Source organism: Perca flavescens, chromosome 9, assembly GCF_004354835.1.
Source record: "Perca flavescens isolate YP-PL-M2 chromosome 9, PFLA_1.0, whole genome shotgun sequence".
Lineage (NCBI taxonomy): Eukaryota > Metazoa > Chordata > Actinopteri > Perciformes > Percidae > Perca > Perca flavescens.
In genome coordinates, this window is record NC_041339.1 from 32732008 (window position 1) to 33020365 (window position 288358).

The 288358-nt window shown below is 41.3% G+C and overlaps 4 protein-coding genes and 1 long non-coding RNA gene across 5 annotated transcripts; 2 read left to right on the forward strand and 3 right to left on the reverse strand.

Annotated features, from left to right (window-relative positions):
• Positions 1–7450: 7450 nt before the first annotated feature.
• On the forward strand, positions 7451–191121 carry gmds (GDP-mannose 4,6-dehydratase). Its single transcript, XM_028587738.1, has 11 exons — positions 7451–7770; positions 19264–19308; positions 28118–28205; positions 28528–28637; positions 73495–73687; positions 75111–75215; positions 85139–85266; positions 147149–147267; positions 150920–151016; positions 189009–189077; positions 190571–191121. Exons 1-11 carry the CDS (start codon positions 7672–7674, stop codon positions 190631–190633), a joined length of 1116 nt encoding a protein of 371 aa, XP_028443539.1. The 5' UTR covers positions 7451–7671; the 3' UTR covers positions 190634–191121.
• Positions 191122–199441: 8320 nt separating this feature from the next.
• On the reverse strand, positions 199442–201496 carry foxc1b (forkhead box C1b). The gene has a single exon (XM_028588040.1). The coding sequence runs from the start codon at positions 201229–201231 to the stop codon at positions 199810–199812; it is 1422 nt and encodes a 473-aa protein (XP_028443841.1). The 5' UTR covers positions 201232–201496; the 3' UTR covers positions 199442–199809.
• A 2954-nt stretch (positions 201497–204450) lies between these two features.
• Positions 204451–262811, forward strand: LOC114562181 (uncharacterized). The gene is made up of 6 exons (XR_003693448.1): positions 204451–204533; positions 205770–205827; positions 206501–206607; positions 219400–219614; positions 261859–261952; positions 262262–262811. It is a non-coding gene; the product is annotated as an uncharacterized LOC114562181 (long non-coding RNA).
• Positions 218919–222678, reverse strand: foxf2b (forkhead box F2b). Its single transcript, XM_028588488.1, has 2 exons — positions 221422–222678; positions 218919–219600 (listed from the first exon to the last, which is right to left on the reverse strand). Exons 1-2 carry the CDS (start codon positions 222395–222397, stop codon positions 219428–219430), a joined length of 1149 nt encoding a protein of 382 aa, XP_028444289.1. The 5' UTR covers positions 222398–222678; the 3' UTR covers positions 218919–219427.
• Positions 227650–228925, reverse strand: foxq1b (forkhead box Q1b). The gene has a single exon (XM_028588489.1). It carries the CDS (start codon positions 228766–228768, stop codon positions 227872–227874), a length of 897 nt encoding a protein of 298 aa, XP_028444290.1. The 5' UTR covers positions 228769–228925; the 3' UTR covers positions 227650–227871.
• Positions 262812–288358: the final 25547 nt, after the last annotated feature.

Genomic DNA, 288358 nt, shown 5'->3' on the forward strand with positions numbered 1-288358 from the left:
ATACGATCATGTTTACTTTAGACTGTAATGAAATCACACCTCCCATCGTGCTGTGCACTCTGGGAGATCGAGCAGTGGGAGAGTGCTTTCACAGCGCTACTGATGTGCTCAGCTGGAGCAGATGTAGTCATACATGCTCAAATGTACAAAGATAATAAGAGAGCTGCTTTGAGCGTTAAGCTCCTGTTAAGATATTATCTCAAGTGATGTGAAATGAATTCCTCTATCAGGATCCATGTATCAGGTTCTGCTCCTGTTTATTTTGGCATACTGACGGTTCAATTCTATAACCTGTAACAACTCAAACCCAGACTTTTCCTCTTAAATCTTTTCCTTCTTAAATTTCATATTTCATTTTCATATGCCATATATCATTTCTTTTTTGTTACCACAGTTAGTTGAAGCTATGATAGTTGCAGTTTGCTTGATTGCAGCAAGTGAAAAAAAAGTTATTCATTATAACACGTTTTCTCATGTTTGAAGCTGACATATTTGTGGTATCTTTTATTTATTTATTTATTTTAATTTAACTTTTTTTGAACATGAACAGTCAGAACATGAACAACAGTCAGAAAATGAGTGTTAATAGTGACATCCTTGTTTGTTTTTTAAACCCCTTAACCCAGCTTAATGCCCCCCATACAAAACAAAAAAATAAAATAAAATAAAATAAATAAAAAAAAATAAAAAAGGAATACAGGTCTCAAAGAAGAAGATACATAATGTTTAGACTTTACAGTACTAGTAGGTTATGACACAGAGGCAAGATATATATTTGGAAGACTTTTTTTTTCCTTTTATACCGGTGATACAATCTCAGTTAATGAGAGAAAAGGACCCCACATTTTCATAAACACATCAAAGCATCCTGAGGTTCTAAATATCACACGTTCATAGCTGGCAATGCTTGACATAAGGTCCAACCATTCATCATATATTTGTGGTATCTTAACTAAAATTAGAAATAAAGTTCTGTGGGTTTGAACAACGCATGCCCACCAACAAGCATTTGTAGGAGAGGAGGAAATGTTTTCTTGAGTGTGTAATGAGCAATAGTTCGTGTTACAGTGATGCTAACTAAACACAAATAATGTTTACTGACACTTCCTCCTCTGTGGTGTTTGACCAGGATGTTTACTGAACATTTACTCTAAAAGGTTGGCAGGAAAATTATGTTATATAATTTAAAGTGCATTATTTTGTTTGGAAATTGAGAATGCTGCTGTACAAACAGAACCGTAACTTTGTCCCAGATTATTTTTCCGAGGCGAATAGAACGGGCGGCTACCCTGGAAATCCAGAGTTCTCATGAGAGCGCAATTTAAATTTTAACATATAATAATTCTTTATTCATTCATTCATTCACAACATGCATGAATGGAAAAAAAGGAACAGAAAGAAGAAAGTCTTGTAGTACCTGTCACTTACTTGTGCACATCAAAAAATAAAATAAAAAACAAAAAACAGCTGCTTCATGAGTGGATCAACCCCAATCCTCACCCCAAACACCAAAAATGATCAGTACTACCTATCTTTACCTTTAATTATCATCATTCTAAGCGTGTTAGTCATCATTTTTCTTGTAACATTGCTGTATTTTTTTCTTATACACATTCTTAAATTTACAAACACTTTTGCAGCACTTCAGTTCATAGTCCAAGGTGTTCCACAGTTTAATTCCGTAAATGGACAGACACATCTGTTTTTGTTTAGTACGTGCGAAAAGAGTTTTAAAATGATATTGCCTTCTATGGCCATCGTCCTCTGATACAGGAGTAAATACATTTTGTAAAACCATGGGCAAAACTCTCTGCTTAGCTTTCCACATAAAAATCAAAATCTTTAAATCAACCAAATCTTTGAATTTTAGAAGTCCAGATTTTATTAATAAACTATTAGTGTGTTCTTTAATTTGCTCAGCGAGTCACTCTGGCATTGAGTAATGATGCTCATTAACTATGCCCTTTGAGCCGAGCTGCACCAATCACATCGGTGTATCTGATATAGGCGGGCCAGAGGCGAGCTAAACAGATGACGACAGCGCTGCGACGTCGAAGTCATTAGTAAACGTGGCATGCAAGATGGCTACGGATGAACCCCAGTGGTTTGAAACGGCTTTGGCCGCTACAGTCAACGAGTTAGACTTGGCTTTTTATCTAAAAGAGGAACAGAAGACGGCGCTCAAATCGTTCCTTTGCAAGAAGGAGGTTTTTGCTGTTTTGCCGACCGGATATGGCAAGAGTTTAATCTACCAGTTAGCTCCTCTGGTAGCTAAGAGTTTAATCTACCAGTTAGCTCCGCTGGTAGCTAAGAGTTTAATCTACCAGGTAGCTCCGCTGGTAGCTAAGAGTTTAATCTACCAGTTAGCTCCGCTGGTAGCTAAGAGTTTAATCTACCAGGTAGCTCTGCTGGTAGCTAAGAGTTTAATCTACCAGGTAGCTCTGCTGGTAGCTAAGAGTTTAATTTATCAGTTAGGCTAAGAGTTTAATCTATCAGTTACTGTAGCTCCGCTGGTAGCTAAGAGTTTAATCTACCAGGTAGCTCCGCTGGTAGCTAAGAGTTTAATTTACCAGTTAGGCTAAGAGTTTAATCTACCAGGTAGCTCCGCTGGTAGCTAAGAGTTTAATTTACCAGTTAGGCTAAGAGTTAAATCTACCAGTTAACTCTGCTGGTAGCTAAGAGTTTAATTTACCAGTTAGGCTAAGAGTTAAATCTACCAGTTAACTCTGCTGTTAGCTAAGAGTTTAATCAACCAGTTAGCTCCGCTGGTAGCTAAGAGTTTAATCTACCAGGTAGCTCCGCTGGTAGCTAAGAGTTTAATCTACCAGTTAGCTCCGCTGGTAGCTAAGAGTTTAATCTACCAAGTAGCTCCGCTGGTAGCTAAGAGTTTAATCTACCAGGTAGCTCCGCTGGTAGCTAAGAGTTTAATCTACCAGTTAGCTCCGCTGGTAGCTAAGAGTTTAATCTACCAGGTAGCTCCGCTTGTAGCTAAGAGTTTAATCTACCAGTTAGCTCCGCTGGTAGCTAAGAGTTTAATCTACCAGGTAGCTCTGCTGGTAGCTAAGAGTTTAATCTACCAGGTAGCTCCGCTGGTAGCTAAGAGTTTAATTTACCAGTTAGGCTAAGAGTTTAATCTATCAGTTAGCTCCGCTGGTAGCTAAGAGTTTAATCAACCAGGTAGCTCCGCTGGTAGCTAAGAGTTTAATTTACCAGTTAGGCTAAGAGTTTAATCTACCAGGTAGCTCCGCTGGTAGCTAAGAGTTTAATTTACCAGTTAGGCTAAGAGTTAAATCTACCAGTTAACTCTGCTGGTAGCTAAGAGTTTAATTTACCAGTTAGGCTAAGAGTTAAATCTACCAGTTAACTCTGCTGGTAGCTAAGAGTTTAATCTACCAGTTAGCTCCGCTGGTAGCTAAGAGTTTAATCTACCAGGTAGCTCCGCTGGTAGCTAAGAGTTTAATCTACCAATTAGCTCCGCTGGTAGCTAAGAGTTTAATCTACCAGGTAGCTCCGCTGGTAGCTAAGAGTTTAATCTACCAGTTAGCTCCGCTGGTAGCTAAGAGTTTAATCTACCAGGTAGCTCTGCTGGTAGCTAAGAGTTTAATCTACCAGGTAGCTCCGCTGGTAGCTAAGAGTTTAATTTACCAGTTAGGCTAAGAGTTTAATCTATCAGTTAGCTCCGCTGGTAGCTAAGAGTTTAATCTACCAGGTAGCTCCGCTGGTAGCTAAGAGTTTAATTTACCAGTTAGGCTAAGAGTTTAATCTACCAGGTAGCTCCGCTGGTAGCTAAGAGTTTAATTTACCAGTTAGGCTAAGAGTTAAATCTACCAGTTAACTCTGCTGGTAGCTAAGAGTTTAATTTACCAGGTAGCTCCGCTGGTAGCTAAGAGTTTAATTTACCAGTTAGGCTAAGAGTTAAATCTACCAGTTAACTCTGCTGGTAGCTAAGAGTTTAATCAACCAGTTAGCTCCGCTGGTAGCTAAGAATATGAGTATGCTCTGGATACGTCACCCCGTGTATTGTTGTGATTGGTCGTAGTGTTATCCAATTGTGCGCAGTGAGATTTTCAAATGAATGCTTGGTGCCGCCCTCTCGAGTTTGGCCATTTTCATTACTCATTGGATTTCCAGGCCAACTGGGCAGCTACGTGTGGGGTCTGAGCATGCTGCATTTGTTGCTTTCACCTAACAACTGTCTCTATGTGAGGAAAGCTGTGAAAGTTGTAGTTTTCGGAGGAATCATAGCCAAATCAGTCTAATACATTGCTGCCGTTAACACAAAGTTTAGGAGCACAATACTAATCTAGTTCTGATGTAGTTAGAAGTTCCTATGACCAGAGGTGTAGTGGTAAAAAAAGAGGTGGGTAAACTATAACTTCTGTGATCAGGTGGACCACGACATGGTCACCCGGTAAGGTGGGCCACTGCCTACCGGTGTATGTGTATCCTGATGACATCGCTAGAGGCTAACATTTGACGGTACTACCAAGGGTATCACTGGTTGTTCTCTCATAGGTCACACAATCACTATTCAATTCATACATTAATCTAGGTTCTTGTTAAAGAGACTCAAGAAGGAATAATATGGTTGAAATCTATAAAGTTTACTAAATGACAAAACAGAGAGAACAAAAATATTTGAGAGCGATATAGAGGGAGGCTCATACAGTATCCAGGGCTTCCAATGCATAATACGTAATGATTATGGGTTTAGGGATTTGGGATTATTTTCATAGTTGATAAATCTGTTATTTTCTCAATTAATCGATTAGTTGTTTGGTCTATATGTCAGAAAAATGTGGAAAATATGGATCAGTGTTTCCCAAAAGTCCAGGATGACGTCCCTAAAATGTCTCGTTTTGTCTACAACTCAAAGATATTCAGTCACAGAGAGAAGACACTAGAACATATTCACATTTAACAAGCTGACATCAGGGAATTTTTTAACTTTTGTCTAAAAAATGACTCAAACAGACTAATTGATTATCAAAATAGTTGTTGATTACAGTTTTTAACAATTGCTAATGTAGCAGGTGCAGATTGACGACAGAAGGATGAATCTGGTGCCACAAATTTTAATTTAAATATAACTCAGTTTCTGTAATTAACAGAAGAAAGACAATTTAAGTTGCACTTTACTTTCCACAAGCGTAATGGCTGCCGACATTAACAGACGCTTTTGCAAAACCTGTTACTTGTAACATGGGCTAATGGGAAAAGGTAGAGGTGACTTGTTGAGTCAGTGGCATGAATCTACGTGAACCAAATGTACCTCAAAAACATGAAGTTTAGTACTGTTTTCCGAGCTCACCCACTTTGGGCTTGTAGCCGAGGCCGTTTGCTGGCATCAGGAGGAGGGCTGCTGTCTTGACGGTGCTTAAACCATTGCCGGATATCCATATTTACAATTCATTCATCATTACATGAGACATGTAGGCTAGTTTGGGCTAGTGACCATAGACTTAGCTAGTGACTGACGAATCTGGATGCAGTCTGCTGCTTCCTGCTGGATACGCTGGAGATGCTCGATGGTGGTATAAGCCCCCAACGTTGACCTGAAGGCAGTGCTGCGACCATTGACTTCATGACTTCAAGGCACCTAACATTGCCTAATCCTAGTGTCTTCCAGGCAGCCGACGTTGGGGGCTTAAATCACCAAACACCGCAAGAGATTTGTCAACAGACAGTAATGCAGCGCAATATGAAAGACTTCGTCTTAGGTTTAACAACCTATGAAACTAATAATGAACAATATGAAACTAAAACGACATAATAATAATATTTAAGCTTAATTTAAAATGGCTTAGGAACTATAGGCAATTTAGAGGTGGATAAACTCAATTTAGAGGTGGATAATCGCTATTTAGAGGTGGATAAACGCTATTTCCGAATTTTGGGAGGTGCGTAAACGGCGTTTACGTGCGTTTAGCCTCCACTACATCCCTGCCTATGACATGATGTTTCTATGTCTATGTTTCAGACTCAAACAGATGAAGCTCTGAAGCAGACCTGTGTGTCGCTTTGTGTCCACTCTCGCTGTGAAAAGCTGTGCAGCTTCAGGTTTATGGATGCGCTCTGCTGTCAACATGCTGCGGCAGATGTGTCGCATTTGAGCTCGGTGTATTTCTGCCGTACTTTGTCTCATTCAGAGACCAGAGACCCAAACGGGGCTCTGTCTGTCAGAAGGTCTGAGATCTACCGTATCAGCAGAGCAATCACGTATTGCACAGCAGACTATGGTGCAGGTAGATTATTTTCTGAAATATTGTGACTTTATTCTTGTAATAGCCTATTATAACTATATTTTTCTAAAAATATCACGACTCCTCCAAACCTCAGAGAAAACAGATGGGATGAGATATATTTTGAATGTGCACAAAGTGTTGGGGGGTGTGGACCCCGAGACTCCCCCCCGCATCATAAGTCACCAAACAAATCTGGAAACAAAACCTTGGCCTTTGGGTTGCCAGGCCAGTTAGGCGAAATGTTGGTGCCATCTAACATACATCCACAAACTGGAAGCTAAAATGAACATACACTGGCTATTAACAAGCTGGGCAAGCCAATTGCCCTTTTGCATTGCATTCAGTTTAAATGGGTCCGGGCTAAGCCTGCACAACGAAAACAAAGAGAGAAGTTCTCTCAGCACACGTCAGCTTTGTAGCTTCGGGAGATTTGAGCTTAAATAAAACTGATTGACGCGTCTTTGCAGACGCCTTACTGTACAAAGCTATTTGTTTGTGTAGTTGTATCAATTTTCACATATGGTTTTTTACTCTGGGTTTACAGTGACTGATGATAGAGGATACTTATTTTGGAAAGGAACTTTACAGTTGTTATTGAGACATTTGGGATCTCTGAGTACAGCCTTGGTTCACACACTATTAGATGTGCAGAATGTCAACTATGAATGTTTTTGCTTCATCCAGGGCCAGAATAGACTCATGTTTCATCGCTGCTATGATTTGGGGGTTTTCGAAATTGGATTCATTTCTTTCAAAATACCCCATTTAGCTTCTACATCCTCTGACTTGCATGCAGACTCACAGACGAAGAAGAAGACATAGGCCTACTTTATTAATCCTGCAAGGGGAAATTAGATATTTACTTTTTACATAAATTTGTATTGTTTTACGTTACAAAGCTAAGGCACATATGCCAAAGAACACACAAACACATGTTCAAATGCATGTTCACTGAATCACTGCCAACTCACTGCGACCCTCGAGTCAGAGCAGGATAGACACTGTGATACCCAGCAACACTAATATTCCAAGATTTGAGCAACTGAGTGCAGTGCTTTTTAGTTAGTTAGTACTTACAGTCCACTACTGCTACTAACAATTAGCCATGATATAACAGGAAGCTGCCATCCTCCCTCCAATGGCGCTGTGTTTAAGGTCACGCAGCTCTCGCAGACACTCTCTGCCTTCTTTAGTGAGGCCTCTGCTGCTGCTCCCACTTGCTCTCTTCCCATTGGCTGATCTCACGGCCGCTTCCTGCTACGTACTGCACTTTGTAGTGGCGTGTAGTTTGGTTTGCGGATGCTGAGCTGCAGAGGAGGCTCGTCGGTACTCTCACTGTAAACACACAGCACAGGCAGTTTATCTTCTTTTAGGTTCTTTCGCTCGCTGTGTCAGCAGACTGTATCAAACATCTAGCCGAGAAGAGATGGCCTTGTGCACCGAGCCTGCTAATGTTAGCTCCACGGACAACGGGGAGCTGAAGAAGGAGAGGAAAGTGGCCGTTATCACCGGCATAACCGGACAGGTAACATTCATTACCCTAACGCAGTATTATCTAGCCTTGCCCAGTAGTGTCTAGCTACACGCTGTTGCTCAAAAACATCATTACACCTTCTTTGTCCTCATTTCTTTTAATGGGAGATGGTTGTTGTATGATTTAAGTGCCGGTGGCGTTCATACACCTGCTCCAGGTGCTTTAAAACCCAGTGCGTCAAGACCTTTTTCACGGTTGACTTGTCACGCACAGGTGTATTCAAAACCATTACTGATGGCTACATTCCACTTAGGAGAGGCCCTGGTATTGTGCATGCTGACTCTGAAATAGCTTACTGGGACACTTGATGGAATTGAGCCGTCATTAAGGTTATCTATTTCAGCTGTGCTTTTCCTACTATGACAAGTCAGAATATCTTCTGTGAACAAGCTCCATTAAATTTGCCCATAAACTTAATCTTTCCTGTTTTTTTACCTCTGGCGTTTGAAGTGTGCCAATCCCTTATATTGACTTAAATTCACTAAATTACAGAGAAAATATATACAATACCAAACTCAGGTTAACTATTGATCATAAAATATAAACAGGTTAACGGTAGGGGATAGGGATCAGTCTAGGTGGGGTAGCACATACGTATGTATGTTTAGTTTAGTTTATTTGCACAATAATGAAGATACAAAATGCATACAAAAGAAGAGACTGAATAACAGTACATGAGAGTAAGGCCTGAAGGCTTATTCAGAGTCCTCACCTATTTAAACAAATTCAAAGATGAGATTAATACTCATCAAAAGTGAAACAAAACAAGCAGACAACAAACAAACAAAACCCATAGAACCGGCTATATCTATACAAACAAAACACACAAGCAAGCATAATAAAGAAAACCGGAAAATAACACTTAGAAAGTACATCCAACAGAAGCTGTTTTCCTAAGGTTCAAGATGAAATATATTTCTTTAACTGTGTTTTATAAAAGCTGGCAAGGAGGATTACGATTTCAGTGTCATATGTTAATATGCTAACTGCATGTCTCTCACTACGGTTGCAACATGTGGATTTAAAAACCAGTTTTATAATAGGTCACATACGCCTACTTTAGATTCAGTGTTTCAAGTCAGGATCACAGTCTCTGCTCCACCCCACCTACTTCCTCCTTGTCCTAAACAGTTTCTGTCTAATCTGGCATTGTGTGAACCAGCCTGGGTACTTTTTTTTTTTTTTTTTTTTTTTTTTTTTTTTAAAAGGCTAAACCGGTTCAATTGTGTGCAAACCAAAGACTGCATTTGTCCCCTGGGCAAATTCAAAAAGTAGCCTACATCAGCAACCTGTGCCAACGGCCTCACGGCACTAAATCCAACTATTACAAGCAGGGTTGGTAGTAGCAATACTAGTTATTATTTTTTTTTTAAGATAATGTTTTGGGCATTTGCACCTTTTTTAATCACCAGCTCAGACATGATAGGGGGAGTACATGCAGGAAACCGCCACAGGTCGAATTCAAACCCTGGGCCTCTGTGTCGAGGAATAAACCTCTTCATATGGGCGCTCTACCATCTGAGCTACCCGGGCGCCCTGTAGCATTATTAATATTACTACTTCTCAATAGCGTTGCTGTTTTCTGAATCAAATAGCTTTTCTGTAGTTTAGGAGGAGTCCTTGACAGTTTGCTCATGACCTGACCCAGAAAGACTGGATGTGTGGGCCAACATGAATGGAGCTAATCATGTGTTTGCCAGTGTGTAACAGTGAATGTATCTGTGGGTGTCACAGTAAACCATTTGATGTAATTTTTAAGTGGTGATGTTTGGTATCTGTCAATCGTGGACTGTATTTGAGTTTGGTGATGTCTTGTCTGGGGAAATGTTATATTTTTTTGTGCTACGGATACAATTCTGTAGCTGTTAAAAAAAACATTGAGGAAGCATCTAATTCCGTGTAGGATCTATAGGAAGGCAGGTAGCAGGTTGACGTCACTGTGATTCACTGTTTGACTATGTTCTGCTACTGTATTGTGAAACCTTTGTTATGTTTAAGATGCTTAGATGTGCCTTTCACCTATATCCCCATACAAAACATCTAGACAATGGGCAGAGAGGAGTGGTGACTTGGCAGAACTGGCCTCACAGGTATATATGTAAAGAGTGAATGACATCAGTATGGATCAGTGGTTAAATGACTGCGATGGTGTTGTCCTCTTACGGCTTGCATTGGTTAGTTTCTTTGCCTGAAAGTTGGGAAGTTGTTTCATGGTTACAGTAAAAAAGGACCCATAACTCATTTAAAAACTCACCCTGCAAGTCAAACATGCCTAAGTCCATTCAGTCAGTGTTATGTTGGGTTGGGTACCGAAACCCGGTTTCACTATGGAACCGGTTCCTACGCAACTGGTAGGAATGGGACCGGATTAGAGTGCAAATTTTGGTTCCTCATTTCGATTCCACTTAATGTGTTGACTGAAATATTTTCCTTCTGTCGCTCCTAAACGGACGTAAAAATATCACACTTTCTCTGTAGTCTACCGTTAGCTAGCTACCGTAAATGTAGGCTATATTTTCCATCTGGGCTCACCAAAACGGACGTAAAATCATATTGACCATTCACAGCACGTGATCGCAAGTAAACCTATTACATCTTTGATGTCATTTTTCAGTTTTTCAAGAATCTGTTTAGGAATCGTTTTAAAAGTACCGGTTCGGAATCGTTAAAAATCCAAACGATACCCAACCCTAGTGTTATGTTTGGACTGAGTACGAAGCGTTTGTTGTAAGGAGGGTTAAGACGCAATAGCCACTGCTAATGGTTGCTCTTGAGGGAATTACTGTAATTGCTGGGGCTTTGTAAATTAAAGAGTGTGGTCTAGACCTACTCTATCTGTAAAGTGTCTCGAGATAACTCTGTTATGATTTGATACTATAAATAAAATTTAATTGAATTGAAATTTTAAAAGAAGTTAATTTCAGTTTTAAGCCCAGCTTTTTAACTGTAAAGCAATTTAGACTTTTAAACCTGTAGAGATTTTGTTGCAATATGGGATTTACAAGATTCTTATCTTGGTATTTGTCCGACATGATTCAATCTGAAATTTTACCAATAAATGCAATTTAATTTACGTGAAAAGACTGGTATATTAGTATATATTGTAACATTTATATTTATTTATTTATTTGGAATATAATCTGATTAGGCATGATGGAAGATTTAATCTATTTTGCCTGTCTGCCTTGAATCCACACTTATGTATTTGCATCACTAGAAATTCAGTATCCCTATCCCTGTTGTTTTTAGGTCCAACCCTAACACTTGGCCACAGTAGTGAGGGGACTATGCTCTTCAGGAAGCTTAATGTTTTCAAAAAGTAGATTACACAGTATTTAAATTTTATAGCATGGCTGTTTCTCAAACAAGTGGCAGCACCATGTGCTGGGTACTGAATTTAATACTTTTTAGGCACCGACCAGATTGCCTCTAAGGTATTGAGTATCGAAAAATGCCTCGTCATTCAATACCCAATTCCAATCCTACTGTAAGGAGTAAATCCTATCAGAGACAGTGAGCCAATAAGCATACATGTAGCATGCTTCTACCACCATCTATTAATGCTGCTGATTGGCTGTCTAACGTTACACGTTGCAGGGGAAGGCAAAAAAACTCTACGTTACACACAGACGGGGCTCACGTAGTAGGAGCTAAAAAATAAATACAGATATCTGTGCCATAATGTTATAATTTCTTTCTGTTCTGTAAAATTGGTATCGCAAAAATATAGTTTAGGAATCGCTGTCACGTTATCAGTACCGGTATCGAAATTGTTGAACAATACGTACCCAGCACTACCTGTCAGGTGTGTGTGTGTGTGTGTGTGTGTGTGTGTGTGTGTGTGTGTGTGTGTGTGTGTGTGTGTGTGTGTGTGTGTGTGTGTGTGTGTGTGTGTGTGTGTGTGTGTGTGTGTGTGTGTGTGTGTGTGTGTGTGTGTGTGTGTGTGTGTGTGTGTGTGTGTGTGTGTGTGTGCTTTTGTAGTAATGTGCGCAAAGAAGTGCCTATGTCAATTTCTGGGAGTTAATTTCCAAATGAAGCAAATAAGCAGCAGGGAAGAGTCTTATGGGAATATTTCATGGTTTGAGGTGAAAGTTTTCAGAATGCAGCCCTATCTCCCCCCCCCCCAACTATCAGAGGTCTTGGAAAGTCATTTTCAACATTGCACATTCCTTTTGTCAAGCAGCACTTTCCAAAGCCCCTACTCCCCTCACCGTCTTTAGCAGAAAACAAAGAATAACAGTGTTAATTCATTTTTATACCGCCAGTTTTGGCGATACTGTAGAATACCGAGAGCTCATGCAGGAGGCAAGCAGGCAGGCATCTGGATAGACCATCTCAGAAGTCACTAGCCGCCGGGCTCTCAGGGTCACAGCGATGCCATAAATCGGCTGGCTAACTACTGTTCATAAATTTCAGGGCAGCATGTTGCTCAGTCTGAATATTTTTGACTGCTGTCTCAGTGTGAAGTATTGAGGCGAGAGGGTGTGAGTTATGGGAGACCACCTGAGTGCCAAGGCAGAGCTGGACAGGGGCTTTGGCTGATAGTACCGTTTTACGGTCCGGGGTCATGAAGAGGACAGGTCCAGCCTCTCTGTTCGACAGAAACTTTATTTTGGCTTTGAGGTTCACACGTCTCTCTTCGGCTTCTCTGGTTGGGAAAACAAGGCTGCACTGCGATACGACCCTTTGAGCAGTTTGATGCTCATCCTACAATCCTCTTTTCTTCACCCTTTTGTTGGCGCTCCCTAGCTTCCTTCCACTGACTCCTTTTGTTAGCAGCACAGGCTAGAATCTGAGCGAGTGCCAGCAACAATAATCATAAAGCTCAGAATCCACGCAGACATCTCCTCTGTCGCTCATAACGGCTGCTGATGGCTCCTCCAAGGCTGTTCCTCGTCTTGCAGTTCCACAGGAAGAGTCGCAAGTTAGGACTAAACATGGATATGGATTTGAAATCCAGTTTTATAATGCATACTGTACATTCAGTGAGTCAAGGTAACAGGAAGTCCTATTGATATCTCAAAGCTCTCTTTATTTATTCCGGCGACGCGCCTGAGTCGGTCCTGAAGTTGAGGCTGCACACCAAGTGTTCCTACTTACTTCAGCGTGTGTATGTGTGTGTGTGTGCACGTGCTTGTGCGTGTTGTGATTGCAGCATCATGGAACCATATCGGGCCTAATTGCAGACCAGTGGCGTGCTTGGCAGCTTCTCTTTGCGGTCTAATGAAAGCACATTAAAGTGATTCATTTGTAGTTTACACACAATGAGAAACGCATGTACAATGAACTCTGTGTTTGCATAAATACATGCATAATGCCTCCAGGCACACAAACTACACTCTTTAATTTTTGCTTTAATGTTGGGCAGGTGATCTAACCCTAATTAGGTTTTAAAGATCACAGAGCGGTCCTAGTGATATTATTGGTAAAGGCCCCCATTAATTCACTGTTCCACCAGCAGGGGGTACTAAACTCATAGTGCTGGGGTTTGTGCAAAGACATCACATGCTCCCTTCTTCTCCTCTTTGTCTGAATGAAGGTATGCCAGTAGCTAGAGCTGGGCAATATATCTATTATCGATCTCGTGATATGAGACTAGATATCATCTTAGATTTTGGATATCATAATATCATGATATGGCATAAATGTTGTCTTTTCCTGGTTTTAAAGGCTGCATTACAGTAAAGTGATGTCATTTTCTGAACTTACCAGACTTTTGTAACTGTTCTATTATTTGCCTTTACCCACTTAGTCATTATATTCACATTACTGATGATTATTTATCAAACATTTCATTGTGTAAATATTTTGTGAAAGCACCAATAGTCAACACTACAATATCATTGCGGTATCGATATCGAGGTATTTGGTCAAAAATTATCGTGATATTTAATAGGGGTGGGGGAAAAAATCGATACAGCATAGTATCGCGATATTTTTCGTGGCAATACTGTATCGAAACACAGACGCCAAGTATCGATCTTTTATGATATATGTGTTGGTCAGTTTGTCTGCTTGACAATCACATTTTGCACCAATAAAACTGAAGTGTGATGAACAAACAGAGAAATGTATATTTACAACAGATGTCGACAAAATTGTCCTTTCGGGACATCATTTGAAATTGGGAAAAATCTGAAGTTGGAAAAAAGGTAATATATTGCAATATATCGCAGAATATTGCAATATCTTTAAAATCGCAATAATATCGTATCGTGACACAAGTATTGGGATGATATCGTATCGTGAGGCCTCTGGTGATTCCCACCCCTAATATTTAATTTTGTCCATATCGCCCAGCCCTACCAGTAGCTGTGTTCATAGTCTTAATGGTTGACTAGGTTAAGACTGTTAAGACTACATTGCATTTCAAATGCCAAAAATTCAAATGCTTACATCTTTTTCTCTCCTATGATAGTAAACTGAATATCTTGGTTGGACAGTTAAAGACATTTCAATCAATCAACTTGGGCTCTGGGAAAATTATGATGGGCACGTAATTTTATATATATATATATATATATATATATATATATATATATATATATATATATATATATATATATATATACATACACACACACACACTATAATTTGACATTTTGTAGACCAAATGCTTAATTAAGAAATGATTGGCAGATTAAGGGATACTATTAAAGTCTGTCCATCCTCATGACTCCAAAGGAGGAACTTTGTCTCAAAAAAGGTTGCAGTACTTTTAAAAACAATTCAATTCATTAACATCTGAATTCGGTGTCAGCGGTTGCTGCTCCGTCTTTGATGTCTGTTATATTATTAAGGGCTTTTCCCCATGACAGATTGTTTTTAATGGTATGGTCAGCTATTTATTTTCCATTTCTTGTCATTCCTCTCATTCCTTTTATGTCTGCACATCTTAAAATTGTTTAAGCTTCAACAATTCATTGTTTAGTTTTGTTGCTAAAAATGTCCATCCTGTTAAATGTTTTGGGCACCGCTAGGGCTGGGTATAAAATCTCAACATTTTGGGTACTTTTGATATTAACCGCAATGTGTTTGCTGCATGTAATATCAAAAACTATATATCAAGTGACAAAACTTGGAATTAACTCATTTCTAATCTTGTTTATTTTGATCAGATAGTTACCGATTTAAATCATAACTTTGTCATTTTTTGTATTTTATCTTGACAATGTTCTTGTACGGCTTTTCTTGGGTAGAAAATGAAATGGGGGGAGAAAGGGTTTTGTGGAAAATCATGTTTATATTTCTTGAAGAAAGGTGTTAAGAGTACTGTTTGCGTGCGTACGCACACAGCAGTACCACCTTCTGATATTGATGTGTATCCATCCTGTTAATGAAACCACACGATGATGATGTGATAATGATGATGGGATTGTTGATTGGAGCTAATGGTAGCCCTCACAGGGGCAGTTTTTGATGAGCGAACATTGTTAACATTTTTCAGACACATGGACTGATTTAGTCCAACATCAACATTACCCTTTGTTCCCCCCTTGTCCTTTCACCCTCTCCTGAGCTTTTTCTCTGTTTACCTAATGTCTTTTATTCTATTTGAGTTACCCCTCTCTTACCCTTTTTTGTTTTCTCTAGTTTTATCTTATGTTGTTCATAGAGATTGTATTTAAAATTGGGATTTTAAAGGCCTAAATTTTTTCAGTACTGGAAAATACAGAAAATTAGGACACAAACTTGAAAAGCCTTTAAAATACAGTACAGGCCAAAAGTTTGGACACACCTTCTCATTCAATGTGTTTCTTTATTTTCATGACTATTTACATTGTAGATTCTCACTGAAGGCATCAAAACTATGAATGAACACATATGGAATTATGTACTTAACAAAAAAGTGTGAAATAACTGAAAACATGTTTTATATTTTAGATTCTTCAAAGTAGCCACCCTTTGCTTTTTTTGATAACTCTGCAAACCCTTGGTGTTCTCTCAATGAGCTTCATGAGGTAGTCACCTGAAATGGTTTTACCTTCACAGGTGGGCTTTGTCAGGGTTAATTAGTGGAATTTTGTCCCTTATTAATTATAATATAATACTTGGCTACTTTAAAGAATCTAAAATATAAGACATGTTTTCAGTTATTTCACACTTTTTTGTTAAGTACATAATTCCATATGTGTTCATTCATAGTTTTGATGCCTTCAGTGAGAATCTACAATGTAAATATTCATGAAAATAAAAAGGAAACTCATTGAATGAGAAAGTGTGTCCAAACTTTTGGCCTGTACTGTATATTAAAACACACAAACCTTTGCCTATGCCTTTAATTACTGGCAGGAATTGCTTGTATCTTTTTGAATTTGTATTGTGTTGTCTTTGTGTTCCCCAAAAACATGCACTCACAAAGCCAATTTTTGCGACAAAATTTAATAGAATTATGACTTTAAAGAAGTTACTTGTTTGTTAGTATATTTAATTCCTTAAACATGAAAATCAAAGTCTCTTTAGCATTACATTTAAGAAATACTCCGTTCACCCCAATCTGCTCAGTAGTAGTACAAGGTTTCACACTTGGTACCTGTATTAGTTGTTTACCCTCTTGCCCCCCCTGCAGACAATCTTTACTACTGCAGACAATCCTCAACATTCAGAGGAGGGATCCAGTTAACACTTTCATAATGCCAGTATTCAAATATGAGACAATCATTGTTTTGTACTTCAATTGACTTTCACCCTCCTGTTGCTGAACCAGCCGTTTGGCCTATATTCAGTGTAGCGGAGAGATCATACTGTGTCAAAGGCCAAAATGAGTCTTTGTGGTGTGACATTGACCTGGCAGGTGAGCATGTAGTGTGTGTGTGTGTGTTCACCCCCCCTCTCCCACCAAGCGCCCAGCTCCCCAAAACAGGAAACAGCGAGGTGAGGCCAGGGTTTATGGGCTAATATGGCCTCAAAGGAGCCTCTTGTTTTGAAACAGAGCTGCAGCTCTTCAGGCTTGTTTTCCATATTGGTCTGGCGTGGAACGCTTTGACCCTGGCACAGGGGCAGGAAAACATGACACCGGCCGGAGCTTTGAACGTCGTGGGGACGGGTGAGGGGCTGCCAACTCCTGCCCCCCACCTCAACCCCACCACCACCACCAACTCTGGGTTAGGCAGAAACAGGTTGAGCATCAATGCCAACTGCTGCACAACCTGAGTGCTCAACCTGCAGAACTGAAAATTGAAATGAAAAAACATTTTGAGTAGTGCTAAGGCATACATCCATTTCTATAAAGCAAGTAAAGCATTTGCTATTATAGAGTCTTTAGAGGATTGTACTAGCAGTTAAACAATTTTAAGCCCATTTATTTCTGTTTCAGGGCTAAAACAATGACTGAGGTGAGAAGTGTATAAATCAAAATTTTAGAAGCCTTTATTCAGGAGGGTAAAAAGAAGCTAGAAAAACAGCAACATGTTTTGGCTTACACCTTCTTCAGGGTAGCAGCCATGAGGTATATACAGTGGCTTGCATAAGTTTACACACCCATGCTGAAGTTGACTAAAAAGGAATAAAAAAACATCTTTTGGAAATTGATCTTAATGTCTTAATTAAAAGAAATGAGGAAAAATCCAACCTTTTTAAGGACACTAATTTTCTTTGTGAATGAATAATGTATCGTAAATAAATAAAAGTTCTTCCTTAAAATCCAGGGAGAATAAGTATACACACCCCTGTTAAATTCCCATAGAGGCAGGCAGATGTTTATTTTTAAAGGCCAGTTATTTCATGGATCCAGGATACTATGCATCCTGATAAAGTTCCCTTGGCCTTTGGAATTAAAATAGCCCCACATCATCACATAGCCTTCACCATACCTAGAGATTGGCATGGTTTTATTTCAGTTAGCCTAATAGCTGGTTTGATTTGCACTGAGAGACGATCTTATGGAAAGTAGCCCATGCCAATCTCTAGGATGGTGAGTGAACTTATACAAGCCACTGTAGAGCAATGTAATCAAGAAAACACCTGTTTAGATTTAATTTAAAGATGCTGTATATTTTCAACCTTTCAAAATGTATAGGTTGTCATGAAGATTGACTGTCTGACTTTTTTTTCATTGTGATGTGTCACAATATGAGAAGCACAGGTGTAAAGAATTAAATAAATGATGGCTGAATTCCATTTAGCTACTTTAGTTTCAGTGTCACTTTCATGGCTTACTGAGACCCTTTATTAATGTTATGTGCGCATCTTACTATAACGGTCAAATTGTTTGGTTTGAAAGAGGCCTTTTCAACAAATAAGTTACAACATTACACCTGGTCATGGTCTGCAATAAAATTTAGCAAACTCCATCTGCTGATGACTGCTGAGAGATGAGGCTGAAAACTCTGGAAAATGCTAATGACATTTTGATTTAAGATTAATTGGTCACATCACCATAAATGATACATGCCAAGTTTCAGATTTTTTTTTTTGTTAAAGGGCCACAAATTGCAAGGCTACAAATAGATTGGTTTTGAACAATTTAACCAAGCTAACTAGCTACTGGTAGCGTTAGCTGGTAACTCAAGGGAAAGTTTGCCGATTTTCTCTCCTGCCGTACATGCAGATGAATGGCGGCAGTACCCGGAGGTCTGCGTTTAACCGCTGGTAAAACTCCTGTTGGAGGAGGATTGACCAATTGCTCCATGTCAGACTTGGTCCACCTGTACAGGCTCTCCAGAAACACTGCTGGCCAAAACATGACAATCCCGCCCGGTGCGGAGTGCGGGTTGGGTGTTTCCTCCACTGCTCCCTGCCATCCACCTTGATGGTAACCCCACACACCCGGAGAGGACGCGTGGGGCTAGCAGTACGAGAGTGTGTGTAAATGTGTGTGCACATATGTGAGAGGGATTGAGGGATGAATGCCATGACTAGTTCGGAATGTTCCAGAGTGTTGCAGAATGTGTGGTCGGAAAGTCTGAGCCGGGAAAAAGACGAGGAGTAACATGGGTGAGGGGAACAAGACCTTGTTGACGGGACACATACACATAATGTATTAACTCAGTTTGACTCAATGACATAATATTAACAGACTAAAAAAGTAATCATTTTGGTTATTACACCATAATCCATGCTACATCATCTATGAATTACATACCTACATTATCAGTTATTTGCATGTCAATATTTTAAATTTCTATCTATTTAGTGTTCTCCCACGGTTACATAGTTATTACATCCCCATTAGATCCACACTCCGGCCTGCTGTGTGTATCTGTACATCTGTGACACTATACAATGAGTATGACTTTTGTTTTCCCCCTGGTCTGTAGAAAAGACTACAACAAAGTCTCTGCCCTTAGAGTTTGTGAATCATCTACACGTTGTGATTTGTTGAATTCAGTTTTCCCAAATATCTCCCGGTGAATGTTTTATCATATTTTGGTTGAGTGGCTGTGAGTCAGTTGGTACAAGTAACTCTGATCAATATGTCTGAACACACGTGTGCAAGTGTGCCATTTGACTGGTTTTAAGCGGTGTTGTCTTCTGTCTTTTCAGGATGGTTCCTACCTGGCTGAGTTCCTGCTTGCTAAAGGCTATGAGGTGAGCGAGAAATCCGGACTGCGGGCTTCACAGTACCAAGAATTTGTCCTGTGAAAGCTCAGACACACACACACACACACACACACACACACACACACACACACACACACACACACACACACACACAAATGAATGCAGACACTCGTGAATGCCAACGAACACAGACCCACAACAGAGCGACATTCCCTCGATAAGCTTTATCCAGCCACTGCAGTGTGTGGGAGCTCCTGAGGGATTGTGACGTAATTTGACTTTGTACATAGACTGACTCACACCTCACCCTAATTAGACCCTTTGTGCTGCTTCAAGCCTTTTAACCCCTCACCTTTTACTCCTGGGTCAGACCGTTAACCGGGAAATAGTTGCTATTATACGGTGATACAAGTGAGGTCACTAACTTTCACCTGCCGCACAATGTGTTTTTAGGGGCACAAAAAGTCAACAGCCTGTCGATGGATGCAGGGGTTAACAAGCTGTTTCTGCTACATAAATGCTTCACCACTGGTTTCACACCCATGTAAAGTGACTATCCATACAGTACACTGTGCTTGCATAAACATACGTGTGGCACCAGTGCACGTTGTGTTTTCCTGACAGTAGCTGCATGACTTCATTTCCCTGCACATGTGTAGCAGCGCACGCACGCACGCACGCACGCACGCACGCACGCACGCACGCACGCACGCACGCACGCACGCACGCACGCACGCACGCACGCACGCACGCACGCACGCACGCACACCTTCATTCTCGCCGGCCTGGTCTGCTTCGCCATCTGCTGCCTGCCTCAGAGACAGCAGAGAGGAAGTGGACCTGGTCCAGGTTGGGGGTGCTGCATGTAGAGGGGGTGGGCTGGGGTGGGCTAGGGGGTAGCCATTACAGAGGAGCCCACAGGCAGGCAGGAAGTCCACAGTGAATAAAGGAAGTGAGGTCAGGACACAACGTCCTCCCACTAATGGACTCCCCTTGCATCAGGTTCTGTTATCTTTCCTGAGCAGAGCTTCCTCGCACGTCCCCCTCAGAACATGGAGTACAGATCACAGATCACAGGCAGCATAAAAACACCATGAGCTGGAGCCACGAGACACAATACTGTTAATATCAACTGTTGCAATACAAAATAATCTGACATAATAAATCAAGGTAGGCCACTATATCACATTGAACATCTGGTCAAACTTAAAGCAAAATACCGTCGTGAAAATCAATAAACTGTGTAAAAATAAAATAAAAAATACATATACATAGAATACAGTAAACATGACAAACTATAGATAAATAGTACATCTACATTCAGAGACAGACAAAGAGTGTTCATGACATGACAGTTATAACAAACCCCAAAATGTAAGATGAGCCCCAAAAAAACACCTATTTATATTAAGGCCAGTTGAAATATGCCTGTTGTATATATTCTATACCAAATTGATTCAGTTTAGTCGTAGCCTGCATCTCATTAAATTACTCACACTGACAGTAATGTGATTTAAAAAAAGGTATACAATCATCTGCACCAGTGGTCTTCACTATTTTTTTCATGAGAGCCACACTGAGGACAAAGTCAATAGGAGAGACACTTTTACCGCAGAGTATCAAAAGTTACATCCAGTCATAAATAGCATGTCTGCTTGTCAATCTGTCATCCCTGAACATACAATATGCAATTTGTTCTACATTGGCCCATCAAGAGCACTTTCAGCATTAAAGGAACACGCCGACTTATTGGGAATTTAGCTTATTCACCGTAACCCCCAGAGTAAGACAAGTCGATACATACCCTTCTCATCTCCGTGCGTGCTGTAACGCTGTCTGACGGCTCCAGCATTAGCTTAGCCCAGCACAGATCCTGCAGGTAACTGGTTCCAACTAGCCTACTGCTCCCAATTGTGACAAAAGTGACAAAATAACGCCAACATGTTCCTATTTACATGTTGTGATTTGTATAGTCTGGCGTGTACAAAAAACAACGTAACATGAGACACAGCCATCTTCTAACAGTAAACAAACCGGGAACTATATTCTCAGACAGGCTTGCTGCGAGCATATCACTCCGCCCAAGTACTATATTCTTCCGCCTGAGAATATGGTTCCGGTTTGTTTACAGTTGAAAAACGGCTGTGTCTCATGTTACGTTGTTTTTTCTACACGCTGTGACTCTATAAATCACAACATGTAAATAGGAACATGTTTGCGTTATTTTGTCACTTATTCGGAGCAGTAGGATTACTGGAACCATTCACCTGCATGTTCTGTGCTGGCCTGATGCTGCTGGAGCCGTCAGACAGCATTACAGCACGCACGGAGATGAGAAGGGTATGTATCAACTTGTCTAACTCTGGGGGTTACGGTGAATAAGCTAAATTCCCAATAAGTCGGCGTGTTCCTTTAAGAGCTGGAAAGACCGCCCAAACTACCAACTCCGCAGTGAGTCAATGTCATGGACGGAAGGGCAGAGCTTTTTTAGTTTAAATATCTTTTCTAGTCTGTAATGCCACCGTTTTGGGTATTTTCTTTTTTTAAATATAAATTATTTGTAATAGAGCAGACTTAGGGTTATGTTATAGCCCTACTTGTTTTTATGAAATATCTGTATTGACTGCATGATCATATCACCATATTATTTACGGCCATGCAAGCCACAAATTAAAGCTTGGCGAGCTGCAGTTTTAACCAGTTTAAACCCTGGTTAAAACTGAACACATCTGATCTAAACTGGATCTCCACCAGTTACTATAATGTGTTATTCACACACGCAAGCTGCGTTGTGAGTCTGTAGCTGTCAGGTTTGTTTCGCATAAAAGTTCATTTCCCACTGATTATACATGTAGAATATGTTCTAGATTTGTATTATATTTACAGGGTTCTCAAGTTTTATCAAAAGTTTGGAGGGGGATTACTTGCATTAGGGGAGGAGCCATCCCAATATTTGACAGTGCAACATTACCACCAGTCTTTTGGTTTTCATATGTACCTTGGTCTCTTGTTCTGTCAGAAGTTGAAGCATAAAACTTTGCAATCCCACTTGCTGATTTAAGTACCTGTTTTTTGGCCTGATGCCCTTTGCTTTTAACATGCCCGTTGACATCAGTCACACCTTGATGGGCACATGAATTCTCGTGTCTACAAACCGAGCACCAGTATTTACCTCACACGCCCCCACTTCCCCGCAGTCTTCTTCTTCTCCACCCACAATAGCAGCTTCCAGATCGATCACCCTCACCACCCCACCTTTCTCTCAGATTTTTTGCAATTTCTGACCCAACTCTCTGCTATATCACCCTCTGTCCTCCATGCTTGGAGATTTTAACTTCCACATCGACAACATCAACTGCAAATCTGCCACTGAAGTTTTGGAACTGTTAAAGTGCTTCAACTTCTCACAACATATTAACTTCCCCACCCACATTCATGGTCATATCCTCAACCTGGTCTGTTCCACTGGTCTCACAGTAAATCATCTCTCCAGCGTCAACCTCCATATCTCAGACCATCTTGCAATCATCACGGACATCAACCTCCCCATTCCTCTCCCAAAAGACAAGCGTAAAATCTCATTCAGGAACCTCAATCCATAAATTCATCTGCTCTCTCAGCTTCTCTCTCCAATTCAATATCATCCTCGCCCCCTCCCACCCCCTCCCTTAGTGTCTGATGATCCAATCCACCTTGTGGACTACTACAACACTCTGTCCTCCTGTCTCGACCTACTGGCTCCCATCATTACTAAAACTGTCTCCTTCACACACCCAGCCCCCTGGTACTCTCCTGAACGTCACCAAATTAAGTCCTGCAAACGTCAGCTGGAAAGACTCAACAATTAAACCGGTTTAACAGTTCACCTCCATACATATACAGACCTTCACCACAAAACGCCCTAAACACTGCCCGGTCCTACTACCACTCACAGCTCATACACTCCTGCTCCAACAACCCCAAGTCTCTCTTCTCTACAATAGACAAACTTCTTAACCCACCTGACAACATTTCTACAACCTTCACAGTGGACAAATGCAACTCTTTTCTCTAATTTTTTTTCAAACTAAAATCAACACCATTTACAACAACTTGACCACCTCCCCTGCTCCTACAACCTCCACATCTGCCCCCCCCCTTCCACCTTCTCAGTCACTCTCTCATTTCTCTCTGTAGTCCCATGTGTAGCTTTCACATTTAACCACAGGTGGCACCTGCATCCTTGATCCCATCCCATCAGCTTTCATTAAGACCTGTCTACCATCCATTGCCCCGCTCATCACTACAATCATAAATTCCTCTCTCAGTTCCGGATCAGTCCCCACAACACTCAAGCTTGCATCAGTCACCCCCATCCTCAAGAAACCTGGTCTAAACCCAGACACCATGTCCAACTTCCGACCCATATCCAACCTCCCCTCCCTATCAAAAATCCTCTAACGTGTTGCCGCTGCCCAAATTAAAACCCACCTCTCCTCCAATAACCTGTTTGAACCTTTTCAGTCTGGATTCTGCTCCCAACACAGCACTGAAACAGCCCTCCTCAAAGTCACCAATAACCTCCTCCTCTCCTCTGACTCTGGCCACCTCACCATTCTTATCATGCTTGACCTCGCTGCATCCTTCGACACCATCGACCACTCCATCCTCCTGTCGCGACTGGAAACCTACTGCAACAGCAGTGGCACCGCACTCTCCTGGCTCCGTTCCTATCTCACCAACAGACAACAGTTTATACACATCAACAACGGCACCTCCTCGATTGCTCCTCTGTCACAAGGTGTCCCCTAAGGTTCGGTGCTTGGGCCTCTCCTTTTCATCCTTTACATCCTGCCACTCGGAAATATCATACGCAAACATGGTCTTCACTTCCACGGCTACGCCAATGATGTCCAGATCTACATCTCTACCAAATGCATGCTCCACCCTGACCAACTGCCTCACCGATATTCAAACCTGGATGCAAACCAACTTCTCCAACTCAACTACGATAAATCCGACTTGATGCTCATCGGCCCGAAATCCCTCACAAAGAACACCCATAATTTCGGTCTCACTATCAACAACTCCACGTGTCCCTATCCCCACACATACGTAACCTGGGAGTCCTCTTCGACAGCAACCTCACTTTTGAAAACCACATCAACCAAATAACCAGAACTGCCTTCTTTCACCTTTTTAAAAACATTTCTCTGCTGTAGAAACTTTGATTCACGCCTCCATCACTTCCAGAATTTACTACTGCAACAGCATCCTCTATGGTTCACCGGCAAACGCCTTAAATAAACTCCAATACATCCAAAACTCTGCTGCCCGTCTCCTCACCCACACCCGTTCCTGTGATCACCCCCGTCCTTCAGAACCTCCACTGGCTCTCTGTTTCCCAACACATCCAGTTTAAAGTCCTCCTCCTCACCCACAAAACCCTCCATAACCAGGCTCCTTCCTGCCTCACAGACCTGCTTCACCGGCACAACCCCACTCAGGACCAACCACCGTACCTGGGGTGACAGAGCTTTCACCATTCCAGCCCCCCTCCCTCTGGAACTCCCTACCCATACACATCCGGAACTGTACTGACCTGGACCCGTTCAAAACACTAATCAAAACACCCCTCTTCAGATTAACTTTCTACGTACAATAGTCTTATATTTCTCAACTGATAGTTACAGGTGTTTTAATTGCTTCTATTATGCTTGTTTTATGTGTCGGTTTTATTGCATATCTGTTTTTAATGTGATGTATGTGCTGGTTTTACTGTAAAGTGTCTGAGTACCATGAAACGCGTTATATATATATATATATATATATATATATATAAAATGTAATAATAATAGGAGCTGGCAGTGCCTTTGGTGATAAATGGCCATTTGGTTGACGACTCATTTTTGAAAGTACACCTATAAGTGGCTGCTCCACTTAAAGCTTTCCTCTTCCCTGTCCTGTCCACTGACTCTTCCACTGTCTCCTGTGTGCTGTGTTCCACTGTCACACTCCTACTGTCTCCCTTGGTGTCTTCTCCACTGTCTCTGCCACCACCTCTTCTACGGTCTCCTCCTCTGATCTGGCAACCTTTTTTAGGGGGCTTACCCTTTGGTGCCCAGAACGAAAGAATATTCTTTTGCTTCTTCCCTGACATCATTAAAACCGACAAATGCAATGATTAATGTAGGCCTATGTTTTGACAGGATATTATTTATTTATATATATATATATATATATATATATATATATATATATATATATATTAAATTGTTTTCACATTTTTCTTCTTACCATTAAAAAAAAAAAAGCAAATAATAACATAAGTAGTTCTTACAGGTCTACTATGCGTTCATTTAGTTAGCAGTGTACATTTTGTACTTCATGTATACACAGACATCGCATATATATATACATACATTCTCTACACAGGTTTTATACAGACCGTAGACCATATTTAAATACATTATTTGGGGGGGTAATATTAAATATTATTGAAATATCCAGGGCACTCTGCTTTAATAAATGCAGTCTTAATGTAACTAGAAAGACTATTAATACAGTATAAAATGGAGAAATGCATCTTCAGTCCTTACCATACCCTCTAACATTTCCCTAAATTTCAGATAACGTTAGCCAGCCAAACTGAGCCAAAGCTTGTGGTTGCAAAGCAGATAATAATGAAACCACAAATTGGCTATATTACCAAATGTTTGGGCCTCTCTGGAGAAAATATAAAAATAAGTAGACAAGCTTTCTTCCAACTCACCTTCTCCGTGTCTTCGCACGTCTATGTTGCGTACTTAGTAACGAACGTACGGTTCTCAGCGTGAGAAATACAAGGTGTGGCGTGTGAGCCTGTGAACTGCTTGAATTGCGTGTGTCTCACGGTCAATGCGTGAGGCTTGAGAACCCTGATGTACCTTGCACTGCCTGGAACAAGTTTGTGTTATTGAAACTGTATGATAAAATTATAGCGCACACCGGCAAAATGTATCTGCATTCGGCCCTACATGTGCGTTCAAACTTATTATTATTAGGGCCCGAGCACGAAAGTGCAAGGCCCCAACGGTGCCTTGCACTGAAAGTGCATTGTTTTTCATCAGATTATTATTTTTTCGAGTCCTTTGTCACGTTTTTGAGGGCGTTGCACGAAAACTCACAAAAATTTGCACACCTGTCACAACTGTTGAAAATTGCAAAGTTCTGTAGTGCTTGGCCTCAGGTGTTGCCAGGGGGCTCCATAGCGCCCCCTAACGTGCGCCTTCATTCCGAAAAAAGTAAGAAGTTAATATACCAACTTTTGAGGGAACATAGGTCTCATCTTGAACTCCATGGAGCTATTTTTAGAAAAAATTACAAAATTCAAAAATTTCCAAAATCTTGGTTTTCGTGCAAAAATCTTCATTATACGAACACTTGTTTGAGGACTTTAGGATGCACGGAAACTCTCAAAATTTTGCAGCCATGTGCAGAATATTAAACTCTTTCATCTGAATACACCTTTAGGCCTGGGAGTGATATGGTTGCTCTATAGCCCCCCCTAATTGGTTTTAGCACTTGGACACATTTTTGACGGCCTCACACATATAAACACCTGGGAGCTTTGTGAGACTGTACAGCGATTTGGGCCATACCTCTAAGCGGGCTCCATAGCGCCCCCTAATGCGTGGAAGGCCTTAACTTGGACAAAGTTGCTCCGATCATTTCATACATATTTACCTTCATTAGCTCCGCCCAACTGGAAGGCGGGAAACGTACTCTAACTACTCCTGGGGCGTGAGTCCGATGGGCTTGAAAACTTGCAGATAGACTTGGTGGGACCCTCGTGACAAAAACGTATCAAAAGAATATTGATGGCTAACACAATGCGCAAGTTACAGAGGACCAACTTCCTGTAGGTGGGTGTCGAAACAGGAACGGTTGTATCTTGCACACAGCTATTCCGATGGACACAAAACTTAAGACAGTTGTTCCTCATATGCTAATGAGGCTGTTTGCCAAATATGGTGTCAATCGGCCTTTAGCTGGCGCTGTTTTCATTTTTTTTAATTAGCAAATTCGCTTTATGCGAAACCTACTTTTTTAACCTCCCGTAGAGCGTGAATTCCATCTGCACAAAAATTTACACATAGACTCTGTGGATCCTCCTGACAAAACTTTATCAAAAGAATTTTGATAGCTAACACAATGCGCAAGTTACAGAGGACCAACTTCCTGAAGGGGGCTGTCGAAACAGGAAGTTGCGTATATTACCAAGATTTATTCCGATTGCCACCCAACATGACACAGTTGTTCCGCATAGGGGCTTGAGCATCCATGCCAAATTTGGAGTAAATCGGCCATTAGATGGCGCTGTTAGAATTTCTTTAATTAATTATACACATTGCGATATATGGGAAACATACTTTAACTCCTCCTGGGCCGTGAGTCCAATCTGCACGAAAACTTGGATATAGACACGGTGGACCCTCGTGACAAAAATTTATCAAATGAATTTTGATAGCTAACGCAATGCGCAAGTTATTGAGGAACAACTTCCTGTAGGTAGGTGTCGAAACATAAATGGTTCTATCTTGGCAAAAGTTATTCCGATTTACATGAAACTTAGAATGTGTGGTCTACATGTGATGTTGCATTTGCCAGTACCCCCCTGGGGCAAGAAGCGAGGGCCCGTCATCGCTGCTTGCAGCTATAATAATAATAATAATTATTATTATTATTATTATTATTATTATTATTATTATCTACAAAGGTAACAACATGATAATGATTGTAGTAATGTTAAAACTGAAGTGGTCTAAACGGTTATTGTAAAATAAATGTTATAAAAGCCTGTCTCCTCCTATCACAGGTTCATGGTATTTTGCGTCGCTCCAGTTCCTTCAACACGGGTCGCATTGAGCATCTTTACAAGAACCCACAGACGCACACTGAAGGCAGTAAGTATCCAGTCTACACCACCAGTGTTGCAGTTCATCCTCCAAATTCTATATAAATACTATACAAGTATAAACACAGGCAGTTTATATTTCTATTAAAGTTGTAGGTAGTATGTATGAATTAGAGATTGGTACTTTTTAATCTCATTAAAGAACACTCCCCCCCCCCCCCCCAGACCGTAGTAAAGCCCCACGTCATACACAGACTAGAAATCACAAGATAACCGATTTAACATATCTGGCTGATGATTGAATATGTCAATCACCAATGAGATTGAATTATTGTGAGAGTATCATTCTGTGCTTTCCCCCTCTTTGCCAGAAATGAAGCTTCATTATGGCGATCTGACCGACAGCACGTGCCTGGTGAAGATCATTAACCAGGTGAAGCCGACGGAGATCTACAACCTGGGTGCTCAGAGTCATGTCAAGGTAGCGTGATCCCACAAACGCATCACACTCTCATGGATCTTTACTCAATGTGTTGCTGACCTTTTCAGATAAACATTGTAAACTTACTTCCCATTCCCTGGAATCACTGCACATGGGTTTGTTTTAAAGAGCCTCACAATGGGAAAGAGCTGATAACAGTCTTGATAACAGTGAACCGGAGTTATGAATAAGGTTGTGTGGCGTCCAAGTAAAATTTGTTTCGGTTACCTGTCGCATTAAACAGATTTCCAGTAAAATAATAAAAGTAGATTTTTGGGCAGGGACTGCTTGAATATTTTCCTTAAATTCCTCAGTCTTTCCCCTTTTGATTATACAATGGGAACCCGTGTCAGGCCATAACATTTTTTATTTATTGGCAAAAATAACGGCAAATATCATTCCAGTGTTTCCCCTATATTTAATCTGCAGAAGCGCACCGCAGTGAGTCCGTGGATGCTAACCACAGGCAAATGCCTGTGGTTAGTTTACGTCTGTTACAGCAGCAGGACAGTTGAGTGTCCCTTATCAACTTCCAAAGTCAGTTGAACAGGTGAACATTGTTGGTAGCCTACTTGTTACAAATGGTCTCGGTAGTGAACGACACGCTATCATGCTGACGGATTCTATGTTTTTGTGCTCTTAGCTGGATCAGAGAATATTCGGTTAAAGCAGATCGGTGATGATTTTTTGTCCCTCTTGTTCTCTGTGAAGTTCACTGGAAATGATGTAATAGAGCGTTTTTATGTGAAGTGAGTACATTGCTTGTAAGGAAGTAGCAGGCGAACCAGCTTTGAAAGTGATGTATTTTCTTTCTAAATAAGTGCTGTGCGGTGGATCTAATTGATGCTGAAGTGAAGAGTGGTTCATGTGGATTTGGGAAAAAAAAACTGAAAATATTTAAAGAAACTTTTAAAGTGTTTACTTAGTTTGGTCGGAGATTCAGGTGTGTTGTGTGGCTATCCTTCAACAGGGATGAAAAGCTGACTACAGAGGTCTTCTGAGCTCACTTCTTTTCAACTCCACACCTCCAATTTCTTTTCATTTTTCAAGTTCCCTTTTATTAAACTTTAAGGCTGATTAGCTAGTATGTTGAGTTGTAGCCAGCGGCTGTAAAGAAAGCAAACTGTTCCAAAAACCGTTATGCTTTGGCTGCAGTATTGCAAGACTGTAATTAATGGGCTTAAACATGCATGTATTGCCTTAAACACGCTACTTAAAGTCTCTAACACCTTTTTCTTTTTTTTCTTTTGCTGTACTTGAGTTTTCACTATTGCATCTAGAAAATGTAATGACCTTCTTGTCTATTAAACTTGTTATTTGTCAAGTCAATTTGAAACCCACAGTAGTGGATGCCAGTTCCTCCACAAATATAGCTCACTGTGTTTAAGTGCCAGTGTGTGCATATGGTAACTACTGACTGACTGCTGCTGTGATTGGTTAACAGCAGATGATGTTTAAAAAAGGGACTCAGTTCTGGGAAGTGAGCAGCTCATGTGCTGACGCTGGAGCTGATGGGACAGGAAGTTATGTTTTCTTGGATGGGTCAGTTTGTGCCACAATGTTCCTTTTGTCTCGGAGCTCCGCGGTGATCCCAGGAGATCCCTCGGCGCCGACCAACCGCCTCCTCCTGCTCCTCCGCACCGGGATCTGACACAGTCTCCAGGCAGCACTGATCCGCCTGGTTTGGGTGGGATTCAGAGCCAAAGGCTTACTCAGATCACATAAAATAAGGCCATTTGTAATGTGAACATGACACTGCTTTTCCATAGGAAATTGGTACCATTTCATCGTTTTAGTTCAGTTTAGTTTGACGCTAGTCTTTGAATCCCTGAGTAAAACCGGAAGAGCCGGGTCAGCCCTTACATCTTTGGGGTGTAGTATACACTTTGCTAAATTGACAAATTTAACTAATTAATTTGTAAATCAACAGAAAATGTATTGTATGTATTATAGATTCTATAATCTATTAATCCCTTTTCTCAATAATAATGGACAAACGCAAAACATATCCTGATTTCAGTTGGTTGGTTCAGGAATCCCTTCACATGGGTAGGCACTTGTAATGACATCTCGAACATGTTAAGAGGCTAAAAGCACGTTTAAAACTTGCCCTGTTTCAGCCTCCTGGGTGCAAACTGTAGCAGGAGGTTTTTCTCGCTACTGACAGCACTCCAAATTTACAAACTGAGCTACGTGTTGAAATCGACGGGAATTCTCCTGTAATAACTTTGGGTTTTGGACTTTTGGTTGGACAGAAGAAGACAGTTGATGACGTCCCTGAGGCGTTTACTATGTTCTGATATTGTTTTAGACCAAATTATTGATCGAAAAAGTAATCTGCATATCTGTCGATAATAAAAATAGTTCCTAGTTGCAGCACAAGAGAGCTCTGTGACTTAATCATAAAGTATAATAACGATGAGCTAAAAAGGCTAAAAATGAATTAGATACAGTGTTAGTATAAACAATTTTAAATACTATTTGAGTCCTTTATTGTCATTAGTCATTTATTGGGGGAAAATAAATTGATTATTCACTGATAAAGATAACTGTTTGCTGATGCTCTAATAGCATGAAAGTGGGCCCAAGATTGAAGAAAGAGGAAAGACGGAAGGAAGACAGACAGAAAGTGAAAAGGAAGAGAGTGGGAGAATTAATGCGAAGGGCAAGCGATGACTCCTCTCCCTACATCCTTGACTCTGCTCCCACCTCCCACATGGAAGATCCTCCTGAGTCAGGCCACACACACACACACACACACACACACACACACACACACACACACACACACACACACACACACACACACACACACACACACACACACTCACTCACTCACTCACTCTCACTCACACTCTCTCTCTCTCTCTCTCTCACACTCTGAGTGACAGATAAATCCCTGTACGAGGTTCTCCTCTGTTTATTTGTTTCCACACCAATAAACCCGTCTCTGATAGCTCCTCACCTCATGCTGCCCACTCTGAACAGCTGAGCCGGCTGGATATCTGGCGGCAGTGGTGTGGAGCAATTTCCAGTCCGTCTCACCACAGAGGAAAAGATCACTCACACCGGCTACTCAGCATCTCTCCCTTCCTTCCCATCAGCCCTTTCCCTGCTGCTGCCGTCTTACAGGGAATCCCTTCTGAATTATTTGAGTTGTAGTTTTGGTTTAAAATGAGCTGTCTGTGTGGGTGCTGGTTTCCGCTGTAGAGTCATCACTGAGAACAGAGTGAAGGTTATTTTCTAATGCTGCTGGGGCGGAGGTGGACAGGGAATAGTGGACGGACACTGGAGGGCCAGAAAGGCAGCCATCTGCAGTATCAAAAGACCAGCACACGGACAAAACAGAAGGGATATTATGTCTGTTTTTTGTGACTGTAATAGCAGAAGAGTTGATCAGTTTTTTTTTTTTTTTTTTTTCTTTGTGCTCAGGCGGCTTTCCCTAAAGGGATATTCCAGATATGTTATGATAAGCCACAGGAAAGAGGGCCAAAAGAAAACTTAAAACAGTATTTCAGTTACAAGTTATTGGTGGATTGTTTATTATATAGTGCTCAGCACTAACTCAACTAGTATAAGCTGTGGGGATGGACTGTAACCAATTAGCATCATCCCAAAAGTGACTGACTGTGCACTTAAAAGCCCTCAAGATTAATTGTACAAACGGTGAACTTCTTCACTGTTTGCAAAGGAAGAGAGGAACAGTCTACAGCCACGCCATCGGCTGTACTGGTGGTGTGTTGTGGTGTACAGTGGTGTTTTCAGCGAAATGTTAATGTCCGCATTTTAACTTAGTTACATGTTGAGCAGATAATGTTCACCATTTTACTTTAGCATGCCAAGATTTACTTAACAAAATGAAGCTGAGGATGAAGAGACTGTCATAAGTTGGGTTAATATTTGGTCATTAACCAAAGTATTGGACAAAGTAAGGTTCTGATCTGCTGTTATCAGACAGAGGATCACCAAAGTCACTTGGCTTCATCCTCTGGGCACAACGGATATCTGTACCAATCCATCTGAATGTTGTTGAAACATTTAATTAAAAAAACCCAAAACTTTCGACCTTAAGGTGGCGCTACAGAGAAAGTCAGGCAATCCATCCAATCCTTCTGAATCAAAGTTGTGTTTTGGCCGATGAACCAACTGACATTGTCATCCCTAGAGCTAAGCCCTGCATCCACATCCACATCCATAAGCTAACCTTTATCTACAGCAGGGAGAACTTTGTCCTCCTAGAACCTCTCCTCTCAGGCAGCGCTTGTCCCCAGGCTATTCCACTTCAACTAAGATTCTGATAACCATTTTATAAAGCTGAGCCATTTCTTATCGAATACCTAAAAATAACCATTATGTTTAGCAGTGCTAAATGGAATGTAGGAATCAGCAAGGTTACCTTTATAGAAAAGTTTGTGGGTCCCAGTTTGCTCTGCAATGTGTACAAACCAACCACAGCCATGGCTTCATCCAGAACTTGTTGTGTCTTGTTGCTTTGGTCAGAAATGTTCAGGAGTGACCGTTTATGAGGGTTAGTTGGGACTCGTGGCAGTGCATGTTATGTGTGTAGTTTGTGGGCTTCAAAGACCAAAAGAGACTAGACTGGTCAAACTCATTTTGTGTCAGGGTCTCCAAATTGGAGAATTGAATGTGCTTTGCTTTATATAGTTTATTCTTAGATGGTAATAAGTGCTCAAATATAAGAAACGCCACAAACCTATGAACGAATTTAAAGTTTTTGTTTTGACTATTTAATAGGTCAAACCAAATAGGCCGTCCTTCCAGAAAAATGTGGAGTTTTTTTTGTGATTGTGAAATCCTAATGACAATTGAATATTTGGGAAACTGGACTTGTGAAATATGCATGAACAACAAACCTGAAATGGGGAAGTGCTTACATGCTGCTCACAGTAATCTGTTCTGCATCTGAGGGTTCAACACAACCCCGTTGTGTTCTCCCGCTGAAGCGCTTCACAGGAAAGCCGTGAACAAAAGCCCCTCCCCCCCCCCCCTCTCCGTGAGAGAACTCCCACCTGCAGCTGTCACAGCAGACACACAGGGAGACGGGCTAAATTATTAACACACCTCGCTCATGACCGGGAGGAGAGGGGGCAGCGGGATGAGTTTTGGGAGGTGAGCATGCATACACACACACACACACACACACACACACACACACACACACACACACACACACACACACACACACACACACATATATATATATATATATATATATATATATATATATATATATATATATATATATATATATATATATATATATTACAGTGGGGAAATAAGTATTTGACCCCTTGCTGATTTTGCAGGTTTGCCCACTTACAAAGAATGCAAAAATCTACAATTTTAATCATATATACATTCTAACAGTGAAAGACTGAATCCCAAAGAAAATTCCAGAAAATCACATCATATGAATTTATTAAAATTGATAACCATCTGATGAGGAAAAACAAGTATTTGACCCCCTGGACAAACAGCATGTTAATATTTTGTAGAAAAGCCATTATTGGCCAGCACAGATGGCAAACGGTTTTTATAGTTGGTGACAAGGTTTGTGCACATTTCGGCAGGGATGTTGGCCCACTCCTCCCTGCAGACAGCCTCCAAATCATTCAGGTTCCGAGGTTGTCGCCTGGCAACTCGAATTTTAAGCTCCCTCCAAAGATTTTCAATCAGATTCAGGTCTGGAGACTGGCTAGGCCACTCCAGAACCTTGATGTGCTTCTTCTTCAGCCACTCTTTTGTTGCTTTGGCGGTGTGCTTAGGGTCGTTGTCGTGCTGAAACACCCATCCTCGACCCATCTTCAGCTCTCTCACTGAGGGAAGGAGATGTCGGTCCAGAATTCCACGATACATGGCCCCGTCCATCCTCCCCTCAATACGATGGAGTTGTCCCGTCCCCTTGGCTGAAAAGCACCCCCAAAGCATGATGTTGCCACCACCATGCTTGACGGTGGGGATGGTGTTCTTTGGGTTGTACCCGGTGTTCTTTGCCCTCCAAACACGACGAGTTGAGTTGAGGCCAAAAAGTTCTATTTTGGTCTCATATGACCACATCACCTTCTTCCAGGCCTCTTCTGAGTTGTCCAGGTGGTGAATGGCGAACTTCATGCGGGCCTGTACATGTTTCTTCTTGAGCAGGGGGACCTTGCGTGCGCTGCAGGATTTCAATCCATGACTGCGTAGTGTGTTACCAACCGTTTCTTTTGTAACTGTGGTCCCAGCTGCCTTCAGTTGATTCATCAGTTCCCCCCTTGTGGTTTTGGGATGATTCCTCACCGTTCGCATGATCAGGGACACCCCACGAGGCAAGATCTTGTGTGGAGGCCCAGACCGAGGGAGGTTGGCGGTGGTGTGGTGCTTCTTCCATTTCCTGATAACTGCACCGACAGTTGATCTTTTCTCTCCAAGTTGCTTTCCGATTCTCTTGTAGCCCATCCCAGCCTTGTGCAGATCAACAATCTTGTCCCTGATGTCCGTAGAAAGCTCTTTGGTCTTGCCCATGGTGGTGATGTTGGATGCTGGTTGTTTGGGTGTTGACAGGTGTCTTTTATACAGGTAACGAGGTGAGGCAGGTGTATTTGATGTAGATAATTGGTTCGGATTGGGGCTGTGTCTTAAAGAAAGACTAACTGGCTTGTAGGAGCCAGAATACTTGCTGTTCGTCCAGGGGGTCAAATACTTGTTTTTCCTCATCAGATGGTTATCAATTTTAATAAATTCATATGATGTGATTTTCTGGAATTTTCTTTGGGATTCAGTCTTTCACTGTTAGAATGTACATATGATTAAAATTGTAGATTTTTGCATTCTTTGTAAGTGGGCAAACCTGCAAAATCAGCAAGGGGTCACAAATATATATATATATATATATATATATATATATATATATATATATATATATATATATATATATATATATATATATAATGAAGCGGCACTAATTTCCACTGCATTGTGTTTGATGGCTTCTGAAGACAAAAGTGCAGATTGCATCCAGGAGACAGACTTCCTTGATCTATATCCTTCGTTATCCATATCCGAATTCCTCCTCCAAAGGACTTATCATCATCCTATTATCTTCTTACAGCTCTTTCTCTCTCTACTACCCTTTGGTCTCTCCCCCATCCGGGTTTGCAGAAGCTCCCACGCCAGAGACACACACAGGATTTAACACGCCTGTTTCCCCACAAAGCACTGTTTGCTCCGTGTGTTGATGGGTTTATAGGCCTGAAATGGCTATTGTGCAGTCTGCCAGCAGGTTACTCTCATACAATACCACTACTTACTACAGTTTGTGGGCATGTTATGCAATTCTTGTAACTTGTTAGTGATTGTTTTGCCTGTGTGTGTGATGCGTGGGTTGGGGATGTTGTAGTGTGTTTAGACGCACAATTTCAATATATATTTGGATTATGTAAGAAAAGCATTGTCCGAAAGACTCTTCTTCTTAGGTCATGAAAAGTTAACATTGTTAGGTTTATAAAATCTTTTTAAAGACCCCTTGGATTATCTCAAGGACTGCATTGTCACGAAGCCAAGTTGTTAGTCGTTGAAAAATTGACATTTTTGGGAAACATGGATTTCACAGGACGGGGAGGATAGTTCTGCAAATGCCAATTCTCCTATTTGTTACGCTAATAAAACCATTTAAAACCCCTCAGATTACCTCAAAACTGCGTTGTCCCAAAGCTAGAGTAAACTTTTTATCGTGCACAGTGCTACAGTCCTGTGCTTCAAAAAATATATCCTCACAAAAACATTATGAAAACATAAGACATTAGGAATTTACAACACGGCAGCTGAAAGTGCCTGTGTATTTAATGCACAATGCTCTTCTTTTGCACTAAGATTTATCTCTAGAGTTCAGCAGCTTGATGGAGGCTAGAATAAACGATGGCTTCAAGCGGTTCGATTTGCACTTTTGCACTTGTCTTTTTCCTGATGGCAGAGGTTCGTATTCAGACAAGTCTGCAATGATTTGTGTTGCTTGTACAGGCTCTGTATGTCTCATATTCTTTCTTCTTAAAACAAGATGTCTGTAGTTTATCATCAAATCACACACATTTTCAGAAATGTTAAGAACATATCCCCTGCTGCTCAGGCTAAACAACCTTTAAGGACCCTTACCCTTATTATCTCAAGAACGTATTGTCGCAAAGCTGAAAACAACATGGTTTTTGTTAGTCCATGAAAAGCAGACAATTGGCAGGAATTAGTTTACATCAGAATATTCCCCCAAAATTGATGAAGGCCATGAGATGCAGAATAAGCTAGCACTCCTTAATAAGCCTGTTAGACTATTTAAAAAATCTATCTCTAGACTATCTCCAACATGGTTTGTTTTTTGACAGATGTGTGAAAGTGATTATCATTTTGTAAATACCAATTCTCCAGCTTTGTCCTAACAAAGACGTTTTAGTAGTAGTGAAACAAAAACATTGTTACAAAACTCAAAATAACACTGCTTGTCCTAACTCTGAAATATTTGAGAGGAATTGTTTTCATAGGCGACAATGGTAATTTAAAAAAAATATATACAAATTCTTCATTCTCCTGCTGCTTTGGGCTATAATCCTTTCAGATTATCTCAAAAAAGTTCATTGATACAAACAAGAGTTTTCCTTAGTTCATAAAAAGTTTCGGAGAAACCTGGTTTTCACAGGACAGCGTCGAACTCCTCAGTGAATGATGAGCGGTTTCGTCTCTGTAACAGCCCATTGGCCGGGTTTACTCACTCTCTGATTGGTGTTTATATTATTCCCGTCCAATCAGCCCTCAACGGCACGCTTGCTGCGGTTGTGTGTATCTCATAAAGACTCGCCTGGAACGAAATTAGCGCATTCCCCACTGAAGTATGTGATTTCTGTCTCTTAGGACTCATTAGCTGCGTGTGTGAGGTTTGTGTGTATTTAAGGTGCCATGTTTTCCATTGTTTTAAAATTGCCATTCAGGATCAGAATCCTGGTAGTTTTGGCCAAAATGGAGATGCAGTATAATCTCTGAGCCCACATTTTCTCATGCGTCCCGCCTATTGAATGAGCACAAACGGAACCGTGTTGTGTTGGTGGCCTGGTTGTCGGCGGTCTAGAATAGCTCCCTGAGCAGGCCAGTCCCTGTTTTGAAAGGTTAGGCCTTCACACGAGGCAGCCTGCCTGCCCTGGATCCAAAGTGAACTTAAGCTTAAGAATAGCCTATTTTGAGCCAAGAGAAACAAGTCTAAACTTTCCCCGTTCAGAGTCAGGGAATGTTTTGTGGTTGATCTTTGTGGGTCAGATTCGTTGCTCCACTCATGAGTCAGTTCTTTTTCTGTTTTCCAGTGAAGTTGTAACACATGGAAACATGCAGTTTGGGAAAGGAGGAGAGGTGGGAGTATGTGTGTGGGGGGCTTTTTGAGGTTTAAGTAAATACACGGAGTCAATAAATAGTATCACAAAGCTAAATATGATTGCATCTAAGTCTGTATCTTAAATCAAACCCCAAATATTCCAGATTGTCTTGTCCGTGTGACATACAGAAGCAAAGATAAACAGTGCAGATGCAGTTTCACCTGTGATTCATAGATGGCAGCAGTGAGCCACTGTGAAGAACTCCCCTAGGTATTAAACAGCAGCAGTCCCAGTCAGGTCTGGGGACTTTTTATATAGGATTTACCTTCATTACAAGTTATCCATTTTCAAAGATTTTATCTTTACAAAACCAAAATAGGCTGCATATATTATTATTAATAATATAGTTACTAGAAAAATGAACTCAAGTAATCCAGGCATTTGAATTTAAGTGCTTTAAAGATGAATGCATTAGTCAATCACAGCAACAGTGTCGATAATATATTAAGTCATTGATCAAGCAAAAATGCTAAATATTCAGTGGTTCCAGCTTCTCACATCTCCAGATTTGCTGCTTTTCTTTAATATCATTGTAAGATTAAATCTAAAGGATGTATCTTTATCAAAAGTAATTTGGTTTGAAAAACGACTATACAAATTAGAACTGCTTTACAAGTTTAAAAGAATAATTAATAGTGATAATCAATAAATTCAACTTTTGTGTTTTATTTGCTGGTTTCAGATCCTCAGTGCTAGGTTTGGCTGTTTTATGTGACAGTAAACTGGATAGTTTAGCATTTGGACTGTTGTCAGACAGAACAATATTTTAAAAACATCACCTTGGGCTCCAGGAACTTGCAATGAACATTTAAAAAAATATTTTTTCCATTTATTAATTTTATACACATGTTATAATAGTTGATCATTTTAAAAGTAACTGACAGATTCATTGCTAAGAAAAACTATCCTTACTCTACTCAATATAAAAACATCTTTAGAGTTTAAATGATTAGCTGATTAATTAAACAGTCGATTGACAGAAAATCAATCTGCGGCAATTTGAATAATTGATTATTTTTCATTATTTATTTTTCACACAAAAAATGCCAAACATCTTTGCTTCCAGCTTCTGAAATGACAACATTTTTCTTTCTTATTGTTTCTTTTTCAAAAAAGGTTTTCAGCAGATGAATTGATAGTGAAAACAATAGTTTCAGCTCTACGATGGTTTTATCTTTGTTTGAATTAATGATAGAAGCCGGGTCTGGATGAGACCCTCTGCAGGCCAGTCTGTCACATTACAACTCTTCTTTAAGTAGCTGGTTCAGGGTTCCAGCTCTTAAGTTGGTGCCTACTTTTCAACTTTTTCAGTCAAATGCGTAAAAAGTAGAGTGAATTCAAGAAAACGAGGGAGAAAAAGATTGGAAAGTTAGACTGGGAAGAGATCAAAACTGGTCAAACGGTGCCGCTGACAAAACTATTGTTGTATTTTATTTTCCTTATCCGGTTCTCAATGGTTTTTCAGCTGAGGGCCCTTGACGAGATAAAGAATATACCGGGGACCCCCTCATGTGTGTCCCTTGGACCAATTTGATGTAGTTTTTTTTTTTTTTTTTTTTTTCACTTCTATAGTTTTAGTCACGTGAAAGAACAACACGAGAAATGTATTAGGCCGGTAACACACTGAACGCGTCACGCGAGCATGTCAGCCGCGTGGCATGTCGGTTTATATTTGGGCTCCCATGTTAACAGGTCAGAGCTTACACGCTGCCGGCGGGACATGCGCGGCTCGAGACGCGCCTGAGACGCGTGCCTGCTAGAAATAGAACCGACGCCTATTTTTTACGCGAGCGTGTTGGAAGCGTTTCCAGGCAAAATAGAATAGGAAAAGATGTTTATATGTAATTTAGACACAAATACATTTTAACAAATGACATGTTGATGTTTGAAAGCCTCTAGGTTTTGATATAAATGCAGATAGGCCTATATGAATGTAATTTTTTTTTGTATCGATTTTCTAATATTGCACCTGTCAATACAAAACGAAATATTCTGTAGCCTATTTTGCCGTCAATACTGCCGACGTTGTCTTCGCTGTAATCAAATCAGTATATATTTATGTTTAACATGGTATTTCATTTTATCAATGGGAAACATCCATGTGTCCAGACAAGGCTAGCAGCAGCAGCAGCAGCGCCGCGTCAGACACGTTTCTGGTGTGTAAAGACCGACAAAATCCACGCAGCTGACACGCCACGCTCATGCCACGCCTGCAGTGTGTAACCGGCCTTAGAAATATATTAGATATGTTTAAAAAATACTTGCACAATCGCAACACAGAATACCCATAAACCAATGCAACTGACATCAATTCAATGCAAGTTACACTGTACCTAAACAAAAGTAACAAAGGCAAATCAAGGGGAAAGGGCTAATTTGAAGTGCATTTCAATGTAAATATTATTTGTTAAACTATGAAGCCTTTTGTAAAGAAATAAAAAGATTAGCTCAGTGATTCTCCCCCGTCTCTCCCCTTCTAACTTTCTTCCTCCTCCTTACTGCATGTCCTTCATTCCATTTTTACCTCTGTGGTGAGTGAGTGACTGACAGTAGCCTGTAGCGTATTTGTCGGTACCACAACTTGCCACAATAAACACACAAAGCTGGGATTGGGTGCTTAATTAGTTTGGTGTAGTTGGTAAGATGGGAGAGCCAAGGTGAGAAGACGGTAACCAGGGATTACACTAAATATTTATCAAACTCATCAATCTTCCTGTTGCTATGGCCTCCAGGGAGACAGTTGCAATTATAATCAGCTTCGTAGCGTCGTACTGGATGTTCTGTAATGATTTATCTGGAGATCTGCTGGTTGTGTGATCAGTGAACATGGCATGTCACGTCTTAAGGGATTCTTCATCAACTACTTCCAAGTTATCTGACTTTGAGGTGCATGAAAAAGACTTTCTTGGTAATTAGACCTAACCTGTAATTAGAGTCTTACTTTGTTTGTGGTATTTAGCTTATTATTACATTATATCTATAAATATCTCAATCTATATTTCAAAACAATCCTTATGGAGAAAATTGACAAAAGTGAAGTTAGAACCACTGCAATTAGCAACACCATGTCCTGAACTGGAAACTTTTAGACTCAGAGAACCAGACGTTTTGTTGAAAAGATGTAACCGACCGACAGCCAATGGTAGACAAATTATTCAGATGCTTTACTTAAGTAAAAGTACTAATACCGCACTGTAAAAATACTCTTTTACAAGTAAAAGTCCTGCATTCAAATTTTCCTTAGTGAAAGTATGTGAGAGTAATCAGGAAAATGTTCTTAAAGTATTAAAAGTAAAAGTACTCATTGCAGAAAAAAACCCCTCACATTTTAGAAACAGGAAACGATCCAAACAGTTCTGTCAGTCAACTAAGTGTTAATGGTCTAATCATTTCAGCTGGACCTATGTAGGCTGTTGTATTGTTGAGTAGTTTCATTTATAATAAAACATCATATTTTATAAACTACATGTGTTTTGTGTGCAAAAATCTTAATTTGTAAAGTTACTAGTAACTGAAACTGTCAGATGAATGTAGTGGAGTAAAAAGTCCAGTATTTCTCTCTGAAATGTGGCAGAGTAGAAAGTGACATGAAAAGACTCAAGTACAGTACAAGTACCTCAGGTTTGTACTTAAGTACAGTACTTGAATAAATGTACTTAGTTACATTTCACCACTGCCGACAACTAAATATGTAATGACCGCACTTAACACTGTACAATTCATTTAATTAAGTTACCTTTTCTTTCATCGTTGAGTTAATGCCCAGTTAAATTAGAACTTGTGATTTCAAGTTAATGTTAAACTAATTGTTCACTTACAGTAACTTACAAAATTAAGTTCTTCACAAACATTGTTATCTTATTATGATGCTTCACAACACGCATTGCAGTTTAGTTTTCCTGCTTTTTTTTTTTTTTTTATTAAAGTGCTCATATTATGCTCATTTTCAGGTTCATAATTGTATTTAGAGGTTATATCAGAATAGGTTTACATGGTTTAATTTTCAAAAAATACCATATTTTTGTTGTACTGCACATTGCTGCAGCTGCTCTTTTCATCCTGTGTGTTGAGCTCTCTGTTTTAGCTACAGAGTGAGGCATCTCACTTCTGTTCCATCTTTGTTGGGAGTCGCAGATGCGCAGAAGCTAGGTAAGGACTACTAGCCAGTCAGGAGCAGGGTATGAGGGCGTGCCACGCTAGCAGCTAGGCGAGCATTAAACGTGTGTTACAAAGTGACGCACGTTTGTCTCTAAAGTAAAGGCTGGACTACAGTAGAGCTGTTTGGAGCAGTTTGTGAACAGTGTTTTCTGTTTCCCTTTGGGGTGGACTTTGGGCTTTTTCACTTTGTAAACCTATAACATGCACAAAAAAGATATATAACCCAATAAAGGGAAGGGAAAACGCCAAAAAGCATAATATGAGCACTTTAAATTTGAAGTTCAAAAGTAGCTGTACACTTGCCTATAAGGAAGGATTGTTATATGTATGCTAGTAATAATCATTTATTTTTTAAATTCATATAGCACTTGTGTCTTAAAAGAGTTGTAGGGTCTTTGCTCTCATTCGGCGAAAGATAGTGACTTAGCAAGACATTTATTTAAATGAAAATCTTTGAGATTATTACTTTAACTGAATAGCCATCACAGATATGTCCGCTCCTTCAGTTTGTTGCCTTTTGATATTAAAATGAGCACATCTGTCATCGTTTCAAAAATGTTTCCATGATATTTTAGTTTATTTCTGTCGTTTTGGATGATTTAGACATTCTCTACAGTACTTAATATAGCCAGTCACTGTAGGGTTTGGTTTTGTTATTGACGTTGTGGCTTCACCGATGGCCTCTTATGCTTCAGCTGCAGCAGTAGTGTTGAGGCAACTGCACCCAAAGGTAACCGATCTACAGTTTGTGTTGCGTATAAGCTTCATGCGTGTGGTATTTATTTTAGTTTAGCATCAGTTAGCGTCGCTCCTTGTTCTTCCAGAAAAGGGAGGGTAAATCACACCTGGGACAGAAATACCTGTGTGAACATAAGGTTCAAATGAGTTTACACAATGAACCTAGAGACAGCTTAGTTGACACACAGCTTTGGCAGTATTGGTATTTTTCTCTAGTGTGCATACATAGTGCTGTTTACATAGACATTATAGCATGTGTACAAAGGGATTTTTGTGAGCAGACTCACTGACTGTATACATACACACAAGCAGAAAGGCTTAGTGTTGATGTGTGAAGAGATCTGGGCATCTTTTTTAAAATCTGTTTTCACTTGTTCGTATCAAGAGGCGGCTGCCAAACTGCACCTAGACTTTATTGTTATCTTATGAAGAAAATCAGTCATAATATATCCTTCCTCAGTCATCAGTGCAGCCTCTTAATTACACTGTATCCCCTGTAACACCCACACTTCCATAAGTGACATAAGGTCATTACTCACAGTAAACACGGTTGCTAATCCGTGAACACAAGTCCTGACTGCTGCTGCCCACTCTCTGCTGTGTGCTCACACCCTCGTAGACACACACACACACACACACACACACACACACACACACACACACACACACACACACACACACACCAATACTTCCCCTGCTAATGGCATGTTTGTGTAATTCAGCCGTTTGTTTGGAGTTTTTCTTCACAGCGTGGCCCGCAGTCGGATCCCGGTCTAGCTATTGTTTGTAACAATACAATTTCGAAAGGAAAACAATGGTGTTAATCTCCAATTAGGGATGAAAGTCAGGGCCCCCGAAAAAGGGTGGCATAATTGTTATTTCACAACCTGTAAATTCCCTTTTAAGAGTGTCATAATCTGTAATTGTCCAAAAGGCACTGGCCCCTATATTGTTTTGGTTAAGAGTGCGCGTGGGTGCGTTCCATGTTCTCCGCATTCAAACGTGTTTCTGTTGGGTAATATGAGGACTGCAATCCATTTACAAAAGCCTGCTGTAATGAGCTATGATCTCACTTGTTTGGATCACATCATGAGATGATGATCAGGGGAACAAAAGCAAGAAGAGGAGAGGTAGAGTTTGAATCGAGGGCAAAGAGGAGTTACGACATCAGATGCTAATCTACACGAGTGTAATTGTTTTAGTCTTTCGTTAACTTAATGGAGGTGTTATTGTACATTGTGGAATTTATTTTTTATGTCTAGCTTCTTTGTGTGCGTGTGCGCAGGCTGTTGCCTTTGCCTGTGTACTATATTTTTTAATTGAAGCTTTAAATCAGGCTGTCATACCTTTTTTATGAAGGGTTGGGCCACTCGCTCTTACCTTGTCTGCTGTCAGCCAGACAAACGGGCCTTTATTCTCTGAAATAGAGCGGGATGGTCAGGTACAAAAAACAGCGATCACAGCTGCTTAGTGGACTATTCATAGACAGTGAGCGGTGTAGGAGATTCAAGTACTCTTGTTTTGACTCCAAGACCTGAAATGACCTTTGGGGACATGTGACCGCTTTTTAGATAGTTGATAAAATTTCAATTTTACTTTTTAAATGATAAAAACAACTATACTTTCAAACCAACGTGGGTAAACCATTTCTTTATAGAGCTTGCTTTGTGCACGGCGATATTGTCATTGTCAAGTTAAAAAAAAGTGTTTACAAGAGTATCACTTCTCGCCCTCAGGCTGCTGTAGGATTGCAGTTAAAATCATGATTACGCCTCCTTATTATTATCATTAGAGCAGGTATCCGATATTGTCATGTTTATATATATATATATATATATTTCTTTTTACGTGGAACTAAAACAGACCAAATGAACACAAAAGTACTGTAAATAGCCAGTGATGTCTAAATACTTTTGGCCATATAGTTCTTATAGGTACTAAAGTAAGATTTACATAACTGTTTTTAAAAAGTAAATTAAAGTATCAAAATGAGACATCATGCCTTTCTTTAAGGCAACGTTGTTGATCGATGTCTTTGAGTGTGTGCATGTATGAATCAGGAGGGGAGTGTGTGGTCACACACATGGCCTGTATACCAGCACCTTTTGTCCAGCGGTTTCCTGCCGTGTGCGTGTGTCAAATAGAAAAAGTGATCATTAATCAAACTATCAGCACTTGTTTCTTTCTGCCGTCCTGCCTCGGCTGTTTTGCCTCTTAATTTTTCCATCTTAGGGACGGAGGGAAATTTTAAATTTTCTTTGTTTAAATGGAAGTATATCAGGATCTTTCGAAGTTGTAAAAAAGTGTCTACAAGAGTATCCCTTCTCGCCCTCAGGCTGCTGTAGGATTGCAGTTAAAATCATGATTACGCCTCCTTATTATTATCATTAGAGCAGGTATCCGCAGCAGTGATGAGAAACGTCTTTGGCAGTGTGAGAAGTTGCAAAGTGTGATAAATGGCTCCTGCTCTTGTCACTGGGAAGAATGGTTTTCAGTTTTCCACAGTACCATCAATCATCAGCGCTGGCGTCTGGCAGGGCAGGTTAGGTGGACGGACAGACAGGGCGAGGCTGACGGACATGTGAGGCAGACGAGCACTGAACTGTCAAGAGGCCGCCAACCTCCAACTGTTGACTTAAAAGCTTGTAACCTCTCGGCCTCCCTGAGCTCATCCTGCAGACAGATTCCCCTATTTGTTTTTGTTTGAATCCAACCTGGTTTCATCATCATTATCACATAAATCAGCCAATGATGGCGTAATCATTTAACATAGAGAAACTGAACAAGTCATCTCTTGATTATTTTTTCAAATAATTAAAGTAATAGTAAACGTGCCCAACCGATACTAGATTTTTGAGACAGATACCATATTTATATTTGAGTTCTGTGGATTTAATTTTTTATATAAATATATATATTTTACACAGGCCAAAAGTTTGGACACACCTTCTCATTCAATGTGTTTCTGTATTTTCATGACTATTTACATTGTAGATTCCCACTGAAGGCATCAAAACTATGAATGATCACATATGGAATTATGTACTTAACAAAAAAGTGTGAAATAACTGAAAACTTTGCTTTTTTTGATAGCGCTGCAAACCCTTGGTGTTCTCTCAATGAGCTTCATGAGGTAGTCACCTGAAATGGTTTTCACTTCACAGGTGTGCTTTGTCAGGGTTAATTAGTGGAATTTGTTACCTTATTAATAAAAAAATCAGTCATCATGGTTTAGCAGAAAGAGCAGAAAAAACATTTCGAAGTCCAAAACATCTCGCAGCTGTTTTCTTTGGATGAAACTGTGGCGGGCGCCCCTCTCAGGCATGTAAATCACTTCTGAAAGTGCCCTCTTAGCGGATGGCGCATCGCAGACATGCTTAAGCTGCAGTAAGTGACCCTGAGATATGAGTGATATTTGTGCGCGTGTGCAGTCGTTTGAGCATATGTTTGCATCCCTACGTATGTGGATGTGTGATTTGACATCCATGTAGGCTGGTGGTAGAGCTGGGCCATTTGTTTCCCTAAAAACATCTGCGATTTTTTTTTTTTTATAATAAACTCTATTTTCGATTTGATTTCCCCCCCCCCTCCATTTAAAACAAAAATAACTGCGAACTGTATATATATTTAAAAAATATATATTTATTGTATTTAATTAAAGTGCATCAACATAAACAAAATTGCAAAGGCAAACCCTTTCTCTAAGTGAAAAGTCACTGTGCAGTGTGCAACAAAGATTGTTAAACATCCAAATTATTTATACTGTATTTGGATTAAAAAAAAATCAAAAAAATCATCTGAAAAAAAATATGCATCGATTTGACCTACCAACTCGATTTTTAAATCAAATCGATTTTTTTCCCAGCCCTAGCTGGTGGTAATGAAGATGATGACGACGAGGGAAGGGGGTGGGTGAGTGGGTGAGTGGGGGGGGGATTGATGATAAGTGCCATCTCACAGAGAACAGAACACGATTAGTCAGGAGATAATCTCTGCTCTCCTCCGTCTGTGTATGCAATGTAGGCAAAGTCCAAAGAAAACACTCTATTGTTTTCTTTACTTTTCTCTGCTTTACACACACACACACACACACACACACACTCTAAACGATTACAGAGTTTAGCAAGAGATGACACACGGAAGAGTGGGTGTTTTTTTTGTTTTTTTGTGAATGTCATTTGTGTCTGCGTACAAATTTGCCTCTCCACCGTGTTTGGATTTCTCTCTCTCTCTCTCTCTCTCTCTCTCTCTCTCTCTCTCTCTCTCTCTCGTGTTTGGATTTCTCTCTCTCTCTCTCTCTCTCTCTCTCTCTCTCTCTCTCTCTCTCTCTCTCTCTCTCTCTGCTGTAGGTGGCCTTGTCATATTCGGGGTGTCAGGGTGTAGCCGGAGCTTAGCGGCAAAGCTTGAGGGTCCCCTGACATTCCTAACTGTTCCCTCAAGCATTCCTTCCCCAAATTATGCATATAATGACGGCGGGGGAAAAACCATAGATACACAAACACTGGCCAGGGCAGTATTCACACTTTCCCTTGACCGGCCAGTCATTTTGACAGGAACGACGATTATAGACACACACACACACACACACACACACACACACACACACATACACCTGGGATTTTGATCTTCCCATGCTAAATCTTTCCTACATCTCTGTGCCACTGGTATAGTAATATCTGCTCTGGCTCAGTAATCTAAGCTGGGAGTTTATATACATGTGTGGCCAGCGCAGGCCACCACCACAGCTAAACGTTTACAATATTAGTCTCCAAGTGATGCCTGTTGTAATAAAAGTCAAGCGTCTCGCCCAATGCAGTGAAACCAATCTGTCGTGCTGATCTTATTATAGTCAAATTAAACTGTCGTGCCTCGGGCAGCGAGGCTGTAAACTGTGGAACTCGAATAAAAACACACTTCGTATTCGCCAAGACCTCCGCCGTCATCATCCACAGGTGTGACACTGTCTGTGTGTCTGTGTGCTCGATGCACGGCCAGCTCAGCGTGTGGAGACACTGTGGTGGGAATATGTTGAAGTAGTTTTCAAGCATGTAACTCTTCTTTTATGTGCAAACCAAATGTGTGTGCTAGGAATGTTTGGTGGTGTTTTGGTTTGTTTGAAATTCTTCTACACGGGTGCTAATACAATACACAATACTTTGATAAATGTTGGAAACCAAGCAGCTGTACAAGAACTGTGCCTATATAGAATACTGTCTGAAAGTTTTGTAGAATTTTAATAAAAGTCAGCAACTATCTTATTAAAAATAAGTAACCAAGGTTAATAAGTAGATCAGATACTTGTTTCTGTGTGTTAATACCCAGCCCAGCACTTTAATGTGTGATATAATATGTGTGAATGTCTTGGCCAAAATTATCTCACAATACTTTGTTACAATTATAAATACTGATAAATGAATACAAGTATGAGAATGTGTGGTAAAAACATAAAACACTTACTTTAAAAAAAAAAAAAACTCCAGTCATAACATTATTTTTAGTTTCATTTGTTTATTTGACAAGGACCGTGCTCATTAATCAAAAGCAACGTTTTAAAATGGCAACTTAAAAAAAAAATACTTTAATATTTTATTATATATTTACATTATATTATATACTATATTATAATGTTCAACAGTTTCTAGAGCGGTCACTTTTTTTCCGTTACTGCTTAAGAAAAATATGGTTTTCATTCATTTCATTGGAAATGTGTAATAACCATATTATCATCACCTCTATAAATATTTTCATTCTCAATTGATCTATTGTTTAATAATTTAGTCCAAAAAAGTCTATAAAAACATATGCTCTAATCAATTGAAATGTTAATACTACTAAGTTTCTTATCTCTTTAGTGGACTGTTGCATTAAATACTTCTGAAACTGAACTACTAATATGACTTCAGCTTTAGCTAACTTTACAGGGGTGGTCAGAATGAAAGGAACACTTTGTAATATAAAATACCATGTACTTGAGTCAATACCTCTCTGATTAAACATTAAGAGATTCACAAAGTAATCACGTATTTCAGGGCGCTTGCATTAAATGATACAGATGTTCCTGTTGTGTTTTCTGCCCTTGTATGCTGCAAAAAAGCAGAACAAAATGAATATTGCATTTTGAGCATCAGCTCTTTTTTGTTTTTGAAAACCGACAAAAAACTAAGCTATCAATATCTAATTTCTTTCTTTCTTTCCAACTAAAATAATAATGGAGTACAACTATCAAGTAACTACAATTCAACAATAATAATAATAAAAAAAGTAACCTTAAGGCCTACTGAACATACAAATATTTGTAAAGTACAGTGTGAGCCTCCACAGCTGGTGATGCTTGCTGTTGCAGAAAAGTCGTGCAGCGTATTTTGCTGGATTGTGTCTTAACTTGCATCGTTTTGGCAGCCGGGGCCTCAGAGAGCGAGCGAGAGAACATCTCAGAGCCAGACATTTTTCTCTCTCCACTCTCAGATGTTGTGTGTGTGTGTGTGTGTGTGTGTGTGTGTGTGTGTGTGTGTGTGTGTGTGTGTGTGTGTGTGTGTGTGTGTGTGTGTGTGTGTGTGTGTGTGTGTGTGTGTGTGTGTGTGTGTGTGTGTGTGTGTGTGTGTGTGTGTGTGTGTGTGTGTGTGTGTGTGTGTGGACCCTGCTCAGGTTTAAGAGACAGGACGGTATTACCACAGTGTCAGTCAGCAGCTCACTGCCCCGGGGGAGGGACGCAGGCACAGACACACACTTTATGTATTGTTGCAGGCCGCTTTTCTGGTTGGGGTTGGTTCTTTTCTCATTTATTGACTTTGACTTGTGGGTTAAGTAAGACAATATGGCCCATCATAACCGCATGTGAAGTCTCAATGCTACTGTTCCTTATTTCTGCAGATTTATGGATCAAGCTCTGGATGTTACTGTAGCTGTTATAATTTAAAGAGTGCTCTGTGTTTAAACCTTTTTATTCTCAACTAAATCGGCGTGACACTGATTCCATCATTATGCTTTGCTTAGACACGTTAAGAAATTGCTTTGATGAAGAGGATTTTATGATTTTTAAAGAGATCCTGGTGAGTTTTTTTAACTGCCGGCAAAATGCAGAGACATCAGCTTAGTGACACACAGTTCTAAAAAACCGAACAATGGGTCTGGAAGGAAGTTGTGGGATTTTTGTTCTTTAGAAAGTTGTTAATGGAGGCCGGGGTTTCTGGGAAGGATTTTACTTTATATGCAGTCTCACAAAGAAAGTGTATATAATAATAATATGAGAAGGAATTTAAGTTAGAATACTTAGATTTGTCTGAATTTAAACAAAATCAAAGGATTATGAGAAGGAATTTAAGTTATAATACTTAGATCTGTGCAATTTAAACAAAATCAAAGGATAAATCGACAAACTCCGTGATAGTCTCTAAACCTTGCAAATTGATAATGTTGTAAATATGTTGTAAATATAATGTAAATATTGGGAGCTCTCGGTTTATCAAATAGTAGATTTATTGTTATCGATGCAGCTAAAGTATTTCTAAATCCATGTAAATTGAAGTTGGAAACATTTTGCATATCTGCATTTTATTTTTTTTTATGTACATTAAATTAATCAATACAAAAATCTAAACTTTGAATTGCTAAGCAGGGTCTAGCTGTTGCTAGATTCACCCTAGCGGCAGCAAATGTAATTTGCAGCCAGGGGGGGGGTCTAGCAACTCCGTTGGCTTGCGAGCTGGAAAAACCAAACTCTCGTCAGGCCAATCACATCGTGTATAGACTTGGTGGGTGGTGGGCGGGCTTAACATAATGACGGCAGAGTTGCCACGGTTCCGCGTAAATTTCCTGCTACTTGAAAACAAAGATGGCTGCTGCTGCTGGCGAACAGGGGTTGAATCGGCTTTGGCCGCGACACTGGAAGACTTGGAGTTCAGCTTTTCTTTGAGAAAAGAACAAAGAACAGCACTGAAGTCATTCTTAAAAAAGAAAAATGTGTTCGGAGTTTTGCCGACCGGATATGGCAAAAGTTTAATCTAGCAACTAGCGTTGCTCTGCCTGGTTGTAGCGCTATCCTATTGCGTGCAGAGAGAATTTGAAAGACAACCGTTTATCCCACCCCTCGGATTGAGCCCTGCCAATGGTGAGTTCCCAGACCCAACATCTTGATGTGGGTCTGGCTTGTCAGGCTACCTGAACACACCTCCCTGTAAGACCAGCACGCCCATGGGCGCACAAATGGGCGCAGGTGCATTTGCTATTTAAACGACGCGGGCGCTGGACGGGTAATTGACAACTGCGTCGGTCTTAAACTAGCAAAGACAATTGCGTCGGGCTTTGCGCTGTCCCAGGTGCAAAATAGGGCCCTAGGTCTTTATTTAGTCCTGGAGTAAATCATTTTTTTTTTTTTTTTTTTTTTTTTTTTTTTTTCTTTCAAGATAATGTTTTGGGCTTTTCTGCCTTTATTTGACAGGACAGGTAGGTGAGAAAGGGGAGAGAAAGGGGGAAGACATGCAGGAAACTGTCACAGGTCGGATTTGAACCCTGGACCTCTGCGTCGAGGCATCAACCTCTCAGTATATGTGCGCCTGCTCTACCCACTGACCCAACCTGGCCGCGCCCTGGAGTAAATCTGGTCTTTCTTCAGGAAGTCAGATCAGTTTGTTCAAGACCAGGCTTAGCCAGGACTATTTCAAACCACGTTGGACTAAGACCGTGTGGGTTAATTTGGTTTGTAGACTTAATATCGGTCTAGCAAACCAGTCCTTTATCTCAGTATTTCTCATTAGACCCACTGTTCTATATATGTTCTACATGTAATGCATCATGCAACACACAAGCAACCTTGTACATTTCAAGTCACCTGTGTGGAGCCTCTCTCATGAAGTGTAATTGTTTTATGGGCCAAGACATTTTAAGAATCCAGAGCGTTGTCATACCTCAGACGGTGACCCCCTGGGAAAGAACATGAGTGAAATAGCCAATGGCATCAGCAACGGTACGTGTTGACTGTTCCTACACGACCGGAATGCTGCATCGATCTGTATTCCAACTGTTGCAGACGCTTTCCACACACAACTCTATAAAAACCATCAACTTCAATGAGCCAGTAATAAGCCGAGCGGCGCAGCTGCCAGGGCGGACTTGGCAGAGCACCAGGAGTGTCAGTGTGGTATGCTGTTGTTTGCTTACAAGTCTAACCGCACTAGGAGATTGTCACACAATAGCAACTCTCATTTGTCCATGTTTGCGTGTGTTGACACTTGCTGGTGGATTGAGAGATGATACTTGACAGCTACGTGATGGGCAGGTCTCAGCAGAATTCCTCGAATGGCAGTAACTGTTGCAATGGATTTCTTATTCTTATTGCTTTCCAGAAACAAATCTGTAATAGGAATAGACGTGACGTATTTGGCGTTGAAATAGCCATCTCCCTGCATGTCCTCTTGATTCCTACTAAAATATTTAAGTCTCATTACGTCTCTCTCTGTGCGAGACAATCTGCTGCCACTTGGTTGGTTTCCAAGATGCAGTAACAAAAACCCTTTTGAAAACTAATAAAAACACACCAACTCTGTCTGTGCCCAGTTTTTCCTCTATCTCGCACAGACAGGAAGCGAACACCGGGTTCTGAATATGTGAATATGCAGATGAAGTGTAAGGTATCACTGCAGAGGAAGAGATTTCATATGCAAGGCTTTGAATGGGTCTCTGTGAGCCCCTGTCGGCATCCGCTCCCACGCGGTAAATGGGTAAGGCGACCCTGGGCTGGACGGGTTGTGGTCAGCCTCGCCGGGAAGGCGGAGGTCTGAGAGGAGAGAGGGCTCTGTTGCTCCGGCTGCTGTTGCCGATGTGTACCAAATCAGGTTGGTTGACTATAGCAGTTAGATGCATCCAAGGTGCATCCAAAGAGAAAAGGAACTCCTTTTTAAGTGTTCATTGTTCTTGAATAATTTGGACCAGCCATTTTAGGACAAATTGTGAGGAGACATTAATTGACATTATTGTGATTTATATGTTTTAGCCAGATTAAACCAAATGTCTGGTTAATATAATGGATAAAAGCTAAAACTTGTGTGACAGACCAACATCTAGGATGCATGTTAGCCCTATTTTTGTAACTGAAAGTAAGCAGAGCTTCAAGTGCGGTCCAAAATATGTTTTTTCAACAATCTTTATATTTCAGTTTATGCCACTGTCATAAAGACATAAATTTAAAAGGAACTATTTTATTTCCCGTAACCCTCTGTCTATTATATCAACACATTCGACTTTACAAATCCCAAGGATAGCTGCTCTGTGTATGTTCAGTTTTGACATGGTGAACGAGGCATCGTCAGACGTTTACTGAGAGAGCACATTTCAACCTTATCTGTAACTTGAGAGTAAGTTTCAAACTACTCCCTGCTGGTGTGTGTGAGTGTGTCTCTGTAAGTGTGTGTGTGTGAGTATAGTGAAATTTTCTGGAGCAAACAGCTGGATAGCCAGAGGTTGTGCTTGTGGTTAAGCCAGGTTGCTGGAGGATCGTGGGATAGTTTGGGTCAGCGGACTTTCTTCCTACACGTTCTCCTGTGAGCTAAACCTCATCTGTCTATCAACCACTGACTGCATTTATGCATGTACTCTACTTAAACACTGTCAGATTTTAGTCACACGTATAACTTTTTTTTTTTTTTAACTGCAGTTTTAACTTTCAAACAAGCATCCTCTTCTTCAGGGATTGGATTGCAGTTGTTTAGGCTGTCCCTTCCTGGAAATATTGTTGTTACATGTTTCCTTGACATTGTCTTTCCGTTGCGGTGGGATAAGTAGTGGAAGATAAAGGAAAGTCGCTCTGCTGCCCTGCATGGCAGAGAGAAAGCCTTTCCATTGATATACAAAACTTCCAGCAGAGCACTTCCCGTTCCCGAAAACTCTTCCCCGCCACAGGCCTCCTTCAAAGACCTGCAGCGGTCCGACCCGGCATGCCGACCCTTGCTCCGAAGTTCCCGCCCTGTTGAGAGAGGCGGGTGGAGGCAGGCTGGACTTGAACCTAAGTGATTGTCTTCTGCTATCCTTTTTGTGTGTGTGTCCACGTGGGTCTGTGAAAGTGTGAATCATAGTTTCTGCAGATGACATGTTGCTGATATTCAAGGTCATAGACCGTAATGGCGGTATAGTGATGATCTGATTACTCGCAGAAGGACACTGTTAAAGTGATGAGAGATGAGTCATAGTTAGGGCAGTGGCTTTGGAAAAGATTATGTTCAGCCCAGATGAGTGTTGGCAAAAAAGACAAAATGCAGTGTGGTAACACTTTGGTTAATATTGTTGTAATAATAATGTATTATTTTTGACTTTTTTTTATATTTTTTCTAACATGTAATGATAAACATGCAAACATACATTTAGCTGCAGTGCATAAAGTAGTGAAAGAAAAAGCAAAAACAGAAAACCATCATATTCTAAATAAAAATAATACATGATTGATGATGAAAAGAGATCTCCTAAATCAAACTTTCCGTTTGCCTTGCAGTAAGCACCCCTGAGGATATAATCACAATGAAAGAAATAATATAAAAAAGAAAAAAATTAGGAATTGGAATATATTAGAAAATATATATCGCCAGCTTCATCAAGGCCTGTATGTATCTAACAAGCTATATGTTAATAATAAAAAACAAAAAACTGGCTTACACCGGTTATTAGCCATGTGCAAAGTTTCCCTTCATAACATCTTGGCACTATATTTAAACCTGCACTCATTGATTTTGGCCACTAGGAGGCAGACTAACTTTTAAACAAGTTGATGGAGACCAAGGGGGTAAGCCTCGCTTCAGAACTCAAACCTCCTATGGCGCCATTTTGATGCTACCAAACGATCACCCGACGTTTGCATTCTATTGACTGCCAGTCATTTTGACGTCACTTTGACTGCGAATAACTTTACATCTGAAGCGTTTAAAGACTTTTTTTTTTGTCCATTGTTTATTTCTAAAGAAACACAACAATGTATAAAAGGCTCCGTTACCTTGTACCTCACGTTATGGCTCCATAGCAGACGTTTTTGTAAAAATAGGCTAACGATTGCGTCATAACCAAGTGACTTTCTGTCGCATAGTAGAGGAATTACCGTATAGTACAGGAGAAGCTCGCAGGTAGTTTCAACTCACATTAGCTGTTTAAGTTTAATTACTAATGTTAACTAGCATTTTAGTTAGCAATAATTAGCCTGTGTCCATGTTATCTCCTTTACATATACCTACGCTTTCTGTCTCTGCAAGACTGGGAATGATTGAGATTTCTCTTGGCACAGCTACCAGAAGACTTCCAACTTTCAGACACGTTGCTCACGTCACATTCACATCTTCAAGCTCCGTTGGAGGCTGCACTGTAACGCTCAGCCGTCACCAGAAAAGTGCTTCTAATATCCTTCACTGGTCTCCGTCCAGAGACACGGGGTCTGTTGGTCTACTTTTTATACTGTCTATGATAGAGACACAGCGACATTATGAAGTGGATATGGCTTAGCTGTTAGCAAGCAGATAGCTATTTACACATTTAGCAGACATAAGGGCAACATTAGCATCCATTTGAAGTATTTTCTTTGTCCATCTACTGAATCAAAGCCCATTATTCTCATTATTTTTGTCTCCACAAAATCCTGAGAAAAATGTCCACCTCTTTAGAAGTTAGATGTTGGTTCTTGTTGGCTCAAAACAGGTTTATTAGACATGGGAGTGCTGAGACTGAACCATACAGCAAATGTACTGTAAAACGGAAAAATTAGCTATTTTCTTTGTCCATCTAATGATTGTTTTGTTTTTGTTTTTTTAGAAGAATGACATGTCCTTTTGTTCCCTTTGTCACTTGTCACTTATTAACCCAAGGAGGGAACTAAAAAAACACAACATAATAGTTCCTGATTGGACCAGAAGAATTCCGTGTTTTCTCTTGGCTTATAATTGGCAAATATTCAGCAGGACAGAGCCGTCATCAAGCAGGGTGGTTATGGTGTTACGTGCAGTTTGTCTGCTCAGTTGACAGGCGTTGCTCATACTCATTGTCCATGTATTGTGATGTTCGGAATCAGCCACAGCGTAGCCTTGTCAGACCAGTGTCAACCCATCGGCTATCTGGAGCCATTTTAATAGAGATAGATGGCAGGTATTAAATTCCCATCACGGCCCAGGCTCTGCAACACGTTCTCCCACTAAGCACACCGTCATATCTTCTCCCAATAAGGACAGCCTAACGTGCCATCATCTCAAGATTGATGACTGGTATTAATGTGGATTACCGTCTGTGTGTATGTGTGTTTGTTTATAAGTGCCAAGTTAATTTTAGCCTCTGTGCAAGCTCTCCTGTAATATCCGTAAGCCTCTTGCACATTCCATCGACAACACCAACCCACACGCACACATACTACTTGGTTTAACTGTTGTAGCAGGGTCACTAGTGATTAGAATGCCCATTATCTACGTATCTGTGTATGTGCAGACCCTGTGTCAGGGTTGTGATTGATCAACTTCTTTTCCCTTAACTAAGCTGCATACTTTGTGTGTTCGAACAGAGCAGAGTGGACTTGGCGGGGGCTCATATGAAAATATGAGCCTGTGCGCTGATTTATGTACTTGAATGATAGCCAGAACTTTTCTCAATACAAATATAATAGTTTAACAACAGACCCTAATAACAGTCTAGTTTGTTGTCTACTCCTTGTTGGGCCACCCCTTCATTTAGCAAAGCTTAATTTCTTTCTTTTCCTTAGCACCTTTTAGAGTATTTTAAGAATAAGAATGCACTGGTACAGAGATGGAGAAATAAAGGGGGTGGGTGTTTTGTGGGAAGCCAGAGACAGGAAAAGGGGGAGGGGGGGGGGGACATGGTGAAAGATGCGGAGGAAGGCGTAGAGATAAGAAAGTGCTAATGTCTCTAATCCGCTCCAGATGAAAGCTGTTGGTGTGATGGGGTTGGAAAAGGATGGGAAAGGTTGGCCTCTCCTACATCACACCATATTTTATAGCTCGGCCTCATCATGCTGTCAGACAAGCCATCACCATATTAATGAGAGAGAGCAACACACACGTCACAAATACGCACCCATCTGACAACAACGAGGGTGGTTTGTCAGTTTCGTTTGCCCAGCCCTCGTCTTTCTTTGCTTGTCTTTGTTTTAGCAGTGTGCCAGCGCAGGGTGACTCTGCAGGTTTCTCACTGTATCTTCATCACTTACTACGTTTACATATGAAAACAATGCTGCTGGAATAAAATGTTAATCTAATGGTGTTTTTCCATTGGCACTTTTGGCCTCACCGTGTCAAACCGTGCTGCGCTCATTTATGTTTCCATTACCAGTTTAAACGCACCAAGTTGCACATGAGATGGACAATCTCTGGAGTCGGGCCAAGGTGCGGCTAACCCGCCTCGAAGTATGTTGCGGTGACGTCTCGCTTCTCCCGGTCAAACGTGTGTTGCGAGATTCAATTTTTGGGGCATTTTTAGGCCTTTATTTTCACAGGACAGATGAAGACATGAAAAGGGAGAGAGAGGGGGAATGACATGCAGCAAAGGGCCGCGGGTCGAAGTCGAAACCACGGCCGCTGCGACGAGAAACCTTTACATATGTGCGCCTGCTCTACCGACTGAGCTAACCCGGCCACCTTTTGAAACTTTTAGCTGAATCTCTGTGGTTTGGGGTCATGTTGGCTTTCAGCTGTATAGGAGTCGTGTTAAGTTACTGCTGATGAAAACCCAACATTTCCTCATTTGGCTGCTTCATAATAAAAGCTCTTAAATAAAATAATTGGGGACTTGGAAGAATTTATAGGAAATGAATAAGGAATTAATTAGGAAATATGTTTATTCACCGTTTTTTGACCACTAGTCACAGCCATGGTTCAGTCAGCTACTTTTGAACATAGACTCTAGTCAAGCACATTACAGGTAAACGCACACCTTCAAGTGGGCAGCCCTGTTGTAATGGAGATGCAAACCCCTGCCGTGCTTGGCTGACGCACCGAATCAAACCAAGCCACCACATGTGTATGGAAAAGGGGCTTAATGGTTTACATCCATTGCAGTTGTTGGTTACTTTATCCAGGATTTGCTTGCATCTTGTCAGAAATGTAATGTCTCCCAATGACCATAGTTTTGAATCTAGGTTGGCTCATGTAAAAAATATTAGACACTACGTTGTAGTGAAGGCCAAAGTTTTTCCTTGTAGTTCAAATTGAATGGAGACCTGCTTATTTAGACTTCAAGAATCTCTCTTCATTTTAGTGTCCGTTTTAGTTGGACTTTGGATTTAGTTGTTTGGATACAAGAACACTGCACAACACATTGCTGCAGGTCAGAGTGAGATTTCTTCCCAACCACTGAACTTATTTTGAAGCCATGGCTTACTTATTTTAAAGGATAGAGCAGACACTGTTGTGTATATTTTTTTCTCATTATCCGCAAATTAACAGACCAAAACCGTTAACGTGTTTAGGAAAACAGAGAATATCATTAGACTTATCTTTTAATTGTACAGGAGGCTAAGTGTTTTTTCTAACAGCACGAATGTGTCACTGGTCAACTGTTCAGCTGTGGAGAACAACTTTTTTAGACTTACAGAGACGACTTGGCATTAGTTTCACTTTTACCTAAACTATTGTTTAAAGTACATATAAAAAAAACAGGATGCAATGATGTGTAATGATCATTCCTTTCGTTGGGTTGTTCTGGTGTCACAGCAATACTTTCACTGTCTTTGTCAGTCAAATCTGCATGTATAAAAAGCTGTGTGGAAGATGTAATAAAATCACTATGGAAGACTGTTTGATGTGGTTTAAAGTTTCAGAAAAAGGTAGTAAGTTGACGGTGAGTTAAGATTTTAGTTTGTCAAAATAAAATAAAAAATTAGTAGAGGCCTGGTATACGTGGCAAGAAATCGCCTTTCTCCAGGAGAAATGGATTTGGTGATCTTTAATCCCCTAACCTGATTATAGAAATCGGGTGTCTTGTCTACTGGGGCGCCTGTAAACCCACTAATTGTTTCCAACCTTCCTCTGGGCAGTATCCTGCTCTGCCACGCCATGGTGCTCTTTTTCAGATCACTCCTGTTTTTTTAGTTTTTTTTTTAATAACCTTAGAGGCTTGCAATCAGGACAGCACACGCCTCGTAAACCTCTCTGAAGAGACACTTTCAGTGACTGCAAGACAGACGACAAGGTATTTATAACGGGACAGGCACCATGTAACTTCCCTGGCCATAACCTGGATCCTGCTCGTTCCCTTTTCTCTACAACTCACACACACACACACACACACACACACATGCAGCTGTTGAGCTGCTCCTGTCCAGGGGGTCCTGGGTGGGCCGGGATAGCCTGACTGGGGTTTGAGGTTGGGCAGCAGTGCAGAGAGAGAGAAGGGAGGCTGTGTAAATCAGGCATAATGTTGGATCAGAATCTGGGCTCCGTTTTGGTAACATGGCTCTGTGACATCTACCAGGGCAGCCAGAGTGTGTGTTGGTATGCGTTATTGTGGCTGACTGTGGTCTGTGTGTGTATTTATGGGAGTGTGTTCTTGTAGTGGTATATGCATGTGAGTCCATGTGTGTGTTTGTGTGTGTGTGTGTGTGTAACCAGAGAGAGGTAGCACCTGCAGGGGCGGTGGTCCCCAAACTTCACTTCTATTTAAAGATTGTGTGTGTGTGTGTGTGTGTGTGTGTGTGTGTGTGTGTGTGTGTGTGTGTGTGTGTGTGTGTGTGTGTGTGTGTGTGTGTGTGTGTGTGTGTGTGTGTGTGTGTGTGTGTGTGTGTGTGTGTGTGTGTGTGTGTGTGTGTGTGTGTGTGTGTGTGTGTGTGTGTGTGTGTGTGTCTAATTCTGCTCACAAGGACAGCATTCATCTAATGATTGGTGCAGGGTAGGTTTGGGGGGGTGCTGCCATATTTAAGTGGGGTCTGTGGGTGTGTGTGTTAGAGGGAAAGCGAGGATTAAGAGAGATGGGGAAGAAGGGGAATGGGGTGGAGAAGAATGTGCCAATTTGTCAAGTTTTACCTCCCACCACCCCCACCTTGTCTAATCAGAGGCGATGCTGGGTGCTGATTACAGCCAAATGGAGCAGGGGCAGCAGCTGGAATTGGGGCGGGTAAGGTGAGTGAGGAAAGGGGGGGGAGGGCGGAGGCGTAAAGGGGATCAGTTTGGTCCTGGCAGGGGGTCTCAGATGTGGGAGGTCCTTCCTCACCTTTCCTCTGAGCGCTTCCTTTGAAGACATCTGGTCCTGGTCAGCTGATAAAGAGTGTGAGGGGAAATGCCCAGAGAGGGAGAGAGAGTTGTTATCTCCTATTTAGGATGCTGTTGTGTTTTGTTGTAGGGCTGGGCAATATATCGATATTATATCGATATCGTGATATGAGACTAGATATCGTCTTAGATTTTGGATATCGTGATAAGACATAAGTGATGTCTTTTCCTGGTTTTAAAGGCTGCATTACAGTGAAGTGATGTACTTTTCTGAACTTACCAGACTGTTCTAGCTGTTCTATTATTTGCCTTTTCCCCACTTAGACATTATGTCCACATTACTGATGATTATTTATCTAAAATCTAAGTGTGAAGATATTTTGTTAAAGCACCAATTGTCAACCCTAGAATATCGCCGCAATATCAATATCGAGGTATTTGGTCAAGAATTTCGTGATATCTGATTTTCTCCATATCGCCCAGCCCTATTTTGTTGTCTTCCGGTGTGTTGTGAAGAAAGTTGCAGTGTGACAAAATTTTAAGTTGTAGTTTTCAAGTTTTTAGGGGATCATCCGGTCTCTCTCCTGTTATGAAATATGTTAGAGCTTGGTCACAAGTGAAAGCCAGAAAAGACCTGTCTTTAACCATATGAGGGGAAAAAAACCTCAAAAATAAAGCAATGACGCACTGCTTAGATTATAAGAGCCTTTGTATTGAGATAATAGAGTCACGGCAAATGGTTATGTGTTTATCAGTGTAAATGTGCAGCATTCTTCTAATTAATTCCTTAAACTACAAACTAATAAAAACTTAAAAATCACAAACTCTGTTCTATAATTTTATTTTGTTATTCAGCGGCATTGATACTTGAACTTGGTCCTGTACACACAACTCTTAAAAAAAAAAAAAAAAAATACAAAAAAAAAAATTCTAGTTTTGACCACAATTACAAAGCTTTACTTAAACAATTATGATTGCTCACAGAATACTAGTTAGTGTGTTTTTGTTCATGCTGGAAGATAAGGTGAGTTTCTTTCAAATACTGATTTAGGTAGTGTAGGGTCTCAGTGCAGTGGCCCAGGGATTACTCTTCACCTTGCTTAACAGGTAGCACTAATGACCCATGATCACATTATCACTATCACCATTTTATACTTGTGTCGTCAACTGGCAACAGATGTGGTTGTTTTTCTATTTTACTTTAGCCTTTATTTAACCAGGTTAGCTGTAGCTGGTTGTAGTGTGACATGGCCTTACACCCCCGAAAACCACTGTTGAAATTCCTGAAGAGTGTCACTGATGACAAAGCTGTTCCTACCTGTGTATTCATGTGTGTTAACGTGCGCACGTGTGAATGCTCCAAACAGCCCCCGGGGCATGACAGCAGCCCGCTGCAGTAAGACCTGTTGCCGTGTTTACACGCGTGTTTATATTTGCGAGGTCGGAGTGATTGATTGGTGGTAAATGTCTGAAGGGTGGATCACGCGATCACGGGAAGGGGGGAATGAAGGGGTTCTTCTCTCCTTGATTGACTTTTCCAGGGAGTTCCCATTCCAGGTGCTCTTATCCAACGCTTATGGCATTCAGCACTTCTCATCTTAATGAAGACCTTTCTGCCACCAGCAATTAATTTCCATTTAAATATTCTATTGCTACCGCCAACCACTTTTTTCACCATTCTGTAGCAGTTTACCTGACATTGCTACCTCCCGCCTTTCATCAGATCTGTGTCCAAGCAAATATTGACGGGCATTTTATGTCTACTTTCCAAATGTCCCTTTTGTAGCATTATCTGTAGGTAGTCTTTGTTGTTGTGTTATACTGGGGACATAGTTTCTTCCTGGCATTAGGGACACTAGCTAGTTGCTAACTTTGTTTGCCTGCAGTTTGGTGCTGTGAGTTTTTAGAGCTTTTACATGTGCCTGCTATGGACATTTTATATTTTTCTGTATTACTTTAATAAAGTTGAAGCTCGTTGTAACATAATTTATTTGTAAGGATGTGTGTCTGGCAGTGGTACTGGAAAAACTATCAAAATGAAATGATGGAGTTTTGGACTAAAATGCATTGGCTCAGTCACCCCTCAAATTTCCTTCATTTTGGTGCCCTGAGAGACTGGCCACCACCTGTTCACATTAATGCCATCAAGAGAAAACGATGCAGAGAAAAAGAAGGAGTAAAAGAGGTAGAGCGGAGCAGACAGGGACTTTCCAGACTCGACTGCATAAATCCCGAGTTTGACAGCCAATCTCCAGCTCTGTTTACCTGCCCTGACATACGCTGCCGCAGCACGTATTTCTCCACACGTGCACTACTCCCACGTCTCCCATATGTCTGTCGGATCTACCTGATCTGTTTGACTTGTATTTGTTCATTGCCATAGCTGCAGCAGCCTCCACACTAACCTTCCAGAAGACGCCTGTAATTAGACACAAAAACGCAGAGATCCAGATATGATCGCAATGATGAGTGAACATCAGTGGGGGAGGGATTAGTGGGTGGGTGGATGCATGTCATGCCATCTGCAAATCCCTGATTTGAAAAATAAATGTTGACCTTAATTTTGCCTTCAAGTTTATTTCTATAATCCTATTTCTTTAAGCTCTCTTCAAGTAGATCAACATTTCAGTGTTCAGCCTCACATTCTGTCACTTTCTCTGCACTTCAGCTCTGCATACGGTGAATAGACACAATAAAAGAAACACCTGAGTAAATGAGGGAGAAAATCTGTTTTCAAAGCATGCTGGAGCATTTCATTCTCTGTATGAAAGGCGGCTGCCAAGAAACACATCCGTGATAATTTGCATCCCATAGTGAAGTTAAGCTTAAATGGGACTAAACCTGTCATCTCACAAGATGAAGATGAAAACACTCTTGTCACTTTCAACAAGTCTTTCAGGCCTTTGTATTCAAAGACGTGCATCTTTGTTTTTTTGTTATCCCAGCTTCCTAAGCTAACTTCCAACTAATGTCCTTCATTAAACCCAAACTATAAAACTGCTCATGTAGACCATGAGAACCTGTTGTGCTATTCTGGGAGCTCATGTTAAAGAGACGCTCCATCAATAAACTCAACTGTTCGGATTTCCTTCAGGTGCACTCTGTAATTAAATCTCTTTAGAGGCTTGCATTGTTTCCGCTTGTCTATATTTAACCGTCAGTCTTCAAATGTCACCTGTTGAACACAAAGGATGTTACTGACGAGGGAACTCTTGGAAAGATGCGGTTATGTGTGTGTTGGTATGTTGGGGGGGCGATACTGTTATTGAAATCCATTTTAAGAACACCTTATTCCCAGCGTGAAAACACTCAAAGAGCCATTAGACGTTCCAGGTGGATGATGCAATGTCATACATCCACGCCTCTGTCTCGCTCTCCCTGTCACTCACTGTGTCTCTGGTATTCTCCTTTTTAAATTGTATTGTGTCTGCGTAAGGCAAATTGGCACACTGCAAGGAAAAATTAGCGCATTGTTTTTCTAACAGGTGTGTGTGTGTGTGTTTATGCACAGACGAGCTTGAGTGACACAATTACAACAAGACAGAACTGGAGGTGGATTGATTCCCCCTCAAGTTTCATCACAACACATGATGATGGAGATACAGCTCTGTTTGAAGAGTGGGCTGTTAGCGTGGGCATGCATACAGCAACAGTAGCTTAGGCTACAGCAGGTAGCTGGGGAAAACATGGAATAATTGTGGAGTAATTCCATATCATGTTGCACTACACCCATACAGTCACTGACCTGAATTAGAAATCACACGTCCCATATTGTAAAAAGTGAGACTCTGTGTAATTTCTTATTATAAAGAAGGTTGAGGCGATATATAAATACTCCTGAAAGTATCAAAACACTCAAACCACAGAGAAATGCACACAGCCCGTATTTAGAAACTGTGCCTTTAACCCTTGTGTTGTCTTCTCGTCAACCTTGAAAAAAACACTTTTTTTCCCGACGTTTTTGACGCCTTTTTTTCAGTTTGTTTTTGCTTTTTCCAATGTTTTAAATTGTAAAATTTTTCTTCTACACATTTTCAGCACTTATTTCTACATCCCATATTTTCTGATATAAAACAAAAATTGAAAATGCGTCAATGTGACCCGAAGTCAACACAAACAAGCTGTCAGGACTTCTGTACAGATTTGATGTCACAACTATACTATATATCGATAGGAAGTCCCACTACAGTGCCGTTACGTCATTCCCCGGCTGCAATGATGGTGCAGACAGACGCTATGAGAACATTTCTTGTTATTTTTTAACATTAAAACCTGTAAACACATTCTAGTAGAAACACAAAATGCAAGTATGAACCTCAAAGTAAGCATATGTTCCTTTTTAATGATTAACACTGACTTTTTACCATCATGTGGTTGTCATAATAATCCATTTTATTTGTAGATATTTGCCTTAATCTATTTTTGTAACCTACAATAGTGATAATTTAAATAAATTAGATTTTCTTGGGTTGTACACTGTGAAAGCATCTTACACTTTCAGCAACACTAACGGAGTTATTTTGTCTTATTAGAGCTGCAAAAATTAATTGATTAATCAAGTAGTTGATCAGCTAAAAAGAAAAGGTATAAACAACTATTTTGGTATTTGATTAATCTGTGAGAGGATTAACTGCTTCTGTCTTTGTGTTTGTCTTATCTCATTGTCAGCTGAATATCTCTTGGGTTTTCACTGTTGGTTGGACAAAACGAGACATTTTAGGATGCTAACTTGGGCTCAGGGAAAACCTCTCCGATAAAGGTTTTGAAAATGACACCAGGATTTCCTTAAATTATTGGACACCATGTGTCTGATCTGATTGGCCAACCCAAAATTACAATGTTGTCAGACATTGAATGTGTTTTAATTGGCATAATAGAGCAAACCGAACCAGTGTAGTTCCTGGTGCAGAGTGGTGCATGTGTTGCAGGTGATGCATGACAAAGACAAGATTTTTAGTTCATAGATCATATGGCTCTTTTCCATTACATGGTACCTACTCGCCTCGCCTCGACTCTACTCGCCTTTTTTGGTTTTCCATTACGAAAAAAAGTACCTGGTACCTGCCAACAGGTACTTTTTTTACTACCTGCTCAGTCGAGGTTCCAAGCGAGCTGAGGCGAGCCGAGAAGGTGACGTGAAACCCTGCAGGCTGCTGATTGGTCGGAAAGAAGCGTCACTGATCACTGCATTGCTAGCGAGAGACGGCATTTTTAAATAGTTTAGCCAGCAGAGCTTTCTCCGTAGCATACAAGTGGCCTGATGGTTATACTGGTGCGCTTGTGTGTGTGTGTGTGTGTGTGTGTGTCAAGTCGCCGTGTGTGTGTGTGTGTGGGAAGCTAGTGAGCGAGGGAGAAGTGAGAGAGTGACGGCAATTAGAGTCATATATATGTGAGAGAAACAAAGCGAGTAGCGACTCTAGAGTCATATATATGTGACCACGGTGGGAAATCTGGAGCAGTAAACGTTACTTATCTCTTTGATATCATGTTGTTTACGGAGACGGAGAACCAGGAAATGCGTCGGGGATATGTCAATGGGAAAAGCAAGCTACTAAGCCACGCCCACGGCAGTCGCTATGACAACCAGCCACGCTGAGGCGATACTAAAATCTGCAATGGAAAACGAACGCACAGCGAGTCGAGGTGAGTAGAGTCGAGGCAAGTCGAGCAGGTACCATGTAATGGAAAAACGCCAATAGTTTGCATTCTGTCTCCCACCAGCAGTCAATGTTGGTTTCTTTCAACCATGAAGATTATCTTATCTTATGACTCTCCTCACCCATTGCGTGTCTTGTGTGCCCTTGTATTGGTTATGTGCTTATGTTGCTGAGGTGTTTTTTTCCTGTTCACACACTGTGCTCCTAGTGGGGGCATAGTCTGGGAGTTGCCTTTTTCTCCTCGTCTCTCCTCATGTCATGCTGTATTTTCTTTACCCAATGTATGTTTGTATGTACCTTGTAAAGCGCTTTGTTGGTTTCTTATCTGTGAAATGCGCTCTATAAATAAAATTGGATTGGATCTTTCCTGAATCTTAACTAAGTAGTCTTGGAAACTAAACAGAAAAGAAAAATCTGATCACCAACATCAATCTAAACTCCGTTTTATATATAGCCTGACTGATCCAACAGATACATCTATAAACACTGCATACCCCAGTAAATCAATAAATATGAGTTAATTGTTAAATAATAATCATACAGACTTAAATGGGCTGTCAAAGAATTAATTCTCCAGGCTTCTACTTTGTGTTACATCTTTAGCGCAGCTGCAGCTGTAGGCTATCATTTCTTATGGCTGTTAATTAGAACTAAAGGGTTTATTATTACACAAATTACTATCTTAAAACTGCTTCGCCCAAGCATTATTCACACCTTCTGATTACTGATGCGAAGAAAAGACTCCAAATTCTCCAAAAACGGAGAGGAGCAGCGCTGTACTGAGGCTTCATGTTTGCGAGGGAAAGTGGGGTCTATATCTTGGCTTCATGGTGCAGATGAGTGACACTGTAGTGGAGCTGATGAAAGTGGAGTAATTGATCTGTCTGGCGGTGCGTGGGTTGCCAGGTCGGGTCTAAACCTCTCTCCTGGAGGGAATTCAGCCTGTTTGTCTTTTCCCTGTTAACACACGACTGCTCTAATTTGAGTTGGCCTGTAATGTGATGAGTAAAGGTGTAATTGACTGTGGTTTTCCCCCAACAAACCCCCACCCATGCTCATGCACACACACTCGCTCTCTATTTTTCTCACGAGAAAGTGACGCTCACAGAGGGGTAGTCTTTCTCCTGTAATATCTCTGTAATCTGAGCTGTGATTAAAGCTTTAGTGTGTAACTTTTTGATATTAATGAACGTCCGTTATGTTCAAGCCATTGCCAAATGAGTTGCTACAAAACTAATTAAGACTATCAGCTCCACACAACTCTCTCTGGATTTATCATGTTTTTTTAATCCTCTGTGTCCTGCTTGGCTACTAGCACCTGCGTGGAGGAGGGGGTGGGGGGGGAATATGGGTTAAATTAATTAATAATAATTAATAATTTGCAGTAGAGTAAATCCGTTTACATATATTTACCTAGATTTTATGATCCCATGCACCACAATCATCACAATTTACCTTGTAATCAGACCTCTATTTTCCTTAGAGCAGTGGAAAGAAATGAAATAATAAACATTGTAAAAAATTGTAAAAGCAAATGTTCCACGGATTGGAATAATATTGATATGATTATAATAAAACAAGTTGTTGAAGAAATTGCTGAACCACTAACTAAATATTTGTAACTTGTCTTTTCAATCTGGTAAATTTCCAAACAACATGAAAATAGCAAAAGTAATACCAGTATATAAAGCTGGGGATAGACACCTGTTCACAAATTACAGGCCTGTTTCTATACTCCCCCAGTTCTCCAAAATCCTTGAAAAACTTTATACAGAAAGATTTGATAATTTTATCGAAACACATATGTATGTATGTATGTATATATGTATGTATATGTGTGTGTATATATATATGTGTGTGTGTGTATATATGTATATATATATATATATATATATATATATATATATATATATATATATATATATATATATATATATATATATATATATATATATATATATATATATATATATACACACACACACACACACACACACACACACATATATATGTGTATATATACATAGAGAGAGAGAGCTTCATATTATCCTGTGTGGAAGGCCATGCAGGTATGCAGAGGGAGGCCACGGCTGAATACACGTAGCTTATATTTATACATCTGTCAAGACACACACACCAACACTCTACTGTATGTGACTTGCACACATTCACACACGCACAGAGGCACATTCCCCAGTTTTAAGCATGCATTTCAACAGGCCCTGTGTGAGCAGGAAAGAAATGAAACCACTAAATGCAGCACCTATATCCTGTACATTTAGAACCTTTTAAACAGATCGCTTTTTTTCTCCGCGTCGGCGGCAGACCCCCAATGCTGACAGAGCCTGGCTGACTTCCCAGAACAGAACAATATCTGCTAGGTCGACCGAGGGGCCCAGCAGTCGAGAGACACACACACACACACAGCGTTGTACACAAACGTCTGGCCTTTAAACCGTCAACGCTCAGGCCCTGCCTTACATAATGACAGAGAATGGAGGCATTAAGGCAATTTGTTTGATTTAAGTTGTCAAGGCGTCCTGGACCCTGCCCCTCTCAGCTGGTTTTGATACCCGGAGTCTGTGTGTGTGGAGGGACTCCCACACAGACAGCAGGACAGAGAGGGGGTGTCGGTGAAGAAGGGACTGTAGTAGCATAAAATAAGGTTTATGAGGTCCAGGGAGAGTGAGCAGTGACACAAAAAGGAGGAGAAATGTGTAAGGATGGAAGAGGTGGAGGAGAGGAGGAGGAAGAGCTGAAGGTGGACCTGAGAGAGCTGGAATTACATGTCTATTGTTGGAAAGGGAATCTGTGTGTGTGTGTGTGTGTGTGTGTGATAAAATAAAAATTAATTTCAACATTCATGTACTCACATTGAAGTGAAGCTAGAGTACCCGAGTTGGTTACTCGCAAAAACAGTTGAGACACAGCCAGTAAAGTGATCCCGACTGGTCCTGGCTAACGCCGCCTTGCTGACCCTGCTAACTGCTAACGTTAATGGAGGACCAGGCAAGCAGCCCATGGCTGTTTACAATGTGTAGCCTGTTCAGCGGCCGTAGCTAGCCGACAACGGTTAATTACGTATTTTAAGCCAAGAGAGGGAGGGTGTAAAAACCTAAAAAGAGATGACTGTGAGTTTGCAGTGTAGCGATTGTTGCCGTAATTCTAAGCCAATAAAGTGTGTTCAGTCGATTGGAGAGGATGGCAAGGTAGTGTTATTTTTAGCGGTTCCTACTGTAATTCTAAGCCGAAAAATTGTGTCTGTCAGTTGGTTACAGAGCTCCGCATGAGCGCGGGCATTTCTGACTGTCAATATAGCCAGCATCTAACGTTAGCTACTTGGCTGTGCTGTAATGTCTGGCTATGTGAGACAAGCATCTAGCAACATTGTTGTGGATGCTGCAGTCTCAACCTGGCAACCTTTGTGAACTTGGACGACTCTCTCCAGTATTTTGAATGTGTACTGCAGTAACTATTTTAAACACTAGCTGTCAGTATTACATATTGCACTTTTAAAGGTCCCATGGCATGAAAATGTCACTTTGAGTTTTTTTTTTTAACATTAATATGCGTTCCCCCAGCCTGCCTATGGTCCCCCAGTGGCTAGAAATGGTGATAGGTGTAAACCGAGCCCTGGGTATCGTGCTCTGCATTTGAGAAAATGAAAGCTCAGATGGGCCGATCTGGAATCTTCTCCTTATGAGGTCATAAGGAGCAAGGTTACCTCCCCTTTCTCTGCTTTGCCCGCCCAGAGAATTTGGCTCACCCATGAGAGAGAGACATCATGGCTTTCAAACGAGCAAAGTGGCAGTTGGTCAAGGCCACACCCTCACCCTCCACCTTGCCCCCCCTCTCTCCTCCTCAATAGCTACAGATACAGAAATGGCACATACTAAGGAAAGCTCATTGTGGGACTGGTACCACTGGGACCACTAAGGTCTATATAAAAGAGACTTCAGATACAGTATTAAGGGACCACTAAGGTCTATATAAAAGAGACTTCAGATTCAGTATTAAGGGACCACTAAGGTCTATATAAAAGAGACTTCAGATACAGTATTAGGGGACCACTAAGGTCTATATAAAAGAGACTTCAGATACAGTATTAGGGGACCACTAAGGTCTATATAAAAAAGACTTCAGATACAGTATTAGGGGACCACTAAGGTCTATATAAAAGAGACTTCAGATACAGTATTAGCGGACCACTAAGGTCTATATAAAAGAGACTTCAGATACAGTATTAGGGGACCACTAAGGTCTATATAAAAGAGACTTCAGATACAGTATTAGCGGACCACTAAGGTCTATATAAAAGCATCCAAAGAGCACCATGTCATGGGACCTTGAAATAAAATTGTCTAAATTGGACAACGTGTTGATTTAAATCAGGAACTATCTGATCAAAGAATAAGTTAAGCAAGATTACAAATATGAACTGGCATTCGATTCTAACTCACTGGTGCAACTATAGTGTAGTAGCCATCGTTGTTACACGTTGAGTGGGTACTGAGTGGAAACGGTATCAGCAAATAAATCATGACCTATATGAAGCATGTCACTCAAACGTCCACTGAAGTAGTAAAAGCAGAAGTAAAGCAGTAATATAATGTCAGACAAAAACATCACATCTATGTGGAGTGATGAGGAGACATTAATATTAAACAAATAGTTCTGGAAGTACAAAACAGTGCTAGAACAAATATTCAGTGAATCAACAGATTGACTGGAAGTTTTAGTTTTTATTATCCTGGGTACCGTTCTAAAAATGCAAAGAGTTCCTTGTTTTTTAATTCCAAATCATTACAAATGAAATAATTTTGGCTGTTGGTCAGACTATAAAGAATTTCTGAATGGATTTATACCTTACACCTTACTTTTTTTATTCTATAAACTAAAAGATAACTTGATAAATTGAATGTTGGCTAGATAAATTGAAGACCTAAACATTTTTGTACCTGTGTGTTTGTGTTAGTGTATTCAGATTGTCCGATGTATTTCGTTTAATATTATGATCACTTGAATTCTCATGGATGAATATCATGTTAAAAAAAAAAAAAGTCTAACTCAAAATGGAAGTAGCTGACATTCTGAGGCTGTGTGGTCAACAGTTAGTCCCTCGGACATCTTTACGTGCATCAAACAACATCTCCTCAGTAAATAATAGTATACCTTTTGTGCATTCATTCACCTGGTCAACTTTAAGTACACTATTCAGTTTGTTGGGATTTCGGAGTGGACTTTATTGCACAGGTATTGCCATTACTGTGTGCACCTCTCGTGTCATGTAGAAAACGTCATGTAAACGTACAGTATATGTTGGTATATAAAGTGTCCCCTCACTTTCTCTTGTAAATGAAGTAAATGAAAATGTCAGAATGCAAAGTAAACGCGTGAGTGGAACGTCACAGGTAATTACACCGAGCTGTGGAGTGTAATTGAACCTGATCAAACCTGCTCACTGTGTGTGTGTGTTTGTGTGTCAGTGCATGTGTGTGTATGGACTTTGAGTGGAATAGAGGCCCAGTGTTCTTGGGTCCCAGCTTTAAATAAGGGGTCTTTATCTGGCTGTGTGTACAGCGCCGGTGTGGAAGCACTAAAGGGCCAAAGGGTTTCCTCCATACAGACGGGGCTCATGCCATTCGCTCCAGGTGTGATGACCACTAACCAGCACGGCTTTTAACCGTCACGCCTGATTTGGAGCCTGAGGCCAACCTGGCACTCAAACAAGCACACACAGTCCAAGTGCACAGTCGTGCACGGCACATCCATTTCTAATTTAAACTTAATTTCCCCCCAAGTGTTCGTTAAGTTTCCTCCCATCTTAGTCCTCAGCAGTGGAAACAGGCATTCTGGGAGTTGGAGTATTTAGTTTGAGGTATGAGCCTTCTGATCGGCTCTGATGGACTCCAGAAACAACACATTCTCCAATTACGTTCGGCATCATTGTCGCCCCCCTCTTCTTTTATGGCAGAATTTGTGTGTAATGTGCAGTGACCTTGTGACATCTGTCAAGTTACTCACTTTGCATCATTTTGTTTTTAGGCATACTTTGGCAATAGCCTTCATTATTTACATGTTGGTGATTTAAAAGAGTAACTCTTAAATGAATTTCAAAACTTGAGACCTCACAGGCAAAACAGTCACAATACTGCACCCTGATTGTCTGACATGACAGTACCAGCTCCTCTTAATTGAGATATGGTTGACCTGATAATTGACAGCGGTCAAGTGCAAATGCAGCAAGCCTGATTTTAAAGGTTCCATGACATGGTGCTCTTTGGATGCTTTTATATAGACCTCAGTGGTCACCGAATACCTCAGTGGTCCCCAAATACTGAATCTGAAGTCTCTTTTATATAGGCCTTAGTGGTCCCCTAATACTGTATCTGAAGTCTTTTATATAGACCTTAGTGGTCCCCTAATACTGTATCTGAAGTCTCTTTTATATAGACCTTAGTGGTCCCCTAATACTGTATCTGAAGTCTCTTTTATATAGATCTTAGTGGTCCCCTAATACTGTATCTGAAGTCTCTTTTATATAGGCCTTAGTGGTCTCCTAATACTGTATCTGAAGTCTCTTTTATATAGGCCTTAGTTGTCCCCTAATACTGTATCTGAAGTCTCTTTTATATAGACCATAGTGGTCCCCTAATACTGTATCTGAAGTCTCTTTTATATAGACCTTAGTGGTCCCCTAATACTGTATCTGAAGTCTCTTTCCCGAAATTCAGCCTTGGTGCAGAATTACAGCCACTAGAGCCAGTACCACAATGAGCTTTCTTTAGTATGTGCCATTTCTGTGTCTGTAGCTATTGAGGAGGAGAGAGTGTGGGGGGGCAAGGTGGAGGGTGGGGGTGTGGCCTTGACCAACTGCCACTTTGCTTGTTTGAAAGCCATGATGTCTCTCTCTCATGGGTGAGCCAAATTCTCTGGGCGGGCAAAGCAGAGAAAGGGGAGGTAACCTTGCTCCTTATGACCTCATAAGGAGAAGATTCCAGATCGGCCCATCCGAGCTTTCATTTTCTCAAATGCAGAGCAGGATACCCAGGGCTCGGTTTACACCTATCACTATTTCTAGCTACTGGGGGACCATAGGCAGGCTGGGGGAACGCATATTAATGTTAAAAAACCTCATAAAGTGACATTTTCATGCCATGGGACCTTTAAAGGATTTTACTAAACTTTTAGTGAATGGAAGCACAATTGTGATGTGTTGGATATGATTTCTGTGGAACTAGGCATAGTGGGTTTGAAAATTTGATACATGTTGCCATTAAAATCAAAACAAATTGTAACAGTCTCAAAGCAGAGCTGTTTCTAAAGGTTTTGGAGCAAGTCAGTGAATTGAAATCACATCTTCAAAAGCAATATTCTCTATCTATGTATGCTGATCAATAAAATAACACCGCATTTGACTAGACCAGGTACGTCCTGTGTATAGGCCTAATCTGTAGCTATGCAAACTGTGTGGCAGTGCAAGGCCTGCCTGTCACAGTATTATTTATTATTTCTTGTTCCGTGATTTCACCAGGTCAAAACTTGAATGTTTTTGCTTAAGTTGAGTCAAAGTCGAGCCTTAAGTCCTTATTTTTAAGACAAATCGATGTCTCCAGTTTACACTTCTTTTCTATAATCTACATTAAATAGTATGAATCCTTTTACAGAATGTTTAAGTAATGTTATTAAGATCACTCAGTCATCTCTTTTTCTTTCTCAGATCTCCTTCGATTTGGCCGAGTACACCGCTAACGTGGACGGTGTAGGTACGCTTCGTCTCTTGGATGCCATAAAGACGTGCGGTCTGACCAACAGCGTCAAATTCTACCAGGCCTCCACCAGTGAGCTGTACGGCAAAGTTCAGGAGATCCCTCAGAAGGAAACCACGCCCTTCTACCCTCGCTCACCTTACGGTAATACTCGCTCACCCATACATAATGCACTGTAGATCCATGTGGAAACACATACACTGATTAACATTTTCTACCTTGCACTATTCGTCAAACTATTGCGTATGGCCATATAAGGGCATCCAAACACAGTTTGCATACAAACACAGTTTGCTTGATACCTCTGCAGGTGTGTGTGTGTGTCTGTGTGTGTGTGTGTGTGAGTCTGTGTCTGTGTCTGTCTGTCTGTGTCTGTCTGTGTCTGTCTGTGTCTGTGTGTGTCTGTGTGTGTGTGTGTGTGTGTGTGTGGTATACTTGTGGGGTCTGCACAGCCTTGTGGGGACCAAAATGCTGGTCCCCACAAGTTTAAAGGGCTGTTTGAGGGTTAAGACTTGGTTTTAGGATTAGGGTTCGAATTAGGTTATGGTTAGGGTGAGGGTAAGGGTTAAGGTTAGGCATTCAGTTGTGATGGTTAAGGTTAGGATAAGGGGCTAGGGAATGCATTATGTCAATGATATGTCCCCACAAAGATAGTAATACAGACTTGTGTGTGTGTAGAGGGGGGCTTCAGTGCTCAGGCAGCGTTTTGAGCTCTCCACACACCCCGAGGCCAAAACGTCTGACTGAAGACTAGAGTGGCTCTCACTTTAACAAAGACACCTTTATATCCACAGCACTCACTTTCAACACACTTCCACACACACAGGCAGGCTGTACACGTGTGTGAGCGATCAGGTTTCATGTTCTCTGTTGTCTAAATGCTCTCCTCACTGACACTTTCCCCATCTGTCAGCACTCAATCTGAGGCTGCATGGGAGGCGCATACCATCACAAGGAGGGCTGCTCCTCTATTAATTAGACTTTGGAAAGGGGAGGCAAGGGTTCCCATGGCGACCTCCAGTGTACATCCTGACCTACGGCTTAATCAACGGGCGCCTCCCTTTGCTTGCTCTGGTATTCCCCTCGTCGCAGGAGAAGGGAGGAGGAAGCTGGTGAGAGGTAAAGAGGGAGAACTTTTTGTACGAGCCTGCTTTTGGTCAATCGGCAGGAGTCCGTGGTTCACGTTCCGGACGGTGAAATGTGATCTGCGGTACCGCTGTGTTCAACCATGACATGTAGTGCAGTTACAACACAGAATCCTTTTCTCTTTTAGGGTCCTTCTGCTGCTTCGGGAAGAGAGGATCCGTGTTTCTCTTTCTGCTTACATGGTCACTCGGTCAGATTAAACTGTGCTAATGGCTACATGAAAGTTTAATTTGTTGATTGAGTGAATAAAAGCGTCATGCGAGTGTGAACAGTCTGCTTGTGCACTGTTGTAGTCCATAGAGGAACGATTGAAGAGACGGTTGGGTTTTGTGTGAAGTGATACCTCTTCACTTTTCTGGTACTAATATGCTTCTGTCACCCTGTTCCCTCTGTTTCTGTCTTTCTCCACCTCTCTCCTCAGGTGCCGCGAAGCTCTATGCCTACTGGATCGTGGTGAACTTTCGAGAGGCCTACAACATGTTCGCTGTCAACGGGATCCTCTTTAACCACGAGAGCCCGAGGAGAGGTGAGCTCGCAGCACGACACGCATCCTGCTGTCCTATAACACAAACTTTTCTTTTTTTTTTGTCCTGACGTAAAAAAGAAATTGAGGTTGTTGTAGCACCTGGTAGTAATAGAGTAGAAGAGGAGAAGACAAGAATGATTATGTCACATCATAGAGGACAGTTTTTTGCAAAGTTGAAATTAGATTGTGAAAAAATGGCATTTACTTAGCAACAGGCAGAACCCACAATAAAGCAGTAAAACAGAAGGTAAACCATTGTTGGATTGTGTAAAAGTATTCAATTACATGCTCTATATAAAGTCATATTCATTCACTGGTGGAGCCAGGTTTCTCATAAACACATGACACATTCTTACACACATTCTGACACATAGTGAGTGGGTTGTGGTCACATTTTTAATATGTGCTCTGAGCCCAGAGGGTCACAGGCGCTGGTTTAACCCGATTTACACGCCACCGCGACCCAAAATGAATACCACATGACTGCAGCCCCAGTGCTGCGCCCAGGTCAGCCGCTCAGGTGTTTATGATTTATCCCCTAATGAAGGCCCTGGCTACGACCCCAGCAGAGGTCAGGGGTCAGCCAATAAACCCTAATGGGTTACCACAGATAGATAGGTGTGGGAACCGGTGCAGTTTACAGCCAGCTCAGCAAAGATGGGGCAGTCGCCACTGAGGTCATGCAATGCAGAATTGGTTGACGGAGTCGACCTAGGAATGATGCGTAACGCGTACAAGCCAGAAGAAAGAAAGTGTTGGATGATAGGAGGAGTGCTGGAGATGACCAAGTAGTGCTTAAACCGAAAATGAATCTTAGACAGTTATAATAATTGGTTGATTGGTCGGGTCATTTATCAAAAACCTTCGGACATTCTCTGGTTCCAGCCGCTTGCATTTGAAGATTTGCTGCCTTTGTGCCTTTGGGGATCTTGACAGTTGTTCAGACAAAAACTGTTCACTGTTTTCTGATGTTGTGGGGTGGTGATGGCGCAGTGGATATGACATGTGCCTTTGGTGTGGGAGATCCGGGTTTGATTCCCACTGCGATACATCAACCAATGTGTCCCTGAGCAAGACACTTAACCCCTAGTTGCTCCAGAGGCTTGCGACCTCTGAAATATAGAGCAATTGTAAGTCGCTTTGGATAAAAGCGTCAGCTAAATGAGATGTAATGTAATGTGTAGACTTTACGATAAAGTAGGATCAAAATACTATAAATCGGCTAGTTAGTGATCATGAAAATAATCATTAGTTGCAGCTCTAGTGATAAACAAACATGCTGATTGAGTGGCCTTGTGAAACTGAAATCAGAGATGCTTGTGTCCTTTTCATAACACACACAATGAGCTTATAAGGGCAAAGCTCTCTGCTCGCTAGATAACACGTCCTTAGCCTTTTGATCCCTGGTCGGCTCTTTCTCAACTTCTTCTCTGACTTCGCTTCAATCTTTCCATTTTTTTCTACACACACTCCTTTTCTCTTTCTTCCTCTCTCTTGCCTCATTCCATGTCTTCATCCTCCTTTTTCCACAGTCAGCATTTCTGCAGCAGGCCATTGGGTTTGCTCCTGCCACTTCTATTCTCAGAGTTACGGCTGTTGTTGCTCATAAAGCAGGAAGGCTGTGCTGTGATGTGGCCAGATGTCCCACTGCTGTATTGCACAACCCAGTGTGGCGCTTGTGTTGGCTGGATTGGCCAGTGTTTACCCAGGCCCCCGGGGCCCGTCGTGACCCTGCCGCTGCCGCACTGAAGGGGCGTTTGTCCGTGCACTCGGCACCCACAGGAGGGCTTTAGAGGGGAGGAGTTGATGCTTTGAGCTGCAAAACACCCCCGTGGCACAGTTTGAGTTGGAATTATGTTTTAAAGTTATATGCTGCATTGGGGGATTGAACAGGAAACTGAAATGGTGACTCCAGTGACTCCTCAAAAAATGAATACATTTAACGTTGCTGATAGTGTTCAGTCATAAACTGAAAGTGTGTTAATGACAATTTTAGCTTGCATCGTTTTTTGGTAGTACAAAATATTACTTCTCTGTATTGTAGTAAAGAGACGTAAATGGATTAACATCAATTTACTTTATATAGACCTAAATATTACATCATTGCATACAACATCATTGTATAGATTATATACTTTATAATGTGAGGGTACAGTGTGGTATTGGGACACAATATAGATCTTTCTAGTGAAATCAAAGTTAATGAATAAATAAACTCAGCAGTTATGATGATTGTTAACTAGTTAACAGTTAACAGAAACTAAAATTGTCTTTAACGCTAAAAATTGTCTAAACTACACCAATAACACTAAATATATATAACATTAAAATCAATACATTCATACTACTGGTTGTTCTCTTTGATTACCAAGTGACTTCACTGAAATTGCTTAACAAAACACCAAAATAATGACATCCGTTAAGAAGCTAGTGGTACATAATGCAGATCACTGGAACCAGAGACCTTTACATTTCTCCTCCGCCACACCCTGAACATCTCCGTTCAGTAGTTTTTGTGCCTACGTGTTAACGCACTTGTGGTACAGAGAGATAAAGCGTTGCTTATTATTACCTGCCCCTACTGTGCTTTTATGCACCACTTGCACTCCTGGATAATTAGTCACTAATGCGGCAGGAAATCCATGATGTCAGTGTCAGTGGCGCTGACATCACCACTCTCCCGCGCCCCCGTCCCACACAGGAAAAGCTGTGACGTCATTGCCCCAGAGTGCCAGTGGCCACGTGTGCCTCTGTTTGAGAAACAAATCGATGTTTGCCTTTTATGAGGGAGTTTTTTCTATTCAACAACAAACTCACCGAGTCTTGCTCTAAAGGCGACTGCCAAAGTGACCAGTACCAGGGACCAATCGTGTCCGTGGCGCAGTGTGGCGTGGCGTGGTGTGATGGGTCATATAGCACGGTCTGGTGGCTGCTGGGAATGGCTGGGGAGGGGAAAGCGAAGCTTAACACCAGTTTCCCCTCAGACTCACTGTCCCTCTGTAGGATTCAACAAGGAGCTCTGTCTCGTACAGAGCCCAGGATGACTTAATCCCAGCAGGAATGCACTTCTGGTTTCTCTTATAGTTCTCATAAACACCTGACCGTTCAACCAATAAACAGCCAATCGCCATCGCTCTGCAGCGAAAGGTCCGAATCGGACAGTCGGGGAGAAAAATATCCCGGTGGAAATCCAGCGTGAAGCAAAGCAAACAGAAGCCTGCATCTGTCGGCCGGTTCACACCGCGGCTAGCTCCTGTCTGGTTAGCTTAGTTGTTAGCCATAACAAATAGCCCTCTCCCTGACTCTGGAGAGGGGGATTAACGTTAGCAGGGGTGCTAAATAGACTCCATATTGCTTTGACATATGAGACACAGTGCAGTACTCCACACACGAATGATCAGCACTGAAACCTGTGCAAATAACCGGTTCATATATTTATTTGGTCGTCATGTTGAACAAACATACAGCACCTCATAGTCCCCAAAAATCTCATTTTCACAGTAAAAGACAAAACCCAAGCTTAATTTATAGTTATCAGCAGTGTGTTGATCTAAGTCTGTGTCGTAAATCAGCACAGTAATATGTTTTTGTGTGTGTGTGTGTGTGTGTGTGTGTGTGTGTGTGTGTGTGTGTGTGTGTGTGTGTGTGTGTGTGTGTGTGTGTGTGTGTGTGTGTGTGTGTGTGTGTGTGTGTGTGTGTGTGTGTGTGTGTGTGTGTGTGTGTGTGTGTGTCCACTGTTGCTGCTACTGACCAGCTCCAGTTGTAGGCTAATCCCCTGGTTTATTTGGGGAAGTCCCATCCATCTCTCCACCCTGAGAGCTCTGTGGTTCACGCTTGGCAGTATAGAATAATATACGGTTATGTTAGGAGAGAAGACCAGTTAGCATTGGGGAAGTTAGAATAGCATTGCCAAATTCAATGCTGCCCCTCAAATACTCACACATACAGCCGCTGAGCCGCTACATGCCTCGGATTCATCTTTCTGCTTTCGTTGAGGTTGAGCCCAAAAGGTCAGATCGCATGATAGATTTGTAAGAGGATATGTTTTCCATTTATTGGAGAGGTTATTTTCTAAGGAAATCTTCAAATAGGAATGACTCGGTCAGGGGGGCGTCGAGGGGATTTGAAATGATCTCGTAAGAAGGAACTCTGCACTTTTAGTTTTTTGGTCTTTCGTTTCGTCGGGAATGAGAAAAGGCTGAGTGAGAGCAGTCCAAACATTAGCTGAACTGTGGCCAGGTGAAGAGCGGCATCTGACGCCCCAAAGCAGAGCTGACGACGGAGTTCTCTACTTCCCTCCACGCCTTCCACCACCTTGTGGCACGTGGCCCAAAAAATGTGCTTCCCTGCGCCTCAGCCTACCTTGGTTTTAGACCTGTCACGTGGTCGTTTAGGTATCAACCTTCACTCATCCCCATTGCCGCCCTCAAATCTGTGTTTGTTGTCTCAGATCACCATGGTATCCAAGAATCTTGTTGACTGAGTGCGCACTTTGAGCAGCGCTAATTGTACCGCGAGTCGAGGGCTCCCCGTCGCCTCTCTCAACCTTTGCCAGTTGCTCTCAGAGGACAGTCGAACCCCAAAACGTTTCGCTATACGCTTATTTGGTTGAGTCAAACTGGGATGCTGCCAGACACAATTACATCTTTGTTTTCGATACTAGGGTGAAACACTTTGTCTCGAGCGCTCTCGGTTCTGCAATGTGGAGGTGGTGCTGTCAGCGTTGGAGCTCAAGAAAAACATGTATGATCTACTCCCCTCTCTTTCACCACACCCTCCCTTTCTTTCCCCACACCTTTGCACACCCTGTGCCGTCCATCCATTTTCTTGCATCACACCCAGTGGAAAAAAGAAGTGACTTACTTTTGTCTTCGCAACCCTCCCCCCCACCCCATTCCAACCCTCCTCACATCACATTTCTTTCTCTCTGTAACTTCCCTGTCATTTGAGTCAGCTTGGAGCGAGGGCAGCAGTCTTGTCAGGTGTGAATAGATGCTGTGTTGGCGGAGCTGAGCGCATGACTTCTTTTTGGATGTAGCGCAAATAGTATGCCTTCGTCAAGGCTCCGGAGATCAGTCAGAACGTGAATTGTGCAATAACGGTGATGGCAGACACTGACAAGTCTTTGGCCGGGGTGGAATTTAGCCAATCCCCGAGCAGGGGAAGATTCCTCCTGCAGAATCACTCAGTGCTCCTGCAAGTCAGGTATTTTGCTCATAACTCAGACTGCAGATAAACAAGATGGGTATGAAATGAGTACACATTGATTTGAATGTAAACAGGGCTACAGGGTCGACCGAAATCCTGAAACGTGGGGGTGGAGATGCGAAGTAAGGGTTGCATTTTCCACTTCAAATCTACCACAAAGCCTTTCACTCCCCTAGGCCATTGGTAAAAGACAGAGTTGGATGATGAGATTTTAAGTTCTGGTTGAATTCCAATACAGGTGTGTAAACCCTGTGTCGAGGTAACCCAAGGGTTTCTATTGGCAATCAAAATTACGTCTTGGCTATTTTTTTTTCTTTAGCAGCTTCAGAACGTAGCAAGTTCAGACAAGCTCACGGCAGAAATGACTCAACTGTCAAAATATCTGGAAAATACTTGGAATGAGTCTTTGTGTTCAACTTTTTTTTTTTTAAACAAAAGTAAGCGGCCCACTGTCCTATTTTTAGAATGTGGCTCATTAAAGCAGTCTGGGTTACCAAATCATTCCACATTTTTATTAAGAAAAGGGAGAACTAAGTTACATCCTGCAAATCACCTTAGAGCAGATTTACGTGGTGATGAAAAACATATGCCAGGTCTAAAGTTGGAACAGGAGACTTGGCTTAGGAAGGAAGTAGATGTTGTACCTGTGCAGATGTAACATTAAAGATCAACTTGATAAATCTTTGACATGATTCAAACCTTGAATTTACTCCATTTTTCCAGCTGGTGTGCCATTCGGCTGCGCCACGACCACATATTAAGTCTTCAAAATAAATGTTACAGACGAGTGATTTGAATAAATTACACTGCGGTTGAATCTCAATTAGTAACTGCACATAAATACACCCTCAGACCGTAATATGGATGAGTGTGAGTCAGACATCTTGAGGTCTGAGTGCGTACAGTAAGGGCTGGGCCGTCACACAGTTTGGATACAGACTTCATAAGTCACCTTTCTTTAGCAGCATGGTTCTAACAACAGAATCTGTTGAGTAACTAAGGCCAGTTGAGCCAAAATCCCCTCAAACCCACAGTCCCCTCCCTGACTCGCCCACACCAGAGCCCCCAGCTGACAGCTCCCGTCCCCATCCTGTCTGGGCCCACATGGCCTGGCTCTGGATGGGAGACATCTCCGCACATTTCTCCTCACCCTCCTCCTCCTCCTTTTTTCTCCCCATGCTTCAGCACAGCTGTGCCAACGAAGCCTGTGTCTTACGTTTTTCCTGTTGCTTCGCTTGCCAAAAAATAAAAAGAAATGATGGAAAAAAAGAGAAAAGAAACGGTTAGGTGAGAATGAAAGAGAGAGAAAGAGATTGAGTGTCCATTTCTGGCATGGGTTTTGCTGTCTGCTCAGTTTTCACGGCCCATGGTTTTATTAGACTTTCCGCCGGGCCGCGGGCAAGGTTAAACGGCCAACGCTGCCCCGTTTTGGGCTTGAAACCTCATGTTGGCCCCCTCTGGCTCCCCTCCACCCCCTCCTCCTGGCTGTCCTGCGGTGCCGCTGCCAGTAAAGGAAACACATTAACACCCGGGCCAGTAACAGAGCAGGCTTTGTCCGCAGCCAGGCATGCCGGTCCATTAGGCCCACGCTCTGGTCAACACCGCACCAATTAGAGCAGGCAGGGAGCAGAGCCATTCCAAACAGAGGTGTGAGCTTTACAAGGGGACTACAGGTGTGCTTGGGGGGAAATAATGGACTTTATTACTGATTGGGTGTACTGTGCTACACTGTATCCCTCTGCCACCTTTTTAGGAGGCTTTTTTTTATGCGGCTCTGCAGAGTTTTGACAACCTGTGTTTAACCTGCAAACCCGAGTTTCCCTTGGATGTTGGATCAAGTCAAACATCTGCCTTCCAATTTACTGTAGTTACCAGTCTGGGCTCTTGTTACATTGCCTCACCTCACTGGGTCCTAATATGCAATATATTCTATAGAGCTACAACTAATGAAAAATGAATTATTGTGTAACCTATTGATTCATCTTTTGATCCAGAAATGTACATTTTTGCAACGGTCCATCACAAGTTTCCTGAACCCAGGGTGACATTATAAAATTGCATGCTTGTATTATTAGTTTTTAATTTACTACCTAAAATAGAGAAACAAATGGAAAAATAAAAGAGAGCAAAAATTGTTCATAGCAAAAAATGAACTGTGTGCTGAAGTTATGGACACAATGCAAGTGCAAAGACATAGTACAAAAAAAGAAGGCTTTAAATAGAAGTTACTCATGTTGCAATGTTTAAAGCACCAAATTTAAGAGGGAAACCAGACTCAAACAGTGAAAATCAAAGCTGCAAAAATATCTTCTTGTCCCTAACATGGGCAAATATCACAAAACACTGTATTCTTCACCTCCTAAAATGCAACTACAAAGCATCTTTTCATAAAACCTCCTTGCATGGTTTAAAAACCCCATGTCTATAAAAGTGGCTCTCCGTTACAAAGCCCGAGCTAAGATAATGTAACCCTGGTGACATCACAAGGGGTGGCTTTCTCAGTTCCTCCTGAGCCACAGAAAACATTATACAGCTGTTTCTGGCTGAGCAGTATTAATTCCCCATGACTATTTAATTGATGTAAAATCTGTGGAGTTCCCCTTTTTAAATAGTTGTCGATTAAGTTTCTGTCCATTGATTAATTGCTTAATCGCTTGAGCACCAGATAGATGACGTGTTGTGTGTGTGTGTGTGTGTGTGTGTGTGTGTGTGTGTGTGTGTGTGTGTGTGTGTGTGTGTGTGTGTGTGTGTGTGTGTGTGTGTGTGTGATGTGTGTGTGTGTGTGTGTGTGTGTGTGTGTGTGTGTGTGTGTGTGTGTGTGTGTGTGTGTGTGTGTGTGTGTGTGTGTGTGTGTGTGTGTGTGTGTGTGTGTGTAGCTGCATGGTAACTATCCCTGACCCTGTGATGTGCCTGCTGATATGGATGAGAGCAAAGCTGACAATCATGCATGTGTCAGATGAATAATTGTTGCTTAACATTTGACTGTAGTTAGGGGGAGCAGTGGTACCTGCCAGAACAGATGACGTGCCAATTTGGAGAACGTCCCTGGGGCCAGATGAGGCTATCATGCAAAGACAGGACAGGACTGACATTGGAGGGGGTTTCCATCCATCCACAGTGTATCCACACTCTGTAGGCACATGCTATTTCCTGAGAAACTTGTCAATAATATTGATTCACAGAATTCTGAATAATAGATGGGTTCGGAGTTCAGACTTCATAGATTTATGTTTGCATTTTGAATCCAGAGAAAGTCCAAAGACTGCCTCGAGCCTCATTTCAACCTTATTAAACTCCAGCATGGCGACAGAGCAGCGTGGACTCAGGGGGGCCATGCTGCTACCAACACACAACATGCTGTATTTTCTCAAATAAGCGTGTCTAACCTTCTCTGGTCTGTTTTTGCTCAGCCTGCCCAGGGCTGTCGCTTTCCTATGAAATAATTACTACAAATTTGGTGCATTCGCATGGTTGGGTTCATGGGATTTTCCTGTGTCTAAATGGAGGCTCTGCTCCATGTCAGGGCAACCGTGATACAGTGTCGAGACAGAGCCGCGGTATTCTGGACTGGATGGGCGCAGCGCTAAAAGGCAACGTTCAGCTCAGACGGGATGAGTTTAAAAAACAGCATTGAGTCACGCTTAAGAGGTCTCGAAAAGGTTCACGCAAGGTTGTGGGAGATTTATGTACAGCGGAGATGTTGTGTGGGCTAAAAATAGCCAACTCTTTGATGCAAGCTTCAAGCTTTCCTTTGAAATTAGACTTTCACATATTCCCACATATCTGCCATTTTAGCTTTTGAAAACGAGACCGAAGAGCCGAGCCAGAGTTAAAACTCTAATAAGCTGTTTCCACTAAGATGGTGGCAATATTAGACACCAATATTTAGTGTTGATTTCCATCGGTATAATGCTGTGTTTGGGTTGGAGGACTGGTGCATTTATTCGCAGGCTCTCTGCGGCATCTTTCCCCCCGCGGCAGGAACAGAGAACACGACACCGGCCATCAGTGTCCCGCCAAAAGCACCCTAAAAACTTCTCTAACCCTTTTAGTGGCACAGAAATAGTCATTAGGAGCTCATTTCCTGCAGATAATATCGCCACGTGTGTCTGCTCGGAATGAGGAGCACCGCTGTGTGATCTGGCAGATGAATCGGCTGACGATGCGGTGATGCTGGACTGGATGCTGCGCCGGCAGAGCTAGGGTGGTCCTGTTTGGTTGTCATTTCTTTTCTTTTTTTTGTGGCACTTCCCTGTACCTTTTTTTGGTGTAGACAGACTGATGCTCTGAGATTTGTCTTGGGATCCAGCCCAGATTTGACACTGAAACAGGGAATTAGAGAGGAAAATGAGAGAGAAGGAATCTAAAATGATCTAGTGGCTGTAATGTGAGGTGGTAACGAATTGATTTGACTCGGGGTGGATTTTTGCTTTGGCTATAGAGGAGTTGGAGCAGTAGTGGAGGTTTGGAAGGCTGTCTCTCTCTCTCTCTCTCTGTGTGTGTGTGTGTGTGTGATGTAGAAGCTTGGTAAAGCTCTCTAAATTCTTCCATGAGGAGGCCTGGATCTCACTTATCTACTCTTTGTGTCTCGGTTTCTGACTATCTGTGTTTGTGTGTGTTGGACCGAGCTAAACCTGTAATATTTATATCTAATGTAAACTGTGATTTGAATTCAGAAGATGCCAACAACGCATTTTTAATGTATGTGTTTTTAGGTTCAAACTTTGTGACGCGTAAGATCAGCCGTTCTGTGGCAAAGATTCACCTCGGTCAACTGGAGAGCTTCAGCCTGGGCAACCTGGACTCCAAGAGGGACTGGGGCCACGCCAAAGACTATGTGGAGGTAAAACACACACACAACCATAACTACACACAAGCCCAGAGAAATGGACACAAACTGTGCGTGCACCGCCTCAGAGTTGAACAGGGTTCAGATGTGCACATAGCATTAACAGGGCATGTTTTCCCAGATCATTTGAGGCCGCAATATGCGATCTGCATGAAGCCTCCTATGATTCTCTGCCAAAAGAGAAACGGAGATAGAGAAAGAGAGGGGGGAGCAGGAGGAGTGAGAGAGGGCTTCATGCTGTGAGGCCACAGACTGCACTCTGGTTTCCCACAACTCACCCATGTCCCAGATCCCTTCAGGCCCCCATTGCCATTCCCCGAGCGCCCGCAGAAGAAAGAGAGATATTAAGGGAACGCTGTGTCCTGGGGACGATGACAGAAATATGGTGTTTGTGTTAACGTAATGGTGCCAGCAGCAAGCAGAGAAAGGAGTGGGGAGATGAAACGAACAGTGGGATCGCCACGTCCAGGAGCATACGGACCTCAGTGTGTCTGAATTTGTGTGTTTTTCTCCCCCCGTGTGTGTGTGTGTGTGTGTGTGTGTGTGTGTGTGTGTGTGTGTGTGTGTGTGTGTGTGTGTGTGTGTGTGTGTGTGTGTGTGTGTGTGTGTGTGTGTGTGTGTGTGTGTGTGTGTGTGTGTGTGTGTGTGTGTGTGTGTGCACATTCCTATGTGTGTGTGATAGGTTAAGGTTGGAACACGTGTGTGTGTGTGTGGCTGTTGAGATGAAAGACTCGACGGGTTGCCATGTCTGACAGCAGACCCCCTCACTGCGGACAGTGTTATTATTAGGAGGTGATGGTGGCGGAGGTGGCGGGGGGCGCTCTTTGAGATGGGAGTGGGGGTGAGGAGGTTACGGTGGGGGACCTCGCTTTAACTGCAGATCGCAGTGTGGGGTCACTGCGTCAGAGCCGGATGGTAGTGAAGCGGTGGCTCACGCTGTTAAGGCCGGTCACGGAGGCGTACGTGGCGTCACTAAAGCGGTCACCGCCTGATACGGGAAGACTTCAGATCAGTCATGTCCGATTGTAACCACACTGAATAATATTCGCCTCCTGTGGTAGGCTGATGGACTTGAATCGGGTTTGGTAAAATGGAATCACCAAAGGTTTGTTGTTTTTGAATAAGAAACTGTTTGTGGGGTGGTATTTCGCTGTCGCACGAATGGATTCACATCTGACAAAATAATGGATGGTATTTATAATAATGTATTGTTAATATCTTGATGATCTTGGAAGTAAAAGCCCATTTCATTTTTCTCAGACACAGCACCACCTCTATAAAAGAAAGAAGGAAAAAAAAAAAAGTTAATTTTATAGGCAGCACAATTGCATACAAAGTTGATGGAAAAACCCAAGCGGGCATGACTAGACTCTGATTCCCAGCGAAGACATGCCCTTGTGTGAGTTGATAATGTTCCTGCATGACTCTGCTTCAGAGAAATGAGTTTTAGGTTGTGAGATCAGTCTGAGCTTTCACACAGAGACTCTCTCTACGCATGGACAGCGTGTTGCTAGTTGGCTACAGCCAACGTCCGTACAGTCACTGTTTGGCTGTTTGTGGTTGATAAACTTGGACTGCTCAAACAGTCCAGCAGTTACTTTGGCGGGAATAAAGTGAGGCAAAGTTCTGCCTCAGGCTCTGATGTGAGCACATCTTTTGTTTGATTGCCATTAAACTCTCCTTGATGAATTATGAGTGCAAATAATTGTAAACCGTGGACAACAAAAACTACGTACAAATCACTAGACTGAGCTTCCTGATCACCGCGCAAGTGCCCAAAATTGCGTAAACTGTAGCGCTGACCTGTACCTCTGGCTGCTGTCTTCTTCATCCCAACTGTAGTATAGTAAACTAGTTTGAGAAATATTGATGTTGTCATCAAAAACTAAGTTTTAAATCTAATTTGAAGTTGAGGCAAAACAACATCCAGAACCTCTGCCCACTTAGCTACCATGTTAAACAACATGACTGGGTTTTTGTTCTTGTACAAGCATAATTCTTGTTGGGTCACATTCAGAATCTTGTTATGTTAGTCTAACTGACCAGTAAGTGTACTTACGTGTTGTACGTTCAACCCTGTGCTTCTGGATTTATGTGTGTGTGTGCACTCGCCTGTCCAGGGCACCCTGGCTTGAGACGCCCCAGGTTTCCTGTGGGGACGGCCGACATTCCAGTTCTGGTGAATCAGGCACCTCCTCATTGTGTGTCTCCAGTTTCGGTAAGGCGGATCTCGGGAAGCCAAACAGAAGCCCAAGGTGCTTCAGGGGAACTGATGTGGAGGAGGAGGGGGTGGGGGGAAGAGATGAAGGCATGAGGGAAACAGATGCCTGTTTGTGGGACGTTTGTACATTATGCATAAATGAACCATCTCTCCAGCTGAAAGTTCACCCCGCCCTGCAGACCATCAAAGGCCGCGACTGTCCCCACGGCCCCCTCTCTCAGTCTCACTTTGAAATATCTGTCCAGCCAGCATTAGCACTGTATTACCATGGCAAAGCCAAACAACTGGCAATTTGTAAACAGAACCATGTGTGTCTGCTTTAGGCTGACAACTGCTTTTCCTCCCTCGCTCTCTCTCTCTCTCCCTCTCCTCACCCCACCCAGGACAGGGAAATTGCTTGTAATTGGCTGTGGATGGATTGCGGGTGGCAGGAGGGGCGTGCTGTGTGTCTGTTCTAACGACGTCTGAAGGCGTGCGGCTGGCTGGGCATCGTCTCAGCCAGGTATCGGGTGTCTGTCCCAGGCAGGCAGACAGACCTGGAGCTGCCCAGCTACTCTCAATGGAGTCCTTTTATTATTATTATTATGGTATTATGGAATAGATGCCGGGAGCTGAACGCTTTAGTTTAAAATCGGCAGATGAAATAATTTAAAACCTCCTGATCTCATTTTCCTCAAAGGGGTTAAGCTTTGGACCTTTACAGATCGGTGATGCCGTTTGAAACATTTGGCTGAGTCTATTTTGTTTGAGTGCGGTTAGCTGGGATTTGGCGATACAGAACACATTTTTGAGAAAAGGAAACCTGCACCAATCCCTCACTAAAGACTCTATCAGAGTAGATAAAGAGTCGTCCATCTTTACCAAGGACTGGCCTCCTCCCTACTCCTTCCTCTCCTCTCAGCCTGTGCCCCCACTCTGAGTTGGCCCGTGGTGGGTACAGCTGTTTGGAGCCCCTTGCCTACCTCCTCCCCTTCTGGCTGCAGAGAGCCATTTCCTGTGCAGAGAAGAGGGCTGGCTGAGAGGGAGCAGAAGTCGGCCTGGTGGTTTTGGCCCTCTCTCTCCCCTCGGGCTCCATCCTGCCTCACTTTCTCTCTGTCTTTTTGTCTGTTTCCTCCCCGGCCTTGTGTTTTTTATTCTTCATGTTCCTCCCGCCTCTTAACCTTTTTACTTTTTGGTCTTTTGTACTTCTGAAAAGCTGCGTCACTAGACCATTGCTCCACCAAGGCAAGCTGTCGCTCCCTCTAGTCTGGCGAGCAGTTACCACCCAGTTACAAGATATTTCCCGCTGACATCTAATAACCAGCTCTTATATTTCCCTTGACTGGAGCTGGCGTTGCTGTTCTCGCTGCTGTAGCGGACCATAAACTGTTGCCAGATGAGATGTGGCTGACCTGCTGACACACAGTCTTGACAACCCCTCCTCCCTGCTCTTGTCTTGTTCGCATATTTATTTTCAAAATATAATTACCTGTGAAATTCTGGGCTTTGAAAGGTGTTTCCTTGCAGTCTTAAGGTGCGTGTGTGTGGTGTGTGTGTGGTTGCCCCTGTGTGGCGTTAGCTGTCTGATTCCTGGCATTGTGGGGAGGCAGCGAGGTGACAGGACAGCCCTGATGGTGTAATTTTTCACCTCCTTTTTATTTTTCTTATCCTTTTTTTTTTCTGCCGCAGCTGCCTCTCTGTGCAGTAATGGTTACAGATGAGGCTAATTAGCCAATCGCAGCGCAGATCAGGGCCAATCACAGATGATTGATGAGAGTTCTGGGCCATTCATCACATGTTTTTGGCCTGGGAGGTGACAGCGGGGGCAGGCTCCGGGACTTGGTACAGTAAACTAGACATGTACGTCTACATTTTGAATTTTCTGCTGAGGCGCTTATCCAGTGCGACTTAGCATGCGAAAGAGCCTCATTATCTTTCTAAAAGACATTTTGACAGGGCGTTAAACTAGATGGACACTGGATATTTTGCTGTGAAGATCAGACATACTGTAAGACGTGCTAGTTTTTGGGGGATGTTTGAGCCTGACAGCCTCCATGTTTTGTACATTGTTCTTTGCTAGTTAAAACAGAAAAGGACATAATATATCGGAGGTTCATCGTGGTATTCTACCAATTTATCCAAGTTATATTCAACTCAGTCCATTTTACTTACTAGTAGCTACACAGCCAAGGCGATAGAATACCGCCCAGTTCCAACCAGGGCTCCATCTAACGGTTATTTTCATTATCGATTTAGCTGTTGATTATCTTGCGGATTTATGGACTAATCACTAAAGCCCTGTGCTGCGTATTTGCATTGAAACTTATAAAGGCTCACTAGTGCACTGTGCTGTGTTGTAGAGGGCGCTGTCCCCTTGCTGTGTTTGGAGAGAGAGAGAGAGAGAGAGAGAGAGAGAGAGAGAGAGAGACACACACACACACACACACACACACACACACATGCAACACAGCGTGTGTTGCATGCCTGGATCTTTACAGCAGGGATCTTTACAGCAGTGATTCAGGGAGCTGATAAATACCATAGCCTGCTCTGTAAGGTTTTAATAAACACAGCTGGAGTGGTAAATAGCTAAAATGGGAGCTAATTGGGCAGAGGAGAGGGCGCATTGGGTTTCATCACCAAAACCTCCTGACTCGCACTACATCTCCCCCACCCCCTTAACCACTGCTGCCTCAACACGCCCACCCTGGCATAATCATAATGCAATCTCTTGAGGTGTGTGTGTGTGTGTGTGTGTGTGTGTGTGTGTGTGTGTGTGTGTGTGTGTGTGTGTGTGTGTGTGTGTGTGTGTGTGTGTGTGTGTGTGTGTGTGTGTGTGTGTGTGTGTGTGTGTGTGTGTGTGTGTGTGTGTGTGTGTGTGTGTGTGTGTGTGTGTGTGTGTGTGTGTGTGTGTGTGTGTGGTGTGTGTGTGTGTGTGTGTGTGTGTGTGTGTGTAGGTGTGTGTGTGTGTGTGTGTGTGTGTGTGTGTGTGTGTAGGTGTGTGTGTGAGCTCTGCAGGGGGGCTCGAACGAGTGTAGATCATTTAGTGAGAGAGAGGCTGTGACAGAAGCTACTGTCATGTTGACTTGGCATCCCACACAAGCAGGATGAGTAAACGTCAGCAGCTGTGTGTGTTTTTGTGTGTGCAGGTTTTGTGACGTTAATTGCAGGTGAAATTCGACCCATGGCCCTAACAGCAGCTTAATAAACTGGGGTCCCCCGACCCCCTTCCCTCCCCTGTGGCTCACAGCAATAAAACGTCACTGAACCTCACACACACACACACACACACACACACACACACACACACACACACACACACACACACACACACAGACACACACACACACACGCACACTGCTTATTTCACCAACTAGTACATTTACAGAGCATGATGGCTGAACATTACAAAAACATAACGGACTGATAAAGGATATGTGATCCCAGATCAGACTAGAACTGGTTCATGAAGCCTCTGTGTGTCCTTTTTGAATATGACCTCAACCACAGCCATAACAACTGGATAGACTAATTTTAAATGTTGTGCTTTTTTAGTTTTTCCGTTAAGTGGGTGATTATGTAAATCACTTGTTGATTTTAGCATGACGTACTTATTGTGCATATTTGAATATGAGACACACACACACACACACACACACACACACACACACACACACACACACAGGTAGACAGAGAGTTGCACTTGGATAAACACACAGGAAAGAGGCGTAGGAGGTGATGAGATATGACGATAAGAATAAAGAATTGGGTGAGAGACTTAAAAATAGGTCTCCAGGGAGACACTCTTGCCCCATCTAAGTCCAAATCCTAAATCATCAGACACGGGGTGAGTATTTACTGTGGCATCGTACCAGAGGCACAGGGCTGGAGGTTCAGCGGGAGTCATAGAGCAGCTATACTGAGGGTTTTCACTGTCCAGATAATTTAGAGCTGCAGAAAGATTAATGGAGGAAGGTTGTGTAAAAGTGACTCCCTCTTGCTGCTCTAACAATAGAGGACCAGATAACAGACAGATCCATGGCAGCAGAGATTCTAGGGTTACTGCTTTTGTGAGGAGGCCACGGTAGGGTTTGCAGCTTTACAGACTGAAACCTGACCCAGGAGGTGTCCTCATTTTTGGCTGAGATTCAGGGGTTTTCAGGGAACGTCTTTTATTTTCTTTCTTACCCCTCTGTTTCTTCCCAGTCAGTGTTTGGCCGTACAGCTCGCGGTGATTGGCTGTAATAGTTGGATCGAAGCTGATATTGGCTGGAACACAGTTTGTAAAGGGAACAACAGAAGGTCGGAAGGATGCTGGAAGTCCTTCGGTGTTAAACAGGGAGTTCATTTTTTAAGTAAAATCAATATTGCAGTGTTCCTAATGGACATATGGCAGATTTGCAACCCTAAAACTTGACCATCCATATTTGCAACCCTAAAACTTGACCGTCCATATTTGTACCTTGATGGTTATAAAGTTTATGAGCACAGCATCTTTTAATTCATGTTTGAGCCTTAATGATGCCTTCACCTGAAAATGGTTACCAAAATAAAAACTGCAGTTTTACTTAAAGAGAACAAATAGACACAGAACACCAAAAAGCAGAGTTTGAGATTCATTTCAAATGTACCGTTGTCATGAATGACACTGTTTTGTGATTGCATTTCTTTTTTTAATATAATATCCTGACAACTGGGCAGGGTGAGGGAGATTGCGATACGTTTGAAAGCTCCAGAACAGCTACTAGATGGATTTCTTTTGTCAGATCTCTTTCTTTAGATATTTTTCTTGTCATCCAGTCGCTGCTCTGTGCTTTGGTTCTCATTCTTAAATGCTGCGGAAAACTTCTTGAATCAAGTCTCTAACTTAATTAGCCTTGTTTTACTTGCTTCATCTGCCCATAATAATTTCTTATTGTAGAATAGATCTTTATTATTTTTTTGAACAGCGAAACTTTTAGCTGCTCTCAATTTGACCATTAAAGAAACACCAAAACACTTCGCCTCTTCGGTCCCCCTACAGGTTGGAAGCGGAATTGTCCATTACCGCTGTCTCATTCAAAGTTTGTGATCCTTTTGGCTTACCATACATCAAAAATGAAGCAACTAGCACTCATTATCCCTCTTTGCAGGAGTCGGCAGTGAAGATGATTACATTTGACACAAGTAATGACTATATTTTCCTGTTTCAAGGCTGTTTCACTCCATAAAACATTGGAAGTTAAAAACCTACAAAAATACTTTACCAAAATAGTCTTCCCCTTCCAGTTTAAGAACAACTTTTAGAAGTTGTAATAGAAATTTATGTCAGATTTAATAAGGTTTTATTGCAGAATTGATAGCGAGTGCAAATCATTTTTAAGTGATTGGAACCAGAGATTCATAAAAAAATGTATAGTAGACATGCCAGTGCCTTTTTCTGTCTGATGGTTCTTGTCTTTGTCTTTTAGTGCGAACTAGAGCTGGTTGGTCCAGCTGGACAGCTGGGACGGCTCTGGTATGAGGGTTGTCTTTCTGTAGGAGAGAAGAAAAGCTGAAAGTCCTTTAAAGTTGGAAATAACTTGTTGGACACATTAGAACCTTTACTTTGCAGTATGAGCTTTTTCCTCAATGTTTAAATTCCCTAAATAGGAATATATCTTTATAATAGTGAAAACAAGAGACACGTCCATGCCTATGAGCTGTAATGGGACTGCAGAAAATAAGTGTGGGTGTGTGTGTTTATTTTTCGGTCTATGAAAAGGTCTATGAGCCTTACGTATTTAATTACCTTGATGATGAGCATGAACTGTAATCTATTTTAATTGGGAAAAACCCGTAAAATACAAGCAATTACCTTTTGAGAACCAGTGGAAGAAATGGCTATGGTTGAGGCAATATTCGGAAAGGACACACCTTAGAGGCTTCACCAACCAGTTGTAGTCTGATCTGGGATCACATATCCTTTATCAGTCCGTTATGTTTTTGTAATGTTAAGCCATCATGCTCTGTAAATGTACTAGTTGAAATAAGCTGTGTGTGTGTGTGTGTGTGTGTGTGTGTGTGTGTGTGTGTGTGTGTGTGTGTGTGTGTGTGTGTGTGTGTGTGTGTGTGTGTGTGTGTGTGTGTGTGTGTGTATTTATTTTTGAGGAATGAGTGTGCAGATGTGTGTGTTCGTCTATTTGTGGTTCACTGTGTGTCCGAGAGAGAGTGTGTGTGTGTGTGCGTGCAGCTGGCTGTCTCTCTCAGAGTGACAGGCCTAAGCTCTCCCCTGCTGGGTTGAGGATGAAAGCAGATGCTCTCCTCCTTCTTCTCCCGATCTGTTTTTCTCTCTCTTTTCTCCTCGCCGCCTTGTGTAACCAGAGTCCTCAGCTTTCATATGAAGCCTGCAGGGTAGTGTGCACCCCAGTGTCCTGCAAAAAGCAAAGAAACACTTATGAACATTGACAGACTGACGGTCAGCTCGACAAACGGACGTACAGAAAGACAATGCAGACGCTCAGATATATGGAGCTCATTATTCAAAAAAGGAAGGCAACCCCAAAGTCAAATGCAATTCAGCACTCTGTGGCGAACTCTTATAACGTTATTGCATTTTCCAAGTCAGGAACAAATGGATCCAAACTAAAAAAAAAAAAATGCAACCTCTTCCTCCCTAACAGGCTACAACACTACAAAGACAACATCATAAAGTGACATAAGAATAGGAGAAGGAAATAGAAATTACTAAAATCTATTCACATTGCAGCACAACTGTTGTAAAAAATTGACACCATCTTTCCCATAAACTCTGTTGCTTCCTGTGATAAATATTTTGTAATACTTGCCCTGCCTCAACTTTTCCGTTGAGAGTATTTGTTTTGAAAACTGAGAAAAGGAAGATGAGCCAATCAAATTGAAACCGTTGTATGTTTCTGCTCATGGAAATTGATCCCTGCTCTGAGCTGTGAAGCAGTCGGTCTTCTTTTTAGTTGATTTCTCACAAAATCCGAGCCAGTGTTCAGTCTTCCCTTACCTTTGCCAATAAAACAGTTTAAGTTCTGACACCAAAACCAATTAATCCCCAGATACCTCACTTGGAAGCATATGAGGATGTTTTTATATAATGTTTCTTCATTTAACAAAATAAGCCAAACGTTTCCCCTATATCCACAGAGCTGCTGAATGAGAACTCAAACTATATAAATACCTAGTTTTTTCTTTAACAAAAAAAAAAAAAGAATGAGTTTACAAAGGTCACAGACTAGCCAAACATTCAACGACCGCTTGGTGTTTGAGATTTCTATAGTATAGAATATTCAAACGTATTCATACCCCGTCCTAACAGTCTACAATGCAATTTTCGCAAAATAAAGGCTGAGGCTGCCAGTGATTGTGCAATATTTTTCTCAACATGAATGATTTATTGTTATAAACATGCTGCACCGTCTTAACAGCACGTTATTTATGTGGCTTATTTCAGTTGTCTTGATATAAAACAGGAAACAAAGACCACAGAGTTTATTTTCCAGTGCAGCCTCTGTGTTGTCCTGCGGTTTAGTGCTGTGTTTGACAGGTTTGTGTGTGTGTGTGTGTGTGTGTGTGTGTGTGTGTGTGTGTGTGTGTGTGGACACGCACAGCAGAGAGTCATACCTCCCACCTGGACAGAGGGAGCACAGCAGGAGGAGAAGAGGGCAGGAGAGGGTGAAGGAGCAGGGGAAATGGATGGGCTGATGGCTCCAGAGGGGGTAGATAGTGGGAGGGCTCAGTACCCTGGTGGGGGTTTAACAGGTCGGGGCAGGAGGGAGGATGAGTAGGGGTGTAAAAGAGGAGGATTCGAGGCAGAAGGGAGTCCATGGTCTTCCCAAAATATTTGTAAAGTAATAACTTAATGTTTCAAGACTGCTTCTCCTCTCTGTGCTGCTTGCATGCAGGTGAAGTTATGTCACAACCCGTACTTCATAAATACTCAAACACATGACATCCCCCCCTCCCAAATTCAACCCTTATGTTTCCTTTGAGAGAAGAATTGATTCAAACTCTCCCTGGTGAAAATGTTAGCTGTAATTGCTTGTCAAAAAGCAAGGCATATTTCAAGACAACTGGAACCTTCTTTATTTATTTTACATCACAATATTACGTGTATGCTAAATGTTCCTTTTGTTTCTTGAATCAACAGTTAGTTTTCAGTTGGATGTTTGTTGCCAGTAATAACTATAATCATCAATCACAATATATCATTAATTTTTGATTGTTTTTATACACACACACACACACACACACACACACACACACACACACACACACACACACACCTCTATCTATATATTTGGCTTTTTGTCGACACCTTACTTTGAATAATATAAGCATGCTTTTTCTACAAAAAAACTTTTCTTTTAAGAAAAGAAGCCAAAAGTTCTTAAATGTTAAATGTTTTTTAAACGCGAGAAAATGTGTCTAAAGTGATGTCATATATAAAGCACTTTAAATGACCTTGTTGCTAAAAGCTGCTATACTGATAAACCTGCCAAAACAAATAGTCTAAAAATGGTAAGATTATGATGCAAATTAGGAACTCACGGATCAAAGAAGAAACTAAACGCGATTACTGACTTGCTCAGTGCTACAGACACATTTTAGTGCGTACCTTAGCGATGCCAAAAAAAGCTTTATTCAGTGGAATTGAATTGAGCTGAACAGAGAGCAGCAGCAGTAGGTAGAGAGTCCACAGCTGGTCTGTGAAGCCTAGACACTCCCTGATTGGGAAGCACAAGTGTGAGAGGCACCCTAATGCAATAATCCCTCCCAGGCCTTTTTTGTGTGTGTGTGTGTGTGTGTGTGTGGTGTGTGTATGTGTCTGTACTTGTGTTTGTCATACAGAAAAGGCTGAGTCTCATGTAGTGACATTCTAGGGAGTATGAGGGAGTGAAGTGAATCTTTCAGTGGTCTAGCAGACAGGACTGATGGAGTAGAGGGATGTTTAGAGGGGTTGGGGTGGGGGGTCATCTTATTTTAATTGTGTGAGGAGTCTGGTCGACTCTTTGGGACTGGAATGTGTGTGACCTTCTCTCTCGCTCCTTCACACTCCCCTCACTCGCTCTCTGTGTGTCTCTCGCTCGGTCGAGCCGCTCGTGGGAAGATTCTCCGTCCAGAGTGTCGAAATTGAGCCAAATATTACAAGAGCTCAGTCACAGTCTCAGCTCTTCTTACTCTCTCACAGCTCTCTCTCTCGATTACATTTTTGTCTGACTGACTGGCCGACCCCTTTGATACTTAGCTCTCTGTGGACACACTTTGTGCGGCTGTGTTTGTGTGCGTGTGCGCATGTATTCACACTGCATGCATGCGTGCTTATGTGGGAGCTTCAATATTACTTGGTCTATAAGGATCTATAGCTCCCATTGTGCACATCTGAAAAGTATTTGTTTGCTTGTGTTTGTGTGATATATTGTTTTCAATTTATGTTTAATATATACAGTTGTACTACTGCTTATTTCATTCTTGATAGTTTTTTTTGTGCGTTTCCCCTACAAAAGGTCATCTGTGGTGTCAGGTTTACCACAGAAACATAAATAATACAAATTCTATTGTGCAAAGTGATATTGATTCAAAAAAGTGCCCTACGAGTGGACCAAAAAAGGTTTTATAAGATTTATTTGATTAAATTATTTTACAGATAAACAGACAGCACTCCCTTCACCATCAAAACAGTCAGAAGAAGGCAGTCTTTTCTGTAGGTCCCATTACAGCGGTCTGTGTAGCTTGTGGGGTCTGGCTCTCCAAAACTTATTTCAGTAAAAAGCATTGTGTAAAAACTCAGAAATCCACCTTCAAATTTAACATGTCTGTTTGTAATGGATCTGATGTATTGGCAGACCAACAAAAGCAGTATTTTGGGCTGTACATGTGCTCCGTCTGGAATTTAAATCACCCTAGCTTTTGTAGAGAATGAATTCTGTTCACTATAAACTTTTTTAGTATATTCTAATTTGTACACTTTTTATTTTAAAGTAACCCACACCTGTATTATTGTTTATTTGCTGTATTTGATTTCAAATACTCATACTAACTTATTATCATCCATAAACTTCTACAAGGATTTGTCCTGACATCTGCAAGCAACCTGTGCAAGAAATCTTTTCCTTTGTGTGTGAGTAAATAAACTCTTCATAAAATAATGCATTTGCAGCAACGTCACAGGCTAAAAAAAAAATCCATCATTAAGTTAATTTTGTTCCACAGCCAAGTCAAGGACATTGCCTTTGTTTTTGTTGCTCTCCACTGAGAGTTTTCTACTTATGCAGAACTGCCTCATTTAGCAACCTGATTGTGTTTTTATTTTTTTTATTTTTATGAGCCGAACACAGCTCCAGGTACATAGATGGAGTGATTCAGATCCAGGCAGCATTTTCCCGCCAGGCCCACTGAGAGCTGCCTCTAGTCTATTGACCGTGGCAGAGACAGCATCCCCACCAGTCCACTTCAAACAGGCCTGATGGCTTTAATGGAATGGAAACATTTGTTGGGTCGGTGCACTGAAAGCCTGTCTTCCCTCATCGCGCAGCGCCAAATGGCTTCCTCATGTTGTCTGTTCTTTATTAAACTCATAGTAGATCCACGTTCGCACAGGCTTATGATATTAAACCGGGCGTACATCCCTGTATGGCACACAAGCTCACACACAAACACACATGCAGATATTTTACACCGGGAAAGCACACTGGCATGCACAAACACACGTGTTTGCAATATAATGTGGAGGCAATTTGAGGAAAAAGGTCAGGGTAATAAACGATACATTGTTCTGTTAATATTGTTACACACATTTTCAGACACACAAGCGTGCTGCATACAAAACAGGCTTGTGTGCACTTGGGCACATGTATAGCAATGTTGGAGACCTGTTTATAATTGGTGAGGAAATGCTGTGCCGAGGTGTTGGTCTGATGGATGAGGAGAGAACTGACATGGCGTTCAGAGCCTCTCTCTCCACCACAATGAGGCTTTCACTCACCGCTGCTCGTACTGAACTCTATCCTCGTTAAAACAGCCGCGATGGAGAGCCGTGTATTTGCTTTTAGAAGGTGGGACTTTCTAAGGGAGTGCCAGGGAGCCTGTGTGTGTGTGTGTGTGTGTGTGTGTGTGTGTGTGTGTGTGTGTGTGTGTGTGTGTGTGTGTGTGTGTGTGTGTGTGTGTGTGTGTGTGTGTGTGTGTGTGTGTGTGTGTGTGTGTGTGTGTGTGTGTGTGTGTGTGTGTGTGTGTGTGTGTGTGTGTGTGTGTGTGTGTGTGTGTGTGTGTGTGTGTGTGTGTGTGTGTGGAGGCCCTGTCTGTGACCTGCAGTGATAGCGGCAGTTTGTTTTCATTCTAAACTTGCCCCAGAGTTACTGGTTTTGCACCTTATGTGACCTCAGGTTGACCCGGCCGTCACCTCTCGCTGACCCTCCGCTCAATGCCAGGCTTTTTTTTTTTTTTTTTTTTTTTCCCTTCTCTTTTCTATGACCATGACACCTCTCTGTTTGCTTTTTCTTTTTCCTCCGGTCACGTCCCTTCCTTCCATTTTCACTCCCTCTCTCTTGGCTTTCCCTCACTCTCAGCCTCTCTCTCTCTTTCTCTTTTGCCCTACCTCACAGTCCCCCTAGTCACCTTCTCGTCACACATGTGCACTGAGCTGTCGCGCGCATGTACATGCATGCATGCTCACGAGCGAGCGCACACACTCACTCAATCAAAGCGAATGATTGCACATTTGTCTCGACAGTTGCTATAAAAAAGAGCCGCCCACTAAACACGGCAGTCCTCTCATTATATCATTACCGACCCACAGCAGGCAGGCAGGCAGGCAGGCAGCCCTCTGACTTCTGTCTCCCTCTTTCTTTCTTTCTCTGTTTTCAACTCTTTCTCCCACTTTTGTCTTCATCTGTTTGCATCGGTCCTGTTTAGAGAACAGGAACGAGCAGAAGAAAAGCATGAGATGAAAAGAAAAAGATGTGGGTGGCGCTGTGGAGGGGAGAGGTGGGGACATGCGCCGTGGCGAAGGGGAATCCCTAGCTCTCCATTCGGGGGCGGAGGCTGCATGGCTCCAGGGCGCAGGCCAGCTGAAGTGTTTGTTTATGCCTGTGGGCCAGAGGGGAGATACGGTGGCCATGTTCAGCAGCTACATGAAAGGCTCGGAGTGCTCTAATGAGACATAATTACCGTGCGCATGTGTTTACGAGATGGCGAGGGAGCGAGGAGGAAAGAGCATGAATAAGCACGTTTCACCCTCCCAGTGTTTACTCCCCGTCTTCACAATTCGTTCGTTTTTCACAGCGCAATAGCTTGCCTCGTTGCGCTCCAAACCAGCGCAACCTCAAAGTATAGAACTCACAGATTGGTGACTGTCACGGCCTGTCATGCTTGTTTTAATTCCTTGAGATGTTGAGCTGCAGACTGGTGACATGCCGCGAGGTGGGTAATGTAGTCTTTCATGTGCTGGCCACGTACAGCTTTCAAAACCACACCAGATACAAATTTAGATTCCAGATCAGAATAGAAGTTACTGTAAGAGAGGTGTGGAATTATCTGATGAAGAGGCTGACAAAGCTTTTCCCAACATTTGACCTGTGACCAGTGCTCATTTACCCCAAGGCAAAAAGATAAAACATCAGCTTCATCAATTATTTAACACAGTATAATATCAGGTAAAAAAAATACACAACTCAAATAAGAGTTGTTTTTTTACCTGATATTATACTGTGTTAAATAATTTATGAAGCTTGTGTTTTATATTTTTAATAGTATAAATTAATCCCATTAAAAGACAAAAACCACAGGCCGATATAGTGTATGACTCAGTTCTAAATAATGACAACATTTCAATTACATCTGTGTGACATGGAATATTCTCCAGAGATCAAAACGCAATCGCAGAGTTGCTTCAAAATAAAGTGCACATTGGAAATATGTCACCCAATACAAATATATTGTTCCTCTGTGTTTTTAAAGCTTTGTTAATGTTTTTTTGGCCACTAGGGTGCGGACAATTGCCTGTTTATACATAATACATATCTTTACGAGCTAGTCACGAACTTTTCCTGTGCCTTTTGATGCTAAGCTGATTAGAGGCTTAGCATCAATCAAGGCTGAAGTGATAATTAACCAAAGAGTTAATGTGCTTTAAAACCAAAACAATGAGCTAAAATAGGCTATTTTAGGCTACAGTTAGAGATAAGAAAGATAGAGAGATGGATGGATACTTTATATTTTCTGGAAGGAAATTTACATCACAACAGCACTACACTTGCAAAAACACACTGAACAAAGAGGGTGGGAGGAATTATCCTCTGTCACTTTGTCACCAATCCTTTTAAAATAAATGCCATTATTTGATATCAAAACTATCAGTTAATGGGGCTTAAAGTGTTTTTGGACCATATGGAGTTCTATACGTATAAGCTACATCAGGTTGTTGCTACACAGACAAACTCAGCTAGATCAATTGATAGTTTTGGTCTCCTCGTATTTTTGATAACAATAATGAACAGGTAGTGCCCTTAATAATCGTTAAGATGTAAGACGTGTGTGGATGATTTTATTCAGCATCGTAGCTGAGCTCATATCCTCGAGGTTTCTGTCTTGTCATGTCCTAAAGGCCTGCGTGGGCAGACCATGATGAGCTCTTAAATGGAAATATGACTGTTTGTGTGTACAGGCCATTTAGAGCTTTCCACTGGCATTCACACTCTCCAACCACAGAAAACGCAAGCCGCTGCACAGCAAACACCAGCCTACGTGTACTGTACGCCTCAGTCACTGAGAGCGCTCTCTGTGTGCTTCAGAGTGTGTGTGAGCGCACGGCCGCTCGCCGCCCCCCAAAATAGCATGCAGCCTTAATTACTGCTGCAAACACAGGTGTGGAAAGCCAGGACTCCCTCCACCCAAACCCCAGACCCACCGTCCAGCACACAGCACCCTGTGTGTTCCTGTTTGGGAGCACAGGAAGTTGTGTGTGTGTGTGTGTGTGTGTGTGTGTGTCTGTGTCTTCATCTATTTAGTGTATGTCGGAGAGTGAGTTTGTGCGTGTAAAAGAGAGAGTTTGTGTTTGTATATGAGTGAGTCCAGACCACACCCTTTGAAGTCAGCAGTGCAGTGTTTTGGGGTTTGGGCACAGACACACAGCTCCTCCACTGGCTGGCTGGAAACCCTATACCCCACATCAATCAGATCTGCTACTCATACATTATTCATATCCCAGACACACACTTAAACACACACTTTCTCATCATTTGACTTTGTCGGATTTTTTTGCTCTTTCTATCTCCCAGTTGGCAACAGAAGTAAACTAGGGTGGGTGGTGTCACTGATGGGGGTCTGCCTCCATTCAGCTTCAGTAGGTTAGAAACAAAGGTGGGGTTGTGGAGCCGTGGCGGGTTTTCTGTGTATACATTGCAGGCCCAGATTTGTTGAGTCTTGGAAGATTGAAATTGTTGAAAAGAAACAAAATATTCCACACTTTTTAAAAGGATATTTCTGTCCTAGGATGGTGAAATAAAAATCTTAAATTTGAGGTTAAATTTCTATACAGTCCGTTACGGTAATGATCACGCATGTCTAAAAGACTTTCAAAAGTGCCACAGATTGGTAGTAGACAAAGAAATGAACACAACACTTACTTCAGTAGCTTATCCAGAGGTCCCAGCTGTGTCACATGGCTCATCAGCGGATGAAGTTTGCTCGGTTGTCATGGAGATAACTTGGTTGTCATCACATGACCTAAGCATGGAACTTCATCCATGTGATAACAGGTAGTTGTATGTGGGGGTTGGAGTCATAACAACATTGATTTGAATGGGAAAATGTCATCCACGTGAATCGTGTAGATCTGAATAGTTTTTATTTGGGGGTCCGAGACCCGGTGCTAATACGGCACCGGTACCTTAACGACCGTTATCTACCGGACCGAATTGCAACGTGGATTTCGGTGCCACTGAAATGCCTGCGCTTCTCTCTGATGGACGTTAGAGGCAACTTAAACATCGCCGCATGTTACGCTAGTTAACACTACACTTTGCAGCAGCTAACGTTAGCCTACTGTTAGCTAGCAGCTGGAGTAAACACAGTTAAAATGCTGACAGCTAAACGGTGTAAAAGTGTGTCTGTATTTCACTGGAGATGAACGTACAACAGTGTGTAGCTGCTGCTGTCGGAAAAACAACACAGATTGTTCGCCATCCTCGTGCTGCGTTCAAAGTTATTGTAAAATACCCTTTTCCCATCCAGTGGCTTTTTGTTGTTTAACATGAACTTACTGGTGCAATAAGTGATTGTTATAATTTATTGTTATTACATTTATTACAAATCATTTAATTTTGCCTTAGCAATAAACATGCTGTTCCATAATGTCGCTGAATGTCGTTTTGTGCTCCTTTTTTTTAATTTAAGAAAAAAAAAAAGATTATATATATTTTAAAAGTATAATTTTAGCACCGGGAAAATGTTGTGTTTTCCCTTTATTTTCTTCTCCGGGGGAGGGGGGATGTCACCTTTAAAATGTGTCAGCTTTTTCAGCCCTTCTGAGTTTGCAGATATGTGATTGACACATGTACTACTTAAGTACATGATGACAAAATCTAACGTCTGATGAAGGCTGTGATATGCAGTTGAAAGCTCCAGAAAGCTCCCATTGTTAAGTGGACACTTAAGATTTTCAGTTGTTTCCAGAATGAACTGTTTCCCTAATTGACCTACTATACTTACCACAGTTGTGCACGCAAACCATTTTTTTGTGCAGTGAGGGATTATAGTCTTCATTTTGGGTGTGATCACATTCAGTTTATGAATGCTTTAGATAATCTGGTTAACTGTTGCTTGTTTACAACCTGCCTTACTGCTCGTATTTCTTGCCCCGTTGGATTTTGTAAGGATGGTGATATGTTTACAAATCTCAGCATTCACTGTGGTGAGTCTATTGTTGCCATAACCAAAATTGGAAAAAAAAAACATGAAATAAGATCTAACATGTAATACGACAGAATTATCCTTTTATGCTGTGTTCAGATTTAGGGCTTAACTAAAGCAGATTGCATATAAAGAGATTTGAAAACAAGCCTGATTCAGTTGCCATGCCTGTTTTTAGCCTCTGGAAAATGGATGGGCCCTATATGAAAAGCTATCAATCATCCTCAACCTCTTGTCAACCTCAGACCACAGACCAGATTCTTCCTCTTCCCCAAATGTTGTTCTCAGTCCACCGTTTTCTTCTGACATCCCCAATATATGTTGAAATCAGACCTCAGACCAGGAACGAGTTGTTATTGACCTCCTGCTGTGCTCCAAACAGCTATCGCTGCCAGTCGAAGACAGATGTAGACTGAGACGGAAAGCGACAAAGAAGCATTTGCTCTTCCAGAGAAGCAGACAGGAGCTGTGAGAAAGAGCTCAGTTTGACATGAGAATTAGCTTTTGTAAACACACAGACCAGTCAGTGTCCGGCTACTGACACCCCAGGGTGTTACGTTCCCACATCTTCAGAGACACCGAGTTTGAATCAACAGCGCAAGGTTTATAATAGGATTTGAATATTTTGAGTGCAAACTGTAGACACATGCCATCTGTTTGGCTGCCCTGGACAAAGCTGTGCTTATTAAATTTTCAGAGCGTGTTCCTATTCATATGAGGTCACCGATGAATTATTGATTAGGGGAAAAGTGTGATGTGGGCTTGTTCATCTATTTGTCACCGAGGAAGGGTGTTTCCTGCTTAAACAGCAGCAGATGCCTGGTCGGCTGCTCCGTCTGTCTGCGTCTTCTCTCTCTCACTCTCTCCACGTCTTTCTCGGTTTGTGTCTCAGTCAAATGGAAAGTGACCCTTGGCAGGCAATGCCATATTAAGCACAGTGGGTCACTGTCAGAGAAACATGCTGGTAGCTTTTGCCAAAACGCAGTTTGTGAGTTATTCAGACTGCATTTGCACTATTTTACCAAGCAGTTGTACAAGCTTTGGCAAAGTCGCTCTGAGGTACGCCCAGAGTCTGAGAGAGCAGGGAAAAGCTTGGGAGTTTTAGAGTGACAAAAATACCAATTTTGACAAACAAGCCCAGGCGCCATTTTTAAAAATACATCCTGGACACAGAAACAAAGAGCATTGTTGAGGGAGGGATTTGACTTGCTCTCACGTATGCTAAAGGAATGGTTTAACACTGTTACAGTAGTTATGGGGCCCCATTTTTCGGGTGGAGAATATTGTGTGTGTGTGTGGGCTAGGGCAGGATATGAGGAAACCTCTGAGCAGCTCACTGGATATTTGTTCGCATTAACTTGGATCGTTTAGTTTAGACAGACACTGAGCCGGGTTCAGGTCCAGTTCGCGCTGTGCATGCACCTTGTTTACGGACTTATTTTGACATTTTTATCTTGCATCTCACCAAAATTGATAAAAGGAAAATGATTAATATGCAGTATGTGTATGTAATCTTATATAATGAGCTTGTTGTGGAGACCACCAGTGGTTTCAGGCAGAACCAGAGCCTCTTAAATCCCCAACCCGCCCACTCCCCTCTTTCCTCTGGGCAGGGCATGGCTGAGGCTTACTGTAGCTAACACAAACTCACTCACAAGAAGCCAATAAGGCATCAATGTCCTTCCAAAGGTCCACAGATGGTCCTGTGTTAGACTGTTAGTGTGTTCAGATGGGTCAGATATGAGAACCGCGGCTCCCAGGTCGTTGTATATTTACTCACGGGAGGAGAGACTCCAAGACTCGTCCCTTGTTCATATTACTAGGCATTACTCGGAGTTATGAAGAGATTATGGCCGATTGAGCACACATTATGGACAAAAACCTGACCTATTGTGTTTCATACAGCTCGCTGTGAACAGACTAGAACTTATTAACAAGTTATCCGTGTCTCGTTCTTGTCTATTTTCACAACCACTGCTTACGATATCCTTTTTCCCAGCATGAGGGGGATTTTGGTGCTGTTTTTGTAGCTTAGACTGTAGTTTGCCAAAAGCGTTGGTGGCAGTTTTTAGATAAGCACAATGCCCTCACCACCAGCGAGTGGCTAAACAAACCCACTATGGCTGTTATTGGTTGGAAGATCTGGGCAGTCCGTGGTCTGTAATCTTGATGTCAGCAACTGCACAAATCCAGATTTGGTTGTAGAGGAAAGTATACAACTATTAACCACTACTATTGTAATGACATGTCACTTATAAACCTGCACAATAATTCTTTACTCTGCTCTACAACATGCTTCTGTACGTGTTGATTATAGTCACTGAAATGAGATTGAAACAACACAGTTTCAACAAGATTTGGCCCAGTTTTAATCAACAGCTTTATGTGTTTTTACTTGTAAATAACCCAAACTAGTTCACTCGGCTGTGTTGCTATCATTTGCTCCAAAATTTCAACTTGGGAACCAAGTTGAAATCAAAAGGAACCAAAATCTTAAAGCCTCTTCTCTATAAATCCATCTCCATTAAATCTTTGTGCTTTGTCTAAAACAATGCTAATCTATGGTATCGTTATTTTTCCTGTCTGTAATTACATTACTTGGATTTGGCTTTTGTAGATTACTTTACTGTATATGCACCTTGAGGCCGCAGAAGTACTCTTAAAAGTTTAGGGGCAATCAAGTGGGACTGAAAAAAAGATCTAAGCTATGATTTTTGCCTGAAAATGTAATAAACCTGACAAAAAAATATGATAACTACATTTCCAGAATTCAGCACAAGGATTCTAATTTGCTTTTCTTCTCCTTCCGTCAGTCTGTTAAAAATGTCTAAATCTGACACAAGTGACTGACAGTCACCTGTCAGTCAGATTTTTTTCCACTTGTGAATGCTGATTGTTTGCATGTTCCCCCCCTCTGGGTGGAGGGATGGGCGTCCTCTGTTTAGCCCTGTTCACCTGTTGTATCCCAGCAATTAGCTCGCTGTGCTCTGAAATAAATGTTGTGAATTAGCCCGTGATGCGACCTCAGCGCATTCGCTGCTGACCCCATCCATCTTCATTATGCTTCCAATTATTGGCTGAAATTGTAATTGCCATGGCTCTCAGTCCTGCATGGGAAATCCTGGCATGTCGACCATGTCCTGGCTCGGGTTAGAATTCACCAGCACACCCTCCTCACCCGACCGCTGCCCGTCCATCCTGAGTCCACCGAGGGTAGAGTGGAGAGGTTAAAGGGGGACGGGCGGTGAAGGGGGGGGGGGGGGGAGAAGAGGTCATAGCTCCGGTGAGAAGCGCTGCCAGAGTCCACTCCCAGAATGCTAAGCTGGAGTCAATCTGCCGGCCACGCTGAGAATCATGGGAAAACATGATAGACAATTAATCACGGCCAATGAGGTGGAACCAAACTGAACTGACAGCAGTTATTGATGTGTTGTGTGGGCAGGAGAGTGGACATTTGTGTTGAAACTGTGTGCGATTCTCTCTGCAAGCTGGTCGACCACTGACATCACGTTGACCACTGACGTGACAAAATATCTAATAGAGTTAGAACTGATTATTTTTGTCTGACATCGAACATCTCGTCTTACTGTGTAACCTACAGTTACATCATCCTGATCCCGCTGTCTGTTATCATTCCTCTGCTCAGCTCCTTTTACAGTAGAGCGAGCAAAAGCAAAGCAACAATCTTGTATCATTCAAGGGTCATGGAAGGGTTTTAAATAAAGTAGTGAACTGGGAGCGATTTTTATACAAAATTCTGCAAGTAACAAATAACATTTTTAAATGTAATGATATAATGCAGTAAAGGAAGGGGGCTTTGTCATCTGACAACAAAGTCCAGCTCATTTGATTAGTATGAACAGGGCACAACTGTATCTTTTTACCAAGGGGCATGTTTTGCTCCTCGGTTGAAAAATGTAGGAGTGACTTACATAAGGTAACTGTTATTACTGTTGTAACTAATTTGTACAATAATACACTAGTGTTATGAATACAAAACATTATGAAGTGTAATGGTTTGTATTTTGAAATATTGATGAATAAATTGTCCGTGACGTAGAGTAACGGACTGCCCCTACAGTTCGGCATGCATGTGAACCGCAGATTGTTGCAAATGGAACCATCATAGTGTGAAATACAGTTTAACTGGTGCTGTTACGTGAACGGGCCTCAGCAGAGAGGCGGAGCGAGACGACTTCTCTGCATATTCATGGAGTCGGGTCAGTGCCGCTAAAGCACTCACAACTTTGACTTTCATGCGTAGGCTACTCCCAAATGGCTCGCATCAGGTGTTAAAATGAACTGTACCAAAACACGGGGGAAAGTATTTAACGCGTTTTTATTTTTTACAAGTTATGAAATTGTCTCAATTTAATAATGACAGCAGTCGGAGCTCTCCGTCTGCCGGTCCCCAGGGCAGCATGGTCACCTGGAGAGTCCGGTACAGTCTGACTCTGCAAACGCTGGCATCTGAAAATCAGACGTTTTGGCGCCCGTGATATTCCTCTGGCGCTGGCTAAAACCTCTTTAAGGGGCGCCAAAACTTTCTCTATGCAGTATAAACCCAGAACGAATAGCGGTAATAACTTCATAATACTAACCATTAAACTCCGGATCGACTCTAGCCGCCTTCTCTGCGGGGAAAAAAGATTGATGTCGGAAAAAGCAACTTCTTCTTCTTCTGTGTGTTAATTAGTTTAAGGCTCACCACCTACATTACTGTTTTGGAATGTTTAGAATAATCGGTGGCATTAATTAATCTGCATGAAGGAGTAGGGTCTGGTATGTTTTTGAAAGAGCTAGCGAGAGAGAGAATACGGCAGTATGTGGCAGTCAGCATTGATTGTGTGGCGGGCTGCCACAAATCTATCAATGTATTGGAAACACTGAGTATACTGAACTTCATGTGTAGAATTATGTTGAGTGCTTCTTTAGGGGAGATCTACCTCACAAATTGGCAAGTGAATGTAGTTTATGGAAAGAGACGCTACTTTTAAATGCAAAGATGCAAATTAAATTCCATTCAAATCCACTGTATTGGAGTTGTGTTTCTCCCTGAAGTTCTCAGTGAAGTTCTTAAAACTTTGAAAAAAAAAAAAAAGATCTGCATGGCTTGATGGCACTTGTGGGAAAATATCCATTTCCCCTTGATTGGGTGAACTGACCCTTTTTAACCTACAGAGCATTTCTACTCAAACAATGGAAATGTTTTTTAGAACTTTAGAAATTTGAGTTTTATAAAATATCTCTGTCTGCTGTCATCCCCGGTACAATAGTCTTTTATCGATAAGCATGCTGGCTGTGTGTGTGTGTGTGTGTGTGTGTGTGTGTGTGTGTGTGTGTGTGTGTGTGTGTGTGTGTGTGTGTGTGTGTGTGTGTGTGTGTGTGTGTGTGTGTGTGATGTTGTAGTGCAGTGTTGAGTGGCACGTCGAGGCCTCCAGCAGAATCCAGAGTGCTGAAAGGAGACCAGTGAATTGTGACGGGTTTGCAGCTCATCTCTAACTGAGAGTCTTGTGTCTGTCTGAGTATTAGCACCTCTCGGTCTATTCTGCTGCACTCCACTTTGCCACAGACAGAACCGATGACAAGTCGCCTGCAGCAAAGCATGTCGACACACATTCAAAAATTACCTGAGAGCGCACAACGCTCTGGCTGTCTTTGTTTCACCGCAAATACTGGACACTGTTTCATTCTCTATTGTTTATTGTCTGTTTATGGTATTTTTGTGCAGCTTTTTGCAGTTGTGTCGGGCCTTATGAAAGCGAAAAACCAGATATGAACAACAACCTATACATTTGTATGCTCCACCACACTTTGGGGCTGCAGTATTACACACAACCTGATTCTTCAATTTTTGACTGAGTGTTGTTCAAGCATGACACATCGCATCACTATGACAGGCAGTACAACGGCACGTCTGTTCCCCTACAGTAAGTCGGGTCTGTCAAATGCTTCAGGCTGATTCTTGACTGTCAGGTGTCGATGTACACGTCTGTCCTTTCTTTGGAAAAGTCCAACTGGATACCTCTAAAGTTATCTTCAGAAAAGAGTACATGAACATACAGTACGAAGTAGGGCTGGGCAATATATTGATATTATATCGATATATGAGGCTAGATATCCTCTCAGATTTTGGCTATCGTAATATCCTGATGTGACACAAGTCATGTCATTTTCTGAACACACCAGACTGTTCTAGCTGTTCTATTACTTGACTTTACCCACATAGTTATTATATCAACATAAGTGATGATTATTTATAAAAAATCTCATTGTGTGCATGTTTTGTGAAAGCACAAATTGTCAACCCTACAATATTGACTCAATATCGAGGTATTTGGTCAAACATATTGGGATATTGGATTTTTCTCCATATCGCCCAGCTCTAGTACGAAGGCTTATCAGGTAGAGAAACGTCCCACCTTTCCGGTAATGTTTTAAAGAAAATGTTTCTCTTGTTGGGGTCCCAACCCGTAGGTTGCACTGTCCCACATGTCTGACCTTCTCTAAACTATTTAACTACTTTTTAGTAACGTTGGTTTTGATATTCTGCCTTGATGACAGATTATATTTGTATGTTATGAGTAGCTTGATGCTACTGTATGTATATGACGGATAAAGTAATATCTCATCTGTTTATCACTCAGTATCTAATTCTTATCTACTAGGGTGATTGTGATACATTTTTGTCTACATATTAGGGAGCCGTGGAGACAGTAACACCTCTGAGCAGATCCAGTATTTGTTGTGCCAACTTACAGTATTCTAGAATAAAAACGTAGACGTACAGGCCTTCTTTCTTTATTGCCTATGAAGTAGTATAAGGACTGACTGTATGTAAGATAACATTCATACCAGAATATCTGTGGTTACCAGCCTCACGCATGACACACGTAAGAAGTGTGTCCGGTGTGTTTGTTGCTCCCCTGTGACTCCAGAGATCATAAATCATCCTTGTTTGATGGATTTTTGGAGGTTGAGTGCCTGAGAATGTGTGTTAGCAACCACCATCTGTCGTCTCTCTGTGAAAGGGTTTAAGGTTATTGTGCATATGGACCCCCCCCTTTCCAGACCATCCTCTCTCGGTCTCTTGACTTCTCCGGAGTCTTCTGTCTGCCCTCTGGTCTGAGGTGAAGACGTGCGCGTTGGTATCAGAGACCTACATGGCTGACGTCTGCCATTTGTCGCTGCATGTGCTGGCTTTGTCCTCACCGTGAAATTCCGGCTCCCGATGGAGCGTTAGGGTTATTGTGACACCACACCCCGATCCGACTTCGAGGTCAGAGGTCCCACTCACATTTCTAAAGGTACAGTAGTTTGTTTGGTCTCTCCTTCCTTTATCAGAGTGAAGGGGGGTTGAGTTCAAGTCTTCAATATCTTGAATGGGTGTTTGACTGATAGATAGCTAAACTATTAGTACTGTCAAAAAGGATACACCTTAGTTCAGTCTAATAATATTGCTGGGATATGCAGGAACAAGTACAACATTTGCTATGCGTGACATGCATTTATACTAGCGTTAGTTGGCACACAATTCAGTATGATACAAGATATAGGGATTACTGTTCAATTTGCTTACAATATTTTGAAAAAACAAAAGTTGTAATGAAAACGAACTAAATCAATAAACAATTTTTTTTCTTGTAGGATTTAGTGCATATTGCAAGAAGATTAAGAATAAAAATGTCGAGATAAGAACAGCCTCTTAAAGATGAAGAGCAAATGTCTAAACTTGGTTGGAGTAACATTCTCCAAACATCAGTTGGCCACAAAATCTTAAAGCGGGAACACCGATAACTTGCATTGTTAATGGATAACATTTATTTTCCCCTCTGGCATTTAAAGTATGTAGAAGAAAAATGAGTGCGGGGCGTTCCAATCCGTTAATAATACAGTTAATCTTGAAGTCCATTTTTGTATCATATAGACTTGGCATGCAAAGAGAATGTCATGTTCTTTTTTTTTTAGTCTCTTTATCCATGTGGCTTCTTTCCTTTTAAATAAATTTTTGGCTTTTTGCAAGAAATATAACGACTTTAAGACTAGCTTAATTCTAATTAAGTAACATCTGACACACACAATATATTTTATTTCTAATTTGTGGCATTTATAGTGACTGCATTGCAAAAACACTACAATTTAGGGTGTTGCCGTTCAAAACGTATAGACTGGCAGCCCTGGCCACTGGTATCCACAACAATGTGCAAGAACTCTGGTCCGAATGAACAAGTCATTCATCCTCCAGCTATCAAACATTATCCTCCCTCTAGCAGAAATCAACTGCCAGCACAAATTCCCATGGTCAGTCTCCCATATCAAATGGTTTGGCTGGTTGCATTAACTTTGCAGATGTAATACTGCTTGGCAACTCCTTGTAACAGGGCAAAGCCGAAAGAAGAGTTGGGCAAAGCTGCTGCACAACCTGGCCAAACACATCCAAGAAGACCAGAGAGAGACAACACCGTTTGTAAAGTGATTTTTCACAGCTGGTCAGAGACAGGTGTGTGTGTTTGTCGGTGTGTGTGTGTGTGTGTGTGTGTGTGTGTGAGTGAGTGATGTCACCAGCGGGATCTCTGGCCAGGGGTCGAGGTCATAAATCAGAGTATGTAATCTCCATAGCGATGAAGTTGGCTCCAGGGTCGCAAGGCTGGTATCAAACTCTAAGAGTAATGTTTCTCCACTGGCCACTGACTAACCTGCCTACATTCTCTCTCTCTCTCTCTCTCTCTCTCTCTCTCTCTCTCTCTCTCTCTCTCTCTCTCTCTCTCTCTCTCTCTCTCTCACGCACAGCAGGCCATGCAGGAACATGGAAACTAATGTGACATGTTATATGAGATGGGGGCAGAGAGAGTGGGAATTCCTGGCACAGGTGGGAGAGAAAAGAGATAGCGGTCTTATTGAATTCACTCCTTTTTAACAAGTTTGAGGATTAATAGGTGGGAAGGTCCAGCAGAGATGAGGCATAGTGTCTGATTTGGTAATATGTAATGTAACGACTCTTTTGAAGTATCCTCCTCGGCACATGCCACGGGTCTAAAATAGGAGGGTTAGTTCATGGCGGTGATAGCAGCCGTCCACCGAGCAGTGATTTGTGCTTGCGTCTGGTCAGATCGTGTTTGGAGGGATTCTCACAGCTCTTGTAAATCATCTGCAGCCCTCCTCCTTAAAATGGAACAACATACCATTCTCTCTTTTGTCAATCTGTCTCCCTGACCTCCCTCTTTTTCTCTCCCCTGCTCGTCTGCTCATTGTCTCGCCATTCTCTCAGTCTTACTCTATTTGGGCTGCTGTTGTTGTTTTCCCGTCTCGTCTGTCAGCGTGCCCTCCTCGCCGAGCCTTCCGTCGATGGCGAGGAGCCCCACACTCACTGACAGACAGAGAGAGCGTGACGGCATCTCTGTCACAGAGTCCAGTGGCACACAGTGGCCCCAGCTCCCTCACCGATGAGGTGATAATTGACTTAATGAGCCTCCTTACACCCTTTTCCACTTTCTTCTCGCGTCTTCTTCGTGGTGCTCCAGTGGTCCTGCCGTAGAAGCCTTTGGCGCAGGAGCTAACCGCTTGATTTTAATGGCACCACTATTACACTACATAGATGTGATTCTCAGTGTACTGAAGACCATAAACTACCTTGAATTCACTTTCAAAAATAAAGTGACAACAAGGATTGTACTTGAAAGGGTTTTGCTAGCCAAATCCCAACATATAGGTTATTTACCTACAATATTCTTGTTTACATTTGTTGTGTTTTTTCAAACAATGTGATGATCGCCATTAAGGATATGTGCAAGGGGCTGTGTTTGCAAAGTAACCAGAAATACACTTCAAAAGCCCAGTTTGACTAGCATTTCCATTATTTTTAGACATCTGACAACAAAACCCACATTTAGAGGTTTATAACACTATGAGGCAGGATTTTAAAATAATGGACAGCAGTTATTTTATCCTCATGAGGCATATGTGCACATTGTGCTGCAGTGGAAGTGAAGCCAGCTTTAACGCTTTTGCCTGACAATCCCGCTGGAAAATAAATGATAGGGCTGCATTTTTTCATGCAGTGCCAATGCTGGTCTGAACTCAAGCCTCCAGCGTCACCGAAAAGGAGACAATCACGGTTCCATTTGCTCCATGTTGTCTCCCCTGTCAGTTCAGTTCAGGCAGCACAAGTAGCACAAGCTGCCACAGTTCTTGTGGTCTCTGTATCTCTGTAGCCACGATGTGTAGTTGCAAGATTTTTGGAATTGCACAAAAAGTCTGGCGCCTACGCAAAAACGCTGACAGAAACATATGAGGTTTTTGTTGTTCTAGCCAGTGTGAAGTCCTACGCTCAGTCTTCCTCCTCCTTTTTTTTCTCTGTCCATTGTGTTTCGCCACCACCCTTATTTTTTTTGCTTCTTTCCACCCTCTCCCTGTCTTCTTTAGACTATATTTATGTGCATCCCCCTTCCCCACTCTGATGGATTTAGTGTCGCCATGCTCAGTTTCACTGACCGGTCCATCCCCACAGCTCACAGCCCTTCTTTATGGCCCTGCATCATTGGTGTGGTGCACTGGCTCCTCCTGAAACACGGGCCTGAGAGAAGAAAGGGCCTGCTGTGTGGGCAGGAAGTTCGGAGGAGGTGGAGCAGAGGCAATGGGCGGGGAGAAGAGCGCGACCTGGGTGTTCCATGAGAGTGAACCTCTCGGCTGTTATGCTTTCTAATTCCCCTCAATACAGAACTGCAGGGGGGAATAGAGAAGAGAAGGAGCATGAAGGGGGGCGGAGGATGATGAGGGTGAAGGAATCATGTTTTCACACTGAAGGGAAGCAGGCGGGTGGGCTGAGGGAGCGTCTCTGTGTATATCGGTGTACACCGATGGTTTTATGCCTGAAGGCCCAGAGGTGGTTTGACAAAATAATGCAAGGAACAGAATTTAAGGGATGCTTCCCGTATATTACAATTTAGGTCTTATTGGTTATTCCTATTGCTAATAATAACATTGTACCTACCAAGTTAGTCACAGACTAATGTCTAAAATTGCTCACCTTGCATGGGAGCAATTTTGGGGTTCAGTGTCTTGCTCAAGTGCAAAGTTCAAGGACTCTTTGACATGTGGATAGGAGGAGCTGTTGATCGAACCAGCCCTGTGGTTAGCTTTCCCTACTGAGCCACGCTATTACTGTCATTTTGGGTGCAACAACTCTGACTAATTTGCTTGTCATGGCTTGGACTGTAAAAATGTCACTGCATTGTCAGATCTCAGCCTTTTTTAAAAGTATCCTTTAAGATTGCTCAAACCTAAAAAGGCCAGAAAACCCCACACATTATGTCACCAACATGCAATTATTTGTTTTAGTCTTAACAGTCCGTAAGGATCACCTGTTGAACGAATGAGTAAATACAGAGGATGATACGTAGGTTATGATTAGATTCATGTTGTTGGCAAATCCCTTAAAATCATGCAGGAACAAAAACTCTCCTTTGTTACAATGGGACAAACATCCATCCACAGGTGAAAAACCGTTTGCCTTGTAAATGGACTTTGGGGGAAAAATAACTCGAAACTCTGCAGATAGAGCTGGAAGTGATTAAACTTGCTGGATCTGCACTGAAACCTGATGAAGTGGATAATAAAATAATAATGCCCTCTCACTCATGGCACACCAGACTATTTTAGTGTTTGTGAACAGTTTTTAAATTATGAATTCTTCTGTTACATGTGATGTTGACAGTCCCAATTCCATAAATGTTTTAGACAATCTTGATGAGAACAACGAGCAGTGGCTGGATGATTTTATCTTCCAGGGCCCACACTGGTCTGATCAATTGTGACACCCAAATCACCCAATGTCATCATACAAGTAGACACACACACACACACACACACACACACACGCGCACACGCACACACGCACGCACACAGCCTCCCGCTTATGTCTGGATCCAATATGCTATCATTTAGCTCTGGGTCTGGAACAGATTCACATGAAGGGCTCGGGTCCTCTTCAACTCTCCCCCCTTTTCAGTCTCCTCTTGTCCTACTGGGTGTATAGCCTTTACCCTCTGACTCTACCTCCCTGATGGCCACTACACTACTGAGCTGTAACCTCCACAACCTCCAAACACCCCATCATCTGGTTCTGCTTGCCCATCCCTCACCCTCCCCAAGGCCACAGGAAATAGCTGGAGAGTTTGTGGGCCCGTTTCCCTGGGGGTGGAATTAACAGGTGCACCAGTGTTTGTTTCAACTCTCCATAACCACTGGATAATGGTAATAATAAACGTGGCTAGGCCAGGTGGGGTGCCGGCTGGGGCTTCCACTTTGCTATCTCAGGTTCTGCTGGTTCCTAATGTTCGACTTATTTCACCCATTGCTGTTCTTTAATGAAAACTCTATTTAGTATCTCAGTGAGGGACCCTAACTAACAAAGTATAAAGAATAAACTAAAAAGGAAACTGGAATCCCACACAGTCATAGGACTCTTGCACTTACATTAGTAGAAAGAAATTGTCCAAACTGAAAAAAATCTTAAATTTCTTTTTAAAGAGCAAATCAGTCATCAGCCATTTTCAACAGGATTTTATTTCCTAAAACAAGCCTAAAGTTGCAAGAATACACTGATTGCATCTCATATCAAATTAGGTTATCTTATGATGTTAGAAGTTCAAAAAATGCTTCTGGTAAAACAAAGTGAAGGGGAAATTAGGAATAAAATGCAAATGAGCTTTGCCATATGCCATTTAAGTGGGGGAGTTTTTTTTAATAATTTTTTATTAAAGTTATTTCCTCTTTTAGAATAAAAAAACTGAAAAGAAAAGGCCCAGATGGTATTGTGCTTTTGTGTGATCTTTTCCATGATACAGATGTTGCCTGAGGTGCCACCGGGTGGCATACCACAGAGATGTAAAACGATAGCTCTGTTTGCATCCAAGAGCTGTTGGTGATCTCAGAAGTTGTATTTGGCCGAAGCCCCTCGCTCCTGTAATTGGCAGCCATTTTCCTCAGCTGCCATTGTAGCAGGTAGATCTGCCATCTTGTTCTCATGTTACCTGGGACCCCCCTTAAGTGAGTCATCAGATTGGGTAATAGCGGGAGAGAGGCAGTTTAATGGCGTAGGGTCGTGTTGGAGGGTCGAAGGTGGGAGGTCAAATGTTGCCATAATCCCAGGCTCCAGGTTCAGCCCATAAATAAGAGCTCAGCAGCTGGGGGGGTAATTGATTTGAAAGGAGGGGGCATATTTCACCTGAAGAGGAAGCGGAGTTGACAACAATCCAACAAGTTTATAACCATTGTTGGATTAGCACCTCTGGTGTGGGAGTTGATTTCAAAGATTAGTGATGTTGGGAAGAATAAAATCCTCTCAGCTAGAGATGCTACTGGGCATTTTTGTCTTAAAAATGTCATTTTTTCATTTTCATGCAGACACAAACTGGAGCACCCGGGTGCTGATTGCTTGCAGAAGGCAGGAGTAGAGTTTATCGATAGCGCTCCGTTTCACTTTACTTTGTTTTTTTTTTTGGCAACAGGTAACCTGAGACTCAGTCTTGCTATGAAAACGTACAGATGATGTTCACTGTAAAAAGGAAAGAGAAAATAAACAATAGAGAAAAAAACTTTAGGTTTACACTGTGGAAAAGGAAGGAGGCAAGCTGTAAAGACAGACTCCGTGTGTGTGTGTGTGTGTGTGTGTGTGTGTGTGTGTGTGTGTGTGTGTGTGTGTGTGTGTGTGTGTGTGTGTGTGTGTGTGTGTGTGTGTGTGTGTGTGTGTGTGTGTGTGTGTGTGTGTGTGTGTGTGTGTGTGTGTGTGTGTGTGTGTGTGTGTGTGTGTGTGTGCTTTCGATGGAGACATGTTATGCAACCAGCCAGCTCCCTCAGGACTGACATGTCTGTGATTAGACAGATAGTTTATGTCTCATTGGCTCTTATTGCCTTACACTCCATTAATCACACATGATCCATTCTCAGCGCTCGCTCTCACACAACAAATGACGTGCCGATAAGGTCAAATTCTTGTGCTTGTTTTCATTGATAAACATGTTTTGATTGGCAGAACAATCTCACAGACAGACTGAGACCTGCAGGATATCAGCAAGCGAGTGACGGTTTCCTGTATAGACAGGAAGTGAGGGCTTTTATGAGGGCAGTGCATTGATTTCCTAGCATGCCAGGTCTGGGAGCGCAGAGAAAAGAGCCGCTTCCTGCTGAGAAGAATGCCATGCCAGCTATCGGACTCTCAACAGCCTCACAACCGTTTTAGTGTGAGAGGTTGTCAAAGTAACCTTGGACTGTTGCCCTGTGGGCTGCTTTTTCATCGACCCGGACCCTGAGGTAGAAAATAGAGGGCGTTTGTTCAGCTCAGGGTAAAAGATAGAGTATGCTGTCGCTGCAAACTAGGTGCTTGAGTAATAAGGGAATCAAATGGGGAAAAATAACTTAGTGCACTTTGTTTCACTGACATGGAACAGTCTTCAACAGGGTACTTTACCATGTTGGTAAGAGAGAGAAAGGTAGATGTCCACTCTCACTTCCATTATAGAAATTTCAAAATAAGACACATGTACAAACAACATAGCTGTAACTAGAACTTTAACTAACTAATGCCAATGTCCCCGTTCATCTCTCTGTGATGCAAGCTTCTCATATCACTTAAATTGTTTACGTATGTGTGTTTCTTAGGTCTTAAACGTACCTTATTTCTTAGACTATATTCTGTGAATGAGTGGTAGTTCTTACTGTATTTGTGTGATTTCATTGTGTAATATAATTTATAATGTTTTGTGCCACATCCTTTCTGAGCTGGTCCTCTATGACTAGCTGAATACAAACCATTCAGTCAGATCGGTTACAGAGGGAGAGATGAAGAAAGAGAAGTAGCATTCCACTCCATTAGGATGTCCTGTACTAAGTTTGTTCCCCTGAGACCGTTTCCATCCTTCCTTTCCTACTTTTCCCCCTCCCTGTTCTCTTTACCTCATACTTCTCTCTCAACTCCCTCGCTCTTGCTTCATCCTCTATTTCTTAACACCTCATGCCCGCCCTCTCCCCATCTCCGTCCCCTCCCCTCCTCCCTTCCATCCCACCCTCCCTCACCTTCTTATCTGCCTCCATCTTTCCCTCCCTCCATCTTTCTGTCTCTCCACCCATGGTTCAGGGCTCGAACCCGTGTCCTCCTCCTCCTCCTCCCAGACAGCTCCTCCGTGTTAGCCGGTGGTCTCTCGCGAGGTCACGGAAGGATTAATGGTATTCTCCTCCCGATCGTCCAACAGGCCGAAATAGATAGCTGACGCAATTCTCTCGTAGGAAGACCAAAATAAGAAAAAAAGTGCCACCCCTCAACAAGCACACATATACAGTATTGGTATGCATATGTGCAAAGAAGAACACTATCTGCATCATCTGTTTGGCTTTGTTTCAGCAAGAACACTCACAAAAGACTCTGGGGAAAGTCGCTCTGTATGTGGTGATTGGCTGTTTACATTCTCTGAGCTCTTTACAGCTCAGCTTCCTCCCCCCCTCCCCCCCTTCCCTTCCCCATCCCTCGGGTCAGGGGGGAGGGGTCAGAGGTGAAAGGCGAGGTTGCGGCCTGCCTCTCCTGGAGGAGAGGAGCTTGTGCTGGAGGTCCCCTCGCCCAGCCCCTCAGTTTAGTCTGAGAGAAGAGGAGCCTCCTCCTCCTCCTCCTCTTCCTCCTCCCCTCCTGCACATCTGGCTGCCCCCAGAATGCTCATTTGGAGGGAAAACAAGAATGTTTTTATTTCCCAGGAGAGAAGAAGAACTCCGGAGTGAAACCACAGAGTTAAAACACAGAGAGGCATCCTGGGCCCTCACACAGCCCGCTGCTAGGCTGGGATGGCGAGGACCTTCTCTCCTCTCTCTGTTATACACTTTAAGTCTCTCTTTACTCTGTGGTCTTTCTTTATGTCTCCCTGTGTCATTTTCATAGTCAAACCAACAGACACCGAGAATCAACCTTGTTTCCTAAAACCTGTTTATTAACAAACGTGTACAAATCTTTAGTAGGAAACATAATGTGTTTGTGTTTGTTTTTTTTAATCAGCATAATGCTAAAATGTTTGTAGTGACTATATCTGCAAACTGTACATGCTCATAATGTACTTAACTGTACATTCAGACGGTCAGCGTTTTCAGTTTTTTTCCTACATCTTCCACTGGGCTTGGTTGTAAATATCAAGTCTGGGTAAAGAACCTCAGTACTACTTTTTGGAGCGAAAGATGTTTATTAAACAGAGTATTAAGAACTGTCAAGAACTGAATTATTTATTTAGTTTCTTTATTTAATCTTTGACCAGAAGGTTTCTAAATTAAATCACAGTGTTGTTAAGCCAGACTATTTTATTATAGGCTGCATGTGCGACAGCATTTAATAATTGAGAACTTTGGCTTCTTTTGTTTAATTGTTTTGGTATCAAAACCTAAACTCAGGTAAAATATTCGTGATAGTATTAAAAAAAATTCCAATAATAACCAGCATTTGTTTTTCTAGCTATGTATGGGCAAGTCAGTGCAATCATGTTTAATAAAATATTGTGTTCCTACAATCCCGCAATTTATTTTTAATTTTACCATTTCCACACTTACCAATTCCCCACTTACCACACTTTAGACAGAAAGATAGTAGACATCTTTAGTTGTTTTCTGGTTACCCATCAAAAAGTGATTTGCTTTGTTTCAGCTGCAGCCAAATGCAATCAAAATCCAATCTCTTAAATTTACAAGCAGCTCCCCTACCAACTCCCTCCCTCAGAAACACGCGCTTGTCCGTGAAACTTCTCTGACGGTCTTAACACATGTGCGTACAACACACACATGCACTCATGCATACACAGCTGTGCTCTATTACAGCAATGTACAGTAGCCATCTCTCCGCCCCTCGCCTCGAGCCCTCTCTGTGACTGTTATTGGAAATGTAGCGCTGCTACGGGAGCAAGCTCATAGAGGATTTATATGACACAGGTGCACGCTCTGGAAAGCACTTGTGTGTATGTATATACACACACACACACACACACACACACACACACACACACACACACACACACACACACACACACACACACACACACACGCACACACACACATATGCACACACCAGGAGACACACAAGTGGACCAGCCCACTAAGACTAGATCTAATGTCAGCCACTTAATGTCTACACCACTCACAACACACTTCAGAAACACACACACACACACACACACGCACACACCCCGTATGTGTCTGAACTGCTTAGAGCTGTATCCAAAGCAGGTTGAAAGTATCACCCAGCTCTCTTGTTTCTGCAGCCTAGTTAACCTCATCTGATTCTGATTTTTGACTTTGTGTATTGAATATGACAAAAATGTCTTTAATTTTAACTCAATATATTTTACTCTTTGCCCTCAATGTCTAGATTGCTCCTTTTTGTTCTGGGAATATGCCAGGCATTTCCTCTGTGCGCCATCCCAGTTTTCCAATAAGAGGGAGGCCGGAGGTATGCGCTGGGCGGGCTGGGCTCGCTTTCTCTCTGGCGTTCCTCGATGGCCTAACGGAGGCAGGAATACCGGGGATACGGTTTCCCTCTGGAAAACAGACAAAGACATTCCAAGGAGGAACAGCTCCAGTGCTTACACAGCAATAATGTCTGCTTAAGTTTCTAGCCACGTAGACTAAACTACAGTACCTGTGGATCTCGCTGGTTTTGTAGTAGCAAATGTACCAGTTAAGATACCCCTGATTTCTTTACAAAAGAAATTTCATTTAAAGTAATTTAATGCAGCATTTTCAAGAACTTGGAACATCTTTTTAGAACCCCAAATGCCTGATGGAAGAACTGTATGTTTGGATACATCTTGCTCCCAGGGTATCACTGTTTAGACATAATTTGGATCTCAAGCTGAAAAATGTGCAACCCTTGACCTAAAGGGATTGCTGCTGTACACCCACATGTGGTAATGCAGTGTTAGACATATGTATCTCGTCAGCCCATCCTTTCTGATGTTCATCCAACTATATTGAAAAGCAAAGGGCAGGGAGGCTCCCTGTGAGCCACATGGTACTGATTTAGCCAGTTAGCGTTGATCGCATCTTTTAATCAACAAGCAGGTTGTTTTACTTCTTTGTGTCGCAGGGGCGAGGTGATGTTGCTTGAGGTTGTTTTAGGATCTACATCTGGATTTGAGGGCAGTAATTGTTGGCAGAAATGTAAAGTTTGCAGCGGAGTATGGTGGATTAGTGGAGAGATGAGGATTTGTACAGCAAATATGAAAGTCACTGTAGATGTCCCTCCACAGTGCATCTATTTAGTTTGACTTCTTGTGCGGGATTATGCCGTGTTGAGCCTTGACAGTGCAGCAGCAGTAGTTTACATTAACAACTCTTACAAAACCACAAAAAGTGCTTTTTGGATTACAAAACCTCCGTCGTTGAGGAATTCCCAGTACACACCCAGTAGCCTACTGTACGATTAGACGTGAATTCACCCGGGCCAGTGCGATTGACGCAAACAGCTCAAAATCTTTAAATTTAAGCAAAATCTGAACGCTAATCCCGCAGCTTTGTGAATCTGTTTCATAAATATACACATAGTGAAGGACTGGAGTTCCTTCAGGTGTCTATTTCTAGGTATTGTCTGTAAAGTTGGTATGTTGGGTGTTTGTGGTGAATTTTACTATTCATCCTCTTTAATTATATTTATTTATTGTTTGTTTAGCTTTAGAGTGAAATGTGTGACTTTCTTGAAAATTTTCCCAGAAAAAAAGCTTCATTTTCTCTTTGAACACACCTTTTGTACCTCTACAATTTGTACCTTCAAAAGTACATTCATGTATCCCATGTGACCACATCAAAATGGCAATACTGACACAGGTTATTGTTAGACCGTAGAAGAAAAGCTTTAACCCTTGTGTTGACTTCCACAGGGCCGTTTTCCATTTTTGTTTTATATCAGAAAATATGAGACGTAGAAATAAGCGCTGAAAATGTGTCGAAAAATGTAACAATTTAAAACGTTGGAAAAAGCAAAAACAAACTGTGAAAAAAGTGTCAAATAAAAGGTTTCAAGGTTGACGGGAAGACAACACATGGGTTAAAACAGTTTATTCAATTGAGTTATGTAGAAATCTGTTAATTTTGGAATCAATTAGTGATAGGTAGGTAAACAGCAGTGACTTCCATGTTAGGCTAGAGCTGTAACAACATAGTCAGATGCACATTGGTTTTGAAACTACACAGAGGCTTTCTCTTTCTGAATGATTAGGTATTTGAAGGTTATTTTGGTATGTTCAGAATTGCTCTGGCACTGCAGTGTGCCATGTTTAAACAATGGCAGTGGAAAGACAGAACTTGTCTGTCTTGTTTTGGTTTTATAACGACAAAATAACTTAACACAATCACATTTCAATTTTTAGTTTCAGTCAAAATCCTACACTGAAGTTCATATGTCAAGTATTTTAACAGCCCAAAAAAGCTCACCTCTTCATGTGCTTGCTATTGCGAATAGGAAATACATACAATCCCACTTTGTCAAGATAGAAAACTGAAGGAATAGTTGTTGCTTTTGCTTCTGCGTTCAAACAAACATGAACTTCAGATTCTACTGCTGCATCCACTGGAAGCTCCACATATCAAGGATGTGGTATCCCAAGTTTGGATATTAATGCTAATACAGTATATGTTTACATTCGGTCCGAATGATCCTCTGCCAAGTGCAGGAATGCAAATCAACTGTAGAATCAACAGCGAAGGGGCCCCGTGTACCAAGGCTCAGTCTTTACCGCAGCGGACCAGGGTTCGATTCCAACCTGCGGCCCTCTCCCATCCCTCTTTTCTGTCTACAACTGTCATATCAATTAAAGGCCAAAAAGCCCCAAAAATGATCTATAAGAATCAACAGCGGGTATATTATTCTTTTGATAATTTGTTGTTGAGATTGTCAATCACGGCGGATTCTGACTTGTGCTTGACGCAACCATGGCTGTTGATTGAGGCACGGAAAACTATTAATCAGAGCCGTTTCAGCATGAAGGACACACATTTAGCGGTTAGCTGTCACCACACCTGTATGATGTCATGACCGCAGGTGTTTCTCGGCTCCTTTTAGTGCGTGGTTATCAGATTCTTATCTGTAGATGCCTGTTTTGCGTCTTTTTTTTTTTTCTTTTTTAAATAGCTCTGTGGGTGTGCACTTGAGCAAGAAAAAGACTGAAGGACATACTGTAGATGCTTATCTGTGTGGCCTAATCACAACCATGTGCTTTTATGGCCACTTGCTGTATTCATTGAGGCCGTTGGAATCCCAGCAATTAGACTCCCCTCCATTTCACACATGGACCCCCCGTGCTCTGAAAGAAGACCTGGTCCAGTTCTGTCCTTTACAGCGCCTGGGGCTTTTACTGCCTCGGAGCTGGACCTGCTCACTCCGGTGGTCCACAAGCCTGGGAACCAGCCCCCCCCCCCACACACACACACACACACACACACACACACACACACACACACACACACACACACACACACACACACTGAGAGAGAGAAGAAAATAACTGGAGATCATATGTCCTTTGTTCACAATGATCTCCTTTCATTTTTATTTTGGTAGAAGGCAGAGCTGCAGATTGTGAGTTTCTGTTTAATTTGGCGTGGATTATTATTTTGCCTAATTGGCTTTTAACGAGGTTTTAACTCAAGTATGTAAAGAAGCCGGTCTGGTTCTATACCACCCACCCACAGGGTCCACTCTAGGTTAACCCCATCCAGATATGCATCTCTCCTCCCCTGTTCTGTTCCCTCCCCCAATCCCCCTCCCTCTCTTGAACTTTCTTCTTCTTACATTCGCTTGAATGGCATTATAACAATTGAATATAGTCTTGCCAAAACAGGTTGAACAAGGTCTGTAGTGTAACTATAATGTTACTGCTGTTACTGTACAGTGTCATTTTAATCTAATTTTATACTTCTGCCCCACTACATTTTAGAGCGGTGTTTGTTTTTACGTAATATACTATGAATTAAAGGAAATAATGAAATAAATGAGAAGGACATTCTTTCTTTTGGGGGGCTGTTGAAGGTCTCACTCTTTCACTCTTGGGAATATCCCTCTAGTCCAACCACCACATAGCACCAGTTAGCATTTGCATAAATCACAACCGAAGACAGGCTGAATAGCTGCTCATATTTCTAAGGTAAACCCACAGCTTGTAGGAGTCTCATTCAATAAGAGGTGCCGTTTTTAACAGTAATGGTATTGTTTTATCACTAGCAAGTCGTGTAAAAACAAAATGCTATTTTGATTAGTTATGATATTACAGCCCCGACTTGTTTTTAAATGTCAGATTTAACTCAAATTGTTTAAAAAATAAAATATCACCAGCATCTCTTTATTGTATGAATATTAGCATAGTTGTTTAGTGTTTTCCAGGCAGCTCTGATTTGCTTCCCTATATCGGTCTGAGTTGGGGAAAGCTGACTGGACCTGATCCTGATGATTGTGAAGGTAATGGAGGCTGCAAGTGCCAGTTATGAGTTGTAATGGAAAAGTCGTAGTCAAGGGTGATTTTACAGTAAAACGGAAACAAAACCTATCTGAGAAATACATGGGAAAGCTCAGTGCTGGTGTTTTTTGGCATCCCTTTGTGTATAATAAACTCAGTATGACACACACACAGATGACCAGAGCCTTTTTATCACAGTTTACTGATACAAATAGAGGAATTGTTGTTGCATGAGTGCCTCACTCAAGTGGTCGCCTCCCTCGGAGTCTAAACTGTTATCTTATCAAAACAAAGGATTCTTTGAATATGTAGATGCAGGGAAACACCCTCAGGCAATTGTGTGTGTGTGATAGGAAGGAAAATATTTCCCACTAAGTCCCAGTGAGTGTGCCTGGGGGAAATTCAAAACACTCGTGTCGTTTGTTCTGTACAGCGCTCCCTGCCAACTGTCGCTAACATACAGAAAGTGCTTTTGTTTCTTGTGAATTTTTTTGCGCACGTTTTGCATCCACAGATAGGAATGTTCCAGTTTGCAAGTGGATGTAGCCCTTTGAGGTTTTTGTACAATAACATGCGGTGTAAAGACAGAACGAGTATGTGTTTTTACTTTTGGGAAAGAAAGTGAATATGAGTGACAGATTTTATTTTTTTTCATATTACAGAACATACCTCAAATCACACTGGCTCTATTGTTCAGGCTGGTTGCAAAGATGAATTGTTTAACCCTGTCCTACTACACCGCCGGATTGACTTTGTAGCTTGGTCCACAGTATTTCTTTTAATGTGTGTGCGTGTTTATGGTGTGTGTGAGTACAGGTGCATGTTTTCATTACTCAGAATGTTTATGCATGCTCATACAGCTGAAACGCTATAAATTTGTGGCTGTAGATGCCAAGGCTTTTGGCCAGCAGCAGCAGATGAAATATTAAGTGGTTCCACTGATTTATGCGGCATTACTGAGAGTTTGACAGAGGTTTTACTCAGCCGTGATGAGGAAACAATGAGGTTCCTGGATAAAGTTTGCTAGTATACACATGCACTGCACACATGTTCACCCACCTGTTTACTGCCCAGCCAATCACCCTTTTTTTGGCTGCGTTACACTGAATTTGAAATCAGCCTTTTTAAAAGTTTGAGCTTGTTCCCAAACCTTAATCATGCCTCAACAGGAGCCTCCTTTAGAGCAAAGACCAGCTGATATATCCTCTGGCTACACAATTGTTCTTATTAATTAAATCGGCCCTGTATCCCTATGAGTTACGATCATGTTGAAAGATTCTGCAGTGCATGGTGTACGTCCAGTGCCAACCTTCAGTAAGCTGCAGGAAATGGTGTTCTTTTCTTATGTGGCGAGGCAAAGAACGTGGAGGGCGTCGTAGTGGATGGGCTTGTAGCAGGAGAGGACCTTCATGTCCCGTCGCAGACCAACAATTCATTTTCAACCATGATCTTTCCCAAAATGTATCAAGTGTTTTAGTGTCCCAACCTCAACCATACTGTAGTCGCCATGCACTGATATTGTAGAAATAACTAAATAGTCATTTCAAAGGTTGTTTTATTGAACGCTCAAAAACGTAATTAAACATTTTGCAGGATCGTCCAATGTCAACACTCTGTCTGTCGATAGGTTTGTGAAACATGCCAACTTCACATCATTCACTTTTATTTCACCAAATGTTGAGCATTGCAACAAAAAGTCCATTTGGCTTTTGAAAAAAACCAACAGTGAATGGATTGTAACAACGCTTAGATCTATTTTAGGCTTGGTCAGGCTTTCAAGGCATAACCTAGAACTTCAGCCAACATTTTGGAACTACTGCCTGAAAACATACAGGGGTCCCTTTCTTTTTTCTGTTCACTTTGTTGCAAACAAACAGGTTTGTTGTCCTGTAATTCTCTCCCTCTCAGCCCTAAACTCCCTCCGGCTTTCTCAGGAGGAAGTGGGCTGTCCTCTGAGATGAAGACTTCCTTTAGTGACTCCCACTGCAGCTCCACAGGAAGGGCCAGAGCAGAAGTGTAAGGGCAGAGTTAGTGCACCCTCAGGCACCATCACTGCGATGGATCCATTTAGTTTGGCAGGGGGGAGGGCAAAATGAGATATGATTGGGTGAAGGAAACTGAGAGGGAGAACGTTGTGAGAGATGGATGGATGTGAAAAAAAGGGAGGGAAGAGATGGATGGGCATATTTCTTTTGTATGTTCTCAGTGACCATTGACCAGGGGTCAGGTCTTCTAATTGTTGAGTTAATTTCACTGTATTTCAACGGCATCTGATACATGTCAGGAGCTTATAAGGACAAAATGATTTACTTCAATTCACCTAATATGTATGCAGGTGTAGCCTTGCATCTCTCTCTTTTCCTTTTGAGGTTATTTTATATATATATATATATATATATATATATATATATATATATATATATATAATCTTAATTTTCTGGTCACTGGTGGTTAGGCGTGTGACAGAAAATCTTTGATTCACATAAGAATTGAGACTCTTATCTTCCGATTCTAAATCGATTCACAGATTTGCAAAAATTAATTTTTGATAAAGTTCTGCGAACGGAAAAAAAAAGGAAGACCTCCAATTTTGTACTTCATCCTCAGAGGAGGCAAGTGTTTTGGGCGCATTATGGAACTAATAATTTAATAATTGGCTTTGCAAGACTAAAGTGTTTTTGTGAATTGCCTTAAATGGTATCAATGTTTCAAACATTTTGTCCACCGTTATTGAAATAAACTCTGTTGTTTTAACACTTCTCTTTCACAGTCTGAGCAACAACAACAAAAACACTGAACGTTATAAGTTTCATATATGTAAACACTAAAAAGTCGGTGTATGTTTGCGGCCTGGGTGTCACCAGTGCGTCACAGGCCCTCTCCGTCAGCTGTAGCGGTTACAAGTTAACTCTACACCGCTACTGTGCCATTTTAACTTTCCGTGTGTATTTCAGAGTAACAGTGCGGACTTTTAAAACCTCTCTCGAGAACCTTTGACGCACAGATTGCCATATGTGAAGAATTTGCAAAGGTCAGCATGAACCACTGAAAATGGCCCAACTTCACCGCTGCTTTATTATCCTTGTACCCCACTGGGCGTCTGACTGTGGAACGATACGGAACGACAGCCACAAGACCCTGCTGAAAAGCTCCAATACAAACACAACCTCTCTCTCCCCCCGTCTCTCTCTCTCTCTCTCTGTCATAGCCAGGAGTGAGGCATCTGTTTCCTATGCTCAACATGTTGGAGGCACTGCATTCACATACACACACTGTACTGTTTACACTACTCCTGTCTTATCTTACACATTGGACACATTACAGGAACATTTAAAAAACACACACCTCTGATGAGCTCAGAGATTGTGTGTGTGTGTGTGTGGAGCGACCATGTTCAATGTTTTGATGACACTGGCTGGTAATCGCTTGTCCTTTACAGTGCCATGTGGCCCTGAATATTTGTTAATGCCCGGATGTTATCGCCTCAGTATCATCAGGGACGCCGCTCTCATCTGATCTAGTTTCCCTGCTGATAACGTGTGTGTGTGTGTGTGTTGTAGCGGAGTAATGTTTATTGAGCTCTGTGCTCGCCGTGTAATGCCTCAGTGTCACAGCCTTATCTGTGCGTTTTGCTGCGTGTTGTATGTATCGGTGTCCATTTTGTCATTGAATTGTGGCAGTACATTTTTGTTGACAAGCAATATGATGCCCTAGATGGTGAAGTGATGTTAGTGAGAACGTAGTCTTGCATTGCCCGACCTTTCTCCACAGCGCTGCAGAGGAAGGTCTGGCTAGTCCACACAGCATTCTGGGATAAGAGTTAGACGTGCTATGGCTTATTGGCATTTCTTTAAACCAATCCCAATGTTCTTGGGCGGCGCTAAGTGCCGGACGGAGCAAAGGTGCCTTTGCAAAATAGCCTCGGGAAGGAACTTGTTCTGGTGGAACGGGTGCACGTAGGGAGGCAAACTCTGGAATTAAAATGTCTGAGTGTGTGATGAGAATTTTACTCAACAAAAGATCAATATAATTTGATTGTCAGTTCTACCTTGGAGGATGTTTAAAATGCCAACACAAAGAAAGCAGAATCTGAGGGACATCCAGCGGAAACTCCGGTGGTAGCGGAACAATCCTGTATTTTATTAACCTTTAATTTTACCAGGAAATAATCCCATTGAGATTCAGAATCTCTTTTTCAAGGGAGTCCTGGCCAAGACAGCAGTATACTAGTTCCATATTTAAAATATTCAGTGAAAAACAGACAGCATAAAACAGTAAATGAAACGCCGTCGAAATAGACTAGTGAGAGCATATCGGAGAAAGTAATTAATTTATATTTATTTTAATACTTAACTGACCGAATTATAGGATGGAAAACTACAAGGAAAATCAAATGACCATAATAAAGCCTCTTAGACAAAAATGAACATGTTGATTAATCGATTTTAGCTTTAGAGGATGTCAATTACTAAAATCCTACTAAAAAACTAAAATGAAACTACAAAATCAACACGTGTTTTCTTTCAGTCTTCATTTGTCTAAAACAGTAACAGTTGTAACTATGGCACTTCAGGTGTGTGTGTGTGTGTGTGTGTGTGTGTGTGTGTGTGTGTGTGTGTGTGTGTGTGTGTGTGTGTGTGTGTGTGTGTGTGTGTGTGTGTGTGTGTGTGTGTGTGTGTGTGTGTGTGTGTGTGTGTGTGTGTGTGTGTGTGTGTTAAAGTTATACTTGATATTACTTCTTGATCAAACATTCAGATTAGATTGTATTGCTCATTTCCCAGGTGTACCTCACTCATTTTGAGGTTAACTCTTTTCTGCTTATTTTTCGGGTCAAAACTTTATCCTGGCTTTATTCTTCTCTGTAACCTTCCACGTCCCAATGTTTTCCATCCAATTTTTTATCCTTGTAGTCCTCACTTTCGTTCTGGTTTCTGCATTAGACGGTGATAGTTTTAATGACGTTATAGAAGCTGGAGGATGAGGCTGGCAGCAGCGTACAGCAGGTGATCGCAGATAGCTGACGTGAAAATAAATTCCCACAGGAAACTTGTGTGTGCGCCAGTGTGTTTCAGGAAAAGGTGAGTGTGTTTGTGTGTGTTTCATCGCTCCCTTTGCTCCTGCTGCCGTGGTCAGATAACGTTAATGAATCAATAGTCACTTAAAAGAGAGATAAAGAGGACCGAGGCTGGAGCGGGATTTTATCTGTTTTTAAAATATTATGTTGTGCCCACCTCCATGTTTTGTGAAAATGATGAATGTGCAGTTTTCCAGATGTCCCCAAAGACCCCGACCAGCTCACAACCCTTCTCTCTCTCTCTCTCTCTCTCTCTCTCTCTCTCTCTCTCTCTCTCTCTCTCTCTCTCTCTCTCTCTCTCTCTCTCTGTCACCCAGTACTTTATCAGTGTTGTCTCAGCATATGAAGATAAGGCAAACCACATGTTTCTGTAAAACCCACATTATTTTTGAACTTCCTTTGCCATTTCTTCTTTCATTTTTTCTATACCGACATACAACAACTTCAGTAAGGAAACCGTGTGATTCAGTTTAGGCAACCACTTTGTTAAAGTTAGAAGAAAAGGTTATGGTCATGGTGACAAAACACAGTTTTAATTGTTGGTGTAAGACTAAAAACACATGCTGTTTTTTTTACTTAAAGACAACTTTCTGCATGCCCATTCACCGCCATTACTGGCACCCGCAGAAATTGTTTCAATCTCGCTGCAAAAAGGGACACACCACTTCCTTCATTGGCACTCAACATTGACATTGGACATGAATAGTGTGCTGCAGAATCTTACAATATGAAGTGTATTCCAAGGGAGACTAGGCTGACATAAAGCATCCACAAGCCTATGGCTAACATATGGAACAGACCCTCTCTCTGACAGACGGCCTAACCTGGACAGTGTATTGCATCAATCTCTCGACTACGTCTGTCCCGCCCTAGTCTATGTCCTTGACGTTCCACCTCCGGGATTGCTCCGTTGCCGCCGGAAAATCCGCCGGATTTCACTCATTTAGGCCGGATATGCTTTGCCTTGGGCTTCCTTTTGTGTTGGCATTTTAAACTGAGTACTATGGTTAACCTTTTCTCAGATCTGTGTAGGGTAAATCCAGACAGCTAGCTAGACTATCTGTCCAATCTGAGTTTTCTGTTGCACGAATAAAACAACTTTTAAACGTACACATATTCCAGAACCTTTTTGCTATACCAAAAATTAAAAAATACGCCCAGATGTAAAGAAAATGGCTATTATATTTTTTTTAATCCAGAGTGACTGACTGCAGTGTAAGATCTGCCCTCCAAACTGTTGGTGTCGAATGATTACTGCCCTGCAGCCCCTCCCAGACTGCCTAATCCATCCAACATGGCTCTCGTTTGGAGCATCCCGGAGGGCTCGTGGCCCCTGCACCTCCATAAATACACTAACAGCTTTCTTAAATATGTGACAAAATACCGTTAAAAGTTTACAGGCAGGGCGTCTGTGTGCACCCTGCTTACACCAGGGAAGGAGTGACTCTTCCACCTGCAGTGGAGATTTGAGGCGCAGGGGGAGAGGATGTAGTTGCATTTAAAATTCCAAGTGGGCTGCTTTAGTGGTTCACACACACACATATTTGTACCTCATACACACACCTGCTCTTGATTGTCCAATTTGTAAGCGAGGTAGTGGCCGCAGGGGACTCGGGGGAGCAGAGAAACAGTAAACAGGCTGATAGCATCTCATATGAGATCACTGTGCCTGGAACCATGTTCTAAGCAGAGAGACTCAGCCCAACAAACACACACACACACACACACACACACACACACACACACACACACACACACACACACACAAAAACACACAAAAACACAGCTGTGAAGAGGAAAGCAGACTTTGTTCTGAGTGACAGAGGAACAGCAGTGGAGCGTTTATGAGCCTTTACAGTGTAAACGGAGTCGTCTTCTGGCAGTGCTGCTCCTGGTTTCAGCCTTGAGGTCCAAGGGGTCAAAGTTTAAACCCGGACCGTTTACTTGCTGCCCCCTTACGGTCTTCCCTGCTTCTGGTTTGTCACTTAAACCCTCTAAAAAGAGTGACTCTCCTGACGGAGTCTCTGACTCTCTGTTGACTCACTCTTTCCTTTCTTCCCTTTTTGTTTTCATGATTACACCTCATTCATCTGTTCATCTGGTCTGTCCGATTCCAGTTTCCCAGGGCGATATCTGTTTTCAGATTTCGTGGAATAAAATATTACCTTTCCCACAGTTTAAACTAAATCCATCTCCTGCTATCAGACTTGCTGTTGCAGCCAATCACATTACACTATCACAACGGAACATATGTACAATTTGCTTCCTGTGTTGTGTATGGTGTTATCTCCATTTCACACATACTCTGGGCTTGATTTCAGGGGGGGGGGGATACTATCCTCCCTGTTACACATCCCTTCTTCCGTCCCACTTGCATTAAGGTCGCTGCTTTATATTGTTTAAATTTCGACATTTAAAGTCCATTTGTACATTTTAACATTAAAATTTGTAGCGGCTAGCTGTGGGTGGCATGGTGGTGCAGTGGGTTGGATGAGGATAGCAAAAAAGGAGCGCTCCTTTTTCACTTGTGTGCAGCCTTTTTGTACAGTAGCACTCCCTGAAGTCACATTCACATTAGGGATAGAACGATTATCGGCCCTGGCAGATTATTGGGCTGTTTTTGGGCTGTTTGCAGATTATCTGTATTGGCGTTTTATTTGCCTGCTAACTGATAAAGTGAATTAATTAAAAAGTGCGCTACTTTGACTCAGCTACAGCTCTGTGTCTGTCCTTTTGCTTCGGTTTCACTCACCACTGAGTCTGACTTAATGTCGTCTCCCCCCACAACACTATCTGATTCTCTTTTACTGTATAGTTTGTTGAAATTTTCTAATTTATTAAATAAATGCTCAAAGCATTTAAACAAAGTTTCGTGTTGGAGTTTGTAACTTTCCAAAATCTTAATTTTGACTTGAAGATTTTCATTTTTACTGGAAATGCATATCGGTTCCATATATCAGTTATCTGTTTTATCAACTACTAATAATTGGTATCAGTCTTGAAAAAACAGTATCTGTTCATCCCTAATTCACATAACTGCCTGTTCTCCAAGACCGCCGCCATCTTTTTTTTTTTTATTATAAATAAGAGAGATGATAAGATCAATTAGCCAACCAGCTTAGACTTTGTGAAGGCATCTTGTCAGCTAACTTTTTTATCTTTCTGCAGTGTTTGAGAGGGGTCAGTACGATGCTCCCACTTACAGGCATGACTTGTTTGTAGCAAGGGAGGGTACATCATCTGACATATTGTAGTTTACAGACTTGAATTCAGAATTGATTTATAAAAAATGGATTCATCATTACAGCTGGCTATGAGTTCTTGAGATAACCCAATACCAAGTAGTATCAAAATCTCTCCAGTCAAACGAAACCTGCATTCGTTTTTGGTTTTTTTCATATCTAGAAAAAAATATTTGTGTGGTTTTGCTTGCAGCTAATCAACGCAGGCATTCTTCGATTGATTGCGTCGTGTGATTGGTCTTGCCTCGCATTTGGCATCAGTTTAGAATGCCAACTATGGTCGTTCAGACTTGGCCTCGAGTGTCTCCAACAACCATAAGGACGTCACAACAGCCCTAACAGCACGGACGAACCAAGCGCTATCGATCGTCTTGACGACGACCCCACAGATAGCTGGGCTTCCCTACCGTTGAGTCAGAACTGGAGAAGTGAGACGAAATGTCTTCAAGTCACCTTTACCAAGTCTAGTTGGCCTTTATTTTAACTTTCCTCGGAGTCCTAGGAAATGTTTTCCAAGTATAGGTTTTGTGCGACCAACAGTCCAAAGCCCCCCCCAAAAAAAAAATTATTTAGAATGATATAAAAACAGCAAATCATCACATTTGAGAGGTCGGAACCAATGAACGTTTAACATTAACATTGATATATTACTTTCTACACAATTGCAATTGTGACTAATGTTAACAAAATTGCCGCATTGATTAAGCAACCAGTTGTTTCACCACTAATAAAATGGAGAAGTTGATGCCCTATTCCCCGTCCATTCCCCGTCTGTGCTCGTCGTCATCCTGCAGATTTTTCCCTCTGTAGGAAGTAAGTGCTGTGATATTCCATGCGGCAGGCAGTTTGTGGTGAGCGATATATACTGGAAGTAAAGCTACCCAGTCAGCGGGTCCGTTAAGTCGGGAGGCAGCGTTCACATCGCTCTCCTCCCCCTGCTGATGTTTGTTTTTCTTCCTGCCTGTTCAAAGAGGGCAAAATAAATAAAGTGCTTTTCTGGCCCAGTATCACTCGTCCCTCTGCTATCGATACCCTCTCTCTGACAGCCGAGGATGTGTGTGTACACATTGCATGTGTGATACTGGGTTACACTACGTTAAATAAAGTACAGAAAATCTGAAGCGGCTATTTTAAACGCCTTTCACATTCTCTCAAGCCCCTGTACGCTGCCTATTCATAACCCAGCTATGGCAGATTAGCATGTATCTACTATATTTAACTTAACTTTTAACTTAACTGGCGTGTGCATGTGTGTGTTCCAGTCCCCCCTTTCCCCCCAAAAATGGTAACACACCCACGGCAAATAAGAGGGCTCCTTTGAGAAATGTGTTTCTCATGTTCTCACGATGTAAAAATGACGCTATCGCAGAGTGTGTGTGTGTGTGTGTGTGTGTGTGTGTGTGTGTGTGTGTGTGCGGTGTGTGTGTGTGTTTTAACATTAAATAGTGAATGACAGTCTTTATGAGACCCCTTCCCTTCCTCTGGTGAAAACATGGAAAGGTTGTTTACTGAAGACTCACTGTTCATACAGCCAGAGGTCACAGTCGTGTGTGTGTGTGTGTGTGTGTGTGTGTGTGTGTGTGTGTGTGTGTGTGTGTGTGTGTGTGTGTGTGTGTGTGTGTGTGTGTGTGTGTGTGTGTGTGTGTGTGTGTGTGTGTGTGTGTGTGTGTGTGTGTGTACTTCCCTGTGCATGTGGCTATGTTTAGATGCACGACTACACTGATAATATCAAAGGAATGGCTGCAGGCTCGAGAGAATTTAGTTTTCCTTTTTATGAAGTTTTTTTTGCTCCGTCAGAATATATCCGTCCACATGTTAATGCGATCTGTAAGATATTGATGTGGTGCATCACAAAAGCAAGGTGTTGTGGTAAACTCTAAGGCTGGAGCTGTCATGTAGGCGTCTTAGCCAAAAAAACATCCCTAATGTTTTCATCAGCTGCAACAGTGGTTTGTTTGGAGAAGAACTGTGTTGGAAGCCAAGTTGTCTGATGAAAACATCTATTAGAATTAAAGCCATCATCCACAGAAAATCCAACCACATCACAGAGTGACTGCTTATTATTTAAAGATATCACCAAAATATTGAAGAACGGGATTTGCACCTGTCTCATCAGAATGTGTATCTCTGCTAATAAAGCTTTAGCTTACAGTATTTTACCAACATCTGGTGACAAGCATCATATGAAAATTTACCACCAAGTCAGTATTGGTTTGTCTATTCCTTTATTTTAATTTATTCTTTTCTTTTAGACTAAAACCATCATTTCTGTCCTCATCACATTTGAAGTGTATGGACTGTATTTATAATAGCGCTTTTCATAGTACAGGAACCATTCACATTTCACACACATTCATACGCTGTGGCCGAGGCTGCTGTACAAGGTGCCACCTGCTCATCAGATGCACATTTACGCTCCGATGTCCAGCAACTCTGGGTTCAGTGTCTTGCCCATGGACACTTCGACATGGGACTGCAGGGCCAGGGATCGAACCACCAACCTTCCGATTGGGAGGCAACCGCTCTACCTGCCCTTACTGAGCCACAGCCGGCCCGTTTATAGACTGTAGAAGTCTAGTCAACTGTTGTTCTTGCTGCATAAACAAAGCTCAGTTGTTACGGTTGAATGCTTAGAGAGATTTTCTGCTGTTGACAGACGTTCCAAAGAGTGCTCATTCTGTTTGTTTTACTTATATCTTAAACAAGCCTATCAAGTACACTTGTGTCATTACAATTACTTTTTTTTCCCCCCTTCTAGCTGCAACCAAATCTAATGTTCTGGCTTTTAGGATAATGCTTGTTGTGTATGATTACTTCAAGACCCTGTGCACCCGCACAGAGGGCTTCTCAGGTTGGAGTTGGGCAGCGTTAGGATTTGTGTGAGGTCACCAGTCATCAGTTTGTTGTGAGTATTAAAATAGGTGATAGTTGAATAAAAAAATCCTTACAATCTATGTGAGAATCAGAAGTTAATAACATGATTTTTAACTCAGACCTCGTAGTTAAATTAACAAATAACAATTCATTCGTCTGCCCAACATTTCTGTGCAGCATGTCTGGATGTCTGAATGTGGGTTGCCAGATCCAAGTGGTGAGCCTGGGCTTTGGTGTAGCTCTCTGTACTGATATGAAAGTACCGGACGTCTGAATGTGGGTTGCCAGATCCAAGTGGTGAGCTTGGGCTTTGGTGTAGCACTCTGTACTGATATGAAAGTACCAGACTTGGCAACCTCACTGTGATTACAAGACTCTGTAAAGTTGCTGCTCCCAGCTGAAGTTCGCCAAGAAATAGTTCCAGCATGTAACTCCCCCCTGAAACCATAAATTGTCATTTTGAATATTTATTTACAGATTAAATAACCTAGATACATTGTGTTAATAATTAGTGAGCCTTAAATACTGTATGCTTTGTCCTAGGCTAAGTTAGGTTTATGGGAGTGATTGAGTAAAAAGCTTTAACATGTTGGTGTGTTCCTTTAAGTTGTCTTTCCCTTGGACACAGTCTTGATTTAAAAGACGTTGGGGACTCACCAGAATCAGCACTGTGTGAATACAATGTTTTGGACCCTCTGTGATCGACTGCAACCTCCCTCATCTGTCAGACTGTGTGACCTCTTCAGGGTAATGGGCTGTTGACTGCGAAAGAGCATCCTCTGAGGTTAACCACTGCTGTGAGGCTCGGCCAGCAGAACATGGTCAGAGTGAAACAGACAGTGCCGAGGTGCGGCCATCTCTGCGTCATCCCCGTCCATGTTACAGCAGCGTGTGCATGTGTCTCAGTGTGCGTATGGGGTGAAGTCAGCCTGTAAATATAGCCTTGTCTGTCTTTAACTCGACGTCCAGACAGTCTGTGTCTGACGAGGAGAAACGCTGCAGTCTCTGACTTTTTTGGTCAAAACACAACAGGAGAGAGGAGGAGGAGGAGGAGGAGTGTGTTTCTGTGGGTGAAGAGGAGGGGGTTTAATAATTTCAGCCATCTCTAAAAATAGGGGGCTCAGTAACAGAAAAAAATCCGTGCTGCTAAAAATCACAGCTCCATAGCAGCCATTTGGATGATATGTGCTCCCTGAGGTGGAGCCTGGGAAAGTTAGCTGTGTGTGTGTGTGTGTGTGTGTGTGTGTGTGTGTGTGTGTGTGTGTGTGTGTGTGTGTGTGATAAAGCAGTCTCGTTTGGGCTGCTGTAGCCCAATTTGTCCTGGTACGGTCTGGTTAGGTCTGGTCTGGTTCGAGGTCCTGCCCTTTACTGACTCATTACAAGACCATCAGGGATTGTGTGATGCAGGGGGACATATAAATAAAAAAAGCCTAGTCCTTAAATGAGAAAATAGACTGTAGTCCAACATAATCGAGTAAAGTTGCATAAAATATGTTGGAAAGGAAAACTCATTCGATGAAAGGAACTCCAGGAATGTGAGCCCACCAGTCTCCATTTCAGTACTTTTAATCAATTTTCCCACTCTATATCTGGTCCCTCTGGCTGTCTGTTGAAAGGGTGTAGGCCTTTATTGTGCTCAACTGCATTCATTTAAATGTTATTTTTACCAGCTGGTTTATCTGTACTGGGTTGTAATGAGTGGCAGGACTTAGTCACTGAGCCTCAGACTGAATGTCTCGGCAGGCCCAATTTGAGAAACCTATGAGTTTTATGTTATTGGGTTGTTATGGCCATTACGAGTATAGTCACAGGAAATACTGTTTAATGCAACATCATTTCATGAAATAGTCTTGATGTTTCTGTATCAAGCGACCTGCTGCACATACTTTGACATTTTAACTCTAGCTAACTCTATTTATGGTTTGGGTGATTCTGTGTAATTAGCTTTTCTATCGTTAAAGACATATGTACAGTGAATACATTTCCAGTTGGAACAAGCTATTATTTTGTAATGAATATAAAAGTTTTGTTTTTAAAATGTTAGTGTCAATATATCATCATTTGGCTCCACATATTTTTGTAGTCTAGTGCTATAAATGTCGGTACATCCCCCCCCAGTAGGCTGAATGCAGTATAACCACAGTATTTTCATTGTTTTAGAAAAATCTTATTATTCTAAACGTATGAAAATATGGCAATACGTATACAAAGTTTTGATTGTTTGTTTAGCTGTAGTGTTCCAAATATCACATAGTAGCTAAATATTTATATAGATAAAGAAATATTTCAAGACATCTTAGTCATACTTCAATTTTGCGTCAAATTTTTCTCTTCAACATACAATTAACATTCAAGTAACCTTTATTATGTACAGCAGGTGCTTTCGTTAGGAATTATTTAGAAGTATTTCTGGTTTAATATGCTGCAACGTCTTTGAAATTTGAGTTTCTGTGGTGTATCAAAAGTAGGGCCGAGTACATTTCAGTGCCAGTAATGGTACCTTAGATTTGACACCAAAATAAGACCTTAGTTTGGTAAATATAAACACGTTTTAATCTTCGTCTTTTTTCATTCAATAAAATATGCCAAACTGTATGCCACTGTTCTGATTTTACCTAAAAATTAATGTCCAAAGTTAGACAAATTTCCAGATTTAGATCTGGAAATATCTAATCAAAGAATAAAGTTCCCATCAATCTGACCACTAATTTGATGCTAAAAGTGTCAAGTTTTAAATGCACTTTGATGCTCAAAACAGACACATTTTGCTCAGTTTTCAAATAGTATTAAGGTTTAATACCCAGCCACAGAGAAAAGAAGTTAATCTTGCAGACTTTTTTGAAACTACCTCTCCTCTCTGTCCCAGCTACTGTGCTGTCACAATGTTTGTACTGATATGGATTGTGTGACAGTGTTGTGCTGGCGGCGCTGTGCAGTTCTTGTTATGTTGTGCTATTTAGAGAGGCAGGTAGGACTCAAATCACCTAGTTTATAAGATCCCACTTAACATATTGTAGAGTGAAACCACTTGTCAGAGTCCAGAGGTGTGTGTGTGGGTGTGTGTAGGGTGTGTGCTTTTTGTACTACGGCACGTACGCTCAAAGAACAAAAGGATCCTTTGAGAGCAGAATTTCAGAGGAAGCTGTCAGACGTGTCCATTCTTCTCTAAGCCGGTGTTTGGGATAATCCTGCACTGTTATGGAATGTTGTTTAACACACAGACAGACACACTCACAATGTGTTGCCATTCACTCGCATGTAACTTCATACACTCTCAGTTCGCTCAAATGACACAACCCACTCGTTAAATCGCCAATATAAACACTGCCTGTGATACAGGCAGTGTTTGTCCCGTCTATTCTCTCTATAAAGCTCACTGCCCAGTTGGCTAAAGTTACAAACATATTCTACATAATTATACAAACACAATCAGTCCTTCCAGAACAATGCTGAGTTTTTTTGTGATTGTTGCCGGCAAAAATCCTTGATTATGCGGCATGTTTTCTTAAAAAATGCGATGGAATATGCAGGATATTTATGCAATTTTATGCGATGAAATTGCGGGAACTTGCAAAAATTGCAGGAACTTGCAAAAACTGCGGTTTGATGAAAAAGAGAAAACAAAGTGATTCCCCCAACACCCTGCTTTTCGATGATGTTCACATCACGTAATTACATCACTTCATAACGTTCCCATGGCAACAGGGGAAAATGGCTGCTTTTGTGTGAAGTAAACGCAACATTTTTCAACTTTCTGCTAAGATATATGGGACTTTTTTGCAACGAAAATGCGGGGATTATGAAAATGCGGCGTATTTCAAAAAATGCGGCCCCCGCATAAATATGCGGACTTTGGCTGATCATGCACTGAATTATGCGATCGCATAATCGCGTTTTTCTGGAGGGACTGCACAATGCCCCGCCAACACATATACACTACCGGTCAAAAGTTTGGGGTCACTTAGAAATTTCCATTCCACTCCATTATAGACAGAATATCAGGTTCATCTCAGGATAAGTTACCATCCATGGCCATTACCACCAACAAGGAGGTTATGTTTTCAGTTTGACCTGCTTGTCTGTTTGTCAGCAGGATTACCAAAAAAACTTCTGGCCCGATTTTAATGAAATGTGGTGGAAGAGTGTAGCATGAGCCAAGGAAGTAAAACCCATTACATTTGGGAGCAGATCCGAATCACGAGGCGAATACACAAATAATTGTTAACGATAGGGCATTTGTCCGTAGCGGAGGTCTGGTCTCTCCGTTTTGGCATAGCCAAACATAGTACAGGTGTTTTCATTGACATATTTTACTGTTGTCAGACTTCTACCACTATAGACAAATTTTTGATTGTGGACAGAAGTAAATAAGCCACTGTTACTGCGGCTTCACTTCATTGGTAATCTTGCGTATCGCCTATATGACTGACTGACTGACTGTTACATCACACATCTCTGCTTCTTCTGTCAGTGTAAATGCGTTCCGTTGTTCACTGCCAATTTTGGGAAACTATATTTTGCCTTTTTTACCCCATCATGCAAGACCAGCTTTTTGTATGTACAGTATATCCCCTTTGGATACATTAATGTTTCTAGGAATGTTTCTGGGTGATAAAAATGTGTTATCAAGTTTAGCCTCCTTAGTATGGACAAGGTCTACTCCATTGCAGCATCTTTTTACGATGGTTTGTTCATTGTGCTCTGGAAGTAGTATACAAAATGCAGTTACATAACAAGTAGAAAGTATTTCTCCATAGTCAAGTATAAGGATAAGATTGGCTTCAACCATTGGCCAGGGTTTAAGAACTAAAACTGGAGTCAAGATGGAGATCTGTGTATGGGAAGAGGGCGTGACCCATGGTGTTTGTCATCCTCTGAATTGTTGTGATGCAAGCTGTAATTAGAACTTTGGAGTTAAATATAGGCATATGTAAACATCTACAGTAGTAGGAGGTTATCTGGCCTCAGTGCTGTATCAGTTTTGGGGCCTAGGTCATTCTGGAGTCGTAATTTAAATATTATTTGCCTAATCTCAGTACAAGATGGCTGCAGATGATTGCCAGTGTATCCGGGAAGTAGTGGCCTTGATGGATGTGGGTCTGAAAAGACCAGCTGATAACACAGACTCATGACGTACATGAGCGAAACCATGTTGGAGCCCATTTGTGACGTCCCACCCTGATGCATGAATGTCTTGTATCATAGCTGTGAGCGCAGGTCATTAATCTCATCAGTGGTATGAGGTTGGGCTGGCAGGCCGGAGCTGCGTCTGCTCCAATTTAAGGCTTCTCTCTGGCCCACGCCAAAATAAGAACACTTTTCTTCTTATTTTTCAGGCTTCAACATTCTTGTCTGGCAGCTATGCAAGCATGTTGTGGAACAGAGCTGAGAACCTCTTAAGCTACTAATGATCTGGAAAAGCCGCTCTGGTCGAGGTCTGTAGCGTGGAAGATTCTCCAAAACTCTGTGCTACACCATTAGGGCCCATGTTAAATTCTGTGAGAATACACTGCCTGTTGGCAAAGCCGCAATCATTCAGACACACTCATGTCATGTGGCTTTAAGTGATTAGAAATGAAAGGCGGCCAATCCATTTATGCAAAAAAAAATATACATATATATATATATATATATATATATATTTGAAATTTACAATGTTTACCTTTTAAGCTCTGTCTGTATTTGTACAGGAATTTGAATGAATCCCTGCAGTAGTGCATTTGTGGTTTCATGTAAAAGCTTTTGTCATATGTTTGCACGTGTGGGTGAGGCATAAAGTGTGTGTGTGTGTGTGTGTGTGTGTGTGTGTGTGTGTGTGTGTGTGTGTGTGTGTGTGTGTGTGTGTGTGTGTGTGTGTGTGTGTGTGTGAGAGAGAGAGACCCTGGGGGTTAATGGCATTAGCAGGCCGTGATTGGGCCTGATGGCTTTCTGCGACCATAATAGCAGCTCCATTAAGTGTTTACTGTGAGCCATTCCACATGTCAGCTGTAGTCAAGAAGCCAGAGACTGAGGACCGAGGGGGCGTAAAAATCGGGGATGCTGGGAGGGCAGCAAGAGAGACAGTGTCTTTGAGCAAGACACTTATTTATTTATTTGGAGATGCTGTGCTGTAATGGCATCTAGGGCAAATTAATCTACACTACAGGGATTGATAAATTATTTTAATTATGACAATCTGTTACATTCACAAGCACACGTTAGGCATAAGCAATAAAGAGTTCACGGCCTGAAACAGCATTTTTGCAGCCTTTGGTATCACAGTGCTGAGAGTGAGCACTATGTGACCTATACATAACTATTCTGAGTCAGCAGACTGCCTTTGGTTTGTACCAGGGATTTTCCCGCAGCCTAGTAGCTTTGGTTGTGCTTTATCTGTCCTCTATCTGACAGGGGCATATGGAAAGGATTAAATATAATACACTTTCAGGAAAAAAGAAGTGGCAGCCACCACAGCTGAATGCTAAAGTTATAAAAACTCCTACTGTATTAAAGTGACCGTTTTCACCAGAAATGCGCATCCTAAAGAATTTACTGATTTGTCAATGATTGCTGCTTTTTTTCTATTTGATGCAATGATTACTATTTTTTTTTTGTTACAAGTTTAGTTTTATTTAGAAAATTGCAGTACCATTGAGGAGACCTAAAAGCTTATAGACAAGTTAGCAGCAGGTTTCCTTGACTCATCATATTCATTCATTTAAAACCCTATTCTCTCTGTTTGAAATTATTTTTAAGTCATTATGTTTTTAGGATTATATTGTTTAATCTATGTTATATATTTTAAATATCTGACGGATCGAGATGCTCAGATGATGATCACATTGGTGTAAAAATTTGGCAAATCCAATTAAAAAAAAAAAAATAAATAAAAGTCCTGCTCATTGGTTTGCAATTTAAACAGTATGGCACATTTCTAACGGTATATACTGTATTTTAATCCTACTTAAATATTCAGAAATGTGTTAGACTTTGCAACAAAGCTTAACAAGTCTGGGTATTTTACCAACTTGTAACCAGATCTGAAAATGTCACAGACATTATATACATGCGTGTTTTACGACAGTCTGTGAACGAGAAATAGAGCATTTGAACTTTGGTCTCCAGGTTCTCCCTTGTGTGTGTCAGAATATAATTCAGGTAAAGGGGTTGCGGGTGGTTGGAGGGGTCAGTGTCTGTCTCTGAGCTGGTCGAGTACGGAGTGTGATGGGGGTCATCCTGTGGCCATGTGAACAGGAAGGTACGGGTTCAGTGTGAAGGGCTGAGCCTCTGAGCTGTTTATCGGATATCTAATGAAGCAGAGCAATGCTGAGAGAGACTGAAAGAGACAGCAGGGCAGCAGAGAAGATGAGAGAAAGGGGGTACAAGGAGAAAGAGAGAAGGGTGGGGTGATGTAAAAGAGTTTGAGGAAAAAAAATTAGTTCAGTGTGGGAAAACCCGCAGTGAAGCCAGCACTCTCCCCTAAGCTGTTATCCCTGAACAGGGAGAGAAGAATGAACCACAGTCTCCCATGATTTCACTCTATTCCCACTACAATGAGCAGACAAATACACATCATATTATTTATCACATTTCCTGGTTAAAAAAAAAAATCAGCAGAGGCCATATCACTCAGCTCCTGCCGTAAACATTTTCTCTGGCTGCGAGAGAAACCGAGCTGCGTTCCCAACTCCCATCATCACAGTCCAGTTTACTACAGGCCACACATTCATCAGCGTGGTCTGCAGGAAAAGGGAAAGAGCCTGCTTCATTACAAGTTCAAATAATCAGCCAGTCAAGATGATCCAAACAGTTTTACAGTGTAGATGTCAGTGTTTGATATTTCACCGTTTCTAGTAATAATTAATCCTGCTCACATCGAGAAGGGAAAGGTTGGATTATTTTAAAATGGCAGAATGTGAATTAATTCTCTGGCAAGATCTATGGTCTGTATGGTTTGTTTTCTTAAATACTATGTTGTATGTCAGGCTGCAAGTAGCAAGTAATGATTTTTATTTTTTTTTATTGTTTGATCTAGAAAATGGCCTAAAAAGTGGACCAAAAGTCCGAAACTCAGATATTCCTTTTACAGTCCTATATAACAGAGAATGGCAGCAAAACTGAAATGTCTTATTACTTAAATTTTCCATTTTGCTTCAAAACCCAATTAATTGTGGTTGATTTGCTCTCCGCTTCTCCGTGTTTTAATATCCATCAATAACCTGCATAAAAAAAAGTATAGAAATAAAGTTGACTAATTGTAAATCTGTCAGTGCATTAACCAGCTAATTGATGTTTATTTTTAGGATTAGTAACGTGAATTTTTACATGTGCTGAAATTCGGCTTTGCTTTATCATTTATGGTAAAGGAAAAAAAAAAACTTGCCATGGATGTTTTTTGTACCCTTCTTTTTCCTTAAAGGTTCCCTGTGCAGTGGTAGACCTCTTGTAGCACTTTGAGGCTGTTTTTCTATGAGTGCGTCCCAGTTTAGATTATTTCATGCCTGTGCACATCCAAGGATGCACTTGGTATTGTAAAATAATGTAATACTGTAACACAGATTCTGATGGTGCTCTGGTCGTGGAAACATGCTTTGATTCGTTTGTCCTGCTGTCAGTCATACACTGAGATGCAATTATTGGCTCATGTAGCAGTGTGAGAATCTGTTGTGTTCATCAGGGCCGGAGGGTGAGAGGTCAGGCTCAGGGGAGCCGTCAGCATTGAGCGGTCAGTTGACCCTGAACGATCCTCAGATAGGATGGCCTCGCCTCCCCAAGGAGGAACATTCCATTACTGTGTGTGTGTGTGTGTGGGTGTGTGTGGGTGGGTGTGTGTGTGTGTGTGTGTGGGTGTGTTTCAGCGCTAGGCATGTGCTTATACAAAGCCACAATCTGCACATACAGTACTTTAGTATCACAACTTACCTTGACCCTTCAGTCTTTTCTGATTGGCCCAGAGTAAGATATCATTGCCATAACATTTAAAAAAAATCAATACTCATTGTCCCCAAAAAATCATTCCTAATGATTTGGATGACCCACCCTGACCTGTCCTCTGTTCATCATCTGCCATTGTCACAGGTCAAAATGTGTTTCAAAAATATTTTGTATTGCCATTAAGTATAACCTAACGTATTCCTGCTCCCCAGAGGATGAACGTTTCCCATTTTGGACACAAAAAGCCTCCTTTAGCAACACCAACACGTCAAATGTAAAAGTTGTACGCTGTACGCAACATGTCTAATGGCCATAGTGCCATTAAAACTTATATAACTATTCATGATCACCAGAAGATCAGTCTGAAGCAGATTCACATTAAATTTGCTGTTGATAATCATGGCTGTCATAGCATATATTTTATATTTTTGAGGCACCCTGACATTTCGTCTAGCACCACTTTATGACAAAAATGTTTACCTATGCAAATGAAATATTTAAATCTAATAGGTAGATTGTTATGACATATACTGAGAACATTTATTCTCTAAAATGAATAAAAGAATGTTTCCGTCATGTGCTTTGTTGTGGGGTGTAATGAACATCGAAGCTTCTGGGAACCCAGGTTTTTAGTCTTTTCTTTGTGTGTTTCTGCAAAAGACACACCTATGAGTAGTACTGTAGAGGGAACACCGAATCTGCTAAATGTGCAGAGGGAGACAGCCAGTCTCTGCTCTGTCCAACTGTATCACATAAAACATCCTGATGTGGCTGAATGGAACACACACACACCATTCAATACAAATCCAAGTAGAGCACATAAACTGTGCTGCTGTGATCCTCGGAGAGCGAGAAAGGCAAAGTGTTTAAGTTACCTCTGTAGAGACAGAGAGGAAACCCACTCCACACCAATCCACCTTTCTGCTGTGGAGAACAGACAGTGTCTGTGGTTGGACACATTTACAATAGGCCAGAGCAGAACTAGTGGTTAACAGTGCGGCTAAAACGTCATTGCACAAGTAGTTTTCCATACAGCAGAAAAGGTAAAAGTTGTCACTTACCTTCAAGTAAGTTAGTTTTGAGACTAAACGTCTGTAAAGCACCTGTTGCATTTATCTCTTCATCAAATCAGCTCACAAAATCTATTTAGTATTTTATCATACCTCTTCCAAATATTTTCAACTGAACCATGCACAAAAAACGTCATCTCTTTATGTAGACATTTTTTTGTGCCCCAACGAGTCGCCTATGTCAGTTACTGAGACTACAAGAAGCTGTAACTGTGGCACAACAAAATCATTAGGACTGAGCCATCGACAGGAAGTCTTATGTCTGCATTGAGTTTTCAGCATGAAGTTTCATGATTTATGAATTATGGTCTCTAATTTAGTATATTGAAGGTGTAACAGTGAGGAGTCGCAGAACATGTTGACATTTATGACTGTAAATGGTAACACAAATCTACTAAAAAGAATAAACTTAGCTTTTAGAATACTTTGGTTTCCTTCTTTTCTCAAACACTATGCTAAGAATCCGAAGCACATGAGAACTTAAATCGATACACGGAATCAATAATCTGTCTGTCTGTCTGTCTGTCTGTCTGTCTGTTCCCATCGAGTCTCTACTAATCAGGCTAGATGTGCCAGAGGTCAGTGGCTCTGACCTGCTGGCTCTGGTTCAGCATAAATATTATGGAACCACGCACAGACGCCCATGTTGGCTGTTTAATATAGTGCTGGGTCCATGAAGGGACTCAGACTATCAGCTTTCACTGGGGTATATAGGCTAATGATAATACTGGCTGCATTGTGTAGTTAGAAATACAAGTCAGAACTAGATGCTGCTGTACTTTTATTTCTGTAAGTTTATCATCCCCTTAACGTTGCTACTAACTTGTGGTGTAATGTATCGGTCAGTTGTGTTTGCGTGCATAGGTGCATGTGCATTCGTGGCCACGTGTGTGCTTTTGTGTGTGCCAGCAGCACAGTGGGCCTGTGGGAGCGCTCTGTCCTCCTTTCCCACGATATTTGTCCCATGAGCCCCTGCAGTGACGTCAGGACAGAGGTACGGGCGAATGCCCCGCTCAGAGGTCGCAGGTTCACTTCCTGTCTGTCAGGACTAAGTTGGGCAGGGTCCAGTGTGGAGCGCTGAACTGTCTTTATGGTCTCTCAGTGGTTTAACCTCAATGTCCCTGTCTCACTCTTTCTTTCAGGCTATGTGGCTGATGCTGCAACAGGAGGAGCCAGTGGATTTGGTCATAGCGACGGGGGAGGTGCACAGTGTGAGGGAGTTTGTGGAGAAGGCCTTCAAACGTGTGGGGAAGACGATTGTGTGAGTGCACACAGATACACGTATTGTACACAATCATAGACATTTCCATACATGTTTTGGCGATTTTACATGTCTGTATCATGAATAAGCCCCCATGTCACTTTTCCATGAAGGTCACAACTATCACAGGACGTTCCTTCTGACCTTCTTGTAACACTTTTCCAGTCGGATTTGAATGCCATCACATTAACGTAAAAATCACAGCATGAACTCCTAGAGGTACTCAATGCACAGTTTGTGTCTTCTTAGGAGCCTTGAAATAAATGAGTGATTGAATCATCATTTCTTATTCAAAAGTAAGTAAAATAGTTTTAACAAACTAGAAAATAATGTCGATGAGCCAATTTACTGTGAATATGTAGAGACAATGACATCACTGTCCAGGGACTGCGGGTGGAAATTAGCATTTTCTGCTATAACCTGGCACATGACATCTCTTCTTTTATAGACTAATGTTTTTTGTGCATTGTCCCTGATCAAATAAAGTAAAGATACACTAGACAAGGCTATACAAATGTATCTATTGTTATACCTTGTAATCACAAAAACACCCCAGAAAAGCACAGTAATCATCAGACTATCAGCTAATTCCCCATTTTGACTTTCATCCAGCTAACCAAGCAAAACATTTTAAATATACACCGCAAAATGCCTCTAAACATAAAAATTCCATTTCTAACTTTTGTAATCATGCTTTTTCACTGTCTGACTGAAAAAGGCTGCAGATTTCAAAAATTATTTTTAGGGGTCCAAGCCCGAGGGGGCATGGAAACCGCGTGTTGCAAGGCATTCCGGTTCACGTCTCCAGCGGAGCGTGGAACCCTATTGTTTTTCTACTGATTATTATTATTCCGCTTCTTCTTCTTCTCCGCCTAAAACTCTGACTGCAGCCTAAACCGTACTGTGTGACCGATCTGCACGAAACTTGGAACCTAGCATCCCCAGACTGACCTGATAAAAAGTTATTTTTTGTACGATAAAAATTGCGCATATAACGCACAAACTAATTTGTGTAGCTAACTATGAAAACACCAACTTTGCCATATCTCAGCCAAAATAAATGCAATCAACGCCAAACTTTAGATTATTCTTTGCCATGACCCTCTGGAGGTGCCCCATGCGTTTTACGAAAAGTGGTCACTAGGGGGCGCTACAACTACAAAAGGTTTATATCTCATGAACGGCTCATCCGATTTATACAAAATTTGATGGGTACCATCAAGGGCCAATCCTGAGGCCAACCCTAAAGTGGGGTACTGAGGCGTCGAAGTGGGCGTGGCCTATGGGACCCAATGTGACCCAAGTCTAGATATACCACTTACACTAATGTGAACAACTTTACATTTACAGGGTAGATGGATAATGGTCCATGGACCACACCTACCAAAAATTACACATGTGGACCACTAGGTGGTGCTGTAATGGTTTTTTGTCTTTAACTCCCACATTACACATCGCACATTAGAAATTTTTACATCCACGTGTTCTTTTAATCAAGCTGAATTACCTGATTTAGGCCAACCTCATTTCCGCGCAAAAGTTTTTTCGCAATATTGCACAATGTGCAAAACCAACTTTTTCGAACTCGTCCTAGGCCGTGCGACCGATCTGCACGAAACCTGGTAGATAGCATCTCCAGCTGGACATGACAACAATTTATTGAAGGAATTTTGCTACGTTAAAGTATGCGCATTTCACAACAAAACAAATTTTTCTAGCTAGCTACCACACACATATATATCTCGGCCAAATTAAATGTTATCAGCAAATAACTTGAGGTCCTTGTTCAACATCCGACGCCAATACTCTGTACCAAATTTGGCGAAGATCGGCCTTTAGGGGGCGCTATAAGCAACGTTTATTTGTTTCCCTCCAATTTTCTCAATGCATTTCAATGGGAAATTTGCAATTGCAATATCTCTGCCAGAGTAAAAGCAATCAACACACAATTTGGCAAAGATCGGCCATTAATGGGCGCTATAATCAACATAAAAGTGTTTTGCCCTGTTAATCAATGTTAATGGAATATTTTCAATGGGAATGTATCAAAGACTTTGCAGCTCACACTTCTCAATATTTACGCTTGTTTACCTCCTACCGTTACGTTTTGGTTTTCGCTTTCGCGTGCTCCCCTGGTGTTATATACAATAAACAAACTTCTTAACCCACCTGACAAAGTTTCTACAACCTTCACAGTGGACAAATGTAACTCTTTTCTCCCACTTTTTCAATCCAAAATCAACACCATTCATATACCCTGATACCGTGCAATTAAACATTGCAGTTGGTGCTAAGTGGAGAGTCTGTCATAGTGTAATTGGGTATGTTGGATGGCATTGATTCTTAATTTCCCACGAAGGTTATCGCGGTTACGTGTCAGTTAAACTTCTCATCTCCAATCCTATCTGTATTTCTGAGAAGTGGCTCTGTCCTGAGTTGAAAGCCTACTTTACGGCTTTATTATTGTTTTAATAGGCGCGTGTGTTCGTGTCTGCCGCTGTCCCTTTCCTAAGGTTTTGAAATGCAAACAACTTTTGACTACTTTTTTTTTTTTTTTTTTTTTTTTTTGAACGACGTGCGCCTGTGACCACCCACGGAGGAAAACATCAATCGGCGCCTATGACACCATTTACAAAAACCTGACCACCTCCCCTGCTCTTTCAACCACCACACCTGCCGGTACCTCCACCCTCTAAGTCACTCTCTCATTTCTCTCTGCTGTCCCCTGTGGTCAGGGGGGTTAAGAAGTTTGTTTATAGTAGAGAATTGTTAAAAGTATTCTGTATATGCATGGAGATGAACTGTTAACCACTACATTTGCAACGGCAGAGTACCGCAGACCTCGTGCATCAAACCTCTCGATATTCACCAACGTTTGCCCCCCCTACGTAATGCTTCGGGTCCCGCATTGGCACAGCTTTGTGGGTCATCGGGGGCGACTGGCGCGGCTCCCCGGGGCGTCGGGGACGACTGGCATCTGAGGCGAATGGCATCAGATGCGAATGGCATCGGAGGCTTGGGCCCCGTCATAACTGCTTGCAGTTCTAGTTTTATTTATTTTTTTGTTGCCGTGAGAAGCAGCAGGATGGTCATCCATTAAGCAATGGCGATCCAGAACCAGTTTTTCATTTTCAAAATAAATTTGCAAATTCTTTCACTCATGCATTCTGAATATCACACATTGCAGCTCTCTCTGTAGTGGTTCATGTTTGAAAAGAGCCATGACAGGGGGGCCCTTTGCTGCATGTCGTTCCCCCTCTCTCTCTCTCCCCTTTCATGTCTAAAGCTGTCCTATCTAATAAAGGCCTACAAATGCCACAAAAAAAAGAATAAAAAAAAAAGAGCCATGACAGAACATTCCTGGATAGATGAAACCAGCAACTTCTGTCTCCCGTTGAATGCCACATCTCAGTCCCCTCCTCTGTCTCACCTCTTATTCACCTCCCTCTTGTGTCCTGGAAGACTCTGACATGTTGGTGAAGGTGTGTGTTGATTTCAGAAAAAAAAGACAGGTGACATGTTTTGTCTGCACGAGTCGTTAAAGAAACAAACTGCACAAGAAGTAATCAGGGAGACGAAGGAACAGGCAGCTGAAGCTTCCAGCAGCTGTGGGAAAATGTTTCCTTTCATGCTAAGATTTGTGTCCCTCCAGGTGGGAGGGAAAGGATGAGCAGGAGGTTGGCCGCTGCCAAGAGACAGGAGTGGTACATGTGAACGTGGACCCAAAATACTTCCGTCCCACTGAAGTGGTAAGTCAGATCTCTCCCCGTCTGTCTTTGTGTGTACCTATGTGTTGTTCGTCTTTGTTCAAATCATCTTCTGGCCTGAATTTGGTTTTGCTCTTCGCTGTCGATTAAAATTTAAGCATTAATATCTTCTTCATGGAACAGTATTTTTCCGAAACACATTATACGGATTGAAATTAACTTTTTTTAATATATATTATTTACTTGATTTAGCGTTAATGGCTCCAGACTTTAGCTTAATGTGCACACACATTAACACATTAGCTGACACTTTATCCATTCTTTAGCTTCACAAAAAACGAGTAAGTGGATCAAGATTATTTTTGAAATATGCTCCTTTATTTTAACGTAACAAGCATTTAGCTATAAAATAGTTGTTTTCAGGGTGCCCTGGTGGTTTAAGATGCATGCTACAGTACTGTATGTAACCAGAACCTCCATTTTCGAAAACCATCCCCCCATCTCTCTCCCTGTTTTTCTTATTTTTGTGTTTGTGTTATTTTGTATATTGTCGTACTATTAAATGAATGCAAAAATGTTTCTTTTTAAGCTATCAAATGGCATGAACACCTACAGTCTCTGGCCACAGCTACAGCTGGATTGACAGTAGTTGTCCTTTCCTCTTGACTTCAGCCCAAGCTAACTTGTCACTTAATGATAAGGACCATACTGGTGGTTTTGCATGTTTTAGCCAATTAACTACAAATGTTGTACTTCATGATTGCCAACTATTTGTTTCCCAGAAGCATTTGTTTCAGTTTATTTCTTGCATGCTGTGCATTTTATCTGCAGGAATGCAGGCCATATCAACTAACTACACTCCCTGCTGCAGAGTAAAGTCGATCTACTATGATAAAATGTAATTCATATAGTTCTGTGTAATTCATGACACAGCGCAGCAGATATTTCCTCTTCTATATGACCTTAACATGAATGTAACATGTTTTTTCTGCATGTATCTGATCGCCGGTCATTGTGTCTGGGACCATACACTTATCAGATGTAATGGGTCCATTTGACAGCCTCTGGCTGCTTATTGTATGCTTTTGCACTGCTGGAAACAAGCCAGTCCGCCTCTTGAAGAGTAATGTAGGCTGCATCCTGCCAGTTGGTGCTGAGTGGGTGCTCATATTCAGGCAAGCAACGATGAAACTGTAACTTTAATAGCGAGGGCGTTTTTGGGCATGTTGGATTGACTCACTCAGCTGTTGAGGCAATTCTGCTGCATTAGAAACTGCTTTGAAAGCACAAAGTATGTGTGTCTCTTTGTACCAGCTCGCGCATGGACAAGTGTGCATGTATCTGTGTTTATAACAGCTGTGAGCATCCAAACCAAAAAATGAGCAGTTATTTTTTCTCTCCATCTCTCTTTAAGCGTCTTTGATATTTGGGAGGTCTTTCTCTCATCGCTGTGGCCCAGGGGTATTGTGGCTGCTCCCTTTGGGGCGGAGTAGGGTTACCCAGGGGTGTTGTGGCTGAGATTAGCTGTCAGGTTCTCAGTTTAAAGCTAGGAGCGCCCCTCTGCTGAGCTTTGGCCTGGCGAGATTAAAGCTGAGATCCAGTTGAGTGATGGCGGGGGATTAGCAAGGAAGCCCTGCTGAAGGCCTGCTGAGGCGATGTAAGCACCGGTCACACACCTGAGCCTATATTCTTTGTGCATGTCGGCTCATTCATTCAAGGTCTTAACCCTGAAACGGCACTGAAAACCACTCCAGACACTGGTCAAATCAGCCAATGGTAACCTATCAGCAAAGGAACAGTTCAGTGTCTTTCACAAGAGCCTTTGTGATACATGAACAAATGAACAATATATCCTGTAGTGTTGATGCCTACCTACCCTATCAGTCAACCCTAATCCATCGATAAAGCTAACTCTAGTTGCAACATCTGCTTACAGACTTTGTCAACTAAAGGAATTTGTGCCGGTAGGCCAGATCTTGAAAGGTTTCAAGATCTGGCCTGAACAACACAAAAATAATTTCTTTGAAGGTACTTTGGTAAATTTGAGAGATGCCAAATTTGAACAATATTTTATAGATTAATAGACCAGAAAAATAGAAATTCCTGTACATTGTCACATAATCCAATCCAATCGCTCTGCTGGCATTAAGTGTTTGTAAGATTTTGGTCAAACCAAGCCTTGTCTGCTGCACACCATATATAGATACTGAAAATAAAAGAAATTACTTCTGCACAGTCATTGCAGCACTTCTTAAACATACAATATTGCTGTTACTGACCTTCATCATTAGGGCTGCAACTAACGATTATTTTCATTATCAACTAATCTGCAGATTATTTTTTAAATTGTCTATAAAATGTAAGAAAATAGCCAAAAATGTTCACCCCAGTTTCTCAAAGTCCAAGGCTTTGTCTTTTTTAAATGTGTTGTTTTTGTCAGTCCAAAATCCAAAGACAATTAGTTTAATATGATATACAAAACCGAAAAGCGGGAAATCTCAATATTTGAGAGGCTGCCACCTTTTGCATAAAAAAATTATGACTATCGATTTTATAAATAGTTTGATTAGTCGACTAATAAAAACATACAGCTCTCTTCATCAGGCATCACAAGTTTCGACTGCCCAAGGTGACGTCTTATTATTTTTGACCGACCAACAGTCCACAACCCAAAGATATTCCCTTTTCCAAAATAACATTTCAGAACCTAGAAATGTTTTTTGGATTAAAGGTTTAAATTTTTAAAGCTGTTCTTCTGTCTGTCAATTGCTTCCTCTATTCTTCGGGTCTGAGGTTGCATTTCGCTTTCCCGTTTAAAAGTAGAATACCCAGTGGTTTCTATTACTTGAAACGTGTAGCTCAGAGGGAACCGAGGGGAAAGACGGCAGGGATAACGAGCGGGAAACCGTTCACTTACAGAGGGGACTTTTTGGCTCTTTCTCACTGTCTCTTTATTTCTGTGGTAGGGGTTAAAGGGACTGAGGAGTGTTTAACCTCTGACCCCTTCAGACAGGAAGTGACTGACACCGGGCTCACAGCTCAGCATTGTGGCTCTCCTGAAGTGGAAATACCTGTCATCAAGTGTGTGTGTGTGTACGTGTGTGTGCAATAAGAATCCAGCTGACACAGACTCAAACTCTTTCGGTAGTGTTTGCTATTTAGGTGCAAGAAAATTTGTGTGTGTGTGTGGCTGTACCTAAGAGTAGTGAGTCTTTAGGCTGTGTGTGCTAATATATATGTAATTCATCATTATCCCTGTCAGTGTGTGTGTCTCTGACATGGGCTCATTTATCTCCCCAGCCCCTTGGGACAGGGGCGATCAACCAGGGCGGTGTGAGAGCGGGTTAAATATGCAGGTGTGCTTCACATGTGGTGTGTGTGTGTGTGATCGTTCACTTGCATGTGTTTATTTGGAATATAATGCCTTAAGGCTGCAGAGGTGGTGGCGAGTTTCTCTGTGCTCATGGAAGCTGTTTACTTATGAAACATGGTGGTTAAAAATGAAGAAACAAAGCTACCACCATTTGTTTCGCAGATACTCACATGTAAAAGTGTGGTTTGAAGCTGTCAGGGGTGTTATGAGTTACCCATCAGCTAAGTTTCAAACTGATCCAACTGTCATGGCTGCCGTTTGTTTCCATTGTATCTGTTGTGCAGAGCTTTCAATCACACTTGTCAGCCTGTGGGATCCTGCAAACACTGAGGTTTGGCTCCGAGCAGCCTCTACCTGAGCTCTTTGCAAAGGTGTGTCATGTATTATGCTCTAATAGTTAGGATTACTTTTGGTTGCCAGGCAATAAACAGTGCTGAGGTCGTGGATGTTTCTAGTGTGATCAGAGGGTTTCCTCTGTCTGGTTCTCACGGTTGTGTTTAGACCTCGTTAGGAGATTTACATCACTGACTGGGTGTAAACGTAGCATATGGAGGGAACTACAGAGATGCTAAAATTGACAATAGGTTTGTGAATTAGTACAGTATAATAGATGAATTAGGTGGAGTGATCTTGTGTGTGTGTGTGTGTGTGTGTGTGTGTGTGTGTGTGTGTGTGTGTGTGTGTGTGTGTGTGTGTGTGTGTTTTCCCAGCATATTTTTAACATGGGAAGACTGTTTTAGAATATGCCAGAAAGAAGAAAAGTTCAGGCTACAAAAGCAGTGATAGGGTCACTTCAGTGATTTGGTGTTGCACACACGTGAAGTTGGGGGTTTATGAGTTATGTCAGATCAAATTTGTTGCGACGGAGGCCAGATTTTTACTCCCTAGTATGGGGACCAAAAATACAGACTCCTACACTTTCTTTTTCAAAGTCTGACACTGTGAGCCCCCACTCAGACAAAGGTAGAGTCAACTGCACCCTCACCACTCGCCAACCCTCTCCCAATAATCCTGGTACTCTTGGTACGGTTACCATCTTTACTATATCTTTAACCTTATATATTTCTGTGTGAATGTTTCCACATTGGGTCTCTCCTGCCTTTAGTAATGTGCGGTGCAACTCACTCACCTTAAAACTCCTTCACCACTCTGTCCTTGAAACACATGCTTTCATTAGCTAGCACTTCTTTACAAATCATACACTGAGGCCATGGTGAGTCTGTTGAGCCAGTCCAAATAAACACAGCTCGATATATACTCTTCATCATATTTCTTTTTTTTTTAGCTCCTGTAGTTTCAAGCTGCATTTGAAAATCACTACATTTTGCTACTTTAAGTAGCTTTATTGCCTCAACGAGCTGTTTCACATTTTCTGTTGCTACTGTTGACGTGTTGGTGCGTCGCCAAAATCAGCGGGACTAACTACATAAACCAAGCTCCGTTTACAAACTTCTGCTGTATTGCAACTTTGTATTGCCTTTTTTTGGACCATCCCTGTCTGGTAAACTTTCAAACTCCATATCCCCAGTGTTTTTAATGTAGGCTCTACATTTAAAAAAAATAATAAAAATGAAGTCTCAAAAGCTGTGGCTATTTTCTGGAGCTGAGGAAGCTCCACCAGAGCCATCATGGCCTGTAAACTGATCTTTTGTAATGTGTAAAATAATTAGAGAGCCCCTTTTAATTACAAAATGTTACATTATCAAATATATATCCTTACTGCAGTTTACTAATGAACTCTGAGTTGATAATTTCCACTAAGTAGTCATAAATACTCAATTACAAGATTAGATTAGTTTTGATTCAACTTTATTGTCATTGTGCAGAGTACAAGTACAAAGACAACGAAATGCAGTTTGCGTCTAACCAGAAGTGCAAAAATGCAGAAAAGTGCAATGTGATATACAAAGTATAGACAGGTGGTGCATAGGCAGGAAAAAAAATATATTGCAGCGTTATAAGAGCAGAATAAATATGGCTATTTAATATGAACAATGTAATAACAACATTTGTACAGATATGTGCAGTGTAGTAGCAGTGACATTATAATAGTAGTAAGAATAATATAGATATATGCAGTGTATTAGCAGAATATATAATAAGAAAAACAGAATAAATATGGATATTCTGTATGAACCATATAGACAGATATGTACAGTATGTACAGCTATGTGCAGTGTGGTAACATAAGAGTAAGAATAAGTGTATGTGCAGGATGAATAGTATGAAGAGCAGTAGAATATGGCTATGTATACAGGTGTAATTACAGTATTTCAATTTGTAAATAAATAAATAGAACAGTATGGGTGGGATAGGGTAGTGCACAAGGGGACTCTTCTCGTAAACACGTAAAAAGACGGCATTTAACAGATGTTCTAATACAAAATCTAAAATGACATTTAAGTTGTAATGTTATCACGAATGTTGTTTCTTTTTAATTAATTCCAGTTTCTCTTCAATACTCACAATAACATAATGTATCCAATATAGTACTTTCATTTGGCCCAAGATTTATCAAAATAAGTGTAAAACGCAAGTTCAGTTCATCAGACAGTTACCCAACAACTTGTCATGTGATTGATAATAGCTGCAGAAGTTTCTCTATTTTTCTTTTGTTTAAACCTCAATAAATCAGAAATATTTATTGCAGATCCCAATTTGTCTCCCTTAGCACTGGAGTGTTCATGACGTGACGATGATGTTTGTGCACACTGCACGTATTCACATTGGTGTGCGTCTATGTGCATGTACGCACTTGAGCACATCCGTGCTAATGCAGCCCGGTTGTCATACTTCCAAGTTCATGTGTCGCTGCGGGGGATAAACTGCTATGAGTTGAGTGACAGCGCTGTTTTCTGTCCAACCTCTCATGCAGAGTAGGAGGAGGAGGAGGAGAAGTGGTGATGAATGGGAAGTTGTCTCTCAATCTGTCTTTATCTCCATCTATCCCATCGGTGTTTTGCAGAACTCCTACACTTTTCCCAGGACACCTCCTCACCCTTTTGGCCCTTTTTGCACTTCTGTCTGTGTCCCGGTCACAGTGATGTAACGAACATTGGTCGGCAACACAGGAATGCCCTTCCAGGCGAGATTATCCTCCTGTAAATTAAAGCAGACAGACAGTTGCCCCCATTATTACCTACCACCTACTCACTCTGCTGTAGAGACCTGAATCAGAATCCTGATCTTGACACCAGGCAGACAGGACTGATGATTGAAATCAACTCTGAGTTTTGTAGGACTGCAACTAATAATATTCTACTTGTTTTGATCATTTATTATTGATGTTTAATCAAAACCGTATAGTAATGGGATTACAAGTTTATTAGGAGTGAGGGAAAAATGAGTCAATCATTCCAGACAATCAAACGAGAGTAAATCCAGCAAAATTTTACCTTTTTGGATGACCAGATTATCTATAGCACACGTGTCAAACTCAAGTCCCGTGGGCCAAATCCGGCCCCTTGCAGCTTTAGAGCCGGCCCGTATATACATCAATTTGGGTTCACAATAAATTTTGGCTTGCCTAGTTGTGCGCCAAACCAAAAACCCAGTAAAGTGTTTATTTAAAACTGCAATTACCTGACGTTCAAAGCAGAATATGTCAGATTTGTCGACTCTGAGATGCAGAAATTCCCCCAGAAGCAGCAGAGAGTTTTCATATTCAGGCTGAGAAACTGGTTGTTGTTGTTATTGTTGTTAAATAAAAATTGTAATCATTGTTTTGCTTGATTTGCTAAATTCTGCGATGGCTAAGGAACTCTTTTGATGACTTTTGTAGGGCTTCATGTCAACAAAAATGTGACAAAAAGCGTACAAAAATGTCGGAAAAAGCAACAAATTTACAAAAAGGTGACAAATGTCTGAGAAAGCCACAAAAAAGTCAGAACAAAAACACAGAAAATGAGGAAAAAAGCTACCAAAATGTTTTAAAAAAGTGACATGCAATAACAAAAGCATGTCAATAATTGCTCCATGTCTGGCCCTTGGTGTGATTCTTTCTTTCCAGTGTGGCCCTCTGGGAAAGTTGAGTTTGACACCCCTGATCTATAGGATTTTGTAGTGACAAAAGCATGCTCCCAGCATGACATGTCATCAATTTTAGCATAGTGCATTGCTCCCGTGTTCCACGGCCACACTATCTTTATCAATACAATCTAGAAGTCATCTTTGTTCGTGAACGTTTGGAGAGATTTCCATCTACGAGCTGTCAGTCTCTTGGTAGCTGTAAGGCAGGCTAGGCAGAGGCACCTCTGCTTAAGTTCCAAGTTAAAGCAGTTTATTTTTATCTAATATTTTTTTCCATCGATAATCTTCCTTAATCAGATATTAATATTTAGAATATCTATGTAAATCGTAGGAAATGCACATTATAAGTTTCCAGGGCCCAAAGTGACATCAGATGAGAAGCTTGATAAATGGCTTTTAGTTTAATCGTTTGTCAAAATTGTCATTTCATTTTCTGTTCTAATTAATCAACTATTTCAGCACAATACTGATCACTCATCACACTGACATCACTGCAGTTCACAGTGGAATGAGTTGGAGCATATATTTTTCTCTGTGGTGTGTTTTGATTGACAGAGAGTTCCCATGTATCAAAAACGGAAAAAAAGCAAGTTAGGCTTTGTTAGAGTCCTGTACCAGCGTTCCCTGCGGTGCAGTCATGTACACGTGATGGATCAACCTTTTTGTTTTAAATATGCAAGTTCATTCCAGTGCAACACAAACAAAGTCTCGGGAGTGTCGAGTGTTTGCTGTATACACATAAACAGACACACTGTAATACACAGTTTGTCATTCCAGGTTAAGGATTATCTTTGTGTTCATTCAAATAGAGGAAAGACACTGATCAAATAAATCCTGCTCTTATCTTTGCTCTGACCCCGAGCAATGTCCTGACATTGCATCAGACCATGTTCTTGCTGGTTAGTGGAGCCATTGTTTGTTGTTCATTGGCAGGAAGAGTTTTCGGAATGCTAAATTTCATATTGATTCCCTCTGGATTTGTTGCATCATAGCAGAAACTGGCATGAAAGGATATGTAGCAAACTGTAGGTTGCATTCACACCTTTGAGAGTTTAACAGAGCAGTTACCAGGCCTGTTTTTTATTTTATTCTATACTCCCACATCAACCCCTAAATATAGCCCTGTTGACAAACCACACCTCTGCATCTGTCAACCGTCTGTCCATGTGCGTATGCGAAATCTTGATTCTAAACTTCCTTCTTGCGTCGGATGGCTGTCATTCCAGTACTGAGGTGTGCGTAACGAATTCACCAAAAACACACTCTGCCGCATATTCTCATACGTCCTCATTCCTGTCGTTGGACAAGGAGCTCAGACAATGGATCCAGTGATCCAGGAGAATGAAGACAGCTGGTGTTGTGGTAACCTTTTATGACTGTTGTCAATCCACCTGTTGAGGTCATCATCATGACAAAGACAAACCTGACTGATCTGGTTACTAAATATTTTTTTGCATTGTCAAGCTTTATTGAGTTTAAAGGACAAGTCCACCCTTGGATACTCTCCAACGCCACAGTTGGATATCATCAGTGTGTGATGTTGAATGCATTCCATGTGGCTTTGTGATGAAGTGTTGTGACCTGCCTACTCTACTTCAGTTAGTGATCTCATGAGTCTCACAGAGAGTCCTTTGATTGCTCCCACAGACGGGGCCTGAACTGAGCAGAGGTTTGACATAGTTTGCGAGAAAACTTGTTTGCAAGCAGTGGTTTGTTGAAAACTCCAATCAGAGCCATCAGAGTGGCTACAAGGCCCTGACATGTATGTGCACAAACCACATTATTATACAATAAGCTAGTCTAGTTCATCTTGAAGATGCATGGCACAATGTCATACAGGTACAGTTAAAAATGCTATGCTTTGTGATAAAATATTAAAACAAAAGTAACAAACATGAACACATTATTTTTTTTCCCAGGTCCCAAATATGTACTGTTTGTAATGTGCAGCCACTATAACAGTATCAAACACACCCAAAGCAGAAATAAATAGCATTATGAATACCTTAAGTAGTATTACAAGGCTCAGTCCTATATTTTTAATATAGATTATATAAGATGGACCTGCCTCAAAAATGAGAAATGATAACCTGTGACCATGACAACATCCTTCTTCCTTTGTTCTACAGGGGATTTCTCCCTGTGTGGTTGTTGAATATTATTGTAAAAGGATTAAAAGCTACAGAAAGAAAGCTATTTTCTGTCTGATTCTGAGGGACAGAACTACACCTGAAATGCAGCACTTATACTTTGCAAGGCTGAATTTTAGCTGCACTTTAATTATCTTTCTCCAGGACAAAGAAAAACAATGTATTATACTTGTATGTCACTTTGTCACAGTGTGTTTGAGAAAATTTTTCCTTAAACCCTTTTCAACCTGGACCATTGTTACGAACGCATGTTATACAGCCCGGCATTGTTCAAACCCACAAAACTTTGTTTTAACTTCTAGTCCATGTCTCGAGGACTCGAGGGATATAAAACGTGTCAGACGAAACTGTGGGAAAATGTGTAGTGTGTACAAAATCACATGACGGCTTGAAAGATTCCAAATGATGTTATGGTGCAGCCATGAAAACATGGTGGTTTAAATAATTAATTTAGTGTAAGCATCATATAGTTTCAATGAAGTGTTACAACAAGCAGAGACATAATATGTGTGATGTTGTCATACAATGTGGAAAAGGCCTCTATTTTCTAATGTCAAGGCTGCTTAAGAAAGAAATTTAGAGGGGAAAATCAGAGTTCAAGAGTTTAAAGCTACACGATATATTTAACAAGTCTGCTCGGTGGTACCAAGCTGAACAAATGGGCATTATTGTGGAACCCCCACACCCCCATTATCTCTGAATATTCACTATAGATGGAGTTTAATTTCAGAAAACCCAACTATTGCTTTATCATTCAGTTTTAAAACAAGATTACCTACTTTCTATAAACAAAAAAAATAATGAATCTGTTACATTGCAGCTGTAGGAGTTGAAACAGCATGCATCTAAAACATTGAATGGGTTTTATTACTACATCCCTCTTGCTATACAAGCAAAGGTGGAGAAGTTACAGGCTGGCAAAGTAGGGATGAGACTCTCACCAACATGACTATAAGATAATCAACAATGGACAACCAGGGACCTTAAGGCAAGGGTATTCTCAAGAAGATCTAGTTAGTACAAGGTGTTGTCAGTCTACGTTGGGAAGCAAAAGTTTTTGTAACCGTTCCGAATGGCAACAGTCGAAAGTGAAAAGCCGTGGTTGTGAAATTGTTGGTTTTGGAAAAGTTAAATTGAGTCAGAAGCAGGGGTTGGAGTAGGGGTTTACGGGTGCTGTTTGACCATGCAACAAGCACTTTGGTGAAGCATAGTGACATCTTTAGAGTCAGTAGGGTCTCGTTTTTAGCAGCAGAAATGAGGTGCTTGGTTCTCAGGCCTTGTTGAAGAAACAGAGCTGGTGTTGGGTTTCATTTGACTCCATGCAGGCGGTCCAGACATCATAAATCCACTCCCAGGATCCTTGTAGTGCTGTCTCCACACACAGAATGAGTATTACAGTTTCTCTGATTGGAAGAGGATGAGACAAGCTCCATTTGAGTTGCTGTCAAGTGTCTATGTTTTTCAGCAGACATCATATAACCCTTCTTAAATCCACACCAGTTACTGCTTTTACTTTCTGAACGTTCTAGTACAAAATAACACTAGTGGTAGACACAGACGCAGTAAGATTGCAGCAACCGCAGTGTCATATCCCGCTGTGGAGCAAATTCTTTATCCTAACAATGAGAAAAACAGGTATCGCCCCACACACATGTGTGTGCTGCTGACATAATGGCTCCTGGCAGGCAGTAACTCATAGTCTTCTGTCCCTGTGCCCCAGAGAAGAGTTTTAACAGTTGGCCTGTTTTGTTGCGTAATATCTGCTATTTAATGAAGCCTGAAATATGGTTGCTATTTTAGAGTTTCCTAGTATTAGGTTGTAATTCTTTTCAGGCATCAAGTTGAGAGGTTTTTAAAAGCACAATAGGCTATTGAGTCCATTAGCTGTTTCATATTCTACTTCTTCAAGGAAAATGTTAGGTTTTAGAATGTGGGTCTTATTTTCATTCTTGTGGCCATTATTCCTTTGGGTTATTATAGCATTTTAAACACCAGGTTGATTATAAAGCTGCAAAATTATGACGCAACTGCAAGACAGAGCTCTACAATGAAGAGCACTTTGACTTCCCCCTAAAAGTTGATGTCTACAGGACAACACAGGCAACAAAAAACAAAACCGATCTATCTTGTCTCAAAATGACATACCTGTCAACCTCACTGTAATATAAAAACAAGGAGAAAAGTGATGGAAAATGTGTGGAAGGGAGTAATGACGTGCTGCCCCTTTTCCCCCCTCTTGTTTCTGCTCTCCGAAGGTCAGCTTTATACTTCAATCCCAAACCATGCCACCACTCATGTACTGCTTCCTGTAGTGTCGTCTAGTGTGATTGGCACTTACCCTGACAAAGTTGTCAAGAGTCCTGAAGAAGAGGAAATGTACTATGAACTTGAACCATGGATGGGCCGCAAACGGTCCAGTCTGACCTATCAGAAATCAACTTGGAAAATTCATCCAAAAAAGAGGGAAATCAAAGTCAGAAGTACAGATGAAAGTTAGTTATCCCAATCTGTCCCTCAAACGTACATTGCGGAGATTTTCCTCGGTTCAACAGTTCTGTTACAATATATAGTCTAGGTAATTGAGTTTAATGATGAATTAATATGCTCAGCATCACTGTATATAGCTGGGTACTTAATCCAATAAACAGAAATCCAAAAAGCCATCATTAATGAAGGTAAATTTTGGGCAAATGCCCTTCCAGTGTCAAGCTGAAGAAAAGCATTAATATATCAGTCAATTGGAGTACGTTTTTGTTGATGTTTTCTACGTAATTGATTTTAAGTGAGCTCATGTGGTGATGCTGCTTGTACCCCTTCCTTTTATTTAGTAGACATTTGGGAATTTCTACCTTCATTTTTTTTTTTTTACTTTCAATCCAAACCAATCCATTTTATTTATATAGCACATTTAAAAAACAAAGGTTTACAAAGTAATGAACAAGAGATAACGCATAAAAACCCATATAAACACATAGAACACATTAATCAACATACGATCACACAGTTCTCATGCTGGGTTAAAAGCCAGGGAATACAAATGAGTTTTAAGACGAGATTTAAAAGATTCGAAGGTCGGGGCCAATTTGACCTTTTGGAGGTTGCTCATTCCACAGTTTAGGGGCTGCAGCTGAAAAAGCGTGGTCGCCCCTGGTTCTTAACCTGGTTTTGGGAGCGACCAGCCAAAGTTAATCAGTAGACCTAAGTGACCGTGAGGGGACGTAAACTTGTAAGAGGTCTGAGATGTAGCAAGGTGCCAAACCATTCAGTGATTTAAAAACAAACAATAAAATCTTAAAATGTATTCTAAAATGGACCAGGAGCCGATGTAGCGAGGCCAAGACTGGTGTTATGTGTTCATGTTTGCGAGTTCTGGTTAAAAGACGAGTTTTGTACTAACTGTAAGCGTGAAAGAGAGGTTTGGTTTACGCCAATGTAAAGTGCATTACAGTAGTCTAAACGAGTTGAAATAAAAGCGTGATAGAAGCTGGTTTCAACAACATTATCTGTTTATCAAGTTTAAAACCATTGTCTATTTTGACACCTAGATTTGTGACTTCTTTGAAAAGAGAAGTTTATTGGTCCCCTATGCACTTGCTCCTAAAGCTGTTTCTAGCAATCAGAATGAGTAACTATGGTGTCTTCATACCCAGAAGGAAAGATGGACAAAAGTAACACCATGGTCATGAATAAAATGGAATTTCCCTTTTAAGGAACTGTTTCGCTTTCATTACAAGGCTGTCACAAAATCCATCAGTTGGAGTCAATGACCTTGCCAAGATAGTGACTGCCTAAATATGTTGAACTGGACCCATAGATCTGACTTCAGTAAGCCTGTGGACTGAGGTATTCACCTTTATCATGCCGTTAAATATGGATTTGGACAATGTGGGCTTGACTGGTTGGTAAGGGGGAGGAATGAGCAGCTATTATTATCCTGCCTCGTGTCTCTGGCAGGGTAGTGGTGTCAGTCAGAGGCCGGCGGTGGAAGCCAGGGGCCGGTTTGGACTGCTGGCTCTTTCTGAGGTGCTTCATCTCGGGGCCGAGGCAGCAAGACCTCTAACTGAACCACAGCCGTTTGGATGGAGAAGTGCTGAGGCAGCAAACTCAGCCCATTTCACTGGGTGGAGTTCCTATACTGTACTATAGGTCTTAGAACAAGAAGAGGTGGCGGTCGGACTCGGCCGTGAGCCAGCGTACGACTTTATTATCATGCACAACATCGTCCCAAAGCTCAGATCACACATCACTGTCAATTATGTTGTTTTATTCCACACTTGTTTCTCAGCCGCAGTAGTTAGCACCAGCATCTGTGATCAATTTGTGCGATTTATGTGTCAGAAATTAGTCTGTGTTTTAAAAGCAGCGTGTGTCTGTTATTCACCGTGTCGTATTGGGCGTTGGCGAACAGACTGAGCTCCAGGATTCCTCAGATTCCTTTTTAGTAGAAGCCAGTGATAAGGGGAAATGTGAGGTTAGGAGAGGCCTTCGTGTTCTGACAGCAGTTTGCAGCGTTGATGGATTGAGGTGAATGTTTGAACACCAGACAGACATAAAGGAGCAAATGCTTTTATGAGCAGTAAGATTTATCCATTGGACAAGCTTTGTCGAGGTCTGCCGGCTGAATTTATGGCACTTGACACACGAAACGGCTATCACTGCTGAGTCTGGATGTTTGGCAGAGGTCCACGGTACTTTCACACAAAGGAAGCATGAAATAGTAGCATTATTCTAAAAGGTTTCCGTATATTAGGGAGGAATTGGGTGTCCTTTTCCAAGATGGTTCACGGTAAAACCGTTCCCTTTTTTCCTTACCTGGAATTCTGCTGTCTGGAAAGATCGCTGACAGCCAGGCGCTCTGTAGCTCCGGATGGAAAACGATAGGGAACGATAAAAGACAAGGTAGCAGAAGTAGTCTCACATTTTTACTCGTATTTAAGTTTGTCAGCGTCCATTAGCTTGTCAGCCAGTTTCCATAGATATTTAGATACGATTTTTTTGTGACTCAAGACCCAGAAACCTTTGATAGTTTTGATAGATTGATCATTTTTTAATGCTAGGGATATTCAGTCAAGTCTTTGTCCATCAATGCTGAATATCTGATTCAGTATTCTGATATTCATATTTTTCAATCCAATTATTTGTTTGACTGCTGAATTTCTCTACATTTGTAAAGTATGCCCCACATCACAGCTCTCCTGTAATGGTTTGTATAAAAACGAGACGGAGAGGAATGTTAATCTGGATCTGTTGTGACAGGAAGGTTTGGACAGAAGTTGGACATCCTCTTCCCCCTCGCATCAATGACATATTCAAGTTTCAAGTTGCAGTTTTAAAACAACAGCAGTTCTTTTCAGGTGTAGTGCACAAAGGAAATGGTGACTGAAATAGAAGTAAAGCATCAGGTGTTATTAGCCTAACCCAAATCAGTTCCTCTCACCATGCAAGGCTGTGGCTCAGGTGGTAAGAGCTGTCGCCTGCCAATCTGAAGGTTGGTGGGCCCTGAAGTTCCATGTCGAAGTGTCCTTGGGCAAGACACTCAACCCCGAATTGCTCCCGATGCTGTGCCATCGGTGTGTAAATGTGTGTGTGAATGTTTATCTGATGAGCAGGTGGCACCTTGTACGGCAGCCTCGGCCATACTGTGCGACTGTGTGTCAGTGGTGAATGGTTCCTGTACTATGTTAAAGTGCTTTGAGTAGTCGTTAAGACTAGAAAGGCGCTATATAAATACAGTCCATTTAGGCCATCTTTTTTGATATTATTCATTAACTCTTCTCTTTGTTACTGCTTTGCTCATGCTACTCAATGGTTCAGCGGCTCACAAGACTGGGAAGTAGAACTTGCTTATACGTCTTGCACGTAAATGACCATACACGTGTTGTTTGCAGACATTTTATTCTCTGCCCGAACCTGATTGAATCAGGTCGGGTTTGTGCTAATTTCGCTTCTCTTTTTTTTGTTGAGCAGGAATGCTTTGTGCTATAATCAAATACCTACTATTAAGCAGACTTTGATAAGCCACATTTGACTATTGTCTCATTGATTTTTTACGCTGCTGTTAAAAAAATCATGTCAACGAAAGCAGTTGCCTCAAACAGTCCCGGGACTCCCGACTTTCGCCTCTCAATAATGAGGAGAAATGTTGTACAATCTCTGTTTAATATGGCATCTGTCCGTGTTTGAGCTGTGCTGAACATCCAATAAGGTGCATGTTGGAGATTGTGTCACAAATGTCTGTTACTGCACTGAAAAGACTTTAGTTGACTTCAGGGTAAAATACATTTCTTAATATTTTTATTTTTTTTAATTAGGTTCTGCCACGGTTCAGGCTTGGACAGAAACTATGCAGGTTCATGTAGGGTTAGGCCCAATTTTTTTGGGGGGCCGCTCATAGCAATAGTTTGCATGGCGGTTTTCTTTTATACTTCAAAATCGACAAAAAAAAAAAAATCATCTTTTACCTCAATTTATTTCCTGTTTTTGTTATCCATTCAGCCACTGAGCCATGAAGTATGCCATGGAGTAAAAGTGCAGGGTTTGATGTGTAGTCATGGTAACGGCAGCTTCCCTTGGCAGTTTGTTCGTCATGTCTGTACTTACATTTCCATAGACCTGCTTATCTGATGAGGGCCACTTCCTCTCTGATCGTTAACACCAACTATCACTCTCTCCTCATGAAGCCATTCTTTCTTTCTCTCCCTCCCTATTCAGTTCAGTTCAATGACACTTTGATGATTAACATGACATTTTTTTTTTTTTTTTAAATGCGTATAATCTATATAAAGTAGATTAAGACAAAAAATGTTATAGAACTTTCGATAAATATATTAAAGGAGTGATGTCCTGTATATTAAATGAAAAAACAAGCCCAAGTGGGCTATAAATCTCACTAAGTCTAGTTCTAAGTGTCTGTGTGTGTGTGTGTGTGTGTCTGTGTGTGTGTGAATGACCACCTGTCAGGTTCAGTGACATTAAGCTTGTGCTCCCTTGTTTGACTGAGAGTCCAACTGTAATTAAAAGGGATTATGTACTTGAGGAACAAAGATTTGATCAAAAGCAGATTTGTGTTGAGGGAGAGCACACTCATGCACAGTTCACCATCGTGCTCATGTTAGGGTTGGGTGCGGTTTTCTTTAGTATAGAAGCTATGATTTAAAGTACCGCTCTGCTGTCAGCCATGTGTATATCATACTAAGTGGCTTGTTTGGCTCTTATTCTTTTTCTCCCAATCGGCCACATGTATAGAGTTGCAAAGTGGACGGAGCTGCTGGGGACAGATGTCATTTTCACCACTGTTAATTCCCATTTTAACATTTTATTTTTAATGATATCAGGGCTCACACAGGACTCTCCTCGTTGCTATAGGTTTATGTTGTATGGAGACGATTTTTGATTATTTTAGATTGGTTTATGAGCAGAAGTGTAATGTAACTCTGCATTGAGTACCTTTTTTGTTTTTAATACTTTTAAGTACATTTTACTGATAATACTTACATACTTTTACTTCAGTAACCCTTTCAATGCGGGACTTTTACTTGTAACGGAGTATTTTTACAGTGTGGTATTAGTACTTTTACTTAAGTAAAGGATCTTAATACTTCTTCCACCACAGTTTATGAGAAATCATGTTTGTTTCTTCTGAGCAAATCAGAGGCTTGAATCAGAGCTGGAGCAAATATTCAAACATTTTGTTGTAGCAATTGTTAACAAAACGCAGCCATAGTTGATGAATTCAACCAGAAGTTAACCAGAACCCCAAAGGTGAGCTGTTTTAACCTGCTGGATGTTTTCATCAGGTTTCCACAAAACCTAATGTTAAGCTCATGCTCGATGTTAGCGGCATTCACACAGCAGAATTTTACATTCCTCCAAAATGCTCCTTCATCTTTTGATGTATTATAAAAGAACTACATATTTTCTAACACAGCTGCTCATCATTTGTTCTGGAAAGTGTCCTAAATGTTGGCACTGCTCAGAATGTTATATGTTCCAGGTACTTTAAAGGGTTGGTGACTGGTCAAGCAGATGGTGTCACATGACAACAAAGTTGACTACAACAAACAGAACCCTGGACCTCTGGCAGAAATGGGAATACAGCAGGCAGCCAAAACAAAATTTAAAAAGATGTAGCAAGATTACAGAAATAAAGCATAAAGCATTACAAAGTGTGCCGTGGAGCAAACCATAAAAATGACAAAATAGTTTGACATGCTTGACTCTGTTTTTGGCCACTGAAGGGTTTGTGTCGGCCCCAGCAGTGCGCTGGATTCTTTTACGGCATATAAACTTGTATCTTATGTTTATTCAATATCCACGCCACTTTTTTTGTTTTTCTACAGCACATGAAAATTATTTAGTCAGTCCAGCTGTTGTCTTTCTCATAAAGTATATTCTAAATGTCCTATTTTAAAAAAAAAAAAAAAAAAAAAAAAAAAAGAGACGCAATTAAGAACCTTGAACCAAAGGCACTTAAGGATCTTAGGGATCTAAGTTCACGTATTGAGAAGCCTAAGGCAACAGGCTAAGTTCCTGCAGTGGAAAAGTGCTAATTGTGCAGAATATGAACAGGACTTTTACTTCAAGAACCCAGGATGCCAAAAATATCTCCTCTTACTTTGCATTAGTATTGTTAAATGTTTGGTTTCCTTTGCAGGAGGTCATCACCGGCTCCGCATTACCTCCCAGTAACCCGATCCTCTGCAGCACTAAAATACAGACTTTAACTGGAGTGTAACAGAGACACGGCAACACAATGACACAAAGAGGCCAACATGTTTTTAACCATGTCCAATTCTTTGTGTGAGTAGTCCCTGAGATCAGAGAACTGTCTGTCAAGGGGATACTAAAACAGGAGAAGGAGGAGAGTGTGGGAGAGAAGACGGAGGGTTTCCGACAGCTACATCTCCCTCTCCACGCGTGAACTGATGTGAATTTAGGTGACGGGACGCTTTAACCCCTGGGAAAGGATCTGTAAGGGGAAAAAGGGACAGAGAGGACTGAAAAATGGGATTGACCCCTAACCCTCAGAGTCTGTAATGTGATCCTGGTATCTCTTTTGTGGAAAGGAGAGGGGTGGGGAGGAGGCCACCAGGGGAAGGGGAAGGTAGCAGCTACGCCGCGCTGCTGATTAGAACTTCCTGTGGTCAGCCACAGTGCTGCAACTTGGGAACACACATATGCAGGCGCACACACAAAGGTACATTTTCAGACAACCATTACATTGAAATATTTGTAAAACATTTAAACTTTTACATTTTTTAAAATAGATTTAACTTTGCAGTCAGAATCACAACATATCTGTTGTTAGGCAGGGGTGAACTGCAACTGTTTATCTGTTTAAACTGGTAAACAACTTAAAATAAGCAATTCAACTTTAGAAATTCAAAATAAAGGTTCTTGAATCTAGTTTTTGCCTTTTAATTTCAGCTCTAGGGCTGCACAATATGCGGAAAATATGCGATAACGTTGTTGAATATCGCTACATTATTACTTGTGATAATTAAACAGATAGTAAAGTGGACTCAGTTCTGCAGTTCTGTTGCTTTCAGTATTCTTCTAAAATACAACACATGCTTGTTGAATTAAAAAAAATAATTTCCAAAATGTTTTGATTGAACAAATTGAATGTTGAATTAAATATATAAAAGGCATCACTAAAAAAAATTGTAATGTGCGGTTTTCTACTGATAATTTTCTTTCATATAACACAAAAAATATCTGTTTTGTGTCTATTGCGATATGCCGCATTCTTTTGCGATGTGTATATTGCGCCAGTTGATATAAAAATGATGTATTGTGCAGCCCTATTCAGCTCAATTTATGAGTTAAAAAGGCATGGATTATTTTGGTTGTTTACACCTGATTAACCAGGAAAAAGAAGTGTAAACCCTCTCCATGCATTTGGAGTCACCAGTGCAGCGATTGGCACAGCTGGGAAGTGAACCTGGGTCTCTGCTGTGGCAGCTGCATGTTTTGCCCTGGGGTGCACATGGCAGTAAACCTGAACACATTATATTATATAAAATAAGGCTCAACTTGTCACAAGAAATGTCTATAATTAAGTGTAATTTTACTAATATTAGTGCAGAAACCTCCCCTGCATTCACAGAGTTGTCTTATCAAATCTGAGTTCTGCCGGTCATATCAGTGAGAGACGTCAAATCTGGAAGATACCATGATGGAAACCACAGCTTTGATTTCTAACCTGCGGCCACTTGGCATGGTTTCATCTACATATAAATAGTTTACTTTTGCTCTTGACCTTTATTGTTTTATCCCATTAAGATTACAAGAAAATATGAAAATGAGAGGGTGCTTATGTACAGAGAACGCTGACTCTAGAGGAGAGACTAGCGTCACTGATATCAACGGCATGCAAAACAGACTGGGGATGTTGAGTCATCACTAACCTATAAGGATTTGAATATGTCAAGGGGAGGAGGACATGATTTAATTCCTCTTTTGGTCTTCCCCTAGTCTGCAGAAAATCCCCACATCTGACATTGAGGAGAGGGAGGTTTGCTTGTTCCTGTTGCAGTTTCACCTACAGTGAAAATAGTCTAATATCTATTGTCTATTGATTCAAGAAAATTGACAACTGAAATTCTAGTCTAAATCTATTTGCATAGTTTTTAATCTTATTTGAACAAAATGAGATGTTGTCAGTAGTAGCCCAAACTGTTTGATTAATACAAACCGACTGCATCCCAGCAGCTCTTGTAAATGTTTGTAAAATCTTGAGGTGTCTGGTTGTTTAGATGCTAATTTACCTAATTGTCTCACTCTTTGGGTAACAAATAACTTCATCAAATTGTACTAGAGTGAGTGGAGAGGTTGGGCTCTCGCTGGCAGAAATTTGGCTCTACAGTGATTTATTGTTTAATTGAGCTGACTCGTTAAAGTTAGCTGTAATAGATGCCATAAAAAGGCTGGCCGCCAGCCAAACACCGGGTTGTGTAACACCACAAGTTTAGGCTTTGCAACCTACTATACCTGTAAATATTAGACTATTCCGAGCAGAGCTGTGTTATGTGATGGCTTCATTGTGTTTTAAGCCTGGTCTGACACTGCTGGAACGAACTGAAATAAGAGTGCTGGGCTTCTTAACCCAAGCACTTTGTGCAGGAGCTTTAGTCTGCTTGTAGGAGAAAGAGAGATTGTGGATTGTGTGTGTGTGTGTCTGGCAGTTTGGTATTTCCTGAAGGAGTTTCCTCCTACCGTCAGAGCGGAACCACCCTGGGCCCCTCAGCAGTCCAACCCACAGACTGACCCGGTACTGCTCCCAGAGAGAAACAGAGAGACATGGCAGCAGTGTGGAGCCACGTTAGATATGAAGGTGTACTAATATAAAGGAGCATTGATGAAAGAAGGTGACAAACAGTGGAGTAGGTTGTTATTAAGCCAGGAACGCATGGTCTCTCGCCAAGCGAAGGCAGTGTTTCCAGTTCTGCTTCAGGCTGTAGGCAGCTATCCAATGGTCTGAGAGTCTGGTTATTTCTGTGATGCCTGTATTTGCATACTTTGCAGTTATTTGTACCATGATGTCAGCACTGTGATGGACAGGTGTATCTTCAGCACCTATATAGTAATCCGCTGGCCGCGGTCTGCCCCCGAGATAGCGAGGGAGCACGGAGGATTGTGGGCCTGGATTCCTGCGCTATCAGCCAGCCTTACTCGGCGCTAGGCCTGACGAGAGAAACCTGCCAGACGAGGTGGAAAGAGAAGGGGAAGAGAGGGAGAGAGCCTTGTTGACAAGGTGAGGGAGAAAAGGGTGAGCTATGTCAGCCTGTGTCTTTGCCCCCTGAGTCCCAGCTGGGCTTGATTACCCAGAGTTCTCCACTGAGCAGCTTTGGGGAACATGGCCGTCAGACTGTCAAGAGAGGAGGAGCTGGCCAGGTTCTTAGACCTCAAGCCTAGGGCTGAACTGGGACCAGCCCTCGCCTACACTGTGTGATATTTATATAAATGATGATGTTTTCTGTTTTGAATGTTGGGGTGTAATGTGAGGATTATAAGGAGTATAGAAAGAAATCAATCTGCCAAAAGTGATTAAAGTTATCTCAGGCTCTGTATATTTTGAACATCAGTGTTTGGAATACATTTCCCATAAAGCCTCCTGCTTTCTACCCCAGTAAGAATTAGTTATTCTTGTTTCCCCGATGTATCATGTTATGGCTAAAAAATGGAAGTGGGAATGTCCATTTTTGGACAAATTATGTGAAGTAAACACACAAAAATTGAAAGTACTGTGTCACGTTGTTCCAAAACTGTGAAAAGTGACAGTTCTGTTGTCTCGCGGTACATCATCATTTCGCCCAACCCTGCACTTTTCAGAAGAAGAGTGAACAACAACAAACGTGCAGTCATCACATTTTTGTCTCTTAAAAAACAATTCAGCAAACCAATGTGCTTGCCAATATTACATGTTTTTATTTTTAATTTCCAAATAAATTCCTATCTGATTGATGGCAAGTGAAGTGATTGGGCAACGTGTCCTGTCTGCAGTCTTCACAGTAGTTAACCAGAAAGAAAAGTTTGAACATGAGAAGGATACTAAGTCCATCGTTCTGCCATGAGCAAAGTTTACAGAAATACAGGCCTACATTGAATTCATGAAAGCAATAATGATCTACTGCATCAGTTCTGTCAGACTGTTTTACTCTTGCAGCTACTGAAATGTGTCCCCTGTGGCCCCTGTCATGTTTTAAAAATCATAATCATAGAAATCGGAAACATTTTCGTTTTAAGAATATGAAACAAATGACAGATGCAATGGATTTTCTGATGAGGACGGACTGCCTAAAATCCCATTTAATGAAGGCAGGTCTTCGCAGCAAGTCTTTTTAAACCATAAACCTTATTTCGGACTGTGTCAGTATTGAATTTATTATTATTTGATGACATGCAATTTGGTATGCAATATACTGTGATATTTGTCAGTCTGAGAAACCACAACTTAAATACATGAAATCATGTTTACTTGAGATGATGTCATCCCTCTGGTGTCTCTTGTCTTCATTGTGATCAGCAACAGAAGCAGAAAACGTAAGCGGAGCTAACAGCCGCGAGTTTGAGAATGACAGGAAAGGGAGGAAGGAAGGAAAGGAAAGAAGGAAAGTGAGTGTGGGATGGAGGTGTAGCACCGGGCTCAGAGCGAGTCGCTGAGATTGTAATGTGTGTCCCTGCAAGAGTGTGTGTGTGTGTCCCATAGAGCAGTGTGTTTATAAATCACAGAGTCAGGCAGTGTGTGTCTTGCAGGGCCGGTGTTTCCTGCAGTGTAATCTGAGTCTCTGGTGGAATGTGTGAACCACATCCGACTCCACTCCACTCGAGCCCCCGACTCACTCAATATCCCACAGTAAACAACCCGGCTCTGCCAGGGTTTGTGGAACGGGACAGGTAGAGTCGCCATACCTTCCCCAAAAATAACAGAATACAGGAAATGCTTCAAAATAAAAGCCCATTGGGTCGAGTGCTGAGCAAATGTCCGTCCTGGGAGGTGATATCGAACTGTGACTTTCTTTCACTGTGTTTTTTGCAAAGAGCCTTCCACCTCTTTGCCTTTTTCTCTGTGTGTGTGTGTGTGTGTGTGTGTGTGTGTGTGTGTGTGTGTGTGTGTGTGTGTGTGTGTGTGTGTGTGTGTGTGTGTGTGTGTGTGAGTATGTGAGTGAGAGGTTTAGACTAAGAGGTTAATTGTAGTGTGACCTCTTTAATGTCTTTCCCTGGCTTGTTATCTTGATTGGGTAATTAATTCTGGGGCTGCTCTCTTCAGCTGCCCCACTATTCACACACTCATATGTCTCTCTTTCACACACACTTTCGAACCACACACACACACACACACACTTTCGAACCCTCCTGAACTCAGGAGCCCCCACATTCCTGTAACCCTAAGGCTGCTCTGTCGCATTACTTTTTCTCTCTCTCCTCTTTCCCTCTCTCCCACTCTCTCACTCTTGCTCAATTTATTTCTCTTTCTCACTCAATCATTCTCTGAGCTCGCTCGTCCGTCATATTGTGCTTCCTCCCACCTCCCTCCTTAACTGCTTCTCTCAACTCGAGTGGTGGAAGAAGCATTCACATCTTTTACTTGTGCAAAAGGAGCAGTACCCAAATGAAAAAAACTTTTATAGCTCCAGTCGTTGGTTCTATCAGTTACAATAACACTGCACACAGGCAGTCAGACAATCAGACAGGTTGTAAACACGACAACACAATAAAACGGTGAGTGTGCGCAGTCATAATTACGCAGGTTCAACCGGTAAATCAGTCTGTAACCTGTAATTGATGTTTACAAGGCACAATTCAGGTGATAATTGTACCTTTTGGCTTTTGTTGTCTCTTTCACATAAGTTATTGTGTGATAATTTGGCTGCTCCTGTTCTTTGCCCCGTCTGACCTATTTTTTATTTTTTTTTTAGCCATGCATGTTGCTGTGTTCATAAGTTATTATAGGCAGAAGAACCGATGGCCAGATCAACAAAAATAAAACCCAAGTTGTGATATGCTGTAGTGTTCCTTTTAAAGTTCTATTATCAGCCATATGTTCTTACAGTATAAAACGTTTCAGAAATGTGCAGAATGTCTCTTTTTTTAGTATTATGTTATTATAAGTACTGTATTGTAAATTGTGCACCATAATCTTTTCACTAACGCCATTAACGTGAGCACACATAAAAGTCTGGGAGACTTTTTTCATACACCTGCCCCTCCAGGATGATTATTATTCCTGATGCATTAACATATAATCAACATTTTAAGGGTACATTTGGTTGAGGTAGTTTAAGCACAGTTCTTAATTATTATTTTTTTAATCATGCATTTTGTATGAAAAATCTTTATCTGCTGGGCAACTGTAGTGGAGTCAAAAGTATAATGTTTACCTGTGAAATGAAGCGAAGTATAGCATATAAATAGCATGAAATGGAAATACTCAAGTAAAGTACAAGTACCTCAAGATTCTACTTGTGCACAGTACTTGATTGTGTTAAATCCATTTCCACTTCTGCTCTCTATTTGCAATTCTTTGGATTTTGGAGCATGCTGTGTTTGCGGGACGGAGCGACCACTTCCTCTGAGCGGCAGACAGCTCGCTGTTTTTCTCCCGGTGTTATCACTCTATCACCAGCCAACAGACGTAGAAAGAGAGAGTTTAGTGTGAGAGAGAGCGGGTGAAGAAGTCTCTCCTACACACTCTGGCTCTCCCTGTTTGGGCACGATGAGAACGGCAGATTATTGGGGCTGATAAGATGAGGAATGCTGCTCAGAGAGGAAACGCCGTTCAGGAGGAGATGTAGCCTATAGAAGCCTGTTCCCTCCTCCTCCCCATATGTCATCCAACCCCCCCAACAGCAACACCAGGCTTTTCCTCTCCTTCTGTCTCCCTCCACGCTGGTGTGGTAGGACAGAGACGGCAAGGGGAAGAAGGGAAGGCAGCACGGATTGAAATCCAGTGACCCAAGACCGATGGGCAAGCCGCCCTCTTTCTCCTGCTTGCCCTCCTTTTACGTGCTGCTTTTACTCCATTTCTATTTAATGAGATGCTAAATTGTTTAGCAGTAGTTTTCACTGGAACCACTTTAAGAAATTGTCCCGAGTAAAATTGTTTGAGAGAAGTCTATAGATTCTCCAGAATTCCCAGAGAACTGTCTCTGGAAGAAGATGTTACTGTTGAGTTTGATCATTTTTTTACCACATTGTGTTGGGGTGAAGAAGAAAAAAATCCCAAGCTTTCCATTCGCTAAACACCGCTACAGGAAACTGAAAAATATTTTTCAAAAGTTTGGTTGAAAAGGAACATTTCTGTGAAGCTAAATATTAACATGAATTGTTTTAATATTAATATAAAACAAGATAGAAGATAAGTCAGAAGAAAAAAACTGCTACCCCTGACCTCTTTTTAAATGTCATCAACAAAAATAGCCGATAGAAAAGATTTGCTAGGAGGTGTGTTCAGTTCGGTGCTTATCAAATCTGTGGTATTGGTATTTTACCAACTTGGAAACATCCAAAATGGAAATGGCTTTGATCATGTTTAGCATTGCAAAGCATTGCTCTGAGCGACCCAGACTGAATGCAGAGAATGAGCGATGGCTGTGAGAGTCAGAGAGGAGGGAGGAGTTTGTAATGTATGTTAGCATGTTCTGAAGGCCGCTGAAGTGAAAAAGAGCGAGAGACTAATAAATGGTGTGTTGGGAGCTGAGAGTTGCAGACAGCAGATTTTGGGTTGGACCACCTCGCCTAACCCCGACACTGCCGAAAGCCAAGGCCTGAATTTTAGACCACATATATCACATCCACTGTGTGTGTGTGTGTGTGTGTGTGTGTGTGTGTGTGTGTGTGTGTGTGTGTGTGTGTGTGTGTGTGTGTGTGTGTGTGTGTGTGTGTGTGTGTGTGTGTGTGTGTGTGTGTGTGTGTGTGTGTGTGTGTGAGCTGCACTGGGTGTTTGTCCTTCTACCATAACTCCCCTCTGTATCTCTCTCCCTCTATTAGTCACCTTTACCAAAACAGCTCCTAAAATGGAGGTTGGTATGTAACCTATGTAGTATGTATGTAATCTGTGTTTGTGTTTTTTGGAGGCTGATGGGTGACCGGATGTAGATTGTGTTTGTGTGATTGAGGTCAAGGCTATAACGCAGGGGGGCATGCAGTTTTCCTGTTCAATGAAGTATTACACCAAATTTTAGGTGCCCAGACTTTCACTTGAATAATCTAGATACACTGTTGTCTTGCTGAAAATCTGGTCACCTGACTGCTTTGTGTTTCTTTCCCCCGTCTGACTTTGTTGTAGTGATGACCAAAATCTTGGTAACATACAGTACATCTATAGATTGTCCCTGAAAATCTGAGAAATCATGTAGTAAGTCTAGCAGAAAAAAAGCTTTGAGTTTTGAGGATAGTCTGAACTTTCTTTTTTTTTTTTTTTTTTAAGATCATTTTATTTGGGAGAATTATGTTATTCGTCATCTTGCTATTTTGCGTCCCTACCACCCAGCAGGAACACCACTGCATTTTTTTTTTCTCCTGAATTCATACTAATACATAAAGAGACAAGTTTGTAAACTGTAGATAAAGTGGGACATTACTAATCCAGATACAAAAAGAATTGAGAAAAAGTGGCATATTTTTGGAGTTTATTGTGCCTTGTGTAATTGAGCACTCCTGTGTCAAGTACAATATACCATTGTGTCCATTACTCCCACATGCAGACCTTAGTCAGTGGAGACTCATATTTTATCAAAAATAGGAATGAACATTTATGCAATACATTGAGTAACTATACCAAAAATAAGAGACATTAAACACAATTTTCCTTTGTGGTTTGCCTGTTTCGTCATGCCCTCTGCACCCTCTTCTACGTAGAGCTGCATCTAGCAACGTTAGCATTGTTTCTGGTGAGAGAGATTTTCACAAGAGTGATGGCCCAAACTACAAAAAATATGGAGCCCGATTGTTTCTCCAAAAAAAACCACTGAGTTCAAGAAGCTGTTCAACAATCATCTACCTAAACACCGCAGCTGGGTGTCAAAGCCCAGACTGGCCCCCTCAGTGCTTTACAGAGATTACACAACAGTTAAGATAAGACTGGATGACATTTTCCTCTCCCTCCCTCTCACTTATTCTCTCCCCTCTCTCTTTTTTTTTTTTGTAGGCATGATTGTAACAAATGTTGTTTAAAGATTGTTTGTTTAAAGAAGGGAAATTATGTTCCGCTTTGATGTCTCCTGAAATATGAAACACCCAGAGGCTGATAGAAAATCACTCCTCACACGCACACAAAGCGCTACTTCACCCAAACTATATTATACAAACGCGCAAACAGACTAAACACACATTTCACTTTTCACTGGAAATGACTTAACTGCACCGTTTCAGTTTGACCCCAGTGGAAGTGAACAGTCACCTTAACCCCCCACTCTCTATACCCCCCCCTCCCTCTCTTTCTCTCTCTCTATATCTCCCTCCCTCCATCTCTCACTCTGTCTGCAGCTTTCTGCTGACTCCAGGAATTATGATCCGTTTCCCGTCCGCAGGAATAATAGAATACAGGAGGGGGGGCGGGGGGGGCTCGGCAACAGCTTAGTGGAACAGTAGTGAGGAGTCCAGCTCAACTGTGGTTACACTGTGTGTGTGTGTGTGTGTGTGTGTGTGTGTGTGTCTGCAAATGCATTTACATCCAGATGTGCGACTGTGCGATATTTTCCTCTTCATTTCTATAAACTTCACACATTAAAAGATTATTCTTGGACGTGAACACACACACACAGAAACACACATTTAGGCCCCGATTAACGGCCATAAATCGACGCCCTCCTCCCGTTATCTTGACAGTAAACGCCTCGCGTATACAACCACGCGGCGGGCTGCGGATCTCTCTCGCTGCCAGAGCCTTCTGGGCACTTAACACTGTCGGCAGTCAGATCCAGCCGCTCGAGTGTGTTTGGAGTGTGTGTGGAGTGTGTCCTCAGTCGCGTAAATATTTATCACACGGCTCCCCCAGGAATTTTAATGAGCACTGATGGAGAGCAATCAACACAGCAGAGCCCAGAGGCGAGAGAGGAGATGAGGAGATGAAGTGTAGTGACAGTTTGTGATGGGATGTTTCGGCTTTTTAATATCACGAGTGGCTTTCGCTGTCTTCCTGTGGAGATTCACACTTTCCTGCTTTTCTGCTAATTGCTTCTTGTTTTGTGTGTGTGTGTTGTGTGGTGTCCTGTGTCGGTCTGGCTGTAAATGGAGATGTTTAGCCTTTAAAGATTTGAGGCTGCCATACATGTCTGTGGGGTGTGTTTATGTGTGGTGTGGTGTAGTGTACATACTCATCAGTGTGACAGGGCCACCCTTCAGAGGTCACTCAACACATTGTGTGCAGGCCAAGCTGCATGGGGAATCAGGGAAGGAAACCTGAGCTATAACTCACACAGCTCTCTCTCTCTCTCTCTCTCTCTCTCTCTCTCTCTCTCTCTCTCTCTCTCTCTCTCTCTCTCTCTCATATACACACACACACACACACACAGGACCTGACCTTTGACCTATTGCTGGGAGTGGCTAATAACTGTCTTGGATTCCTAAAGACGCAGCATCTGATGCGTTATTTGCTTAATGAAAGAATTCACATACAATCAGTCATTTGTGTTGCTAAAGTCTGTAAACACACAGGGACACAAACAGTAAACCTTTTCAACCTCAATCATCATAAATCAAAATCAAACCCACAGAACCTCATTTAAAATTCTATTGAGATGCCAGGATTTCTTAAGATGCCAAATAAAGCAGGCTAAATGTAGAATGTACAGTTTGATGGAACGGATAACATGAAGTCTTGGGTTTACATATTTCACTCGCTGTAAACATCATACAGTGTCAATCAAGCGCTGGAACAAGGTGATGCAGAGTAAATGTGATGCTGTCATGCAAACGGTACCATTATTTTTAAAGCAACTGAAAGGGTAATATAAGAGAAACAAACAGATTTTTAAGATGTTAAAAATGTAAAACATATGACATGCCTATATCGATTGTAACATTGAAATCTCGCTCAGTTCAATCCAGTGAGCTTCATTACAGTGATATAGTACCAAAGCAATCCAAAAATATAAATACAAATGCAATATGATGCATTAATAAAATAAATCAAAATCAATCACTTCATTTATTACAGAAGTCTCTATCTCCTTTTTCAATTAGCACAAATTGACAAAATGGTGATTACAGTATAATCTGTTGCTGTAAGGACATTATTAAAAGTGAAAATTAAACAAAATATATAAAAAATATAAAACAAATATATAAATCTATCTTATGTATGTTACCTTGTAGTATACTGGGTCCCAACCTTTTTGGCTGGTGACCCTTGAAGCCAAGAAATGTCTACTCTCGACCCTTGCTCACTTGTTGCATAATATGTAAATATATTCTAATAGTGGTTATTAGCTGTGGGATGTTACATCTCACATTGTTTCATTTGAAGAGGTTTGAAGCCCTGTAGAAGTCAAACTCGAGAATTTTCAAAGAGAAAAGCAAACTTTTTATGAAAGTTTTGTTAAAAACGCACAGTTTTGTCTTCTTCTTTTCTGTCTAGTTAATCGTCAACTTAATTAATTCAGTTAGGTTAATCGACAAAGAAACACTGTTCTGATGTTGCGTTTTTGAAATGCACTTCCTGTCTGATTGTACAAATACATTCAGTCAAATTCAAATTAGTTATTTGCAATATCATTAAGCATATTTTGTCAAAGCATATTGTACAAGGTTTGCACTAAGTAGAATAATTCTGGATTTTAAATAACAGAGACAACCATTTGTATGCACATTACCTCATAAGTCTCTTATTTCCTCCCTCCAGCTGAAACTGGGGGCCTTTTGTGCTTTAAAGTAAGTCGAGGCGATGCTGGTGGGGGTGCCTTAGAAATTGACCAGTGACAGATTTGTGACTCTGAGCCTGAACAACTAGGAGTGATGAAGCCTTTTCTTTTTTTCGCTGGGAGTGTGTCCCGACCTGCACACACTTATATCAGCTCACACACACCTGGTCGCGCGGTCAACACAGCTGCCTCCATGTTCCTGCAGAAAAGCAGCAGCGACGGGACTCTGGAGGGAAAGTGGATTTTTTTCCTCTTCGCTGTCGTAATGGCAAGTCATGCTGGGTATAAAAAGCTCAGGTTCAGGGTTGAGTTCTTCCATCAAAACCCCAGCGAGGTGAAAGGTCAGAGCATCCGGGTCTGGTCGGAACATCTGGGTCTGCTGGGGGACATGGTGTCCGTGGGCTCCAGACTCTCACAGCATTCTCGGCCGCTTTATCTGAGATTCTTTTGACGTCTCTGTATTCACAGCCTCGTGTCCACTACTGTACAAATACCAGAGACGCTACTGGACTTCCAAAACCACATCATAGTCTCCCAGCATGCCCTCCTCAGAGATAGAGGGAGAGGGAGAGAGAGAGAAAAGAGTTGTTTTCTTGAGAACCTTTGATGTGTCTCCCATAAGTTTGTGGGTTTCCAGTCGGAAGAAAACTAAATAAAATTAGGGACATTTAGCAGTTTTTCATACAAGGGGTGTGTGTGTGTGTGTGTGTGTGTGTGTGTGTGTGTGTGTGTGTGTGTGTGTGTGTACGCAGCTACATGTTTGTGTGCGTGCCCTTTTGTGTTTGGAGGTCAGCCCCGGCGTGCCGTGTGATTTATGGAAAGGCCTTATATTGATACCAGAATTCCTTTGCGTTAAATGCCTTCTCTGAGTGCCTTTTACTGCCTGTGTGCTTCATGAACCATGATCACACTCTATTCGTCTCTCACTGTTACATTTCAAAAGATTATTTTTTATGGTGTCTCGTCTTTAATAGAGTGGAGAGTGTCAGGAAAAAGGCCATGCAGTTGGCGAGCAGATATTGAAGTTAAAAATTGTATTAAAGCTGAAGAGAACTCAACAAGATTATATCAATAACAGTCCTATAGAGAGCCAATGTTATGCACTCTCTCTCAGCTAGCTTTTGATAAACCAAAATATTCAACCAGTAATCCAAACCAAATGACAAAATAAGTTCTATGTCAGAAACATTACCTATATTAGCACTGTCTGATCTGGTGCCACATATTGCCAAGATGACATTCTTTGTCCATGCCTTCCAAGACAATTACAAATGGCAGTTACAGAGATGATTTACATTGTTTATTTATGTTTTAGCACAAAACCTATTTGATTAGAGTTAGGGTAGTCTATATCCATGAAGTTCCACTTCTGGGATTGCTCTCGTTCTGCCGGTTCTTTGGATGTTTCGTTACCGTCCGCTTTCTTTGTGTTGTGATTTTAAACTCTGGTGGATTTGTGAGGACTATGGTGAACTGCTCCTCAGATCTCTGCAGAGTAAATCCAGACAGCTAGCTAGACTGTCCTATCGGAGTTTTCTGTTGCACGACTAAAACAACCTTTGAACGTACACGTGTTCCACCAAAACAAGTTCCTTGGTTGGTAGAAATGCGAATAAACCAGAGCATGTTTTTCTCCCATCCCAGAATGCTGTGTGGACTCGCCAGACCCTCCTTCGTAGCACTGTGGAAGAAGGTCTGGTAATGCGAGACTAGAGTTAGGGAAATATGGTGGTTGGGTAATAAAAACTAAACTACTTGGTTAAGTTTAAGGAAAGATTGTGGTCCCGGTGAGAGGATACCAAGACTCATGGGATGTGGACAGTCCTCGTCCTCTCTAAGCCTTTCTCGCGCTTGCAAAATGTGAGGTGCACTGCCCTGATCAGACCCATTACATCTTATTCTTGCTAGGCAACCATCAAATCACCCATCCTCAGCCAACCTTTATCTTGCTCTTAAATAAATGAAGTCAGACAATGTTTTTTGCATTTTATTTTTTTACTTGAGGTGTTCAGGTTATCCGTCAAAAAAATGAGAGCCGCTCAGCAATGCAAAAGCAGCATGCAAAACACTTTCCTCTCATTGAAAACAGTAACAAGAAGCCGCCCCAGGATGCTAAAACACACTCTGTCTGATCACGGCCTCACACGTTTTCCAATACTATTACAGCATCACGCTACTTTTGCCTTAACTTTTGAGTGAAAAAAGTCATATTCCATATGGCAACAAGAGGTCCTTTACCAGAAAAACATAGGTATTTTTTTTGCATTTAACAAATTATCAGTGCCATTCCTTGTGAGAGTATTATTTAAAGCAATTATTGATTTATCTTGGCTAGGGAGGTGTTCACATTTTTACTGTCCACTAAAGAGGTAGATATTTTAGATTTATCTTAAAATATGGACTTAAAATGAACATGTTTCAACTTCCCAATATCACCAGGAGAAAACCCAAGCCAGTTGCACGACTATAGCTCTCATTTGTCCCAGTTACTGTAGATGATGAGCCACTGCAGTATTACCACCACTTGAATAGCCATAAAAGTGCCCTGGTTGATTTATCAGTTCAACCAATTGGCAACAAAAAAAAAGGTTCATTGGAAAATAGTGAAATGTACACAATTCTGTACATGAGTAAGTAGCTTACCTGAGAGTATCACTGTAAGAACATCAAATTTAGGTTATTTCGCTGTGCAGCTTGGTGAGATGTACTTTTGAATTAATTTAGCAACTTGAATCAAATAATTGTTGGATTGGTTCAGCAACTATGGTACAGTTAGTTCTGACAAAGCATTATGAACATGCTAGAGCACGCAGTCATGGCCGTGACATAAGCAACAACCACCGAGGCTAATGGTTACGGAGTTTGTCATCGTTTTCAGGAGCGATGACTTATGGGTGTCCCTGTTGAGTAACATTGAGCTTACGGTTATGAATAAATTGCAAATGCTCACACTTGTGCATGGCGTAGGTGGTGATGGGCATCATGATGATAATGGTTACCAGTAACAGCTGTGATGTTTCGGGGTTCCCACTACTCTGCCTGCTCTGAATCCACCAGAGACATAAACAAATAAAACTTTTTTCCAACTTCAGTCACGTATGAAACCATTTGCACACGCGCTTTCCCACTCTTAATTCCTACTCGTGATACACATCAGTCCTCAGAGACTGTGATGCTCACTCACAAGCCTGTAACATAGTCTCAGATGGTGAGTTGGCGTAGTTCAAATTGTCATTTAATCTCTAAAAATGTCTAATGCTCGCGGAGTGAGGGGCACATTTTGTCACGGCTAATCTTCGGCATACTTCTACCAGTTGTTGTTATTATCACTGCTGCATATTTTCAGACATGGGCAGAGCGCTGCTTTAAACAGGATGTACCAAAACGTTGGGTTTGGTTCCAAATCGGATCCATATGAAGATTATATTGTGCCCCCATCTGTTAGTAGTTCGTGTTGAATTATTTGCTACATGCTCTGTTTGGGGTGAGTTCACTTGGCCGCAGAACGCTCTTGTTAGCAGTTTGGAAGCAGCTTTTATTCCACTGAGCAGCACTCTGCAGACGGATCTACGAGGGTGAGAATGTCTGTCACCTGCAGAAATCCTTGTTGAGAAAGACCAGGCCGCGGGATTAACTTCCTGGATGCTGAACTGTGTGGTTGTCTGCTAAGACGGCAGACTTAGCAGACAAGAGTCTGATTTCAACAGATGTTCTCCTGCCAAGCTCAGATGGAGATTTCAGAGGCCAGGCATGACGATGATGATGACGAAGATGATGATGATGATAATGCAAGGCACTTCTCTGCGCTCTTCCTGTTTAGCCCTGGGTATCATTTGAAATGTTTCAATACCAGAGTTTCGGTAAAGAATACAAAAAATTTAGTTTAAGGAATTGTACATTTAACAAAGTACGCCCGACATCTTGGTGTTTAATGTCTTTAACACAAGCAGCAATACAATAACTTTGCATAAATAACATCAAAAATGATATCTGATCAAGAATACTTAACAAAAAGACCAATTTGACAGAGCTTCTGATGTTAACTTTTGATGCGTGACACTCAAAAAGTATGGAGGTGCAATGCTCCGCCCTACTTTGTGGGTCCAGGTCTCTCAATGATTTGTAGCTGGTCAGCTGGATTTTTACCAGTGGTGAAGTCACAAAAACGTGATTAATGTACAGGTAAAAACAATGATCACCTTTCATGTGGTGAAACCTTGCTACATTAATAATTGGTAATGATTTTCTGTGTCCGTTTTAGAACAGGTTTACCAAAATGAGGGTTCTCATGTCTTGATCCCTCGGCCAATAAGCCAATTTATGCTTTCCGCATTTGTGTGACGTAAATATCATCTGCCCATGACCGTGAGAGTCGGTGTGGACCAGCGTGCAGCCAAGTTTGTAGTCTGGTTGTGTAATCTTGTTACAAAACAGCATGGTGGCACACTGCTAGAATAATAACTTCTCTATCTCCAAACACAAGATGTATCAAGAAAACACTCTTTTTATTGGTTGCCCATGCAAATTCGCTGGTTAAAGTTTGGCAAAAGTATGGCCGGGTTGGCTCAGTTGGTAGAGCAGGCGCACATATACAGTATAGAGGTTTACTCCTCGACGCATCTGTCAAGTGAAAATAAAGGCCTAAAAATGCCCAAAATAATAATCTCAACTAGAAACAGGAAGCACATTCTTGAGTCACTCAAAGACTGATGGCACCTTGACTCGGTGCGCCGACAGTTTTGTTGTCGTTACTTAAAATTCCTCATGGCGGTGACAGAAACTACACACTACAGCTTGAATCAATGGGACACTGCATCACAGTTGAGTTTGTTTCAGTTCATGGGATTAACATATGCACACAGACACTAAACAAAAGTCTTCTTTTTTTCACTACTCTGCAGCACGCCAACTTTCTTGCATTTATCTTCCCTTTTTTGGCATCGGCCTCTGACAGACTCATATCACATAAGACCCGCCCTCATGGCATTTATTAACCAATCAACAAGGGACATAAAAAGAAGTGGGACACAAATCCTAAAACAGGTTTAGTCTCTAACAAAAAAAAAATAGTCTCTGTAACACTTCAGACCAGCGTCGGTGTTCGTGACGAGAACAATTGATGTTTCTTTTATGCCAGCTATGAAATGTTCTCCATTACAAACCCTAATCAATATAATTATGAGGCAAGTGGATTATTTAATGTAATTGTGGAGTAAGTCACCCTATAATAATTACATTCAGCTCCATGATAAATTATGTCTCATTGCTGTAGGTAATTAGTCTGAAAATGTTTCCAGTTATGGCTTCAGAGCCAAAAATGGATGTGAGTAATGTACAGAGCTGCTCACATGAGAAAGAGCTGTTTGTGCTGCCGTTACAGACGGAGGAGAAAATGGGCTTTCATCTGCTGCTGGGCTGCCTGTATGTGCACCATGTGAAGTTAAAAATAAAAGGACCCAGAATTGAACCACGTTTTCAAACTGAGCAGCGTCCCAGTCTGAATCGGCCTGTACTTGTTCACTATGTGTGTGTTCAGTGTTCTTGCCTTTGTGTGTAATCAGAAGAGTGTGATTAAGCGCCGTGGAGCCTCTCTTGAGATGTGGGTCCCTGCTCTCTAAAGGGCTGAACTATGCCAGTGCTGCTGTGAGCGTTCCTCTGTAATAAGATCACCCAGAAAAGACATTTTCAAGAGGTTCAACGTCACTTCTCTCCTTTTTATATTTGGCCGACTGTGTACTTCGAGGTCTCGGGCTGTTTTTTTGTGGTTTGGGTTGGCATCTTCCAATTAATGGAAATGTGATGCCATAGCATCTAATATTTTATACAAAAATGTGCTTCCACTTTGTGGCAGTAGTTTGGGGACAATAGTTAAAGCAGGTTGGTTTGTAAGAACCATCCAACACCTTTTGGGATAACCTGGGTCTTCATTTGTAGTTCAGCTTTTGATTTTCACCGGTTTAATAGCATCACTGAAACAATAGTCGGATGGATTGGATCAGACCGTATCATGTTTTCTATTATTTTCCCCATAATAACTGAGTTTACATTCTTTCATTTACTTTGTTATAGAAGCAACAGTGGTAAGGTTTGCCTTGTTTCAATAGTGAATGAGCTTATTTCATTTATTGTTTATTTTATAGGGACAAATACAGTCTGCATAGAGAATTGCACAACAGATATCCACTGCAATGTATCACAGCATTTATAGCTACTGCTAATTTTCAACGCCCATTTCTAGAAGGGCCTTTAAATAATATAAAAGATGTTCAGACAACAGACATTCATTCTCTTGACTTTATAGAAACAGAAGTATGACTCTCCGGCATACTAACATATACTATTCCATGCAGTTGCCATATTTAGGTTCTTTGGTTCACCATGATGGAGAACCAAACCGTGAAGATTTGCAGTGGAGATGGCTTTACTAAATGTTTGTTAATGAAAAGGACAAGATAACTGCCGTTTTTAACTTTCTCTACCGGCAAAGTTCTTCCAGTTTCCACGCGGTATCTCCGTAAGCCACCGTTGCCCCATCATGTAGTTGCATTTTCCAGTTACTGCGTGGCTACATCCACATACTCTGTAGCTACACCGTAATCCCTTAAAGCATTACTATAAATCAACGTTAACACTCTTGTGGCTAAATTGAAGGAAATCCCTGCATCCAGCATCCAAAATATTGTGGAAAGCTTCTCCCAGAAGTGTGTAGGTCAGTGGTTCCCAACCTTTTTTCCTTGACGCCCCCCCTACTCATGTATAAGAAAAGCTGAGCCCCCCCCCCCCGAAACCGAAGTTGAGGTAACTCTCGAGATAGATCCTTACTTTCTTTTTTGATACAGAGTTATCAGCACTGTTAGGTTTCTCCGCCATGTTTCATTCAGAAAATAATGATGCCATGGCAGCAGGAAAAACGAGGATACAACAAAATATATAGTTTTCATACAGACTTTTGTATACATATTCTAGGGTATTATCATAATTTGTTTAACATGTGCAAATATATATTTTTTTTTTACCTCAACCTCAAACCAGATAAAGACTTGCGCCCCCCCTGTGATCTTTGCCGCCCCCCCTGGGGGTGCCCGGACCCCAGGTTGGGAACCACTGGTGTAGGCTATTATAGCAGCAGTAACTGCCCAGTGGGTTTGGAGTGAGATGCTCTCAGCAATCACATGTGAGTGAAATGCGTGGGTGTCCACATACTTTTGGCCATAAAGAGTGACCAGCACATACTTTTTGAGAAAGCTCTAAAAGCAAAACAGAAGTCTTTGTCATCCTTTCAACAAAGGATTTTCTTGGAGGATTCATTCATTTTGGAGTTAGCTGCAGGATTAAGAAACCTAATCACCACCGTATCAGTTAATTGAAAAAAGGAGATTCTTCAGTATCAGGTTTCCCTACAACGCTTTATTAGACCCCTTGAGGCCAACATGGGTGATTCTGATACAAACATAATACAGATGATGCCTGAGAGAAGGAAAAAAAGTTAAGATGGAAATAGAATTGGGAGAGGGAGAGAAAGAAAGGGAGCTTTATAAACATAGAGGACGTACAGGAAAAAAGTTTTTTTTTTTTTTTTTTTTTTTTTTTCTGTCTCTTTGGTGGTCTCAACCAGGGTCTCGCTGGATCTTGAACCCGGTGCAAAACACAACAGGGGGGGAAATGAGTAAGGGGTTGAGGAGGTAGGGAGGGTGAGTGGGGGGTCCAGGGCTGGGGGTTACACCACCAGAGTCCCACAATTCATCATCCTCTGGCACCGACGGGGGCTGTCTGGACAGATTGGTGGTGGGGAGCAGAGAGGGGGGATTGATGGCCAGCGAGACTCTGTGACCTCCCTTTTTCCCCGAGAGGTGTGTGTGTGTGTGTGTGTGTGTGTGTGTGTGTGTGTGTGTGTGTGTGTGCATCACCCTCCATCCCTTGCATCCTGTTGAAGACGTCAAGTTTGGACATTGAGTTGAATCCAGTATGTCTTCATGTGAGGACGACACATCAGCTGGCTGCAGGGTTCTCCTCATCAGATCAGACATGACGGATGATTTGTTTGTTTTTCTTCCCCCTCTCTCTTTTTCCCTGTCTCTCTCTCTCTCTCTCTCTCTCTCTTCTTTCTTTTTTTTAACAGGACTTCCTGCAAGGCGACAGTACCAAAGCATATCAGAGGTTGGGTTGGAAGCCAAAGGTTACTTTTGAGGTGCGTGTCACACATCCGATAGAGCTGGAGGACGTGGTTGAAGTCAATATGGTCATATGAATGAGGATATTTTGCCACACGAGTACAGACATGGACAGACAATTATTTGATGATATATAATTCAGCCACAGGCGGGACAAGATAAAAAACCAAAGAATATCTTTGAAGGATTTCTGGCAGATCTAGAAAACAATGGACTCTGCTGGAGATTGAAGTGTCTGAATCTGTATTTCTATATGTATCTACGTATGTAGAAGGTGGGTGGGTTAAGCAGATTATGTGGGTGGGCTAGTGAGATGGATAGTTTTGTGACCAGACTACAGATGCCCATGTAATCCGCACAAGAAGCAACTGAAAACCAACAAATTAGCACCAAATGCGAGTACAGGCCTACTTTCATGTCTTAGATAGTAATCTGATGTGACCCTGCTGTATGTTATATGGGAAGGAATATGAAAAGATTTTCACCAGAACTTTGTGATGGACAGCATGGAATTTAATAAAAATAACAAACCAAAATATGTTCTAATATATTTCAAGATATGGCAAACTTATGCAAAGCCACATATCAACCATAAATTGTGTTCAACTGTATTTTTGTTTTTTTAATGATATATATTTACTATTTGCTTGTAAGCCTTAATATAGACAACATAATTAAGTAAAACAATAACATGATATGTTCATATACTGTTGCGGCCAAAGGGATAACATTTTTGGGTAAATATGATGCCCCTTTGATACTGGTGCCAAAATTATAATTTTCTGAGAAACATAAACATAGTTTTCTTTAAAACAAACCATCAAAACATTCTTAAATGTGTGGCCAAGATAGCTCAGTTGGAAGAGCAGGCGCACATATATAGAGGTTTATGCCTCGACGCAGAGGGTCGAGGGTTCGAGTCCGAACTGTGACGATTTCCTGCATGTCTTCCCCCTCTCTCTCTCCCGCCTTTTATAGCTGTCCTATCCATTGAAGGCGGAAATACCCAAAAAAAATCATCTTTTAAAAAAAATAAATAAAGTTGTGTTAACACAAGCAGCAAAAACAAGAGAAAAAAGGTTGCCAACATTTTGAATGAAATCAGGAAATAAGTGAACAACACTCAGAATGTGACCTGACTCTCAATGCCAGTTTTCGGTACTTCACAGTTTTCCATATTTTGTGCACTAGACATGTTTTGGTCGGTGTAGAAAAAAAACAAGGTGGTTTAATATCCAGCCTAATTCATCATTTGTCATTCTAAAAAGTACATTTCGGCAGAAAGTCAACAAATGATTATATTGAATTATTGCTGATACTGAACAGAGTTTGCATCGTCATTAATGGTAGGCCTACTATAAAACACAATGTAAATATGTTTAAAGAAAGCATTTTAATTACAATTAGTTGCTTTACGGTGTTTTTATTAAGAGATGTATGTCATTAAAGATGAATGGTCAACCTTTTCAAAGTTCGGAAATTAAATGGTAAGGTTGTACTCTCTCTGCAGGAGCTGGTGAAGGAGATGGTGGATGCGGACGTCGAGCTAATGAAGAAAAACCCAAACGCCTGAGTCCAAACCAGTCAATCCACCCGGGAAGGGAACATTTTAGCACTCCTGTGTTCAGTGAAAGGAACACATATTTTATCTTTATGACTTTGACCAAATGAATTGGGTTCTTTCTTCTTTGTTGAGGAGGTTTAACTTAACCTTGTATTGCCTTTGTGTCTTGGGTCTATTTCTAACATTTTATTTTTTGTTTTGTTATCACATAGCAGAGATGCCTTTGTATATTTCCTCGCTGATCATGTTATTATTTATATATGATGGCAAGTTTTAAGGGTTTATGTATGTCTTTTGTTCTTCTTTTTCATTGTGGTTGAATTGATTTAAACGTCAAAGTTGACGTTCTTTCTGTCAGTGGAGGAAATGGCAGAATATATAAATAAATATAATAATGAAGATTTGATAATTTATTGGAAAATGGAAATCAATGGGTTTATTAACGGTCTGACATATAAATGAACAAATAAACTGTTTGCTACAATAAAGACTGGTCTATTTACATGTTGTTCTAATCTTTGTCTGAGGCTACACAAAATTGTGATAAATGATGTAAGATGGAGATTTGGGGGACTTCCGGTTTGGCGATGTAGGTGTGAGACACAGAGTAAGTGGGCTCCCGATTGCGAAATTATGAAGCCCACTATGGCCACGCCAAGACCTGCCCTACGAAGCAGCTTGATTGGTTGGGGTTAAGCATTTGACCATGAGTGGTAATAAGGTTAGGATAGCCGATTGGTCAGGGGATAGGACCTGTACTAATGGGGTTACATTACCTTGCGTAAGCATGGGCGCCTGGCCAATAAATGCTATTGAATGGTGGGTCTTGGCGTGGCCATAGTGGGATTCGTAATATCGCCTCCCGATTAACTCTCTTAAAGGTCCCATGGCATGAAAATTTCACTTTGAGGTTTTTTTAACCTTAATATGCGTTCCCCCAGCCTGCCTATGGTCCCCCAGTAGCTAGAAATGGTGATAGGTGTAAACCGAGCCCTGGGTATCCTGCTCTGCGTTTGAGAAAATGAAAGCTCATATGGGCCGATCTGGAATCTTCTCCTTATGAGGTCATAAGGAGCAAGGTTACCTCCCCTTTCTCTGCTTTGCCCGCCCAGAGAATTTGGCCCCCCCATGAGAGAGAGACATCATGGCTTTCAAACGAGCAAAGTGGCAGTTGGTCAAGGCCACAACCCCACTTTCCACCTTGCTATCAAGATATTGATATTGCATTATTATTTTTTAATTGTTGGTATGGATATATGCACACAAACCTTTACACAGTGTTTATGACAGACCTACTGTAATTTCTATGCATCAAACTGGTCTTTATTAAAGGTTGTCATTCTTTTACCAATATACGCAGGCTCCTTGGCGTCATTCACTCCTCGGCATCCTGAGGTGGTGATCTCCTTGGATGCGGAAAAGGCGTTTGACCGAGTTGAGTGGCCATATTTATTTGCGGTATTGGAAAAACTTTGATTTGGACCAAAACTTGTATCATGGATTCGCTTTGGTAATGACTAATAAACTATGTTCCAAGCCCTTCCCTCTGTCAAGGGCTACGCTACAGGGTTGTCCTCTTAGCCCACTGCTTTTTCGCTTTGGCTATTGAACCACTCTCTATCATGTTGAAACCCTCACAAAACTTTAATGGAATCTACAGAGGAAATATGGAATATAGAGTGTCCTTGTACGCGGACGACTTATTGCTCTACATTTCGGACCCTGTGCCATGCGCCTCTGACATTGTGAAAATGCTGGATCAATTTGGTAGTTTTTCAGGTTATAAATTCAACTTTTCAAAAAGTGAACGTTTTCTGGTCAATAATCCATCCCTTACAATTGCAGAGTCAGCCTTGCCCTTCCCTCTTTTTAGGTCAGGATTTAAATATTTGAGAATCAGTGTTACCCGTAATCTATCTGGTCTTTATGACAAAAATGTTACCTTGATTAACAATCTTAAAACTGACCTCCAGAAGTGGAGTCTATAAAATCTGTCTCTGGCAGGCAAAATTGCGTGTATTAAAATGAATGTACTGCCCAAATTACCGCCAAGAACGGGACTGGATATAATTTTGCAAATTCCTGTGCTCATTAAGGGTCTTACCTCACGGATATATAATACTGTCATGTCTCTTTTTTTTTATTATCACTTAATAAGATCCGAGCAGACTGGGTTGAAGAGCTTGGAATAGTTATGTCTGATGGAATATGGAATAATGCCTTGGGTAGGGTAAATGGGTCAACATCATGTGCTCACCTTGGTTTAATTAAATTTAAGGTTCTTCATCGTGCACATTATTCTAAGTCCAGGCTGTCCATGATCTACCCTAACGTAAATTACTTATGTGATCGTTGTCACACAGAAAAGGCAGACCTGTCCCACATGTTTTGGTCTGTAACAAGCTGAACACTTTTTGGACTACGGTATTCCAGAGCTTATCTGAGGCATTTGACAGAGATATCCGGCCTAGTGCTGAAATTGCTATTTTTGGTGTTCCAGGGGAAGGTATACAAATGACAAGTAGACAAGTTTGCCTTTGCAACTCGTCTTGCGTGGAGAAGGATTTTGTTAAGAGTGGAAATCTGAACATTCACCCAAAGCCTCAGCTTGGATGAATGACCTGATGCTATTTCTAAAGTTATAAAAGATTAAATATTCCAGTAGAGGGTCGATCCACAAATTCCATAAGAGATGGGATGCTTTGGTGTTTTATTTTGAAAGGCTCAAGACTCTTCCCGAAAACTAAGAAGGAACTGCATCCTCCATAACTAACCCTGCTCCATTGTTTGAGCTCTCAGCATACTAGAGTCTAATGATAAGAGCTGAGGGCAAATTAGTCTATATACTTGTCACAGACATCCTTTATTCGTACCTCTAAATATGTATTTTTACATGAATTTTTTGATATTGTTACTTTATTTTAATATATATTTTTATTTTGTGTATTTATTTACTTTATTGCCTACTTGGTACAATACCCTGTATATATGTTGGAAATAAGTACTTTTTTTTTTTTTTTTCCCCAGTATAACTATTATTTGCATAGGCAGTATGTGGGGGGAGCAAAAAAGCCAAATGTTTGTAAGCAATTGCAAATAAAAAGATTTATAAAAAATAAATAAATAAAATAAAGATGGAGGTTTGCCGCAGATGGTTATGTCTTTTGGTTTTTTTGTGTGTGTCTTATCCCTTTAGGCTTACCAGTGAACGTGTGAGAAATGAGGGCAGCAAGAAGCAAATCTTCCTCCATTTAAATACAGGTATGTCTGTTAGGTGTGTGTGTGTGTGTGTGTGTGTGTGTGTGTGTGTGTGTGTGTGTGTTTTGCCCAGGTTGTGCAGAGGTCGGCTGGCCCAGCTCCTGTCGTTTCTCTCCCCTCTGCTCGCTCCGGCTTTCCAGGGTTTTTATTTGCGAGCACACTGCGCTCTTTTATTCGGCAGGAAGTGCGTTTTTCCCGGGGAACGGAGTCCCGCTCTCAAACGCCTCTTGTCTGTCCAGACTGGCTGCAGTAGAGCCTGGATCCCGACCTGCTCTGGTCCTGATGATAGTCGTTAAGTTTTACACTGATAACAGCAAAAACACTTCCCAATTACATAGGTTATTTAAACCTATTGAGATGTCTTCTTAACATATTTAAGATTTTGCCTCCTTAATTCGCGATTATAATCTTTAAACTGCTTTGAGGGGAATAATTCAAACATTTTCTTTTAAGCAATGCGGTTTGCATGGCAGCACGTGAATCTCACTCATCTTTAGAGATTATTCTCACTTGTTTTTGCAAAAAATAAGTCCGTAACTGTAATTAGCCTACAAAGTGTTATTTTCAGCCAAGTTCTCGTTTTCTTTCGACCCCCTGGAATATTAAATATATATGAATATAATGCATACATAGGCTTAATAGATAATATTATGTTTGGGCCTATCATCATCTGTGAAGCCTCAGATAGCTTAAAGCTGTGGATGGATTTGTGTATTTTAGTATTTTGGGGAATTAATTAGTTGTGGAATAGGCTGCGTATTCAGATCAGCTTAGTTTAAGTAAAAAGAGCACATGTAAAAACACTCAGTTACAAATGAAAGTCCTGCATTCAAAATCCTACATAAGCCCTTAAGTAAAAATATTATCAGCGAAAGTAGGCCTACTAATGAACTTAGTCAAAGCTGTTATCTGTCACTGTTAGGCTAATATTAAAATAAATCCATTATTGGATTATTGAATCCGAAGCATTCAGGTTAATCAGAGTTAACCTTGTAAATTGTTGACATCGTTTTAAAGCAATGCATCATATTTATGATCTCTGATATTTTATATAGCCTATAAAATCTTAATTTGTAAAGTAACGAAAGCTGGAGTAAAAGTGGCAGTATTTCTACTGTATAAAGCAGCAGGAAATATACTCCAAAATGTACTTAGGTATGTGTACTTAGCTATACTCTCCAACACTGGTACTATTACTTTGGGGTTGAGCTGTTTGACATTCAAATTGTCCGGAGGCCTGAGTGTCTCAGTGGTGTGAGTGGGATCGCCTTTATCTGTCTGCCTGCCTGCCTGCCTGCCTGTGTGTGTGTGTGTGTGTGTGTGTGTGCCAGTGTGTGCCACAGGACATTTTAAAGTGTCTCTGTGATCGTCCCGCGCGGCGCTGCGTCTGTGCGCGGACTCTGCATTGGGACCAGATGTGGCTCTGAGGTCGTCCGGGCCCCTGAAACCGATCGGAGAGCAGGCAACACACACACTGAGCCTGCAGCGTCCCGCAGGTGCACCGCGGATCGCTCAACGACAATTAGGCCGAGCCTTGTGATCAGCTTTACTGCTGGCACTCAAACAAAGTAAAACTATTCTGGATTTGGTCCACTAATGTAAAGAAAATAATAATAATAATAAAAGAACTTCAAGCAGCTAAACAAACATTTTAAGGAGATAAAACGGTCGATTTAAACTTATGATTCCATAAGTCCTTGTAAGATAAGAATATTTCTGTTTTTTTTTTCTTCTGTCAAATCTAATGGACTTCAGGGGGAAATAAACTCTCAGATTAAACCTCCAGAAGGAGGAAGAAAAGATTTCGATCAAAGCAGCAATTTTAAAACTGTACATTATTGTTGTTTCAACTGCTTTGAGCACATTTTGACAGACTTAAAAACCACAGCATTTTTTTTTTGTCATAAAAACATATTCTAAGGAATCTAAATTCGGTATCTATATTTCGTATGATGTTGTGTAGGCTATAATGTGTTACTCAAAGCGTAGCATTGTTATTTAGGCCTGCTGGATAGTAAAACATGTATTTATGTTTTCATCATTTCATATTAGAGGCCTTATGTGTAATTAAAAATAACAGAATATTTTTTTTTCATTTTATCAGCTGGGGGTTATGTGCTAGAAAACCCAAACAGAAATGACCAATCTAACCATACCATGTTTAATATTACAGCTCTCCCATAAGAGAAAAGTGTTGTTACACAATTACAATAATAAAATAAGCTCACAAAGCCTCACTAAAGTTGAATAAAGACGTCTGTTGGAGTAAAGTTTTCTTTTCTTTTTTTAAATCCAAAGAAAGTCAGTGACGCATTAAACGAATCATCACCGTGACATTGATCTGAGGACATATTTTACCATTTTATTTCACCTTACTTGTGTTGAACGACGGCCATCATATATATATATATATATATATATATATATACACACACACACACACACACACACACAGATTTGGCTCTGCGGGACTTCATGGATGTTTTCAGGGCACGCATACTCGACCAACATAAGAGGCAGATAACTCAAAACACACACACAGACACACACACACACACACACACACACACACACACACACACACACACACACACACACACACACACAGACTGAACAACGAGAGAGTCTTACAATTAGGCCTACATTAGTTTTAAGCGGCCATACATTTTCTGCATTTAAAGTGAAACACCTTCAGTCTGTGATCTTCCAATGTCCTTGTAAGGTTTTGATATAAAATACATATTTATACTAATTGAAATAAGCGTTATAGGGTCTCACAAGCAAGATTAGGTTACATTTCATATTTAGGGATTTTAGACATTAAAACATGCAAACACGATTATAGGCTATAGGCCTATTAGTCATCTCCGCGGGAATTTTTTAATATTTGCGTTTTGGCTCCAGCTGCAATAATATGCTGAAAATTAAAGTTTAAAAAAATACGTTAAAGTGAACGATGAGCTCAGTTGGTAGAGCAGGCGCACATGTGCAGAGGTTTATTCTTCGACGCAGAAGGTCCAGGGCTCGAATCCGTCTTCCCCCTCTCTCCCCCTTTCATATCTTAGCTTTAATAAAGGCAGAAAAAAAAAAAAAAAAATCCAAATTACTGGCTGCGCATGGTATGTTCCCTGTCGCCTAAATACGACACTACTAAATACTACATTCTAAATACTACTACTAAAGTAGTAGTGCCAAACAGTAAATACTACTACTAAATACTATGTGCCAAACAGTAAATGAGATGTGGGCTTTCAGGTTGCTTTACAACTCGCTATAACGCAGCAGTAGACTACATTAATAAGACACTCGTCTTTGGAATGCTCATCGCAGTGTGAACACTGCGGTGAACTCACGCGATAGGACATCTGCAGACACCTAACACCACCACTCGAATCCCTTGAGGCGATGTATATTTTTAACCTGATGTCAGTTAACTGTATAATAATATCCCTCCAACACAACATGGCACACTACCTTAATCCTTCTTTAATTAGGCCTTTTGTGCGCTTGTTACGCGCATTGGCAGCCGTTTCCAGTCCACAGAGCCCTCCTCTCCTCCTCTGGGAGTCTTTTCATTTGTACGCTGCGTGCCTATTAAACTGCCGTAACAACCCACTGTAGAGTCCCAGTGAAGGTGGTTTAGATAAAGTAGTGACGGGCTTTACTGCAGCCTTCTCGCCGTCCTTTCCTAAAGTGCATTGTTGACATCCTCTCCATTGACCTCGATCACCTCCTCCTGTCTTGTCCTTACAATGAAAAATGATTCTCATCCGTGACGGGATTTTCCTTCCTGACCCCTGAGTGCCACATAAATCACAGAGACGTTTGTTTAGAAGCAGTAATCTAGTTATTATTATTATTATTATTACTTGGCAACTTTCTGTGCACATGATGTCATTTTGCAGTTAAACTTACATTAAACCCCCCCTGTGGAAGGTGCGGCACATTGTTTACGTTAGCTTTATGGGCTTGACTCATCTGACTGGTGGCCCTGGGGGAGCGTTTGCGCTGGAATTTTTAGTTTCACTGACTCATTAAAATCTCATCCACACAGGCCTGAAATTGACAGTCACGTTCAAGCTTTCACCGCCTGGCCTCGGCCTTGCAAGGACACACACACACACACACACACATACATACACACACACACACACTGCTCCGTGTCCAGAGGTGTTTTACTGTCTACTGCCAGACAATGTCTCCAAGAGCTCAAACACTTTGAACTTTTTAGGTTATTCTTAGATAACATTCATACTGTCCAATGTATTATTATTATTATTATTATTATTATTATTATTATTATTATTATTATTGCTGATTTGAATGGTGTTGCCAGAATAATTTTTAATCATAATTTCTTAAAACATTTACGTAATCTGTTACCTATATTTTGTGCGTGGGCCAAACCATTGAGAAGTCTATTTAAGTATCCATAATGATAACTTTCTCTAATAATAATATACTGATAATAACAGCATGCACGCTGCATGCAGCGGATTGATACAGATTTGCAAAAAAACGCTTCATGAAACGTTTGGATCTTCATAGAAATCTGTGTGTGTTGTTGTTGTTGTTGTTGTTTCTTGAGGGAGGCGGGGGGTTCCCCATGTCATCAAGAACATAAATAAACATCTGACAGCAGCAATATTTCAATCAGTCAAAACAGCTCAGTGCTGCTGCTGTGATTGGATCAGAGAGCCGTCAGACCGTCCCCAGCCTGCAGCACTATGTAGGCTACCTCTGAACACATCCAAAACAAATGCAGCTGCAGCCTTTTTTTTTTTTTTTTTTTTTTGAATCCAAATCCTCCCCTGATTGACAAACAGCAGTCAGACGGAAGCCTGCTCGGTTTGTAATGACTGATTTATTTCCTAACAAGGCCTTTAGTGAGTTCAAACCGCCCCTCTCAGCTGCTGCCACGCGTGTATTTATTCCCCGCGTGCATTTACTGTACACATGCATGTACAAAAAATACACAATCTGCAGGTTAGCCTAAAGCTTTTATACTGAAAGGCAAAATGAACATGCATCTGGTTCATCTCTCACAGTTTGATATTGTAGGTAACCTCGGCTGGAGAGGTTGCGTTTGGCCTCTGAGGCGTTAAGTAGCAGACCCCCCCCCTCATACCTTTAAATAAAAATATTTCTTCTTCGACCAAAAAGGTGCTAAGAACCTTAAATAATGTTTCATTGGTTTTTGTCTTACATAAAAGAGAATATTCAAATAATGTGGATCTCCTGAGAGACTCAAATGCACGCAGACAAAAACTACACACTTCTTTCATTTTCTTAATGTTAATGTTTCTTAGTGGCCACCATTTTAGAGCATTTAGAAAGTCGACAAAATAAATGTTAAATATTTAACACTCAAACCCACTTTGCCCTCGTGTTAACTATCTCTTAATTTAAAAAATAAAACATGCCTAGGCTACTCCCTTGCTGTAGCGTTAGCCTACCACTGCTAATAAATCACTCCAATTAGGATCAAATAGACGGCACTTTATTAAACAAACAAAATGTAATGCCTTCAAAATAGTTTTTAACAAATAAAACAAAATGAATAAAATAAGTCAGTATAGTCTACAAAGTCCCCTCTCTATTTCTATACAAGAACTGGGACAAATAAAGGCAGCAATAAGAAAACTGGAAAAACTGGAAGCGTTTGGTCCTCAATATCCAACCCCTCCCTTGCCCTAAAAAATAAATTACTATATTAGGCTATAATTTACAGTCTATGGTCATAAAAGCTGGTATTTGAGCCATTTTTATAAACAATTCTCAAAGTGAGAGGGAAGAAAACTTACGTGTCTCTTACGTGTCTCTGAGTCTCTTATGTCCATTCGGAGTGTGTAAAAGACCAAAAGTACAAAAAAAATTATATAAAACATATATTAGAGTTATTAATTTAAAAGACACACTTTTAGCTTTCAGAACTTGCTGCAGTCATAAACAAAAGCTCCTGAGGTGCGGTAGATGGACTGGCCGGATGGGAAAGCCATCTGACAGCTATTATTCCCGTTGACCGGGGAGCCGTTCAGCCCGATCCGCTGGGACTCAAACATCTCCCGCACAGAGTGGAAGTTCTGCTGCTGCGCCGGGTAACCCGGGCTCAAGTGGCTCAGGTCCCCGTACCAGGACGCGAGCCTGCCCTGGTGCCCGTGGTGGCCTTCCTGGCCCGCCTGGCCCAGGTTGCTGTGTCCGAGAGGGGACGCGGTGGTCGTGGTGATGCAGTAGTCGGGCAGAGCCTCCTCCACCGTGGAGGACGGCGCCAGGTGGCCGCCGGATGATCTGTCCCCCGCGTACAGGCTCATGGCTTGCATGTTGCAGTGATAGGTCGCGTTGGAGTTGGCCAGGGCGTTCTGGTTGCAGGGCGTTGAGCTGTACCCGGATGTCTGGTTCGGGGAATAGTTGAGCGACAGTGAAGGGGTTATACCTGTCCGAGAGGAGGCGATGAGTGGCGGGGAGAGCTCGGCCTGCGGAGACCCCCGCAGGGTGGTCATGATGTTATCCACGCTGAAGCCCTGCTGTGCCGGGGCCTGGCCGAGGTGTTGGTGGTGTTCGGGTCCATCCATGCTGAGGGACCGGGTGGAGGGCACACTGTGCGGGCTGCCTGTTGACATGCTGCTGCTGCTGCTGTCGGGGCTCTCGGTTTTGGGAACGGCGCTCAGGGCCGGGGACGCGGCCTGCGGCGGCGTTGAGGTCCCGTTCTCCGTCTTTATATCCTGGATCCGCACCGGCTGAGCGCCCTGCACAGACGGGTCCTGCTCCCTGCCCGGGGTGCGGGCAGAGGGGTCCTTGCCTGGTCTGTCCCGGTCATCCTTGTCCTTTTGCACGTCCTTCTTTTTGAACCTCCTCCGGCGCCGTAGGAAGCTGCCGTTCTCAAACATGTTGTAAGAGTCCGGGTCAAGAGTCCAGTAGCTGCCCTTACCGGGCTTCTTGTCGTCCCGGGGCACTTTGACAAAGCACTCGTTGAGAGACAGATTGTGCCTTATGCTGTTCTGCCAGCCCTGCTTGTTATCCCGGTAGAAGGGGAACCTCTCCATGATAAACTGATAAATTCCGTTCAGGGTGATCTTTTTCTCCGGTGAATTTTGGATGGCCATGGTGATGAGAGCGATGTAGCTGTAGGGAGGTTTGACCATGTCCTTCGGCTGGTGCTGAGGGGTGTACGGTCCGTACGCCCGGGCCATGCTGGCCGGGTACTGGTCGTGGGCCGCATGGGAGTACATGCTCATGGGCGCAGGCATCCCGGTGTATCCACCGCCGGCCCGGTAGTAGCTCTGGTCGCTGCTGATGTACGGTACAACTCCCAAAGAGTTGGGGCTGGAGACGGAGTAGCGCGCCTGCATCCTGCGCAATGCGTAAAACCTCCCCAAACTGCGTCCCCCCAGAAACTCTCACAACTTCGGTGTGTGCTCCGATTCTATGACTGCTTTCTTTTCTTTCTGTATCGTCTGGAAGTCCCTTTTTAAGCCACAACTCGCCACGGTGAACCGGAGAGTGCGCACACTGCTGCAGTGAACTGAAAGTAAGGCTGGAGGAGCATGAGTCTACACAGCAAGGAAGTTTTTTTTTTTTTTTACCCTTCACATTTTTTCCTCCCTTTTGGCTGCTCGCACTGCTCCTCCCCGAATGTGTGCTCCATCATCCAATTGGAGGACGAAATGAACCTGTGGAAAAGCTGCATGGCGACAAAAGTTACTACACCACCCCTCCGCCGCCCCATCTCTCCTTCCCTCTCTCCTCAGCTCAGACATGGAGTTATTAAAATGCTGTTAAGGGTGTGCCTAGAATGTTGACAAATTCCCTTAATGACTCAAATTGCGAGGCATTTATTATTTGTATTAATGCATCATGTTGCGAGCCATAAAATAACTTCTCATTAATCTATTTTGGAAACGAGAAAATGAGTTGATTGTAGGGTTACGAGCCTTAAAACTTCTAACCAAATGTGTGTACCCTCCTCTTCAGCTCCGAAATGTAATTAAATTTAACAAATCAGCGTAAAAGTAGAAATGATCCAAAACAGAGCTCCCAAAAATGCCATTCACAAGTATATTCTGTTATATCTGTGTCATAGGAGGCCTTACAGGCCCTGGAATTATAGGCCTTTTCCAAAATGAACAGTTCACATGTATATTATTACAATATGTTTGGATGCCTACACCTCTAATCAGAACGAAGGTATTAGCGATTAGGAATGCAAAAGGAGCCTAATGAGGCTGCAGTCTGTGAGGAGCTCTCGTCAGCTGCGGTTGAGCCTCTGAATAAACAGACGGACATGAAAGAGTGGGGACGCCTCCCTCCTGCCCCCCAACCGGTGGGCGGTGTGGGGAAACTAATTAAAGGTTAAATTAACCTCATTTGGTCGAGATGGGTGAGAAAAGGTCCCCTGGGTGCGAGCGGCTGCTGGGACTGAGGTGGGATTTTAAGATGAAGACCTCCAAATGTCATTCACACTGAACGGGTGTCAACGGAGCCATCAGACCCCACCCCCCACCCACACCCCGTGGCTTCTGGAAAGTTATGTTTCGTTGTGTTGATTGCAAAGCCTAAGAACAACATACGTGTGTTTCCAGCCTGATGCAAATAATCGTTTAAAAACATTATAAAGATGAAGACGATTAAGGGAAGGATGTCTTTTTTTTAAACTGACAGATAATATACATTAATTAACAGTTAATTATCAAACTGAGAAAATCGTTTACAAATAGCAGGATACAATAACAACAACAACAACTAATTAACGTTTTTCTTTATTTCTTATATTGGTGATATGTTACTAAGAGGGCGTTTACCGCTTTGCCACTCATAGTTCTGTATTTAATTCAGTTTTTTTTAATGAATAACATTTGTTGAAAAAACAATCTGTCCTCACATGTTTTTAAATGTAAATTGTTGTGTCTGAAAATGTATCAGAAAAGTAAAATGTCTTAGTATGTTTTAGTATAAAGTTATTTAAAACGTATGAAGCAGCCCTGCATGTGGCATTTGCAACATTAATGTATGTTTTATTTTGTTGTTGTTACTAAACTATAGTTTATTAAAGGTAGCAAAATAATAACTGTAAATAATGTGGCCTAGAATTTCCTGAGCGTTTCAGCTCCAACACAAGACTTTTTTTGTATAGACTTTATAAAACTCTTCTATCTCATGCATGGATTCCACTAAATGTATGTTTAAAAATTCACCTGAATGTTCTTTAAATTTCACAAATGTTTCCAAAACGAAAATATTTCCTAAATATCTTTATTGATTAATAAATCAGGTTAGCATAAAGCTTGGCTGCATTTTTAGAGACTAGTTGAGTTCAAACTTTGCCTTTTTAACTTAACAACAAAAAACACATGTAGTTTATTGGTATTATGACACACTTAAGAGCCCATGGAAATCATTAAAAATAGCATATATATATATATATATATATAGGCCTAATGCAATAAAAGAGGTACAAGCCAGCTTATTTATCATATCCCTATTTTGTAATTTGACCTGATTGATCAAGAGAACAACTCTTTCAGAATGTGCAGAGTTTTCATTTAAGTAACAAAAGAAGAGAAAATAATAATAATAATTAAAAAAAATAGCAAACTGATAATATTTGACAAGAGTTAATTTCTCACTTGTGTGTTTTCTTTCTGCTCTTTGTTCTGTGATTTGCATGTGTTGTCAGTGACTGTGTCACCTGTGCGGTCCGGCCGGTGAGGCCTCTGTACCGGCCACGGCTGCCCAGTGAGCCCGGCTGACACACCGAGGTTTCGCAAGTTTCTCCACAGCGTCTTTCGGTGTGTGTGTGTGTGTGTGTGTGTGTGTGTGTGTGTGTGTGTGTGGAGGGAAACCCTGGCCTGCAGGGAATTTAACCAGCAACCCACAGGTGGATGAATGAGATGAGACTGTGGCTGTGGACTACTGCTTTATAAAATATTTGTAAGGCTAAATTATTTTTTTTCTGAATTAGTCATGGCATTTGTTGCCGGTGTTCTGAGAGAGAACCGGATTTAAACCCGTTCATATGTGCAGCACCATCTTGCCATCTGTCACTACTGAGATTCCAATGAAAACCAACCACATCCTGAGATTATATCTTGGACCAAATACAAAAAGCACACCGATTTTACGCGTCCATATGTAAATAGTGAAGGAGTATTACAGTGATAATGTTTTTTACTTTTTAAATATAAATTAATGGTTAAGATAATTTAATTAGATGTTTACTAGATAATTTTGAAACCAAAAAATCCTGCTAAGAGAAAGCTTGAAGTCTTTATTTTGTAGAAATGATTCTCCTAATATACGACACACTCCTGCCCCCCAGTGGTCAGCACGCAAAAGTGCATGATAGATGCATGTTGTCAGTAGGGGAGACCGGGGAGCGATATTTTTCCCCCCACTATGGCCACGCCAAGACCCGCCCTTCAATAGCTACTATTGGCCAGGCGTCCATGCTTACGCAAGGCAACGTAACCTGATTTGTACAGGTCCTATCCCCTGACCAATCGGCTATCCTAACCTTAACCACTCGAGGTGAAATGCCTAACCCCAACCAATCAAGCTGCTTTGTAGGGCGGGTCTTGGCGTGGTGGGATTCATAATGTTGCCCCCTGTGATGACACTGCACGTTTTAGAAAGAAAAAAACAACACAATTTTTAGGTAAGAAAGTATTCTTTTTTTAACTCATTTATTTTTGTGATAGCACTGCCGGCTTTGTAGTTGAACTCAACAAACTTAAATCATGTTTATTGTGTCTTTATTCATGCAGGTTGTTAGTGCAATTTTTTTTAGCTGTTAGCTGTAAATTAAGCTAGCTAGTTCATGGCGACAATAGTCTGGGTTAGTTGTAGCAAGAGTCTGGGTTAGAAAATGTTACAACCTACCCCAAGCAAAATTTTAGGCGTATTTACTTGTTTTTTCTTTAAATTTCGGTCTTGGAAAAGAAAGACAGACCAAGGCGTGCCTCTCAACCCATACAAACACAAATAATATATGAAAAAATTCATTTAAATGTCGAATGAAAGTTTCAATATCAAGTTTTTGTTATATTCCTAATTTCATAATGTTACATTTCTCCCCAGGGTATGGTACAACTAACCCGGACTACGGGGTACATGTAACATTTCACTCTATGCATTTTCTGTTTCTGTTACAAAGATAACAGCTACACCATTTAATAGCAGACAGATGCAATTATTTTTAACATTTTGAATGCCCTGGCTTAAAAGAGCTCTGAGATACAGACAGAAAGGTCGAAAATGTTACAAGTGTCCCCGGTCTCCCCTAGTTGGTGAGTTTTTACCAGTGGTGGAAGAGCTACTCAGATCTTTTACAAAAAGAAAAGTACCAACACCACAATGTAGAAATACAAATAATCTGTTACAGCTAAAGTCCTGCATTCAACGTTTTAATTAAGTAAAAGTAGGTTACAAAACTATTAGCATCAAAATAAAGCCTACAAGTACAAAAAAAACACAAATAATCATTATGCAGAATGGCAAATTTCAGAATAATATATATATTATTATTGGATTATAATTATAGATGCATTAATGTGTTCATCACTTTAATGTTGCAGCTGGTAAACGTGGAGCTAATTTGAACTATTTAAATAACTAGAGGGATCGATAGTATGTGTGAATTGTAGAGGAGTAGAAGTATAAAGTAGCATAAAATGGAAATAGGCCTACTCAAGTAAATAACAAGTACCTTAAAATCATACTTAAGTACAGTAGAGTAAATGTACTTAGTTACTTCCCCCCACTCATTTTTACTCTTTTGCCATCAAGTAGTCTGAGTTTAAGGTTGGAGCTTCACACAGTCAAAGACCTCTGAGTTCATGTTCAATTGATTTTGACAGAGACAAAAGTTTGTTGATAGGATCATATTTCACAGATGTTTTTGGGACTCAGTTTCATCACTTGAAGATGGATGACGACTGCCAATCAATCAGGTGAGACGAAGAGAGCAAATACTGGATCAGTGCAATAAAGGTTTATCAACCACTGAATGTTCCCAAAGAAACGCAGGCTTTTTTTTGGATGCATTTATTGATGATGTTTCTGTCTCTTTTTTTTTCAACCCTTTTGACGCTTTTTCAATGTTTTCAGCGCTTTTTCCCCACACTACCATGTAGTAAGACCACTATCACCTACTTATTATCGCTAGTTTTACACTCATTTTTGAAAGTCATGGCCAATTTACCTAATTTATAGGAAATTATACCTAATTCTTGAGTTAAAAAATCAGAATGGATGAATAATCACAGACTGGTGTATGTCAACGTTCAGTCAGGATACTGTTTCGAAACCACTTCAGTTTTTTTTTTTTCAAATGCTATGAAATTCAATGAAAGACCTAACATTCGATGACAATAGAGATCCAATCATTTATTGTACTTGCGAAGCGCGGTGGATGGAACCATCCGTGTTGTTTTTGGGTAATTCAAATTGGTAGTAGTTAAAAAAGAAACCCATATTTCTGATATAGACATTTTTAAAATGGGTCAGAAAAAAGGCTAAATGTTGAATTTTATTTGAAACATGAAGTGCGGCACTCCCTGATATATATAGTAAATAAACAGCTATTGTATGCAATGGAACATTATTTCTGGTTTTCATTTCCAGGTATCAACCCCATCATCTTCGTCATCATCCTCTTCATCATCATCGTAGTCATTATGATCATAATCATCATCACTGAATGCCTGTGTTGCCACCAGTCTCTCCAGCTTGTAAGTCATTTTATGACACTCAAACTGTCATTAAGTAGTAACATAGCGCCCTCTGCTGCCACATTGATGCACATGCACCAATGGCAGCAACAACAAGGAAGTTTTTTTTTTAAGATTATTTTTGGGGCTTTTTCCTTTATTAGATAGTGACAGTGGATAGACAGGAAAGTGGGGGAGAGAGAGAGAGAGAGAGAGAGAGAGAGAGAGAGAGGGATGACATGCAGCAAAGGGAACCCGGGCCACTGCAACAACAAGGAAGTAAAAGAAGGAAACTGATTTATGAGCAAAATTTAGTTTTATTAAGCTCCACAATTCTATAAGGAATGTCCATAAAAAATGAAGTATAGAGTATTTTAATTCTGTATTTTTACTGGTGACCTCACATCAGTTTGTGGTCTTTTCTGAAATTGTTTTGCAGGCACTTCAGTGTGTCATAGACAGTGTTTATATTAGGTGCCTAATTAAACACAGACAGTTTCCAAAATATCCCAGGACCTCAAACTCATGCGCCCAAAGAGCACATTGGAATTGGTTTTCAAATAAATAGCTGCCAATCATCCATGTGCAAAGCATTAATCTTGTGTTTGGTTCTTCGGCTGTGACTGGTTTTGAAGGGGGTAAAGCTGTTCTCAAGGCCACAAAGCGCCTCAGTGTGGCAGCTTCCCCTTTTTCTTACCCCAAAACTCGACATTTAAGAGCAGACAGACGAATGTGTCGAGCTTCTCTGAAAATCCAAATACTTTAAGGGCATGGGAAATGACTGAAGAAAAGTTTTCTTAAGATTGAGCTGTTTCTGATTTAGCTGCCCTGATGAGCGGCATCATTTTCTCACACGACACAAAAAAACAGTCTTATCCATCTTTATTTGCACGCCATTTCAAATGAAATCAAGATTAGCATAGAAACTGCGCAGAATAAACATTTAGATCTATTTGACTCAGTTTATGTTCACTAAATTAACTGCAAACTGTCTCTTTGGAACTTTAGACTATATGTGCCATACATCAATGGACAAAAAGCCTGACGGCCCCGTCAGACACCGCCTACCAAGAGTCTAGGTCTGCCGAGGTTTCTTCCTAAAAGGGCGTTTTTCCTTGCCACTGTTGCAACAGCCACTGCTAATGCTTGCTCTTGAGGGAATTACTGTAATTGTTGGGGCTTTGGAAATTATAGAGTGTGGTCTAGACCTACTCTATCTGTAAAGTGTCTCGAGATAACTCTTGTTATGACTTGATACTATAAATAAAATATAATTGAAAAATGTAATTGAATAGTATTGTGGGATTAAGTTCATTGTTCAGTCATTAAACTATTTAATCTATCTGTACAGCATTGTACAGTGGACTGTGTGACCTGACTGTAAAATTGGCAAACTAAAAAGATTAGGCGTAAACAATTGTCAACAAATCTTGCAGGATTTTATAACATAGAAATCAAGTTTTCAATATTTCTCAAAGTGGAAAGAGAGAATATGCATCATCATAAAAATCCTTCTGATATGAGATAATGGACAATGGGCCTCATTCACCAACCGTTCTTACGAAGAAATGTGTTTTTAAACCCTTCTTACGCACTTTTTTACGAAGATTCTGGCATTCACTAATGTTTTCTTAACTTGGATTTGTTCTTAGCTAAGAACAAAATCTACTAACACTGAAAAGCCCTCTTACGCACATTTGAGTGATGACAATTTGCTCCAAATGATTGCTTACTGCATTTTATTTAATTCTACAGTCGTTTACAATGATAGTATTGTACTGTAATGTATTTCTGATCATTTGTTGATAAAAAATCATATTATTCCAAAACGACACTAACACTGCAATTTACATCAGCAATTAAACTGATTAAATCCTGCGTTATTTGGTGATTGATCGCTATTTATAGGGCCGAAATGCAGTGGTAGAATGTAACAAAGTACAAATTCTTTGTAACTGTACTGAAGTACATTTTTCACGTATCTGTACTTTACTTAAGTAGACTCAATAGTGCATAGCCTACTTTTGACTTTTACTTTGTTACATTTTGCAGCAATTATCTATACTTTCTACTCCACTACATTTCTACAATGTTCCGTTAGATTTTCTGATCAGTTTCCCCCCCGCCAAAACGTCTTCCTGACCGTCACACGTTTGTTTCACCAGTGAAGTTTGGTTGCCGTAGATATATATGGGGCACCGCTGATCCAAGCCGGCTCCGGTGCTCCAGAGCCCGGCGCAGCGCCATTGACCCTCGCTAATACAGCCCCGGTAAAAGTGAAAATGAAAACGTTTGTTTTTTTATTATTCCCGTTTTTAAATCAAAGTTGCCATCTATTTCTCTCCACAGCGTCGTTTACTCCTCCGCCAGGCTGTGTAAGACGCGTTCACATCTTATTTATTTAGCTGGACCTCTTCACATTTCCCCATTTGCGCTGCTTCACACACTTTATTTGCTTACTTGCATGGTTAAAGAAAATGAAATACATCCATGAATAAAACCAACCGCATTACGATTCTAACAACATATTTCCGTTTCATGGTTAGGATAGGAACTTTTCTTAAAAGCCAGGCCTTGTTTGTGGTTGTGGACACCGTCTACTTTTACTAAAGTAAATATGTCTCTGGTTATTTGTACTTTTATTTAAGTACTGAGATTCAGTACTTCCTCCACCGCGGCTCCGACAAGCTCCGACAACCTGTCTCCCAGGAGGTGCACAGGAAGTGTCATGTCCTTATATGGGAATTTTTGGGGCGTTTTCTTATGCTAATTAGGAACAACTGGCACGCGCTTTCAGTTACGAAGACGTGGGATTCATCAATCCTAAGAACACAGATGCAAACAAATCTGCTGTTTAAGAACACGTCATGAATCCGGCGTAAACTTTTCTTAGAAACCTTCTTAAGAACATATTTAAGAGAAAACTTAGGAAGATATTGGTGAATGAGGCCCAATGTCTCTAAAATGCTAATGGAATTCACAATCAAACTTTATTTTTCCTGATATGAGTTTTGTTAGTCTCTGGCTTTAGTCATTTTGCGACTAAATATGTATTGTATTAGTTAACAACAAGCGGTACCGTAGTTTATTAGTCAAATTACCGTAGTACAAGCTGCTAAACTAAGCAGCAGACCCAAACTGCTGCTAAACTCTGCCCTCTAGTGTAATACCAGCAAACAACATCACCCTCTTCTTCAGGGCTGGTCTTCCTTTTGTTCCTTTCTTTTATTTTCTCTTCCAGGCAGAAGGTTAGCTGAGTCCTTTCAACGACTATGTAGATTAAAACCTGGAAAGGTCTTTTCTTACGCCAGTTTCCAGATCTGCAGAGCTTCCGGGTTTTATTAAGCATATTTTCCAGATAACATGCTTCTTGGAAAAAAGCCACAGCTGCAGTGAGAAGACAGGATTTCAAGCTTACTGTAATGCCTTTGAACTGTAAAAGAAGATGCTTCAGCATTAGATAGAGCTGTTGAAAAAGCAACGCCACAAAAAGCTCAGACTACAGAGAGTCAGGAAACCATCTTGAACCTACAACAAGGATGTGTGGAAAAGGAGATTCTCCTTAAAGTACAGCAGCTGGAGGTAACTTTTAAAAAGTCAACCAAGTGGCTCTGAAGGCTGTGGAGAAGAGTCAGGCCTCCCAGCTAGCTCAGCAAAAGGAAGCAGGTGCTAAGAGAAAATCCGGATCATAGCTGCCACAATGCAGGCTGAGCAGTAGGAGGACAATACTTTCTCTGGCTCTGAAGGAGAAGGTGTAAATGGGGATGTGAGGTTGTGATCTGAGAGAGCTGAGCTGAGCCAGATGTTGGAGAAAAGACCAGAAAGCCTGATATCCTGCTTGGAAAGAGTCTTTAAACCCCTGGCCCCACCCCTGATGGAGGAGGAGAGGAAAAAAACACACACACACACACACACACACACACACACACACACACACACACACACACACACCTCACCTCAAGAACCATTTCCAGCCCATCAACCCAACTGTGTTCTGTTAAACGGTCAGGTTATGCTTGACTGATGCCTACATCTGAGGATTCTTGGCCTGTAACTAGCTGGGTGGTTCTAGGTCTGGCAACGTCAGTTGGATGGTCTGTCGGTTGTACAACTCGGATGCATTTCCATTTCCATTCATGGTTGCCCCCATGCTAGCTGTAGCATTAGCCTGTTGACATCAGGATTCAAAGCACTGAGTATCTAAGAATACCAAAGTTGTCTTTTCATTTAGTGTTCATGTGTAATGAACTTTACAGCCTCACAGGGCTTTAAACTAATTATTGTTATGAAATAATATGCTAAATATGTACATTTAGGGGTCCAACACCTTGTCCCTGGGGCGGTACCCTCTAAGGTACAGTTGTACCTTTTTCGTTTTCTTGGAAACCTTGAGGTCCAATAATTAGTCCTAGGGGGTACACTAGTGTAAATTGTAACTTTGGGGACTGAAATAGACTACTGTACTCCTATTTGGGACGGGGAGATAGAGTCAGTTCAGTTTATTCTTATTTTTAACTCAAAAAAACGTAAAACTTAAATGCTTAGCCAATTGAATAGTAAGTTTTTTCACAGTATCAGGATACCTTTTTCTTCAGTGATACAGCAGACTGGGTCACATTTGTAATCCATTGTCTGTGTGGACTCTACCGTGGTGGGGTTTTGCCAGCTTGTGGTCCATATTAAAGAAACACTGACATTTTGAATTTTGTTTGCCATCTAATCCAGAATTATAATGAGACATCACTTTCATGTGTGTGGGGGCAGTAGGCTGCAGAGAGAGGTCTGGGACTTGTTTAGCCTAGTTTGGTTAAAGGACTGAGGGTTGGGAAAGTAGTCAGCCTCAGTCATAACAAAATAAAATGGAAGATAATAACAGTTGGTCGGTTGGTCTGCTCCTCTCTCTGTCCCATGGCATTGTATCTTACCTCATATCTGGATTTCCTTGACCGTGCATGTCTTCCTGCTCCCTTGAGATTGATTCAGAGTTTTTTAGGAACTTCTGACATTCTGGAGGCCAGAAATGCCATCAAAATGTATTTTTAAACAAAATACTTTATCATTTGCACTTGATCGTCTCGTTGGTGTAGCGCTGCTCAGTTTTGAAAATGTTAAAGTGAGCGGTTACCGAGGCATCTGTATATAAATATCTCATATACAAACGTACGCTCATTAATTAGCTTAGACTGGATAATTGAACTTCAACGCTGATTTTGCTCCAAGACATATGTGTGCTCAAACCTGGCGTAGAAGTGTGTAATTCAGGGAACTCACTGGGATACCAGGGAAATTAGCTCCTGCATCGTGGTTTCTTGTGGTTGCCACAGTTACACAGCAAACTATGCCAGCAAGTTGAAAGATTTTCAAACACCATTAACTCAGACAGCAGGGAGATGCATGTTCACAAGAGTAACAGCCACCATCTCTCTTGCTGCCCCAGATCCTCAGGGACCAGAATGCCCCATATTAACCCCTTCGTTCCCGCTACTGAAATCCATATTGTTTGGCTGGAAAATGTGTTAATCTTATCATACTATATTTATTCTTTGGCTACATGGGACTAGTCTGGCTATCACCAGACCAAGCTCAAACTTTTAAAGGTCCCATGACATGGTGCTCTTTGGATGCTTTTATATAGACCTTAGTGGTCCCCTAATACTGTATCTGAAGTCTCTTTTATATAGACCTTAGTGGTCCCCTAATACTGTATCTGAAGTCTCTTTTATATAGACCTTAGTGGTCCCCTAATACTGTATCTGAAGTCTCTTTCCCGAAATTCAGCCTTGGTGCAGAATTAGACCAACTGAGACTGATCATGTGTGTGTGAGATTAGTTAAGGAGTAGGCTACTATAAAATCCACTTCCTCTCGCCTATCACGACAATAACGCTGCACAAATTAAACCAGGCAACATCCTTTACTGTCAAACTGGGAAAACCACAAATACAACGGGATTAAGAAGGCTAGTCTAAACATAACTGATGTGTGCATGTAACAAATCTCGTCTTTTTTAGGATACTTATTAGCAGTGGCGGATCTAGAAAATTTTACATGGGGGGGCAAAGGGGTAGCGAGAGATCTTGGTAGGGTGGCAGGGGAAGACGGTACATGGAAACCCCCATATGTAAACTGCTATGCCCTACTACGCCCCGCAACGCCCTGCTATGCCCTAAACTGCTACGCCCTAAACTGCTACAACTATTATTTCTAGTCATAGTTCCATTATCTTTTTTGTTACTATAATTACCATTATTTTGAATCATAATTCTCTGTAACTGTATATCTGTATCCATCTGTATCTAACCAGCGACCACCAAGACCCTGGATCTGTCTGATGTTTCTGCCCAAAAGGAAGTTTTTCCTTGCCACTGTTGCACCAAATTGTTGGGTCTTTGTAACTTAAAGAGTGTGGTCTAGACCTACTCTATCTGTAAAGAGTCTTGAGAAGAGTGAACTTTTGTTGTATATGTAAATATTTACATATCTAACCCTATAACATATACAACAGAATGAAAATAGCCAAAAACTGAAAACACGTCATGTCACAACATGTTATGTTACTGTACTGCAATTTATATGTAAGGAGAATATAAACCAACCATATGGTCCAGGGGTAACTGTAGCCTCCTCTTCCTCTCTGTCATCTTCATCTGCCTCCTGCTGATCACTCTCTCAGTCAGTCTCTGTCCCTCTCTCTGAACCTGCAGCCTCCTCTTTATCCCTCCTTCTGTGGTCTTCTCCTGCTCTGGCCTGCCTGGTCTCTCCAGTTCCCTGCCTTCTCCTTCTTCATTTCCCTCCTTCTCTTCCTCCTATGCACATCTCAGGATTTTCTTGGCTGGCAATATCCCCACTTTTAGGCTTCATAGCTTCATAGCTAATATCTCCAGCTACTCTGGCCTGCAAAAGTAAAGATGTGAAAAGTTCTTGTTATTCTTGTATTACATTACACTGTATGGCCCTGTAGCTAATAAGTATCCTAAAAAAGACGAGATTTGTTACATGCACACATCAGTTATGTTTAGACTAGCCTTCTTAATCCCGTTGTATTTGTGGTTTTCCCAGTTTGACAGTAAAGGATGTTGCCTGGTTTAATTTGTGCAGCGTTATTGTCGTGATAGGTGAGAGGAAGTGGATTTTATAGTAGCCTACTCCTTAACTAATCACACACACATGATTGGTCTCAGCAAGCACTGTGTAGTGTGTTGTAACGTAACGCCATCGAAATGGCGACCCTCTGTAAACGTTATGAATTCAAACATGCCAGTTTGTAATATTATTACATAATTATTACAAATTTAACTTTACATGAAACGTGTGTTTTAACTTCACCTGGGGAAACTGACTTCACTTTCCGAGGCTCGGCTCGGTCGCTCCAGTCTTTGCCGGGATGCAGGGCCAGCACACCGCAGCAGACTCGCTGTGTGTGTGTGTGTGTGTGAGCCAGAATGTGCGAACGCCGCTCTGCACGTTTGATGCAGGGACGTAGCTAAGTATTTGAGGGGCAGGGGGCTAAGATTACATCTACAATTATTATTTATTATGAATTAATATAAATTAATTGTTTGTTTCAATGTTTAAAGAAGCCTGTGCACATAGTGGCAGTTTTTTTTTACAAGCAAAGTTTTTTGAACACCAAAGTTAGGGGGCAGCTGTGGGGGCAAGGCCCTACAGTGGGGGGTCAGCTGCCCCCCCTTGCCCCCCTGTAGATCCGCCCCTGCTTATTAGCTACAGGGCCATACAGTGTAATGTAATACAAGAATAACAAGAGCTTTTCACATCTTGACTTTTGCAGGCCAGAGTAGCTGGAGATATTAGCTATGAAGCTATGAAGCCTAAAAGTGGGGATATTGCCAGCCAAGAAAATCCGGAGATGTGCATAGGAGGAAGAAAAGGAGGGAAATGAAGAAGGAGAAGGCAGGGAACTGGAGAGACCAGGCAGGCACAATTTGGTGCAACAGTGGCAAGGAAAAACTTCCTTTTGGGCAGAAACATCAGACAGATCCAGGGTCTTGGTGGTCGCTGGTTAGATACAGATGGATACAGATATACAGTTACAGAGAATTATGATTCAAAATAATGGTAATTATAGTAACAAAAAAGATAATGGAACTATGACTAGAAATAATAGTTGTAGCAGTTTAGGGCGTAGCAGTTTAGGGCATAGCAGGGCGTTGCGGGGCGTAGTAGGGCATAGCAGTTTACATATGGGGGTTTCCATGTACCGTCTTCCCCTGCCACCCTACCAAGATCTCTCGCTACCCCTTTGCCCCCCCATGTAAAATTTTCTAGATCCGCCACTGACTAGCTGGTAAATTAAGCTTTTACCAAAGCCGGTCGGTAGTGAAAAAAAAAAAAAAAAAAAAAGCTGGTCGGTAGTAAGGCAAACACATCCTTCTTTTGTAGGAATTGTTCCAGGGCAAGTTTCTGTTCCGTTTTCAGAGAAAACTTGCCTTTGAAATCTTTTAAAACAGCAGCGACAGCGGCATCAACGGGTTGCTGCGCTTTGGTGGCCGCCACGTTGAATGTAAACAAAAAGCTGCTTGTTGTCGCTTCTCTATCGTCATCGTGTTAAACCCAATAATAATAAACATAATAAATAAACACAATATTAGCATTTTTCTAATTTTTCAAAAATCCTGATTTGACTATTGATAAAAGTGTGATTCATGTGATTTAAAAATGTCTAAATTGTACTGTTAGATGCTTTCCCAAAGTATGTCCGAACCAGATTCCAAGACCTTAGACCAATCAGAACAAATGTTGTGGTATTTGGTCTTTGGGCACATATATGGGTTAGCTGTTTGTCAGTTGTTTAGGAGAAATGTGATTCATTGCAAATTTATTAGGGAATATCCTATTCTGAGTGTGTCATATTCCTAAATAAATTAGTTTTTAACCAAATTACTACAAACAAGGTGCGAAGGTGGCACTCTGCTAGTTTTTAGTCTTAGGCCCCCTATTGGGTTAACCCAGCCATTGCTCTAAATATTGTGTTTACACAGGAAAAAGTGTAAATCATCCACTCAACTCTCAGTTTACGCTCACCTTAAAGTCTTTTGTAACATTTCTGAACTACTCATTATGCAACAACCTAAATCAGGTCTTTATTTGGATCAGTAGCCTAGCATTACAATGTATCTCATATATATATATATATATATATATATATATATATATATATACTACCGGTCAAAAGTTTGGGGTCACTTAAAAATTTCCATTCCACTCCATTACAGACAGAATACCAGCTGAGATCAGTAGCATTGTTTTTTAAATCAGGGCAGCAGTTTTCAGATTACATTATGTGCTTACATAATTGAAAAAAGGTTCTCCAATATTGTAGAAAGAAGTGACTGATCTTTAATGAGATATCTACATTGCCCATTATCAGCAACCATTCATCCAATGTTCCAAAGGCACATTCTGTTTACTAATCTGATATCTGATATAGAAAAGGCTAACTGAGAAAACATTGGAGAACCCTTTTGTGATTATGTAAACACAATCTAAAATACGTAATCTGAAAATTGCTGCCCTGGTTAAAAAAACAATGTAACTGATCTCAGCTGGTATTCTGTCTATAATGGATTGGAATGGAAATTTCTAAGTGACCCCAAACTTTTCACCGGTAGTGTGTATATATGTGTGTGTGTGTGTGTGTGTGTGTGTGTGTGTGTGTGTGTTAAATCAGGTGTTAAATTGAGCAGGATCCAGCAGAAGTGAGACAAAAGTCCCATTTTTACTGTAGGAGTAGCTTTTAGTAATTTATTTTTGCTTTCTCAGAGTACTACAGTTAATGGGTGGGGGGGTTAGGCTTTGTGTAACCCTCATGATATCGCCTTACTGTAGAAATGATCTCTGTGGATGGTCCCAGCCACTAGATGACACTATACTCCACCATATTGAAAATTCAGCACTCCACTAAAAAAAATCCACTAGCTGCAGGGCCACTTTGTGTGACTTTTCATCATGGAGGGTTGCATTTAGGAAATTAGAAAGGACTTTGTTGTCCAGTCAAAGACGTTCTTTTCTTTTCTTTTTGAACTGTAACTGCTGTTGCCGTTACCAATCCCACCTGACATTTTTTGGACCCCAAAGTGTTCAAAACACTAGAAGGAGGCCACTTCAGTAAGACTAACAGGATAGAGTCAGTTAGTCCCTCACCCGTGGGTTTTCTGACACTGATTCTGGATTTGAAGCTTGCTTACAAGCAGATATAAAGTATCATGATCCTCTGTATAATTTGCTGCCACGTCTTTCTCTGCATCATAGAAGAATTTGTGAATTTGTGTTGCACATGTGGCTTTTTGGCCAGTTCAAATGTGAAATATAACTTGTGAAAGCATGGATATCACATGTGGTTTGCATGTGTAATACCTTAGAATTTTTAAAACTGGCTGAATTTTGTTCTTACTTCATAGACAATTACTTTCAAGCAACATGAAAAAAGATTTTTATAGAGTACTGTGCTCCAGAGAAATGTTTTGAAACCCATAGTGCACTTTAACACGAGAAATAAACACTGAGGTAACAGATATTAAACATCCCAGCGAAAACATTTTCTCAGACGTCACATTCAGCACACAAATAGTTACTCGACAGAGCATTTTAAGAGACTGTGATTATGTCAGTGGCCTAATGAGGAGCTGCCACTGCCAAATCTCTATCTGCATATGTCAGCCATGAGGGATGCTGCATTTGAGTCACGACCAAAAGCCATGTAGACAAAAAGAGAAGCAGCACAAGTGCAGCCGCCCCAGCCTGCCCTCTGTTTGTGTGAGAGGTAGCTCTCTGTGAGTCTGATCTGTTTACCGCACTCTAAAAATACCAAGTTGTTACATTTCCATAGACGCGGGCCCTGTCGTTTCATTTGTTTATATGGTGTCTTCAGATGTTGGCAACCCTGGATGTCCACATGGAAAGGAGCAGCCTCAGGATGCCAAAAGACTTACAGCTGCGTTAGACAGGCTGGAGGTGGCTGTAAAACATGCAAAACCTGGAAATAGTCAAACTAGAAGTGGCTTTGTCCTTTTATGTTCTAATCTAACTTTCAAATGACATTTATCTTTTGAGCCTCACACCTCATATCAGCAGTATACAAACTTTAATGATCAGCCTGTGTGGTTGTTAGCTTTCTATATTGCTTTGAAAGTATGTTTCCTAACACACAACTACATTATCAACGGTGGTGAAAAGAAGCAGTTGATAAAATGATTCCTGATTTTGGTTTAAACTACCCAACAGGATGTAATGTACAGTATCTCCACTTTGACCTTATGCAACATTCAAATTGTCTTCACAGCCATTCTGTTGTATAAAGAGTACTTTTGATCCTTAACTAAGTGTAAATTGATGATAAAACTTCTGTACTTTGACTAAAGAAAGATTTTACATGTGGGACTTTTACTTGTAATGGATTTACGGTGTAGAAAAATGGAGCTTCATTTCAATATAGTGGCATTGCTACGTTTACTTGAGTAAAGGATCGGAATACTTCTTTCAGCACTGCAACACCCCCAATATAATCGCAAAATGCATAGCAAAACAGAAACTATTGAAATAACAGAAATTTCACTTTTAAATCACTTTAAAAATGAATATTATTTATTAAGCGATAAAAGATTTTTTTTATCTGAAAAATAAGATTCAAAGCAGCCTTTTTAGAGCTATATGTTGCACATTAGATTATTATACTGTATGCGTTCCTTTGTTATTAAATGTCATACAGTTTAGAGAATAATACTAATTCAAAACCTGACCATCAGTGGTGGAATAATCAGATAATTTACTTAGGTAAAAGTAGCAGTACTACAATATACAAATGTTCCTTAATAAGTAAAAGTCCTGCATTTAACCCCTTACTTATTACAGAAGTATTAACTGCAAAATATACTAGTATCAAAAGTAAAAGTACTCATGCAGTAGAATGGCCTCTGTCTATGGTATTATTTGATTAGAATCTAATAAGAATCTTAATGTTGTAGCACTTTGCAAAGGAGATAAATTGAAATACTGTTGAGTAGTTTAATCTATATAATCATGCTTGAAATATGATGAACTGATCTCAGGTTTTTCATGTTAAATCATATTCTGATAAATACAATAACTCCAGCTGCCAAATAAAGGAGTACAATAAAGTAGCAGATCATTAAAATAATCAAATGTACTTTCCACCACTGCTGGCCATAACTGGATGTGTAAACGGCCAGAAATCAATATTCAATATGGAATTCTGTGTGTTTCTGTTTCATGCAAGCTCAACATCAGCTCCCTTTTAAAGCAAAGTAAACAACCTTTCTACATGGATGTGCACGGAAAGACAGAAGTCTGTTGGAATGTAGCCTAAAATATATATCAGCTTTATTGAAACCTTTTACAGGACAAAAAAGTTGGCAAAGGGTTATACAATAAGTGCAAGGTTTGTTGCAGTTCATGTTAGCCTCAAGCGTCGTGTGTGTGTACTTGAATAGGATAGAACATAGTTACATAGAATATAATTAGTTTGCACGTGTTACAAGAGCAAACACATTTAAAAAAAAGTTTCTGAAGCTTCTTTTGTAGAAGAAGAAAGCGCTTGTCAGGGTTCATATTGGCAGAGTGTTTTTTTTTTTTTTTTTTTTTTTTTTTTTTTTAAAGGCATCTGGGGGTTTCTTCATTCATTTCCTTCAATGCATAAGTTTCTCAAGTCCAACCAAGAAAAGCTACTTTGGCTGCATGTAGGAGGCAAACATGTGAGAGCGGACGCCAAGATACATCCTCGTATGAATCGTCAAAAAAAATACAAATTACAAATGTTCGCTTTGTTCTCCTGTGACAGAGCTGCAGTTTGACCGTGGCCGTGTGTCTCACATCACGCATGGTTTGATGTCCTGGCAGACGCTCTGGGGATGGTGATGGTGGTGATGGTGGTAGTAGGAGCCGCCAGCCGAGGGGTGGAAGGACGAGATGCCGTTAAAGTTTAACACAAAATCTTTCCTGTCGCACACCGAGGAATGGCTCTGGTAGCGTGGAATCCCCACTGCAGAGGAGACGGTAAACACATGTAAATACAGAAGGGAAGACGTGCATATTCATTAGCCTTCATGAATAGCCTATGGTTTTATTTTGAGCATCTTCAACCAGGTTTTGCATTGAATTATTCTGCGCAAGAAAACAGTGTGTGGGGGTAAATGTCGTTTGTTGTGACCAGAAAGGAATGTTAAATATCTTTAAAATAAAATATAAAATACCTTAAGATGTTTTATAACCCGCAAAATCTATATTCCCTGTCCTATAGACTTTACAAACTAACAAAATTGACTGCATGAGGACGGATAAGGCCTTTGTTTTAATGTATTGTTTATACGAAATATATACCCCCCTAGCTGCCTCACATCTTTACGGATTAATTTACATTTTTGGAAAATTGTTATTTCTTTACACAAGAGCAGACATAACTTATTTTGTAATGTTTTTTTGAAAATGTGCCTTCTGTACACCTTCCACAAGATGACAGCGCAATCATTTCCAATAATGTGTTTTCTTTAAAATGCACCGAACCTTCCTTTAGCTATTTTAAGGAATACATTGAATGCTTTTCTTTTAAATTAATAACCAATAACAGTAATCAATATAAGTGTTATTTTTTTTCCTCCAGACCTGCAAGAATATTTAAATGAGACTCAGTGACCGTCATTTTGTGTCTGTAAGCGAGCCTCTATTTCCAGAAAGAGAAAAAATAAATAGAGAGGCTGTGGCTTCGTCCAGGTCATAAGGACTCCAGATGTGACTGTGTTTTCCAGGGGAAGACAGCAGGCTTTATCCTCCGGGCCACAGCTCGCTGCCCTGCGCCCGTTTTCACAGACAACACACACACACATGCCTCTCTGACTGACAGTGTGCAGTTAGCGACCCTGCACTGCGCAGTCCAACACATTTATCCCCCGTACAGGCTCAATTAGGACGCTGCGTAAAGTTTAACAAGGCCTTCCGTCTCTGGTGGAATCCTCCGCCGGTGTGGTCCGACCTGCACAGTTTTGTTTAGTTAACCTCTGGGACCCTTTCGGGCTCCAGCATGGGTTACTCGCCTCGGTGAAATCCCCAGACTTTAGTAAAGCCTCAGTGTGTTATGTTAAAGCAAATGAGCGTGAACTGGGGAGGTGAATTAAGAAAGCGATCACAAAATAGGTGTTTTTCTTAATCTTTTTATCAGCAAAAATATCCCGTGAACACTTGTACCGAATAGATGTGATTTAGAAAATCCCGCAGACTGTGGATTAAAGAGACATACATTACACATTTAGCTCCTAGAATCTAAATATATTCATTATTTATTGGCCTCAAAAACATTTTGAAAAGTAAAACACAATTGTACTGAACGAGTCTTCAGGTCAGTGCATGGTCTTGGGTGTGTTTTATTTTTTCAATTAACATTCAATTTAACTTTATTATTCAATCGAAGTGATAAAAACAATTGATACAATATTTTGTCACCCACAACTTCCGAGCTTAGGAAACACTCAGACTGAAATAATTTAGAGTCAAGTATAATTAAACTATATCATTAAAATAAATAGTACTAAATTATATATTTATTTGTATTACTCGCCTGGCACGAATAGGCTATGTATTTGTTAGTTATATTTATAAAATACATAATTTCATAATTGAGTTTTGACTGCTTCAGGAATTTGTCACATGCCTCTGCTGCACATATAAACACAATTTAGCATGTGAGGTGGACATGCTGTGAGGATTATTAAGTGTTTTTATTAATTTGTTTTTATGATAACCCCCCAAAATATTAGACGGGGTTTGCCTTCCCCAGTGGGAGCCATAGGCCTTCGTGAGTTTGTGGTACCTGATATGTCGGTGCTGTGGCTGTCCCTGCCGTTCTGGTGAAGATAGCTCTGCTCCAGGGAGTAAGGCGACATGCCGGAGTGTAAACCAGAGGATGCGGGGCTGCTGGAGGTTATAGGCTGCTGTTTGATGTAGGGGGACCCGCCGGAGGACGCCCAGTGTGCGGATGTACTGGCGTACGGGGAGTGGCCGTCCAGCGCGCTGGCCATGGCTGGAGAGGACGGGACGGGGCTGCTGCTGCTGTCCGGTCCGTACTCCCCGTTAGACGGCACAGGACAGCTCGCCATGTATGTGGAGCCGGGGCTCGGGGACATGTGGGGTACGTGGTGGCCGCTGCTTAGCCCGTCGTATCCCCCGGCCATTGAATTGCTCATCATGTCCAAGTTGTAGCTGTTGCCGTGACAGGCGAGAGTGGCGGATGGAGATTGAAAGTCAAAACTCTGCGGGAGAATGGAGGTGCCGAAGCCTATTCCGTTCATCATCCGATACATGGGCTTCAGAGCTTGACATTTTCTTCTGAAGCCTCTGGGTCTGCGACGAAACGAGCCTTCCTCAAACATGAACTCACTGCCCGGATCGATGGTCCAGTAATGGCCTTTCCCCGGCCTGCCCAGCCCTTTGGGCAGCTTGATGAAACACTCGTTCAGCGAAAGATTATGCCGGACCGAGTTCTTCCAGCCCTGATATGAGCCCCTGAAGAATGGGAAGCGAGCCTGGAGGAACTGGTAGATCTCACTGAGTGTCAGTCGTTTGGTGGGGGAGCTCTGTATTGCCATAACGATGAGAGCGATGTAGGAGTATGGCGGCTTTTCCGGTCGCCGTAAACCGGAGCTCGTCTTCTTTCCTTTAATGGCGGTGGAGGAACTTTCTGTGGCGGCTTGTGGGCTCAGCATGGCGGGGTGCAGGGCGCCGGACGCCGGGCTGGATCTCAGAGGAGGCGGAGGGTCCAGCTGCTGCTGAGGGGTCTCGGTCGTCATGTCAGCTCTGACGTACGACTGGCGTAGAGTGAAGAAAGGGAGGGAGAAAAGACGAGCCGTGAGATGTTTCAAAAGAGAAATAAATCGGGATCCAGTGGTCAGTGTCCTTGCAAGTGAGCGTTACACCGCCAGTGGTCCTCAGAATCCAAGCGCAAAATGGAGTGAAATCTGTCTCCAGTTACGCACGACTCTCCAGTTACGCACGGTGCTCCCTTGACGCATGCAGAACGCACGGCGAGTACGCACTGACAGAGAGAGGAAGAGGAAGAGAGAGTGGGGGGAGCTGGTTATCCACTGGAGACTGAGTGTCCAGGGCTTTAGCTCGACACGGGGGCTCCACTGGGTGTCACAGCGGCGCTAAGTGGTGCTGTGTGGCGCGCCGGGTGGCCATCGACCGCGTTAATAATCCCTCAAGTGGAGGAAACACAAAAAAACTCGACTTATTGCGCGCAAAAGTCCAGCCAAACAAAGCTCGACCACCTATCATTTCATAAATCTTTCTTCCCTCTGCGAGAGCCCCCCACCCCTTCGCCTCATCCACATTGTGCAAATCTCGCTGAAATCAGTGACGAATATAGAGCCACCCCCCACTCAATCCTCTTGCCAAATCTGGCCCAAGTACACTTACCGTTCTCAACAGCATTAAAGCCCCTCGTTCTCTCATCGTCTTCTTTCCTCCCCTCCCACCCTCTCGCTCCAACTTCGGACTACACGCAATTAAGCCATCTATCAAACCTCCCCCAGACATCCCAATCAACAGCGCCACACGCCAGACGCACAAGCTAAAAAACGAGCTTTTTCCCCCTCTGGTCCTGCATGTATGAAGTTGTGATTTCAGCCCGATGTGCCACAGATCATACATTTTCCTGACACGAATAAACCACCACAACATGTGCAAAAGGTCCAGCTTACAATTGAAACAATGATGAGCCTAAACATTCACTTGGGCCTACATGATGTCTGCGGCAGATGATACTCTAACGCATCGCTGTGGAGCAATACAAAAACGCACCAACTTGTATTATTTGTATTGTTTTGCTCATAATTTCCTCCCAAACTGGTCCAGAGGATAACAAAAACAAACTGTCGCGGTGCCGGGCTGGGTCGAGGAGTGTGAGAGATGGAGAGGTGGTGGTCTTTGCCGTGCGTGTGTAAGCGGGGGGTTGCTCTGAGTAAATGACTTTGACATGAGTGGAAGCAGGCTTTTTCCATCAAGCCCGGCCCTGGATACCACACACAGCGCGCCAGTGTCAGCTTACCGCCCCGGGCCAGAGCCGGTCCCATGGGCCCCACGTTCATTAGAGAGAGAAAAGCGAAATTAGGCGAGCGGGCGTCGACAGTTTCCTCCCCTATGGAGACATCACACACAGATTTGTCCAACATGATGGAGTTATATATCACATAAAGGTAATATCAACATCCGTGCTGCGACAGAGATCATTGAAGAAGAAAAAAAAGCGTCAAGTTATGTGGCTGTCGCTAAACCGAGAGCTTTTTGGATGTGTTGTGCGCATGTTTCTCACGATTTCTTTTTATTATGCTTTTTAATTTCTGGCCATGCATAGATAATATTTCAGCGTAATTGTATGTACATTTGATTGCGTCATTTCTTTCCCAAAGGTCCATGATGATGATGTTTGTAGGAGATTAAACAAACCTCAACACCACGAGTGGAAACTTCGCAGTAAATAAACATAGTTCCAATTTTTAAACTTCATTTCACACACTCAAATCTGTGTCTGTGCACGTTTTTGCCGACACAACCTTTTGAAATTTAGATATAGCCTGGACGATTTTTCCAAACAATAACCAGCAACAATAACCTTTGCACTTTGCACAACAAAGGATGTGTGGATAAAATCATTTTCCACCATGACACACGCACAGACGCGCGCGTGCACACACACACACACACACACACACACACACACACACACACACACACACACACACACACACACACACACACAGCAGTTTGGAGGAGCTTTACAGCCCCAGAAATTTCCTGCAACATCAAAACTTATGACCCCCGCCGTGATCAGGATGCCTCGGCTTGCAGAGGGAATCTTTGTTCTGGGAGCGCTTTGAAGACGACGCTCCGGCTACTTTTACGCACCGAGATTATACGAGCTCCTTATTTAGCCTTATGGAAATATCAAGTGACCAGCGGCCAACACGAAAGCTATTCAGAGGTGTTTTTGATAGAAGAGTTTACCTTTGGAATACAGTCACGGCTGGAGGCCCATATGAGCCTAATGCCGACACAATAAGGCCTTCTGTTTGTTTTCATGTTTAGGCTGAAATACATTGTTTATCGTCCGTGACATATTAGGTAGATACGATTTTGAGAGAACGTTCTGTCTAACCTCGGGTAACCTATTTCGGGCCATTTTGAAATAAAATGCTCACGGCCTACAGTTATACTTTATTTAGATGAAGTATATTACATAAAAAAAATGATAAGGGTCCTCTATTTCTCACCAAAAAAATAACCAACAAATATTTAGAAACACGTTTTTTTTCCCCAATATAATATAGAAACACAACGTTTATACATAACAATAATTAGTGTTGTCTTAAATGCCCCATGTTTTGATTGCCCTTTTTTATATTATATTGCCCTGTAATTAACACAGTTCATTAAATAAAACAATAACAAACACTGAGTTCAGCTCCTTTTAACGGTAATCTAATATTCGTTCGGCTGCTCGGGGTTTTCTCCGCCTGCGTTTCCTGTGGCGGCGCCGGGAGCTTTGGAGCTGCCTGGCCGGGACTCTGGGAGGTCAGGCGCGGTTCAGTTTGCCGGAGTGACAGACTGTTTGGACTTCCTAACATTGTGCCTGACTTAAGGTTTGGTTTCATAACACTGTGGGCCTTATTCGTTGGCAGCCAGGCCCGAGTTCCTGTTGAGGCAACATGATGATGTGGACCAGGTCGAGACAGGCATTGGTGGAAATGTAAATACAGAGAAAGGCTGTTTACAAATATGAAGGATGCGCGTCATTACAAGGATGTTAACAATGCAGGGACACTAAGAGAGCAGACAGGTGTGCTGTTCCGGCGTTTCACCTGCAGGTAGCAGCATTGTCCCTGAAAACAGGAGCAAGTCTCACCTGTCACCTGTCAGACTGCTCTGCGCGTTCTGCGCACAGCCTCAGCATCATGTACTGTAAGCTATGTGCGTAGCGATCAGTAGGGGCGGGTGAGATGTACAGTGCAGGCCTGATCAGAGTTGTAGCCTAAGGGTCAACATGGTCAAATACTGAGATGACGGCAGTGACAAAAAATACAGGATATTTAATGTGAAATGTGCAGATTGGATTTGACTCGTGCACTTGCATCCGAAGAGCTCACGTCCAACATCAGGTTCCAACATCAACATCAGGTTACAAAACCGACTTGAATTTAGTCATTTAACATATTTTAGGTATAGAGGATCTGTTATTTCGAATAATATTAAAACTCGCTTTACATTCAATTTCAAAAAAATAACAAACCCTTTGTAATTCAGTGGCATCAGTCTGGTTACATTTCTGAAAATGACATCTCATTGTTGTGGTATTTTTCTTCTTGTTTTGTGATTGCATAATATGGAGAAAAAAAAGAGCTTTTTATTGAGCAGGTATATTTTTTAAGGAAAACTCTCGGACTGAAAGTTTTTTTTAATTTAATGTAACAAAAACAGTGCACACTTCCTGTTATTATGAAAATAACAGGAACTTTATTTTAGGAAAACTGTGTGCCGGAGTCCAAAAAAGTGTGTTCTCGTCTTTATATTGAACTTAAGCGAGTAATATTATTTCGAGATTTTACACGAATGTGTCTCGTCACTGGACCAACCGTTGACGAGTCTGGGGTCTGTTTCAGGACCGCGGAGAGCAACTGCAGCCTCCTCCGGACACGAGCAGTAAACAGCCTGCAGGACAGTGTGCCATACTGTTGAAAATAATATCGTGTGTGCATATGAATCTGAACATCTGGCCGACATAAATAATCATAGATAGTTGAGTTTTAATGGCGGAAATAATGGAGTGTTTTCTTTTACGGTGAGATCTCTGCGGACACATCTTGTCTTTGTTGTGTCTCTTGTTTATTATCAGTTTATGAGAAACTGTTATCCCTAATCACAATCATGTAGACCTGATTGCATGCATCAAATCATTTTCATATTTTTAGTAAACATTGTGTGGCATATTTCATATTGTTATTTTGTCGAAATAGTAAACGTATATGGGCTGTCTGTATAAATTAGATCCAAATATAATAATTACAACAACAACAATAATAATAATAATGTTAGTAAAACGTCCTTCTGGACATATAAACCTTTTTTTGAGACAAAGTGCTTTATTTGAAATATTATATTAAGAAGTTATGTTATTGTCTGACAAAATGTTTCACCACTGCAACAGGAGTCTTATGAGTCCATGTTGGCTGAGCACACGTATGTGCATGACACACTGAAAAACACAACATAATAATTATAACAACAGTGTTTTTTTTAAAATGTTTAATCTTAAATAGTTGATATGTTTATTTATTTCTGTGGTTGTTGCCTTGATTTGAATATATCAAGACTGACTCTTTTTACCATTTAAATAAGCTACTGGCTAATATTTAGACATTTTAATTTAAAAAAAATCACTACTAGAGGTGTAATCAGTGTAAGAGTTAAGCAAGATAAGGCAGTATGCTGGACTTAAATTCTGTTATTCTGACTTTGATGATTATGATTTAGGAGTTAATTTTCAACAGATTATGAGACAAACAGCCCACTCCTTTCTTTGCCTTTACAGTCAAATCTAGCGCAGCTTTCTCTCCCGTTGAACAGGTGTAAGGCCCATTCCCTCCCGCCCCCACTGCTCTGCACACCTGCTTCGCTCAAACACCCTCTCCCTTTCATATCCGTATAATGAACAACTCATTCAACATCAGGGTCCCATTGTTTCACGTTTTTTATTCATAAAAATACCAGGCATGCATGAATCAATCTTAGGAAAACATCGGGCCTTTCCATGCGTTTCTAGTGCAGCCACGTCATTCTCAGAGCAGCTCAGTCAACATTTCTTTTATATACAACCCTATTTTATACAGCAGTTCATACAAAACATGAAAATATAAATAGATGAATAGTTTTATTTGAATGTTTTAACATGGCGCTTGGTTGCCGTCATACAGTGGAAATGACCAATGAACCATGGGTGCATGAAGACACACACACACACACACACACACACACACACACACACACACACACACACACACACACTGACAGCATATATTTGCTGTGTCACCACACAGTTAGATTTACATTGACAACACGTCTTTTGATTTGTTTCACTGCAGAATGACGTTCAGTAGCCTGCAGACAGAGTCCCAAACAGTTAAACAGCTAAAGCACTGGAAGCTAAGAGCGGTCACAAAAGTGCACATCATGGGTCAAAACATACAAGTCTGACAGCAGTCCGGGTGCTTTATGAGAGCAAGGAGTCTATATGGAAACCTCGCGCCTTGTTGGACATGTTGAGCACGTGGAGACCGGCCTCAGGTGCGACCATGCCCGGTGCTGTCTGCTGGAGGTATGTGAGTGCATCCCTGCTGGGCTCTGTGCTGCTGTACGCACCCTCTGACAGGTACGTGTGCTGCGCCGGGTAGCTCAGCGTGTAAGGCAGTAAGTGGGCCCCTGGGGACCAGTAGATCCGGGGGGCGTGGGTTTCTGCCTCAACGTGGCTGTCCTCCCTCCGTATGAAGGGTGTGCTGAGGATGCTGTCGATGGCGAAGGAGCTCGAGAACTTGGCCCCCACTCTCTCCTCCGGGACAGGGAGGCGGGTGTCCTCGCCGAGGATGTCCGGGCTCTCCCTCTCCTTAGCAGACCTCTTGCCGATGCGCTTCCTCCTGCGGCGGAACACTCCGTCAGCGAAGGTGTACTCGCTGTGCGGGTTGAGCATCCAGTAGTTGTCCTTGCCCCAGGGCCTGGACGGGTCCCGCAGAACTTTGAGGAAGCAGTCATTGAGTGACAGGTTGTGGCGCACGGAGTTCCTCCAGCCAGTGTAGCTGCCGCGGAAAAACGGGAACTTCTTCATCAGGTAGTCGTTGATTTCTGCCAGAGTGAGGCGGCCGCTGCTGGACTCCCGGATGGCCATGGCGATGAGGGCGATGTAGGAGTAAGGGGGTTTGGGTCTGCGGGTGTACGGTTTCCCCTTGCTGCTGTCGCCGCTCTGGGCGACAGGTGCCGGGCTGTTGGCCACGCAGTCCCCGTCCGACCCGAGCTCGTCCCCGGATAGAGGAGACGGGACTCCTCCCTCTGGGTCCATGCACAACTCCAGCGGCTTCTGTGCGAAGTGGTGCGCGGAGAAAACTTCAAGTTTCATTTTTTCCCCCAAAAAAATGATCTTCTCCCTTTAAGTGTCTCAGACGCGCAGCAGAGCAGGTGTAGCAGTCCCGACAGCAGAAATGTCTGTGTGTTTGTGTGTTGTAGAGGCTCGTCGTAAGCGTTGGAGGCACCCTGCGTCTCAGTCTAGAGCAGCAGAATACAGATCTATCTCCGGAGACACGCTTGTCTTGTTATAATGTAATGCCGCGGCAAGGGACGGCCCACAGGCGGGGTTTCCAGCCCCAATCCATTGAAGCGATTGAATGATTTAGCGTGTGTTTACAATTGGACGCTACCGCGCCACGCCAAGAAAGAGAAAAAAGGGAGGGAAGTGAGAGAGGGCAGATAGACTACTATGAAAATAATTAGTCTGAGATGCAACCAATTCTATCCATCTATCTATCTATCTATCTATCTATCCTTTATTTTTCAAAAGGTTTAGCACACACATGATGAGACACAATAGCATCTACTGTACATAACACAGTTTTCTAACTTTTCCTGAACTAGATTTTGCGGCTTTTCTGGTAGATTATTAATCAACAAAAAGTTTTTTTTGTTCTTTTTCTGTCTGGATTTCAGGCTCAGTGAAAGTGCATTCAAATAACTGGTAGTTCAAAAGTCAAATTACCGGTAGTTCAAATGCATTTTCCTTGGTTTATTATTTCTTCTCTTTAATCGCTTCCTATGGGGAAAAACTGCGATAGAGCGAATTAGATTTTAGGTTGTTCGGTGTGGAAACATGCCGATGTTTGCGCACAACAGCAAAGCCCCTTGGGGCAGTGTTGAAACATATGAACATTAATCATAAATACAGTGGATTGACAGTAAAAACAGAGCAGAATAAATGGAGAAGTAGACAAGTTGTTCACTTCCACCTGCTACTCCCTCCATCGGCGCCCCGGCTGAACGGGAACGTAACGCGGACGCACAACCGAAATAAGAGATGGGTTTGGATGAGTTTCACCGTAACGCACAATGAATGACATGTTAGCTCTCAGGTTAAGCAAGAGGGTTGAGGAGATACATAAAACAGAAAGCCTGAGAGCCATTGCACCAAAGAAACACTGAAGCTGCAGAAGCCTGAAAACAGGCGAATCTCTCTGCGTTGGAACCGGTGATCCAAATAGAGAGGGAGGCAGTGTCTGTCTTTCAAAACATTTGAGAATATCTCAGTCAAATGTAGGGGAATCCCAAACAGCAATACTTATGTATTGTTTTATTTACTGTTAATTGATTTGCTTTATTTGAGTTTCATGGGCTTAACGTTGGATTAATATTAGTATATTTTGGATTTAGTTTTAATATAAAGAAAAAGTGTCATTTATTTTTGTACAAGAACACCTGTGTCGTCTCATAGCATAAGTTAGGTCAGTTCGAATCTCATACTGTTTAATGAGAGCCATTGCCAGAACAAGAGATTTTGTGTTCATAATTCTTTATTATTGCAGTGGAGGCTGGGGGTGATTTCCCATGTGAGGCTGCAGGTGTACTGACACTGAGGGTCTCTGCCTGTCCCTTTTGGCTTTTTGAGCTACCAGTTTATTAGGTACCCCTGCCCTGCAATAAATTCAACTCAAAATAAATTCAACTAATCAGTCTCCGCTTCTTTGAGTTACTTTTCCAAATGTTTCATACTTTATAACGTTACTCATTAAATGAAACACAAAAAATTGTAAGTTCTTACTGTATTTTCGTGTTATTTTATTATTATTATTATTTTCTTCCAATAAAATTTCTGCAATCAGAAGAAAATTATAAAACAATTATACTACCACAATAGAAATTCTACATGTGGCTTTAAAGTGTTTAAAGAGTTCTCCTGAATGAGGGTTGCTGCTACAGCTTAAGTAATAATATAATACTGTGCATGGATGGCAATAATGCAATATTATATAAAGTGATACAAAAAAATTAGCTGAAAACGGGAAACTATAAGTAACTAATTTATCTTCTTGCAAAAGTACTGACACACGTTTTACAATCTCAAAAGAAACAACTAAATAACTGCAGCAAATACAATACAATAACTCAGTTTGATTAAAAAAGCGTGTTAGCACAGTTCCTTTTCCATGGGCAAACTTAAAAAAAAAATCGAGACAATTAAGACTTTACACTTCTTTGGGGCGCCCCATACTGCTGACTTAGTTTCGGACCATCAGTCTATTAAACTTTGTGCAACACAGGTTTTGGTGACATATCCATTTTCACCCTGGCGACCAATTAATATATGAGCCATAAAATCAATGACAGTCACATTTGTCTGCAGACGTTGAGTCAATTATAGACAAATAGCTAATATTTGTAAGGAGTGTAGCTTCTCTAACAGGTTTTAAGTAAACTGACGTCTCTGACACCTGTAAAGTAAATGTCTGTTTGTCCCACTAGCTCTTCTCCTGTCAACAGCTCGCAGCCAGTCGATGGTGCAGAAAGAGGCTGGAGACTTAACATGAGTTATGCGCTTGGCCTCAGGCCAGTAATAATCATTAAACTGTCTTCTCTGCACTCCTCCTTCTCAGCTGCTTGGACTTTGCTGAGACCTGAACAACTTACTGTAAGTTCAGCTCTGTCCACTGTACACATCTGAATGTGTGTGTTCCTTGCACAGTGTTTATTAGAAGAGTCATTGTGACCCTTTAATGAATTTCGGTATTATGCTAAAAAAAAAAAACACACGAAAGACCCATACAGTACTGAAGAATTTCACAATGATACCATAGGATATAAGATAAGATCACTGTAAACTGCCAATCTGTTCCTGGCAGCACTGAGATATGAATCTCTGTTTGGCATCCTGAGCAGTTTGTGTGTCTACATGTTTAATTTTTATCACCTAATTATCAGCTTGGGTGTACACGACAAGAAAGATCTCAGTGTATCCAGAGCTGTTGGTGTGTATGTGTGGGAAAGCAATAGCATTCGGTGGGTAAATAGATTAATTACTGTGTCTGTTTTTCCAGTCCTGTTATTGAAAGTCCTGATGATAGCTCCTTTTTTTGGAAACAAAGTTAAACTGTTGGTTTGTCGCTGTTCACTGTTCTGGGACTAGAAATGGAACAGATACGTGTGCTTGACTGTAATGAGTTCCATTATCTGAGTCAGTTAACTGTGGGCTGCTGTTAATGTTCACTCTGACTAATCAGTGGGTGCAATTAGTATTTAGTCCCTCATGTTAATGTGCACACACATGTCTGAAGCAATCAATCTAAGGCCTTCTGTCAAATGTGTCAAATTTTGAATTCTTGGTCTTGGAAATTCTGATGAGGACCATGGGCTGTGTTTGAATGCTCTGGACAAAGCTAGTAGTTGGACGTTGAGTTGGGATTGTTTTAGCAAAAATGTATAACGCATCATTAAAACAGTTTGAATGCGTCTTTAGTGGGCTGTTAATTGCAGAAGCCAAAGTCTGGACAGAAATACTGAATCCTTTATTTATTATACTAAGTTGATCCTCTAAAGGATAAGCAAGTATATCTAATAGAACAGCCCATCCTCACCCAGAAAACAACTGTATGGGTTGATTATGCAAGCAGCTCATAACGACCACACATTACGTTTCTTGTTAAGCTGCTACCTCTCATGGCTGTAGTAATTATGGCGAGAGCAAACGAGAAAGTGAGGTGACAAAGTACGAGAGCGCCTTTCACTCAGGAGACTGGGGCTCGCGTCCCGTGTGAAACCATAAGTCAACTGTCAGTTTGAAATGAACCAAGTTTTAGTCCAAGACGCAATGACGTCGCTAAATTCCTGATGTTTTACTAACCCTAAGTATTTTTGTTGCCTAAACTTAACTGGTTCCATTTCACTGTTTTACTACGCGTTTAAAGCTGCGCTTGTTACGTTAAATAGAACGGTGACATAATTACAGCCACATGATTAAACTGCCACCATTGCAACAGTAAAGAAACCGGTCATATGTATGTAAATCAATCTATAATGTCGTTTAGGTATGAGGATGTGTTTAATGGATGGATGGCCTAAAAGTCCCAAATCAGCCAAACTGTACAGACCTCCAAATCAAAAATACTGAGGACCTCAGTGGAAGCTATGGTCCTGATCTAGTGCTTCCATTGTTGGACAAAGATAATCCAGCATGGCTTTTTTTAAAGTTCAGGCAACTCAAATTTAGCTAAGGAAAATATTATCTTGGAAACTGTCGGAGAGAAAACATGAACCTTGGTCTCCAGTGTCAAAGTCTAATGTTTTGTACTATCTCCCTTCATTCTGATTACCGCCCTTTTGAAGACTTTGGTTGGCGGTACAAATACATCACGCTACTGCTTTACTACGCAATCTCAACATAGATACTTGTTAGCCTTTAAATGTACAATGCTGACATTTCTCAGTAAATTCAAGGTTTTGGACGTGCTTTGCCTTAAAATCTTAAGGAACACAAATACATCATGAAATCTTAAGTCTGGACTTAGTTTTGATATCCGAAACTCTGTAGTTGTGATGGGAGAAAGGATGTCAGAGAAATCAAAGGTCGTCAGACATCCTCTAATCAAATTTAGATTTTGGAAACTGCTTCCCGCTCTCACCGGGACATTGCTGCAGTAACCGGAGAGTCAAAGCCAAAAACGTTTTTGTTGAAACTCAGGAGGGCGACCGCTGTGAGCCTAAAACCAGAGCTGGGGAAAGCAGCGGCATGTGTGCTATCATTACCACCGTCACTGTGCAACACTCTGGCAAGGCAAAAAGAGAATTTTACACCGCGGTGTTGGTGGTAGGTGTGCCTGCGTGTATTTTCTTCTTTGCAGGAGTGTGATGAGGCTGTATTTGATTTCAGGTACTCTGCCAAGATGGCTACACACACCTGCGCTGAAGTGATTTGGTGTGAAAGGCAGCACACCTGTTTTCAGTTTTAATCTTCCACATGGCAATTTGAAATCAGAAGTGGGAAGACAATTTCCCCACAGGGATGAATAAAGTATCGTATTATCATTCCTCCCCGGATATTTGGGCTTATTTCAGAACATTGCGTAATTTAAGAAGGTCAGGATCATCTTTTACCTTTAGGTTCTAATGGAAAATGATATATATAATGTAGTACAATTACTTTAATTGCAAGGTAATTGAGGGGTCAAAAGATTCAACTCTGCTCTAGAGAAACACTTCAGGTATATATAACCTGTTAAGTGTGTCTCCTAAAATTGGCCCCTTTTTGTTTTAGCTCACCTATTGAGATTTAAAGTGTCTCCTTTGAGCAAGAGGAGAAATCTCTTTTAAGTGCTGACATTAGTGGAATTCCAGTGATGTAAATTCATCTGGTGAATCCTTCCCAGCTCCAAAAAAGAAAAAAGCCCCACCTCTGTGGCGGTCTGCGCTCACACGCTAACCCTTGTCTGCATGTCTGTGGATGACTTCTTACCTTTATCTCATCTTTGTTTTCTTTCTTTTCTGTGAGTGAAGGGTGTCCAGCGCCCATGGCTTTGTATAAACAAAGTGCGGGCTGTGGGTTGGCAGGGCAGGGAGGAACGGCAACAAGAAGCGCTGCGTAACTGAGATTCCCAAGATTCCCTGCAGAAGATTTAGACTTTGACAGAGGCCGCTGATAGTCGACATGCTTGGTTTGGGCACACAGCTAGGTACGGCAATGTGTCTACTTCACAGCCAACCAAAAGATCAGACATTCCACATCAATTCCACTCATTCCTGCACTCAGCACTGTAGGCACCGGCACAGGGGTTTGTGTATGGGGGTGTGTGTTTGCTTGCAGCTGTGCGTCTGCTCAGGTGTGGGTGTGAAAGTGTGTGAGATTGCGCATGTGCTTTGGCCAAATAGAAGAGTAAGACTCATACATTCCATCTAGTTTATTCTTCGAACGGTGATTACTGTTATTACCCAACAATGCGGCCCTCTAAACGTTTGCTGCCTGCTTTGTTGCGCATCTCTAGAATCATACCTTTGTGTTTTGGAAGATAAATGGTGGGGGGGCGCCTAGTCCATGTAATCAGAGGAACACCTGAACACTTAACAGTGACAAACAAAAAGTTCCCACGAAGCTGTTTTGATACATAATGCAAGAACTTTACATATTGAATGCACTCATAAGCAATGCTGCCTGTAGCATACAAGTTTGTACTGGTGGATACCTCTCACACACACACACACACACACACACACACACACACACACACACACACACACACACACAAATACAGTGACTCAGAGTCAGTGTGGTTTAATAAGTGTAAATCTCTGCTGCTTCTGTGTCAGCGATTAATAAATGAAATCTGATAAAATGAAGCGGCATATCCTGCAGTCAGTTGGCAGCCCCATGTTGCTATTTTGGGTTCTCCTGCATTCTTACCTGAGGTGCTCACACCCTGCCAGACCAACAGAGAGAAAAAAATAATAGATACATATAAATAAACGGAGCCAACAAGGGTATAATTAAAGTAATTAAGGAAAAAGGTGAAGTACAGGTGAAGCACAGGTGAAAGGCAGCCTGGCACCGCCAGGAACTCAATCACATGCAAAGGTAGTGATGTCATTCTGTTCTGGGTCCCCCCTGTATCTTATTGCCTAATACATGCAATATATCTTTACACTTCTAACCAGTAGCATGCAAAGAGGGTCTTTTAAAAAAAAAAAAAAAATTAAAAACCAGGACGTATCTCCACTAACTGGAAACTTCCATGCTTAACATTTGCTCTGATTTCACATCAGTGGGGCATGTGGGTCCTCTTACATGTGCAAGGTCTTGTTTTCAAATGCATCTTAAGTCCCCAAGTGTAGCACTGGTTGGTGAAAGTTTCCCCAATGATCAGCCCAAAAGGGCCCTGAGGTAAACTCAAGAATCCCTCTGATCAGTCAACGTGCCCCTCTGCTTACCTCAAGTGGAGCTCTGGTCCTTCTGGTCAGCCGACCGCAGCTGTTGTTGGTGCTATTTCCCTAATGGTCAGCCCATTGGCACATCTGGTTAGCTTAAGTGCAGCTCTGTTTGCGCACGTCTGGTCAGCAAAAGAGCTTTTCTGGTCCCTAAGTGACCATTTTGACCCAATGTTTGCTTCTGGTTTGGTCTCGCATTGCCAGATCGCCACAGTGCTGTGGAGTAAGGTTTGGCTACACCACTGATACGTTCTAGGATAGGAGAAACAAATGCTTTGGGTTGTTTGCATTTCTTTAAACCAATCACAACCGTCTTTGTCGGCGCTAAGTTAAGGAAGGAACTTGTTTTGGTGGAACATTTGCACCCCGCATACCAGTGTATTGCCTTGTGTGCTTTGTCCACAGCAATCCCCGCGCCAGATGTCAGGCATTATCCTGGAAATGTACTTCTGTTGATCCAGACTAGCTTCTGGTTAAACCACATGACCCTCTGGTTGAGTTAAATGCACCTTTGCTCAGCTTAAAGGCCAATTTGGTTTGCTAAAATGCCACCCTTTTTAACCAAGTGGCCATCTGGTCCCTAAGCGCCCATTTAATATATACTGTACATGTACCCCTTTGATCTTCAAATGACCCCCTAGACCCCCTTTGTCCTTTGGTCAGACAAAGTTCCCCTTGGGTCGACCCAAAGTACACCCCAAAGTCTGTGGGCTCATTTGCCACACTGGGTGCCTCTTGGATGGTCACACCACTTCTCCTAAATATTTTCCTAACTCAGCATGAACAGTATATGTGAGTGTGCATATATATATGCATACTGTTATCCTTGACATTGCACAGCCCAAAGTCTACACCATCACCTGAACACTTTTGGAGCCTTTGAACAGATTCTCCAAAAACCTGCGATCAAATGGTGGTCTGCAGTCTACAGAAACCCAAAACAAAACACGGTCATGGTAAAAGCAGACCTGAGTGCACCCCTTAATCCTACCTGTAAAATGTTACTGTTAGTGCATGTCTGTCAATGAACCTCTGCCATGCGGGCAACACAGGCTCAATACCTGCCCTATCTGCCGCTATCATCCAATTCAGCTCTTCACACGCTAGCGTCCCCTTGCATGCCGAGCTGGGAGGCGTGGAGGGAGGGTAGGGGGTGGGAGGGTGAGGGGGGTGGATAAAGAAGAAAAAGAAGCAATGATTGATCTTAGCCATAGACACCTCGCTTTATCGCTGCAGCTGATAGGACCTACCTCCATTCAGCAGTGCTGTAGGCTGTTTTTGTGTAAGCATAAACACAGGGCCAAATCAGTACCTGCGCTGCACTGTTTACCTGGCAGCCGTTCAGCCCTTTTCTGTCTAAACTTGAAATAGGATCCAAACACTCTACTCACGCATAGTGGTTTGCACGAGATGCTTCGCCTGCCTCTCTACCTACCGCGGGGCTCCGTAGCGCTATTTCTGCACAGTCTGAACCTCAACCGCCCCTCTTATTTCTTTGATTGAGAGGTGGAACATCTAGCTCAAGGGCTTTAACTGCAAACATAGCAGTGATTTTTAGCAGTTACCAAGGAGTCATAACCACAGACAACCCCAACAAACACCTAGCTGATTGACAACATCAGTCCTTGGGTTATATTTAGATCCCCTTTTTCTCACCAGTATGTATTACCACAATTTACCATTTTAAAAAGGACTATCACAGGCCTACATTGTGGACTTTTTAGCTTCTGTAATATATACGTAACCTTTTGCTGGTCATTCAGCACATTATAAAGTACATGACTATGAATGTAGCATGAAGCAATGTTCCACATTTTTGCCATAAGGGCCAATAAATTACATTTTCTAAATGGATTTTTTAAAAGGGTTTTCTAACATTTAGAAAAGAAAAGACAGATGGTGGATTAAAGCGAATATTTTACTTATCTTGAGATATTTCATTAGTACAGCATTTTAAAGGGGCACTCCACATATTAAATTCAGTTTACTCATCACAGAGAGTATTATAATATCTTCTCGATGGATATGTCTGAAAAATGACGCTAATGACTTCAGCAAAGCTTGGACACTTCAGATTTTTACACAAAGCTTGAGTTTCAAACTGGGGGCTTGGATTTAGAAAGACCTTATCATTTAATTCAATTCAATTCAATTTTATTTATAGTATCAAATCATAACAGAGTTATCTTGAGACACTTTACAGATAGAGTAGGTCTAGACCACACTCTATAATTTACAAAGCCCCAACAATTACAGTTATTCCCTCAAGAGCAAGTTTTAGCAGTGGCTATTGCGACAGTGGCAAGGAAAAACTCCCTTTTAGGAAGAAACCTCGGCAGACGCAGACTCTTGGTAGGCGGTGTCTGACGGGGCCGGTTGGGGGTGTGATGGCGATAATAGTCGCATTGAAGATAGTGGAACAGTGACTTTGAAGGTAGTCGTTGTAGTTCATGTCACAGCAGGACGTTGCGGGATGAAACGTGGCGCTGCAGAGCACGGGTGGGTGCAGCAGACGCAGCAGGACGCGGCCGGGCGTTGAAGGGAATCGCAGAGCATAGCTCTGCGAAGAAGAAACATAAGGACTCCGGGGAGTAAACTCCCCAGAGCTAGGTTAGTAACAAGCAGTTCTGGGACAGGATGCATACAAAAGGAAACAAATGAAACATTGATGAGAGGCTGTACTGGCCTACCTCCCTCTACTCTCACTATATTATTGATTATATGATCAATAAATCTGATGACTATGAAGAGAAGCAGGTGGGCCGGGTTAGGCGGATGCTGCAACTCCTCATTTCTTAACTATAAGCTTTATCAAAGAGGAGAGTTTTCAGTTTATTCTTAAATGAGGTGATGGTGTCTGCCCCCCTAACCCAGACTGGGAGATGGTTCCACAGGAAAGGAGCCTGGTAGCTGAAGGCTCTGGCTCCCATTCAACCTTTGGAGACTCTAGGAACCACAAGTAACTCTGCATTCTGGTAGCGCAGTGCTCTAGTGGGACAATAAGGTACTAAGAGCTGTTCTAGATAGGATGGTGCTTGACCATTTAGGGCTTTGTAGGTCAGGAGAAGGACTTTAAAGTCAATCCTGTATTTTACAGGAAGCCAATGCAGAGAAGCTAAAACAGGAGAAATATGATCTCTTTTCTTAGTTCTCGTCAGAACATGTGCTGCAGCATTCTGGATCAGCTAGAAAGTCTTAAGGGACTTATTTGAGCAACCTGACAGTAGGGAATTACAATAGTCCAGCCTGGAAGTAACGAATGCATGGACTAGTTTTTCAACACCGTTTTGAGACAGGATATTCCTAATTTTGGCAATGTTACGAAGATGAGAAAAGGCTGTTCTCGATGATTGTTTTAGATGGGCGTTAAAGGATATATCCTGATCAAAAATATATAATAACTCCTAGATTTCTGACAGTAGTGCTGGAGGCCAGGACAACACCATCCAGAGTAGCTATATCTTTAGATAATGAAGTTCGGAGGTGTTTAGGGCCCAGCACAATAACTTTTAGCTAACTGACTTGTTTCGTCTGGTTTGATTGACAAGTATAATTGGGTGTCGTCCGCATAGCAGTGATAGTTAATTGTTTCCTAATGATATTACCAAGAGGAAGCATATATAAGGAGAATAAAATTGGTCCAAGCACTGAGCCTTGTGGAACGCCATGTTTAACTTTCGCGTACTCAGAGGATTTATCATTAACATTAACAAAATGAGATCGATCAGAGAAATAAGACTTAAACCAGCTTAGTGCAATTCCTTTAATTCCGACTAAGTGTTCTAATCTCTGTAACAGGATTGTATGGTCAATAGTGTCAAATGCAGCACTAAGATCTAATAAAACAAGTATGGAGACAAGTCCTTTGTCTGCAGCAGTTAGAACGTCATTAGTAATTTTCACCAGTGCCGTCTCTGTGCTATGATGCTTTTTAAATCCTGATTGAAAGTCTTCAAATAAGATGTTGCTATGGAGAAAATCACATAACTGATTAGCAACTACTTTCTCAAGGATCTTGGAGAGAAACGGAAGGTTAGATATAGGTCTATAGTTTGCTAAGACCTCAGGATCGAGGGTGTTTTTTTTCAGAAGAGGTTTTATCACAGCTACTTTAAATGACTGCCGTACATGACCTGTTAATAGAGACATATTGATCATATCTAGTAGAGAGGTGTTAACCACGGGTAATGCTTCTTTGAGTAATCTCGTTGGGATGGGGTCTAAGAGACAGGTAGATGGCTTTGCTGAAGATACCTTTACCATTAGTTGTTGAAGGTCTATAGGATAAAAACAGTCTAAGTATATGTCCGGACTAGTCGTTCTTTCTAGCAGTCCTGCGTTGAAAGGTGAACCATTAGAAGTTGAGGGCAAAAGGTGATGAATTTTATCTCTAATTGTTATAATTTTATCATTAAAGAAGCTCATGAAGTCATCACTACTCAGAGCTAGAGGAATAGATGGCTCAGTAGAGCTGTGACTATCTGTCAGCCTGGCTACAGTGCTGAAAAGAAACCTTGGTTTGTTCTTGTTTTCTTCTATTAATGATGAGTAATAGTCTGATCTGGCATGTCTGAGGGCCGTCCTATACGTTTTCAGACTGTCTTGCCAGTCCAAATGAGCGCCATTTACTTTCAAGTTTTCGCGAGTTTTGCTTTAATTTACGAGTTTGGGAGTTATACCAAGGTGCTAGTTTCCTTTGCTTCATCTTCTTCTTTTTGAGTGGAGCAACAGAGTCTAAAGTAGTCCGTAGGCAGGCCGTAACACCATCTACACAATTGTCGATTTGAGAGGGACTAAAGTTTACATACAGGTCCTCTGTTGTATTAAAACAAGGTAATGAGTGTAGTGCTGTTGGAATGTCTTCCTTAAATTTAGCTATAGCACTGTCAGATAGGCAGTATAGTAGTACTATACTAGTATAGTATAGTAGTTTTTATCTATTTTGTATAATCGGGTATTAAGAATTCGAAAGTAATTAGGAAGTGGTCTGATAATAAAGGATTTTGCGGGAATACTAATACATCTTCAATTTTGATACCATATGCCAGCACGAGGTCGAGGGTGTAGTTAAAACAGTGCGTGGCCTCATGCACACTCTGACTGAAGCCAATAGAATCTAGTAGTGAGTTGAAAGCAGTAGTAAGGCTATTGTTGTCAACGTCCACATGGATATTAAAATCACCTACAATAAGTACTTTGTCTGATTTAAGTACTACACATGAAAAAAACTCTGAGAATTCAGATAAAAATTCAGAATACGGACCTGGAGGTCGGTAGACAACAACAAATATAATTGTCTGTACTGATTTCCGTGTTGGATGTTGAAGATTAAGAACAAGGCTTTCAAAAGAGTTATAATTTAGTTTGGGTTTAGGGTTAATTAACAGGCTTGAATCAAATAAGGCTGCAAGTCCCCCTCCTCGGCCTGAGCCTCTAGGAATTTGAGTATTAATATGTATTATTAATTTACATGTCAGGGAGGGTCTAATGAAATAGGTTTTTGATTTGCAGTATGGAGAATGTAGGATCTGATGTTGGGGGGGGTTTGACCTATACTTAAGATTAAAAAGTTGGAATAGTTTGGCCTATAATGCTTTGATTTTTTCTCTTGCAAGTCAACTCACTTTATGGAAGTGTAATACTAAATCACTGGAGTAATTGGATTGAACTACATTTTTTTCAAGACCCAGATTTGAAGGCTTTGATTAGCACTTAATCAGGTTGCCACTTAGTGTAGTTTAGTGGCTATCTTGGCTTGTAGGAAGCACACACAGATAAAATGAGCAAGAGAAAGAGGCTGAAATGGGTCATTTATCAGGAAAGGCACATCATTTCAACATTGCAGTCACTGGATCAGTGGGGCTTTGTCTGCTTATACTTCACTTATACTGAATGTGTACCTCCAATTTTCTCAAATGTTTCTTTTCTACAACCCCATTTTTGAGGTTGACAAAGTTTCATGACATCAAACTGTCAGCATTTTACTACGTGCAGAGAGGCAGCTCCAAATAGGCTGAAGAAATTATAGATTTCAAACCATATCATAACTACAAACATATTACAGGAAATACCAGTATGCCAATCTAGAAATCTACCACATCTTTGTCTGTCTGACCCCTTGGTGGGTCCCGAGACCAAAATAGAGAAACTCTTGACTCACCCTTTTTTTCCCCAACTCAAATATCAGATTTGTTTTTGATCTCTGTAGACTTTACATGGATCGCTGCAGCGGTAATTAGAAACCTGGGCTTCTGGGCAGATGCTGCTGTTTGTAGTAAGTGCTATTAGATATTGATCCGGGGATAATTCGTAAATTATTATCATTAAGGATCGGAAGTTTGATTGGGGGTGGGGGGGGAGGCCTAATCTCCTCCAGCTGGCTGTGGGGTCATTACGCGTCCTGCCTCCGCTCCTGCATTGATCCACCGGAGCAAACAGCAGCTGCATGGCTGCACAGCAAACCCCAGCCCCCATATAAGATAATATAAAATGTTAGACACAGTAGAACATGTATGACAGTGTCGCATAATATGTATTATTGTATGTTGTTTTTGCCAAAATGCATCTTGGGACTCACATTTAACTTCTGTCTTGATCTTTTTTATTTTTTACACAGGCTTTTTCCTTTGTTTGTACTGATGATTTAACCGGGAGAGTTTCATGCTGATCCAAGCCAAAGAAGTGCTTAAGCTGTGAGTCACATAACATTGTCTATGGAAAAAAATAATGGGACTTTTATTGTACTTACAGAAACCTAAGGTGCCCAAAATGTATTGTCACCCATTACAAAAATAGTTATTTTATGTATGTGTTTGATTTTGGCTAACAATGGAGTTCTATGGTATGAAGGCATAGCTATATCCGGTAGTGGATTAACAGACAATAAGCAAATTATTACTTAAATATGGGTTCTTCAGGGGATTTGTTGATTTAAATAGAAAGATAACGGCAGGCTTATCCATTCAATAAAACCTTATCATCAGTTAGGATGAATGCCACCCGTGTGTCAGCTGACGATGTTTAGCTGTTTGAGCATACATTTTCGGTGTGATTTTTGGCACAATCCCCAACTCTCCTGTTTAATTTGGAAATAGATCTGGCCTTTGAATGTTCGTCCTTACAATTAAACTCCCCCTGCATGCCGGAGAAACAGGTTTGGCCATTGGGACAGCCAGGTGGATGGAGGGGAGGAAAAAAGTTTAGAGGGAGAAACGGCAGCACCTGCTTGATGACTGGAATGGGCGGTCACGGGTAAGTGGTATGATAACGCTGTAAATATGGGATTAGAATGCAGCAGTGTGATTGTATCCCAAAGCATTTCAGTCAAATGACCCTCAGCTGTGCCACATAGTGTCTTGCAGGGAGAAACTGTTGGTTCCAGTGCTGATGAGAGCATTTCTGTTACATTAGAGGACGTATAAATACAATCATGTGTCAGTGAATGGTGTACACCTCTGCTCACTCAAATCAATAATCTCCAATTATACTAAAAAAGAAGAAAACCATAATTACGGCTCTGTTTGGCTCGTTCATGTCAGGAGATGTGTCACTGCCACACCACTCTAATTGAACTTTCTCTGAAAGGCGTTGTGAGAAAACAGGCGGTAACTATTTATACAGCTACACACCTGACCAGGCATCTATCCAAACAAAAGGTCTTGAACCCAGCCCTTGCGTGCCTATCCAACCCAGACATCTGATTAATTACAGTGTGGCCGTTAAGGCGAAGAAAAACTAGCTGATGAAAAGTCAGTGAGTCTGCAGGCTCAACCTGCCCAAACAGCATCATGCGTGTTAGCTTGTAAAAAGTCACCGTCACGCCCCCCGCCCCTCTCTTCGTGTGTTTGCTCCCACACGCCCCTTCCCCCTTGCCTCCCTCCTCTGCTCCTGGCCCATTCGTGCAGACGAGGTAAAACATCTCCCTCGCTGTGTCAGAGCCCCGCAGGTGGGCCCCGCGTGCTCAGGTAGATAATATCACTGTTACTATAGACTGTGTTTGGGTTAGCTGGAAAACACTTTTCACGGCAGGGGCAAAACAAAGTGCTGTGCTGTGCAGTGCGTGATAACAACGGGAGCTGCTCCCTACAAATTAACCTGTGGAAACACTTTGGCCTCGCACGAAACGCACACACGTAATACCTGCTCCTTCAGGTTTTTTTTACATCAATTTACATGATGTTCCTCTGGGAGCATGGAAAGGTTTTATGAGATTTCTAGAGATTTAGGAGATGCCTATTATATGTAATCCACCAAAGAAATAATGTTAATCCAAAACAGTGAAATAAGACTTTAATGTCCTGGTGATTATGTTATAGGACTGAGCTGCCTTATGTCCAGATTGAAAGCATTGGACTGATTGGACAAGTCACTCTGTTTCTAATCTGCATACTGCTTGTGCAGGAGACTTTATAAATTGACTTTCTTTAAACAAAAGAGGCATGAATAGCTCGAATGTGCTCGGGGCCAGAAGCTGGGATGGCTTCCATAAACAGATCACCCAGGTGGTCCATGTGTGAGAGAGCGAATGGTTGAGAGGCCTGCTGCTGCAATCACAAACCTGGATCTTCTTATTTCAGGAGCTCCTTCTGTGTCTTAGCAAAAGTCTGAAGTGCTGCTGATGCAATGAGGATCTGACTCAGGTTTACAACTGTCTGGCACCAAGTAATTCTTGTCACACAAAGGAAATAAAAAAGACTGAAGCACCCAAAATTGAGCTTAGAGATCTGCAAATTTGGTTGGAGTGGTTTACTGGTCTGGCCCTACTTGAGATCCAATTAGGGGTATGTGGCACATGAACTGAAATGAGTTTTACTCCCCTGGTATAGAGAATCTGTTCTGAAAAAAAAAAAAAAAAAATATATATATATATATATATATATATATATATATATATATATATATATATATATATATATATATATATATATATATATATATATATATATATATATATATATATATATATATATATATATATATATATATATATGTGTGTGTGTGTGTGTGTGTGTGTGTGTGTGTGTGTGTGTGTGTCTGTGTGTGTGTGTGTGTGCTTATAGGTTATTTATATTGATTCCTTTACATGTCCAGTTCTCATGAACATTGTTGTCTTAGCGTCCAGCAGTAAGACCGTTTTTCCCCTTTCTCCTCTCAGGCTACATAGGCCTTGCCCTCATGTTAGGGGCTATTTTGCTGCATACACTATTCAAAAACTATCCTCCTGTGCACATTTTTTTTTTTAAATCTAGGTTTTCATTAACAAGTGAAACTATTAATATCAACTCAACTAAAACAATGTTAGAATTTAACGTTAGTCAAAGATAAGTCTGTATGGGAGAGTGCTCCTTTTAGTAAATATACAAAAACAGCATTATCTCTAAAGTGTCTCTGTCAGTGCAACTAAATGTGATTATGACATCAACAACGACCAACTGCATCTTTTCATCCGATTTAAATCATGTAGAAACTAGTTACATTTGTGATTATGCTATGAGTAAAAACCTATGCACACCGCAAATACTTTAATTAATAGAAAAGTATCACACTTTAAATCCTATTTGCAATTTTGGTCAGAAAAGTTACAATTTAATATTTTTCTGAAATTGTTCAACCCTACTTAGCAAAGCTGCAAGCAGCAATACAGGAGGCCAAGCAATCAGCCTGTTCCCAACAGGCAGGTTTTGAACGTCCACTGCACGAGTGATTTATTATTTTGGCTAAAGATTCAGCAAACAAATCAACACTAGCCATGTTTCCATCTAAATGTCGCAAAAAAGAACAAAAAAGAAAATGCAAATTAGAAGCGTTTCCATTAACTGGTTTAGAGCGAATAAACTAGACTACGCAAGGCGTAGTTTGGTCACAAGTTGACGTTACACATGGTTGTAGACTGTAAACCGGCCTGCTACATCAAAGAGTTTAGAAGCTAAGTTCTTTGGCTAAATGGAGAGAGGTAGCATTGTACAAGTTGGCCACCTGTGCAGAATACAGGGTTGGGGCAGAGACATTTGGTGTCAGCGAGACAACCGTTCACCGCTGTGTCTACGCGGTGTGCAGGGCCATGCGATTCAAGCTGTTGAACCAATTTGTCAGTTTACCCGACGTGGCTTAGGCCCAGGCTATAGCGCACCGCAACTCCACTACGCAGCTTGTGCCACAAGTGTACGGCGCACTGGATGGGACCCATTTCCAGATCCTTCCCCCATCCAATGGATACCGGGACTATAGTCATGTGAGTTACATGTTTGCTACGTTACAACTTATTCGGCAAAGCTGTTTCCATCTCCCATTTTGCGCATTAACTCTTTTTCGAAAAAGGCAAAAACCACTTCAAGCGTTGTTTAGAATTTTGCCGTTTCCATCAGCGCAATACTTCAAAATGCACATAAAAAATACATTGATGGAAACACGACTACTGTTTGCACTTGTAGATTTTTGTATCTATCCTAGGTCTGTTGGAAAAACAATTCCACTTATTGGGGGATTTGGAGATCATAGTGCATGCTTTTATCTCAAACAGTCAGTTGTCTCCACCTTTTAACAACTCCGTGTTTCTCCACTAATGTCATTGTGAGGGTTATAACTCATATTCTGTCTTTAATATCCAATGAGTTTCCTCAGCAAAATGCCTCATTACTTTTTTGAGTAATTTAATAATTTTTAATCCTCTCACGACTTAGTTTTGGTTTTTACTTTTCTTTAAACATGCTCTATAAATAAATGGACTTGTCCTGACTTGCAAAAATAGGAGTGTCAATGCCAAAAACAACCCAAATCACAGGCATCTCCAGTTTGATCCACACCCAAATACAATTGTATGACTGTAATTGTAATCGCAAACGGGAAAGGCAAAGGGAAGATCATAGGTCTAAACTTTTTGGTCTCAAGTGTCAAACTCAGCATAATCCAGGACTCTGGTCCTGTGCTTGTTTAATTTTGTGAGCTGGTCCAGACAGATGCAGGGCTCTGAGCGCAGGGCCACACCATAACGGCTCAACATTTTCTATATGGAAAAATAAATTCCTCACACCTACACACACACACACGTCAATTCACGTCACGTCAAGGGTGTATTTCTCATCTTCAAAACAGGTGAGAGATCACAGCAACAATACCAGACACCTGTCTGCTTTATGGAATGTTTAGATAGCATTTTACATAACTAGCGTGTTTTTGTGGCTTCTCTTATCGCGGGTTGAGCATGTTTCGTGATTGACATTGACCTGGGGCTCTCCCCTGGTGTAACGCAGCCTCAATCTTGTATCTTATCATATTGACCTGGGTTATTGTGGTGGTGGTGGTGGGGGGGGAGGGGGGGGGCACTTGGTGTGCTTACCAGTTGTTTATGTAGAGTGTGCGTGACAGATCACCTCTCCCATGCAGCATGGTCATTCAACTCAGCATGTCCAAACATATTTGTGCTATTAGCTGCTCGCCCGTGTTTGTCTGAAGAAAGGATTAACATGAAATATGAGGAAACAGTGACTGACAATATGTGACTCTTAAGGGGGACCCAGATAGTGTTTCACAATGCTTAATAGTGTCAGGTAATAGCTGTGAGTCATTGTTGAGAGCATCGCGTGTGTGTTGAGCAGTTGAGGTTAGGCTTGTGTGTGTGTGTGTGTGTGTGTGTGTGTGTGTGTGTGTGTGTGTGTGTGTGTGTGTGTGTGTGTGTGTGTGTGTGTGTGTGTATGTGTGTTTGTGCGTGTGTGTGTGCGTGCTATTAAAAAAACTGGTTCTTCTGAAATGTTGTTTTGACAGATATCAATAGCACAGGGATCACCAGATACAGGGGGTTCCCTCCACGGTCACAAACAAACTTCTTGTTTTATTTCCTGGCTTTTATTTGGTTTGGTATTTCGGCTTAGCCTGTAATGCCGCGCTGATGAATCAGGTCTGACATTACTCATATGGGTTTGGATAGAAGGTGAGGACATGTTTGTCTGTGGCTTAAGTGCTGCAAAAGTTTCTGTTGTTTTTTGTTCTACATGCTAGCTTTATGACTGCAGCTCTGAAAATAACACTAAGTCTATAATTATGGTTTTAACCTAAAGCCCCCCTCCTCCACTCCCTCCTGCTATTCTCCTGCTTAGCACCTGTACTGAGACACACAGAGGTAAGAGCCAAACAACCTCCGAGTATCTGACGTAGACCTGTAAAGCGCGCGCGTGTGTGTGTGTTCGCGTGCGTGCGTGCGTGCATGCGTGCGTGCATGCGGCTTCATATTTCTATGGCAACTTTGGCTGAGTTCTGGCCCCTCAAAAACAATCACGAGTGTATTTATAGCGCTAGTGTTGTGTTGGCATGCGAGGCGTGGCACTGAGGATACCTTTTCTCCTCTCAGAATTCCTCTAAATGCCTCAGGCCATGTTGACAGTAAATTACACAACCAAACTTCAAAGTATGTGTACTTATTTCTTGTTTAAATATGTATACACATTTAAACAAGAAATAAGAGTCTCTACAGCCATGCTAGCAGCTTTATGTTAGTACAACGCTATCATGTGTATGTTTAGCAAGTGATATTTTCAAATCAAAATACTTTATTGGTCCCTCAAGGGGCAATTCGTAGCAAGCGAACATGAAATCGGAAGTACACATACCGTAGACAAAAAAAAAATATACGAATAAAATATATGTTTATATATTATGTTAAAAAGACATACACAGATTGACAGCAGTGACCGGTCAATATATACAACACCAATGCACATTCTGTGACATATTATATATAAAACAAATTGTGCGAAGTGCAGTGCAAGTCTAGGCACAAGGTAAACTTACTATTTCTTGTACTGTTGCTGTTCTCAAGTCTAAATACTTTGTGTCCCCCAAGGGGCAATTTACCATTTACCATTTATTTAGGTTAGGGTTAGCCTGGACTAAAAACAAAGTAAAGCTGAGGCTGAATTGGAATGTCATTAGTTTTGAAAGTACTTGAGGAAAAGTTGGAGGATCACCGCAGGGACCTTGAATATGATATAACAGATACCACGGCAATCCATCCGATAGTTGCTAAGATATTTCAATAAAAACTACATAATGTCAACCTCATAGAGGCACTAGAGGAAAAGACAGAGGATCATCAAATTCATCAGGGGACCATGAATGTCTGTAACAAATTGCAAGGCAATATATTCAATAGTTGTTGCCTTATTTTATTCTAGAGATACCACAACTAAACTGCTAAAATACTTTTACAATAGAATGTAAATATAATACAATATTATGAAAATGTAATAGTATTTGTAATTTGATTGTGTAATCATTTAATTTGAACACGTGGAAATCAATCTGGGTAGTGTGCCTGTATACTTAGTTTGACATGTCACGTCAGAGACAGACAAAAATAGCTTTGGGGTTGACATCTGTTGACATTTACTCAGCAGACAGTGGCAACAGACTGTAACATCTGCTTGTTTGCATGTTTTGTGCTCTTTAATTAAGACAACCAAGATAATGTATAGATATAAGATTTTTCTCAACATGCCCTTACTTAAACAATAGTTTGTTTGCCATAGCCATGGGCTTTCCCTAATCTTAGTAGTAGCCATGCATCTATATTGTGTGGGTAATTTTTTTCTTTTATGTTGTCATTAAATGTAATCTTGGGATTGCAGAATCATCCAATATTAACATTCATCAATAGGGTTGTTTTTACAGTAAACAAAGTACAGTACACTAACTTCCTATGTAATTCAGGTAAAGAAAATTAGAATATATAAACGTTTACATCCATGCAGTCATCTGACAAAAAAAAAAAAAAAATACCTCAATGTCAACACAGTATTGTGTGATCTGTTATGCTCACGTACATATTAGGAAAGCACAAAGAAAGCTTTGTAAGGGTGTTACGGAGAACTCCAAAGCTCATTTACCCTGGGAATTGCTTTAAATGTTTGATGATTCTGCAGAGCATAATTAATTTCCATTGCCAAAAACCACTGCCAATGCAAATAGAAATGTGCCCCCTTGTTTTCAAATGTATTATGAGTGTTATCCTGTTTACAATATGTCTCCCTTTGATCAGAGATTGCTGAATGTAATACCAAATTGCACAATTCATTTCACAAGAAGATTTGTGAAATGGTACTGTGGCTTGTGGCTCGGTGGTAGAGTGGTCACCCCGTCACCACAAGGTCGGTGGTCCAATCCCACGCTCTTCCAGCCGCATGTCAAAGTGCCCCTGAGCAAGACACTGAACCCCAAGTTGCTCCCCAGATGATATTTGCTGTCCACTCCTAATATACTTAGGATGGGTTAAACTGCACAAATAACATTTCACTACATTGTACTGACAATTCAGAATAATTTTTCCTTTTTATTTTTTATGTCTTCCTTGGAACCATGTGCTTTACCAGCAATCAGAAACAAAGATGTAACAACAACCTTATCACATTTCTCCTTCTCACCTCCTCTGCACTCTCAGTGGAGCAGCTCCACCAGCGACTGGCTGCTGCCTATCAGTCCCCTCATCACCGCTGTGTTGCGACAATAACGTGCCAGCGTATGCGGGCATTTTCTGTCAGCTCAGTGTTGGCACGCTCAGCGAGGTGCGTGATGTCACAGAGGCGGGGCCGTAGATCTGATCTGACTGAGCCAAGCAGCTATAGCACACTGCGTAGCATAGCACGACATCACAGTGCGCAAAACAATCAGATAGTGTCACTAAGCTTTAAAGAAGCCGTTTTTTTTACATCGCGTGTCTTTTAAGAGTACATCAAACTCACTGAGAGGTCTTAACACCTCAAAGAAAAGAGAAAACTAGATTTGTGTTCTTTTGATCTTCAAATGAAGTTTTGCATGACAAAAACATCAAGTGAAGATTCTGCTCTTAGTTTGCCTTTTCGTTTCAGTTTTGAACTAACGTCTGAAACAAGAGTGCTACTGCTTTTTAGGTGATCAAGTGGTACAGATTCATAGAATGACTAAATACCATACTCATGCATTCATATCTAACCTTAATATCTCATTTCTCATCCTGTCTGTGCATCCTCGTAAACATGAGAGAAACATAAATATGTACCCACAGAGCCCATTGGTGCAGTGTGCAGGGTTTAAACTGGCAACCCCATGACGTATATAAATCTACATGGACAATTTTTCATTTTATCATGGGTCTTCTGTTAAACTGACAAACATGGAAATACTGTACTGTCACAAAGATATGTTAGACTGCTCTATGGAGTTAAGCTGCTGTTCTAGCCTATCTATGGTGGCCAGTAAGTATCAGTTGTGAAAGATGGTCCAAAAACATGCAATTCAGGAGCACAAATTGCTAATTTGTGAACTGTGTAGACATTAGCTGTTAGATGTTGGCTTGCTAGCATTGTAGGCACCATGTGTCTGATCTCAAAACGTACCAGGAACTCTTATAAGAATTCCTAGTTAGTTCTTTTCCTCTAGTTACTTCTTTTTTCCTCATGTGTCGGTGTCATACTTTCTTGGTAAGCACACACTTCCCACTAAAATGAAGGAAACATTTTTATTTATTATTTATTTATTATTTATAAAAATGTATTATTTATTTGTGCAGGCGCATCTTCACTTCGAGTCACCTCAAGTGAACTTTAGAAGGTTTGCGTCAGCTTACATCTTTGAAATGACAATCAGATATATCCAACTGCACCGTCTCTAAAAAATGAAATGTCCTTCTAACGGTTTCTTCTAGAGGTTTTCTGCTTGGACAGCTTAAAAGCAGCTGATTGGTCTGCCATGTTTTAATAAATGTCTTAATTTGTTCTACTTAAAATAATCAGTGACTATTTTACTCAGTATTGGCTGCTTATTGAATTATATTTACTTTGTGGTTTGGTACTTCAGTGGTACAAAAAGTGTCAAATCAAATTTTGTTTTAAATGGTAAATTGTTTACAACATGTACCTTAGTTTTTGCAAAAGAATTGCACAATGTGTCACTTACCTTTGTAACTGTAATCTCTGTAATGCGACACTAGTCAGTAAGAGTCTAAAATCACAATCTACTGCATACCATGGAGTGCTTACAAAAAAGACACTAACACGTAAAACTGTTGCTATCTGCAGTCTGATCAAGGAAATAAACACATGAGATTTAGAACTGGTGCAGCATGGACCGAGACCTCACTGCATGCCATCATTATCTTATCATCATTTCTCACTATAAAACAGCTTAACTTAATATTTTCTTATTGACTAATGTTGCCATGTAATCTGTTACTGTTTGTGTTAGTTTACTTTGCAGAGACAATCATGTTGCTGGAACCCCGTGTAGGACGAAAACCCAGGTGAAGTAATGTGCTGTTGAAAGGGCAAAAATACAGACTTCCGACGTCATTTGTAAAATAGATAAATATGTTGCTGTCTGTATTTTAAAAAAAAACACACATACACATTCTCTGTGAAGCACACAGGTGCGTGAGACTTTCTTACACTTGATTAAATGAGCTATGCTCTCGGATCAGATAAGCCTTATCAGATCTGTGCTCGAGTCGTTCTGTATAAAAATCTAAGATAATCTGTGCGTGTTTGTGTGTCTGTGGGCACAGTCACTCTCTCACACACACACACACACACGTAAAATATGTGGCTGCATGTTTATATAGGGTGGATGTCAGAACAGGAGCTCAGGTTTAAACCCAAACAGGGCAGTAAATTAGAACTGGCAGCCTGCCGCAGGGCAACCTTGACTGTGATTGACAAACTCAGCTGAGCCTGTCTCCCAGGTGTGATCACACTGGGCTCAGCCACATGGTCTAGGCCAGGTGCATAGTTACCCCACATTGTTATACCCTGTCTTTGCGTCAGAGCTCACAGAGCATGTGCTAATCCTGCAGGTATTTGCACAAAATATTCCCTAAAGGGCAAATATCCTTGAGCTTTTCACTCAAGAGCTGTGCTGAAGATTGATCTAGCAGACATTTCTGGCTGCACATGGAATCTTAGATATTTCTGGCGCAAAAACTTCACAAATGTCTAATTTGTTGCTGTATTACAACAACTGAATGCAAAGAACAGCTCAGTGACAACTTTGGATGGTAAAATCGTATTTTCTTTAAAGTGCTGAAAGGAATCTGCCCAAAGAGATGAAATCGTTTCGCTTACAATGCTACTCACTTTGTTTCGAGGACTTTAAAAGATTAACTTTCTTGTTTTTTGTGCAGGAATCTGGCTTATCCTGTTCTGTGTCGAGAGGCTGACACTTTCTAGAACATTCTGGGAACAACTGTTTACTATTTCTAACAAAAATATTAGGGCTGTCAAACGCTAAACAATTTTTAATCGCAATTAATCGCTGAATTTCTATAGTTAATCGTGATTAATTGCATGTTTTATCACATGATTGAAATTCTATTATTTTGCATTTCAGAACTGTTTTTAAGTATATATTAACAATGGAAAGCAATTTCTACCAGGGAATCTTCATTGGGAATCAAATTAATGCAAAGAAAGTTACTTTATGAACTTGACTTTAAGATTTGTATTAGTTTATTATTTATTTACTGTAAACAAAAGAAGAAAAAAAGAAGGGTACTAAACAACAGTCAGCAACTTGTTTATTGTTAAGGCCATAGTCAAAATTAAAGATTTAATAATAATGTAATAACTATAACAATAACTTATTTCACCAGTAAATTGCTGTTGAATGACAAAAACAACCACCAGATGGGAAAATGGTATTTTACAATGACATTGAATGCACCACGAGGCTGTCTATTTTAAGTGAACGCACCGTCCGTGTTGTTTAATTCCGACAACGGCAGCTGCTGCGCTGCAGAGCAGACTGTCACGTCCCGGTGTTGGAATCCTCTACAGTGTTTAACGTTAGCTGTCAGCATTTTAACCGTGTTTAATCCAGCTGCTAGCAAAAGGTAGGCTAACGTCACATGCTGCTGTCAGGTGTAGTGTAAAGTCAGGCACCGAAATGAGGCACCAACATTTTCGTTCTTATTCGGTCTCCTTACTACCGTTTAGGTCGGCACGTACTTACCAGAGTCAATATAGTGTGCAGTAACTAAATAATTTTGATTACTCACTGACGTCCAGTGATCACCTGTTGATGAGACAGCGTTTGCACTTTGGTTTCAACAACAGGTCGGCGAGTAGCACTCTGCTTTGGGGTGATAAAAAATCGGATTAAACATTTCCATCCAAACTCTCTCCATGTATTGGACTTACTACATTTCCATTGAAATTCACAGCAACTAGACCACTCTTCCTTTGAAATGGTCAAGTTACCTTCATTCTCCCATCTATTTTTGATGTATTCTGTGGAGTGTGTGTTTTTAGTCATAAAACCTCTGTATAGTCTAGACATAATACCCTTTTTCAGTACCGAGTATGCTCCGAGTAACACTTCTTTAAATATGGGATCATCATTGTCTATATGATTTTTGATAGCTTGATCAAAATAATGGCGCAGTTGCAGGTATCTGTAGTAGTCCTGCTTTTCTAAGCCATGCTTTTCTTGAAGGGTTTGGAAGTCCTTTAGTTGTCCTGTATCTGTTATGGAGTAGAATGTTGTAATACCTTTGGCTATGAAGGATTTAAATCTACCATCCATTTGGTTAGGTTTGAAATCGGGATCATAGGCACACCATTTAAGTACTTTCAGTTTATCTTGTAAGTTATATTCCTCTTTCACTGTGTTCCATGTTTTCAGTTGGAATTTTAACCATGGGTTGTGGATACCGTTAATTAATTTTCTCAAGTCTGTATTACCCAATAGTGTTTGTATAGGAGGGTTCCTAATTAAAAATAGTTCAATATCTTTCCATCTGGCATAATAAGTTTGATTACATAAATTTAACAGAGGTCTAATCTGGGCTGAGAAAAAATAATTTCTCAGGTGTGGTACTGCCATGCCTCCTTCCTCCTTTGACAATTGTAAGGTTTTATATCTAACTCTAGATTTTTTACCTTGCCAAATGAATCTGGAAATCATTTTATCCCACTCTGAGAATTGCTTGGTGGATATTTCTACAGGAAGAGACTGGAACAAAAACAACAGTCTTGGGAGAATGTTCATTTTCACAGACTCCACCCTTTGGACAAGACTCAGGAAAGTGAACGATTGTGACCGATATATTTTGGCTTGTTTTTCCAGCCCCTCGGCTGTCAGGAGACAGGGTTTCTACGTTAGGTTGATAAATGAGGACCAGTGAGAGGGACTAAGTTTATGATACACTGACCAAACCCAAAAACAAGTTCAGGTCTATTTTAATGTGCACTGTGCCATGGTTAGCATTGCTAAACCTCTATCATGATTGACAGGTCAGTGTGTAGCCACGCCCCTAAAGCATCCCCTGCTTTATTGTCTATTTCAAAATAAATGGGGCCATAATTTGCTAATATTTTTGGACTGTCTTAGACCATAGGAATAACATGTATAATTTTTTTTAAATGGGTTTAGTTCTCCTACCTGTACTAAAAGTACAAGTTTTCATGAGGAATGGCCTCTTAAGTCTGAGATTTGGCAACCTGTACCTGTTTGTAGTACATTCAAAGTTGTGATTTATGAAAGTACTTGAGTAAATGTATTTGGTTAGTTTGTGTGTGTGTGTGTGTGTGGGGGGGGGGGGTGGGGGGGGGGGGGGGGTGGGTGGGTGTGTGTGGGTGTGTGTGGGTGTGTGTGGGTGTGTGTGTGTATCTTTGAGCTCGAGGTCAAGTCTCAAGTCTCTCAGCTATAGTCCAAGTCTCAAGTCTGTGCTGTATACAGCGTAGACATACATGTTAAAAAGTGTTGTATCAACTGTGGCGTTCCATGCAGGCTGCTCAGAACATTCCATAGATATTTAAATATAATATGTTATTATGACTCCTTTATCTTAAAGTACCAGCTTTGATTAACTGTTTGGTATAGACCCTTTGCACGTGACGTCATGCTCTACTTGCATAAATTATGAACGCCATGACAGACGGCAGAAGAGCTATGCTGTAGAAGGACGGCAAGCCAAACGCGTACGTGTTCATTCGTCAGAGATGGCAAAAGTACTCACTTCTCCTACGCAAGTAGAAGTACAGATACTTGTGTTAAAAAATACTCTGGTAAAAGTAGAAGTACTGATTTAACTTTTTTATTCAAGTAAAAGTAACAAAGTACAGGCTTGGAAATTTACTTAAAGTATAAAAGTAAAAGTAGCCTTGCGAATGACAACCATTTTTTATGCCAAGCTACCTGGACCACCAGGGCCGGATTGGGACTCATTTTTAGCCCTGGATTTTCATGCCTTAGACCGGCCCACTTTACTTCACGAATGACTATATTAAAAAAATTTAATCAAAACCTTAGTATATAAGTCTGCAATATCGCCCTGTTCTCTACATCCTTGTAATTCGGTGTATTTTGTAAAATATCACTATTTCCAAGTGTTGCTTCACAATGTGTTCACAATGAGTTATTAGAAAAGTTAAATCTTAACAACAACTCAATGATGTTGAACAATATCAGAATCTGTTTCTGTGCAAATAAGTAATCACAGATTAAATAAAGAACAAGATACATTGTATTGCACTTTCTAATGACACCTGTTTTTTCCTTTTTTCATACAACTTTCATAATGGGTCACAAGTAATATTTGGGCATAAAAAGTGATTATATTGTAGCTAATCTGATCATGTTTGCTTGTTCACACACTGTGATACAACAGCTGACAGTAGATGTGCCATCCACACCGACAGCAGCTATCCCTAATGCACACTACTGGCTCTGCTTCTGACACTAAATCACATGTTATAAATTGTCATAATTCTCAGCACAAATCTCTCCTTTTTACAAAGCTTTCTGATCAAGTCAAGTCAGTGTCATTATGGTAGTGCCGAATCATCTGGCATCATTAATTATCCCAGGGCATTTTTCATATAGAGCAGGTCAACACCACACTCTTATTTATTCTTATAATATTCAGTCAATGATCAACCCTACCTGCCCAAACTGGAGTTCTGGGCTCATATAGCTGCTGCTTGGTAACCTTACTGGCTCTTCATTATCACTGTTAGCAGCAAACTGGACTAGTAGGCCTACTAGCTGCTGCTGCGGAGCTACAACAACAAGTTTATGAATCAAGATTGATTCATAAACATAGATGCTGGTTTGCAGTCACTTCTCCTAACTAACTCAGCTTACCTGTCTCAACGTCTTCATTTGGCGTTTTGCAAAAAATAGAAAAAGTTCATCTGGCCGCGTCACTTTCTAGAGCTCTCCTTTTTTAAATTGACGCCTTTTCAGTGCCGTTTTGCAACAAAATCACTAGCTAACTTACTTTACGTTTGCAAGAACTATAGACCAATACAACAAGAGGCATAAATTAACTGACAACATAAGTTATATGACTTACAGTTCTCAAGGACGCACACACGATCTAACTGATTATCCTCCGGACAGATTGTGTCTTTTTCTTTTCTCTCATTTTTTTCTCCGTGTGGGCCCGCTCGCGGTGTGAGGCGCGTGTCCGCGCTATTTTCCGACATGCACTCACAATCACTCCTGATAGACGACCTTTTGTACAAAACTAAAGTATAGAGCCAATTTTCTAAAATGTAAGGAGTAGAAAGTACCGATATTCGTGTTAAAATGTAAGGAATAAAAGTAAAAAGTCGCCACAAAAATAAATTAAATTAAAGTAAAAATATCTGAAAAATCTACTTAAGTACAGTAACAAAGTATTTGTACTTCGTTACTTCCCATCTCTGTCATTCGTGTTCTCACATACACAATCTGCAGAGTAATCCTCACCAACACAAGCATGTGTATGTATTGCCTTTCTGTTTTAACTGACTGATGAATAATAATAAAATTATCCTCAACCAGTTAGCTGCCGTGCTAACCAGCTGTTCCTGCTAACAGGTCACCCCGATGATGACCCACATAACTAACATCGGTTATTCACTAACATACCTACATATCCCAAAAAGAAAGCCGTTCCCTTGATCATTTAACTTAACACACCTACAAAATATAATATCGGTTAAATTAAAGATGACATGGTACGGAAACTAGTTTCAAAAAGGCCAAAAAAAAACGGGTTCCACCATCCATTCCGACATACCCCCACTCCGACATTGACGTCTAATTGTCGGAGTGGCAGCACTTCCATTGTTTTCAAACGTCCCACCACTTCGACAATTTTTGTTTCCATTAGGGTTATGGGTTAGGGTTAGGGAATAGCAGCATGTCGGAATAGCGGCATGTTGGAATAGCGGCATGTCTGAATAGAAGCATGTCGGAATAGCGGCATGTCTGAATAGAAGCATGTCGGAGTGGCGGCATGTCGGACTGGCAGCATGTAACCAAAAAAAACAAGTTAAATACGGGTCTGCGGAGCTCCTACCCCGGCTAGCTGACCAGCTAGCTGCAGCTGGCTTTGGACTGCTCGCTAGCTGTTGCCCATCGCGTCGTAATATCCACCGGGCAAATCGTAACATAGGCTACAGCGAATATAATCACAGATAAGAAGATGGCTAGATGTTACAATTATGTGTGGTTACTACTGATCATATACACTCCATGATTTACTGCATGGATTAACGTGTGATAGATAATTAATGACTGCACTTCCCAGAGCTGTGATAAGTTCAGGCATCCATCAGGAAGTTGCATTGGCACACCCAGTGAACGTAATGTGAGTAGCCACGACGACCATGTCCTAAAAACATAGGCTACGTGTTATATAAATCTTTACTTAAGTAAAGAATAGATGTTAATACAAAATAAACCCTAGATTGATGTCTTATCTTTGCCAGTATGAGGTACCTCCCCCCGCTGTGAGTGTAGCTTTGCGTACCTGTAACCCAGCCAGCTACAAAGAACTGGTAAGCATCCAGACTTTTAAAAGCTTTGAGATCAGCACCAGTGTATGGGGATACCCCCGTTTACCACTTAGTGGTACAAATCGTGTGGACTGAAGTCGAGCAGACCCAGCGATTTAATGAGGTCTGTGAAAACAGAGGGAGAAAGAAGGTAAGGGTCGGTATCCAATCCTGCGATCTCCAACTTCTCCAAATACCGCTCTTTGTGAGCACCTACCAGATACCCTACCTCGACCAATAACGGCACGACAACTTGTTGTTCAATAGAAGAAGCCATAAAGAAGAAGATATTATTATTATTATTATTACAGTTTATTTAGTGTTGTGTCTTTTAAACTGATTGAAACTAATGAAACTTTCCGCTCATCTACTACACTGTTTAGCTTGTGCTTCCGGTGATTCTGCCGTCCATCATGGCATCGTCACATCACGGTCTATATAAGGTAATTGGTGTAAACCGGCTATGGCAATATGACAAAAAAACACCAAGAATGCTTTACGTTCAAGTTAATAAGTGTATTTAGGGTACAGTATAGACCAAATATTGCCTTCTCAGGGTATCAGGGAAATATTGCTAAAATGATTAGCAATAACCTATTTTTCACTTACAGAGCACAACCATGTAATGTGCACTGCGTCTAAAACCTATGACAGCCTATAAACTACTGTAAATCCACACAACCCCCACACTCTTTAACCCAGTGTAGCGTTAACTAAATAAAACTGTAGCGTTATATGATCAACAATAAACCTGTAACCTGTTTGCAGCTAAGTTAATAATTAATGTGGTGGCAGACGTTAACAATAACGTAAATCCCCCCCCCCAAAAAAAGTTTGGCAAACAAACAAACGCTCATTCATCTTTTCATAACATCTAGCGAACGACAGTCGGAGTTAACCTCCTGTAGGTCGTAGCTAAAGCCACAAGCAAGCTAACGTTAGCTGAGCTAAACATGTTTGCTAACCTATTAGGGTGCGTTTTTAGGTGCCTGATAAAATGAGATGTGGTAGGGCCAGAATCCTTAATCTTGATACCACATATTTTGCACTGGGGCTTCTTTTGTTTGGTCCTTGTTGTCTGATGTTTTTAAAGCCAAAGCTTCTGAATGGCACAGCAGCTGCCGGTGCGGTTGGTTGGTTGTACTCTCTCACGTGTAGCCGCGCGCAGCAGATACGTTACCTATTACGTAGAGATTATAGGTTAAGCACGGAGGGGAATAACATACAGCTCATCAGACGTTATAATAAAAATAAAGATTGTTCACGTCAGAGTCGAGTCTGAAGTCTTTTGAGGACAAGTCTCAAGTCAAGTCAGAAGTTACTGTGTGTGACACACAGGGCCGAAAATCGGCCGTTGGACAGTCTGGCGAGGTCAGTGGGAGGCTGTCGGCGTTCATTTTGGCCGACCTGACATGTTCAGTCGGCGGCAGGGCAGTCAGGACTCACCCGGAAATGGGGAGCGGAATGAGCGTGACTAGAGTCTCTCAAAATCTGACGAAAATCTTTTAAACCGACCTTTGTTAGATTAGATTAGATAATACTTTATTTATCCCACAATGGGGAAATTCACTTATTGAGCTGAAATGAAGACAGATTCAGCAACTGCATGGCCTATTTCTCTCTTAAAATGTTTTCAGAAACATGTTTCAGTGAACTATTTTAGTACAATATGAGATCGCATTCTGAACGAGCCGTCATGACAGTCTGGCTTTGAATTTCCGGAGAAAACAAACCCATGTGACGCGTTCGTCAAATCAGCTGCCGGTTGTCATTTCTTGGGCAACAATACAGAGTAGCACTGCCTGCTGCTATGGAAACGTATTACGTTTCTCAAGTCGGTGTCGCCTCAGTGTGTCCCGAGGCAGTTTTTTGGACCTCGGGGACCCGACTGATCATTTTGACTGGCTTTTCTGTCGACGGTCGGCCGTCTGGCTGGTGTGTACCAGCTTTTAAGTATGACTATAGTCCCAGTCTTAAACTCGAGTCCCCTTCTCTGGTGTGTGTGTGTGTGTGTGTGTGTGTGTGTGTGTGTGTGTGTGTGTGTGTGTGTGTGTGTGTGTGTGTGTACTCAAAGGGAAGATTATCTTATCCTGATTAAGGAAACTGGGGAACACCTGCCAAAATACTGGTTACTTTGGTACATACCAAAAAGAGTGTGTGCGCACATGTGTTTGTATATGTGTGTTTTGCTGTCTGTGAACGTGATAAGCAGATAAGATAAGTAACATGTAAGCAGAGGAATGGCAGTAGCAGGCGAGTCGCACGCCACGAGCTTCTCTGACCTCAAACACAGCTCCTTTACCTTCAGTTACTCTTCTACATGCTTCCATATACTGCAACACAAATGTGTGTGCATGCATGCTTTCACCCTCCACATTAGTGTATATGTGTGTGTGTGCAGTCATGTGGTGTCTAGCATGAGAAACGCAGCAGGGGTTTTGCTCTGTCGAGTGACGGAGGGGGAGCGAAGGGGGGGGGGCAAGCTGTGATAACAAACTCTATTCACTTCAGAAATAACAACACAGCACTTAGAGTGAACCGCGGGCTCTTTTCCTCTGGGAGCCACTGATCTGCCCGAGCAAAGAACTCAACTCATTTACTGTCATTAGCTGTTACATCACAGGATGGAGCCTTGGCTCACCTTCCAACTGGATTGCTTATCTACTTATTTGCACTTTGCACACATGGACACTCTTGCCCGTGCACATGCGCACATACCCAGAAAATGATTTTAGCTGGTGAACTAACCGGTGAACTTGCACCTGGAAAAAAGTATTCTACAAACAATAAAGAGCACAACTACATTAACATTTTCTCATTGTGTGTCCATTTTTGGACCTTTACCCCTTTTTCACTAGTTTCGCATTGCCAGAACTTCCGTCACAGCATTACAGAGGAGGGTCTGGCTAATCCACACAGCATTCTGGGATGGGATAAAAATTTGTGCTGGTTCATTGGCATTTCTTTAAACCAATCACAATCGTTTTCGGCACCGTGGCACTGCCCGTGACAATTGTGATCAAACTCAAATTGTGAGTGGTTTGCCCTGCCCCATCCAGTTTCCTTTGGCTATTTTAACAACTGTACCTCTAGGTTAGGCAAAATCTGGTACAAATTTATACCGCATATACTTACCTTTACTGTGGATCAAAAGGAATGCGTCTGTTCTGAAGAGGAGCCGTTATGTATTTAAAACGCAGGTCTGACCTGAGGTCAGACTTCAGACCCTTATCTCCCTGCAGCTCAAACCCTCCTCAGGTCATGTCAACACCAAACACTGGAAGACACACTCACTGGACTTTAAGGTTGTCATTACACCCTGATCACAGTTTACAGAGAGATGAATAAGTTGAAATAGTGCCAAGATGTGGCTCTTTATATTTCAAATCCTAGAAACCTAGTGCTGGCTCAAAGGTAGACAGTTATATGTTCTGTAAATCAACATTTGTGGCACCTATTGTCTTTTTCAGGACCCTGGTGTTCCTATAAAACACTGTATAGAATTCCTGAGGACCATCATTTGAGCACTTTACTGTCCGCGAGAGACGTGAAAACCCTCATCTGGTGAGCTATAAATACGAGTAGAAAAAATACTAAAAACAACAATAAATATATGCAGTGTCTTGACATTTTCTAGGCTAGCTATTTATCTATAACAGATGTTCGTTTGACACACTTTTGTCAGTTCCCATGTTGACAGCTACATAGCGGATGTTAAGAGGGGTTAAAATGTTCAGTTGTGGGTTTACAAAGTTAAAGCGTGCTCTATTTAAAGACATAAGAGCCACAAAGCATTCTTTGTTTTTCCTCATCTTAACATTCTCTATCAGTCTTTTTCTTCTGACTTCCTACCCTTTTTTATTCTTTCGACAGAATGACGTGAGCCTTACAGAGCAAACAAGCACATCATCAGGGGTCATCACAGGTCATCTTCAGGTCAGAGGTCAGCAGCCAGTCCTAGAGCAGTTAGAAGAGCAATGTTACTGTCATGGTAATTATGACGGAAGATTGGCCTCACTGGGACCTTTAAACCTGACTATGATTGCTGGTAAAGTTTGGAGAGTGACTGCTGTCAACACTGAGCTGAAAAGTAACTGCTCTGTAACCCAAAAATGTCTGAGAAATATCATCATCTTTCAAGTGAAAAGTTATTTAAGTTCTATTTAAGAGCTTTTAGTTGTTAATTGAAAATTAGAGTATGTTTCTCATTTGATCATAATTCAATATGTTGGCCGGTTTAGCAGTTCTGTATACAAGCAGTCCCTTATATAAAAAAAACTTTAACAGTACAAGTAAACGTCAATAATCTAGATGTACTCGTTGTCTAGTGTAAGTCCCACTATTACAATTAATTGTGGAGTGACAGCGGGTTAAAATGTTGAGGTTTTTCTGTTATCCATCCATCCATCCATCTTGATCCGCTTATCCGGGGTCGGGTTGCGGGGGGAGCAGCTCCAGCAGGGGACCCCAAACTTCCCTTTCCCCAGCCACATTAACCAGCTCCGACTAGGGGATCCCGAGGCGATCCCTCCACCTAGTCCTGGGTCTTCCCCGAGGCCTCCTCCCAGCTGGACGTGCCTGGAACACCTCCCTAGGGAGGCGCCCAGGGGGGCATCCTTACCAGATGCCCGAACCACCTCAACTGGCTCCTTTCGACGCAAAGGAGTAGCGGCTCTACTCCGAGCTCCTCACGGATGACTGAGCTTCTCACCCTATCTCTAAGGGAGACGCCAGCCACCCTCCTGAGGAAACCCATTTCGGCCGCTTGTACCCTGGATCTCGTTCTTTCGGTCATGACCCATGAGACCATTTTTCTTTTATATATTTGCATGATGGATTTCTGAATTTGAATTGTTTGCTAAACTAAAACCCCTCTAACGTATTTGACTTTGCCAAGCCTAGTTCAATGTTACATTTGCTTAATAACTTTTATAATGTAAGTATACTGTATGTTTTGCCATGTTTGCCAGGAAATGAGCTACAGTTATTCACGGTCCCCAATGGATTCAATTTGTCAGTTCCTTAAGTTTAGCTTAAGTTCAGCTAAGCTAAGTTTTTTAAGTTGATGAGAAAAAATGAACTGTAACAAATTAAAGCGGCACTAATCAGTGGTATCACATATAAACAAAAGGGGCCAAATGACACCGTACACATATAATGTGTAAAGACTTATCAGCCATCTCTTCAGTTCCCCTCAGCTGTATGTAATGTTCAAGCATCTTTAAGCTCATTGTTTTGGTTTTCTGACTCCCAACTTTACAGTTTTTGGTTCACTCTCACCGCTCTCATCAGTTGCAGCTCAAACTACCTGCTAAGTTATGTTACCTACCCAGCAACAAACAGCAGAGTAAGCAACTGGAGCATTTTGCAGCTAGAGAGCCAGATATTTCCCTCAGGAGTTGGTGGGCTTTATAGGGTGATAATATGTCAGGTGTTGCATTTGCAGTGTGTGTTTCTATGCCCATAAGTGGCAAAAGAAAAACTGTTTTAACTAATTCACATTATCTTTGAGATTAGTGCTAAAATAGCATGCTAACATCCTAATATTTGTATAGCCAAATGCTAAACGTCTGGTGCTGATATTCAATTTTTGGTTGTGTAATTGCTTTTTGGGTTGTGTCGTGTAGTTGTTTGTTCATAAGAACATTTGATTCAGTGTGTTTTCTTACATTGAAAATGCAATGTCACCCCATGTTGAGGCACATTTTTATATCTGTTTCATCTGTTTGCAAAACATCTCTTCTGTACATACCTGTCTCTGTGTGCTTGGGATTCCAGGGCTCCAGACTGCGACCAAATGGTCGCAAAATTTGAGAGTGTGCGACTGAATTTTACATCCAATCGCACATGTGCGACCAGCAAATTTGCGCCCGTTTTTTACACGTTAAATGTCGAAATGTTGGTACCTGAGAGCGCGTAAGCGAAAGCTTATCTGTCCTCTCTGAAAATTGACAGAGAGCGGTGCTCCGACACAAACACACACACTCGCACACACACGCAGAGGTGCGATCGGCGCAAACTACGTCGGCTGTTTGGTTGAAGTCACCGTGAGTGATGCCAATAAAGTGGTTTCAAGTATGGTTACAGTTTTTAAAAACTTCACACAGACAGCGTTTGCTGCGATATGATATTAAAAACAGTCACGATGCTGTTGATACTTCCTCTGCGACAAGCAGCAGGCTCAACAGTGTGCAACTGTGCCCTGGTGACTGACTGACAGGCTGAGGCTGTAAGGCAAGGCAACTTTATTTCTACAGCACCTTTCACCTTTCAGCAACAAGGCAACTCAAAGTGCTTAACATGAAACATTAAAGAGCAATTAAAAACGGTCATGATGAAAATACAACAGGCTAAACAAGTTACAGTGAGTAAGAAATTAATAATTATTCAAAATAACAAGTTGTAGGGATGGGTTTGTGAGGAGAGAGGGAGGGGTTTTATTTTTATTTTTGTTTAATTTCTGTGTAACATATTCTAATAAAATAACATAATGTTCTAAGTACATAGGATAAATAGGTTTGGAATTATTTTTACAACTGAAATAATTGTTTTGTAATTACAGAGGGAAAGTACCGAAAAAATTTACCATAATTTCAGGTATCTGTACCAATATTGGTTCAGATGTGAAAGGTACCCAACCCTAAGGGTAGTAGCCTAAACAATACATGTTTAATTTTAAGGTGAATTACCAGAGTTGGTATATTTTTTACATTTTGTTTACTGTCATGACAGCAATGGTGCATTCTATGTTGCATCTTCAAAAGTGACACTGAATTTGAAACGGCACATTGTAATTTCTGCATCTATTATCAAAGTATTCATTAGTAATACAGTGGAAATTAGTAGAAATGTGAATATTTGGTTAGCATGTTGATTTACGGTGTGTGCCCCTAAATTTTCTGGTTGCGCCCCTAAAATTTTCAGTAGGGGGCCACTGTGCTCCTAGTGAGTCTGGAGCCCTGGATTCTGTTTTTGAAGTAGGCTATATGTAAAATACAGAGTAGATGTAAAGTGATAGTATATGATGAATACTTCCTTGCACTCCTGATGTAGAGCAGCAGCCTTTTATTTAGGAGAGCTGAACCCTCCAACCTGCCTGCTGTATATACACAGTCTGCCAGATCCTGAGAGACAGAAACCTTCTTCACTCATTGCCTCACATTCTTTCCAAAGAGCCTCTGATGGGAGGAGGAGAGAGGGGTTAATGGCACAGGTGAGCATAGCTGTGGTATGTGTGTATTTGTCTGTCCAAATCATAGACTGTATATTAACAGTCTATGGTCCAAATGCAAACCATCACACTCAAACATTCGCACTTATGTTGCTCATTCAGCTGCTCAAATGCACACAGACACATAGTTCGGAATTACCTTTTAACACGTCACTGCACAACACACTCCCATCACCTGTCTTTGTTTTCATCATTTCATACCATGCAGATGCCTCATGCTTGTCTAATGTGTGTGTGTGTGTGTGTCACAACCTACCAAAACATATAGTGGATCGTGGTCATGGTTAAAGAGTTACCGCCATCAAACTCGCAGGCAGGTTACAAGCCCATCCATTACCCTGTCCTACACACTTTTACCACTCTACATAAAATGGCGCCCTACTTCCTTTGGACATGAGTCATGAGTCATTGAGCAATATCACCCAACATCAAGCTAATTCCTATTGCATCATCATCATCATCCCCATCCTTCGAACTCGGTGTGAACATTCTGATATCTTTGAGGTCATCTGTTGATGGGCGCCTCAGGTACCTCCCAGGCTGCTGTCAATCATCTGGCAGGGTCAGTCATGGGACAAGGGGAAAAAGGTCAAAGGTCAGTAGCCCGACCGGCCGCCGGTGCACAGTCAGTTTCCTCGGGGAACCACAGTGACCCAAATGAGCCTTGACTGCTCACTGGATGAATGGCTCCAGCAACATTCAAACATACACACCACCCAAACAAACCCTCTGATATGTTCCATTAAAATAACACACACGCACAGACACACACACACACATACACACACGGTGCGTGGCACTATCTTTGTGGGGACCCGTCATTGACATAATGCATTCCCTAGCCCCTTGCCCTAACCTTAACCATCACAACTAAATGCCTAACCTTAACCCTTACCCTCACCCTAACCTACCTAACCTAATTCTAACCCTAATCCTACAACCAAGTCTTAACCCTCAAACAGCCCTTTAAAGTTGTGTGGACCCAACGAATATAGTAAAATAAGAACACAAACACACACAAAAGCTTGACAGGTCTGTGTCAGGTCCTAAGAGGTTGTTTGGCTCTAACCTCTGTGTGTCTCAGTAAACAGTGTTTTGAACTCAGAGTATGAAAGAAGAAGTTTATGCTCCTGAAGCTTGTTCTTTTAAGCCCAACACTTTCAATACATATTTATCTAACAGCAAAAGACACACACAAAAACACCCATATGTACACACACTAGCAGAGCCTAGAAATGTGCACAAATTACCTCTCATCTCTGTCAAAGGACCTTTTTTTTTTTTCCTCTGATTTCGAGACCTTTTTGGGGGCTTTTAAGTAAACTAATCTTTGAGCAAATACCACAGGCTGTTTCTGAAGTCTGCACATAATTGCAAGTCTTAATATATCCGAATAAGAGCAAACAGACTCAACAAGAGGCTCGCTGGAAGTTTGGGATCAAAGCTTCAGGGCACAAAGGCAGAGATTTAGCATGTTAGAGCGATCGTCACTCTTTCACAGCCAAGTATTGTCTCTGTGTTTCTCTCCTCAAGTTCTTTGAATTCCTGCTCAGTGTAAAACGTCTATTGTTATCCGTGGGTTTTTTTACCGCCGCAAACCGTGTTCTTAAACATCTCTACTCTGCCTTTCAGACTCCCCTCTATTGAAGAAAAGATTAAAAAAAGAAGAAGGGGTGGGGGGGGAGAGTCGGGAACATCAAACAGACTAACATTGTGGCTTCATGTTTTGCTGTTCGGTTATTGTCGACAGACTTGACCGGGGTGTAGTGAATCCCAGCGGCTTGCAAACACCTCTTTTCTGTGGTTGTGTTTTATGTTTTTTAAGTTGTTGTTGGTCCCAGTTGCCATGTATGCCGGGCGTGTTCCAGGTGTATTTGTACAAGATGCAGAGTTTTTGTGTGCATAAACAGGTTCTCTTCCCATCCCAGCTCCATTTTCACTCGTAAAACCATTTGATGATTTTGGCATAGGTGATCCCTCAGCTTGTCATCATAGATGCAGAGTCATGGCATTGCACAACACCCACTTTAAATTATTTTGTTTCCAAGGCAGCAGCCCCGCAGTTATCAGGTAAGCCTCCCACATTGCACTTAAACAAACAGGTTTCATTGTTGCGAGGGCTGATCTGTGTGAGCCCTGCGGTTAATTTGATTTAGATTCATTAGAGTCTAATACACATTGTTTCCATCTGATTGCATCTGATAAACGCCTGCGCCGTAGATTGTCCGTTCGTTTATCTTTAGAAATCTCCCGCTCCGTCTCCCAGTCGCAGCGTGTGGGAGGATTAAACCACTGTGATGTTTGTACAGCACACCTGTGAAAAGCAGGTTACACACTATCAGCATGAGTTTGTGTTGAGCTGATTTGAGTCATGTATTTCTGTTTGAGTCATGTTTTCATATACTTGCACAGGATCAACATGAATAAATGTCGGTTCAGCAGAAAAAAACATAATTTCTTTCGTTTCATTTTACACTGAAAATTATGATTTTATCAAGTTCAAATGGCTCCACTTAAAGGACCAAGAAACCCCAAAACACACTCACACACGAGGATTGTTTTGTTGTTGACATTGTTAGGTTGTTTAAAGGGGAACTAGGCAGGTTTTTTTAGCTTAATTTACAGCTTCGGGGTCATTGGAATGGTTATATGACTTTTTTTCGGGTTGAATGGTCTAGCGCCTGTGAGCGGAAAAACCACCCTTGCAACTTTGGTTAGCCAAAGGTTAGCTATAAGAACAAGGTAGCAATGGAGTTTTTCACTTTCGTCATGGCTGCGCCGGCAAAAAAAGAAGCGGAAAGCTAGGAAAGCGTTGTCAGAGGAACAGAGAAAGAGGAAATGGCAGACTGACCGAGTGAGGAGTCAGACACGAGTAAACATCGGAGCTGCGTTTTCAGAATGGCGAAAACTGAGACAAACGGAAGCCTGCAAATCCGATGCTGACCTGGCGTTTTGCGCTGTAAGTATCTTTGGGAAAAAAACTCAGTTTAATCTTTGTATTTCTTGTTATTGTGACCTCAGGATTTTTCTTATTGTCTTTAAAGGTTTTTATTACGATCGCTGTCCGTTACGGGCTTACTAGCTAGCTTACTAGCTGTCTACCTCAGTGGACATGGCTCCGTGCGTTTGCCGGCTTCTATGAATACAAAAGCACATGACCAGAGGGAGAAGATGGGAAGGGGGGAGAGTAGCCAACGAGTTTTTACAACAGTGTTGCCAAATATCTATTCTGAAGCTGTAGGGGGAGCTTTAGGAGAGAAATCTGCGAGCAAAAAGCCAAAACTGCATAGCGCCCCTTTAAGTGCACGAGCACCCAATTGTGCCAAAAAAGTAGCGAAGTGACTGTACTGACTGGTACTGCTTGTAGGTTATGCAACACAACTTACTGACATGATGTTCTCCTTGCATTTTGGATTTTCTGGTTACCTTTGAGGACCTCTCAAAGGTCAGCACTGTCAAGACAGTTTGAATTTGTCAAAGTTGAACACTATAATAACTTACAAGTCCTCCAAGCCATATGGAGATATGCGTTGTTTATTATTATTGGTTATTATTAGAATTCAAACTTAGTTGAAATGAAACCTAGATGTCTAAGAAACGTCTGACTTCTCTCTCAACCAAACTGAAAAGTGAAATTGTTTACTGGAAATCGCTCCTCCCTTTTCTCTTTAGAAGTTGCCTTTGTGTTTGTTAATCTTCTTTTACATTTTTTAGTTGCTACTTCATACACTAATAAACATTGTGGTAAACAAGGCCTGATCACTTATCAACAGATTACACCGGAGCCTTTTCTTCTTTTCCTTCTGATGGGATTAGTGGAAGATTTGTTTTACTAATAAGAATGGCAATCTTTTCACTCCTCCACATCTCTACACTCAGCCTCTCAGATCTTTTGTGCCACCACCTGCATCTCTTTAAATTCACAACTTTCACCCGAGCTTGGCAGAGCTGATGGTGCTTCCTGGCACATGATAACTTGTTATTTTTCAAAAGGTCAGGGTAAAGGATGCAGGGTAAAGTATGATGAGGCTGTGATTGTTGCAGCATGCCAGTGGAGGTCATGAACCGCGTTTGGAATATGTTCAGCTGATTCACCTGTCTGTTGTTATGTCAGTGTTATTCCCGCTTGTCAAACAACAGACTGCCAGCCAACAGGAACTAAAAGACCTTTTGAACTTCCCCAATATTTGTTTGACATATTCAGGTACTTTTACTTTGTACTAGCTGCATTTAAACCTGAGTGACCTGGGTCAAAGTCTTTTCTTTTCTTCTTCTTCTTCTTCTTCTTGCTTTGTTTTTCATATAGCAGTCACAGTAACTTAGATTAATAAAGCTCAAATATACTGTATATCAGAAGAAATGGAAAGAAAGAAAAAAGAAATACATTAATATAACACCTATATAATGTAAATACCTGCATGAATATTTTTCCCCCCATGGTTTATTTAGAATCAGAATCAGAAAGGGCTTTATTGCAAAGTCCGTTCTTTACACATACAAGGAATTTGTCATGGTGTTGATGGTGCATGTCACACATTCTCTAAATATAAGAAGGATAAAAAGAATATAAACAATATAAGTATAAACATATACACACAGTATGTATTAATAAAGATAAAAATAGAATGTAAATAAAATAATAAATAAGTTAAACAGTAAAAATTACAAAATCTATGCAAGAAATTAATCTGTAATTATAATACATATGTAATAGTATACATATACAGTACAGGCCAAAAGTTTGGACACACCTTCTCATTCAATGCGTTTCCTTTATTTTCATGACTATTTACATTGTAGAGTCTCACTGAAGGCATCAAAACTATGAATGAACACGTGGAATTATGTATGTATAACTGAAAACATGTCTTATATTCTAGTTTCTTCAAAGTAGCCACCCTTTCCTCTCATTACTGCTTTGCACACTCTTGGCATTCTCTTGATGAGCTTCCAGAGGTAGTCACCTGAAATGGTTTTCCAACAGTCTTGAAGGAGTTCCCAGAGATGCTTAGCACTTGTTGGCCCTTTTGCCTTCACTCTGCGGTCCAGCTCACCCCAAACCATCTTGATTGGGTTCAGGTCCAATGACTGTGGAGGCCAGGTCATCTGGCGCAGCACTCCATCACTCTCCTTCTTGGTCAAATAGCCCTTACACAGCCTGGAGGTGCGTTTGGGGTCATTGTCCTGTTGAAAAATAAATGATGGTCCAACTAAACGCTGGAAACGAACGGATGGCATGTCGCTGCAGGATGCTGTGGTAGCCATGCTGGTTCAGTATGCCTTCAATTTTGAATAAATCCCCAACAGTGTCACCAGCAAAGCACCCCCACACCATCACACCATCACACCTCCTCCTCCATGCTTCATGGTGGGAACCAGGCATGTAGAATCCATCCGTTCACCTTTTCTGCGTCGCACGACACGGCGCTTGGAACCAAAGATCTCAAATTTGGACTCATCAGACCAAAGCCCAGATTTCCACTGGTGTAATGTCCATTCCTTGTGTTTATTGGCCCAAAAAAATCTCTTCTGCTTGTTGCCTCTCCTTAGCAGTGGTTTCCTAGCAGCTACTTGACCATGAAGGCCTGATTTGCGCAGTCTCCTCTTAACAGTTGTTCTAGAGATGTGTCTGCTGCTAGAACTCTGTGTGGCATTCATCTGGTCTCTAATCTGAGCTGCTGTTAACCTGCGATTTCTGAGGCTGGTGACTCGGATGAACTTATCCTCAGCAGCAGAGGTGACTCTTGGTCTTCCTTTCCTGGGGCGGTCCTCATGTGAGCCAGTTTCGTTGTAGCGCTTGATGGTTTTTGCGACTGTACTTGGGGACACATTCAAAGTTTTCGCAATTTTCCGGACTGACTGACCTTCATTTGTTAAAGTAATTATGGCCACTTGTTTCTCTTTACTTAGCTGATTGGTTCTTGCCATAATATGAATTCTAACAGTTGTCCAATAGGGCTGTCGGCTGTGTATCAACCTGAATTCTGCACAACACAACTGATGGTCCCAACCCCATTAATAAGGGAAAAAATTCCACTAATTAATCCTGACAAGGCACACCTGTGAAGTGAAAACCATTTCAGGTGACTACCTCATGAAGCTCACTGAGAGAACACCAAGGGTTTGCAGCGCTATCAAAAAAGCAAAGGGTGGCTACTTTGAGGAATCTAAAATATAAGACATGTTTTCAGTTATTTCACACTTTTTTGTTAAGTACATCATTCCATATGTGTTCATTCATAGTTTCGATGCCTTCAGTGAGAATCTACAATGTAAATAGTCATGAATTAGCCTGTACTGTATGCTATTTAGATTTACAATGCAGTCTAAAAAAACAGAAAAAAAATGACATATCAATAAAGAAAGACAATTATAAACCACACCCACATCCCCAGCGTCAAATCCATTCCCAGATCCTGGACCAGAGGGTTAAAAGGGATTGATCAGAGGGAGAACTTTAGATATAGTAGGACTCCATACAGTGTGGATACCAGCCCCTTCATTAAGACGGGCAACTTAAAGGTCCCATGGCATGAAAATTTCACTTTATGAGGTTTTTTAACATTAATATGAGTTCCCCCAGCCTGTCTATGGTCCACCAGTGGCTGGAAATGGTGATAGGTGGGTATCCTGCTCTGCCTTTGAGAAAATGAAAGCTCAATCTGGAATCTTCTTCTTATGAGGTCATAAGGAGCAAGGTTACCTCCCCTTTCTCTGCTTTGCCCACCCAGAGAATTTGGCCCACCCATAAGAGACATCATGGCTTTCAAATGAGCAAAGTGGCAGTTGGTCAAGGCCACACACCCACCCTCCACCTTGACTCCCCCTCTCTCCTCCTCAATAGCTACAGACACAGAAATGGCACATCCTAAGGAAAGCTCATTGTGGAGTAGACTGGCTCTAGTGGCTGTAATTCTGCACCAAGGCTGAATTTCGGGAAAGAGACTTCAGATACAGTATTAGGGGACCACTAAGGTCTATATAAAAGAGACTTCAGATACAGTATTAGGGGACCACTAAGGTCTATATAAAAGAGACTTCAGATACAGTATTAGGGGACCACTAAGGTCTATATAAAAGAGACTTCAGATACAGTATTAGGGGACCACTAAGGTCTATATAAAAGAGACTTCAGATACAGTATTAGGGGACCACTAAGGTCTATTTAAAAGAGACTTCAGATACAGTATTAGGGGACCACTAAGGTCTATATAAAAGAGACTTCAGATACAGTATTAGGGGACCACTAAGGTCTATATAAAAGAGACTTCAGATAAAGTATTAGGGGACAACTAAGGTCTATATAAAAGAGACTTCAGATACAGCATTAGGGGACAACTAAGGTCTATATAAAAGCATCCAAAGAGCACCATGTCATGGGACCTTTAAAAATCCTATCAATAGGAATATCTACCGGGATAATTGGAAAATATGTATATATCTTTATATAAAAGTGTCGTACTTGTAAGTACTTGAAAAAATTAGTACGGGGAAGTTTCTCAACTAGCTGTTCAAATGTAGCACAGACACCACCTAGAAACAAGTCTCCTACTGTGCCTAGGCCCCTCTGGCGCCACAGCCTGAAAGCACCATGCTCCATAGTGGGAGGTAACAGGGGATTGTTGCTAAGTGGCATATAGAGAGCTGGTGTTTTGACTCCTAAATGTTTACAGAACTGATTCCAAATACGCAATGTGGATGTGACAAGTGTATTTTTTTACACGGTTATATTTATTTAATAGAGGGAAGCATGCAGGTGACTAGTGCATATAGAGTGGCAGGTGCACTTGAGAGGGCCTCCATCAGACACCAAGCAGTGGACTTCTTCGGATTTGCCCGCGTCCTGTCTGACTATCTGCAGGTTAGCTGCCCAGTAATAAAATAAGAAGGTGGGTAAAGCCATCCCTCCATCTTTTTTAGATTTTTGCAGGCCTGTCTTACGTAGCCTTGGGACCTTTTTGTTCCAAATGAACTGTGATATTGTCAACATAGGTGGTGATAGACAGATGGTTTATCCAATCAGCTAACCAGTATTTTCGCCCCTTCCCAAAAGTTCTCCAATGGAAACTTCCCAGATGGATATGCCGAGCAAATGCGAAGCAATCCATCTGGCGGAGTCAGGTTATGTAAAGACCATTTCAAACAATACATATAAAAAAGTGTAGTAGTGAGGTTACCAACCCTCCCTATAAGTCCAGTTACAGACATGAATAAAGAAGAAGAAATGAAGGTGTACTTTATTAATCCTGCAAGGGGAAATACAATTTTTCAACTCTGTTGTTCACACAAATTCATCATTCATCATATGGGAGCATATAAACGGTACAACAACAACCACAAAGTCCATTCGGACTAAATGTTAATTTTCTTGCTTGCCTTATGGCTGCAGGTTGCTACCTTGAAACATTATGTTGCCCTCTGTTTGCACCTGAGCTACCAGTTTACGTCAGACAGACAACACACACACACACACACACACACACACACACACACTCACGTTGGCAAGAATACACCTCGGCTGGCTGGGTTATGGCATGCCTGTGTTTTATAGTTGTGTTTATTTGCCACGGAAAACTCAGAGATTCACCCTGATGCAGAGTGGGAACTCTCCCAGGGGTTCACAAAGGGTTCGCCAGCCTACGACTGTGTGTGTGTGTGTGTGTGTGTGTGTGTGTGTGTGTGTGTGTGTGTGTGTGTGTGTGTGTGTGTGTGTGTAAGTGTGTGTATGCGTGAGTGTGTGTTTGCGCGTATAAACAGGTGAGCCACAGGGTGATTATGCTGTCAACTGCTGCTGAGTCATACGGATCTCCACCAAGTTAATTAGAGGTGGCAGAGCATACCTGGATTTTCACACACACATAAATACACACATATGCAACCACGTACAACACAACAAAAATTACAGAGAGGTAGACAAATGATATTTATAAATAAACTTGCGTGCCATCCTTCGGTGTACACTCAACACCTTGATAGAGTTTGACAACGTCATCTGAGGTGCATGTACATGCACACCTGCAGCGCTGCATGCTTGAGTGTCACGGTTTCCAAGGAAAGCCACATGACTTCCCATTCAAACACATTTCTGGTAAAAGCATTCTGAGAAATAAAACAGCTGCTTATTGTGCCACCATACGATGCTGTATATTAAATAGAACCATCTATAAAGTCAAGTGGAAATAATGTATGCTTTATTTAGCAAACACTGTTATGTTAACACTGTCCATAAAGTGTTTTGTATTAAAGGGATAGGTCGGATCTTTTGAAGTAGGGTTGTATGAGCATCTTATCCACAGTCAGTGTGTTAGCTACAGTAGATGGCAGTCGGCACTCCCCCAGTTTGGAGAAGCAGGCAAGGATGCTAAGCAATGTACTGCTGTGGACGAGGCCAATACCAAATGTATTTTAGCCACCAAAAAATAAATAAAAAAATATATATATATATATCTTTAAGTATACGCTATATTTCAAATATTTTCACCATTTTACCTTGACCTCAGACAGACCTTTCCTTTTCACAGAAGTTTCTCTTTCAGTCTCCCTTAGCAAAAGTTCTTCTTCTGTATACTCATAGAGGCTCATAGAGGTTTTCTCTCGTCTTCACAGTGAACAGTGTTTCTTCTTTGCTGTCATAATCACACTCATTTTTATTTTCTATTTGTTGTCTCTTTCATAAACCGCTGAAAGTCTGACCGAAAGAGCTGATCTGCAGCGTCATACAGTATGCAGCACAGTTGCACTTATTGGTAGGAATATGGTAAGTTTTATGGGTAAGAAAATCTAGTGCCAAAGACTGTCTGACAAAATGAAAATATTCTAAATATGGCGTACACTTTAACTATATATATATATATATATATATATATATATGTTTTTTTTAAATTTAGGTGACTAATATATGTTTTGCTGCTGTCCCCGTCCACAGCAGTACATTGCTCAGCTTTTCTGTCTGTTTTCTCCAAACTAGAAGAACAAAAAACATCATCAGTAAACTGTACGACTAATCTTGTCTTTACCGCGCTGTGGGCAAGTGGTTCATTCAACGTTTTTATCGGTGTGTGTGCATGTTTAGGCCTGTTTACTGCAAACCATGCATGCTCTGCTTTACTGCTGGCAATTCAACATGTTTCTGTGTCTGACATTCTCTTTACCCACCTTTAAGGCAGCTGTCGGTTTCCATTGATTTCACTACAGTATTAAAATGTATTTGCAGAGAGCTGAGTAAACTAATCCATCATCCATCTTGATTTATTGTTGAAGAGCCATTACTGTTGTGTCAAAGAGCATATTAATCTAAAATGAGAAATCTATACATATATATATATATATATATATATATATATATATATATATATATATATATATATATATACAAAGACATTCTTTTACCAAGACACTATAGTATTTAAACACAACCATTTCAATATTAGAAATTTACAGTGTATAAATCTATCTAGACTATATAAAAGATTTCACTGACATGATTAGGTTGCCCAAATGTATACAACGATTACATTTAACAAGAATAAAAGTATAAGCTCTAAGTTTTAAGTAGATGCCTGGATAATACTCTGGGAGAAATGTTATAAGACAATGGGATTTATAGTAAGTGGTCTAAAACCTAAAAAGAACTCAAATAAATTCTTTCATGACTTTTTGTGGCTTTAGTAGTTTGGTCGGTTGTCCCTCACCTCACACTGTATGGCGAGGAACCCCTCACATTTGTCTTGACCTGCTTTTTACACTGTAGCTGAGCACATGACTGACAGTGAAATCCTCAGGGGACAGTTCCACCACCACACCGACATGTACAGAAAACGTCTGCAGCAGCAGATTACATGAGTTCCAATCACTTCTCTTTGTCCTTGTTCCCTTGTTGGTGATTAGATGACAGGGTTTACGCTTTCTAGAAGGTGAGATCTCTCATTGCACAGTAATACCTTTTGAGAGCACACAACGCCCTGGGGTCGTTTTGTCACCGACACAGAGTCCCACCTATGAGGGATACGCCGAGACAATGGACATTTATGTCTGTGTTCATGTGATCTGTGTGAATATATAGTGTCGATTGTTTACTTAAAGCACGCTCAAGGTGATCATTAAATCTGAGCTCGTTGCCAAAAATAAACAGTGGCTCAGGCAAACTCTCACATTGCTGATCTGATGTTTTGCAGGTTAAGAGACCTAGATGTCTTTGTTAAAATCAATCAAAATTTGGTTGAAAAGTGAAATTTTTTTTAAGATGCAATCATATTTCAGGGAAGGGAGCCCTTCTAGCCCTGCCCCTGCCCTGACCTGCCGGAGTGGAGGTTTGCATGTTCTCTCCAAGTCCTCAGGCTTCCTCCCACAGTCCAAAGATATGCAGGTCAGGTTAACTGGTCACTTTAAATTGCCGTATGTGAGCGTGCATAGTTGTCTGTAGTGTTGTCTGTCAGCCCTGTGAACGACTTGGTGTATTTGCATGTTGATATAGTCATTGCAAGGCTGTCGAAACAACAGAATATAACATTTCAGCGAAAGTTTCAATCTAATCATCTAGACAAGGGGTCTTCAATGTTTTTTAAGCCAAGGACCCCTTAAAGAGAGACGGTGCAGGAACATATATAAAATTAAGTTGCATATTAAACTGGGCCTACAATAACTAGTAGGGCACCGTAAAGGCTTTATACATGCCTTTTTAGTGCATAATACTAAGCTATTAAAATAATAATTGTTGGCATGATTTTATAAATCATGATTTAATGTTAAACATACATATAGCACACTGAATCCTTAGGATTAACTGTATCTGGATGTGACTACTTTACCTATAGGCCAATAAACGTATCATTAATGTTTACCCCCTAATAGGCTGATTTATAATATGTTGGATTTGTGTTAAGACATTTTAAATTTTGATAAAAACTTAACAATAATTTTGTCTTCTAATGTTTGTTTTTTTAAACAGTCCAGTAGAAAATTTTTTAATGAATCCAAAATGTTAATTTGACTTTGATCTGACAAATGAAAAATACAATTAAGAAAATGTCATTAACTTTTTTTTTTATTTGTGAATGTATAATGATAAACACACTGATCCAAATGAATGCACACTGATGCAGATTAAACCACCAAAAGATGTATGTTTTACACTATTTAATACAACATAATCTGTGTAACATTAAGCTAGTCATTTCTTTAAATCAGATTTACTAAATATATAAACTAACTTCTTAGCAGCCTTTAACTTCTATACATTTCAGTAGCTCTTGAAACTTGTTAATGGTGTATAATCCATCACATTTACATGAACATTAAAGCAGCAATTTTTTGTCAGAGGCACAGTGTTTGTGGTGCAAAGTTTTTAAATTATTTTCATCTACAATTCAATTATCATGCAACATCACAATAACTTTGACTGAAAAACAATGCAGACTTGATCTTTACTGTAATGGATATCTGCATCAAGTATTAAGAGTCTGCTAATTGTTTTTTTTTATCATTTGGAAAAGAAAGAATTGGCTCCCTCCACAAATCAAAAGAATTCAAAACAAAATCTAAATCTATATGCATTTAAAAATGGTCAACAGTAATGGGAAGTATTTCTGATTTGTAATTACAGAGATAAAGTAGCGGTGTAGTTATTTAAGAAATAATATCTTCTATGTGTCTGTTGATTAACATTTTCCCATTAAACATTGCTGGGGTGTTATCATGGTAACCATGGTCCTACAGTAAGTTTCAGTACTGTATTTATGCTTATTTATTGTATATATACGTTACTTCGCAGAAACCTTTTAAAGAGTCCACATGCGGCGGTGACTGAATGCCATAATAACCCTACGCTCATCTATAATGCCTGCATTTTCAATTGTAAACTAAAGAATGTCGAAGCTCTGTTTCACATTTCACATGTTCAATTACAGGATGCATTTTTCATAACTCCTTGACTTAGGTTTTCCCTGGGTGTGGATGGAAATACAGAGAACAGTCCACCTAAAATGTAAACAGCAGTTTCTCATTTCTCTGCCTTAATTTCAATGTAAACCAAACCAATCGCTCCCCCTGCTCGCGCTCAAACCACCAAACTTGATGGTTTCTTGGTGTTCCTTGCCCCAGGCCACCCATTTGGCACATCGTCCCACACTGTGTAGCTCATTACTGTAGGTCCTAGAGGAAAAGAGGAGACGCACAAAAAAACACTGCAATGTGCTCTTTTGGAAAGTAGGAAGCTCTTCAGTATGTCTTTTGCAACCGTCACAGGCAAAACAAGAGGTGTGGAGTGATACTCTTTCTTTGCCGGTTGCACCAGGCTCTTTGCAAGTTCAAACTAAAGAGTTCACTACGGGAAGATTTATGCATCTCTAAATGCAAAATGATTGCACCACACAAACTAGTTCTCAATTAGTGGTTGGTTTTTACTTTATATTTACAACCAGTAATGTAGGTAAAACGGTTGTGTAGCTGAATGAACCAACTGAAAAAAAGTAACGTTAGCTAGCTAATATACAGTAGCCTATGGCCAGTTCGAATGAAGAATAAAAGATGGAATATGGGCACCATACATGTACAGTAGCTGACTTGACACTTGATCAATATGCTGCTTGATAAGAATGTAAAACATATTAAAGCCTAAAGGCGGAAATCACAGGGAGGTTGGTGGGTCGGAGGTTGTATTATTATTGTTAGGGTTAGGGTTAGGGTTACATTCCATCTGTAGTCCATTGCTACTGGATAATAGGTTGGGTGTAATTGGCTACCAAATTGGGAGGAAAGGGGATAAAATCTGATACAAATTTATGAAAAAGGAAATGTGGGAACATAGGACTGTAGGAACATGGGCACACTCTCGTTAGTTAGCTAGCTTGCTAGAAGGCTCAGTTCTCAGTTTAGCATCATCTGCATTAGAGAAAAGAATCACTTAATCCGATGTTTACAGTGAATAAAACAGTTTTGCCAGCTTACTTGGAGTTCCATTACTACACATATCTAAGAAAAAACAACCTAAGAAAGTTTTTTTTTAAGGTTTATTGTTCCCCCCATCTGTTAGATGAAATTTACGCCCATGTTAAAGTCCCCACCCAGACATGTTTTAAAGTATGTAAAAAATACTCTGCTATGGTTAATATTTTTGTGATTTTCTTCCTCACTCATTGAGAAATTTTGGATCTGGTCTCGTGCCCCGCCCATCATCGCTGTTTGCACTAGGTCGACCAATGAAAGAGCAAGGCGCATCAAGATGGCTAGAGACATCTGAGAGATTGAGCCATACATGTTTGAGCCTCAGTCAGACCCAGACTCAGCTCAGGAGTCTGTTGTGCACAAAACTCGGCGACTAGCAGACTTATCAGAAATTTGTTTAGTGTAGTGTAGTTAGCATCTTTTATTAGTGGGAATGCTGATTCAGCAGCATTCCAACTATTGTTATTCGGTTCTTTCTTTCTTTATTATTATTCCGTACGTTTTGTGGTCGTCCGTAACTTCTGCATACGTTCAGCTATTAAAACCATTCAGCTTTTAAAATGTTCAGCTCTTTCAGCAGATTATGCAACTTCTTCAACTTTTGTTCTACTATTTATACTTGTTTAAATATTAAGCTTTTAAACATTTTATTTTAACATTAAAGTCAATGTCAGGCTTCAAATCCTCTTCTGCTTCAAAATGTATCTCCTCCTACATTCTTTCACCTACAGACATGATTCAAACTTTAAACCATTCACGATATATTCAGGTATTCAGGGTGTGCTCAGTATTTTGATATCTTTTACAGTTTTTGTGAAATCGTTTTTTAAGTTTAGTGTTGGTTTCAGGATTTTTCTGCGTTTAAAATGAGTGTGACTTACAGTGGGTGATGTCATCAACTAGAGTGCGGAGCCTTAAAAAATTATCTTTGTCCCTTCTCTATAAATTGCTCTCAAACCCACAATATTTACTTGTCATGCACAATTTATACATCAAAACGTAGGTATTTTTGTTTTGTCTCAGTTATGCGATATGACTTATACTTTTGGCTCAGTGAGCTTCCAAATGACAACAGATCCAAATCCAAATTCAGTTTCTCCCTGTCTGTTTCTCCTTGTCTCTGTCTCTGTCTGTTTTTGCCTGTCTGTCTCTCCCTGTCTCTGTCTCTGTCTGTCTGTTTCTGTTTCTCCCTGTCTGTTTCTCCCTGTCTCTGTCTCTGTCTGTCTGTCTCTGTCTCTCTGTCTCTGTCTGTCTGTTTTTTTCTCTCTGTCTGTCTGTCTCTGTCTGTCTGTCTATCTCTGTCTGTCTGTCTGTCTCTGTCTATTCGTTGCTGTCTGTCTGTTTCTGTTTCTCCCTGTCTGTCTCAGTCTGTCTGTTTCTGTTTCTTCCTGTCTGTCTGTCTCTGTCTGTCTGTTTTTGTTTCTCCCTGTCTCGGTCTTTGTCTTTCTGTTTCGGTTTCTCCCTGTCTCTGTCTGTCTGTCTGTCTGTCTGTCTGTCTGTCTGTCTCTGTCTGTCTGTCTCTGTTTGTCTGTCTGTCTCTCTCTGCCTGTCTCTCTCTGTCTGTCTGTCTGTCTGTCTCTGTCTGTCTGTCTGTCTGTCTGTCTGTCTGTCTGTCTCTGTCTCTGTCTCTGTCTCTGTCTGTTTCTCCCTGTTTTACTTTGGAGGATGGTCTGACAAAGCGAGACTAGACCAACCTTAACAACCACTTAATGTTGGTTAGCTTAGCGCTGTGTAAGGTCTGGCTACACCACAGGTACCGATTCTGGGATAGGAGAAAAAACGCTCTGGGTTGATTGCATTTCTTTTAACTAATCATAATTGTCTTGGGCGGCGTTAAGTTCTGGTTTCGGTATGGTGGAACATTTGCACCCCGCAAAAGTAAATGCCACATACACTATTAAATGAAGTTAACTGTTCACACAATACAGTAACGTGAGCTATTTAAATTAGCTGGATACACGGTTAAACGTCATTTGCTCTTACCAGTGTATCACCATGTGTACTTTGTCCACAACAATCCTACATATCGGTCCCGAAACATCTCAGTTAGAGAGTATATATGCTGTAAATTCATGTAAGTTTCCTCGAAAGAACCAAGCAGGCCTGCCTTATTACACGATCAAAATGTTCTTCAAAACTTACCTTTTTCAGCGTGTAGCTTGCTAGCTCGGAGGTTGTTGTTGTTTCCCGAAGCTGCAGAGTTTGAGAATGGCATTATCCTGGAAATGTACTTCAGTTTATCTAAAATCGTACTACTCCTGAACGACACATTTCTTCATGTATGCAGATACAAATAAAACAAACTACATTTGCAACCTGATTTAGTAAATCATAGTTTGAAAAAAGCTCATAGCTACAAAGAACTTGGATTTATGAATACCTGGTGCAACCCAATCCAGCATGGCAAGAGTATTAAGTGAACACCCTGTACTCTCACTTCTCACTTTTAACCTGCGCTTTGATTTTTATCCAGATACCAGATAATAGGCATTAAAGCTCTCAGGGGACAGCGTATAACTGGGTATCCGACACACTGGTAGACCTGACCCACTTCACACAGCAACACAATTAAGAGCAGGATGTGGCCTATTACATAAACTGCCATATCACAGCTTGTAATGCATCATCCTCTCTCAGAGTATAGAGTGAATACAGGGCGGGTTTTTTGTGAAGCGACACTACAGTATGATCAACTCATGCTTTTATTGAAAGCTGCAGACTGTTAACTGTGAATACCATTTCAAGAGCAGAATATTTATCATTAATTAACCCCTACCATCATGTCTATTTGCATATATACTGTAACAAGATCAATACACAATGAGAATTCATGCTCTTGTAAATTTTTGTAAAATAAACATGGATCGCTGCAGTGACATTCGGCCATATTTGATCACCTAAGCTCTAAAACAAACTGTCCCTGGATTACACAGCTATAAAGCAATCAGAAGGAGATAACATGAGCTGCATTATCAGCCTATTGAGCAATTCTTCCCTCTTCAGCAGGTGTGTGGCCACTATGTTGGCCCGAGCCTGCAGGTCATCTGTTTCTTTGTCAACACTGATAGGGCTTTCACAAGCCCAAACGCTGCCCTGGGCTTGTTAACCAATCCATAATGGGAGCCTGGCAGCAGAGGACTGACACCGTAAAGTCATGGCACACACATGCACAGCTACCGGCTCTGATAAGCTTTTAGGAAGCTGCTATTGATTTATATTGAGGTTTACTGGCAATGTTGTAATAATGCTGAGTGTAAAATACAGCATAAATGTTCTCTGATGTGTATTGTTTTTTGTTAAATTTTTTTCCTAAAAGTGATTTGAGTCAAAAACATGAACACACAGACTGTAAAATAAAACAAAATATTGGCATATTTCGTAATTTCATGGTTAATTACGAAACACATCCTCCTACAAACAACTTTATGTTGATTTCCATGGTCTCCCAAAAACGACACATCCGACCGTTTCTATTTAATGGCGCACAGTGGCGGTTTAATCGTGTAGTAAACGTGAAATGGAAGTAGTTAGGTTTAGGCAACAAAAATACTACTAAATAGTTTGTAAAACATCAGGGTTTGGCTTAAAAATTTGTCATGTAAAAATACTAAAATGAAAACCTAATGTGATGTCACGGACGCCATTGCGTCCGTATAGTCTCGCATTGCCAGACCTTCCTCCACAGTGCTGCGGAGGAGGGTCTGGACAATCCACACAGCATTCTGGGATGGGAGAAAAACTTTCTTGGCATTTTCTTGGCAAATCACAATCATCTTGGGCAGCGCTAAGCTCTGGACACAGGTACGGTGCCTCTGCAAAATAGCCTTGGGAAGGAACTGAGCATCTCGCAGGGCGCTCTTATACTTTGTCACCTCACTACCTCGTTTGCTCTCGCGATAATAATTACAAAGACAAAAAAACGTAACTGTGGGATATTATGAGCTGCTTGCACAATCGACCCATACGGTCATTTTCTGGGTGAGGACAGGCTGAAATGACATGCCTACTGACAATGTTTCAGATCAAAGTAATTGAAAAAAAAATTAGATAACTCAAAAACATCATGTGTGTCAACGTTATCTATTATGGATGATAAATGGTTGTAATAACTGTCTGTAAATGAATTAGCTTGTGGCCCCACATGACAAAGTTCACAACTTTATCAAAATATATGATATTGCTTTACAACAGCGGTTCTCAGCCTGCGCTAAAACTTCAACCAGACGCAAAAACCCAGGTCTGTTTGAAATATTACATAATTTCTTACATTAAGCAAATAATAATGCAGTTTTTTTTCATGTTGTAGTTGACCATAATTTCTTTTTCCTTCTTATTGTGAGCTTCAGACACACCCAAAACTCTTTTACCAAATGCAGGGTAACACATTTGAATAGAGATAGATATATTAAATGCCAATAAGTCAATTGCAAAAGCATCAGAACTGAGCTCAAATATCCATAGTTGTTAAAACTGAAATTGATTTTAAAGATATTCAACTCCATTTTGTGCAATCAGTTCAAACCCTCAAACACAGATTAGGTGTTTGGTGGACAAACATTCATTCTAAAACCACAAATTGGTTTATGTGATGATAACAGGTCAACATGGACATGACACACTCACCTGTTTTATAACATTTTAAGGTTGGCTAATGATTAAGTTACAGCAACTTAAACAAGCTTGGTTAATCAGGGTGTGGTTGAGGTTAATACATATTGTACTTCGATGTGAATCAACTGAGGTGTAGTTCACTATCGCGTGATTCACTGATGGAAACTTTTGTTTTGTGTGCCATTTATTTATGACTGAATAGTTAATACTTAACAGTTAATCTGGCCTGTCAAGCAGACAATGGAAGCACTTGTTTTTATATTTTAATGCCTCAGTGAGGATTTTAGTAGCCTGGTCCTACCAGACTCTGGTACATTTGTCCAGAGAGTCTGGCCACTCTCCATTGACAAGTGTTAACTTCCTCGAAGGCGGGTACTCTGTTGAAGTTTAAAACTATTGGATCTGCCCAGAGCCACTCTGGTAGCCTGGCTCTGCCCTCCTACGTACTGTCTGGTAGGACCAGGCTAACAAGAGGAGAGATGACAACAACTATCGGCTTAGCATCGCTAGCGTTAGCCTTAGCCAACTCCTTCACCACTAACGGAGCGAGCTGGAAAACCAAATGGTTCCCGAACCCCGTGGGGAGGAGGGCCATAACATCATGGCCACCAAAAAAACTCAGCAAAGATTGTTCTTGTTCTTGTTCTTTTTATTTATTTATTTGTAGTTTATTTAAATAGGGACAGATACAAAAAACATAGATTATTACATAAATAACAATCCGATGCCTGTATCACAGTGTTTGTGGCCATGGCTAATTCGCAAACACCTGTCCCTAGTAGGGTTTTTAACAGTTCAAATAATAAAAGTAAAGTTTTTACAGTGAATACAATAACTCTTTAACTTCTGGATATTCGGCAGCGTTGCCACAACGGACCGCGTCTTTCTCTGCCGCCATTACGGAACTATAACTTAAACTAGTGCACGACCTCAACGTCATTGTTCTCAGCCACTCGTTCTATTCCCTGATTGGAACGCCAAATATTTGGTGGGAGAAAACCCAAGAATATACCGCAAACCCACACGGAGTACTGAAGGAAAACGAAAAAGCGGAAGTACGTAGGAGGGTGGAGTTAGGCTAGGATGTTAGAACCAGTGATTGTTCAACTTCTAACAGTTAAAAAATTTGCAAAAGTAGAGTGTGTGTTTGCCTTCGCAAATCTCAAGAAAACTGGGTTATAATTCAACATGACAATAATGTAAACAAAACAACTTGGGCAACAGAACAAGGTTGCAAAATTAATTCACAACCTCGGTTTCTGGAGCAGCAAGACAAACATTTGGAGGATGATTCAAGCAACCGGAGCGTTGTGGTTCCCAGCGTCACCTCAGCAGCTGCTTTATTACATCAGGTTTGTTTTGGTTTCAACACCTTACAGTTAATTACAGTTATAAGGCCCCTTTTACACCTAACTAACTTTTATAGGAACGTTTTAAGAAACTGGTATGTGTATGCATATGTTTTTTTATATATACATATTTTTTATTTACAGACCTATATCTGTACATGGTATCAACATGTTTGTGTTTACTTTGTTCAGCTTGGTTGTCCTTGTTTTTAGCAGTAGCCTATGTCTATTTCTGCGTGTGTACTGGGATAGCAACAAAAAGCCGGAGTCAAAATCCTTGTAATTCCTTGTGTCTTTTCTAAATTCAGATTCTGAACTCAGGCGTCGTAATTGCATGTTTACCCAGAGTGAAAAGTTTTGGTTCTGATGATCCAGGAACTATTAGTGTGAGGTTTGCCTTCTGATTTTTTTCGGATCGGTTGAACATTTCAAACACATTTCAAAACCAACTGATAAGCATTAGCGAGACAAAATCATTTTTGAGCTTGGAAATACTGTAACTCAAGCGCCACGTACTACCTCAAAAATCAAGGAGGCCATTCAGATCCGTGAACTAAGACACTCTGGCCCCCATATACGACCACCTGTTATCACGTGTAATGCCTCCCGCCGCTGATGAGGCCCATGAGATGTGATTGAAAAAAGCTGGTAATTTGACCTAGATTTTTTACTATAAATATGTTTCAAAGGACTAGTCTAAAACTACTTGGATAAGTTAGAAAGAGTTTGACAGCATAATAAAGGAAGACATTGCTGTCATGTCCAAAGTAGTCTCGCTTTGCCAGAACATCCTCCTGTGGAGGAGAGTCCACAGAAAAAAAGAAAACCCTACTCTGGTTTATTGGCATTCCTTTAAACCAATCACAATCCCCATTGGCAGCGCCAAACTCCGTAGGCGCACACCTAGATAATAAGCTGTTTTAAATTTAAAATGTTCAATGCCATATCGCGCTAACCCCGACCACAAACCCGAACATCATTTCTAAATATCGGCCCGAACCATGTCGGGTACCGTCGGGTCCCATCGGGCTCGGTTTGGTTATCCATCCTCTAGATTGGACAGATAGTCTAGCCAGCTGTCAGGATTTACCCTGCAGAGATCTGAGGAGCAGTTAAAGGAACACGCCGACTTATTGGGAACTTATTCACTGTAACCCCCAGAGTAAGACAAGTCCATACATACCCTTTTCATCTCCGTGCGTGCTGTAACGGTGCCTGACGGTTCCAGCATTAGCTTAGCCCAGCACAGATCCTGCAGGTAACTGGTTCCAACTAGCCTACTGCTCCCAATTGTGACAAAAGTGACAAAATAACGCCAACATGTTCCTATTTACATGTTGTGATTTGTATAGTCTGGCGTGTACAAAAAAACAACGTAACATGAGACACAGCCATCTTCTAACAGTAAACAAACTGGGAACTATATTCTCAGACAGGCTTGCTGCGAGCATATCACTCCGCCCAAGTACTATATTCTTCCGCCTGAGAATATAGTTCCCGGTTTGTTTACAGTTAGAAGACGGCTGTGTCTCATGTTACGTTGTTTTTGTACACGCCAGACTCTATAAATCACAACATGTAAATAGGAACATGTTGGCGTTATTTTGTCACTTATTCGGAGCAGTAGGATTACTGGAACCATTCACCTACATGTTCTGTGCTGGCCTGATGCCGCTGGAGCCGTCAGACAGCATTACAGCACGCACGGAGATGAGAAGAGTATGTATCAACTTGTCTAACTCTGGGGGTTACGGTGAATAAGCTAAATTCCCAATAAGTCGGCGTGTTCCTTTAACCGAAGTCCTCATAAATCCACCGGAGTTTAAAATTCCAACACAAAGAAAGCAGAAGGAAACGGACATCGGCGAAAAGGATCTAGACTGTCCAAAGCAGACCATATTTCACTTTTTATTTCTTTATCTGTCTGTTTTTCCTAATCTTCACAATGTTTTAATTTATATTCAGCTTATATTTAGTTCCTGAGGCTCATAAGTTCCTGGGATAAATTGGCTTAACAAGCAAGTAAATGTATAAGGGAAAGGGGTAGCAAGATGATGGTAAATGGACTGCTTTTATATAGGCCAGTGTTTTTCTTGTACTCCGACCACTCAATGCACTTACAACACATGGCAACATTCACCCATTCACACACACACACACACACACACACACACACACACACACACACACACACACACACACGTATAAACTGATGAAAGAGGCTGCCATGCAAGGTGCCAACCTACTCATCAGGAACGGTTAGGGGTTCAGTGTCTTGCGCAAGGAGGACACTTAAACACTCTGGAAAATCTTGAATCTTGAATTGCCTTTGCTCAGTTTTCTAGATGCTTTTTAACTTTATTTTTTGGCATGCACAGGTCAGGGTCGAGTAAATGGGTGCTGTGCTGGCACGTGAGGGACTTGGAGCTTTACTTTAACCTAGTCAAGCTGTTTTGATGCTGTTCAAAACAATGAGTCAATCTGGCACTTAAGTCAGTTAGTTGACTAACGCGAGTGTTTCAAACATTTGTCTTTCCACGCTGTTGTCTGGGAGGTGGATTAATGAAGCTGGGATACTCCCAGGTTTCACAATGCCTGGCTAGATATTGAATATGAACTGAGCAGAAGAAGAAAACACATTGTAAGCATCCAGCTGCAGCCAAGCTTTATGAGTCACCAAACTCCGGAAACTTTTCTGAGCCTCAGGAGTTCGACACAAACATGGGCGGTGGATGAATTGGTTGGAGCGGTTGCACACATTCATAATGTACACTCCATCTGTCGGCCTGGCGCTGCCTATGGGCAGACTGCAGTTTGATTGGACGTAGAGAGCCGAGG

Bases quoted from the DNA above. Each gene is read 5' to 3' on its own strand.
- gmds (XM_028587738.1), top strand. From the start codon at position 7,672: ATGGCCTTGTGCACCGAGCCTGCTAATGTTAGCTCCACGGACAACGGG. The intron at 85,267-147,148 runs GTAAAACACACA...TCTTTCTTTCAG, and splicing joins ACGCCAAAGACTATGTGGAG to GCTATGTGGCTGATGCTGCA. The intron at 147,268-150,919 runs GTGAGTGCACAC...GTGTCCCTCCAG, and splicing joins CGTGTGGGGAAGACGATTGT to GTGGGAGGGAAAGGATGAGC.
- foxc1b (XM_028588040.1), bottom strand. From the start codon at position 201,231: ATGCAGGCGCGCTACTCCGTCTCCAGCCCCAACTCTTTGGGAGTTGTA.
- foxf2b (XM_028588488.1), bottom strand. From the start codon at position 222,397: ATGACGACCGAGACCCCTCAGCAGCAGCTGGACCCTCCGCCTCCTCTG. The intron at 219,601-221,421 runs GTACCACAAACT...TCTCCTCTGCAG, and splicing joins CCACAGCACCGACATATCAG to TGGGGATTCCACGCTACCAG.
- foxq1b (XM_028588489.1), bottom strand. From the start codon at position 228,768: ATGAAACTTGAAGTTTTCTCCGCGCACCACTTCGCACAGAAGCCGCTG.